General features: G+C 47.6%; 1 protein-coding gene across 1 annotated transcript; it reads right to left on the reverse strand.

Moving 5' to 3' along the window:
- Positions 1-30,618: 30,618 nt before the first annotated feature.
- Positions 30,619-172,849, reverse strand: LOC146863440 (retinol dehydrogenase 12-like). Its single transcript, XM_085642872.1, has 6 exons — positions 172,523-172,849; positions 133,984-134,223; positions 123,167-123,256; positions 100,392-100,583; positions 90,898-91,007; positions 30,619-37,136 (listed from the first exon to the last, which is right to left on the reverse strand). Exons 1-6 carry the CDS (start codon positions 172,677-172,679, stop codon positions 36,942-36,944), a joined length of 984 nt encoding a protein of 327 aa, XP_085498998.1. The 5' UTR covers positions 172,680-172,849; the 3' UTR covers positions 30,619-36,941.
- Between the last annotated feature and the right edge of the window lie 115,509 nt (positions 172,850-288,358).

A 288,358-nucleotide genomic window follows, 5' to 3' on the forward strand; every position in this document is an offset into this window, starting at 1 on the left:
AGTCAAAAACGAAGAGAAATAAAGATATTTCTCCTTGTCACGCCTCTCCTGCGAAGCTTATCTTTTTGGCACGTTCTCAGGTTTACAAGTCCTTGTAAATCTGGAAATGTGTAAAAATCATGGGAGTTCCGTGGGAACACCCACCCCAACTGCGCTGCCCTACTCCCGGTTTTTGAAGCCATTCAAAGCCACACAAAGTGGCTTGGTGTGGCTTCATAAATCTGAATTAGACGTTTGCGTCATGCATGTACCACATTGCATGGTGCAAGCATCCTGTTGAGAACGCCCAGGTGTGTCGATGCACATACATGGAACCCTCTGCCCAGTACTGCGTCACAAAACATAATGCAGATTGCAGCCTTAGGAATTAGAGCGCCAGCAATTAGAATCCTATCACAGGCATGCCAGATGTCCAGCAGCAATCGTGCAGTACCTCAAAATATCAGTTCAGCATCATCACCGTGATGTACCCATCCTGCTAGTCCGAGGAACAGTCTTCTTCCATATAATCTCTGTTCAGCGCAGTCTGCCTTTAGAATTTACTAATTCTTGGCGGACAGGGCCTGTCTAGCACAAAGGTGATTGATAAGAACATTGTGAAATCCCAAATTAACGTGCCCCCCCACCGAAAGGAGCCCCAAGTCTTGATATAACTTAGGATGGGTGATTCGGGTGCTGCTATGATTAAACCACCAGCGCCTTCAGACCCTCACAGGTGACTTGCTGCTCTTTATAAAAATGATTAATTGATTGATTGTATACAGTGGGTCAGTTGGAGATATTGCCAGCTCAATGTCTCTGATAGGAAACATTCTGTACTAAAGCTTCCGATGATTGGAGGCATCAGTCACTATAGCTTGTTCTCGATGGGGTCCCCATCCGCTCCCATTGCTTCCAGTGTACTCCAGAACATCCCATCCGGACGGAACATTGTTCCAGATGCCGCTGAGGTGTGGATTAGATGATCCATCCCTGCAGCCTAGTGCGCCTTCCTGCAGACAGAGAGAACGTATCACAGGATTGGAGAGTAGATATCTGAATATGTAGGGATGCACCATTGAGGGTGGAACTCTAGTCTGCAGGTGCCCGTAAATACAATAGTTGTGATAATGAGTGTGCAGATAGTAAGTGTGCATATGGGGCATTCGCAGTCACAGATGCATGAAGTTTATATGGTTTCAGTATAGTGTAGACACCGCCACATACAAAAAAACTCAATATCCCCGTCTTTTTGCATCAGGACCAGGGAGATGATCAGTAGAAGAAGCATGTCAATGTGTCAATGTGTCATCATGCTGTGGTGTAAAACATTGTCCCCATCTGGATTATTCCCCAAAAGGAACGATTAAGAGCCTGATTTAGATCTTGGCGGATGGGCTACTCCATCACAATGGCGATGGATGCCCCATCTGCTGAAGTATAAATTCCATAATATCCTAAGACATGATCAGTGTAACATAATATTCTGGGCACCGAAGATCAGCGGGTTAAGTTGTCCCTGATGGACTGCTCCAGGCCTCTGTTAATCCGATTCCTAAGCTATTGAAGTTCTTGGGCATCCTCGTATGGCGTGTGGACCCAGACTAGCTCTAGTAGGAATCCATGGGAGGACCTCTCGGTTCCCCCAGTTCATCTAGTGTCCCGACAAAGACTCAAATGTGGACATCAGATTTTGGAGAGAAGTAACAGGGCTGGTGACTGTTAGAAGTATGTCATCAGCTTAGAGAAGACTTCACCCAACCAATCAATCAGTACATTTGTAAAGCGTGCTACTTACCCGTGAGGGTCTCAAGGCGCTGCTACTGTTCGAATAGCCAGGTCTTGAGAAGCCTCCTGAAGGTTAGTAGGTCCTTGGTCTGCCAATAGGAGGATGGGGAGGGTGTTCTAGGTCTTGGCGGCGAGGTGGGAGAACGATCTGCCATCGGTGGTCGCTCTTTGGATGCGGGGGACGGTGGCGAGGGCGAGGTCAGCGGATCGGAGCTGGGGTTTGGGGGTGTAGAAGGTGAGTCGTCTGTTGAGGTACGCTGGTCCGGTGTTGTGGAGCGCCTTGTGTGCGTGGGTGAGGAGCTTGAAGGTGATCCTCTTGTTGACGGGAAGCCAGTGCAGGTCTCTCAGGTGTGGTGTGATGTGGCTGTGGTGCGGGATGTCGAGGATCAGGTGTGCAGAGGCGTACCACATACTTTATCAATCCCTTCGATCCTCGGCGATGATCGTATGGCAGCTGACAGGGGTTCTATGGCAAGGAGAAAGAGAAGGGTATTTATTTGTATATGTACTAATTTATATTAATTGTGCAATTACCTCTGGGTGTCATGGCGCTGGTATAAGGCAGGTAAACATTGCAAAGCAAGAGAGGGTCACCTGAAATTCGGAGATCAGGACAATTGTAGTTCATGAAATCGGTAGGTTTTTAAGGCCTTACAAAACTTTAAAAAGTTGAGTTCGGAACGAAGTTCCGTGGGCAGCTGGTTCCCCGGCTGTAGTAGGACTATTGACTAAAGACTCGTCCGCCCATTCTTGATCTGCGAATCTTAGGCACAGTAACCTTATGTTCCAATGAGGAACGAAGCACTCTTGAGCGGGCATGTTTTTTGAACATAGAGGAAATATAGTAACGACGTTTGGGGTAGCAAACCTTATGGGATATACTGAGAGCCTTACACCAGCATTTCTTCTGTACTGGGAGCTAATGTAACTTCCTTCTGTATGCCAGCCTGCTGTCAAGTTTCCGAGTTCCAAATATCAGTCTAGTAGCAGCGTACTGAACTAGCTGCAATTTGCATATCAAATAGACAGGGTAGTTAACATAGAGTGCATTGCAATAGTCCAGCCTGCGGATAATCAAAGCTTGGATTAGCTACTGTCTGGACTGTTGAGAGATAATTGGTAAAACCTTTTTTTAACTCCTTCGTAATCATGAAGCAGCTTTTCATAAGTTTCCTTATAGGAAGCTCAAATGACAATTTATTATCGGTAAGACACCCATGTGGCGAGCAGTAGTGGTCGGGGTTGGCCAGGGTCCTAGTGGCATGGGCCACCAGGAGGAGGGCCAACAAGATTGGTTGCCAAACATTAATACTTCAGTTTTATCCAACTTTAATCACAGATAATTAACATTCAAACAGCTGTCTACCTCAGCGAGACAATGTTTAAACTGGTCCTGCTGGGGGGCGAGAGGACCCACCTTGTGGACAAAAGAAACAATCAGATAAGCCAAAGCACCATGTAAATGTTAAGGAACGTATGGCTGAGTGTGGAGCCCAGAGGGGATCCGCAGACTAGGGGACTTATTTACGAGAGGCTTGCGTCATGTTTGCACCACGGAAAGTAGTGCATGCGTGACGCAAACCTCTAAGTCAGATTTACGAAGCGACGCTGGGCAGCCCATTGTGCGCCATCGCAGGAGGAAAAGTCAGGAATCCGGCCGTATGCCTTAAATACGGCGCATTCTTGCCCTTTGCCAGTGTGGCAGAGCAGCGCAGCAAGGCGGCTTGCTGCGCTGCATTGCACCGCTATTTTATAAATTTGTCCCAAGATCTTTTAAAGTTAGAATGATACGGTGCCATTTGAAAAGCCTGTGTTCTACCTCTCAAAAAGGACTTAATCCATTAAAAACATTGCCTTGAATACCGATTTCGCCTGGCCTCTTCAAAACAGCCGTATGAGAGGCCGTGTCAAAGGCCGCCGACAAACGAAGGAGGGTGAGAGCAGCAGAGCGTCACTGGTCCAGGATCGTATGGCTATCATTTGCAGCAGCAGTAAGCACTGTTTCAGTGCTAAAGGAGCACCTAAAACACATTGAAATTCATTAAGAATGTTATTTTCTTCAATGAGAGATATCTTCGTGTTTACCCAACCTTCCAGAATCACAGGGGCATATTAACAAGGGACAGGGAAAATTAACGCTAAGGGCGCTTAGAGTTAATTTTATTAACGCCCGCTATCGCTGGATAATATCGCCTGGTTATCGCGTTATTAACAACGCTAAGCGCCTAGGCGATAAAAAATCCAGCGATTGCGGCATTTTGGGAGGTTATCGCTGGTAATGCAGCGATAAAACTACGAGGATAGGGATATCCTTGTTGATAGCCCATGGTGGATTTAGCCATGTAATCCACCTCCCATTGGATTACATGGCTAAGTCTGAAAATTAGCAGACGTAAAAAAGCGGCGTTAACCGTGGTTAGCGCTGCTTTTTTTGTCTCGAACAGGGTTAGCGTGAAGCTTGATAATAGCAGAAATGTCGCTTAGCGACATTTCTCCTATTATTTTGCTCTGGAACGCCCACTTTGCATCTCATTAGAGATGCAAGGGGAAGCGTAGAGTAAAAGGGTGCTAACATGCGATTTTGCATGTTAGCACCCTGTAGTTTATAGGGCGATATTTTTATCTTTGCTTCTTTGACTTTTAAAGCCGAAAAAGCAGAGATAAAGCCCTTGTTAATATGACCCTTAGTTTAAAAAAAAGGGCCAAGAAGTGGGGCAAGAGGACAGCCCAGGCTCTCTCTGTTATGGACGAGGAGTTCCCCAAAAGGAAGTCACCTCAGTTGCCCGATGCCAATATGTATGAAAAATACCATTTGACTTTAGAGATAAAGCATCGCCCCAATCCCGCTCTTCCCATGGTGCGGAAGAGGTGACCCCCACCGAGCACATCGAACCCCTTCTCAGCATCTATGTAGACCGCTTGTGCTTGTAAGGAGCTATCGTACATATCCAAAAGAAGCTTGGCTTGTGTTCTCAGGTGGTCTTGTGAGGGCCGTCAGGGCACAAATCCCACTTGAGGCTCCTGTACAAGGCAGGCAATTACACTGCATAGAGTCCAGACCAACGCCTTTGCCAATATTTTAAACATGGTGTTGATCAGGGCGATAGTGCGGGCGCCGTCACCTTCTAGAGAGTCTGTACCTTCTTTTGCGACCAGGGTTATGAATGCTTTTTTTGGCAGTCTGCCCTAGGAAATCCAACATGTCCATCTCTTTAAATGCCTCATCCAGCATAGATACCAACTGTTCTTTGCCTGTTTTATAAAATTCATGAGGTTTACGCACTACAGAAATCTGAGGCGGATATTCCTCCATTGTGCACGTTTTTTGGTGTGGAAGATGAAGTCATTAGTTAGAGCGCCTTTGTTGATGCAGAAATAAGGGTCTCTGGGTGAATTTTGATTAACCTGTGTTTGAACTTTTTTGCAGCATTTTTGTATAGATTGGGTGGATATTTAATGGTGAAGGCATGTTGTCCTGAGGGTTCTAGGTTTTGATCTATTATTTATTTTTATTTCTTTCTCTCTTTTTCTTCTACTATTTTTCTTCTCTTCTTTCTTTCCTAATTTCACTAAGACTCCCTTTCTGCCTAATAAATTGCTTCTCCTATTCTCTTAAGTATTCTCTTCTATTCATTTATTGTCTGGTAAAGGCACTGGTGGAGGTTGACACCTTTTCAAGATGGCCGCCGCTTATGCAGGCTTAGATTGATGGACCTATTTTGGTAACCATTTTGTGAAGGGAGGGCGGTGCCATCTTTGGAGAGGGAGCTAGAAGACAGGAATATCTCTGCAAAATGGAGGTCCGGGTCTTCTGGCCCTGGGGGATAGCCTCTCTGAACAACAGGAACGACGATGCATTGATGTGAGCATTATGGCCATTTATCTGCAGGGATTTTGTGCTTCTTAACTAACATATGCCACAACATTGCCAATGGAAAGACATGGCCCAAGTCCAGCTTAATGATGCTCTGAAGTTGCTTCCTTTAATAGGGAGAGATCTCCTACCAGGCCGTCTTTGTTTTCTTGGCAATGTGTTACTTGAGGGCGAGGTTGGTATTCAGGGTGAATCCAAGTGACCTGGCATTGGGTGAATAGGAACTTGAAGCCATCAAGGTTCATGTCATTGACGCAGATTTGTGCTATTTCTTGTTTTGTTGTTCTTGGCAAATAAAAGGAATTCTGCCATTGTTGGGTTGAGCTTCAGGTAGGTGTTGGACATCTAGATCTGGGTGATGTGCAGGCGGCGTTTGAGGGTAAGGTAAGGTAAGGTAAATTTATTTGCATAATTAATAAAAATCTTACAATTACTACTTTCTTTGCGAAAACGCACCAATTAGAAATATAGTTCAATTTTGTAATTTTTTTTTAATAAAAGTTAAAAAGTTTTCTTAGACATAAATACAATATATAAACATTACATGAAACCATTAGCTTTCCAAAACTTAATATAAAATATATCAATTAATATTTCTATAACTTGTGCATGAGATCATAAATTTCGTACTAAATTTAGTCCTTAGCAATTTTGGACTTCCAGATCTCTTAATAAACAGTTCTTTATCTTTTAAAAGGGACAAATGTTTAACTGATTTATGTATTATTTTCTTAAAACTTTGTGCTGTTAAGGACATTTCCCAGATTTCAGCAACTGACAAATCTTGAAGTACTTTTTGTAAATATTTATGGAAGGACAGTTTATTATTTTGTTCCATTTCTTTCCACAAGAATGTGCACATTGGATTATTAATATTAGTTTTAATTTGTCTCCAGGTCTTAATGTACTGACCCATTCTTGCATATTGTTGATTACAAAAGCCAAATTCTATTTGAGCAGGTGATACATTAGGTGGAAGCCGAAATAGATGTTAAAATGTATTTGTATTAGCATTATTTAATAGTGCAGAATCTGTTCCACACAGTATTTCACTTCCGTATGTAAGGCTTGGAAGCAATTTCGCTTTTATAACTTTTATTAATGGGGTATAAGTTGGACCTCCCAAAGAGCTATAAAGCAGACGGAAGGCCCCTTGGAGACTTTTAGCTCTTTTCCTCACCTCCTTTTTATGGAATGTGAATGTTCCTTTCTCATCAAATAGTATCCCAAGATATTTGTAACATTGTACTTTTTCTAGTTCCCGCTTTTGATGATACCATTTATAGTGACTGTCCTTCCTTTTCTTGTTATTAACTTCCATAACTTTTGTTTTTGTTTCGTTTATAGTCATTTTGTTCTCAATTGAATACATTGATGTTTTGTTTATTACAAACAACCCTATCCTTGTTTGGCTTAGCAGAACGACGTCATCAGCATATAATACGTTTGATACTTGTTTCTCCGCCAGCTTCGGTGAGTCTGCTAGTTCATTATTCATTTCAAGGGTGAAATCTGATAAAAATAGATTGAATAAATATGGGGCTAAAACACACCCTTGCTTTAGGCCTTGAGTTGTTTCAATTTTCCTCGAGAGCCCTGATCCATTCCCTAGCCGGACTCTTGTCCAAGTGTCGGTATATAACATTTGTATTGCATTTAAAAGGCTGGAGCTAATGCCACAACGCTCCAATTTCCTCCATAAAATTTGCCTATTCACACAGTCAAAGGCAGCTTTAAAATCAACAAAACATAAATATAATGGCTGTTTTTTATTTTTATATTTTTCCATTAAGATTCCCAGTGTTATCACATTTGTTGTTGTTCCTTGCCCTTGTACAAAACCCGATTGGTTTGTTGGAATTAAATGATTGTCATTAGCTCAGTCAGTTAATTCCTTAAGTAGGACCGATGCAAATAATTTAGCTTTAATATCTTGGAACGTGATTAGTCTATAATTGGATGGGAGGGACCAGTCCCCACTTTTGTATATAGGTGAAATAATATATCCCTTCCATGAATCCGGAACTATTCTTGATTGGAGGGCATGGTTAAAAACTGGTGTTAAATAGCTCGACCAGTATGAAGCTTCCTTCTTATATAATGCTGCGAGAATCCCATTAGGGCCAGGGGCACCATTGGATCTCTGATTCTTTATTAATTTACATACTTGGTTTTCTGTTATATCTATTGAGTTGTTATTCTTTTCTTCTTCTATTCCGTTTATAGTCCTATCAGTAAGAGGGATTCGATGTATGGAGCAGAGGAAGCTTTCAAGTACAATTTTCTTTTTACATGCTTTTAGGTCAGAATCCAGTAATGCGTTAATGGCGCAAAGGATTAACTTAGCCATTTCCCCTCAATCTACCCACTATTATTCAGACAACCAGCCCGAAGGATTCTGGCTGTAGCATCATCTAGCTGTTCATTATCAGAGGCATCTACCATGGTTGTGGACATAGCTGATGTGGAGTGTGGCCCAGCAGCCTCTGTCAAGGATTTTAATACAGCGACAACCCAGTCATTACTTTTGTCGGACATGGCAAGAGTGAGCATTCAGTGTATCATCAATTCTCACAAAAGAGGTAACTTTCAATTCTCATGTCTTTGATGTCCAATCCAATAAGAATGAAAGTCCAGGAGCACACTCTGTTCTTCTTGGACCATGAGCTCTTCTTCCTGTCACTAGGTATGATGCTTATATTTATTCATTTATTTATAAAGTTTTATGTAGCACGAACATGACGATTGCAGGTATCAAAGCGCTTTACAAATAGGGGAATTTGAAAAAGAGGTTCAGAATAAGATGAATAATAGAAACGTCAACTCATTGCCTGGTTCAAGTTACATTCAGAAATACGTGAAGTCTTTTTCAAGTCTGATTTTTGTTTTAGATGTGAAGTGCATTTTTTGTAAAATTGTGTTCAATGTGATTTTTTGTAAATTACATGTTTACTTCCAAAGGGCTGTAAATAATGTGACTTACACAGAAATGTGGTCTGAATAGTATGGTTAGATGTCTATGAAATTTATACCAATATTAGGAAGTCTAAAAAAGCACAAGATTAAGGCAATCAAATTACTTGATCCTTTGAAAAAAGTGTTGACTGAATAATTAAACTCTATGTTCATTTTAATTTTTTGGGATTTAAAAGTGGCCCAGCCCAGCTGGTTAAAGGGCCCAAACCCTTTGTATGTAACTTTTAGAAAGTGGGCATTTTCTTGCTTAACTATTCTGTGCCTCTGCTTGTCTGTAGAATACACGTCTGGGTCGGCTGACAGTCGGGCTCTGGCATTCACGCTAGACAGTCACACAAAGGGAGCTGAGGTGTGACTTGCATATCCTAATGGGCCATCACCAGGCAGATGGGTCTTCCTTAATGAGAGTGGTGGGATGAGTTGTCCCTGACACCTGAATAGGGCTGTGCCTGTCCTCACTTCACTCCCCTGTTGTGTGTCTGGAGCCAGGTCAGCGGAAGGCAGGATCTTGTGCACTACAAAGACTTCCCTTTGAAGTTTGCCTACTTGAAAGGCAGAAAGGAGTATAAGTATTGGACCTCTTACACTTCCAAATCACACTACTTCTGGATCAAGGACATTCTGCCGGGCAGAAGAGCTGGATGCTATAGCAGGGACTGACACTCTGCCTGTTGAATTGTTGTGCTGGCCTGCTGCTTGCTGCTTCTGCCTTGGGAGTGAAAGTACTGGACTTTACTTTTTATATTCTGCTCCCAAGGTTCTCCAAGTGCTTGTACATGTTTGACTCATGTTAAGAAGTCTCAGGGCCATCAAAGACTTCAACTTCCAGTGCCTGGTCTGCTGCTTGCTGCTTCTGCCCTGGGAGTGAAAGGACTGGACTTTGCTTTTTGTATCCTGCTCCCAAAGTTCTCCAAGTGCTTGTGTGTGTTTGACTCCTGTTAAGAAGTCTCAGGGCCATCAAAGACTTCCCCTTTCAGTGCCTGGGATATTTTGCTGAGAGGCCTGACTTGCCAAGTGGTGCCAAATCTAGTTCCTGGGCCCTTGGAAGTGGAAGCTGGTGAACTGAAGGGGAAAATCCATACATCGACTCCCAGCATCTGTTTTTATTAGCACATCACTACAAACTTCAACGCATTGCTACTGCCACCAGCAGAGCATGGTCCCCGCTTGACTTACAATGAAGGCCCCAGTTTTCCATCGCAGTGCGTCAGAGGAACTGCCGCAGCGTGAGATTTGAGCACTGCATCACCGAAGTCCATAACACACTGCTCCAACTCTGACACAGCACCTGCTTCATCGCTGTGGAATCGACGCAACACCTGCTATGCTGCTGTGAAATCGATGCAGTGCTTCGGGAATTTCGCTGCATCATCCCTGGGTGCCGATACTTCATTGACACCGCAGTAAGGAACAGAGGCTGCGTGTCCGGAAACCAACGCATCACCTCCCCTTCCAGTAAGGAGCCAATGCATCACCTCTGCTGCTTGTCTGTAAGTAAGCGGCGCATCACGTTCCCTGGCAAAAAAGAACAACGCATCACCTCCCCTGAGAGTAAGGTACTGATGCAATGCTTTGCTTTTCCTGTGCCTCACCTCCGCTACACCTTACGCCTTCTTTGATTTTTGACGCATCCAAGGTACTTTGTGCTCAAAGAACGCATCCATACATTTCTATTGACTGAACTTATTTAACCTTTAAAAAGTGATATCTTTACTTATGTATGTTGGTTGTTTGTTGTTTTGGTCTTGTTTTATTCAAATACATATTGGCTATTTTTCTAAAGTAGTGTGGTGTCTTTTTGTAGTTTTTACCCTGTGTTACTGTGTGTGTACAAATGCTTTACACATTGCCTCTGAGATAAGCCTGATTGCTCATGCCAAGCTACCAAGGGGGGTGAGCAGGGGTTATTGTAGCTGTGTAATCCCCTTGCCCTGACTAGAGTGAAGGTCTCTACTTGGACAGGGTACAACCACTGCCAACTAGAGACCCCATTTCTACCACTACTGAATGTCCAATTATCTGCATACTCAGAAACCCACAGTCCTCCCACTGTGCAAAACAGTGATTCAGATTTCAGAAAATGAGGATGCCTGCAGCGCCCGTCTTCTTCTTATGCAGAAGTCGATTCAAAGGGATGGGGCTCTCGGCGGCTTGTTGGGCCATGATGAATGTACATTGGGGGGTTCCTAGAGCTGCTGTTGGTAGGGTATTAGGAGGGAGGTGTGGCCCTTGTGGAGGCCTCCAGTGTGCTTCCCATGCTGATCTTCTCTTGGGTGTAGGTATTTTAGGTAGCATGGCGGAGCAACATGGAGGGTCTAGTGCTGTGCGGCTCCTCCAGCGGTCGGCACTACCTGCTGCAGCAGCCACCTTTACACTGACCATATTAAGGTGCAGGGGAGAAGAAGGACTAAAGCAGGTCTTAGATCCTGCAGCCAAATCTCTAACACATTAAAGCATGGTAGACATCTTTGAATGTATGGCCTGTGAATGATGCAGATGAAATGCGGAGCATAACAGGACCTATGTCTGTACAGAAAAAAAAGAAAACAAGTGAAAAGCCTCAGGAAAGGGTCTAGAGCTCAAATGCCACTGTGGACACCACTGTCACCAGCAACTCACGTGGAGGCAGATGAAAGTGTCACTGGCACGGGCCGGGGCGTTCAGTTAGCAGTGCAGCTCAGATGCCAGTTATAAACAGTCCAGTCACCAATTAAAAATTGTAATATAAACTCCTCAGCATCACTCTTGGCTAATAACAAATGATGATGGAGATGTGGAGGACCAACAGACACAGAAGAAAGACTAACGCTCATCTTAGGGCTAGCTGACAAAGCTATCCAAAGTATTTCAACATAGTAGCCATATTTTCCTAGTTCTCTTAAAATCCTTCCACTTGGGTTGGGAGTTACAATGCTGAATCCTGAGTCACAACCCCATTCCTTTCACATGAACCAAGGTAGTCCCCGGGCAGAGGGGAGGCTGTAGGATCAGCACGTTTACTTAAAGCAAAATGTGGAATTGAAGCGCCTCTTAATTGGCACACACCTTGCCAGAGCCATTTTTGCACACAACACACACATATGTAACAGATTTGTACTTATTTATTTACATTTCAAGCACCATTTTTTGCACACAACAGACACATATGAAACTGATTTGTACTTGTTTATTTACAAAATGATTGCTATCACAGTCTTGCTGCAAACACAGGTGTTAATATCTCCCCAGTAAAGTTACTTATTTTATGAACTTCAGAAAACTGTGTTGTCCACGAGATTTGCACATGGCCTTGAGTAAACATTTCAAACATATTTTTATCTGTTTCTTTTTTCCCAGTTCTGTATAGCACCACGTGAGTATGAGCGCGCTTCACACTAGTCACATACAATAGCATATTAGTAAAGAGGACACGAGAAATGTTGACAACATCATCAGGTCAGAGAGGACTTAGAGCCTGGTTTGGAATTTGGCAGACAGGGTGTTCTGGTGCAACCTTGATGGCCATCCTGCCCGCCTTATTACAAGTGCATTATATCCCGTGGCACTTGAATTGAGGCTCTTAGTCAATGTTCAACAAAGAAAATTACTACTTATGTCCCAAAGTGGCAGAAAAGATGCATGTTGAACTGTTATCTGAATGTATATGGAGTGATTGAGTTCTGCGATCCAAAGGTGCGAGATTGGGCAGTTTTGATTCTTGGAACTTCCAGATACAAGGAGAACAGTAGGAACATTAACCCACTGAGCTGTCTTAACAGCTATATCTTTTGTGGAAATGCAACAGCTAGTACAATAGGCTAGCGAGTTAAGGTACCCACCGCTATCCAGTAGAACCCAGCTTACAGTACTAAATAGATGGCACGGCTAATGTTTATGCTGCAGAACACTGTGCGTAATCCCAGATCACAGCTTTGAAGATTCCGCAAGGATAGCTCAGTGGGTTATGAACCTAAAGCAAAGCACTCCATGTGATCTGTATGTCATGCATTTGAATTTCTGCAAACCTTAGTCAAACTCTCAATGGTTGAAACAATGAATACCACAGAAATGGGTAGTAACTAACTTAGCTGGAACCCTGAAAGTTCTGCTGAAGCTCGCGGAAAACAGTGGGCCAGTTATTTCTGGCCTATGCCCCATAATTCCACTGTTTCCCTTTCTGCTTCTTCATGTTTAATTTGGAACATTCCACCCTCTGCAGGTGACCTGCTCTGATGGCATTATAACCCTTCTGCTTATGGCAGTTGTTTAATGCCCTCTCTGCTGTCATTGGTCAGTACCTGCCTGCAGTGGGCGTTGTATCTCCGGGAGAAGGCATTTAGGGCCTGATGTATCAAGCTAAATTGCGATCGCAAACGCTGAAATTCGCAGAATTTTAGCTGTGTGCAATGTAGGAAAGAAAAACCTACTCGCAACATAAGGAATCGCAAAATTTGCGATTCCCTATTTTGCGCATGTTTTTAGAGAATCGCAATTTGCGATTCCCTAAATGCTATTCTAGTAGCCATCGCAAATTGCGATATGGCTGTAAGGAATCGCAAATTACCACCAACTTCAAGTTGGTGGTAATTTGCAATTTCCTCAAAAAAGCACTTTTTTGCTTTTTTCAAAGTGCCATGTGGCGCACATACACACCCTTAGGGCATGACTGTGCGCCACATGTGCACACATGTACATTCCAGGGGTGCAACAGGGTGTCCTTTTGGAACCCTTGCACCCTTGAAATTGCATGCGCAATTTGCGGGTACCTATTGGTACTCGCAAATTGCGCATGATATTCCCATTCATTCCTATGGGCCTCTTGTCCCATAGGAATCAATGGGAAGGGATTCCTTAATTGCGAATCACAATTTGTGATGCGCAATTAAGGAATATTTAGGAATCGCAAAAATTATTGCGATTACTACTTACATAGCATTTTGCATTCTCTAAAAATCGCTATGAAGGACTCGCAAACTGCTACAATGATACATCTGCCCCTTAACCCCTTCGACGCGCTTGACGGAACGGTTCCGTCATGCACGTCGGTTGGGCTGTGCTTATGACGGAACCGTTCCGTCATGGCCCCGCCCGCGCACGGAATCTTCAGCGTGGCGCGGAAATCCGCGCCGCGCTGAAGGGGTTAAAGACCAGTGTGCTCCTCAGCAGTGGTCTATCATGTTATGTAAATAGGAGTCAACAAACAGTTGAGTTAGTGTTATGCACGTTTTTTAAATTTACCAGCACTGGGGACGCCGCTCTTCAGCAACCTGTCATCGTTTAAGGTCGCTTCAGAGCCAGTTTACAGCTAACCCCACAGACGGCTCTTGACGGCCACTTTTTCTCCATAAACGTTTCTAAGTCAGAAGGTAGACTTTCCATTGAGATAAACCTCCTCCCTGTATCCGACCTGCGATCCATCATAGTGGGCCTTGACTTTTGACTTTGAGTTGGTCTAGCGCGGTCTGATAACTGGTGTGAGCTTATTGTGCCTTTTGGTGGTATTTTCACTTAGATCTTTAAACATTCATAACTACAGCTACCAATCGGATATTTGTTGTTTTGATGTCATTTTATTTATTTAAATATTCTCTATTTTTCTATTCTGGTATTCCGTATTTCTGGTTTGGGTTTTTCTTCCTTTGTGTTTTCATTTTATTACTGTTTGAATGCTGTACAAATATGTTACACATTGCCTCTAAGTTAAGCCTGACTGCCTTTGCCAAGCTACCAAAGGTTTAAACACAGATTTATTTATTGACTTTTGGGGTTCGCCCTGACAAAGACTGTCTTTATTATTTGAGGTGGCTTCTCACTTCTATCAACCAACCAAGGGGCATATTATCAAGGACGGCGTAAAAATTATCGCCGGTTTAGCGGCAGAAAACTGCTGCTAAAGCGGCTATAATGGGCTTGATAATATGCCAGAGAATTCCCATAGAAGCCCATGTTCTGGTGTGAAATGGGCTTCTATTGGAATTCTCAAGGGCATATTATCAAGCCCATTATCGCCGCAGTTTCTGCTGCTAAACCGGCGATAATTTTAAATGCCGTTCTTGATAATATGCCCCCAATTCCTTACAGCATAGTTAATGCTGGTGAAATCTTCTCTCAGACTTACAGAACATAAACTATATTGGAATACCAGGGGCCTTCTATGTAGCAGTTCCTAGCATAGGACTGCCATTTCTAAACCCTGTAATAACAGATGTGGTTATTGCCCAGTTCGACAATGCTCACACTGTGCATTCTGGAGAGATGCTGGGTGCCCTGCCTCCCCTGAAGACAAGACTTCAACATGTCTGCTGTCTCTCATCCTACAAGCTTTGTTCACTTTGTTGTTGAACATTGTTTGCTTTTATAGCAGATAAATGACTTTCGAATCCTTGAGGGATTTTTCAAACTGAGGCAGAGTGCATTGTGGGAGAGGCGTCATGGCGCCCAGCCGTACTCCAGCGCCTCTGACCCTTCAGAGACTTACCAACCCAAAGCGAGGCTGGAGGGTGTTTATGGACTGTCCCTGCTCTGTTATTAGACAGGACTCAGGCCCTCTCTTCTCATCGGCACCTTTACTCCTCGGTAATCACCTGGGCAGGGCAGCCTCACACCAGGAGAGGGCGCTGTGAAAGTCCACCTGTGTTGTCACCACCAGAAGTGAGCTCCTACCACACACACCGCCGACCCAGAGAGAAGGGACTAACAGAAGTTATGGCCTTTGCACATCAAAGGGTATCCTGTGGGCCCAGTGGCTAAAACACAGTATGTTTTCTGGAAAGATGCTGTCATCAACCTCCAGGCTTCTCTGAAGGACATTGGCTTGTCCAAGGCATCTGCAACCACCACCCACAGCTCACCACTTAACTAATAACACTCCAGAAACCTTTCAGCTGCATTAACAAGGAAAAAACAGTAGATTTGTCAGGTGCTGGGATGTGAGGCAGTGTGCTCCAAACCCCCATACTATCTAAAAAGGATCCAGTGAGCCTACAAGCTGGCGAGCTTTGGAGCTCCTGTGTGCCCAGAGTGGTATTGACCCGAGGACATCTGCGGCAGCATGTCCAGAACCTCCAGAATAGTCATTTACTGATGACGGAATAATCCAGAAACACATCTGTCTAGAGACAAAGCAACGACTGCACCAGCTTTGGTAAAAATGAAGATGAACTCTGAGGCAAGCGAGCAATCCTGCACTAAACTAACCAGGATGCAAAGGGGTAATGGCGCTGGGATGTGAGGGAGTGTGTCCTTACCCCCCTTGAAGTTCCCTTCCAGAGCTGACCTGAACACCCCAGCCCGTTAGTGATACATCAGCACCTTCTGGTTTAAGCACCGCACAACAACCCCCAAAAACACCAACATACACCTTAAAACACCACAAGTGAAGATGTCTTTGGCACAAGACTTGCTGTTAACAATTCAATAGCAACAGGGCACATTTATCCAATTTGATTGACATAGAACATGTTTTTATATGCAATTATTAATACCCTTTCGAAATTAGTACTCCTTTTAGCAGCCAAGGAAGGATGAAAAGCTGAGTCGACCTTGCCTAAATTTAAAAGCGTGACCTGCAGATCGGGCACAGAACTCAACGATTGCTCCAATTGCTTAAGCTTTGTGGCTCGTAATTCAGATCATTTCCCCATTCACTGTGGATTTGTGTTTCTGATTTTGAGTCACACATTGCCGACTTGCAGTTTGATGCACAGAGGGATAAGGCTCCAGGGCCAGCTCTCCTGTAATGCTGCACCACTCTGCTTCATCCCCATTTTTTGAGTGCTTTCTCCTGCTTTTGTCTCATATTTTTTACTGCTTTCTTCTTCCTTTCCCTCTTTTTTTCTGAGTGCTTTCTCCACCTTTTACCTAATATTTTACTGCTTCTCCAACCTACCCCCTGTTTTTCTGAGTGCTTCCTCCTGTTTTTCCCTCATTTTTACTGCTTTCTCCTTCCTTGACCCTGTTTTTCTGAGTGCTTTTGCCTCGTCTTTCACAGCTTTCTCCTTCTTTTCCCCATTTTTCTGTGTGCTGTCTCCTGCTTTTGCCTCATTTTTCACCCCCCTTTCTCAGTTTTTCGGAGTACTTTCACCCCTAGTTTTTCACTGCTTTCGGCTTCCTTTCACCCATTTTTCCAAGTGCTGTCTCCTGCTTTTGCCTCATTTTTTAATGCTTTCTTCGTCATCTCCTCAATTTTGCTGAGTGCTTTCTCCTGCCTAATTTTGTTCTGCGTTTTCCTTTCATCCTCCCTGTTTTTCTGAGCACTTTCTCCTGCTTTTGCCTCATCTATTACTGCTTACTCCATCCTTTCACCCATTTTCTTGAGTGCTTTCTCCTGCTTCTGCCTAGTTTTTTTACTGCTTCCTGCTTTCTTCTATCTCTCCCCCTGTTTTTCTGAGTGCTTTCTCTGGCTTTTCCCTTGTTATCCACTGCTTTCTCCTTCCTTTCCTCCTGTTTGTTCGTTTTTGTTTGAGGAGCGCTTCCGCTGTGCTTGTGAAATCTATTGTATTCAATATATCTTAAAAGGGATTAAATCCCACCTTCTCTTTTTATTGGTCGGTTTGCTTGCCACTTTACTTTTCTTCCGTTTTATTGGTTGTAGCCTTTTCTCCCGTCTGTATTTTCCTTATCAGTTTCCCGTGGCCCAAGTACTCATTCACATCTGCTGTGGTGAATGGGACTTTTTTCTTTTGAGCCTCCTTCCGTTTTGTACTTTCTCACGACTTGTCGGCACGCATTTTGAATCAGCTTCTCTAGTGCCGCATGTGATAAATCCTCCCCAGCCTTAGCCCCGTAGATGCAGCCGGACCTTCCTAAAATCAGCTTGCAGCCTAGTTTTTTCTGAAAGCAGCCCGTGCTCTCAGATCCCCAAGCCACTCTGATGACAGCCCTGGCTGAGGCGAGGAGGCAGCTAGGCATCGATAAGGCTTAAAGTGCTTTGTATGCTCCAGGGTCAGCTGTTAGCCTTCCTTGAACGGATGCACGGTATCCTGTGCCGGGTTGGGAAGCCGGATATTTACACACCTCACCACTGACCAGAGCTGGACATGGTTCTTTGCCATGAGCACCGAGTACAAGCCTGCAATGATCTGACTGCAGAATGGAGTTAACTACAGCACATACATATTTCAGGTCAGGGCACTGGCGCAGAATCCTTAAAGCACCTGGACTCGCAATGAAGGCTTAAAATACTCCAAAGTCATTTACATACTTGAGGGGGAAGCAAGGGCAACTGGAGAACTTGAGACATCATGTTTATTCAACATTATATTGGGTCAAGTAATCCCATGCATTTGTTATATTTAGCAACCATGATTTTTACGTAGGACTCCGTCCAGCCAGTTCTATGACGATTTTGACAGGGGAAGCCACTCTGTATCACCCATCACGTTCAGTTCTTTCATTTTCTTACTACCGTTCCCTCATTTGGGTAGGAGCTGTATTTTTGAACACCGCTTTCATATAATTATTATTTTTACCTTGGCTTCCTTCATTACATGCCTAGTCCTCATTTCTACTCGTACTTTAGCCAGTATGGCTCGTTACCACTCCTTTGACACATTTTGCAACATAAGCACAGTCCAAGATGGCCGGATGTTGTGGTAGTTTTTCAACACAGTCTTTTCCTTTAGTCCACTTTTTATCACATGCACGAGGGTTTGAGAGCGTCCCTTTTCTATGCTTAAGACGCCGCACCGCCTTGCGAGACCTCGTTTTCATGTACTTAGCTCGGGAGATTTACTTTTATTACCACTGAGCTTAGTCTCTGTTTCTTAGCGTTAGTGCAAATGGTTATTTTATTCAAGAAATACAGGTGGGATCTTATCAGGGTCTCCTCACTTCATCTGCTGACTGACATCAAACGCTATTGTCAGCACATTCTTTACGTTCAGTAGACGCAGCTATTAACTAACTGGATGTCATGTGATACATTCAGCCAGGGATAGCTTTGAACACCATTAAGCGCACAACTGCTCACCAAGCAACAACTTACAACAAAAAACAGTGTAGTATTAATAAAATAGTCGAAACCTAATGCATTTACCAATGCTTGTTCTAGGGGCTTATGCCTCATTTTTCACTGCTTCCTCAGTGAAGCAGATAGCAACTCCAGCACCTTGAGATCCTAACAGGTGATTTGCTGCACTTTATAATCCCCGATTGATTGATTGAGGTAAGGTGTTGCAGTGAAAGGTGCAGTAGAACTCCTTCCGGAAGAGTGCGTGCTCACTTTGAGATCTTCAGTCTGAGCTAAGGGAAGTCCGGGAACTGAAGCGCTGACTTGGATCAGAAGGTCGCTGATGAGGTATGTCTGCAATGACATCCGGCATTGCTTGGACTCTAAAATAATATTCCTGCCATGGCCCAGGGTACAAACAACGGAAACCCATTTTTAGACAATCACATGCAACTGTGAAAACATCTCAAGAGGAAGCAAATTTCACTGAAAGTCACACTTAAATCAGTGCTTAATTTGTGCTGGTGATTTCCAGTGCTCGGCACCGGCACTTAATTGTCAACACCAGGGCTTGTAACAGTCTGTCACATGGTGGCGCTGTGTGTCTGATTTAAAGATGACCACAACAACAGCTGTTTAAGCCTCTGCTTGTCTGTAGAATACACGTCTGGGTCGGCTGACAGTCGGGCTCTGGCATTCACGCTAGACAGTCACACAAAGGGAGCTGAGGTGTGACTTGCATATCCTAATGGGCCATCACCAGGCAGATGGGTCTTCCTTAGTGAGAGTGGTGGGAGGAGTTGTCCCTGACACCTGAATAGGGCTGTGCCTGTCCTCACTTCACTCCCCTGTTGTGTGTCTGGAGCCAGGTCAGCGGAAGGCAGGATCTTGTGCACTACAAAGACTTCCCTTTGAAGTTTGCCTACTTGAAAGGCAGAAAGGAGTATAAGTATTGGACCTCTTACACTTCCAAATCACACTACTTCTGGATCAAGGACATTCTGCCGGGCAGAAGAGCTGGATGCTATAGCAGGGACTGACACTCTGCCTGTTGAATTGTTGTGCTGGCCTGCTGCTTGCTGCTTCTGCCTTGGGAGTGAAAGTACTGGACTTTACTTTTTATATTCTGCTCCCAAGGTTCTCCAAGTGCTTGTACATGTTTGACTCATGTTAAGAAGTCTCAGGGCCATCAAAGACTTCAACTTCCAGTGCCTGGTCTGCTGCTTGCTGCTTCTGCCCTGGGAGTGAAAGGACTGGACTTTGCTTTTTGTATCCTGCTCCCAAAGTTCTCCAAGTGCTTGTGTGTGTTTGACTCCTGTTAAGAAGTCTCAGGGCCATCAAAGACTTCCCCTTTCAGTGCCTGGGATATTTTGCTGAGAGGCCTGACTTGCCAAGTGGTGCCAAATCTAGTTCCTGGGCCCTTGGAAGTGGAAGCTGGTGAACTGAAGGGGAAAATCCATACATCGACTCCCAGCATCTGTTTTTATTGGCACATCACTACAAACTTCAACGCATTGCTACTGCCACCAGCAGAGCATGGTCCCCGCTTGACTTACAATGAAGGCCCCAGTTTTCCATCGCAGTGCGTCAGAGGAACTGCCGCAGCGTGAGATTTGAGCACTGCATCACCGAAGTCCATAACACACTGCTCCAACTCTGACACAGCACCTGCTTCATCGCTGTGGAATCGACGCAACACCTGCTATGCTGCTGTGAAATCGATGCAGTGCTTCGGGAATTTCGCTGCATCATCCCTGGGTGCCGATACTTCATTGACACCGCAGTAAGGAACAGAGGCTGCGTGTCCGGAAACCAACGCATCACCTCCCCTTCCAGTAAGGAGCCAATGCATCACCTCTGCTGCTTGTCTGTAAGTAAGCGGCGCATCACGTTCCCTGGCAAAAAAGAACAACGCATCACCTCCCCTGAGAGTAAGGTACTGATGCAATGCTTTGCTTTTCCTGTGCCTCACCTCCGCTACACCTTACGCCTTCTTTGATTTTTGACGCATCCAAGGTACTTTGTGCTCAAAGAACGCATCCATACATTTCTATTGACTGAACTTATTTAACCTTTAAAAAGTGATATCTTTACTTATGTATGTTGGTTGTTTGTTGTTTTGGTCTTGTTTTATTCAAATACATATTGGCTATTTTTCTAAAGTAGTGTGGTGTCTTTTTGTAGTTTTTACCCTGTGTTACTGTGTGTGTACAAATGCTTTACACATTGCCTCTGAGATAAGCCTGATTGCTCATGCCAAGCTACCAAGGGGGGTGAGCAGGGGTTATTGTAGCTGTGTAATCCCCTTGCCCTGACTAGAGTGAGGGTCTCTACTTGGACAGGGTACAACCACTGCCAACTAGAGACCCCATTTCTACCACTCGTGAATGTCCAATTGTCTGCATACTCAGAAACCCACAGTCCTCTCATTTTGCAAAACAGTGATTCAGATTTCAGAAAATGAGGATGCCTGCAGCGCCCGTCTTCTTCTTATGCAGAAGTCGATTCAAAGGGATGGGGCTCTCGGCGGCTTGTTGGGCCATGATGATTGTACATTGGGGGTTCCTGGAGCTGCTGTTGGTAGGGTATTAGGAGGGGGGTGTGGCCCTTGTGGAGGCCTCCAGTGTGCTTCCCATGCTGATCTTCTCTTGGGTGTAGGTATTTTAGGTAGCATGGCGGAGCAACATGGAGGGTCTAGTGCTGTGCGGCTCCTCCTTCGGTCGGCACTACCTGCTGCGGCGGCCACCTTTACACTGACCATATTAAGGTGCAGGGGAGAAGAAGGACTAAAGCAGGTCTTAGATCTTGCAGCCAAATCTCTAACACATTAAAACATGGTAGACATCTTTGAATGTCTGCCCTGTGAATGATGCAGATGAAATGCGGAGCATAACAGGACAGATGTCTGTACAGAAAAAAAAGAAAACAAGTGAAAAGCCTCAGGAAAGGGTCTAGAGCTCAAATGCCACTGTGGACACCACTGTCACCAGCAACTCACGTGGAGGCAGATGAAAGTGTAACTGGCACGGGACCGGGGCATTCAGTTAGCAGTGCAGCTCAGATGCCAGTTATAAACAGTCCAGTCACCAATTAAAAATTGTAATATAAACTCCTCAGCACCACTCTTGGCTAATAACAAATGATGATGGAGATGTGGAGGAACAACAGACACAGAAGAAAGACTAAAGCTCATCTCATCTTACGGCTAGCTGACAAAGCTATCCAAAGTATTTCAACACAGCAGCCATATTTTCCTAGTTCTCTTAAAATCCTTCCACTTGGGTTGGGAGTTACAATGCTGAATCCTGAGTCACAGCCCCATTCCTTTCACATGAACCAAGGTAGTCCCCGGGCAGAGGGGAGGCTGTAGGATCAGCACTCTTACTTAAAGCAAAATGTGGAATTGAAGCGCCTCTTAATTGGCACACACCTTGCCAGAGCCATTTTTGCACACAACACACACATATGTAACAGATTTGTACTTATTTATTTACATTTCTAGCACCATTTTTTGCACACAACAGACACATATGTAACTGATTTGTACTTGTTTATTTACAAAATGATTGCTATCACAGTCTTGCTGCAAACACAGGTGTTAATAACACCCCAGTAAAGTTACTTATTTTATGAACTTCAGAAAACTGTGTTGTCCACGAGATTTGTACATGGCCTTGAGTAAACATTTCAACCATATTTTTATCTGTTTCTTTTTTCCCCCAGTTCTGTATAGCACCACGTGAGTATGAGCGCGCTTCACACTAGTCACATACAATAGCACATTAGTAAAGAGGACACGAGAAATGTTGACAACATCATCAGGACAGAGAGGACTTAGAGCCTGGTTTGGAATTTGGCAGACAGGGTGTTCTGGTGCAGCCTTGATGGCCATCCTGCCCGCCTTATTACAAGTGCATTATATCCCGTGGCACTTGAATTGAGGCTCTTAGTCAATGTTCAACAAAGAAAATTACTACTTATGTCCCAAAGTGGCAGAAAAGATGCATGTTGAACTGTTATCTGAATGTATATGGAGTGATCGAGTTCTGCGATCCAAAGGTGCGAGATTGGGCAGTTTTGATTCTTGGAACTTCCAGATACAAGGAGAACAGTAGGAACATTAACCCACTGAGCTGTCTTAACAGCTATATCTTTTGTGGAAATGCAACAGCTAGTACAATAGGCTAGCGAGTTAAGGTACCCACCGCTATCCAGTAGAAACCAGCTTACAGTACTAAATAGATGGCACGGCTAATGTTTATGCTGCAGAACACTGTGCGTAATCCCAGATCACAGCTTTGAAGATTCCGCAAGGATAGCTCAGTGGGTTATGAACCTAAAGCAAAGCATTCCATGTGATCTGTAGGTCATGCATTTGAATTTCTGCAAAGCTTAGTCAAACTCTCAATGGTTGAAACAATGAATACCACAGAAATGGGTAGTAACTAACTTAGCTGGAACACTGAAAGTTCTGCTGAAGCTCGCGGAAAACAGTGGGCCAGTTATTACTGGCCTATGCCCTTTGCCCCATAATTCCACTGTTTCCCTTTCTGCTTCTTCATGTTTAATTTAGAACATTCCACCCTCTGCAGTTGACCTGCTCTGATGGCATTATAACCCTTCTGCTTATGGCATTTGTGAAATGCCCTCTCTGCTGTCATTGGTCAGTCCCTGCTTGCAGTGGGAGCTGTAATTCCTTACAGCATAGTTAATGCTGGGGAAATCTTCTCTCGGACTTACAGAACATGAGCTATATTGGAATACCAGGGACCTTCTATGTAGCAGCTCCTAGCATAGGACTGCCATTTCTAAACCCTGTAATAACAGATGTGGTTGTTACCCAGTTCGACAATGCTCACACAGTGCATTCTGGAGAGATGCTGGGTGCCCTGCCTCCCCTGAAGACAAGACTTCAACATGTCTGCTGTCTCTCATCCTACAAGCTTTGTTCACTTTGTTGTTGAACATTATTGCTTTTATAGCTGATAAATGACTTTCGAATCCTTGAGGGATTTTTCAAACTGAGGCAGAGTGCATTGTGAGAGAGGCGTCATGGCGCCCAGCCGTACTCCAGTGCCTCTGACCCTTCATAGACTTACCAACCCAAAGCGAGGCTGGAGGGTGTTTATGGACTGTCCTAGCTCTGTTATTAAACGGGACTCAGGCCCTCTCTTCTCATCGGCACCTTTACTCCTCGGTAATCACCTGGGCAGGGCAGCCTCACACCAGGAGAGGGCGCTGTGAAAGTCCACCTGTGTTGTCACCACCAGAAGTGAGCTCCTACCACACACACCGCCGACCCAGAGAGAAGGGACTAACAGAAGTTATGGCCTTTGCACATCAAAGGGTATCCTGTGGGCCCAGTGGCTAAAACACAGTATGTTTTCTGGAAAGATGCTGTCATCAACCTCCAGGCTTCTCTGAAGGACATTGGCTTGTCCAAGGCATCTGCAACCACCACCCACCGCTCACCACTTAACTAATAACACTTCAGAAACCTTTCAGCTGCATTAACAAGGAAAAAACAGTAGATTTGTTAAATAAATGCAGATGCAGGTCTCTTCCAGGTGCTGGGATGTGAGGCAGTGTGCTCCAAACCCCCATACTATCTAAAAAGGATCCAGTGAGCCTACAAGCTGGCGAGCTTTGGAGCTCCTGTGTGCCCAGAGTGGTATTGACCCGAGGACATCTGCGGCAGCATGTCCAGAACCTCCAGAATAGTCATTTACTGATGACGGAATAATCCAGAAACACATCTGTCTAGAGACAAAGCAACGACTGCACCAGCTTTGGTAAAAATGAAGATGAACTCTGAGGCAAGCGAGCAATCCTGCACTAAACTAACCAGGATGCAAAGGGGTAATGGCGCTGGGATGTGAGGGAGTGTGTCCTTACCCCCCTTGAAGTTCCCTTCCAGAGCTGACCTGAACACCCCAGCCCGTTAGTGATACATCAGCACCTTCTGGTTTAAGCACCGCACAACAACCCCCAAAAACACCAACATACACCTTAAAACACCACAAGTGAAGATGTCTTTGGCACAAGACTTGCTGTTAACAATTCAATAGCAACAGGGCACATTTATCCAATTTGATTGACATAGAACATGTTTTTATATGCAATTATTAATACCCTTTCGAAATTAGTACTCCTTTTAGCAGCCAAGGAAGGATGAAAAGCTGAGTCGACCTTGCCTAAATTTAGAAGCGTGACCTGCAGATCGGGCACAGAACTCAACGATTGCTCCAATTGCTTAAGCTTTGTGGCTCGTAATTCAGATAATTTCCCCATTCATTGTGGATTTGTGTTTCTGATTTTGAGTCACACTTTGCCGACGTGAAGTCGGATGCCTCAGAGGGATAAGGCTCCAGGGCCAGCTCTCCTGTAATGCTGGACCACTCTGCTTCATCCCCATTTTTTGAGAGCTTCCTCCTGCTTTTGTCTCATTTTTTTTTACTGCTTTCTTCTTCCTTTCCCTCTTTTTTCTGCGTGCTTTCTCCTCCTTTTACCTAATATTTTACTGCTTCTCCAACCTTCCTCCTGTTTTTCTGAGTGCTTCCTCCTGTTTTCCCTCATTTTTACTGCTTTCTCCTTCCTTGCCCCTGTTTTTCTGAGTGCTTTTGCCTCGTCTTTCACGGCTTTCTCCTTCTTTTCCCCATTTTTCTGTGTGCTGTCTCCTGCTTTTGCCTCATTTTTCACTCTTTTCACCCCCCTTTCTCAGTTTTTCGGAGTACTTTCACCCCTAGCTTTTCACTGCTTTCGGCTTCCTTTCACCCATTTTTCCAAGTGCTGTCTCCTGCTTTTGCCTCATTTTTTAATGCTTTCTTCGTCATCTCCTCAATTTTGCTGAGTGCTTTCTCCTGCCTAATTTTGTCCTGCGTTTTCCTTTCATCCTTCCTGTTTTTCTGAGCACTTTCTCCTGCTTTTGCCTCATCTATTACTGCTTACTCCATCCTTTCACCCATTTTCTTGAGTGCTTTCTCCTGCTTCTGCCTAGTTTTTTTACTGCTTCCTGCTTTCTTCTATCTCTCCCCCTGTTTTTCTGAGTGCTTTCTCTGGCTTTTGTCTTGTTATTCACTGCTTTCTCCTTCCTTTCCTCCTGTTTGTTCGTTTTTGTTTGAGGAGCGCTTCCACTGTGCTTGTGAAATCTATTGTATTCAATATATCTTAAAAGGGATTAAATCCCACCTTCTCTTTTTATTGGTCGGTTTGCTTGCCACTTTACTTTTCTTCCGTTTTATTGGTTGTAGCCTTTTCTCCCTTCTGTATTTTCCTTATCAGTTTCCCGTGGCCCAAGTACTCATTCACATCTGCTGTGGTGAATGGGACTTTTTTCTTTTGAGCCTCCTTCTGTTTTGTACTTTCTCACGACTTGTCGGCACGCATTTTGAATCGGCTTCTCTAGTGCCGCATGTGATAAATCCTCCCCAGCCTTAGCCCCGTAGATGCAGCCAGTCCTTCCTAAAATCAGTTTGCAGCCTAGTTTTTTCTGAAAGCAGCCCGTGCTCTCAGATCCCCAAGCCACTCTGATGACAGCCCTGGCTGAGGCGAGGAGGCAGCTAGGCATCGATAGGGCTTAAAGTGCTTTGTATGCTCCAGGGTCAGCTGTTAGCCTTCCTTGAACGGATGCACGGTATCCTGTGCCGGTTGGGAAGCCGGAGATTTACACACCTCACCACTGACCAGAGCTGGACATGGTTCTTTGCCATGAGCGCCGAGTACAAGCCTGCAATGATCTGACTGCAGAATGGACTTAACTTCAGCACATACATATTTCTGGTCAGGGCGCTGGCGCAGAATCCTTAAAGCACCTGGACTCGCAATGAAGGCTTAAAATACTCCAATGTCATTTACATACTTGAGGGTGAAGCAAGGGCAACTGGAGAACTTGAGACATCATGTTTATTCAACATTATATTGGGTCAAGTAATCCCATGCATTTGTTATATTTAGCAACCATGATTTTTACGTAGGACTCCGTCCAGCCAGTTCTATGACGATTTTGACAGGGGAAGCCACTCTGTATCACCCATCACGTTCAGTTCTTTCATTTTCTTACTACCGTTCCCTCATTTGGGTAGGAGCTGTATTTTTGAACACCGCTTTCATATAATTATTATTTTTACCTTGGCTTCCTTCATTACATGCCTAGTCCTCATTTCTACTCGTACTTTAGCCAGTATGGCTCGTTACCACTCCTTTGACACATTTTGCAACATAAGCACAGTCCAAGATGGCCGGATGTTGTGGTAGTTTTTCAACACAGTCTTTTCCTTTAGTCCACTTTTTATCACATGCACGAGGGTTTGAGAGCGTCCCTTTTATATGCTTAAGACGCCGCACCGCCTTGCGAGACCTCGTTTTCATGTACTTAGCTCGGGAGATTTACTTTTATTACCACTGAGCTTAGTCTCTGTTTCTTAGCGTTAGTGCAAATGGTTATTTTATTCAAGAAATACAGGTGGGATCTTATCAGGGTCTCCTCACTTCATCTGCTGACTGACATCAAACGCTATTGTCAGCACATTCTTTACGTTCAGTAGACGCAGCTATTAACTAACTGGATGTCATGTGATACATTCAGCCAGGGATAGCTTTGAACACCATTAAGCGCACAACTGCTCACCAAGCAACAACTTACAACAAAAAACAGTGTAGTATTAATAAAATAGTCGAAACCTAATGCATTTACCAATGCTTGTTCTAGGGGCTTATGCCTCATTTTTCACTGCTTCCTCAGTGAAGCAGATAGCAACTCCAGCACCTTGAGATCCTAACAGGTGATTTGCTGCACTTTATAATCCCCGATTGATTGATTGAGGTAAGGTGTTGCAGTGAAAGGTGCAGTAGAACTCCTTCCGGAAGAGTGCGTGCTCACTTTGAGATCTTCAGTCTGAGCTAAGGGAAGTCCGGGAACTGAAGCGCTGACTTGGATCAGAAGGTCGCTGATGAGGTATGTCTGCAATGACATCCGGCATTGCTTGGACTCTAAAATAATATTCCTGCCATGGCCCAGGGTACAAACAACGGAAACCCATTTTTAGACAATCACATGCAACTGTGAAAACATCTCAAGAGGAAGCAAATTTCACTGAAAGTCACACTTAAATCAGTGCTTAATTTGTGCTGGTGATTTCCAGTGCTCGGCACCGGCACTTAATTGTCAACACCAGGGCTTGTAACAGTCTGTCACATGGTGGCGCTGTGTGTCTGATTTAAAGATGACCACAACAACAGCTGTTTAAGCCTCTGCTTGTCTGTAGAATACACGTCTGGGTCGGCTGACAGTCGGGCTCTGGCATTCACGCTAGACAGTCACACAAAGGGAGCTGAGGTGTGACTTGCATATCCTAATGGGCCATCACCAGGCAGATGGGTCTTCCTTAGTGAGAGTGGTGGGAGGAGTTGTCCCTGACACCTGAATAGGGCTGTGCCTGTCCTCACTTCACTCCCCTGTTGTGTGTCTGGAGCCAGGTCAGCGGAAGGCAGGATCTTGTGCACTACAAAGACTTCCCTTTGAAGTTTGCCTACTTGAAAGGCAGAAAGGAGTATAAGTATTGGACCTCTTACACTTCCAAATCACACTACTTCTGGATCAAGGACATTCTGCCGGGCAGAAGAGCTGGATGCTATAGCAGGGACTGACACTCTGCCTGTTGAATTGTTGTGCTGGCCTGCTGCTTGCTGCTTCTGCCTTGGGAGTGAAAGTACTGGACTTTACTTTTTATATTCTGCTCCCAAGGTTCTCCAAGTGCTTGTACATGTTTGACTCATGTTAAGAAGTCTCAGGGCCATCAAAGACTTCAACTTCCAGTGCCTGGTCTGCTGCTTGCTGCTTCTGCCCTGGGAGTGAAAGGACTGGACTTTGCTTTTTGTATCCTGCTCCCAAAGTTCTCCAAGTGCTTGTGTGTGTTTGACTCCTGTTAAGAAGTCTCAGGGCCATCAAAGACTTCCCCTTTCAGTGCCTGGGATATTTTGCTGAGAGGCCTGACTTGCCAAGTGGTGCCAAATCTAGTTCCTGGGCCCTTGGAAGTGGAAGCTGGTGAACTGAAGGGGAAAATCCATACATCGACTCCCAGCATCTGTTTTTATTGGCACATCACTACAAACTTCAACGCATTGCTACTGCCACCAGCAGAGCATGGTCCCCGCTTGACTTACAATGAAGGCCCCAGTTTTCCATCGCAGTGCGTCAGAGGAACTGCCGCAGCGTGAGATTTGAGCACTGCATCACCGAAGTCCATAACACACTGCTCCAACTCTGACACAGCACCTGCTTCATCGCTGTGGAATCGACGCAACACCTGCTATGCTGCTGTGAAATCGATGCAGTGCTTCGGGAATTTCGCTGCATCATCTCTGGGTGCCGATACTTCATTGACACCGCAGTAAGGAACAGAGGCTGCGTGTCCGGAAACCAACGCATCACCTCCCCTTCCAGTAAGGAGCCAATGCATCACCTCTGCTGCTTGTCTGTAAGTAAGCGGCGCATCACGTTCCCTGGCAAAAAAGAACAACGCATCACCTCCCCTGAGAGTAAGGTACTGATGCAATGCTTTGCTTTTCCTGTGCCTCACCTCCGCTACACCTTACGCCTTCTTTGATTTTTGACGCATCCAAGGTACTTTGTGCTCAAAGAACGCATCCATACATTTCTATTGACTGAACTTATTTAACCTTTAAAAAGTGATATCTTTACTTATGTATGTTGGTTGTTTGTTGTTTTGGTCTTGTTTTATTCAAATACATATTGGCTATTTTTCTAAAGTAGTGTGGTGTCTTTTTGTAGTTTTTACCCTGTGTTACTGTGTGTGTACAAATGCTTTACACATTGCCTCTGAGATAAGCCTGATTGCTCATGCCAAGCTACCAAGGGGGGTGAGCAGGGGTTATTGTAGCTGTGTAATCCCCTTGCCCTGACTAGAGTGAGGGTCTCTACTTGGACAGGGTACAACCACTGCCAACTAGAGACCCCATTTCTACCACTCGTGAATGTCCAATTGTCTGCATACTCAGAAACCCACAGTCCTCTCATTTTGCAAAACAGTGATTCAGATTTCAGAAAATGAGGATGCCTGCAGCGCCCGTCTTCTTCTTATGCAGAAGTCGATTCAAAGGGATGGGGCTCTCGGCGGCTTGTTGGGCCATGATGATTGTACATTGGGGGTTCCTGGAGCTGCTGTTGGTAGGGTATTAGGAGGGGGGTGTGGCCCTTGTGGAGGCCTCCAGTGTGCTTCCCATGCTGATCTTCTCTTGGGTGTAGGTATTTTAGGTAGCATGGCGGAGCAACATGGAGGGTCTAGTGCTGTGCGGCTCCTCCTTCGGTCGGCACTACCTGCTGCGGCGGCCACCTTTACACTGACCATATTAAGGTGCAGGGGAGAAGAAGGACTAAAGCAGGTCTTAGATCTTGCAGCCAAATCTCTAACACATTAAAACATGGTAGACATCTTTGAATGTCTGCCCTGTGAATGATGCAGATGAAATGCGGAGCATAACAGGACAGATGTCTGTACAGAAAAAAAAGAAAACAAGTGAAAAGCCTCAGGAAAGGGTCTAGAGCTCAAATGCCACTGTGGACACCACTGTCACCAGCAACTCACGTGGAGGCAGATGAAAGTGTAACTGGCACGGGACCGGGGCATTCAGTTAGCAGTGCAGCTCAGATGCCAGTTATAAACAGTCCAGTCACCAATTAAAAATTGTAATATAAACTCCTCAGCACCACTCTTGGCTAATAACAAATGATGATGGAGATGTGGAGGAACAACAGACACAGAAGAAAGACTAAAGCTCATCTCATCTTACGGCTAGCTGACAAAGCTATCCAAAGTATTTCAACACAGCAGCCATATTTTCCTAGTTCTCTTAAAATCCTTCCACTTGGGTTGGGAGTTACAATGCTGAATCCTGAGTCACAGCCCCATTCCTTTCACATGAACCAAGGTAGTCCCCGGGCAGAGGGGAGGCTGTAGGATCAGCACTCTTACTTAAAGCAAAATGTGGAATTGAAGCGCCTCTTAATTGGCACACACCTTGCCAGAGCCATTTTTGCACACAACACACACATATGTAACAGATTTGTACTTATTTATTTACATTTCTAGCACCATTTTTTGCACACAACAGACACATATGTAACTGATTTGTACTTGTTTATTTACAAAATGATTGCTATCACAGTCTTGCTGCAAACACAGGTGTTAATAACACCCCAGTAAAGTTACTTATTTTATGAACTTCAGAAAACTGTGTTGTCCACGAGATTTGTACATGGCCTTGAGTAAACATTTCAACCATATTTTTATCTGTTTCTTTTTTCCCCCAGTTCTGTATAGCACCACGTGAGTATGAGCGCGCTTCACACTAGTCACATACAATAGCACATTAGTAAAGAGGACACGAGAAATGTTGACAACATCATCAGGACAGAGAGGACTTAGAGCCTGGTTTGGAATTTGGCAGACAGGGTGTTCTGGTGCAGCCTTGATGGCCATCCTGCCCGCCTTATTACAAGTGCATTATATCCCGTGGCACTTGAATTGAGGCTCTTAGTCAATGTTCAACAAAGAAAATTACTACTTATGTCCCAAAGTGGCAGAAAAGATGCATGTTGAACTGTTATCTGAATGTATATGGAGTGATCGAGTTCTGCGATCCAAAGGTGCGAGATTGGGCAGTTTTGATTCTTGGAACTTCCAGATACAAGGAGAACAGTAGGAACATTAACCCACTGAGCTGTCTTAACAGCTATATCTTTTGTGGAAATGCAACAGCTAGTACAATAGGCTAGCGAGTTAAGGTACCCACCGCTATCCAGTAGAAACCAGCTTACAGTACTAAATAGATGGCACGGCTAATGTTTATGCTGCAGAACACTGTGCGTAATCCCAGATCACAGCTTTGAAGATTCCGCAAGGATAGCTCAGTGGGTTATGAACCTAAAGCAAAGCATTCCATGTGATCTGTAGGTCATGCATTTGAATTTCTGCAAAGCTTAGTCAAACTCTCAATGGTTGAAACAATGAATACCACAGAAATGGGTAGTAACTAACTTAGCTGGAACACTGAAAGTTCTGCTGAAGCTCGCGGAAAACAGTGGGCCAGTTATTACTGGCCTATGCCCTTTGCCCCATAATTCCACTGTTTCCCTTTCTGCTTCTTCATGTTTAATTTAGAACATTCCACCCTCTGCAGTTGACCTGCTCTGATGGCATTATAACCCTTCTGCTTATGGCATTTGTGAAATGCCCTCTCTGCTGTCATTGGTCAGTCCCTGCTTGCAGTGGGAGCTGTAATTCCTTACAGCATAGTTAATGCTGGGGAAATCTTCTCTCGGACTTACAGAACATGAGCTATATTGGAATACCAGGGACCTTCTATGTAGCAGCTCCTAGCATAGGACTGCCATTTCTAAACCCTGTAATAACAGATGTGGTTGTTACCCAGTTCGACAATGCTCACACAGTGCATTCTGGAGAGATGCTGGGTGCCCTGCCTCCCCTGAAGACAAGACTTCAACATGTCTGCTGTCTCTCATCCTACAAGCTTTGTTCACTTTGTTGTTGAACATTATTGCTTTTATAGCTGATAAATGACTTTCGAATCCTTGAGGGATTTTTCAAACTGAGGCAGAGTGCATTGTGAGAGAGGCGTCATGGCGCCCAGCCGTACTCCAGTGCCTCTGACCCTTCATAGACTTACCAACCCAAAGCGAGGCTGGAGGGTGTTTATGGACTGTCCTAGCTCTGTTATTAAACGGGACTCAGGCCCTCTCTTCTCATCGGCACCTTTACTCCTCGGTAATCACCTGGGCAGGGCAGCCTCACACCAGGAGAGGGCGCTGTGAAAGTCCACCTGTGTTGTCACCACCAGAAGTGAGCTACTACCACACACACCGCCGACCCAGAGAGAAGGGACTAACAGAAGTTATGGCCTTTGCACATCAAAGGGTATCCTGTGGGCCCAGTGGCTAAAACACAGTATGTTTTCTGGAAAGATGCTGTCATCAACCTCCAGGCTTCTCTGAAGGACATTGGCTTGTCCAAGGCATCTGCAACCACCACCCACAGCTCACCACTTAACTAATAACACTTCAGAAACCTTTCAGCTGCATTAACAAGGAAAAAACAGTAGATTTGTTAAATAAATGCAGATGCAGGTCTCTTCCAGGTGCTGGGATGTGAGGCAGTGTGCTCCAAACCCCCATACTATCTAAAAAGGATCCAGTGAGCCTACAAGCTGGCGAGCTTTGGAGCTCCTGTGTGCCCAGAGTGGTATTGACCCGAGGACATCTGCGGCAGCATGTCCAGAACCTCCAGAATAGTCATTTACTGATGACGGAATAATCCAGAAACACATCTGTCTAGAGACAAAGCAACGACTGCACCAGCTTTGGTAAAAATGAAGATGAACTCTGAGGCAAGCGAGCAATCCTGCACTAAACTAACCAGGATGCAAAGGGGTAATGGCGCTGGGATGTGAGGGAGTGTGTCCTTACCCCCCTTGAAGTTCCCTTCCAGAGCTGACCTGAACACCCCAGCCCGTTAGTGATACATCAGCACCTTCTGGTTTAAGCACCGCACAACAACCCCCAAAAACACCAACATACACCTTAAAACACCACAAGTGAAGATGTCTTTGGCACAAGACTTGCTGTTAACAATTCAATAGCAACAGGGCACATTTATCCAATTTGATTGACATAGAACATGTTTTTATATGCAATTATTAATACCCTTTCGAAATTAGTACTCCTTTTAGCAGCCAAGGAAGGATGAAAAGCTGAGTCGACCTTGCCTAAATTTAAAAGCGTGACCTGCAGATCGGGCACAGAACTCAACGATTGCTCCAATTGCTTAAGCTTTGTGGCTCGTAATTCAGATAATTTCCCCATTCATTGTGGATTTGTGTTTCTGATTTTGAGTCACACTTTGCCGACGTGAAGTCGGATGCCTCAGAGGGATAAGGCTCCAGGGCCAGCTCTCCTGTAATGCTGGACCACTCTGCTTCATCCCCATTTTTTGAGAGCTTCCTCCTGCTTTTGTCTCATTTTTTTTTACTGCTTTCTTCTTCCTTTCCCTCTTTTTTCTGCGTGCTTTCTCCTCCTTTTACCTAATATTTTACTGCTTCTCCAACCTTCCTCCTGTTTTTCTGAGTGCTTCCTCCTGTTTTCCCTCATTTTTACTGCTTTCTCCTTCCTTGCCCCTGTTTTTCTGAGTGCTTTTGCCTCGTCTTTCACGGCTTTCTCCTTCTTTTCCCCATTTTTCTGTGTGCTGTCTCCTGCTTTTGCCTCATTTTTCACTCTTTTCACCCCCCTTTCTCAGTTTTTCGGAGTACTTTCACCCCTAGCTTTTCACTGCTTTCGGCTTCCTTTCACCCATTTTTCCAAGTGCTGTCTCCTGCTTTTGCCTCATTTTTTAATGCTTTCTTCGTCATCTCCTCAATTTTGCTGAGTGCTTTCTCCTGCCTAATTTTGTCCTGCGTTTTCCTTTCATCCTTCCTGTTTTTCTGAGCACTTTCTCCTGCTTTTGCCTCATCTATTACTGCTTACTCCATCCTTTCACCCATTTTCTTGAGTGCTTTCTCCTGCTTCTGCCTAGTTTTTTTACTGCTTCCTGCTTTCTTCTATCTCTCCCCCTGTTTTTCTGAGTGCTTTCTCTGGCTTTTGTCTTGTTATTCACTGCTTTCTCCTTCCTTTCCTCCTGTTTGTTCGTTTTTGTTTGAGGAGCGCTTCCACTGTGCTTGTGAAATCTATTGTATTCAATATATCTTAAAAGGGATTAAATCCCACCTTCTCTTTTTATTGGTCGGTTTGCTTGCCACTTTACTTTTCTTCCGTTTTATTGGTTGTAGCCTTTTCTCCCTTCTGTATTTTCCTTATCAGTTTCCCGTGGCCCAAGTACTCATTCACATCTGCTGTGGTGAATGGGACTTTTTTCTTTTGAGCCTCCTTCTGTTTTGTACTTTCTCACGACTTGTCGGCACGCATTTTGAATCGGCTTCTCTAGTGCCGCATGTGATAAATCCTCCCCAGCCTTAGCCCCGTAGATGCAGCCAGTCCTTCCTAAAATCAGTTTGCAGCCTAGTTTTTTCTGAAAGCAGCCCGTGCTCTCAGATCCCCAAGCCACTCTGATGACAGCCCTGGCTGAGGCGAGGAGGCAGCTAGGCATCGATAGGGCTTAAAGTGCTTTGTATGCTCCAGGGTCAGCTGTTAGCCTTCCTTGAACGGATGCACGGTATCCTGTGCCGGGTTGGGAAGCCGGAGATTTACACACCTCACCACTGACCAGAGCTGGACATGGTTCTTTGCCATGAGCGCCGAGTACAAGCCTGCAATGATCTGACTGCAGAATGGACTTAACTTCAGCACATACATATTTCTGGTCAGGGCGCTGGCGCAGAATCCTTAAAGCACCTAGACTCGCAATGAAGGCTTAAAATACTCCAATGTCATTTACATACTTGAGGGTGAAGCAAGGGCAACTGGAGAACTTGAGACATCATGTTTATTCAACATTATATTGGGTCAAGTAATCCCATGCATTTGTTATATTTAGCAACAATGATTTTTACGTGGGACTCCGTCCAGCCAGTTCTATGACGATTTTGACAGGGGAAGCCACTCTGTATCACCCATCAAGCTCAGTTCTTTAATTTTCTTACTACCGTTCCCTCATTTGGGTAGAAGCTGTATTTTTGAACACCGCTTTCATATAATTATTATTTTTACCTTGGCTTCCTTCATTGCATGCCTAGTCCTAATTTCTACTCGTACTTTAGCCAGTATGGCTCGTTACCACTCCTTTGACACATTTTACAACTCAAGCACAGTCCAAGATGGCCGGATTTTGAGGTAGTTTCTCAACACAGTCTTTTCCTTTAGTCCACTTTTTATCACATGCGCGAGGGTTTGACAGCGTCCCTTTTCTATGCTTAAGACGCCGCACCGCCTTGCGAGACCTTGTTTTCATGTACTTAGCTCGGGAGATTTACTTTTATTACCACTGAGCTTAGTCTCTGTTTCTTAGCGTTAGTGCAAATGGTTATTTTATTTAAGAAATACAGGTGGGATCTTATCAGGGTCTCCTCACTTCATCTGCTGATTGACATCAAACGCTATTGTCAGCACATTCTTTACTTTCAGTAGACGCAGCTATTAACTAACTGGATGTCATGTGATACATTCAGACAGGGATAGCTTTGAACACCATTAAGCGCACAACTGCTCACCAAGCAACAACTTACAACAAAAAACAGTGAGGTATTAATAAAATAGTCGAAACCTAATGCATTTACCAATGCTTGTTCTAAGTGCATTTGCCTCATTTTTCCCTGCTTCCTCAGTGAAGCAGATAGCAACTCCAGCACCTTGAGATCCTAACAGGTGATTTGCTGCACTTTATAATCCCCGATTGATTGATTGAGGTAAGGTGTTGCAGTGAAAGGTGCAGTAGAACTCCTTCTGAAAAAGTGCATGCTCACTTTGAGATCTTCAGTCTGAGCTAAGGGAAGTCCGGGAACTGAAGCGTTGACTTGGATCAGAAGGTCGCTGATGAGGTATGTCTGCAATGACGTCCGGCATTGCTTGGACTCTGAAATAATATTCCTGCCATGGCCCAGGGTAGAAACAACGGAAACCCATTTTTAGACAATCACATGCAACTGTGCAAACATCTCAAGAGGAAGCTATTTTCATTGAAAGTCACACTTAAATCAGTGCTTAATTTGTGCTGGTGATTTCCAGTGCTCGGCACCAGCACTTAATTGTCAACACCAGGGCTTGTAACAGTCTGTCACATGGTGGCGCTGTCTGTCTGATTTAAAGATGACCACAACAACAGTTGTTTATTAATTAAATATAAATTAAAAACGAATATTGACTTCCGCCCAAGCCATTCTTATAGATGTGGTGGCCTGGAATAGTCACACTTGTAGAGGTGTGATTGTTATTAGCTGTGTTTCTACTGCCTTTGGCAGTGCTGGGACGGGCAATGTGTGGTGCCAGCTGCAGTGGCCCCCTGATGAGGGCCCTGGCACTTATTTTGTTTACAAATCAAGCACTGACATAAATGCACCCTGGCCAAACATTTACAATGGAAATCCCCAGCAGACTTTGTTACCGGCAAACTCCATCTTCTAACCCTTTTGGACAGTCACTGATGAATGCACACTTACAACCACTTTCAGAAAGTGGCAACACCCCAAACTCACTAATCACGCTCAGAGATAAAGATACACCAATAAACACAACCAGTCCAACACCTATGGTGAAACACAACAAATTGCTGCTCACAGGCAGGCACCCAGCACTCACAGACAATGACACACAGACCTTCACAATTAGCCCTGGCAGATGGGGGCATGTCCTGGGCACACTTGCTACTATTCCATCACTTATTGGTCTTTGGTGTCACTGAGGCCAGTCGCCCGCTCACAGGCGTCCCAGAGTTTATTGGCCAGGGCCATGTCTCTCGCCTCTTCGCTCGGCAGGACGAGCGAGCAATCGCTGTCGAAGTACTTCCCGGAGATCCCGGACACGTCCTCGGCGACCGCGCAGTAGAGGGTGCTCGATGCTCCTTCCTCAGACGACTGCAAGACACGAGGCATTTCCCAGTTACTACTGTTACATTGATTCATTTATTGTTCTTTTTTAATGTTTCCATTTTAGTTTACTTTATAACAACATCAAATTCTAACAAAGTATAAGAATAGGATTTTATGGTTAGAGTTAAAAGAAGGTCACATTGATACCAAGGATGACATTTGGTGCTGTACACACCAAAATCGTGCTGACATTATATCTGTCAGCAATTTTCACTACATAAAAATTATACAGAGAAAATCAAATAATTTAATGAGGGCTCTCGAGAAGAATGTGGCGGACACCGCCGCTATTAAAAGAAAACATCATACGCTGGGTCAGTTCTGACGATGACATCCTCATTTCTGAAGGATGCACTTGTGATCTGTAAGAGCTCATGAGTGTCCTCAATAATAATGATATGATTTACTTATTCGTATCATTTCCAAAGTTTGGAAATGTAAAATTTGTAAGTTTCAAATTTCAAATTTGTAAGTTTCAAATTTCAAATTTGTAAGTTTCAAATTAGTGCTTGTAGAAGACGATCCCTTACACACTGCGCTATTTCACAAGTGACATTTACTAACTCTGCTTGACATGCACAGATTTCTCATCCACCCAGTCTGATAGCTAGTATATCCCATGGGAAGTGAGGTATAACTGCTCTGAATCATCAATACTTTCATCTGGAAGCAAAGGTTCATCTCTAGAGGGTATTCTTGTAAATTGAGAAGCTTAGAAAATTCTTGGGTCCTGGGTGAGATAAGCAGCACTTCACAAGTCCCAAAGAACAGACATATTACAATGAAATGCAAATATAGGTTCATCACAAAATACGTGATGCACAATACAGGCATTGGAGGATTAGTTATGCACACCCTGATTTAGAAGACTAAGGGGCATAATGCCCTGCTCCTTAGATACAAAGTGTTTTTTTGTGTGAAAGGGTTGTGTAATGGGTGTTGCTGTTGCTGTGGGCAGTTACACCCATTGCTTTTTGATGCTGCCCAAAATTTCAAAGATGTGTAAATCTGTGGCAGCGTGAAGATGAACGCCATGCAAGAGCAGGCGTTAGAATGGCGCAACGAGAAGAAACACTTTTATTTCTCCTTGTTTTTGCTTTTTCTATGTGTGCTGCAAACTGCACCAGACATCGAAGGAGTAAAACACCATCAATGATTGTTTATGTGCAGGAAGGTCTCCCTTCCTGCACATAAAAAATTATTAAATAATGACTATTTGCTACTTGTATGTGTGCTGCAATCTACAGCACACATAGAAGTAACAAATCGCCATTATTGACACCCTTTGCCATAGTGAAAGGGTGCCTTTGTTGCAGGGAATGAACATAAACAATAATTCCCTGCAGCGCAGGCACCCTATCTTTAGGACCAGCGCTGGGGAAAACATAGTTGTAAATACGGCGTATACCTGCATTTTGGTATTGGCAGAGCACGGCGCTGCAAATTTTACCACAGCTCTATGCTCAGCCATTTCCTTGTAAATATGCCCCTGAATTTCTCATTTCCCTAGGATCGTGGATGGCTGATTCCATTAGAGACATCATCGTAAGAAGTAAATTTGTGAATTAGAAACAAAAATGCTGGTTAGATGTTTCTTCTGTGTGCCTTTTTTCATAGGAAGTAAATGTGAAATGCATGAATTATTTATGAACAAGTGTACAAGCATTGAGAACTTCTACCGAGGAACTAAGTGTGAGATCCGATTCATGGATAAATTGTCAATCAGGCTTTGAAGAATATGCACTTATTTTGTCTTTGTAATTTCTTGTACACAGGCAATACAATTAGAACAGTGAAGTTAGAATATCTTCACAGAATCAAAAATGTGGATGCAATTTATTTATTTTCCCTTCATTTTGCTGAAAAATATGCAGGCAACCCTATTGCGATTAAGGCAGTCGGGCTATATAGAGAATTAAACTGTGACTGTGGTGGTGATAGAAAACAGTTTAAGTGACACATGGAAAGCATGAAATAGTTTGCAGAGAAAATAGGCCTGGGCACCAAAACAAAAGTGGCCTCCCATTGGTGAATTAGAAAGCCCATATTTGCAAACTGGGGCAGTTTTGAACTCGTAAAGACACGCTGTGTAAGTGTTTTGCAAGGTATTGCATGGATTTGAGCTTGCTGCAGGTAATGTTGGGGAAAACCTGCCCAGAAAACCATGAAACAGGCTCACAAACAGCCATAATTCAGCACACACACTGACCTGTTAGTCTAGCCAATCGGGCACTACCTGATTGCCCCTTAGGCCACTCTGACCCTAATGGAAAGTAAAATTATAGTTACATTGCAGACAAACTCACCAAGAGGTCTTAATTCAGAAGAGAAGCTGCATGTTTTTGTAACTCTTAACCTGCTTACTGCCCTGTCATTTCTCTTTATTAACTGAACAATGAGCAATCCAGGATATGTTTACTTGATATCCCCGTATGTCATTTGTAATTTTTTTGTACAATGGTCCTTGTTACAATTGGTGAACAGGATAACCAACAAACACTCCATTTTGGGATTTGAGTATGGCAACATGTAGGAAGATATTAATAAAAATTATATATATATATATATATATACACTCATGATCTTCTGTAACATCATTGAGAATATCACTGCAACATTTGCAGTGAAATTATTGATGAGAAAACTGTGCATGGGGGGCGCGAGTTATAGTTACTCCTGGGCACAAGCCATAGTTACTTGAGATTACAATAACTGTGACTGCTGAATTTCTATGGTTTTGTGTGTGTAAAATCTGAACCTATCTATAACGTCCCTATATGCTTTGCTTTTTTCAGTGAATATATATATATATATCTCAACCACTGGGAGTCGCCACTAGGTAGTTATAGTTGGGACCATGTTTCCATAGGAAATTGATTCTGCTTCGGCGTGATCCGTCAAGCGGGGATTAAGTAAAAGGTGGGGACCCAAAACATCTTTTCCCCATGCAATGTTTCATGGGAAAATTGAACAGTAATACTCCCAAAAATGCTGAATGGACTTAAACCAAATTTGGCAGAAAGCTAGATCTTGGTCCAGAACGTGTGCTTTTTTGTGGTACGGTGTAAATCCATTCAGTGGTCTTTGAGAAATGAAGGATATATTTTTGTGCATATATAGGGATGCAGATCCTCTGCAGATCCTACAGATCTAAAGATAAGATCTGTTGGCTGCTACCATATCAGGAAAGAGGTGGGGGCAGCAGTTTTAGGACTTGAGGACTCAGTCCTCTGTCCTGCAAAACAATAAAAAATATAGAGGTCACGGTAGTGATACCCTGCCCATCCCCAGACCTATGAGGCCAAATACGGAATTTCTTTTTTTTAGTGGTTCAGAGGAGCCTTTTCAAAAATATGTAGATCAGGTTGGGCTAGTGCTTATTAATATCTTTTTCTACGGGGTGAGAGGAAGCCATGCGTCCTCCTTCCTCAAGCTTCTCTGAGACCCTGGGGACCCTATCCCATGGGTCCAATATATTAATTATGGAGAGGGGCGTCATGAGGCCCCTTTCACTGAGACTCTATAAGATCTTCAGGTGAGTGAGTTCTCTCAGTTGGGAAAAGTCACTGTAGATTGAGAAGTTGGTGTTTGGGGGAGTGAGTTCTCTTAGCTCAGAACAGTCACTGTGGCTCCAGAATTTGGTGTCCGGGGAGTGAGTTCACTCAGTTGGAAATTAATCACTGTGGATCCAGAAGTTGGTGTTCGGATGAGTGAGTTCACTCAGTTGGGAACAGTCACTGTGGATCCAGAAGTAGGTTTAGAGGGGAGTAAGTTTACTCAGTTGGAAACAGTCACTGTGGATCTAGAAGGTGGTGTGAGGGGAGTGAGTTCATTCAGTTGGAACAGTCACTGTGGATCCAGAAGTTGGTGGAAATGAGTACACTTAGGGGCATACTTACAAAGAACTGGCATAGGGCAGCGCCACAAGGCTTCTTGCTGTGCTGCCCTACTCCAATTCAAAAGGACAGGAATGCACTGCATTTACAAGATACGTTGCATTCCTGTCCTTTCAGCCAGCACCAGTGCACAATAAGCAGCCATGCGCCAATGCAGGCACCCTTGCACCATGGTGCAAGGGTGTCTGTGGGGTTGGCACAATTGTTTTTGTCCAGAAAGAGGCATCAAAAACAATCCCGAGAGTAGTTTTCCTCATTTTATGTGTTCTTCAGAATACAGCGTATGTAGAAAGAGGAAGAAAAGAGGAGAAATCTAATTTATTTCTCCTTGTTACGCCTGCTCTAGGTTTTGGCGCTGCCCCAGGTTTACAAGATGTTGTAAATCTGGGTATGTGTTAAATTCCATGGGTGTTGAGTGGGAACACCCATGGGACGCCTATTTCACGCAGAGTAAGGCAAGGCAGCGACTGGAACTGCCTTGCCTCACTCCATATCTACAAGGCCATGAAAAGCCATGCAAAGTGGCTTTATGTAGCCTTATAGATATGGCTACGCCCTGTGCGCCACCGGAACGTCAGAAAAAAATGATGTTCCGGTAGTGCACAGGGCTTGTAAATTTGCCCCATAGTTAGGAACAATCATGGTGGATTCAGAATTTGGTGTTGGGGAGTGAGTTCACTCAGTTGGAAACAATCACTGTGGATCTAGAAGATGGTGTACAGCAAGTTAGGTCAATCAATTAGGAACAGTCACTGTGGATCCAGACGCTGGTTTTCAGTGGGAGTGGGCGGAGGTGAGTTCACTCAGTTGGGAACAGTCACTGTGGATCCAGAAGTTGGTATTCGGGAGAGTGAGTTCACTCAGTTGGAAACAGTCACTGTGGATCCAGAAGCTGGTTTTCGAGGGAGTGAGTTCACTCAGTTGGGAACAATCACTGTGGATCCAGATGCTGGTTTTCAGTGGGGGTGGGGTGAGGTGAGTTCACTCAGTTGGGAACAGTCACTGTGGTTCCAGAAGTTGGTGTTCAGAGAGTGAGATCACTCAGTTGAGAGCAGTCACTGTGGATCTAGAAGCTGGTGTTTGGGGGAGTGAGTTCACTCAGTTGGGAACAGTCACTGTGGGTACAGAAGTTGGTGCTCTTGAAATGAGTTCACTTAATTGGGAACAGTCACTGTCAATCCAGAAGTTAGTGTTCCTGGGAATTAGTTCACTCAGCTGGGAACAGTCACTGTGAATCCAGAAGCTGGTTTTTTGGGAGGGAGTGAGTTCACTCAGTTGGGAACAGTCACTGTGTATCTACAAGCTGGTTTTCGAGGGAATGAGTTTACTCAGTTGGGAACAGTCACTGTGGATCTAGAAGCTGGTGTTTGTTGGAGTAAGTTCACTCAGTTGGAAACAGTCACTGTGGATCCAGAAGTTGGTATTCGGGGGAGTGAGTTCACTCAGTTGGAAACAGTCACTGTGTATCTACAAGCTGGTTTTTGAGGGAATGAGTTTACTCAGTTGGGAACAGTCACTGTGGATCTAGAAGCTGGTGTTTGTTGGAGTAAGTTCACTCAGTTGGAAACAGTCACTGTGGATCCAGAAGGTGGCATTCGGGGGAGTGAGTTCACTCAGTTGGAAACAGTCACTGTGGATCCAGAAGCTGGTATTTGGGGGAGTGAGTTCACGCAGTTGGAAACAGTCACTGTGGATCTAGAAGCTGGTGTTCGAGGGAGTGAGTCCACTCAGTTGGGAACAGTCACTGTGGATCTAGAAGCTGGTGTTTGGGGGAGTGAGTTCACTCAGTTGGGAACAGTCACTGTGGATCCAGAAGTTGGTATTCGGGGGAGTGAGTTTACTCAGTTGGAAACAGTCACTGTGGATCCAGAAGCTGGTGTTTGGGGGAGTGAGTTCACTCAGTTGGGAACAGTCACTGTGGCTCTAGAAGCTGGTTTTCGAGGGAATGAGTTTACTCATTTGGGAACAGTCAATGTGGATCTAGTAGCTGGTGTTCAAGGGAGTGAGTTCACTCAGTTGGGAACAGTCACTGTGGATCTAGAAGCTGGTGTTTGGGGGAGTGAGTTTACTCAGTTGGGAACAATCACTGTGGATCCAGAAGTTGGTATTCGGGGGAGTGAGTTCACTCAGTTGAGAATAATCACTGTGGATCCAGATGCTGGTTTTCAGGCGTGTGGGGGGAGGTGAGTTCACTCAGTTAGAAACAGTCACTATGGATCTAGAAGCTGGTTTTCGGGGGAGTGAGTTCACTCAGTTGGGAACAATCACTGTGGATCTAGATGCTGGTTTTCAGTGGGGGTGGAGGGAGGTGAGTTCACTCAGTTGGGAACAGTCACTGTGGATCCAGAAGCTGGTGTTTGGGGGAGTGAGTTCACTCAGTTGGCAACAGTCACTGTGGGTACAGAAGTTGGTGCTCTTGGAGTGAGTTCACTTGATTGGGAACCGTTACTGTGAATCCAAAAGTTAGTGTTCCTAGGAATGAGTTCACTCAGTTGGGAACAGTCACTACGGATCCAGAAGCTGGTGTTTTCGGGGGGAGTGAGTTCACTCAGTTGGCAACAGTCACTGTGGGTACAGAAGCTGGTTTGTGAGGGAGTGAATTCACTCAGTTGGAAACAGTCACTGTGGATCCAGAAGCTGGTTTTTGAGGGAGTGAATTCACTCAGTTTGGAACAGTCACTGTGGATCCAGAAGCTGGTTTTCAGGGGAGTGAGTTCACTCAGTTGGGAACAGTCACTACGGATCCAGAAGCTGGTTTTTGTGGGAGTGAATTCACTCAGTTAGAAACAGTCACTGTGGATCCAGAAACTGGTGTTCAGGGGAGTGAGTTCGCTCAGATGGGAACAGTCACTGTGGATCCAGAAGTTCGTATTCAGGGAGTGAGTTCACTCAGTTGGGAGCAGTCACTACGGATCCAGAAGCTGGTGTTCAGGGGGAGTGAGTTCACTCAGTTAGAAACAGTCACTATGGATCTAGAAGCTGGTTTTAGGGGGAGTGAATCACTCAGTTGGGAACAGTCACTACGGATCCAGAAGCTGGTTTTCGGGGGGAGTGAGTTCACTCAGTTGGGAACAGTGAGTGGGGTTCCGGCAGCTGATGTTTCACTGCTCATGTTTTTTTAAGTCTGCCCAATGTTTTGGAAACCATGGACACTCTAAAAGAAAGTGAAGTAGACAGAGTTTATTACAATAAGCAGAGGTAAAGCCACCAGCTTTCCTTGCAGCATCCATAAATCCATCCATCATCCACTCTGGGTTTACCCCTCATCTCCAGTTAAATTCTCAGCCCCTAATGTTCAATCCTGAAATTAGTTGAGATAATTCAGTGAGTTTTTCTTGCCAAGTCGTGCATAATCGAAGAAAGTCATTATATGCATTCGCAGTAAACAAAATCCAGCTCACTGTCAGTCCACATTATGGAGACAGCACAGATCACGTGGATTGCCCTGCGCGTGCCACTGTCTGATCAGTGGAATAATAACATTTGGCACCAGTTGGTTTGTAGAAACATGAGTGCAAAGGTGCAGGGGCTTTGGCGCAATGTATGTGCTCTTCGGTGAACATCTGCAACGGATCCGCGCGTGTAATCGAACTATTTGAGCAGAAACAGTATTGTTACTGGCGCTGCATGCGCTGTGTGAACACGTCAGACGTGACGTGTACACATCAACAGTAAAGTGTAAAGTGCAGCGAGGGGTGATCATGTTATTGGCTTCATCCCAAGGCACGGGCGCACAAAGTCCTCAGTGATGGACGCATCAGCAGAACCCAGAGCCCAGGGCGTCAAGTGTGAGGTTACACCTGCACTGCAGGTCAAAGTTCAAAGGAAAATGTAAACTTGTTAGGAGGCGTGTCCCTGGCTGCCACCCCTAGAAGGCCTCTCAGGGATGGATGAGGTGTCGAGACTCCTTAAGGGAACAGGCACAGCTTTAAGGAGCGTGACCATTACTGCCACCCGTAGAAGGCCTCGCTGGATGGGCCATGTGCCCCGACTCCTTAAAGGTTCAAGAACAGTGTTAGGAGGCGTGTCCCTACCTACCTGCTATAGAAGGCTTCGCAGGGATGGGTCATGTGTCGAGACTCCTTAGGGGAACAGGCACAGTGTCCCTGCCTATCCCACCCGTAGAAGGCCATGCAGAGATGGGTCAGGTGTTCGGACTCCTCAAACAAACAGGCACAGTGTTAGGAGGCGTGTCCCTACCTACCAGCTATAAAATGCCTCACAGGGATGGGTCATGTGTCCAGACTCCTTAAGGAAACAGACACAGTGTTAGGAGGCGTGTCCCTACCTACCAGCTATAGATGCCTCGCAGGGATGGGTCATGTGTCCAGACTCATTAAGGAAACAGGCACAGTGTTAGGAGGCATGTCCCTACGTACCAGCTGTAGAAGGCCTAGCATAGATAGGTTAGGTGTTGAGACTCTTTAAGGGAACAGGCACAGTGTCCCTGTCTACCACCAGTAGAAGGACTCGCAGAGATGAGTCAGGTGTTCGTACTCCTCAAACAAACAGGCACAGTATTAGGAGGCGTTTCCCTACCTATCAGCTATAAAAGGCCTCACAGGGATAGGTCATGTGTCCAGACTCCTTAAGGAAACAGGCACAGTGTTAGGAGGCTTGTCCCTACCTACCAGCTACAGAAGGACTCTCAGTGATGGGTAATTTGTCCAGACTCCTTAAGGAAACAGGCACAGTGTTAGGCGGCGTGTCTCTACCTACCAGCTGTAGAAGGCCTCGCAGGGATGGGTCAGGTGTTGAGATTCCTTAAACAAACAGGCACAGTGTTAGGTGGCGTGTCCATACCTACCACCAGTAGAAGGCCTCGCAGGGATGTGTTAGGTGTCCAGAATACTGAAGTGAACAGGAACAGTGTTAGAAGGCTGTCCCTGTCTACCACCTGTAGAAGGCCTCGCAGAGATCAGGTGTCCAGACTTCCTGAGGTGCAAGAACAGTGTTGGAAGGTGTGTCCCTTGCTGCCACCCATAGAAGGCCTCGCAGGAATGGGTCAAGTGTCCAGACTCCTTAAGGGAACAGGCCCAGCGTAAAGAAGCGTGTCCCTTGCTGGGACCCATAGAAGGCCTCGCAGGGATGGGTCAAGTGTCCAGACTCCTTAAGGGAACAGGCCCAGCGTAAAGAAGCGTGTCCCTTGCTGGGACCCATAGAAGGCCTCGCAGGGATGGGTCAAGTGTCCAGACTCCTTAAGGGAACAGGCCCAGCGTAAAGAAGCGTGTCCCTTGCTGGCACTCATAGGGATGGGTCAGGTGTCCAGACTCCATAAAATGTTAAGGAGCATGTTTCTGTTTGACACCAGTAAAAACCCTCACAGGGGTGAGTCATTTGCAGAGACTCCTTAAAGGTTCAAGCATAGTGTTGGAAGACGTGTCCCTGGCTGGCACCCCTAAAAGGCCTTGCGGGGATGGGTCAGGTGCCCAAACTCCTTAATGTTTCAAGAACAGTGTTAGGAGGTGTGTCCCTACCTACCAGCTGTAGAAGGCCTCTCAGAGAGGGATCAGGTGTCCAGAGTCCTTAAGGAAACAGGCACAGTGTTAGGAGGCCTGACCCCACCTCCCACCCGTAGAAGGCCTCGCAGAGATGGGTGAGGTGTTCAGGCTCCTGAAGGGAACCGGCCCAGTGTTAAGAAGCGTGCTCCTGCCTACCGCTGGTAGAAGGCCTCAAAGGGATGGGTCGGGTGTCCAGACTCCTTAAGGGAACAGGCAAAGTGTTAAGAAGCGTGTCCCTGTCTACCACCCGTAGAAAGCCTCGCAGGGATGGGTCAAGTGTCCAGATTCCTTAAGGGAACAGGTACAGTGTTAAGAAGTGTGTTCTTTGCTGCCACCCATAGGAGGCCTCGCAAGGATGGGTCAAGTGTCCAGACTCCGTAAGGGAACAGGCACAGTGTTAAGAAGCGTGTCCCTACCTACCACCCGTTGAAGGCCTTGCGGGGATGGATCAAGTATCCAGACTCCGTAAGGGAACAGGCACAGTGTTAAGAGGCGTGTCCCTGCTTACCACTGGGAGAAGGCCTGAAAGGGATGGGTCAAGTGTCCAGACTCCGTAAGGGAACAGGCACAGTGTTAAGAAGTGTGTCCCTTGCTTCCACCCATAGAAGGCCTCGCAGGGATGGGTCAAGTATCCAGACTCCGTAAGGCAACAGGCCCAGTGTTAAGAGGCATGTCCCTGCTTACCACTGGTAGAAGGCCTGAGAGGGATGGGTCGGGTGTCCGAAATCCTTAAGGGAACAGGCACAGTGTTAAGAAGTGTGTCCCTTGCTTCCACCCATAGAAGACCTCGCAGGGATGGGTCAAGTATCCAGACTCCGTAACGGAACAGGCACAGTGTTAAGATGCGTGTCCCTGCTTACCACTGGTAGAAGGCCTGAGAGGGATGGGTCGGGTGTCCAGACTCCTTAAGGGAAAAGGCACAGTGTTAAGAAGTGTGTCCCTTGCTTCCACCCATAGAAGGCCTCGCAGGGATGGGTCAAGTATCCAGACTCCGTAAGGGAACAGGCACAGTGTCCCTGCTTACCACTGGTAGAAGGCCAGAAAGGGATGGGTCGGTTGTCCAGACTCCTTAAGGGAACACGCCCAATGACTCTCTCCCTCATGTGCCGCTTTCCCGTATCAAATACCCCTCTCTTGTGCTTGTTCCTTCATCCCCACCGTACTCTTCCATTGGACCCCCACCTTTGCATGCCATTCCTCTTCCTCACCTCAAGGGCCTCCGCTGCCCCCACACCAGCCCAGCCCTTTATGCTTCGTCCTGCATTCACTTATCCCCAAAGTTCTCCTTCGTTGTTGATTCTCTGCCTCCTCTGTGCAAGTATTTAAACAAACTTTCTTTTTACCTTTTTTGAAAAGTCCGCGATCTGCCTTTTATTGCCAGGCCCTTCCTTTGGCAATATGTTTTTTTGCATATATTTAAATAGATTTTTTATTTACCGCTCAAGGATTGTGTGATCTTGTCATATACACACATGCGCAAATATCATCGCTCTGGGCCACCGTAGCACTAGCCTCATGAAGCAAATACACGCACACGCCATGACGCATGTTCTTTCAAGTCATTGTGCTTTTTCCATGTTTTTTCCATATGGTTCACAACATCGGCAAAAAGCTGTTCTTTGTACTGATGCTGAGCAGTATTGGGAAAAAGCATTGGAAAAGCCGACAAATAGATCAGCGGGATGTAGGTAAGAATGCCTGCCTTGGTGGGGGGCCCTGGTTGTGACGGTAGACACACCCAGAGCTGTGGCGGAGTTACAGGGTGATCCAGAGGCTAAAAGGTACATAGGGGACCCTCTTCAGGAGAACAATAAGGATGCAAAGGCCAAATATCCCCAAGTGGTCCTCGCGTTGGACCCTGGAGGAACGTCGGCGCCCTGCTAGTCCTACGGGCGGTTGTAAACCTGAGCAACCGGGGGCTGCCTGGATATGCTCTGGCCCCTCAAGGGGCATGAGTAGATGGGTGGACTGGCGGTCCACAGGAGGGAAGGGGTAAACCCTCCCCCAAAATTGGTAAGCACCGATTGGTTAGTGCCACAGTGCAATTTGGCTCATCAGATGGGCAGGCAGCAGAGGGACTGCCTGCCCTTGGATCGCCCGTAAGCCAACCCACCATGTTGGCATATTTCGGTATGCAAATAAACCTGCAGCAATTTTTCCACAAAAAAGGTGTCTTGTGTGTTTATTTCATCAGGAGATTTCTGTATGTGTGATGAGGAGTGTGTTGCCGATATTGGCACTAGGTGGCTGCCCGTGGCCCACTAAGGGGGCCCCATAGGTGGAGGGCTGCCTTAGTGCCACATGATGGCACACAGCGACAGTCTAGTGTTGTAGAAACCACCTATGGGTCCAGCGCACCCGCATAATTTCTGGCACGCTGGTGGGTGAGGAGCCAAGTATAAGTACCTCTCCCACCCACCTGGCGCTCTCTTTGTTGCTTATCCTTCACGCCGTTTCCCTCCCTGCTCCTTACCTGGCGTATTTACATAGGGTGGGAGAGGCTGTTAACTTGTTATTTTGTGTTGCAGGCGGAGTTGCGATCCAGATGCTGAAAGGAACATAGGGGTACCCTCTCAGGAGCACAACAAGGGTGCAAAGGCCAAATATCCCCAGTTGGTCCTCACGTTGGACCCTGGTGGAACAAAGGCGCCCCTCTAGTCTTACGGGTGGTTGTAAAGCTAAGCAACCGGGGGCTACCTGGATAAGCTCCGCCCCCCTCAAGGGGCGTGAGTAGATGGGTGGACTGGAGGTCCACAGGAGGGAAGGGGTAAACCCTCCCCCAGAATTAGTAAGCACCAATTGGTTAGTGCCACGGTGCAATTTGGCTCCTCAGGTGGGCAGGCAGCAGAGGGGCTGCCTGCCAGGGCCGGCTCTAGGGCGGTGCGAACGGTGCAGCCGCACCAGGCACTGACTTTAGGTGGGGGCGTCGTGTTTGTAAGTATATCATAGTTTTAAAAGCACCTTTTGCCAGCGTTCTGGCCTCCAGCAGTTTTCAGCCATCAATAAAAATGTCAAGATAACTCAGTGATTCATTTTCTTCCTACAGAAAGGTTGGAGGTTTGTCTATTGGCAGCTTTGAGTCATGGTAGGGTAGCGCAGATGGTTAATGGGCCTACTGCAAAGAACCTGTAACAGCAGATCACAAAAGAACCTGTACCAGCAGATCACAAAAGAACCTGTACCAGCAGATCACAAAAGAACCTGTGCCAGCAGATCATAAAGTGCATATAATTTAAATAGATCAGTAGGTCATTGCTTTTGTCTGAGAGATCCTTTTATTCCTTGCAGTTAATAAGTTAACATCCTAGCATAGACAGTGAGCGATTAACTGTCATCAAAGAGCTGCATGCAACCTGCAAGGCATAGATGAGAGTGTTATGATTTTTTACCCCGTCTTTCATTATTCTAATGTTGGAAAAACGATTAATTTGGATATAAATCAAATAATGATTATTAAAAAGACCCCCCAACTATGGTGTTATGTTTTAAATTCTGAGTTTGTGCTTCTCCAGACCAAGCGCTATTAAACTATACTGTCTACCAGTGTGGATGACATGTGACTCCTACACCTTATAGTCCTCTGTCTTATGTAACATTTCCTATACACTGATTTGCACACCTATGGTTGATTGTCTCTGTGTAGTGTGCGTGTGATGTAAAGTGCTCTGACACCCTACACTGATATAAGTGGCGCTATGCAAAAAATTAAATGCATCTGAGAGATGGAGTGGTTATGGAGATTTGAGGGGCACTGTTAAAGGTTGCTAGTGAGGGAATCCATGGCAGAGGTGGTCACTGGGGGGGCCCCAACAACCATTGTCGCACTGGGCGCCACCAGCGCTAAAGCCGGCCCTGCTGCTTGCCCTTGGATCACCCATAAGCTAACCCACCATGTTGGCATATTTCGGTACGCAAATAAACCTGCAGCAATTTTCTCGATGAAAAGGGAGACTTGTGTGTTTATTTCATCATAAATACGCACCACAGTTTCAATTTATCTTCCTGTAACAACAGTTCACCTGAACTGTATGCGCAAAAGGTGATTTAGAAAGAGCCTGCAGTGTGAAACCTCTGGCACGCCCTACCTTGCATAATGCTGTTGATGCAAATAAATATAATAGTGCCATTTGTAAGACGTACTTGTTACAGTTACAAAGTATGCAAGCTTTTGCACCCACTATGAACGCCTCCACCTCATCTATGACCAGATGCTTTGAAATGCAACTGCCCTCCCACTGATGAAGAAACCCTCCATGAACCCTTCAACGCTTGCCAACTACAGACTGATATCCCTGCTACCATTTTAGAAAAAATCGACAACAGATGCCTCGCTAAATGCCTCATTGACCACCAACTTCTCAACACCACCCAGTCTGACTTCAGACCCAGGCACAGTACCAAAACTGCCCTCATCGCTGCCACAGATGACATCTGCATGTTCTGGATGGAGGGCACAAGGCGGCCCTCATCCTCCTGGAGCTCTCCACAGCATTTGACATGATTGCCCACCCTATTCTCATCCAATACCTGCACGACATTGGCATTCAAGGACACACATTTTAATGGATCTGCTCCTTACTGATTGGAAGGACCCAGTCCGTCTGCCTGGCACTGTACACCTTGCACGTCCGCATCCACATCTATGGAGTCCCACAAAGATCATTTCTGAGCCCGACCCTCTTCAGTGCATAAAAGATCCCTTTATCCAACATAATTCGCTCTCATGATATCAACGTCTTCTACTACACTGACAATGCGCAACTCATTCTCTCTCTCACGGACAAGACGTCCAGAACCCGGATCAAGTTCAAGTGCCCGCATGACAGAATCCGCCCACTGAATGAAAACCAACTGACTGAAGCTGAACACCGACAATGCCGAAATCGTGATTTTCACGGTAGGACTCCACCTGATGGCCAACAGAGCTAGTTCCGACACTCCGGAGCTTAATTTTTACTGGTGTTTTCTAATGTTCGGCACCAGCACTTATTGCTTAACACAACACATATTCATGACAACCAGCCACATGGTGGCACTGTAAGCCTATTTTTAAAAGGGCACAGGAGAAGAGTGTTTAATAATCTAATATAAATTGAAAATTATAATACCCGCGTGCCCAAGCCCTGCACCTAGCTTTAGTTCACCTGGTATAGTCCGAATTGTCACTTTTGTAGGAATGTGACGAATAATAGGTGGTGTTGATGCTAGTATTTGACAGGACCTGTAAGTGGTGGAAGCTACAGTGGCCTCCTTGGGCCCTGGCACTTTTTTTTTCTTACAAATTAAGCACTGAAACACCCACTCGCACCAAGAACCTCAGAATTGTCATTCGACATGACTGCTCAAGTCAATGCCGTCACTGCCTCATGCTTCCATACCCTGAAGATGGTGGGTAAGGTTTTCAAATAGCTCCAAATTAGCATCTCAAAAACTGTTACGCTTGCCCTTGTCACAAGCAAGCTGGACTATGGTAACACCCTCTCTGCTGCGATCAACAAAACACCACACCTGAAGGAGCTCCACTGGCTCCCCATTCACTCTCTCCACCTCCCACACCACACTCACATCACACCACACCTGAAAGAGCTCCACTGGCTCCCCATTCACACTCTCCACCTCCCATGCCGCACTCACATCACACCACACCTGAAGGAGCTCCACTTGCTCCCCATTCACTCTCTCCACCTCCCACACCACACTCACATCACACCACACCTGAAGGAGCTCCACTGGCTCCCCATTCACACTCTCCACCTCCCACACCACCCTCACATCCCACCACAACTGAAGGAGCTCCACTTGCTCCCCATTCACTCTCTCCACCTCCCACACCACCCTCACCTCACACCACACCTGAAGGAGCTCCACTGGCTCCCCATTCACACTCTCCACCTCCCACGCCGCACTCACATCCCACCACACCTGAAGGAGCTCCACTGGCTCCCCATTCATACTCTCCACCTCCCATGCCGCACTCACATCACACCACACCTGAAGGAGCTCCACTGGCTGCCCATTCACTCTCTCCACCTCCCACACCACCCTCACATCACATCACACCTGAAGGAGCTCCACTGGCTCCCCATTCACACTCTCCACCTCCCACGCCGCACTCACATCCCACCACACCTGAAGGAGCTCCACTGGCTCCCCATTCACACTCTCCACCTCCCACGCCGCACTCACATCCCACCACACCTGAAGGAGCTCCACTGGCTCCCCATTCACACTCTCCGCCTCCCATGCCGCACTCACATCACACCACACCTGAAGGAGCTCCACTGGCTCCTCATTCACACTCTCCACCTCCCACACTGCACTCACATCCCACCACACCTGAAGGAGCTCCACTGGCTCCCCATTCACTCTCTCCACCTTCCACACCACACTCACATCACACCACACCTGAAGGAGCTCCACTGGCTCCCCATTCACACTCTCCACCTCCCATGCCGCACTCACATCACACCACACCTGAAGGAGCTCCACTTGCTCCCCATTCACTCTCTCCACCTCCCACACCACACTCACATCACACCACACCTGAAGGAGCTCCACTGGCTCCCCATTCACACTCTCCACCTCCCACACCACCCTCACATCACACCACACCTGAAGGAGCTCCACTTGCTCCCCATTCACTCTCTCCACCTCCCACACCACCCTCACCTCACACCACACCTGAAGGAGCTCCACTGGCTCCCCATTCACACTCTCCACCTCCCATGCCGCACTCACATCACACCACACCTGAAGGAGCTCCACTGGCTCCCCATTCACACTCTCCACCTCCCATGCCGCACTCACATCACACCACACCTGAAGGAGCTCCACTGGCTCCTCATTCACACTCTCCACCTCCCACACCGCACTCACATCCCACCACACCTGAAGGAGCTCCACTGGCTCCCCATTCACTCTCTCCACCTCCCACACCACACTCACATCACACCACACCTGAAGGAGCTCCAATGGCTCCCCATTCACACTCTTCACCTCCCACACCACACTCACATCATACCACACCTGAAGGAGCTCCACTGGCTCCCCATTCACACTCTCAACCTCCCACGCCGCACTCACATCACACCACACCTGAAGGAGCTCCACTGGCTGCTCATTCACTCTCTCCAACTCCCACACCACCCTCACATCACATCACACCTGAAGTAGCTCCACTGGCTCCCCATTCACACTCTCCACCTCCCACGCCGCACTCACATCCCACCACACCTGAAGGAGCTCCACTGGCTCTCCATTCACTCTCTCCACCTCCCACACCACACTCACATCACACCACACCTGAAGGAGCTCCACTGGCTCCCCATTCACACTCTCCACCTCCCAAACCACACTCACATCACACCACACCTGAAGGAGCTCCACTGGCTCCCCATTCACACTCTCCACCTCCCATGCCGCACTCACATCACACCACACCTGAAGGAGCTCCACTGGCTGCCCATTCACTCTCTCCACCTCCCACAACACCCTCACATCACATCACACCTGAAGGAGCTCCACTGGCTCCCCATTCACACTCTCCACCTCTCACACCACACTCACATCACACCACACCTGAAGGAGCTCCACTGGCTCCCCATTCACTCTCTCCACCTCCCACCCTGCCCTCACATCACACCACACCTGAAGGAGTTCCCCTGGCTCCCCATTCACACTCTCCGCCTCCCACGCCGCACTCACATCACACCACACCTGAAGGAGCGCCACTGGCTCCCCATTCACTCTCTCCACCTCCCACCCTGCCCTCACATCACACCACACCTGAAGGAGCTCCACTGGCTCCCCATTCACACTCTCCACCTACCACACCGCACTCACATCACACCACACCTGAAGGAGCTCCACTGGCTCCCCATTCACACTCTCAACCTCCCACACCACACTCACATCATACCACACCTGAAGGAGCTCCACTGGCTCCCCATTCACTCTCTCCACCTCCCACACCACACCTGAAGGAGCTCCACGGGCTCCCCATTCACACTCTCAACCTCCCACACCACACTCACATCACACCACACCTGAAGGAGCTCCACTGGCTCCCCATTCACACTCTCTACCTCCCACACCACACTCACATCACACCACACCTGAAGGAGCTCCACTGGCTCCCCATTCACTCTCTCCACCTCCCATACCACACTCACACTACACCACACCTAAAGGAGCTCCACTAGCTCCCCATTCACACTCTCCACCTCCCACCCTGCCCTCACATCACACCACACCTGAAGGAGCTCCATTGGCTCCCCATTCACACTCTCTACCTCCCACACCACACTCACATCACACCACACCTGAAGGAGCTCCACTGGCTCTCCATTCACTCTCTCCACCTCCCACACCACACTCACATCACACCACACCTGAAGGAGCTCCACTGGCTCCCCATTCACACTCTCCACCTCCCAAACCACACTCACATCACACCACACCTGAAGGAGCTCCACTGGCTCCCCATTCACACTCTCCACCTCCCATGCCGCACTCACATCACACCACACCTGAAGGAGCTCCACTGGCTGCCCATTCACTCTCTCCACCTCCCACAACACCCTCACATCACATCACACCTGAAGGAGCTCCACTGGCTCCCCATTCACACTCTCCACCTCTCACACCACACTCACATCACACCACACCTGAAGGAGCTCCACTGGCTCCCCATTCACTCTCTCCACCTCCCACCCTGCCCTCACATCACACCACACCTGAAGGAGTTCCCCTGGCTCCCCATTCACACTCTCCGCCTCCCACGCCGCACTCACATCACACCACACCTGAAGGAGCGCCACTGGCTCCCCATTCACTCTCTCCACCTCCCACACCACCCTCACATCACACCACAACTGAAGGAGCTCCACTTGCTCCCCATTCACTCTCTCCACCTCCCACACCACCCTCACCTCACACCACACCGAAGGAGCTCCACTGGCTCCCCATTCACACTCTCCACCTCCCACGCCGCACTCACAATCCCCCCCAAACACGAAGGAGCTCCACTGGCTCCCCATTCATACTCTCCACCTCCCATGCCGCACTCACATCACACCACACCTGAAGGAGCTCCACTGGCTGCCCATTCACTCTCTCCACCTCCCACACCACCCTCACATCACATCACACCTGAAGGAGCTCCACTGGCTCCCCATTCACACTCTCCACCTCCCACGCCGCACTCACATCCCACCACACCTGAAGGAGCTCCACTGGCTCCCCATTCACACTCTCCGCCTCCCATGCCGCACTCACATCACACCACACCTGAAGGAGCTCCACTGGCTCCTCATTCACACTCTCCACCTCCCACACTGCACTCACATCCCACCACACCTGAAGGAGCTCCACTGGCTCCCCATTCACTCTCTCCACCTTCCACACCACACTCACATCACACCACACCTGAAGGAGCTCCACTGGCTCCCCATTCACACTCTCCACCTCCCATGCCGCACTCACATCACACCACACCTGAAGGAGCTCCACTTGCTCCCCATTCACTCTCTCCACCTCCCACACCACACTCACATCACACCACACCTGAAGGAGCTCCACTGGCTCCCCATTCACACTCTCCACCTCCCACACCACCCTCACATCACACCACACCTGAAGGAGCTCCACTTGCTCCCCATTCACTCTCTCCACCTCCCACACCACCCTCACCTCACACCACACCTGAAGGAGCTCCACTGGCTCCCCATTCACACTCTCCACCTCCCATGCCGCACTCACATCACACCACACCTGAAGGAGCTCCACTGGCTCCCCATTCACACTCTCCACCTCCCATGCCGCACTCACATCACACCACACCTGAAGGAGCTCCACTGGCTCCTCATTCACACTCTCCACCTCCCACACCGCACTCACATCCCACCACACCTGAAGGAGCTCCACTGGCTCCCCATTCACTCTCTCCACCTCCCACACCACACTCACATCACACCACACCTGAAGGAGCTCCAATGGCTCCCCATTCACACTCTCCACCTCCCACACCACACTCACATCATACCACACCTGAAGGAGCTCCACTGGCTCCCCATTCACACTCTCAACCTCCCACGCCGCACTCACATCACACCACACCCGAAGGAGCTCCACTGGCTGCTCATTCACTCTCTCCAACTCCCACACCACCCTCACATCACATCACACCTGAAGTAGCTCCACTGGCTCCCCATTCACACTCTCCACCTCCCACGCCACACTCACATCCCACCACACCTGAAGGAGCTCCACTGGCTCTCCATTCACTCTCTCCACCTCCCACACCACACTCACATCACACCACACCTGAAGGAGCTCCACTGGCTCCCCATTCACACTCTCCACCTCCCAAACCACACTCACATCACACCACACCTGAAGGAGCTCCACTGGCTCCCCATTCACACTCTCCATCTCCCATGCCGCACTCACATCACACCACACCTGAAGGAGCTCCACTGGCTGCCCATTCACTCTCTCCACCTCCCACAACACCCTCACATCACATCACACCTGAAGGAGCTCCACTGGCTCCCCATTCACACTCTCCACCTCTCACACCACACTCGCATCACACCACACCTGAAGGAGCTCCACTGGCTCCCCATTCACTCTCTCCACCTCCCACCCTGCCCTCACATCACACCACACCTGAAGGAGTTCCCCTGGCTCCCCATTCACACTCTCCGCCTCCCACGCCGCACTCACATCACACCACACCTGAAGGAGCACCACTGGCTCCCCATTCACTCTCTCCACCTCCCACCCTGCCCTCACATCACACCACACCTGAAGGAGCTCCACTGGCTCCCCATTCACACTCTCCACCTACCACACCGCACTCACATCACACCACACCTGAAGGAGCTCCACTGGCTCCCCATTCACACTCTCAACCTCCCACACCACACTCACATCATACCACACCTGAAGGAGCTCCACTGGCTCCCCATTCACTCTCTCCACCTCCCACACCACACCTGAAGGAGCTCCACGGGCTCCCCATTCACACTCTCAACCTCCCACACCACACTCACATCACACCACACCTGAAGGAGCTCCACTGGCTCCCCATTCACACTCTCTACCTCCCACACCACACTCACATCACACCACACCTGAAGGAGCTCCACTGGCTCCCCATTCACTCTCTCCACCTCCCATACCACACTCACACTACACCACACCTAAAGGAGCTCCACTAGCTCCCCATTCACACTCTCCACCTCCCACCCTGCCCTCACATCACACCACACCTGAAGGAGCTCCATTGGCTCCCCATTCACACTCTCCACCTCCCACACCACACTCACATCCCACCACACCTGAAGGAGCTCCACTGGCTCTCCATTCACTCTCTCCACCTCCCACACCACACTCACATCACACCACACCTGAAGGAGCTCCACTGGCTCCCCATTCACACTCTACACCTCCCAAACCACACTCACATCACACCACACCTGAAGGAGCTCCACTGGCTCCCCATTCACACTCTCCACCTCTCACACCACACTCACATCACACCACACCTGAAGGAGCTCCACTGGCTCCCCATTCACTCTCTCCACCTCCCACCCTGCCCTCACATCACACCACACCTGAAGGAGTTCCCCTGGCTCCCCATTCACACTCTCCGCCTCCCACGCCGCACTCACATCACACCACACCTGAAGGAGCGCCACTGGCTCCCCATTCACTCTCTCCACCTCCCACCCTGCCCTCACATCACACCACACCTGAAGGAGCTCCACTGGCTCCCCATTCACACTCTCCACCTACCACACCGCACTCACATCACACCACACCTGAAGGAGCTCCACTGGCTCCCCATTCACACTCTCAACCTCCCACACCACACTCACATCATACCACACCTGAAGGAGCTCCACTGGCTCCCCATTCACTCTCTCCACCTCCCACACCACACCTGAAGGAGCTCCACAGGCTCCCCATTCACACTCTCAACCTCCCACACCACACTCACATCACACCACACCTGAAGGAGCTCCACTGGCTCCCCATTCACACTCTCTACCTCCCACACCACACTCACATCACACCACACCTGAAGGAGCTCCACTGGCTCCCCATTCACTCTCTCCACCTCCCATACCACACTCACATTACACCACACCTAAAGGAGCTCCACTAGCTCCCCATTCACACTCTCCACCTCCCACCCTGCCCTCACATCACACCACACCTGAAGGAGCGCCACTGGCTCCCGATTCACAAACAAGCACAACTTAAACACCTCATCCACACTTTTAAGGCCCTACATAGCTAGCACTGGCCCAGCATACCTAAACAATCACACATCCTATGCATACAGAAAACCAGATCCAGTGGTCGAGACTTTCCCTACATCGACCCTAAAGCACGGAACGGCCTGACTCTACACATAAGAGCCTCTTCCTCAATTCTTGCCTTCTGCAAGAAGCTGAAGGCCTCACTTTTCGAGTAGTCTGACTAGGCACTAGGTGTGGTGAGACTCACACCTGCTCAGTGCCAGGCATATCCATTCTTCCCCCCCAGGTGACAGTGAACCCTACAAACCTGCATAAAATAACAAGCTTCTCCCTTCAGTAGAGTCTCATATTCCCAAACTGCGTTAAACCCACCTGGGTACAATTACCTGCAGTTCAGCCTTTGGTATTTGAGTATAAAGAACTGTCCTTAAAGTTTTCACTAGGCAAATGAATGTACCTGCACCGTTGCCCACCTCACATCAGCGTAGATCTGGTAGATTGATACTGGTATTTCAGAGCTCACCAAATTTACACTATCTCAACATCCCTTGAGCCTTTGGCAATCCCATTAGATGTTGACCAACAGTATAACCACTGCGACTTTTACTTCGACACCTCAGATGACATGCATGAGCCATGGTGGCGTGCAGTACCCTGACACAGGGCTTTTCACTGCACCCTGCATCCTGATCTGGGGAGAAATGTTGGTTCATGTGGGGAGGTATGAGGGGTCATGAGATGATGGCAAACCATGATTAACTTCCACACAAAGCTAATCCTGGCTGCAACACAGGCACCCTTGCATCCTTTCACTAGGGCGTCTGCATTGGTGCCTGGCAGCCTCAAGAGAGCCAGCGCAGAGAGAGAGCAGGAAATGCCCCATATCTTAGTAGACAGGATGCATTCCTGCTCTCTCCATTGACGCAGCACAGCAAAGTTTCTTAGTAAATTTGGGCCTAGGTAACTGATCATTTCTTTCTACCATACTCTCTAGTGATGGAATAATGCGATGACCGCCATGTAGTGCAAAAGAACAAAGGGTAAAGCATGTCAGTATCCTCCAACTACTATGAAATGTTCAAAGTGTGGTGAAAACACTGAGAAATACCATTGATAAGTCAAATTAACTTTAGAATGTAAATGATATCGCAATTTTAGCAACATTTCTATATCGCCATTGTAGAGTCATTCCTAGCTGCAGTGTCAAAAAAATGTGACTTCTATAAAAACTTAAATATGTTAGAAAAATACCGACAAAATATGTCCCAGGTGGGAACGCTTGAAAGCTAAGGGAGCCTTTGTCCCCAGGCTTTAGAAGAATAATGATTGTCTCATTTTTAAGCAGCTTTCGCTGTCCTCTGGAGATACCTAGTAATCAGGCTGGCCACAAGTGGTTGTTGCACACTCTCAATCCCTTATGGTCCCTGGCTCTCAACTTCTTCAGCTACTTCTGGGGGAGCTTGCCTCCACCCTAGTGTCCATGGAGTATCCTGTGCTGTTCCTTTCCCCTCAGTACACAATGTTGGGAAGCAAACTTTGCTATGAATGGTCTCATGATACCAGTTGCAATCCAACCCAATTTGAGTAGGCTTGGTGCAAGTACACGGGGTGGTGGGTGTCGAGGTGGGCATTATGTCGCAAGTTGTTCATACAATTAAATGGTTATTTATGATTCTGAGCAATTTGAATTCTAGCACGCAGTGGTGTACATACTGGGGCAATGTGGATTCTGGAATGAAATGGTGCTACTGGGGCAATGTGGGGGGCTATGCCAAGCAATTGTGCTACTGGGGCAATGTGGAAATGGTGCTACTGGGACAATGTGGGTTAATGTATGCAATGGTGCTACTGGGACAATGTGGATTCTGATATGATGGAATGGTGCTACTGGGACAATGTGGATTCTGGCATTCAGTTGTGCTACTACGACAATGTGGATTCTGGTATGATACAATGGTGCTACTGGGACAATGTGGATTCTGGCATGCAATGGTGCTACTGGGCCAATGTGGATTCTGGCATTCATTGGTGCTACTACAACAATGTAGATTCTGATATGATGGAATGGTGCTTCTGGGACAATGTGGATTCTGGCATTCAGTTGTGCTACTACAAAATGTGGATTCTGGAATGATGCAATGGTGCTACTGGGACAATGTGGATTCTGGCATTCATTGGTGCTCCTAGGGCAATGTGGATTCTGGTATGAAGAAATGGTGCTACTGAGGCAATGTGGATTCTAGCATGCATTGGTGCTACTAGGAAAATGTGGAATCTGGCATGCAATGGTGCTACAGTGACAATGTTGATTCTGGCATGATGGAATGGTGCTACTGGAGCAATGTGGATTCTGGCATGATGGAATGGTGCTAGTGGGACAATGTGGATTCTGGCATGATGGAATGGTGCTACTGAGGCAATGTGGATTCTGGCATGCAATAGTGCTACTGGGACAATGTGGAATCTGGCATGCAATGGTGCTAATGGGACACTGTGGATTCTGACATGCAATGGTGCTACTGGGGCAATGTTGATTCTGGCATGATGTAATGATGCTACTGGGACAATGTGGAATCTGGCATGCATTGGCGCTACTGGGAAAATGTGTATTCTGGTATGATGGAATGGTTCTATTGGGTCAATGTGGATTCCGGCATGCAATGGTGCTTATAGGACAATATGGAATCTGGTATGATGGAACGGTGCTACAGGGACAATGTGGAATCTGGCATGCATAGTGCCACTGGGACAATGTGGATTCTGGCATGCAATGGTGCTAGTGGGGCAATATGGCTTCTGGCATGCAGTGGTGTTACTAGAGCAATGTGGGATATGACCTGCAATGATGCTACCGGGGCAATGTGGAATCTGGCATGCAATGGTGCTACTAAGACAATGTGGATAGTGGCATCCAATGGTGCTACTGGCGCAATGTGGATTCTGGCATGATGGAATGGTGCTACTGGGGCAATCTGGAATCTGGCATGGTGCAATGGTGCTACTGGGACAATGTGGAATCTGGCAAGATGCAATGGTGCTACTGGGACAATGTGGATTCTGGCATGCAATGGTGCTACTGGGACAATGTGCATTCTGTCATGCAATGGTGCTACTGGGACAATGTGGGTTCTGGCATGCATAGGTTTTACTGGGACAATGTGGAATCTGGCAGGCAATAGTGCTACTGGGAGAATGTGGATTCTGGCATGATGCAATGGTGCTATTCGGACAATGTAGATTCTGGCAGGATGCAATGGTGCTACTGGGACAATGTGGATTCTGCCATGATGGAATGGTGCTACTGGGACAATGTGGATTCTGGCATGACGGAATGGTGCTACTGGGACAATGTGGATTCTGGCATTCATAGTGCTACTGGGGCAATGTGGATTCTGGCATGCAATAGTGCTACTGGAGAAATGTGGGATCCGGCAGGGAATGGTGCTACAGGGCCAACGTGGATTCTGGCATGATGGAATGGTGCTACTGGCGCACTGTGGAATCTGGCGTGGTGCAATGGTGCTACTTGGGTAATATGGGCTATGGCATGCCATAGTGCTACTGGGACAATGTGGATTCTGGCATGATGGAATGGTGCTACTGGGGCAATGTGGAATCTGGCATGGTGCAATGGTACTACTGGGCCAACGTGGATTTTTGCATGATGGAATGATGCTACCGGGGCAATGTGGAATCTGACATGGTGCAATGGTGCTACTTGGGTAATATGGGTTATGCCATAGTGCTACTGGGACAATGTGGAATCTGGCATGATGGAATGGTGCTACTGGCACAATGTGAATTTTGGCATTCAATGGTGCTAATGGTACAATATGGAATCTTGCATGATGGAATGGTGCTACTGGGACAATGTGGATTCTGTCATGCAATGGTGCTACTGGGACAATGTGGATTCTGGCATGATACAATGATGCTACTGGGACAATGTGGAATCTGGCATGCTGGAATGGTGCTACTGGCACAATGTGGATTTTGGCATGCAATGGTGCTAATGGGACAATATGGAATCTGGCATGATGGAATGGTGCTACTGGGACAATGTGGATTATGTCATGCAATGGTGCTACTGGGACAATGTGGATTCTGGCATGATGCTATGGTGCTACATGGGGCAATGTGGATTCTGGCAGGCTGCAATGGTGCTACTGGGGCAATGTGGATTCTGGCAGGATGCAATGGTGCTACTAGGGCAATGTGGATTCTGGCATGATGCAATGGGGCTACTGGGACAATGTGGATTCTGGCATGATGCAATGGTGCTACTGGAACAATGTGGAATCTGGCAGGAAATAGTGCTGCTGGGAGAATGTGGATTCTGGCATGATGCTATGGTGCTACTCGGACAATGTAGATTCTGGCATGATGCAATGGGGCTACTGGGACAATGTGGATTCTGGCATGATGCAATGGTGCTACTGGGACAATATGGATACTGGCATGATGCAATGGTGCTACATGGGGCAATGTGGATTCTGGCAGGCTGCAATGGTGCTACTGGGGCAATGTGGATTCTGGCAGGATGCAATGGTGCTACTAGGGCAATCTGGATTCTGCTTGGCAGTTCGGGCTGGACTGTTCCCATGAGGCACAGGGTCAAGACTGATTTGCAAATGGCCATGTCTGAACTGGGGAGGCGTGGTGAGCAAAATAACGATGGATTAAACCCAGATCTGTGACTGGGGGTGAATGTTTTGCCAATGTGCAACATTCCGTCCATCATCTTGTGTGTTTTGCTGTTCTCCCTATGTGGGAAGGGTATGCCCAGAAGTGGGTCCCGTGCTCACTACGCCACTGGAGTCAAGCTATCCTGGCTGAAGAGGGGTGAATCCCCAAAACCGGTCCTAGGATGCTTGATTCTGGTCCAGGGAAGACATGGCTTGGCAGTTCAGGCTGGACTGTTCCCATGAGGCACAGGGTCAAGACTGATTTGCATATGGCCATGTCTGAACTGGGGTGGCGTGGTGAGCAAAATAACGATGGATTAAACCCAGATCTGTGACTGGGGGTGAATGTTTTGCCAATGTGCAACATTCCGTCCATCATCTTGTGTGTTTTGCAATGTGGATTCTGGCAGGCTGCAATGGTGCTACTGGGACAATGTGGATTCTGGCATGATGGAATGGTGCTACTGGTAGAATGTGGAATCTGGCATGATGCAATGGTGCTACTGGGACAGCGTGGATTCTGGCATGATGGAATGGTGCTACTGGGACAATGTGGATTCTGGCATTCATAGTGCTACTGGGGAATGTGATTCTGACATGCAATAGTGCTACTGGAGAAATGTGGGATCTGGCAGGCAATGATACTACAGGGACAACGTGGATTCTGGCATGATGGAATGGTGCTACTAGGGCAATGTGGAATCTAACATGGTGCAATGGTGCTACTTGGGTAATATGGATTATGGCATGCCATAGTGCTACTGGGACAATGTGGATTCTGGAATGATGGAATGGTGCTACTGGGGCAATGTGGAATCTGGCATGGTGCAATGGTGCTACTAGGACAACGTGGATTCTCGCATGATGGAATGATGCTACCGGGGCAATGTGGAATCTAACATGGTGCAATGGTGCTACTTGGGTAATATGGGTTATGGCATGCCATAGTGCTACTGGGACAATGTGGATTCTGGAATGATGGAATGGTGCTACTGGGGCAATGTGGAATCTGGCATGGTGCAATGGTGCTACTGGGCCAACGTGGATTCTCGCATGATGGAATGATGCTACCGGGGCAATGTGGAATCTGACATGGTGCAATTGTGCTACTTGGGTAATATGGGTTATGGCATGACATAGTGCTACTGGGACAATGTGGATTCTGGCATGATGGAATGGTGCTACTGGGACAATGTGGATTCTGTCATGCAATGGTGCTACTGGGACAATGTAGATTCTCGCATGGATTGGTGCTACTGGAACAATGTGGAATCTGGCATGCAATGGTGCTACTGGGACAATGTGGTTTCTGGCATGATGCAATGGTGCTACTGGGACAATGTGGATTCTGGCATGATGCATTGGTGCTACTGGGACAATGTGGTTTCTGGCATGATGCATTGGTGCTACTGGGACAATGTGGTTTCTGGCATGATGCAATGATGCTACTAGGACAATGTGGAATCTGGCATGCATTGGTGCTACTGGGACAATGTGGATTCTGGAATGATGGAATGGTTCTACTGGGTCAATGTGGATTCTGGCATGCAATGGTGCTACTGGGACAATGTGGATTCTGGCATGCAATGGTGCTTTTAGGACAATATGGAATCTGGCACGATGGAATGCTGCTACTGGGATAATGTGGATTCTGTCATGCAATGGTGCTACTGGGACAATGTAGAATCTGGCAGGCAATGGTGCTACTGGAACAATGTGGATTCTGGCATGATGAAATGGTGCTACATGGGGCCATATGGATTCCGGCATGGTGGAAGGGTACTAGTGGAACATTGTGGATTCTGGAATAATGTGGTGGTGCCACTGGGGCAATGTGGATGTTGGCATGATGTGATGGTGCTACTGAGGCAATGTGGATTCTGGCGTGCAATGGTGCTACTAGGACAATGTGGACCCTGGCATTCAGTGGTGCTACTGGGACAATGTGGAATCTGGCATGATGCAATGGTGCTACTGGGACAATGTGGAATCTGGTATGCAATGGTGCTACTGGGACAATGTGGATTCTGGCATGCAATGGTGCTACTGGGACAATGTGCATTCTGGCATCCAATGGCGCTACTGGGGCAATGTGGATTCTGGCATGATGCTTTGGTGCTACTGGGACAATGTGCATTCTGGCATGATGGAATGGTGCTACTGGGACAAAGTGGATTCTGGCATAATGCAATGGTGCTACTGGGACAATGTGGATTCTGCCATGCAATAGTGCTACTGGGACAATGTGGAATCTGGCATGCAATTGTGCTACTGGGAAAATGTGGATTCTGGCATGATAGAATGTTGCTACTGGGAGGATATTGATTCTGGCATGATGGAATGGTGCTACTGGGACAATGTGGATTCTGACATGATGGAATGTTGCTACTGGGAGGATATTGATTCTGGCATGATGGAATAGTTCTACTGGGACAATGTGGATTCTGGCACGATGCAGTGGTTCTACTGGGACAATGTGGAATCTGGCATGCAATGGGGCTACTGGGACAATGTGGATTCTGGTATGATGGAATGGTGCTACTGGGACAATGTGGATTCTGGCATGCAATGGTGCATCTGGGACAATGTGGATTCTTGCATGCAATGGTGCTACTGGGAAAATGTGGATTTTAGCATGCAATGGTGGTAATGGGACAATGTGGATTCTGGCATGATGGAATGGTGCTACTGGGACAATGTGGATTCTGGCATGCAATGGTGCTACTGGGACAATGTGGATTGAGGCATGCAATGGTGCTAGTGGGACAATGTGCAATCTGGCATGCAATGGTGCTACTGGGAGAATGTGGTTTCTGGCATGATGCAATGGTGCTACTGGGACAATGTGGAATCTCGCATGCAATGGTGCTAGTGGGAGAATGTGGATTCAGGCATGATGGAATGGTGCTACTGGGAAAATGTGGATTGTGGCTTGATGCAATGGTTCTACTGGGACAATGTGGAATCTGGCATGCAATGGAGCTACTGGGACAATGTGGATTCTGGCATGATGGAATGGTGCTACTGGAACAATGTGGATTCTGGCATGCAATGGTGCTAATGGGACAATGTGGATTCTGGCATGATGCAATGGTGCTACTGGGACAATGTGGATTCTGGCATGCAATGGTGCTAATGGGACAATGTGGATTCTGGCATGATGCAATGGTGCTACCAGGACAATGTGGGATCTGGCATGATGGAATGGTGCTACTAGGCCAATGTGGACTCTGGCATGATGGAATGGTGCTACTGGGACAATGTGGATTCTGGCATGCATTGGTGCTACTGGGACAATGTGGGATCAGGTATGATAGAATGGTGCTACTGGGACAATGTGGATTCTGGCATGCAATGATGCTACTGGGACAACGTGGGATCAGGTATGATGGAATGGTGCTACTGGGACACCGTGGGATCAGGTATGATGGAATGGTGCTACTGGGACAATGTGGATTGTGGCATGCAATGGTGCTACTGGGACAATGTGGATTCTGGAATGCAGTGGTGCTGTAAATGTTGGGTCAACGCGGATTTTACCATGAAATGGCACTTTACATACAAGGGTAAAATGATTCATAGCATGAAAATTGCATATTGGATACTGACAGAGTGTAGAATGCAAATGTGAGGTGTACATACTGGGGAGATGCAGATACCATCTGAGTAGGATTTGAACCTTCCATGGTAACTGTACTGTCAGAGGTCTGAGTTATATAACGAGTAACTTGCACCAGTGCTAGCACCCAGCAAATGAGTCCCATAACCTGAGCAGTCCCCTTACTCAATGAACTGTCTCGTGAGTGAGTGAAAGTGAGGGAGTGCCAGCCTTTACATAGTGTCCTCCACCCTAAAGGGTCTTTCAGAGCTGTTCCAAACACTGCTTCGCGAGAAAGGTAGGACTTTTCCTGAATTCTAAGAGTGTGCGTGACTCTTTAATATCTCTAGGATAGAATTCCAGTTTCATGACTCCCACACAGAAGACCTTCCCCTGTGTGGGACTACATTAAATGTGAAGATCATTAAACCGACCTGATATATTGTAAGCAGCTCACTAATGTGAGCCTGACAACTCATTTTAGAGGTGAGATAGCTAAGGGTCTGCTTATGGAGGCACCTGAGGCAATTCAAAGGCTTTTACAAGTAGAATGGTCTTTGTACCGGATCCAGCCAAGGGGTACAAAGTCAATTGTCCAGCAAGCACTTTTCTTCAGTCTGCATATCACCAGCTGTGAGAAGTTGGCCTGGTATATGATGTTCACTAGTTAAAGTGACCACCTTGTACCATGCCAAGCAACCCTTATGGTGTGGTTGTAAGTCAACCTTTTCGGACTAGCTGCCCTAGTGGTAGCGTAGGCTAAGCAGTCTTTGAGGCTAAACTCGTGATGCGTGTTAAGCCAGCTGTTTTACCAAATGCAACCCCCTTTTATACCAATGAAAGGACACCACACAGATATATATTCAAAATATATATGTATTTATTTCTCAAAGTAACCCCTAGTCTCTTTATGAGCACAGGAGCACAAATCGTCAAACAAGATTACAGTAGAATACACAGAAGTTGCAAGTTATATGGATAGGCCCTGGTGGCCACTCAAACCATATACTAAAATAGTGGTATAAGTACCACGAACAGAAAAGGGAAAAGGCCTAGGGCCTCTAGAATCGCTGGGCCTAAAAGGAGCTAACTTCAGTTAGTGACCAGGAGGTCCACGGGTTGCGTGTGCAGAGCAAATAGTCACACGCGAGCTCCCATAGGTTTTCAATGGGTGCGTAAAAAGTACAAAGTTACTGCAAAAGGAACCTTCCGGATGACCTAGGAACTTAAGATTGGAAACACAGACACTAGAGATGATTCTCTACACTTGGGCACCGGAGTGCCAGCTTTACCTCACCCACAGGAAGCGGGTGCATAGGCGTCGAAGTGCGTCGGGTTTCGTCTATCTGTTCAATGGAGCCTGTAGTCAAAGATGCTGCAGGCGGTCGCCCCGGAAGAGATGCGGTGGATCCAAGAGTGGATCGGTGATGTTGAAGACCTGTAAGCAGAGGGGACAGTGTTCACAGTCACTAGCCAGTGACCAGCGTGGCACCAGGTGGGTACCAGGCGATGTCGGGTGCAAACAGGAAGAAAGGTGTAGCTTGTCTCTGCAGCCACGTGGTCCCTGAAGGTCGACGACATCCAGGAGTCAAGTCACGAGCTGTCCCACGCAGGCTCTCGCTGTCGGCGGTGTCGGCGACTTGATCGAAGCAAACAAGCCTTGGCAAAAGCAATTGTTGTAGGAGATGAAATAAGCTGTTGGTTCTGACCAGCAAGGTCAGAGGAACTGCTCCTTTGGAGGGGAGCAAGGGCCAGTCTGGAGCAACCAGACCAGCGGTGTATTTCATGAAGTTCGTCGCCAAGATGGCCACTAGCCAGCGGGCTAGCAACCGGTTAGGCGCGTCGAGTGGCAAAATGCAGAAGGGCCCCACGCAGATCGTGGAGATGCTGGAGGGCTCACCTTTGGTGCAGATGCTGCTCGAGGGTTGGGCTTCTCAGATCCCAAAGCACAACTTGGAGGGAGCCTCGGTTGTTGCACTTGTCAGCTTGTCGTGGTCGTTTCAAGATGGCTGGCTCCACGTGTCTCGGTGCCTCCATGGGTCTCCTCTTTTCAGGGACTGTGGATCGGGTGGTGAGAGGTCTGGAGGTCCAGGTCTTGTCAATCTCTGGGCTCGGGCTCCGGCGGGAGGCGGCGGCAAAGCAGACGTTGATTTGCTGGATGGTGCTTGCGTTAGCAAGGTGGTCACTCCCTGACCACAGGGGAGATTGGCTTCAGTCCTCTGTGCGGCAGAGCGTCGAAGTTCCCGTCTTCTTCTTAGTTTCAAGTTGATTCCAGGATGTCTGAAGTCTTAGGACACAGCTCCTACCTTTAAGCGGATTCTAGGGGCCGGACTACCTGCTAGGTCCCTCCCTAAGGGTGGGACCAGGAAGGGGGGTGGTTACACCCCCAATCCTTTGTCCAGCTCGCCCCAGGCCCGGGACTGGTGTGCCCCAGGACCGGTTTGAACTGGCATATGCCCCGAGGCTCCTTGTGAGCCACAGGCATGTCTGGTTTCTTTCAAGCCCTACCTGACCAATACACAAAATCCTGTCTGGGGTGGTGCACGCACCTCCCCTGGCAGGAAACCCTTTGTCCACACCTCCCAAGCTGGAAGGACTCCCAGCAGCAGGAGGGCAGACTTGTGTCTGTGGTGGCAGCATCCATTTTGTGGAGCTGAGGCTATGTCTGATTTTACCCGGGTTTCAGGTACTGTATATGTCGTGTCCCTCTAGAAGGGTGGAATGCTAACCCCGTCGCCAGAATTGGCGAGGGGTTAGTATTCCAATTCGTATGACACCTTACTCGACATGTTTTGATAAAGCCAAACCAAAGTTAGCATTTAACCGCGAGGTTCATAATGCACTTAAGAGTATATGGTATGACGATATCTGGAAACAGTAGAAGGAAGTTGTTCCGACCACTGCAGACAGGCTCAGCTCATGCCAGAGCACCATCTCACATGGAACCAAGCACTCTGCCTTCAGGATTGTTAAGGCCTGCCATAGGAGTGACTTATAGGTTAACATGTGTCCCATTTAAGGTTAGGTATAGGTATACTACACCTAAGTAAGAGGTGGTTACACCAACTTACCCCAGCTGAGTGATCAGCCAGTTGTGTCAAATTTGTTAGGCCAAGCCTGGGGAGGCATAATACATGCTGCAGCCCCTGGCAGGCCTTGGGTACACCAATACCCTGGGTACCTAGTGTACACTGGTACAGGGGCTGACAGGGTGATCCACTTCCAATTGGTTATGCACCTAGGGTGCATAGTTTTAATTTAGTAGAGAGAACAGCAGGCTGGGGGTCTGATTGGCAGGCCCACAGCCTCAATATGTCAAAAACCAGTGAAGCAAAAAGCAAAAATTTGGGGTGACCATAGGATAGCAGACCCTACTCTCCTACACAACCCCCCCCCAAACGCTGGGACATTAAACTAGCCTTGACCAGTCTCGTCTTCATGTCCTAAGTGGAAGTACCTGGAGAGACCATCTGCATTCCCATGGTCAGTACCTGGCCGGTGCTCCACTGTAAAGTCCATACCCTGTAGGGAAATGGACCACCTAAGCAGTTTGGGATTTTCACCCTTCATCTGATTTAGCCACAAGAGGGGCTTATGGTCGGTCTGAATCTTGAAGTGAGTGCCAAACAAGTATGGCCTCAGCTTCTTCAGGGCCCACACCACAGCAAAGGCCTCCCTCTCAATAGCTGACCAATTCTTCTCTCTGGGGGTCAACCTTCTGCTAATAAAAGCAATGGGTTGGTCTTGACCATCTACATTAAGTTGTGACAGCACAGCTCCCACACCCAACTCAGAAGCATCTGTTTGGACAATAAACTCTTTGGAGTAGTCAGGACTTTTCAGGATAGGTGCAGAGCACATGGCCTCCTTCAGGTCATCAAATGCCTTTTGACAGCTTACTGTCCACTGAACCTTTTTGGGCATCTTCTTGGATGTCAGATCATTAAGAGGAGTCACTATGGACCCATAGTTCTTAACAAACTTCCTGTAGTACCCAGTCAAGCCCAAGAAAGCTCGAACTTGAGTCTGGGTGGTTGGAGGGGACCAGTCCTTTATGGATTGTATCTTACTCTCCAGTGGTTGAACTTGGCCTCCACCTACAAGGTGGCCCAAATATACAACCTTCTATCTGGCACTTAGTAGCCTTGATAGTGAGGCCTGCCCTTTGAAGAGCCTCAAGAGCCTTCTTCAGGTGGATCAGGTGATCCTCCCAGGTGGAGCTAAAGACAGCAATGTCATCAAGATATGCTGCACAAAAGTCATCCAACCCAGTAAGGACTTGGTTCACCAGCCTTTGGAAGGTGGCAGGTGCATTCTTCAGACCAAAGGGCATCACCACAAACTGATAATGCCCGCCTGGGGTTGAGAATGCTGTTTTGGCCTTAGACTCCTCAGCTAATCTGATTTGCCAATAGCCAGCTGTTAAGTCAAATGTGCTCAAAAACTTTGCAGAAGCTAGTTTGTCTATGTGCTCATCTGCCTTTGGAATAGGGTGTGCATCTGTCCTGGTGACAGCATTGAGACCCCTGTAGTCCACACAGAACCTCATTTCTCTCTTGCCATCTTTGGTGTGAGGTTTGGGGACCAGAACCACTGGGCTAGCCCAGGGGCTCTCTGAGGGTTCAATGACACCTAATTCCAGCATTTTATGTACCTCAGCCTTTATACAGTCCCTGACGTGGTCAGGTTGTCTGTAAAGCTTGTTCTTTACAGGCAGACTGTCACCAGTGTCCACCACATGGGTACACCAGTCAGTTTGACTAGGTATTAAGGAAAACATATGTGAAAATGATTGTAGAACCTGTCTACATTCAGTCTGCTGATGGGCAGTGAGGTTGCCTCCAAGGGTCACTCCTTCAACTGAGCCATCTTCAGGGTTCTGAGACAACAGGTCTGGGAGAGGGTCACTCTCTTCCTCCTGTCCCTCATCTGTAGCCATGAGCAAGCCCATGTCTACCCTGTCAACATATGCTTTAAGCCTGTTAACATGGAGTACCCTGTGGGGACTCCTGGGAGTTCCTAGGTCTACCAAGTAGGTGACCTCTCCCTTCTTTTCCAGGATTGTATGGGGTCCAGACCATTTGTCTTGGAGTGCTGCTGGGGCCACTGGCTCCAACACCCATACCTTCTGTCCTGGCTGAAACTCAACCAAGACAGCCTTTTGGTCATGCCAAGCTTTCTGTAAGGCCTGGCTTGCCTCAAGGTTTTTGGATGCCTTCTCCATATACTCAGCCATCCGGGAGCGGAGACCAAGTACATAGTCCACTATGTCTTGTTTAGGCTTTTTGAGAGGTAACTCCCATCCTTCCTTCACTAAACACAGTGGGCCTCTTACAGGGTGCCCAAACAACAATTCAAAGGGGCTGTAGCCAACCCCCTTTTGTGGGACCTCTCTGTAAGCAAACAGAAGGCAGGGTAGAAGGATGTCCCATCTTCGCCTGAGCTTTTCAGATAATCCTTTGATCATACCCTTTAGGGTCTTGTTGAATCTCTCAACAAGCCCATTGCATTGTGGGTGATAAGGGGTGGTGAACTTGTAGTTGACACCACACTCCTTCCACATAGCTGTCAAGTATCCTGACATGAAGTTGGTACCTCTGTCAGATACTACCTCCTTAGGAAACCCCACTCTGGAGAATACTCCCAGCAGGGCCCTGGCCACAACAGGTGCTGTATTGGTCCTAAGGGGAATTGCCTCTGGATACCTGGTGGCATGATCCACTACCACCAGTATAAATCTGTGCCCAGATGCAGTGGGAGGATCCATGGGACCCACTATATCTATTCCCAGTCTTTCAAAGGGGACCCCCACCACAGGTAGTGGTATTAGGGGGGGCCTTTGTTGTGCCACCTGATTTGCCACTGGCTTGGCAGGTAACACAGGAGCGACAAAACTCCTTTGTATCTTCATTCATGTGAGGCCAGTGAAAGTGTGGGACAAGTCTGTCCCAGGTCTTGTTCTGGCCTAAGTGTCCTGCTAAAGGAATATCATGGGCCAAGGTAAGAAGGAAGCCCCTAAATTGCAGAGGTATAACCAACCTCCTGGTGGCACCAGGCTTGGGGTCTCTAGCCTCTGAATAAAGGAGCCCTTCATCCCAATACACTTTATGGGTACCTTGAGCATTCCCAGCAGCCTCAGCAGCAGCCAGCTGTCTGAGGGGTTCAAGAGAGGGACAGGATAATTGAGCCTGCCTCAAGTCAGCCCTTGAAGGTCCCCCTGTCCCCAGAAACTCAACCTGATCAGGTTCATGCTTTTCAGGGACAGTTCCTTCAGGGTCCTCTAGATCAGCTTCCTGGGAAGGCTGATCATCACTCTGAGGCAGGGGGGAAGGCACAGCCTTGACCCTCCTGTTCTTCTTCTTGGTAGGTGCTTGGTCCATTGTTCCAGGATCCAAGACCTGAGGTTCAGTGAGGCACTTTTTGGCCTGTGACCTGGTCACAGCAAGGACATGTGATGATATACCTAACATCTCTGCATGAGTCCTGTACTCCACTTCTGACCATAGAGAACTCTCTAGGTCATTGCCCAACAAACATTCTACTGGGAGGTCTGCACTAACCACAACCCTTTTGAGGCCAGTTACCCCTCCCCATGAGAAGTTAACAACTGCCACACTATGTGAAGTAGTGGCATTGCTGGCATTGGTCACCAGGTAGTTCTCACCTGGTATGTACTGTCCAGGGTCCACAAAGCCTGGTGTCACCATAGTGACACTGGCACATGTGTCCCTGTAGGCTTGAGCCACTTTGTCATTAATTAAAGGAGTCTGTCTGTACTTGCCCAGGTTACTGGGGCTCACAGTCAGGGACAAATCAATGTCCCCATCACAGATCAAGACTGCCTGTGTCAGGGTTCTGTCTAAGTCAGAATCTCCTTCAGTTCCCATAGTGATTCCCACTACACCCTTTGTCTGGGGACCAACACTGCTAACAGTAGTACTGGGAGCAGGTGCCTTAGGGGCAACAGTGTTGGGGGCTCCACGCTTTTTGCAATCACTAGTCCAGTGAGTTGTATTTTTGCAATGATTGCACCAGGGTTTCTTTTGACCTTCTTTCTTCTTTTTGGACTGTTGGGACCCACCCTCCTTAGCAGTAGTTTGGGGCCCTGTTGAAGACTTCTGGTCTTTAGGTTTCTGATCTCCACCCTTTTGGTCTGTTTTCTTCTGATCACCCCCTTGGCCCTGGTTCTGGTTCTTTTGCTTAACCCTGGTTCTGACCCATTTGTCTGCCTTCTTTCCCAATTCTTGGGGAGAGGTCAGATCAGAGTCAACCAAGTGTTGATGCAGTTGCTGGTTTTGACAGTTATTTAAAATCTGCTCTCTCATCATCAAATTATACAATCCTGTAAAATCAGATACCTTACTTCCCAGCAACCAACCCTCCAAAGCCTTAGTGGCACATTCAATGTATTCAGACCAGTCCTGAGTCTGTGTCTTTTGGGTGTCTCTGAACATTAACCTGTACTGTTCAGTGGTTAAGCCTAACCCATCAACTAGGACACTCTTCAGGACTCTGTAGTTTCTGACATCCTCTTCTCTAACAGTGAGGAGTCTGTCTCTGCCTCTTCCTTCAAAGGAGAGCCAGAGGATTGCTGCCCACTGGTCTTCAGGAACCTGCTGTACTTTGCAGGCTCTCTCAAGAGCAGTTATCCATTTGTGGATGTCATCCCCACTTTTGTAGGGGGGCACAACCTTAGACAGGTTCCTATTATCAAAGACCCTATCTTTGTCCTTAGGGACAATGCTGCCACCAGTGGGTATAGACCCACTCTCTTTATGCTGCCTAGCCTTGCTCAGTTTCTCTTCCATCAGGGCTGCTTCTAGCTCCTGCTTCCTGATCCTCAGCTGGGCTTCTTGCATTTTGGCCTCATGTTCCCTCCTCTGAGGGGTGGTCATCCTTCTCCTGGAGTGACCTTGAGAGCCTCTAGAGCCATGGGAAGCATTGGATTCACCTGAGCGATTCCTTTGCCTCCCAAGCCCTGTGTTAAGTCCACTGGGGAGATCCAATGGGGCAAACCCACTGTCAGTCCCCAATAGCCTTAGTTTAGCTGGGCCAAGTATAACACTTGGCACTGGGCTAGTTCTCCCTTCATCCTCACTACCTTCGGTATCAGTACCCTTCTCACTTTCATCCTCTGTGGTAGGAACCTCATCTAAGGGGTTACTATTGGGAAGGGGTACCTCAGTGGCATCTTCAGAAGGGGGGCCTCCTGTTCCTGTCCCTAAGGGGGCTAACTGGGAAGCTTTCTTGAGCTCTCTTTGATTTTCATCATTCTGTAAGAGTTCTCTGAGCTCAGCAGAGGTAGGGTTCTTGGGCTGTTTAAGGCCTCTAAGAGTTGCCAAATGCCTGAGCTCATTCTGATGAAGGGTAGCAAAGATGGATGGTGCCCTCTGGGGGTCACTCTCAACAGAGATGGGTACCTTGGACCCCTCTGCCCCAGCCATTGCTCTTAAGTGTGGGTGGATGTGTTGCAATCTACCTACACTTGGGTTTACCTACTAAACCTATCTAGTAGTTGTAGTCAGGGTGTGCTACTCCCTTTGCTCTACAACAACTAAGTTCAGTAGAACTTAAGTATATCTAATCTTGTTTTATATGTACCTACAGGTACCTATGTGATCTTTCAATTGGTAACCAAGAGATTACAATGGTAAAACACAGCAAGCTCAAATCCCACCGCTGCTCACCAATGTGAGAAGTTGGCCTGGTATATGATGTTCACTAGTTAAAGTGACCACCTTGTACCATGCCAAGCAACCCTTATGGTGTGGTTGTAAGTCAACCTTTTCGGACTAGCTGCCCTAGTGGTAGCGTAGGCTAAGCAGTCTTTGAGGCTAAACTCGTGATGCGTGTTAAGCCAGCTGTTTTACCAAATGCAACCCCCTTTTATACCAATGAAAGGACACCACACAGATATATATTCAAAATATATATGTATTTATTTCTCAAAGTAACCCCTAGTCTCTTTATGAGCACAGGAGCACAAATCGTCAAACAAGATTACAGTAGAATACACAGAAGTTGCACGTTATATGGATAGGCCCTGGTGGCCACTCAAACCATATACTAAAATAGTGGTATAAGTACCACGAACAGAAAAGGGAAAAGGCCTAGGGCCTCTAGAATCGCTGGGCCTACAAGGAGCTAACTTCAGTTAGTGACCAGGAGGTCCACGGGTTGCGTGTGCAGAGCAAATAGTCACACGCGAGCTCCCATAGGTTTTCAATGGGTGCGTAAAAAGTACAAAGTTACTGCAAAAGGAACCTTCCGGATGACCTAGGAACTTAAGATTGGAAACACAGACACTAGAGATGATTCTCTACACTTGGGCACCGGAGTGCCAGCTTTACCTCACCCACAGGAAGCGGGTGCATAGGCGTCGAAGTGCGTCGGGTTTCGTCTATCTGTTCAATGGAGCCTGTAGTCAAAGATGCTGCAGGCGGTCGCCCCGGAAGAGATGCGGTGGATCCAAGAGTGGATCGGTGATGTTGAAGACCTGTAAGCAGAGGGGACAGTGTTCACAGTCACTAGCCAGTGACCAGCGTGGCACCAGGTGGGTACCAGGCGATGTCGGGTGCAAACAGGAAGAAAGGTGTAGCTTGTCTCTGCAGCCACGTGGTCCCTGAAGGTCGACGACGTCCAGGAGTCGAGTCACGAGCTGTCCTACGCAGGCTCTCGCTGTCGGCGGTGTCGGCGACTTGATCGAAGCAAACAAGCCTTGGCAAAAGCAATTGTTGTAGGAGATGAAATAAGCTGTTGGTTCTGACCAGCAAGGTCAGAGGAACTGCTCCTTTGGAGGGGAGCAAGGGCCAGTCTGGAGCAACCAGACCAGCGGTGTATTTCGTGAAGTTCGTCGCCAAGATGGCCACTAGCCAGCGGGCTAGCAACCGGTTAGGCGCATCGAGTGGCAAAATGCAGAAGGGCCCCACGCAGATCGTGGAGATGCTGGAGGGCTTACCTTTGGTGCAGATGCTGCTCGAGGGTTGGGCTTCTCAGATCCCAAAGCACAACTTGGAGGGAGCCTCGGTTGTTGCACTTGTCAGCTTGTCGTGGTCGTTTCAAGATGGCTGGCTCCACGTGTCTCGGTGCCTCCACGGGTCTCCTCTTTTCAGGGACTGTGGATCGGGCGGTGAGAGGTCTGGAGGTCCAGGTCTTGTCAGTCTCTGGGCTCGGGCTCCGGCGGGAGGCGGCGGCAAAGCAGACGTTGATTCGCTGGATGGTGCTTGCGTTAGCAAGGTGGTCACTCCCTGACCACAGGGGAGATTGGCTTCAGTCCTCTGTGCAGCAGAGCGTCGAAGTTCCCGTCTTCTTCTTAGTTTCAAGTTGATTCCAGGATGTCTGAAGTCTTAGGACACAGCTCCTACCTTTAAGCGGATTCTAGGGGCCGGACTACCTGCTAGGTCCCTCCCTAAGGGTGGGACCAGGAAGGGGGGTGGTTACACCCCCAATCCTTTGTCCAGCTCGCCCCAGGCCCGGGACTGGTGTGCCCCAGGACCGGTTTGAACTGGCATATGCCCCGAGGCTCCTTGTGAGCCACAGGCATGTCTGGTTTCTTTCAAGCCCTACCTGACCAATACACAAAATCCTGTCTGGGGTGGTGCACGCACCTCCCCTGGCAGGAAACCCTTTGTCCACACCTCCCAAGCTGGAAGGACTCCCAGCAGCAGGAGGGCAGACTTGTGTCTGTGGTGGCAGCATCCATTTTGCGGAGCTGAGGCTATGTCTGATTTTACCCGGGTTTCAGGTACTGTATATGTCGTGTCCCTCTAGAAGGGTGGAATGCTAACCCCATCGCCAGAATTGGCGAGGGGTTAGTATTCCAATTCGTATGACACCTTACTCGACATGTTTTGATAAATCCAAACCAAAGTTAGCATTTAACCGCGAGGTTCATAATGCACTTAAGAGTATATGGTATGACGATATCTGGAAACAGTAGAAGGAAGTTGTTCCGACCACTGCAGACAGGCTCAGCTCATGCCAGAGCACCATCTCACATGGAACCAAGCACTCTGCCTTCAGGATTGTTAAGGCCTGCCATAGGAGTGACTTATAGGTTAACATGTGTCCCATTTAAGGTTAGGTATAGGTATACTACACCTAAGTAAGAGGTGGTTACACCAACTTACCCCAGCTGAGTGATCAGCCAGTTGTGTCAAATTTGTTAGGCCAAGCCTGGGGAGGCATAATACATGCTGCAGCCCCTGGCAGGCCTTGGGTACACCAATGCCCTGGGTACCTAGTGTACACTGGTACAGGGGCTGACAGGGTGATCCACTTCCAATTGGTTATGCACCTAGGGTGTATAGTTTTAATTTAGTAGAGAGAACAGCAGGCTGGGGGTCTGATTGGCAGGCCCACAGCCTCAATATGTCAAAAACCAGTGAAGCAAAAAGCAAAAATTTGGGGTGACCATAGGATAGCAGACCCTACTCTCCTACACCAGCACAGAGGCATTTTGGGCCATTCACAATCTGTCTACCGGGTGTTTACAATGTAGTGCATGGAGTGGATTGGTGTAATCTAGTTGTATATTTTAGTTAACTACTAGAGCTCAATTCTGCAATCCCAGAAATGGAGGAGTGCTAACACGGTTCCGTGTGCGGGTGTAAAGCCAGCCCCAATTGTTGACAAACCTCATGACCATCCAATAAGGATTAAAGATGGCTGCCCACTCACTATTGGCTGAGAGTTATCTGGAACAGTTGTACAGATATTACGCCGGTTGTATCCACCACAAATGGGCCCTACTTAGAGTGTACATCCAGGTATGCGCTCTCAATAGGGTGGACAAGACAGTCGCTAATCTTTGGCAGATGACCCGCATCTGCCAAATTCTAATAAAATCCCTTAACGTTGTGAATTAAAGGATTCACCAGGCCCTCTGTAAGAGACTTGAGCATCCCTAGGAGATATATTATTGACATGGTGGTCAATGGGGGAACAAAGGAGAGGGGATGGCCTCAGTAGCCTGGCTCAGCCGGGGTCTTGCAAGGAGTCTGGCTTTAAACCATAATAACTTGTGCCAGTGTCACCCAGAACTTCTGCTTTTAACTGGAAAAGACTGCGCGGTGGAGGCTGGCCAGTGTTGGCTGAAAGTGAATTGAAGTGACCTGGTCTCCTGTTACAATGGACAATACTTACCATGTCCAGCAACATTGATCACCCTGGCCAGCTGGCATTCTGAGGAGTTCTGCAGTAGAATTAGGCAGCACCCCTGGCAGGCTGGCACGTGACGCATCATACTGTTAGTAGTACACAAAGTTTGAGGTGTCCCTGGCACCGGAGCAGTGATGGCATTAATTACCAACACTGAATTTAAACCAGTTGTCATTCCTCAACTGCATTTATTCAGAGGGCCACTACACCCCAATATTTGCCTGCTGTATATCCACTTTTCTATCCCTTCCACAATTGTATAGACACATGTTAGAATGGGGAACCTCTGGTTGGCACAGGTAGGTACTTGTGACAAGCAGTGGTCCCTTCTTCTATTCAGGGCGAGAGAATTACCCCTTCAGAACAACCCCTGCTCACCCTATAGGTAGTGTGGCGCGAGCAGTCAGGGCTAAACTTCAGGGCGCTAGTCAGTTAAGCATTTACGATCACACACAGTAAACCACAATGATCCCCCACAAACGGACACCAGGCGTAAGTTGTATCAAAAATACGGATGCTTTATATAAAAGATTCTTTGTTACGCAGGCATGTACAAGACCATCAATAACGGTTGCGAAAATGGAAGCCACAAGATGATAATTAGGCACTGTTCTTGTCTTTGGTAACTTATTCGATCACGAGCGCTTCACAGGGCTCGGTTGAGTCGGTCCAGTCACGGTGAGGCGCAGTGCACCCGGGGTACAGTGATACGGGGAAATCAGAACGTTGCGGACCCCGAGTCCGATAGAGGGTTCACTGTACCTGGGAACGTGCGATGTGCTTGGACGAGTCTTCAGGGGAGATGCAGGTTCTGCACCTCGTGGGTCTTCCGGATCAAGAATTCAGCGGGCGGCTCTCGGTAGACAGGTGCGGCCCAGGGCCTCCGACACGGACTGTGCGGGAGGTCACTGCGGAGGGCGGCACGGTCAGACTCAGGCTGGGAGGTGAAGCGGGGCGGCCGGATACGTTACGACGTACGGGCGGCCGTCCGAGGCTGGATTTCACTTCCCCACTAGAAATCCGGCGGGAGGGCGAAAGGGCACCAAGCGCGCTCCAGTAGCAGGCAGGTGACAGGGAAGCGGGACGGCCAGACTCGATGGGTCCAGAGCGACTCAGGTAGAGGGGGGCTCTCGGCGAGTGGAGGCGGCCAGGCTTCTGGGTGTCACGGCCCTAGGAGGGATGCGAAGGTGCGCAGGGCACTCCGGCGGGAGAAAGCACACGGCTCGAATTCTCAGACAAGCGGAGACACGGTGAACCCACTGGTCCTGGGGTTCAGTTCAGGGGGCAAGCTCTTCTTCCAAGCCCTTGGAGATAGTTGAAGAACAAAGTGCAAAAGTCTCTTTCAGTCTTTTTCCTCTCCTTCCTCAGCAAGGCACCTACTGCAGGCCAGTCCCTCAGGTCAGGGAAAGTTACTCCTCCTTCAGCTTCTTCCAGGTCCTTCTAGTCGGGCAGAGTTCCTTCGTGGTTCAATCTGGATCTGATTTCTTAGGAGCCAGGCTCCTACTTTTATACAGGGATTCTTTTGTTCTTTAGCGCCAGGGGGCCTGGGCCTGGCTCAGTCCAGTTTTGGAGCACTCTGTTGTGGTGACTCGGCTTGTTCCTTTCAGCAGCAGGGCAGAGACATCAGCCGCTCCACAGGGGGCGGCGCCGGCTTTGTGGTGGCAGAGCACAGGTCTATTCAAGAGTCAGGGTGCACTCCTCCCACCCATCCTGGTGTAATCTCTCTACCCACCACCTGGCAGCCAACCTGTCTCCTGGAATCCCCCAGCCCTGCTCCTGTACTGTTGCTAGGCAGAACACACACACACAGCAGAGGCGGACTGAGATGGTTAGGCACGCAAAGGCTAACTTTCTAAAAGTAGCATTTGCAAACCCAGGATATTAAAATAACCCTTACTAAAAGATGTATTTTATTATCCCGAGTTCAGGCATACTAAACATGACTTTCTACCATGCTCTCTGAGTCCACTGGGGTCACAGCGTGTAGCGATCCCAGCAGCCCATTCTGGCCTATGGAGAGCAGGTAGCCTTCAATAGTGAAAAACGAAAATGGCTGTAATTCACTATTAAGACATGCCACACACATCAGGGCATGTCCTACCTTATGCCTACAATGCACCCTGCGCTTAGGCCTACCAGAGGGGTGACTAACATGTAGTTAAGGGAAGGTTTAGAGACTGGTAAGTGGGGACACTTGCTCAGTCAGCGCGACGGTACCAGACCGCGCGCAGGTTCTGCAGTGGCAGACCCTAGACACATTTTACCCCGCTGCTTCGGTGGGTGGCACAACCAGTGCTGCAAGCCCACTAGCAGCATTTGGATATACAAGCCCTTGGCACCCCTGGTGCACTCTACTAGGGACTGATAGTAAACCAAATAAACCAAACGTGGAAGTCAATTCACATAATACATTTTACCATAGGGAGCACTTGCACTGTGGCACTGGATGGCAGTGGCACAGTGCCCTGAGCAGCTAACACCAACACAAAAACACATTGAGGCACAGACAAAAATGGAAGGGTGACCCACGCCAATGGTGCCAGGTCTAACACGTGTCCCCTCCAGCTGAAAAGTGGGGAGAACTACCCTACCCCAGGGAGTTCTGCATCACTAAGGCGGAAAAACCTGGACAGACCGTCAGCATTGGCGTGATCTGTGCCAGGGCGATGCTCCACCGTAAAGTCCATACCCTGTAGGGAGATGGACCACCTCAACAGTTTTGGGTTCTCACCCCTCATTTGCATCAACCATCTGAGGGGCCTGTGGTCGGTCTGAACCCGGAAGTGAGACCCAAACAAGTAGGGTCTTAGCTTCTTCAGCGCCCAGACCACAGCAAATGCTTCTCGTTCTATCGCGCTCCACCTTTGTTCCCGGGGAAGTAGCCTCCTGCTAATAAAGGCTACGGGTTGGTCAAAGCCCTCCTCAGTGATCTGTGAGAGAACAGCCCCCACACCATGCTCTGATGCATCCGTCTGCACCAGGAACTCTTTGGAGAAGTCAGGAGCCAAGAGCACGGGCGCCGTGCACATGGCAGTTTTCAGGGTGTCGAAGGCTTTCTGACAGGTGTCAGTCCATATCACTTTTCTGGGCTGCTTCTTCGAAGTCAGCTCTGTCAAGGGGGCAACGATGCTGCCATACCCCTTGACAAACCTCCTGTAGTACCCGGTGAGTCCTAAAAAGGCCCTCACCTCCGTCTGGGTCTTTGGGGGCTCCCACGCCAGGATGGTTTCAACTTTGGGTTGGAGGGGCGCCACCTGGCCGCTCCCCACTTGGTGTCCTAAGTACACCACTGAACCCTGCCCGATCTGACACTTGCTTGCCTTGATCGTGAGGCCTGCCTTGCGCAGCGCCATCAACACTTCCCAGAGATGTTGCAGGTGTTCTTCCCATGTGCCGCTGAACACTGCGATGTCATCCAGGTAGGCGGCGCTGAACTCGGTCAGCCCAGCCAACACCTGGTTGACCAACCTCTGGAAGGTGGCAGGGGCATTCTTCATCCCAAAGGGCATCACCCGGAACTGGTAATGCCCATCTGGTGTAGAGAATGCGGACCTCTCTTTGGCCCCATCAGTTAAGGCGATCTGCCAGTACCCAGACGTTAAGTCAAACGTGCTGAGGTACCGTGCAGCCCCTAACCGATCGATGAGCTCATCAGCTCTGGGGATGGGGTGCGCGTCAGTCTTCGTGACTGAGTTGAGTCCTCGGTAGTCCACACAGAACCGGAGTTCGGGCGTGGCACCCGGCGCTGCAGCCTTTGGGACCAAGACCACTGGGCTGGCCCAAGGACTGCTGGAGGACTCAACCACCCCTAGAGCAAGCATCTTCGAGACCTCCTTTTTGATGCAGGCTCTGACCCTGTCAGTTACCCGGTAGGCCTTGTGCTTCACAGGTAAGCTGTCTCCCGTATCCACATCATGGACGCACCAATTTGTGATACCGGGAACCAGGGAGAACAGGTCAGGAAACTGCCCCAGCAGCTGGCGGCAGTCACCCTGTTGCTCAGGGGTCAGGGTGGGTGAGAGGTTAACTCCATCCACTGACCCGTCTCGCTCTGAGGCTACCAAGAGGTCAGGAAGAGGCTCGGACTCCTCTTCCATCCCGTCATCGGTGGCCAAGAGCATGCCCACTTCGGACCTCTCCAAGTGGGGCTTCAGTCGATTGACATGTAGGACCCTTAAGGGGTTCCTCGGAGACCGCAAGTTCACCAAGTAGGTGACAGAACTCTTGCGCTCCACAATCTCAAAGGGTCCTGTCCACTTGTCCTGGAGTGCACAAGGCTCCACAGGGGCCAGGACCCACACTTTTTGGCCAGGTTGAAGCTCAACCAGAGTGGCGTTCTGGTCGTACCACCGCTTCATTTCCTCCTGGCTGGCTTCCAGGTTTGCCTCAGCAAGTTGCCTGAAACGCCTAGTCTGGTTCCGGAAAGCCAGCATGTAACTGTATACATTCTGGGGAGGTTTCCTGGGAGATTGCTCCCAGCCTTCCTTGACCAGACTAAGAGGTCCTCGTACTGGGTGGCCATACAAAGGGACTGAAACCTAGAGACTTTTGTGGCACCTCGCGGTACGCAAAGAGAAGGCATGGTAAGAGGACGTCCCACTTACGCCTCATGGGTTCCTCGAGACCCATAATCATGCCCTTCAGGGTTCGGTTGAAGCGCTCAACCAACCCGTTTCCTTGGGGATGGTAAGGTGTGGTGAACTTGTAGGTTACACCACACTCTTGCCAAAGGGACTTCATATACTTCGATATGAAGTTGGTCCCCCTGTCAGACACCACCTCTAGAGGGAATCCTACTCGTGAGAAAATTCCCATCAGTGCCCGTCCCACCACGGGGGCCGTCACTGTCCTCAGAGGGATGGCTTCAGGGTACCGGGTGGCATGGTCCACCAAGACCAGGATAAACCTGTTGCCCATGGCTGTCTTGGGGTCCAGGGGCCCCACAATGTCAATCCCCACCCGCTGGAATGGGGTACTGACCACAGGGAAAGGTTGGAGTGGAGCTCTCAGCTTCCTTCCACTCTTGCCACTTGCCTGGCAAGTCTGGCATGTCCTGCAGTGAGTGTCAGAACCCCTGCGCATTTGGGGCCAATAACAGTGGGTGACAAGCCTTTCAAAGGTCTTGTCCTGCCCCAAATGTCCTGCTAACGGTACGTCGTGAGCCAGCCCCAGTAGGAAGGCTCTGAACTTCTGGGGTACCACCAGCGCACGGGCTGACCCAGGTTCAGCAACCTTAGGCTCGGAGTATAGGAGGTCGTTCTCCCAGTAGATCAAGTGAGTTCCGGACTGATCACCATTGGCCTGGGCTGCAGCCTGCTGCCGCATACCCTCTAGAGAGGGGCACTCTTTCTGCTCCCTGCAGAATTCCTCCCTGGTGGGGCCTCCTTCTTGCTGCCAATGGGTCAGCTCAGGCAGGTCCCCCAGTTCGGCTATCTGTTCCCCGGTAGGCTCCAGGGCATCCCCCTCAAGGTCTGCTTCCTCCTGGGCCGTGGGAACTTCAGGAGCCGGATTCCCGTGCCTCCCTTGCCCTCTCTCTAAGGCCGGTTCCTGGGCCTCTCCCTCAGGCTCCAGGGTTCCTTCAACACCCCTACCGGCTGCCATCGACCGGGTGGTCACGCACGCCCAATCAGGCAAGCCCACCATCCGCAGGTGAGTCGTCTTCTCCACCTTTTCCCAAGGGGAGCTCTCCAAATCGTTACCTAGGAGACAATCAACAGGCATGGCCTCTCTCACAGCCACTTGCAGAGTACCAGAGACCCCCCCCCACTCAAAGGGAACCTGAGCCATTGGACACTGACTCTCTGTGTTGTCGGCGTTGACAACACGGCAGAATGCGTGCGGGACAACCTGCTCTTGAGACACCAGGTGTTGCTTGACAGCAGTCACACTGGCTCCTGTGTCTCTAAGAGCCCCCACCCTCTTGCCATTTATGGTCACCCACTGCCCATACTTTTGAGTATTGGGGGGCAGCTGGGCCTCAGCGACCATCTCACTGTCTCCTAATGAGACTAGGGTCATCTGTACGGGATCCCCCGCCCCTTGGACATCTATCTCCCTCCCCAAGGCTACACTATTCACCTACTTGGGGGTGGAGCACCAGAGGGTGCTGGTTTACCATACAGGGGGCACTTGGGGTCCACGGAAATGTGCCCCAGGTTGTTACACTTGTAACATCGGAGGGGCCCTCTTTGAACAGGGTGACCTGTCGGGGCCCCGGTCTGCTTCGGGGGTGGGGGTGGCTGAGAACCTTTCCCTTGGTTCCCTTGGGAATTACTTTGGGGCCCTCTGTAGAACTCCCTCTGTTTACCCTTGTCCCCCCCACTCTTCTGCTGGGGACCCTGAACACCCTTGGCGGGGCCTCCCACGGGACCCTTGTGGACCCTGGTGCTGACCCAGCGGTCCGCCTCCTCAGCAAGCTTCCTCGGGTTGGACAGCTTGCTATCGATCAGGTGTTGGCGTAGCTCAGGAAAACAATTATCCGACAAGTGCTCCCATGCGATTAAATCAAACAGCCCTTGGTAATCATTCACTTTGCTACCCTTCACCCAACCATCCAGCGCTCTGCAAAAAAAGGTCACATATTCTACATAAGTGGTACCAGGTTTCTTGGTGCAATCCCTAAATCTCTGCCTGTACAATTCAGGAGTTAACCCATACCTTGTCATAAGAGCCTCCTTCATGTGTGGATAGGATGTCTTGACCTCCGAGGGGAGATCCAGCAGTGTGTCCCGCCCCTCACTCAGGAACCTTCCCCACAACCCCGCTCCCCAATCCTTCTCAGGGACCCGGTGGGAGGACATGGCTACTTCATAGGCCCTAAACCACTGCCCAATATCATCCTGTTTATAATATTCTTTGACTACATCTTTAGGAATGTGCACCCTTGACTCTGTTGAATTGCTGCCACCAGAGGGTGAGTTGTCTAAACTCCTGGCCTTGAGATCCAACTCCCTCATTTTTACCTCATGCTCCATGGCCAGTTTCTGCCTTTCCATCTCCATTTGCAGTTTTGCCATCTCCACCTCATGTGCTCGTGCAGCACTCCTGTCGGCCATCTCCTCGGGCGACAGGCCTCTGCTAGGCTCAAAAACACCTTCGGGGGGTATCACCTCCCGTGCATTCTCTGGGAACTTTGATTCGTGCCAGGCTCTCAGCGCTGTCACGTACTGATCCTTGTTGCTTAGTCCACTTTGCTTGATTCTGTACTTGGAGAGATATCCCTTCAGGACATCATTTGTGCACTTCCTCAGTGCCTCGGGCTCCCAATCGATGTCATCCACTCCAGAGAATACAGAGGACGCTCCACCTCCATTGACTGAGCTAGGCATGGTTCCTTAAGGTGGAGATTCTTCTTTAGCAACAACTGTCAATCAATCTGTGGCTGCGTTATAGGTCTGCTCTACGTGGTGATCAATAATTCACTGTATGTAAATCATAAATGCAAATTCGAAATCCCACCGCTGCCACCAATGTTAGAATGGGGAACCTCTGGTTGGCACAGGTAGGTACTTGTGACAAGCAGTGGTCCCTTCTTCTATTCAGGGCGAGAGAATTACCCCTTCAGAACAACCCCTGCTCACCCTATAGGTAGTGTGGCGCGAGCAGTCAGGGCTAAACTTCAGGGCGCTAGTCAGTTAAGCATTTACGATCACACACAGTAAACCACAATGATCCCCCACAAACGGACACCAGGCGTAAGTTGTATCAAAAATACGGATGCTTTATATAAAAGATTCTTTGTTACGCAGGCATGTACAAGACCATCAATAACGGTTGCGAAAATGGAAGCCACAAGATGATAATTAGGCACTGTTCTTGTCTTTGGTAACTTATTCGATCACGAGCGCTTCACAGGGCTCGGTTGAGTCGGTCCAGTCACGGTGAGGCGCAGTGCACCCGGGGTACAGTGATACGGGGAAATCAGAACGTTGCGGACCCCGAGTCCGATAGAGAGTTCACTGTACCTGGGAACGTGCGATGTGCTTGGACGAGTCTTCAGGGGAGATGCAGGTTCTGCACCTCGTGGGTCTTCCGGATCAAGAATTCAGCGGGCGGCTCTCGGTAGACAGGTGCGGCCCAGGGCCTCCGACACGGACTGTGCGGGAGGTCACTGCGGAGGGCGGCACGGTCAGACTCAGGCTGGGAGGTGAAGCGGGGCGGCCGGATACGTTACGACGTACGGGCGGCCGTCCGAGGCTGGATTTCACTTCCCCACTAGAAATCCGGCGGGAGGGCGAAAGGGCACCAAGCGCGCTCCAGTAGCAGGCAGGTGACAGGGAAGCGGGACGGCCAGACTCGATGGGTCCAGAGCGACTCAGGTAGAGGGGGGCTCTCGGCGAGTGGAGGCGGCCAGGCTTCTGGGTGTCACGGCCCTAGGAGGGATGCGAAGGTGCGCAGGGCACTCCGGCGGGAGAAAGCACACGGCTCGAATTCTCAGACAAGCGGAGACACGGTGAACCCACTGGTCCTGGGGTTCAGTTCAGGGGGCAAGCTCTTCTTCCAAGCCCTTGGAGATAGTTGAAGAACAAAGTGCAAAAGTCTCTTTCAGTCTTTTTCCTCTCCTTCCTCAGCAAGGCACCTACTGCAGGCCAGTCCCTCAGGTCAGGGAAAGTTACTCCTCCTTCAGCTTCTTCCAGGTCCTTCTAGTCGGGCAGAGTTCCTTCGTGGTTCAATCTGGATCTGATTTCTTAGGAGCCAGGCTCCTACTTTTATACAGGGATTCTTTTGTTCTTTAGCGCCAGGGGGCCTGGGCCTGGCTCAGTCCAGTTTTGGAGCACTCTGTTGTGGTGACTCGGCTTGTTCCTTTCAGCAGCAGGGCAGAGACATCAGCCGCTCCACAGGGGGCGGCGCCGGCTTTGTGGTGGCAGAGCACAGGTCTATTCAAGAGTCAGGGTGCACTCCTCCCACCCATCCTGGTGTAATCTCTCTACCCACCACCTGGCAGCCAACCTGTCTCCTGGAATCCCCCAGCCCTGCTCCTGTACTGTTGCTAGGCAGAACACACACACACAGCAGAGGCGGACTGAGATGGTTAGGCACGCAAAGGCTAACTTTCTAAAAGTAGCATTTGCAAACCCAGGATATTAAAATAACCCTTACTAAAAGATGTATTTTATTATCCCGAGTTCAGGCATACTAAACATGACTTTCTACCATGCTCTCTGAGTCCACTGGGGTCACAGCGTGTAGCGATCCCAGCAGCCCATTCTGGCCTATGGAGAGCAGGTAGCCTTCAATAGTGAAAAACGAAAATGGCTGTAATTCACTATTAAGACATGCCACACACATCAGGGCATGTCCTACCTTATGCCTACAATGCACCCTGCGCTTAGGCCTACCAGAGGGGTGACTAACATGTAGTTAAGGGAAGGTTTAGAGACTGGTAAGTGGGGACACTTGCTCAGTCAGCGCGACGGTACCAGACCGCGCGCAGGTTCTGCAGTGGCAGACCCTAGACACATTTTACCCCGCTGCTTCGGTGGGTGGCACAACCAGTGCTGCAAGCCCACTAGCAGCATTTGGATATACAAGCCCTTGGCACCCCTGGTGCACTCTACTAGGGACTGATAGTAAACCAAATAAACCAAACGTGGAAGTCAATTCACATAATACATTTTACCATAGGGAGCACTTGCACTGTGGCACTGGATGGCAGTGGCACAGTGCCCTGAGCAGCTAACACCAACACAAAAACACATTGAGGCACAGACAAAAATGGAAGGGTGACCCACGCCAATGGTGCCAGGTCTAACAACACATATATAGGGTTCTGGGGTGATGAATGTTGCTGTTGGTTACTCTAGCAAATTATGTCAAACAAGAACTTATGCTAACAGTTGAAAAAATCCTATGGCTTTTGATCCAAATATTTGTAACCATATAGTAACCATTTAGTAAAATTTAGAATTTGAACACGTTACTGAAACCATTTGTGTCTTAAAGAGCCCTCCCTAAACATCCCTGCAGAGACCCCGGCTCACACAGTGCAATGAGTACTGACACTTGTAGGAACAGACTATGAACCAATAAAAATATATATCACGTTCTCCTCTTACTCCCCCTTATTGTGGTATAAAGTGCTACAAGGGACAACCGTGAGTAGCAAGTGCTGCCACGGGATCTTCTTAATGTCCTACTGTAATGGACTGAATGCCCTAAAGCCTTTATATGCCGGTTCATAGGTAACATTATTCAGTTTCGACTATAACCATCGCACACAATAATCGTGCTAACTTCAGAAAGAGTCCTGGAACTAGTAATACATCTGGCTATGGAGAGACCAGTGGGCATATTTACAAGAAAGTGACAATGCGTGCCAAGAAGGCTAACGACACGCTTCGTCACTTCTGAAACGCAGGGCTGCAACATATTTACTAAAATATGGTGCAGCCCTGCATTTCCCCCTGCGCTGGCGCTAAATTAAGCTGCCTAGCGCCAGCGCAGGCACCTTTGCAACATAGTGCAAGGGTGCCTGTGTTGAGGGGAAGAATGTTTATGTGCAGGAAGGTCTCCCTTCCTGCACATAAACAATATTTAAATGCCGTTTTGTAACTTATATGTGTGCTGCTTAATGCAGCGCACATAGAAGTTTCAAAACAACATTTTTTCTAAATGATTGTTTATGTGCAGTAAGGGAGACCTTTCTGCACATAAACAATCATTGGCGCTTTGCTTTTTCTTGTGTGCTGCTCAAGGCAGCACACATGGAAACAGCAAAAACAAAGAGAAATAAAGCATTTCTCCTCGCTTTGCCTGTTCAAGACCAGGTTTTCCCTGGTCTTAATTTTGGCGCGGCCTCCTATTTACGCTGCTCTTGTAAATAGGAGGCAGCATCACAATCAATGGGTGTTGCGGTGAAATGCCATTCACAACATTCACTGTCCGCCCCTTTCACGCTAAGTGTAGCATGAAAGGGGGCCTTATTTACAGGGCAGCGTTAAGCTACGTCAAGTGGCTTAACGCTGCCTTGTAAATAAGGCGAATCTCCTATCGCCACCACAACGTCACTAAAAGTGACGCTGTGGTGGCGATAGGGGCTTGTAAATATGCTGTGGTAGCTTCCCCTGCAAGGATGTATTCCATCAGTAAGAGGTACTAGTGCTCTCAATGCTGATGTCCATTAGTGAAAACAGCCACAGGACAAAACTCAATCTCTCTCCAGCAGGAAGAGTAAGCACCAGAGATATGTTGACACTTTTATTGAAAACCTCTGGATATACAATGAACTCTACATCAGGTGCATTTGAAACCATAACATATTTCAGAGCACAGGGAGGCTGGATCGAAGGCGAGTGCTGAGTGGATTACGCTGGACTCCTGATTTTATCATTACTGCAAAACCGACCCTCCTCCCCCATAACAAACCTGGCCCCGGTAACAAAACCGGCCCCTCAGAAACAAAACTAGCCCCAGTATCAAACCCGGCCCCCCAGAAACAAATCTGGCCAGCAGATACAAAACCGGCCCCCACCCCTCCAGCCTCCTGGGGATACGCCTGATGCCCGGTATGGCCAGCCCGGCCGTGACGTCAAGAGCAGAGCCCTAGTGAGCACGAGCTTCTGTTTGCAAGACGCGGTGTAGTTATTAGCCACTGACACATTAATCTGTCCCCCTGACCGGTGCCCACAGCCCTGCTCACCTTGAAGAAGAGTAAACCAATCGCGTGAAAGAGAAGACGCAGAATCCAGGAGTAATTTCGCATCACTTCCGTCCTCACGATCCCAGGATTCACGGAATTCACTATCAGTCCTATAGGACAGGAGGAGGAAAGAATAGTTCAATGCAGGCTGCCTTTTCTCATCTGTCTAACATTGACCCTGAAATTGACATGGAGAGCTCACTCCTGTTCAGAGCAGATCAACAATCCCTAGGGTAAGTAGTTTCAAAGTTTCCTTGGAAAGATTTACAATTGAGGAAAGTGCTGTGCCTTTAGATTCCCTTCTTCACTGTGCCTCCTTTTCAGTTCTACTTGAGCTAGCAGTCTGACCTCTTCACCTTTGACCTCTAGGTCTTTCTGCCTGACATGGGTCTAATTAACAGTGTCCTGAGATCCTTCTGGGTATGATTTTCTCCCTACTGAGCCCTCTGGCACCAGTCATGGTCATTCCCCAGCCTGCATCTCATGACTCCTTCCCACATAAGTCTTCTTTCTTCTTCCAGGACCTCCGCTCCAGCTGGCCTGACCGCATGTGTAATCTTCCCTCTCCCCGCAGCTGCGCTTTATTGACTCCACCCACATACACATGAGTTCTCTGAACTTCAGACAGCTTAGTCTTATCTCACTGAGGTCTGGGAATTCCATGAAGGAAACTGTGCAGCAGGTTGGGTGCATCTTTTGGGGTCACTTCCTGTGAGCAAGAAGTGAGTAATCACATATGTCTAGATTTCCTGGCAATCCATGAAGCAATATACAAAGAACATTTGCAAAGCAACCTCTGTGGCCAGACCACCCGGGCACCCATGAATGAATCTCTGTCATCAGCAGGATTCCACAGAGAACTAAAATGTCTGAGATCAGACCAAGTTTGAAAAAGCAAAGTTTGAACCCAGATGACCCAACAAATTACAGAACTATATCAAATGGATCTTTTCTGGGTAAACTGATTGAAAAACACCTTATTCATTCAGTTTATGAATCTGTTTAGAAAAAATAACATTCTCTGGGAGAAACAGGAAGGTTTTAGACAGGGAAGAGGCATTGAACCAGCAGTCGTTGATGTCTGGGACAACGCAAGAACCTCGTAGATTCTGATGGAGTCGCTGTTGGCGCTCTACTGAGGCTTTCAGCAGCTTTGGACTCTGTAGAACACAAATGACTGCTGAAAAGGCTAAACAATACAGGACACAGGTATGGATACCATAAATAGGCACATCTCTCTGGCAGAACACATTGCCTCCGTTCCTGTCATCACCATACCCACAACAGGCGGTGTTCCCCAGGGATCGGCAATCCACCTCTGCTTTAGCAAAGCCTGACCCCGCTCTTTGGGCTTTAAACTAAACTATGCAGATGCCACATATATAATAGGCTATGGACACCATATGCTAGGGTCTTAGAGGTAAATTAAATTTGCCAATTAGAGGTATGATGATTTCATCATATTGAAAGTTGGAGCCTAAGCATTTTACCACTGGTTAGCGAGGGCAAAGTACGCAGAGGTCTATTAGCCGGAAAAAATAGGGTTCAGCACAATGGAAAACAAAATCTGGGACGATGCCGCAAAAGGGCACATTTACAACAGAGGGGAACTAGGGGGTGTGGAAGTGTGGGTCACAGAGGTCGGCCGATAATACAGTCTTTGGATGTACCGAAGTTAAAGCATGCCACCGACAATGATGCCAATAGAGGCGAATACTTACTTAGCTACATTCACTCACATCCTGTGATAGCCAACATTAGTTGTTAGGAACTGATATGGGAGATACGGGGTGACGCTCTGACCGTGAATTCGGGAGGTGGATATTTAAGAACCCGCAGTGCAGAGGTTGCGGGCGAGGTGCAGGGGGATAAATTGGAGTTACTTGTCATTTCACACAATTGCAATGCACATGGAACTGCACTGCAGATATGTGCAGTAGGCGTGAAACACAAGGAGGGACACGCTTACCACTGTCACCCTGATTGGATACCCTGGCAGTAAATAGCAGCGAGATCCAATGGTATGGGAAGATGACAGTTCTATTATGGAACGTGAATGATCTGGGGAGCAAAATAAAGAGAGGGATTTTACACCAATTGTTGAGAAGGCACCTCCCACCCCCAGGCATGACTCTCCAACAAGAGACCCATCTCACAGATACGCATTTCCAGATGTTGGAAGGAGGTAACTATTGATTCCACTTGTCCTTGGCAAGAACACGGACTCTGGAGTTGTGGCTATAATCATCACAATATTGCCCTGTTAGAAAAGGTAGACGGACCGGGAGGGTCGGCCGGGGTCAGGAGGAGAGGTCTCCGGGGAGAACCGTCTCCAGCGATCGTACAGACAAGTAACTTCCCCCCCACAGACAGATACCACACACGGATAAGGTTCAGTGTTCTTTATAAGCACTTCTTAAGGTACGGTTGAATGGTACAAGGAGGTCTGGACTCAGGGGTCCCCTCGATTAGAGTCTTGCAAGGTAGGAAAGGGGGTAGCGGGACAGTCTGTTTACCAGTCAGGTAGTTCGGATGAGATGATGAGCTCACAATCCTCGAGCTTGGGGGTTAGGTGGTACGGGCCGCGGCAGCGCCAGCAGGTCCCAGAAGGATGGACGATGTACGGTCCGCGGCAGCGCCAGCAGGTCCCGGTGATGATGGTCGTTACAACGGGCCGCGGCAGCGCCAGCAGGTCCCAGGAAGATGGTTATTACAACGGGCCGCGGCAGCGCCAGCAGGTCCCAGGAAGATGGACGATGTACGGTCCGCGGCAGCGCCAGCAGGTCCCGGTGAAGATGGTTGTTACAACGGGCCGCGGCAGCGCCAGCAGGTCCCAGGAAGATGGACGATGTACGGTCCGCGGCAGCGCCAGCAGGTCCCGGTGAAGATGGTGATTGCAGAAGGTCGCGGCAGCGCCAGCAGGCAGGACGATGGGTCACAAGAGCGGGCTACGGCAGCGCCAGTAGACCGTCAAGGCTGAGTTCACTCGGTGTCTCTCGACTCCAGGATACAACTGCCTTCCTGCTCCGGAGCTGCCCCAGTTATAGGGCTGGTGCCCTTTGATGTCCGGACCCTCGCACTTGGAGGTCGGAGGGTCCGGGATGAAGGTGTCCAGACACCCAGCAGGGGGTGGAGCCAGTGCCTGGGGGAGCTGGGGCGATCGGCACCTGGCGGGGGGAGAGCCTTTGACACCTCGTTCTCCCATTGACCTGCCAAGTGGTCCGCTCACCTCCTGGGTGGATGGTGGTGCCGGGATGTCGGGGCCGGCCAGGCCCGGGGTTGGGGTCGGGGTGAGGCCACGCGGCCGCGTGGTGCAGGGCCCAAGATGGAGGCTTGGCTCGGTCGGGGAAGCCGGTGGGGCTGGACCCCGTGATGAGTAGTGGTCCGAGGGCAGACGATCCGTCGGGGGACGGGGTACAGGTGCTTGTCGCGGGGGTATGCCTGGTGGGCCGGAGCTCGGGCCCGGTCGTGCGGGGAGGGAGCAAGTCCTCTGTGTGGCCTGTCCAACATGCCCCCTCCCCCACGGTCATAGAGCAATCACATGTTGATCTGCAGGCGGTCAGAATGTGGAAGTGGGTACCAGTCCGGTTTTGTTCTGCTCACCTCCCATCTAGGCTTCTGTAATCCTAGATACGTTGGGTACTCTCCCGCTACACAATAAACATAAAAGTATCCCTCTGCCTGAGACAATTTACAAGAGGGTGGTTGATACATGCCACGCCTACACACCACCTCAGTAGGAGGCAGGGAAAAGAGAAATTAATCCTTTTTATAAGTAACCCTCACCTACTACAATGGTGGCATGTTTTATCACCGGGTTCATTCTGACCCCTAAAAGTCAGGGTGGGCGCGACCGTGTTCCAGGGAGCTTTTCATAAATTACTATCAAGGGGGATGTAACAACTAAACAAAAATTCCTCATCCACTCCCAAGGTATCTCTTTATTAGTGGGGTGCAAGGTAAAGCTTCAAAATAACTTTGAAAGGGCCACTGAGGATACTATGGTGCAATGACCCTTATTGGGCCGACATGTTTCTGCCCTACACTACTGGTCATTTAAGGTCCTGGGCAATCGTCAAGGCGGGTTTGTTTTTCTAGTAGTCCCCTGGTGACTTATATTATGTCCTAGGTGGTTGGCCCTGCAGTCAATCAATTCTCAAGGGTCTCTACCATACATTACATTTACTGTGCGGCCGATCTCCCCGGCCCGACTCCCGCTACAACTACCAGAAGGAATACTGATAATGGAGGAGACAAATCTCAAAATGGACCATGAATTAGACATGGGGAAACTCATATGGATCCCTTTGGCCAGGCAGATGTTTGGAGGCAAAATTATCCAACAGAGAAGCAGTTTTTTTACTTTAGGGCTCATGGCTCCTACTCGAGGATAGATTATCTCATTACATAAGTGATGTATGTAAACATATATAATAATGTAAACTACTTTGCTTGGGGCATCTTCAATGATTAATCTTTAGAAGCAGATGTAGGTAAACGTAGAGCGACTGATTACCGGGGATGGAAATTGGAAATCTGGCTCCTTAAAAGAAAGGAAGTGGTAGATGGGTTACAACTTACAATGGAGAACTATTTCATTGAAAATGAAATGACGGTAGGTTCTGGGAATAAGCTATGGGAAGCATATAAGACTGTGATCAGAGGACAAAAATAGGTGGACTCAAACAATAGAGATGCAAAGAAGCTATTAGAATAGATACTGACATAATTCAACAATGCCATATACATATTGATGATGGTGAACTACAACATCAGCTTAACCTGAAACAGCAGGAGTATCAGGCACTCATCGGAAATGAGGCTAGAAATAATTTCGTTTCAACACAAAAAAATGCTAAAATAAAATAGGTTGTAAAACTGGCGAATTGCTGGCCGCGTTAGGCAAAAGAGGTGAAAGCATGAGATGGGAGCCTGGAATAAAAAACACACTGGGGAGAAAAGTAGAGAGAATATATATTGTTAAAATATTTCTGAAATATTTCAATGCTTCAGAAGGTGGATCTGGGAAAGATGAAATTCAGGCTTCTTGGCGAATTTCCATCTTTGATGCCTCCCTGACCCGCACAGCCTGGAAACAGATGTGACAATTGAAGAGGTGATCAAAACGTTACAGATGGGAAAGACCCCAGGGTCCAATGGCCTACTGAGCTAATGGTATAAGCGCCTATCCAGCAGACCTAAGGCACACTTAATGGGAGTTACCAAATCCATCAGAATTGCATGGTCTGTGGAAACAGCATGGGCCTGTTGGAATTGTCCTGCTTTTCCTGGTGCTTTCGGGTGTTCAAAACATCTGAGAACTCCGGGAAAATTGTAGAATGATTGTGATTTGGATGCAAATTTCCACATTCACCCAGCAGTTCTTCCTATCTCAGGGTTCACCTCAGAATACCTGCTAGTGATGCCCTCGGGGAGTTATCGGGATCCCCAAGTGTGCATCTGGGTGTGGGTCCAGGTAACTCAGAATGAGGCCATTAATGCCTGGCACCTCACAGACCCACAGTAAATTACACTGTAAGCATTGTTGACTTGACGAAAGGCTGTCCCTACACCGGTCACACGTGGCCCGTGGTCAACAAAGAAGGAGAGCCTTGACCGCTGGTCTGTGCTCAGGAGTGCTGACCTGGTTCAGGTCACTTTGGTCATACATCAGCTGTTTACAGAAGGTTCCTGGGAAGCTTGTCCTATCGGTGAAGACCTTTGGCCCTCGTTTCACCCGCAGCACATGCACGGGTAGGGTTCATCCCTTTCTGAGTACAAGTTTTAAATAAACTACCAGACATCAGATCCAGTCCCTCTCTCTGTGAATGCAGGAAAGGGACATCAAATTTACACTCAGGAAACACATTAAAGAGAGCTCTCTTTTAGGCTTTTATCTACTGTATGATGAAAAAAGGAGAGCCAATATTTCCATAAATTACCCATTTTAAGAGGAAACCCTAAAGGCCATTTTAAGAGGAAACCCAAAGGCCTGTGTCGTAGGATTGGTCTTTCAGATAAGGGGATTGATTACATCTCAAGAGATGTTAATGAGGCCATACAACTTACATCACTTTAATCTTAATTTGCTATTAGAGTGAGCATTTTGAGAAAACCTTGAAATCAATCTTGTGAATCTTAAAGATTGTTCTTTATTATTAAATTGTGTTTTCAGAACAAAATTTCAACATGAAAAATTAAACTCAAACATAAACAAAAGATCGGTAATACTAAATACAATATATTTGATATATTATCCATAAGATATCATCCAACTTATATCTTCAAATCTTCCAATAATAATCTTCTGAAGTACTGCACAATGAATGACATCCTTTCTCACCCCTAATTTCTTACCTCCAACAAAAGTTGTCTCTGTGATATCGCACATCTGAACGATGCTTTTGCTCCTGTGGTCATATGCCACAAGGACAAGGTTCACAATAGAGACAGTTGTTTATATTTATCAGTTTTTTATGTGAAAACAAATTATTTTCAAGGACAGCAGGTCGTCAATGCAGTTTAACGCCCCAATATGGACACTGAGTCACCATCTTCAATTTTCTGCTGTTGTATGACCAAGAGCAAGCCAACATGTTTTGCTTCCTGCTAAAAACTAAAAATGTTGGTTTCTCCACATTGATAGTTAATGTTTTATTGCCAGAAGCAACAGACTTCATAAGTAACAACAACTGAAGCCTGCAAGAGAGACAGAAGTAAGTGTGAGCCCACAAAGGACTGTTCTGAGAAGGTCTGATGGTCCACATGAGATGTGAGACACGTTATATGGAGTACACTTTCCTCGAGGACCATGACCCTACGCAAATAATGGCAAGTACATTTACTTGATTTCAAGCAAAGTAAGATCAAAATAACAAGTTTGCTGTACACCCAAGAGGCAATGTGTGAATGAAGTTGCCCTATGGCTAGTAACTTCCTTTGCAGCCCGCTAGGGGGCCAGCGGGCTGTTGTCCATGACTACAAGATCACCACAGTACTTACATTTAGGTATAAGACGATGTGAATCACTTTCAACATAAGATAACAGAGAACATTTGAGAAGGCCACCTACACCCAAGAGCTAGCTCTCTGCGGTGCAGTCAATGCCTTCGTCTATTCCAAAGACAAAATAATGCACAAGTCACTTTCAATCTTCAAGGTGCATCATACTGTTTCCAAAAAGGTAAATAAAAGTAGGGTGGACCAAGGCATGATTTGGAACCTTGTTATCTTCTTCTTGGGACCTACCAAATCTGTTGATCATCGAGCACCTCTCCGTAATGGAAAAAGATAGTCAGTAGTTGAGCGTTTTTCCCTAAATCCATCCTGCTGTATTGAGAAGATATTATTACAACTAATCCAGTCTTTTAACCACAACAACAGAAGTGTACTGAAGATTTCTGATACCCCATATATAAAAAGAGATTATTGTACAGATCACTAGTGTTTGCTTTTTTGTGTAAGGGATTAGTCCAAGTGTCTCGTCACACATCTGGAAGGACACCTATCTATAGTAAATTCATAAAAAACAGAGACAATTGTTCTCCCCCCCCCCCATTGTAGGATATTTTTGAGGTCTGCTACAGGCAAATTATACAGATTATCACCCCTAATAGCTTGACTACTTGAATAATTTATTGAATCAAAAACTGGGGACATTAACTCAGGAAGGCTACTATTTGATCATGTTATGGTATTGGGTCCTTGCAGCCTTAACGCTGAACAAGGACCAATCACTGCAAAACCTCCCATTTTCCATAGACTTGACTTCCATACCCTGTATGTAGGTATGTATATGGTATTTCTATAGCCCAAACCTAGCTAAAAGGCAGCGGAGCACTGTACAGGGTCAGACAAGCGTAAAGTCAATGAGTAATAGTTGAGGAAGAAGGGCTGTGGGCGGCTAACACAGTATGAAGCGGTGTTCTTAAAAGGGGTGAGTCTCAATTGGAGCACTGTTGTGGCCGGGATGTTTTTGCATAGATGGAAAAGGAAGGCTCTTTCTTTTTCTTTTTTATAATTCTTAGTTTGCAGTCTGATGAAGCCTCGGGTCCTGGTCTGCCAAGAACCATCAGAGATGGGGAGCTAGTCTGCAAGATAAGCAGGGGCACTAGTCCTGCTGTCCTTGTAAATGGCTTGTTTTGAAGATGGTGGAGGCCGATACTTTTAAATTTGCTGGAAATCAAGGAAAGAGCACACCTTCTACTTATCATAGCGGGTGTGTAACTCTTAAGGCTAAGTTATTGGTAAAGGTAATATTAATTGTGCTAATAAATAACTGTACATTTTTATTAAAAATAAAAAAAGAAATAAACTGCTTTTTGAAGTTGAACTTTGTTACAAGCAGCATCGAATAAATAGGGAACACCTTGATATTACGGGAAACAACCTTTACAACGCAGTCATTACATCGCACTACCTTTACATAGCAGTCATTACATCACAACATCCTTTACATTACATGTCACTACAACGCATGTCATTACAACACATGTCACTACAATGCAGGCATTACATCGCAAGTCATTACAATGCATACCAATACAACGCATAGTATCCTTACACTATCTAACACTTACCCTACTGTTGCACACACTGGAATTAAAATAGTAATTTTTACCCCTACACTATCCAACACTTACCCTACTGTTGCACTCACTGGAGTTAGAATAATAATTTTTACCCCTACACTATCCAACACTTACCCTATTGTTGCACTCACTGGAGTTACAATAGTAATTATTACCCCTATTCTAACCAACACTTACCTTAAATGCGATGTAATGGTATGCATTGTAATGGTATGCTTTGTAAAGGTATAATGCGATGTAATGGAATGCGTTGTAAAGGTAGTTTCTGAAAATGCGATGTAATGGCATGCAATGTAAAAGAATGCATTGTAAAGGATGTTGCGTTGTAAAAACTGTGTTGTAAAGGCATGCATTGTAAATGTATGTGTTGTAACGTCATACATTCTGATATTACTGACCACAGCAAATTGGGATATTTTGTAGTCACTCACTTATATAATAATTTATAATGGCAGAAACATGTATGCAGGTGAATTTACAGGTATTAGCAAATTCTGGCACAGCATCTGTAAGGGCACAGGTTTTTAGATGACAGGTATTTTTCACGGGCTAGAATGTTTCACAAAGGCACTTCCTCTGTTGTGGCACACATATTGATCTGCTGGGCATCCAGTGTTTCCATCCCATGGAAAAGTTTCTGATGGACACATAGATGCATTTGCTACCTCATGGGCTATTACTCCATGCCACAGTACCAGACGTCAAAGTTTTGGTTAATTTCAGAAGCCACACTTATGAACTTTCTCTAAATCTTGTGTCTTAGTAATCAATATATTTTAATACAATGCCTTAGAATGTGTGGTTTGTCCTATTTTTCAAATAATATTTGGGAGAAGCTCAGGGTGCATCTCCCATATTTCAATGGAAAGACTCCAGTGGTGTACCACACTCCCGCTCACCCACCTGTGCCCTGCAGCCTCCTTGCGAGCTCGTTGCTGAAGAGGATGTTCATGAGTTTGGTGTTGTTGTATGCTCCATCCCTGCTCAACTTCTGCGTTCCCTCTCCCTTGAGGTGCCTGAGGTCCACCTTCCCTTGCCGGTGTGTGAGCGAGGAGACGACCACGATTCGTCCTTCCGTAGACTGCCTCATTAAGCCTGTAAGATGGAGATGGAGAGGCGGTTACGCACAAGGACACCGCAAAGCAAGAGTGGGCCAGAGATTTCATAAATAACAACAACTGAAGCCTGTAAGAGAGACAAAAGTAAGGGGAACCCCACAAAAGACAATCGTGAGTAGGTATGAGGGTCACACATGAGTGTGAGCACCCCGCTCCTCCTGCCCCATTTTGTTATACCCTACTTAATTGTATAACATGTACTCCAGCCCTGCTGCCTCTAGCTGCTCAGCCAGAGCGTGAGATGGTCATGGAATGTTGGTGTGCCTGTGATGCATGGAATGCCTGGGTGTCTGAGTGGATGAGTGTTGGCAGTTAGAGATGGGCTGAGCAGCTAGGCAGGCTGCTCCTGGTGGGGCTGGTACCACACTATGCTGGCTGGGGTCAAGACAGATGTGACCTGTACTGGAGACTGAATAAAGAAGACTTAATAATACCTCCTGGCTCCAGGTGTCTATCTTCATAGATCACAACATAATTTTGGCGACAAGCGGACTTGGACCCTAGAGACTCTTGGTACAGCACAGAAACTAAGGAAATACAAAGAAACTTCGAAAGAAACCAAGAGATCCCACAAGTAACTACATCTAGAAAGAAAGTATTTCCAGGCAAGCCAGCGCCAGCCCCACCAGTGTCCTCAACAACGGACAGCCCCACAGAGCAGTGTCTTCACCAAAGGACACTACAGCCTGGGAATACTACAGCTAACATAAAGGATTGCAGTGAGTTGGAGGAGTAGTCACTACAGCCACATCTGGTGTTCCAGCCACGTTGTTACCTACAAAAGGGTTTGGTGAGTTGTATGGGTAGCTTCACTACAACCAGTTGTTGGTGTTCCAGCCACATCGCTCTTCAGAGTCTACAGTGTTTCTAAGAAAAAGGCACAATTTGGGTGTTTTCATCATAATATGTTCGAACTAACAGCGTGCAGTGCCTGCACAGGTGGAGAATATTTGGTGCTTAACAGTCACTTGCAGCATGTTGGAACCTCAATCATCGTCAGCAACTACTAGCACCACACAGGTACGGTGTGGTATCACAAGATTTGGGCATAGAGGACTTGTGGTATGCTCAATTAAGGTCTCACTAGCAAAGTGAGTGTCATGGACTTTCAACCTAAGTGACTAATTCTACATGATACTACGTGCTAATGTGCAGTAGCCAGGTTGATGAAACTAGGGACCTCTGGATGTCTACTCTAGAGGCGAGGTGCCTGATCGGTGTCTTGGGGCACTCTGGGTTGTGTGAACTTTGGTGCCTGTCTGCATTGGAGCGGAGATCCACTCTGATCGGGTCCTGCACAGGAGTTTGCAGACGCAGGATTGGCAGCGTGTTGTAGTTGCTGCACAGTTGGGGAGATCATGGAGTGTGCACACTGCCCTCCGGGTGACACACGACGCTTCACTACATTTGGCATCTTCAGTGCCGAGTTGGCGTACCGTATGTTTCTACAGTTTTATTTATTGGCTCTTTTCAACTTGTTATGCGGCAAGAGACAGAGGGAATTGCCCAATTTTACACTTTTCAGCGCTTTTCGAGGTGAGCCTTTCATTTGTTTTATCGTTACTGGCAGCGTTTCACTAGTGTCAGTTTGTCTGCTAACTTTGAAAATTCAAAAGCTGAGGCGCGCGCTACAATCAGCGCGTGGACGCTTACCTGTGTTGCCTCTGATGTTTCCTCCATGCTGCGTACTTCTGCGAGAGCTTCTCTGTGACGCTTGGCCATTCCACAGGAGCGTTTTGGTGCATACACGTACCGTGAGCCACTCTGCAGCGACGTAGACAGCGTCCCGCCATCTTGTGGTTGGCGGCCGCTATTGTCTTTTCCCTTTTCGTGGTTCCTGTTTGCTGCAGGGTTGCCAACCACGCGATTTTCTGCCAACCACAGTGATTTCAATAAAGTTTTGTGTAAGTCGACATGAGGGCCAGGGACAACGCGGTGTCTTCACGACTTGTTCTTCATCTGGAATCGTCGTTTTTGGAATCTTCTGGTAGAACCTCCGTTTCGTGGATGTCGGAGGTATTGTACATGGATAATTCTTCCCACAGTAGTGTGCATGCCTGCTACACATTGTATTTGGCGGTACTGAGTTACGGGCCTGCATCCTCCCACTGACACTCGTTGGACATGGTGTTGTTTCAAACAGGGTATTTCTGTGTGCTTTGCCTTGGTTACACTTCTTCGAGGTGAAGTATGGAAGAATTAATATCACCATAGACTCTTTGTTTTTTATGAGAAGCCTACATGTTGTATTATGGTTACTACAGGTCATGCTAGGTCCATGTCATGATGTATTTCACTCGGGTGTGAGATCGCTCATCGGTGTGTCTCATTGGGGCATACCAGTTCTCAGAGGGGCATGTTTTTTTGTTTTGCCTAGTGTGTTGTATCTAGTATGTTTTCTTCTATGGAATTTTTGTTGTTGTGATGCCACAGAATATGCCTTTCTTAGGATGGGTCTTATATTAGTTTTTGGTAGTGGTCATCACAGTGTTCCCATAGATGAGGGAAGGTTGTGGGTACAGCTCTTTGTTTAGTTATGTTTGTTACTCCTACATGGGGGTATGTAACCTCCACAAGGGGGTTAGGAGCTCTTTTCTCAGTTTCGTTTTGTTACTCCTACATGGGGGTACGTAATCTCCACAAGGAGGTTGGGACATGGGTTTAGAACCCATATATATATACACAGTACCTAGGTTAACCCTTACACTGGGTTGGGATATGGCTTAGTCCATTAACATTTGCCGCAGTACTATTGTACATCCCTTCACGGGCGTTTTTATGGGTGATGACCCATATACATAATTGTTTCCCTTTCTCTTGGGATTGTAGTTGCTGGGTATTCTACCTTTAGTGCTACTCTATGTTATGCTTTTGGGCATTGGTGTTGTGGGGTCTTTTACCCTTTGCGTTATAGAACATTACGTCACAGTGTATGATACAAAATGCTACAAAATGTATTTCGTGTAATGTTACGCTTTTGCTTACGCTGCAAAATGTTATATTATCTCTTTTTAGGGGGGATGGGGGATATTGCTGTTCATGTGTATGTATTTTATCCATCCTTTCTTGCTTTAATGGTTCTTTTTCCTGCGATGTTTTATCTTTATTGCTGCATCCGTGAGACTTGTACCATTATTCATTTTTCTTGTTTATAGTTCTTGCTTGGTGTTATATTACTTTCATTTGTTGTTTTCTTTGAAGAAAAAGGGATAATGTTATACCCTACTTAATTGTATAACATGTACTCCAGCCCTGCTGCCTCTAGCTGCTCAGCCAGAGCGTGAGATGGTCATGGAATGTTGGTGTGCCTGTGATGCGTGGAATGCCTGGGTGTCTGAGTGGATGAGTGTTGGCAGTTAGAGATGGGCTGAGCAGCTAGGCAAGCTGCTCCTGGTGGGGCTGGTACCACACTATGCTGGCTGGGGTCAAGACAGATGTGACCTGTACTGGAGACTGAATAAAGAAGACTTTATAATACCTCCTGGCTCCAGGTGTCTATCTTCATAGATCACAACACATTTCCTTACTGACTGGACACCTCTCTGCACCGAAAGTACAACATCCATCACGTCCTCCATCCGCTCCGGAGCTCCCACCGACCCTTGCCCCACCACGCCTTTAACCTCGGACAAAAAAAGAAAGCCCCAGCTCACCAGCATCATCAACGCAGCGTTCAGCTCCACCACCTTCCCCGATTGATTGATGTGAGCCATGATATATGGAGTACACTTTCCTCGAGGACCATGACTTTACAGAAAAAATTGAAAGCACATTTACAAGATTACAAACAATATAAGATCAAAATAACAAGTATGCTGTACACCCTAGACCCAAGGTGTGACTTAAGTTGCCCGTATCATCTTACTGAAGGAATTCGCTTGTCATGCTGCTCAAGGCGGGAGAGGCCAAGCTGCCTCCACTGATCGCTGATGGACCGTTCCAGTGTGTGTAAAATGGATGCCCAGCTTCGCAGACTAATAGCCTTTGCTTTCCTAAACTGGTCACTTGTGAAGCAATGGGGGATTTAAATTAAATGTACTCATTTATCCTTTTATGAAGATGATGATGATAAAAAGCTTTGGCTCCAGTAAATTTAACTAGGATGAACAAATGACTTGTTTTACAAGTGTAAATCTACATTTATGATTCTTAAAGAAAGAACTTACAATTGTGAAAAGATTTACCTAAACGTACTTGTGCACGAGTGCAAATCTTCCTCAAGGCGCGGTGGTAGAGGGACAAGGATGTTCGAGGGTGGGGGTGCACACAAACTGTTGAGATTATGGTGGCATTTACAAGCCTTTCTAAGCTAATTCCCAGAGACACTGGAATTATGCGACAGAAGAGGGCTAAATTATGCAGCAAGAAAAGGTAAATTATGTGGCATAATGTGGCACATTTTTTAATAGTATTACTTCATTATTTCATCATTTTTAAACTTGGTAAGACTCTCTGGGCATCGGTTGCACCTCATTAGTACCAGTTTAACACCCATATATAGCAATAAGCAACCGAAAAGTGATCAGTCCAGTTTGAAAAGGGCCTTCCACTGTGCGGAAAAATGTGTTGTTGCATTTTTAGTAACTTTTGAACCCTTTTGGCTTGAAACAAAATAGTTATTTTGTTAAAATCTGCAGATCGTCCACAGATGATGGATTTAAGTGGCAAATGATCATAGTGTAAAATTATGCGAAAATCGCCACAGCCGCACAATTTCATAATTCCAGTGGCCCTGCTTATTCCCAATCTCGATACAGTCAGATATTTATTCCTGCCGAAGATATCCCTATGTTAAGAGTGCGCAGAAACCTCTCTGCCCCAAAATGGAATGGGTTCAGGAACAGGGTTTCTCCACAGGGGAACATATCTTTCCTGTTTAGAAAAAAAAGGTAAAATAGGGTTTGTAGCACAATTGTACTACTGTGTAATTACATATGCAGAAATGCTTATTTAAGGGTATAATTTGGGGTTGCGTGGCTTGGACACCACCAAGATGTACACCTGACCCTGAAGCTCCTGATCCCCCAGCCTCACAGATGAGGATTTCCACCGTCTTTCCTATCTTCAGGGGACTAGTTGGTCTCATCCTACTCTATTTTTTCTCATTTTTCTTTTCTACTTATTTTCTACTTTTTTTTCATTATGCATTATGTATTTGCTATGGTACCAGTTTGTTTAATCTTATGCTATTTTTCACCAGACTTGTTATTCTTATGTATACATTCTGTGTTTTTAACTTAACTCATGGTGTAACAATAATATGTACTTATAGTTATGAACTGCCTTTGAATAATTTCCTGGCAAGTCAAAGGTCCTCTAGACCCAATTAAGAAACAAAGGGTTATTATTCATCTATTCTAATTAAAATACCAAATACCAAATTGCCCTCCTGCAAGAGACTCACCTAACGGAAAAAGACTTAAATTCATTAAAGAAAAATTAGGTTGGTCACTCCTTCTGTTCTCCTGCTATGAATAACGAAAATTGGGTTATTATTTTACTTTACAAATATTTATTGGTCCCAGTGGAACATCAAGAAACAGATGATGAAGGTAGATGGCTCTTGCTCCATTTTAAGATTAATGATATACCTTTATCGGTTTATACCGTCTATGGTCCTACTGGTGTTGATTAAAATATTTGGCATAATGTTTCATTAAACTTAATGTCTTGTTCTAACACTAATTAGGTGATAGGAGGTTTCTTGATTTTGTAATTTCTTGATAGACAATCTTCTACACGCTATATACCTAATAAGATGCAGAAAAAGATTAAACATTTTATTTCTTCTAGGTGTTTTGTTGATGCCTGGCGTATTTATAATCTTGATATTCTAGAATATACTTTTTACTCACCTTTACACCAATCTAGACCCAGTGAGATTATATTTTTTTGAGTCCCACCATCTAGGTTCTGTAGTAATTCTAGAAATAGATGCTATACTGATCTCAGAACATAGATTTAGATCTTATTTTTGATATACGTAGATCAAATAGCTGGCGTTTCAATAACTCATTGCTATGAGATAACCTGTTTGTTGTTAAATTTGCTATCACCAATTAATTTTTGTGACTCACCGACACACAAAATATGTCCTTTGACATGATATGGGATGCTTTTAAAGCAACAAGCAGAGGTTTTATTATCAATCACGTAGCGGCCAAGAAAAAAGAAAGCAATAGCTATAACAGGCTCCATTTTAAAATTAACAAAGACCTTTGAACATGAATATTTCTCCTTGGCAAAACAAACTACATTTGCTCCTTTAACCCTGGCTAAATTAGATTTCAATAGGAGCTCTACCCTTTGCACACGTGGAACATTAATTAAAGTTAAATCTAAATATAATGATTGACATAATAGAACTGGGAAGAAGTAATCTAACCACTTAAAAATATGAAAAGAAAGGTAAAAATAACTATTATTGCTGACGAGCGAGGTCACGGACACCATAAAGATTCTGAGCTCCTTGTTTGTTTTATGGATGATTATCAGCAATGACATACCCTACAAAGTTCACCCTCAGATATATAATTAGATTCTTTTTTTTGCTACCAAACCCAAGAATCCCAAAAAATGGGTCGATATCCCTGCGTTAGATAAAGACATTAATAGGAAATTTCTGCTACTTTAAAAAATTTACCTCATGATAAAGCACCCGGTCCTGATGAATTCCCAGTTGAGTTTTATTTGTGTTTTTCAAAACATTTTGTACCAAAACTCCTTTCCTTGCTCTTTTTTTCTCAATATCTGGTGCTTGTGGGCCATTTCTAGAAGCTTTGTTGTGTTTGGTTTCATAATAAAACTGGGATTTATCTGCTGGTAAAAGCTATAGACTTAATTCCCTTACTATTACAAATTTCAAACGTTTTGTTAAACTTTTAGCTCTTAGAATTTAAAAATGTATTCCTGGCTTAATAGGCATTGAACAGTCAGGTTTTGACAAATTCAGATACATCACAAATAATTTCAAAACCTTCCTTAAAGTTACACATGCTGCATCTCGTAGTATGCTACCAATTGCTGCACGTACACTAAATACTGAAAAAGCCTTTGATAGGCTAAATTGGAATTTTTTGATGAAAGCCTTATAATGGCATGGATTTGGCCCTAATATTTTAAGATATATTAGCCTATTTTATTCTGTACTTTCAAATGTCTGTGTTGTCAAAGGTCTCCAATCTGCTTATTTCAATTACAAAATGGGTACTAGACAGTGCTGCCTCTTCACCATTTCTATTTATCCTTGTTACCTGGAATAAATTCATAGATCACCTGGTTATAGGGACTCTAGGCATGGGAATTTTGAGGTCAACAACATATGCTGACGGCATTCTATTATGATTACATCTAATCCAGGATCTTCTCTCCCAATTGTTTTTTAGGTCTCGCCTGACCCAGCGCATGCGCTGATCTGGCGAGACATTTTGTGAGGGCTCAAAAAAGTGCTACCACTGTAGCCTAGAGCTACAGTGCATGTGCACGGGCGCGCGCGCCTCACTTTCGCGGCCGCACAGCCGCTTTGATGTTTGATCGCGATCGCGATCACTTTGGCGGCCGCACGGCCTCTTTGATGTTCTCTTCGCTTTTTTTTCTCCTGTTTTTTACTTCTATGTAGTAATGGTGGCACCCATGCGCCGCCATTACTACAGAGCAGTAATAAACAGAAACAAGCATTGGCATAGCCAATAGGTCTCGCTTTTGGGACCTTATAAGTATTTAGTTATGCAACTTTTGCATGGCTAAACACTTATAAGGTCCCAAAAGCGAGACCTATTGGCTATGCCAATGCATGTTTTATTTATTGCAGTAATATTCTTAGGTAGCAGCATACAATTTAAATACTGACAAAACAGATGTCTTGCCATTTAAAAAATATTGTTTTAAAGACATGTTTTTAAATTCTGGCTTCTCATGGAACTCTACATGAATCAAATGTCTAGGTGTTAAATACTCCTCTTCAATTTACGGGCACTATTTCTAGTAATCTGGAAACAATCTAACATCATCTCCGTCCCCTTTGTACATGGTAGTCGCCTTAATTTCTTTCATCATGAGGAAGGTTAGACACCATCAAGATGATGAGGTTCCCAATTGTCAACTATAATTTATTGATGCTTCCTGTTAAGATTCCTCACCAATTTTTAAAATCCATTGATACCATTCTAAGGACATTTTTGTGGAATGGTAAAACGTCACACATCTCCTTATACAAACTTCAAATTTCAAAAGAATAAGGTGGAGTCAACTTCCCTGGCTTCATTAGTTACCACTCTGCTTTTGGCCCCAAATGGACCTTGCTATCCTTGGATTCTGTTGTCACTTCCACATTTTGAAAGCGTATAAAACTTGATTCTATTTCTCCTTTTTCATTTAAAGATTTAGTATATTTTATGCATAAACCTCATTTTCTTTCCTCACCAATCACTCACTCTCTATTCCTGGTTAAACCATTTATTCTTCAACCCACATTTCCATCATACAACTTTTGATTCTTCCCTTTATGGCATAATAAAAACATCAAAATTAATAATAGAGTTATTTTCTGGCATGATTAGGTTCACTGTCATTGATTTTGGTATTGAGTGGAAAGAGTCTCTAACTTACAAAGCTTTATTTCCTTCAGACCTCTCCAGAGGAAAAAACCATATTAGAATTACAGTGCGAAAAGGATTTACATCAACCCTTTCCGATATCCTTGTGGAATAGAATTTGGTCTGAAATTCACTCCACTTCCCATTCAGCTAGCACTACTCAAACACTAGTGTTCTCTTATAATAGGTTATATGTAACCCCTTACTCTCTTTATAAAATGAAACTCACTAATGCTGGTCCTGCAATGCAGATAATAGTGATGTTTTACATATATTTTTTTAATGTCATAGTGTTTAGTTTTTTTTGGTTACAGGTTTGGGATACGATTGTTGGTATATGCTCTGTTCAATTACCACTCGATATAGTTTACATTTTATCAGGAATATCCTCTTGTACCTGGAAGGTTGATCCCATAACTGGAAAATGTGTGGACCTTTGTATTGCTTTTGCTTTTCAAATAATAACTTTAAATTGGAAAGACGCTTCGCAGATTACTTTCATGAGATGGTGGGATTTACCGTGTCATAATGACAGACTTGGTAGTGCTTATTCATCTTCTGTCCAGTACATGATTAAGAGGGACTTGTTGTGAGGCTTCTAACCTCATTTTTGTCTACTCATGCTCAAAACACTTCTCCTGAACACAGGGTATTCAACCCCCTTTAGGGCTCCATCAATGTATGCATTCGTCGATGAAGTTAGCTCAATTTACTGGTGTTTTTACAACAGTTTCCACTAACTGTTCCTTTTGTAAGGATGTCCTTTACTCTTCTCCTCCCATTTCTTTTCTCTCTTTTCTTGTTTCTTGATACAATCTACATAAAAGCTTTGTAACTCTATATTAGCAGCTTAGTATAGTATTGAATTTGCTTCTGTTAATTGTGTAATTCCATTACTGAACACAGTATGTAATGGACTAATTTGGAATGGTAAAATTTCTATGGTTATAAATAAAGCATTTTTAAACTTTAAAAAAAAGGGTGTAATTACAAATGCATAAAATAACTCCAAGAATACGTCTGGAATTATGTCTGATTCTCAGGTGTACTGCTGGTCTCTGTTGTGCATTCCAAAAAAACTGACAAATTTGCTTGAAATGTAAGAGCAAACCTGCGGGAGTAAAATGTGGAACACAAAGACTACTAGATCCCAGGGACAGGCGGGCAAGAATTCTTTGGTTATTACATTTTCAGCTGCAAGAATGAAGGGCCAGTTGTCCGGCTGGCCGGAGCGGTATTTCAAGGTCGGTAGACTATGTCCCTCACATCACTATACGCATATCTTTTTGGGTTGTCAAGTTTGTTTAAAGTTAGGAAATTGTTTCTTTAACCATTTTTTTAAGCATGTAGATTCAGTGTCCAGTTAGAATCTAGTTTGAAATACATATTTGTAGCCTTAAAATTGGTTGTTAAAACATGTGCCTTCATTTCCAAAATCACTGAAAAAACTGTTTTTGCACCTGCTTGAGAATGTTTGTACACTGAAAATGCAATTTCTTGTATTTTTTCTAATAGGTCTCATTACATATATATGGATTTTAGCTTGAAGTTGTGTACCCAAACCCTTTCACGTAACCGACTCGAACTTTGTGTTTGAAATGTAATATGTGGTTTGTTCATCCATTCTGTTACTCACACACAACAGTTACTTCATTCCATACCACTTTCAAGCCCTTTAGTCGATGTAAATTGCCAAATCCTTCTAATTCCCTATGTATCAAAGTATTCTTCAAGCAACTTTCCTGATCGAATAAAAAATATAGGGGCATATTAACAAGGAACAGGGAAAATTAACGCTAAGGGCGCTTAGCGTTAATTTTTTTAACGCCCGCTATTGCTGGATAATATCGCCTGGTTATCGCGTTATTAACAGCGCTAACCGCCTAGGCGATAAAAAATCCAGCGATAGCGGCATTTTGGGAGGTTATCGCTGGTAATGCAGCGAGAAAACTACAAGGATAGGGATATCCTTGTTGATAGCCCATGGTGGATTTAGCCATGTAATCCACCTCTCATTGGTTTACACGGCTAAGTCTGAAAATTAGCAGATGTAAAAAAGCAGCGTTAACCGTGGTTAGCGCTGCTTTTTTTGTCTCTAACAGGGTTAGCGTGAAGCTTGATAATAGGAGATATGTCACTTAGCGATGCAAAGGGAAGCGTAGTGTAAAAGGGTGCTAACATGCGATTTTGCATGTTAGCACCCTGTAGTTGATAGAGCGATATTTTTATATCCGCTTCTTTGGCTTTTAAAGCCAAAACAGCAGAGATAAAGACCTTGTTAATATGCCCCCAAATGATGCTTCATTCACTCACTGCTTTGTTTCATGGATTCACTTGGCGTGTCATAAGAAAGACCGGAATTTATCTGCTGCAAGTATGTGGTGCTTAAGAGAGTCAGGCAAACATCATCTAAGGCTACAAGTTCAGGTTCGATTGTCACTTCCCTCTCCCCCTTTCTATTCTTTAACTCTGAGACCTGGATAAACTTTAAAACGTTAAACTAAAATTTGATTTACGCAGGCATAATCTTGCATAATTTCCTGCATTTTGCATTATAGCTGTTAGGTGAAATGCCCACCATATTGCCAGGCTGGATGAGGAAATGTCCTTTGGGTTGAAACGCTATCGCAGGAGCACAGAAACAGTGCAAACTAACCGAACATGCGGGCCATGGTGTGCATCGCACGCAGTGTTTGCACTATTACCGAGAGGGAAATACACTCGTGCACTCACTTTGGAAGTCAAATGCTAGACTGGTATTTTGTGTGATGTGCAAATTCATTTAATGAACAAATATTTATTTGGCATTTCACTTAATTTCCACAAGGTCAATTTCACGAGTGTCACGTACGCCGCACACTTAGTGCTGGTCTGCTAAACATTGAGGGGTTCAACAATCATATCACGGTGTGAATACAAAATGCTTCATCACTTTTATGCATTTATCTTAGCTAAAATAAAGACCCCTCCATGGGAGGCCTGTTCGTTGGAGAGGTTGTACCTCAAAGCTCAACTAACTTGGGAATCTTTTCAGAGAGTCTTATCCAATCTCAATTGGTTCTTCAACCCTGTAAATCCTCATTTGCTCCCAAAGGACAGGAAACCTAGAAAACAGATGGACCCCCCATCAGAGGTCTCCTGGATGCCAGTTTTGGAAATGTCTCTACCTGTGGATTGAATGTGAAGCCCTTCTGCTGCAATTCTATCTATAATCTGGCCTCACTAGGAAAAAGTTCCATAGGAGGGGTTCCTGAATAAAGTGACAAGAGGACTCTCCTGGGGTACACACTACCAGAGGTCATCTCTTAACCCAAATGTCCTCCTTAAGAAAAGCTTATTAGCCGACAAGGTGGCTCAGTGAGCTGAACACCGGCTGCTAGTGTGCTGGTGTCATGAGCTTCAATCCAGTGACGCAGATTACGCTTTTCACTACAGGTGGGACAGATGCATGATACCTGTGCAATTTTATTAGAGTATAATCTAGTTCCGGTTTCGGGCATAAAGGTCAGCCTCTGTTATATACTAAGTTGTCCTGGATGCAGTCCTTCTGCTGTTCTGATTGGTTGACCGTTCCTGTCTGACCTATAAGGCCTGGCTCCTGTATCTCAACCCTGGCTTCCACTGTCAGGCTGCCACAGTCCCCGCACTTCTGGCCGCCGTCTTTTCCCTGAAATCTTCTAACCCCGAAAGTTATAACATGACATAACATGTGTATTTGTAAAGGTCACATTCATCCCGAAGGGGCATCTTGGCGCTGAATAACAGATTTTTATTGACACCCAATTCAATAGTACTCATTTTATGGAGCTCAGAGAGGATGAGAGGCTGAGTGGGCCCGCCGGGATTTGAACCTGTGACCATGAGGTCGGACACTGGCCCTTGCAGTCGTCCAATCAGTCACGAGACCCGGCAGAATCCTGAAGACACAAACATGAACCCATTTCTATGACTAGGAGCATGATTGTAAACAGAAATAACAACACACATCCAGCTTCACAAAATGTGTTTATTGCCCTTTCTAGAAATGGCCCCATGTGTCTCTCTCTGGCTTTAGTCTGTGAAACAGTAACTTTTGGGTTGAATGAACTCTCGTCCGTGTGGTCTAAGGCCTGCCTGACTCCAGGGGTCATCTTATGTTTGACAACAGATAACAGTTGTGGTTTTGTGTGACCCTCAGGATCTTCCCTGCTCCAAATTGTAGTGTCTCTGGGGCATAGGTATGGGAAAGGTGGCGCAGGGCAGCGCAGCAAGTCACCTTGCGACTCTGCCATCAAAAGGCCAGGAATGCTCCATATGTATCCAATACGGCGCATTCCTGTCCTTTCCCTAGCGCCGCCGCCGTTTTGGCAGCCTAGCGCCAACGCAGGCCCCCTTGCACCGTGATGCAAGGGGGCCTGTGTTGTAAAATCCATAAAGGTGTTTTCCTTGTTCTAAGTGTGCTGTAGAATGCAGCTCACATGGAAAGAGGAAAAAACGAGGAGAAATAAGCATATTTCTCCTCGTTACACCTCACCTGGGGAGGCATATATTTTTGGCGCATTCTCAGGTTTACCAAATTTGGTTGGACTCAAAAACCATGGTATTTGCGTGGGATCACTCACCGCACCGCCCATGGGATGCTTCCCGTTCGCACAGTAAGGTAACGCAGCGATTTGCGCTGCATTGCCTTACTACAGATTTAGGAAGCCTTTCAAAGCTACGCGGTGGGTTTGCGTGGCTTCATAAATCTGATTTAGAGGCTTGCGTCATGCATGTACCGCTTTGCGTTGTGCAAATGTGATGCAAGCCTCTCAAATATCAATCAATCAATCAATCAATCAATCAATCAATCATAGCACTTGTATAGCGCGCTACTCACCCGGAAGGGTCTCAAGGCGCTTGGGGGAAGGGGGCCGCTACTGCTCGAACAGCCAGGTCTTGAGTTGTCTCCTGAAGGCGAGGTGGTCCTGGGTCAGCCGAAGGTGGATGGGGAGGGAGTTCCATGTCTTGGCCGCCAGGTAGGAGAAGGATCTGCCTCCGGCGGTGGCTCTTCGGATGCGTGGTACGGCGGCGAGGGCGAGGCTAGCGGACCGTAGCTGGCGGGTGGGCGTGTGGAAGGTCAGGCGGTCGTTGAGGTACTTGGAGCCCAGGTTGTGGAGAGACTTGTGTGCGTGGGTGAGGAGCCTGAACGTGATCCTCTTGTTGACGGGGAGCCAGTGCAGGTTCCTCAGGTGGCCGGAGATGTGGCTGCGTCGAGGGATGTCCAGGATGAGTCGGGCGGAGGCGTTCTGGATGCGTTGTAGTCTTTTCTGTAGCTTGGCTGTGGTTCCGGCGTAGAGGGTGTTTCCGTAGTCCAGCCGGCTGGTGACGAGGGCCTGGGTGACCGTCTTCCTGGTTTTGATCGGGATCCATCGGAAGATCTTGCGGAGCATGCGGAGGGTGTGAAAGCATGAGGAGGAGACGGCGTTGACTTGTCTGGTCATCGAGAGGGAGGAGTCCAGGATGAAGCCCAGGTTGCGTTCGTGGTCTGTCGGCTTGGGGGCGGTGCCCAGGGCTGGGGGCCACCAGGAGTCGTCCCAGGCGGAGGGTGATCGTCCAAGGATGAGGACTTCCGTCTTGTCTGAGTTCAGTTTCAAGCGGCTGTTCTTCATCCACTCGGCGACGTCTTTCATCCCTTCGTGGAGGCTGGTTCTGGCGGTGTCGGGGTCTCTGGTGAGGGAGAGGATCAGCTGGGTGTCGTCGGCGTAGGAGATGATGTTGAGGTTGTGTTGGCGTGCGATGGCTGCGAGAGGTCCCTCTGTGACCTGCATACCTGTGAGGCGGCGGAGGAGGACGCGGGTAAGTGGCATGAAGATGCACATGGTGGTAGGTGGCATGGGTGCGTACACGGCAGGGTGTGGTGGAGAAGGTGGGCTAAAGGCCAAACAGTTGTGTTGGCCAGAGGGGTGGATTCTCCTGGATTGTTTGGGTCTGTTCAACTATCAGTCACAGTTTGCTTCCGGCCGCCCCAGCTTAGAGCGTCGGGCAGTGGTACAGCCCGGTTCAGCCCACTTCAGCCGCTGCCTTTCTAACACGCGCCTGATAGTATTTTCCTGATCACAAGGGAACATCCATCTTAAAAGAAGTGCACCTGAGTGCTAGTACTGGTGAGATGATACTTCTTTAACAAGGTTTCTTTATTTCCATTCCTATTTGTTTTTTTAGTCATCCAACGATGTTCAAACTGTGTATTCAAGTTGCAGCAATAATTTAAAGTGAAAAGTCTATTTTCTTTGTACAATCATATTTACCTGTGACGTGAATTAAAACTAAAAATTAGTTTGTCTACCTAATCTAATTCCACCTGCCTGCTAGGAACCACCGTGCTCTGTTCGAATGAAATAATACACACGGTTATTTCGTCTATTCAATATAAAATTAATGATGTCATTTAATGGAGCGAATCTTACACAATATGTACAATCCCCCACTCGCTGTGCAGGCCATACTCGAGATGTATTGTTCTCAAACATTTTGTTTTTGGTAGCCGAGACCCCGCATCAATTGGTCTGGACTGACCACTGCTTGGTCCCTTTCTCGTTCAGTTTGGAAAAATTGCAACCTGGTGGAGAAATCCGCGATATGCCAAAAATAAATTTGAAGAAGCGAACAGCAGAGACCCTTGGTCCAGTACTGTTGGAGAGTCGACCGCATTTAACCAGCGACCCTAATGTAGACACGCCCGCTTGGAACAGGTGGATCGCCGCCGCCCTGGACACCGTAGCTCCAGCCAGGCTAGTTAGAATCTCGAGAAAATCTCCATCTGCCCCCTGGTTCTCAGAGGATCTCAGAGTGGAAAAAAGTAGATGTAAAAAAATGGAGCGCCTTTGGAGGAAAGATTACAGACTATGGCCAAACTGGCTTATAAGAAAGCTTTAAAACAGTTCCACAAATTGATGGGGGTGGCAAGAAAGGACTACTTTGTGAAACGCATTAACAGCGGTGAGAGCTCGGGCAAGGAAATATATAGGATACTCAGCTCTTTCACCAAGCCTGCGCCGCTTGAGAGCAAGATACAAAGTTATCTGACATTTTTGAGAATAAAATCCAGAAGGTCTATGACACCTTCACGACAGAGGTGGAGACAGCTGAAACAGAAGCATTGGGAATTTTAAATATAGAGGATACCTTTCCGGAATTCCTCCCTATCTCCCAACAGGAATCCCTGGCGGAGATCCTAAAATGTAAGTCAGGGTCCCCAAAGGATGCGTGCCCACCAAAATTGTGGAGGACACTGGCTCACCTGATTAAACCCGCTCTGCAGGGGCGTTAGAAACCCCCCGCAGCCCCCGCGGTGCGGGGGGGGCCAGACTTCAGTAGGTGAAGGGGGCCCCTAGCTTATCTGTAGAGAGCTGTGAGAGAGAGGCTTGCTAGAGAAACAAAGTAACAAGTTACATTGTTTCTCTTCAGTCAGAGCCAGGAGCCAGGCCCGGAAAGAGGGTGGGGGCCCTCAGAGACAGCATTCTGCACAGGGCACAGCCTCTGAGAAGGGACGAGGCAGCACAGAGCTGACAAGGGCAGGAGAAGGATTGTAGCTCCCTCCGGGAACAGGATCTGCTGGGACGTACTGGAAGGTAAACATGAATTTGCAATATATGGTTTTGCAATATATGAATTTGCATATATGCAAGTCATATATGGTTTGGATTGGAATTGTTAGTTGTGGAATTGTGTTGTGTGGATTGGATCTGTGTAGTGAAATAATGTGGCATGGTGTGCAGTGTAATTATGTGGATAGTAATTGTGTGGTATTTGGGTGTACTGGTACGTGGAGTGGGATTGTGTGTCTTGGAGTGAGATTATCTGGAATGGTATTTTGTGTTGTGGAGTGGTATGTAGTGGAGTTTCCTTTTGTGGTGTGCTGTTAAACATTGTAGCATGATGTGGAATTGCATGGTGTAGATTGGATGTATGTGGTGTGTTGTGTAATTGTGTTGTTGGTTTGAATTATGTAGTTTGTTGTTGAATTATGTGGTGTGGAATGGAAATGAGTAGAGTTGAATTTGTGTGACGTGAAAGTGTGCGCTGTTGAGTGAAAATTGTATTGAGTGGTATTATGAGGCATGGTGTGAAGTGTAGTTATGTGGAATGTTGGTACGTGGCATAGATTGGATTTATGTGGAGTGTATTTATACAATATGGAGTAGAGCATAATTATGTGTAGGTAAATTATGTGGTGCTGAGTGGTATTATGTGGAGTGTAATTATGTTGTGTGATGAATTGTGTGGGGATGAATTGTGGAATTGTGTGACGTGTGGAATTATGTAGCATGGTGTGGTGTATAATTGTGCGGAGTGGAATTATGCAGCAAGTTGCAGAGTTGTATTTTGTGAAGGGTAATTATGTGTTTTGGAGATGAGTGTGAATATGTTGTGTGAAGTATAATTATATAGGTTGAAATGGAATTATGTGTAGTTGAATTGTATTGTGTGGAGTGTAATTATGTGGTTTGGAGTGGTATTAAGTTGTGTGAAATGTTATTATGTGATGTGGACTTATGTGGTACAGAGTGAAGTGGAAATGTCTGTTTTTTAATTTTTAGGATTGTAATAATGTGGTATGGAATGTTGTAGGGTTAAATTATTTATAGTTGAATTGTGTGGCTTGGAATTCTGAGATGTTCAAATGTGCTGTTTGTGGTAGAATTAGCATAGCTGCCAAGGTTTCAGATTGCTATCTGTGACATTTTCATAATTTCAGTGTAATTATGAGTGGCATTTCAACGACTATGAGTGACACTTTCTCGTGAGCAAAATCAAGCAAGGAAGACGAGGGAATCATATAGATAGCAGAAATTACACCCATTTGAGCAACTAGAAACTCTAAGAAAGTCACAGAACTAAAGTGCGCTAACAGCAGGCTACTGAAAACTGAGCAGAGTCAGACTGTGTGAATGTCACCCATTATTACAGTTAAATTATGAAAACGTCACATTTACCAATCTGAAACCTTGGCATCTATGAGTGAATCAGTGTGAATATGTGCTCTAATTGAGGTGTATTCTTCTGCACCCTCAAGGTGACCAGCCTGCCACGTGTCTTTGCAAATGTGCAAGCGCCAAGCAGTTTTCCAGCTGCTACATGTTATTGTAACTCTACAAAATAAATACATAGGATGTTCTCTGCAGAAATCAGAGGTTTGCCTGCGCCAGGTTACACTTACTTCAGAACTTTAAAAGTGACAGTTAATTCAAGGTACAATCAGGCCTCCCATAATGTCTGGTTACTCTGCGTAGAAATGCTGCAAGTTTTTTTTAAATGCAAATTTGGAGTCAGATTAAACCTTCCAAAAACGAGCTGCTTTCATCTATGAGTAATCAGTCCGTTTCTGGGATGCTAAAATCACGGTAAGACCCTGTGACCTACCCTTTTTTTTGTGAGTCCTGACGAAAGCCGGGGTATTTTTTTGTCTTCACTGGCTGAAACATGTCGACATTATAGCAGAATGGAGGGGTAGAAGACTCATAATAGCCTTCCATACCACCATCCATCGGTCACCTATTTTACCTTTCTTACCTGGGCAAGGAATCCATAATTAAATTGGGATTGAGGTTATCCCGTGCCTAATTTTACTACTATTTCTGCACCTTTATTCACTTGTGATCTCATGTTGGGTATATGTCTTTGTGTTATGTTGTCTTCCCCTCCCTATTGCTCCACCTGCAGCGTTGGCTTGCGCGGAGGTGTGTTAGCAGCCCTATGATGAAGCATGACACAGTATACTGTGTGTGAGGGCAGTTTTAAAACTCTTGGTGGTCTCCCTGACTCTAGGTCACTGCGATTCTGCAAGCGGAGACCCTCTTCTTTTTGTGTTTACACAATCAGCTCGTCTGCGGAGCAAGGTCTGTAGGTGCATTAATACAACACCTGCTGGACGGAGGGGGACCTGAGGCCTCTTCTATGTAAATTGGGCCTCACAGGCTTGCGACCAGCAGGCAGAGGCCCGAACTTGAGAGGCTGGATGAGGCAATATAGCAGACAGTTAGAGCATGCCTCTCGATGGACTCTAGTCAAAAGAGGAGCATTAAGGACTGCAGGAGGGCCAACAGGCGTTGGATGGCTACGAGGTGACTGACCACAGTAACAGGTGGAACTACGAGAGATGACTGGAGGCGCTAACCCTCTGAGAAGCAATCATTCATGGCAGTAAGGGGAGGGGAGATTATGTCTATGCACTCCAAGAGTGTATTGTGTGGTATCAATACAATGTCACCTGGGTACAGTAACGCTTTCGGAAACCATTGTCACGCATTTAGCAATTACTCAATATAACACCCCTAATCAGTGCAGCTATATATCTATCTTGTATCTGAAGAAATCAATGCTCTGACACAGGTAAGAGTTACCAACACACCTAGGTCACAGGAGTTACGGGACCTTCACAATTTACGTTTTTATTTTTCATTCAGGTATGTTGGCTGCTGAAAGTAGCTTTTACCGCCATGTGAAAGTTTCGAAAAAACAAGTAGGAATCAGCCTGGAAACAGACTCCTGCATGTTATTCCTTTAATACTTACTCATCGTAATTTCCATTCCCCGAACATCAAAACAGCAATGAAATTGGGCACTTCAACACTGTGGTGTCATCATGTTGGACTCTAAGATCCCGGCTCCTCCATGCAGAGGCAGACGTTTTTGCACATCGCTCCCCACAGGGAGGTGGAGATTATCCCGGGTCACAACATCCCCCACTCCAGAGCTCTGGTGCCCTTCTCAAGCCCATAGTTCCTGTCAGGAACCAGTCCTTGCAGATGTCACACTCAAAGCGGCTGACATCGTAGGGCTGCCGGTGCATGGCATGCGCCTGCAACAAATCCTCGCGAGACCTAACATTATGGACACACTACGGAAATATGGCAAAATGTAGTGGGCATAGAAAAGGGACATTCATTACAGGACTATCACACAGGCAGCTGTACTGCATAATGAAATGTACCGCATCGCGTTTAGGAGACAGGGGAAGCACCAGAAAACACACGGCGGCAATGTGGAAATAATACTACACCAGCATTGATTAGCAGCACTGGTAGCCGAGGAGGCGCAATGCCTGTTATGCGTGATTTTGCATTTCAGTGCGGTGATGCAGATCACCACACTGAAATGCGTTAGTCTAATGCCAGATGCATGGTCCTTGGCAGGGCTGAATTAGGTGGCGTGGATTTGGACAAGCTGTGCACGCTAAGGCTTTTATGTCATGGGCTACAAAATGGACGTTTGTCTATTTTTATTTGTAATAATAATATTGGTTGTTTCTTTACCTTCCGGTACATTTCTGAACAATTTGTTAAGCTAAATTGCATTGTTGCATTGTGTGCGCATGCAGGGAAGAACGAGTGTCTGGCAGACATGCAAAAAATCCTCCTACCTCTCAGTATTAACTTCCACACTTCTAAGCCGTAATTCCAATCCTAGAATGAGTTACCTGTTTGTTTTAAAACGACAGTTAGTAAAACAAGTAAGTGGTTTACGAGCCTGTATAAGTAGCATAGGTTTTAAAGGGACTTGTTTTCGTGCAAGGTATTGCTTTTCCCGGTTTCTCCAGATAATAATAGGGTTGACAGGATGGTGCGATAACAGAATATTGATACTTGTGGATCTGGTGAGGACTGCGGGCAGGAAGTGCTTGATACTCTATTTGCATAAGAAAATACTATATTTTTTTTTGTTATCCTTCATTAGTTATTAGTAAGGAAGGGGGAAGAGAAGCGTTCACCAACAGCATTCGGTTAGTCTTAGGGTGACAAAGAATGCTGTGGTTTGTGGTAGATGACGCCCAGAAGTCATAGGTATATGTATCAGGAGCTGCCATTGGGAGGAAGTGGAAATGCGCTTTAGATGTTGCCGGTATTGATGGCTACTGTGCGGTTGCAGACTTTGCTGGGCTGACAGTGGGCGCGGAAATGCTACGTTGTCTCTATAGGTTTAATTACATGAATCGCGCATTCTCTCTGGTGTTTGTCCTTGGGGTACATGCTGACTGGTGCTACACATGGGATCAGGTTTGCCTTTGCCAGGAGGTATGGTTTAGTGGGGTACATAGTGTGAATTAATGTTGATGTGAGCAAACAAAAATCGGACCCTTTGTACATTTAATATTATTGTGTGCATCATGCAGAGGATGAAAAGTAGCAGGAACGGCTTTGATGCCGTAGAGCCTAGCAGGAAGAACTGTTTTGGGGTGGTCAGTTGAAGAGATTGTTTAGCATGTTTTAAACTACTACAGTGGCATTGGGGAGGGCAGCAGCTGAAAGGCTCTGTCTTTACTGGTAGGCAGTGGTTAGATGGGGACCAGCCATCAGTCTTTCTGTTGGTGGTGGACAGGGGAACAGTGGGCGGCAGTCACAGGTTCACAGTGATATCCGAGGGGTGGTTTTAAAGGCGGGCCGAAAAGCATAACTACGGGTTTCGTAGGGTTGAGAGTAGAGTTAATGGATGCGTTAGTAGCAGGCACGACGGAAGTGATCTGTATTTGGAGGTGGTCAACTGAGCGGGCATTGCTTGAAGGTGGGCCATCAAGTAGGAGGATGTGTTTGGTAGGCCGGCTGGAGACAGTGTTATGTAACTTTGCTGGAGGGCACAGCAGCAGTATTTACAGATGTATGTGAATCGCCCGATGAAAGGGCGGATGTGACCAATGGAGGAACCAGATTCCATTTTTTATGGCTGGGGTAAGCCCCTGCAGTACAGCGGGTCACTGGCCTGAGAGCTCATGACTGACGTGGAGAATAGGGGGCCCCCTCCATGTACTTTGCAGGGGGCCCCCTCAAGTTTCGTTATGCCACTGCCACTCTGAATCATATATGGAACACCTCACTTTCCATGGGCACCTTCCCTGATGTCTGGAAACATGGGTTGTTATTGCCCCCTATGAAAAAGCCTAATGTGGACCCGGAAGAGCTTAACAACTACCGCCCGATCTCATTAATGCCAGCACCGGCGAAGACGTAGGAAAAGATAGTACAGCGCCAACTGGCTAATTTCATTGATGGGCATGACATTTTGCATGACACCCAGTCCAGTTTTCGGTCCGTTTTTAGTACCGAGACAGCGCTGTTGGAGGTGGCAGGGTCAGTAAGAATGACTGTGGACACAGGAGCTTCAGCGATGTTGGTGCTTTTGGACCAGTCCACAGCCTTCAACACCATGGATCAACTTCTGAGGGTCAACCCACCAAAAACCTAGAGATATGGTTTGACAAGAAGTTTAACTTCTCCACTCAGATCAAGAAGCTTACAGGGCAGTGCTTTGGCACACTAGAATCCCTTAGAATGTTTCTACCTTTCCTCCCTAGATCAGCAAGGGAAACGGTTACCTGGGCTTTGATATCATCACGCGTTGATTATGCTAATGCCCTGTACATCAGCCTGCCAGGCTATCTCTTGAACAGACTGCAGGTAGTCCAGAATGCCGCTGCCAGGACTCCTCTCAATATCCCTATAAAGACCAGCGTGAGGCAACACTTGCGCTATCTCCACTGGCTACATGTGACAGAAAGAGTTAAGTTTAAATCCCTTGTCCTGGCACACTCAGCTCTTTACGGACACGGTCCTGCCTACCTGAGAAAGCGCTTCAGGTTTTATGTTCTTTCCAGACAGCTGTGTTCAGCCACGCAGCTTCTTGCCTTAAAGCAATTGGAGGGAGCTCTCGTGCTTTTAGGGCGGCTTCAGCCTGGAATCTACTTCCCTTGGACCTCTACAGCATTCAGGACCCCAAGCTCCTCAGGAAGAGAATAAAAACATTTATTTTTATCTAGTAGTCCTTTTCCACCCTTCCCCCATCAGGTTTGCACTGGGGCACTTTTTGAGGAGCTGCGCACGTTACAAATTTCATAAACATAAACACTGATCCTAACACCAGGCAGGAGAAGAACATGTAATATACAGAGGGAGGGGCCCTCACCTTCACAGCTGAAGACTTACTCCTGGCGACTCCGCGCCCTGGTTCTTACCTAGCAAAAGGTTGGTGAGCAGGAAGGCGCCCAGCTGGTTAGTGGCGTATGTGAGCTCCAGGCCCTCGGAGGTGACACATAAAGGGAGTCCTGGCAAGCACAAGAAATATACTGAGTTTTACTTTATTCACATAGTCGGTCATAGATGTTCATGTCTTCATCCTAACTTGATCATTACAACCTAACACCTTTAATTGTGTGGTTTAGCTTAGGTCATATAATCTTACTGGCTCACTCTGATAGGGTGCAGCTTGGCAAGCACGTAAATAAACAGACAACAATTATAGACATATATATATAAATATATTCACTGAAAAAAACATAGGTTTCAGGCACGTTATAGTTAGGAATTAGCATTTAAAAAAACTTAGAAATTCGCTGAAAAAACCATAGGTTTCAGGCACGTTATAGTTAGTTGGACATTTCACTCGTACAAAACCATAGAAATTCCCCCGTTATAGTTAGTTCAGCTAACTATAACTTGCGCGCCCGCAATGCACTGCTGATGACGTCACATATTACATCACTCATGACATGGTCAGTGACATCACTCATGACATCACTGATGACATCACAAATGACATGGCTAGTTGGCGCCCTGGGGCCCTCAGGATTGAAGGTGAATTATTTACCCAACTTAAAACGCGCCAAAGGACGTGTTTGCACACGTCACCTCAGGCCCCGTCCCCTCCCTTCACCACTGTGTAAATGTACCCTGTGGCCGTTTTAAGTTGGGAGATTAAGTCCCCTTGAATAATAAGGGTCCCTAGTGTCCAACTAGCCGACTAGGTACCTCCAGTAAGCGCCACAGAGCTGCGTTGCAGAGAGGTGTAAAAAGGGGCACAGCCTAGATCACCTCTCTGCAACACAGCGCAGTGGTGCTTACTGGAAGCGCCTGGTGGGCTAGTTGGCACCAGGGGCCCTCAGGATTGAAGGGGAATTATTTCCCCAACTTAAAACGCACCACAGGGCGTGTTTGCACACGTCACTCCAGGCCCCGTCCCCTCCCTTCACCACTGTGTAAACACACTCTGTGGCCATTTTAAGTTAGGAGATTAAGTCCCCTTGAATCCTGAGGGTCTCTAGGGTCCAACTAGCCCACTACCTCCAGTAAGCGCCAGAGAGCTGCGTTGCACAGAGGTGTAAAAAGGGGCGTGGCCTCTGAACACCTGTCTGCAACGCAGCTCTGTGGCGCTTACTGGAGGTAGTGGGCTAGTTGGCCCTCAGGGACTCTCAGTATTGAAGGAGAATTAATTCCCCAACTTACAACTCGCCAGGGGGCGCTTTTGCACAATGGTGAAGGAAGGGGGCAAGGCCTGAGGTGACGTGTGTGCAAACACACCCTGTGGCGTTTTTTAAGTTGGGGAATTAATTCCTCTTCAATCCTGAGTGTCCCTGGGGGCCAACTAGCACACCAGGTACCTCCAGTATGCGCCTGAGAGCAGGCCTACGGGGTCAGGGTGTTTCTACCATGCCCCCTTTTTGCATTTTGCGCATTACTTTTTCTGTTTTGATGGCTACCAACACTTCCTGGTTTGGAGTGTTGACAGCCAATTAGCATAAAGCTCGTGATTGGGAGGGTGTGCGGATCCTGAGCGGCCATAGATATATATGTGTTTTTACTTTTGATTTTCTCAGCAACTACTGAACGGATTTACACCATTTAACAAAAATGGTTCTTTCTGAACCAAGAAATACCTCTTTGCCAACATTGGTGTAATTCTGTTCAGCAGTTCGGGCTGTAGCCGTGTCTAAAGTTTCCTATGGAAAATTGCATGGGGAAAACAAGTTTTGGGACCCCCTTTTTTCTCGGCCCCCGCTTGACAAATCACCCTGAAACTTTCAAGATAAGAGCGGACCAGAGCGCCCCACGAGTTTTGAAAATTTCGCGAAGATTCGTCAATCGGCGCCAAAGTTATTGGGAATAGAATGTTGCGAATTTCCTATGGAAAATAGGTCTGAACTATAACTATCTACTGGCGACCGCCAGTAGATAATATATATTATCTACTGGCGGTCGCCAGTAGATAGTTATAGTTAGGACCATGTTTCCATAGGAAATCTCAAAATTCTATTTTGAATAACTTTGGCGCCGTTCGACGAATCCTCGTGAAATTTTCAAAACTAATGGGGCGCTCCGCTCAGCTCCTACCCTGAAAGTCTCGGGGGGATTCGTCAAGCGGGGGCCGAGAAAAAAGGGGGGTCTCAAAACGCGTTTTCCCCATGCATTTTCCCATAGGACCTTTAGTCGAAGTTACAGCCCGAACGGCTGAACAGAATTACTTGAAATTTGGCAAAGAGGTAGTCCTCAGGTCAGGGATGTGCCTTTTGCATATATGGAGTCAATCTGTTCAGTAGTTCCTGAGAAAATTGCAGTTAAAGTACATAAATATCTATAGCCGCGCACCGTGCGCGCACGGTGCATGCACCCTAACGTGCGTGAGCGTAATTCTGATTGGTGGTTACATGTCAGTAAACGTTCGAATCGGTCGAAATCAGGAAGTGTCGGCCGCCATTTTGTTAGTTTTGAGTGCGAGAGTGAAAAATGAAGCTGGCGAATGTGAAAAGTGGGCAGGGTAGAGAGTTCCTGACCCCCTAGCCTTTGTCAGGGGGTCTCTGAAGGACCCCGAAGGCAGAAAAAAACATTTAAATTTCTTTTAAAAAAATCGCGGGGTGCGCGCACCGTGCGAGCACGGTGAAACCCCCCCCTAAAAAAAATGTTAATACATAATTTATTGTAAAATAAATATATATAAAAAAAAATTATAAATACATAACTTAGCATTTAAAAAAACATACAAATTCACTGAAATAACCATAGGTTTCACACACGTTATAGTTAGGAATTAGCATTTAAAAAACCTTGCAAATTCACTTAAAAAACCATAGGTTTCACACATGTTATAGTTAGGTGGACATTTCACTCGTAAAAAACCAATGAAATTCCCCCGTTATAGTTAGTTCAGATAACTATAACTCGCGCGACCGCCACTCTATCAAAAGGATGATGTCCTCAGTGATGTCATGAGTGATGCCACTGATGTAATATGTGACGTCATCAGCAGTGGATTACGGGCGCGCGAGTTATAGTTATCTGAACTAACTATAACGGGGGAATTTCATTGGTTTTTTACGAGTGAAATGTCCACCTAACTATAACATGTGTGAAACCTATGGTTTTTTAAGTGAATATATATATATATATATATATATATATATATATATATATATATATATATATACACACACACACACACACACACACACACACACACACATATATATATATACACACGTATTATCTACTGGCGGTCGCCAGTAGATAGTTATAGTTAGGACTGAGTTTCCATAGGAAATCTCAAAATTCTATTTTGAATAACTTTGGCGCCGTTTGACAAATCCTCGTGAAATTTTCAAAACTAATGGGGCACTCCGCTCAGCTCCTATCCTGAAAGTCTCGGGGTGATTCGTCAAGCGAGGGCTGAGAAAAAAGGGGGGTCCCAAAACGCGTTTTCCCCATGCATTTTCCCATATAACCTTTAGTCGAAGGTACAGCCCGAACGGCTCAACAGAATTACTTGAAATTTGGCAAAGAGGTAGTCCTCAGGTCAGGCATGTGCCTTTTGCATATATGGTGTCAATCTGTTCAGTAGTTCCTGAGAAAATTGCATTTAAAAGCACATACATATCTATATGCGCGCACAGTGCGCGCACCGTGCGCCCACGGTGCCGTGCGCAAGCGTAATTCTGATTGGTGGTTACATGTCAGTCAACATTCGAATCGGTCGAAATCAGGAAGTGTCGGCCGCCATTTTGTGTGTGACAGTAAAAAAGAAAGGTATAGAACGTGAAAAGGGGGCAGGGTTCAGAGTTCCTGACCCCCTAGCTTTTGTCAGGTGGTCCCTGAAGGACCCTGAAGGGTGAAAAAATATATATATATTTTTTTTTTAAATCGTGAGGTGGAAAAAAAAAACATTAAAAAAATATAATTAAAAATCAAATTTAAGTGTTTAGATGTTAGGTGGCTCTAAAAAGAGCCGTTGTGTTAATTGAGGAACAGAGGAACAAAAAAATTGAAAAAATTATAGGGTGCCGCATGTGTGCTGCTGTATCTTGCTCTCTATTAGGGGAATGCTGGTGTCCCCATAAGAGAGAAGAGCATTGCACGCATTGCACCGTATATGCACCCTCTTGAAAAGAGGGTGTATATCCAGAGAAACAGAAGCAGGTGAAGCTGCCGCCGCAGATGAAGTGCTCGGCTGAGCTGCCGATGATGTGCTCGGCTGAGCTGCTGCGGATGTGCTCGGCTGAACTGCTTGAGGGTTGTCTCTAGCAGCTCGAGCAAAAGCCACAGGATGTACTCCTTTAACGTGCCTGATCATAGTGAAGATACTAAAAGAGTATTTCTTTTTAGGATCTCCTCTTGATAAGACAACACCACAAATAGTGCAGGTGACTTTTGGAGCATTCACCTTCTTCTGCCCCTCTGGAAATCTAAAAAATTGCCAGATAAAAGAATCTTTCTATTTCCTCTGTCTCATAAGGGTCTCCTGCTCACTCCCAGAAGATGACTGCTGCTCTGCCATTCTCAAGTACTGGAGTACTGGAAAAGCTGCTCAGCTCCTTCTCCCAGGGAATCAGAAGAAATAATGAGGGGAGTGGGTGTGGTGTTGGAAGTTTCTGGAACTGAAACTACTATAAACCAATGAAAAGTGTTGTTTCTTATTCACATGACCTGAAACTACTATAAACCAATGAAAGGTGTTGTTTCTAAATCACATGACTTGCCGTGCACGCACTGTGCGCGCACAGTGCGCGCACGGAGCACGCACGCATGCACGTACGAGCATGCGCGCATGTGCGTACGGAGCACGCACGTACGGAGCACGCATGACGTACGCATGTGCACGTGGAGCACGTACGCATGCGCACACGAAGCACATACGCATGCATGTACCATGCGCGCAGTGCGTGCACGGTCAAAAACCCTTAAAAAAAAAACAATTCAAAGTGTTTATATGTTTATAGAAGATATTAACTATGCTGTTCAACTTTATCCAAATAAAAAAAAAAAAAGAGCTGAGCCATTCCATATTACAGGATAAAGTCAATCTATAACTATATACATAGGTAGGTTATTGTAAAATAAATATTTAAAAAATATAATAATACATTCATAAATTAGCATTTCAAAACCTTGCAAATTCACTTAAAAAACCATAGGTTTCACACACGTTATAGTTAGGAGTTAGCATTTAAAAAACCTATGGTTTTTTCAGTGAATTTGCAAGGTTTTTTAAATGCTAATTCCTATCTATAACGTGTGTGAAACCTATGGTTTTTTCAGTGAATTTGCAAGGTTTTTTAAATGCTAATTCCTAACTATAACGTGTGTGAAACCTATGGTTTTTTCAGTGAATATATATATATATATATACCAAATAAATATTTTTGACAGTGGTAGTTCTAGCTTCTAAACTTTACCTTTGCTGTTCCTGTCATGTATGAGGTATCTCGCTTTCATTACAAAGCTGCATTTGTAAATATCAAACTATTTTAGCTAATCTTGCTTCAGCCAAATAGTGATAAAAATACATTTCCTCATTTTATCACTATAATCCATATAAAGATGTTATTAATTTTGGACCAAAAGAAGTTTTGAAGAATTGTATTAGCTTTATCATGACCAGCTCTGGTGACTTTGTCTTGCAAAAAAATCACTAAATTATTTTCTAATAACAATATCACCCTTGTTTGAACATATCTGACTTTCCTCAGGTATCACGTTAGCTCATCAAGAAGCATTTTTACCAACAAGAAAATATTGACCTCACAAATGGCACCCTTGCAGGGTGAACCAGCAATGTCTGATTGACACATATCTCTAAATTTCACCTTACTAAATGGATCACAGCTTTCCGCACCCCAGCTTCCCCCAAATCCATGGCCCAGCATCTCAGACACATAAGATCAGCCGTTAGAAACAAAAGGGCTCACTTATGGGATTTTGGCGTAGGGCAGCAGAGCAAGGCAGCTTGCTGCACTGCCCTACACCAAAATGAAGGTGCAGGAATGAACCGTATTTAAGCAATACTGTGCATTTCTGTCCTTTCTGCTTGTACTAGTGCTGTTTCGGCAGCCTAGCGCCCATGTAGGCAACCTTGCACCATGGTGCAGGGGTGCCTCCATTGCATGCAGGACAGCTTTTGTGCAGGAAGGGACACCTTCCTGCACAAAAACAATCCTAAGAGGCGTTTTCCTCTTTCTTTGAGTGCTGCAGAATGCAGCACACTCGGAAAGAGGAAAAAACGAAGAGAAATAAGCATGTTTCTCCTCGTTTAGCCTCACCTTGGGAGATGTACGGATTTGGCTCTTCCCTAGGTTTACATCACTTTGTAAATCTGGGGCCGCTGCAAATTCCATGGGTGTTGCATGGGAAAACCGACCGCAACACCCATGGAACACGGCACGGCTACACTGTGGGTAAAAAAGGGACAAAAAGATGGAACACCACTCCCAATGACCTCACTCTTCTCAAAGCCCTCAGATTGTACACCACTGTCAAAGCCATCTTATACCATACAAAAGTGGCCAAGAAAAGCAAACACCCTTCAAACTGTCCAGCATTGCACCAGTGCGCCTGCCAGAGACGTCAATCCTTAAATCCGTCGACAAGTGCAAAAAACCCAATTGCTTCTTAACCCAGAAAATCAACAAAATCAGATCCCATGTGAAAGACACGTTTGCCCAGTTCCAACATCAGACTGCTCTTCTCCAAACTGGAAAGCCTTCAAACTTATCTCACACCACCATCCCTTTCCACTCAAGGACACTGCATGGAAAGATAGCACTTTCAGTTATTACATTTCTTTGGCGAGACACCATGACCCTTGTCTCAACTTTGTCCTTGTCCTCGTCAGATAAGGCGCCTTCATGAAAACCGTAAAACATGAGAGATCCTTTCTTTGCTGTAAAAACAGCTTTGGATCCAGGTGACCTCTCCAACCAACGCCACATGAAAAACGAGCTGCTTATCAAAACAATCAGAAGAAGAAAATCAGAAAAAGAAGTATCCACACGCGCCCAAGACTGGATCTGAAAGAATAACATCTTCAAGATTACCAATCCATTTTAAGATAAAGGTGTAGCACAAAGGCAGCTACTCCTCAAGTTGTTGACAATGCCCTGCTCATCAGAGACAAAACAGACCTCTCTCCTGATCCTGCAGAGACTTTCTGCAGCCTCCAACACAGTCTGCAACTTGAAAACATGCATGGATTTCTCTAACACAGTCCAGCTCAGCCTTTCTGTAGCTTCCACCACAGTCTGCATCCTGAAAGCACGCATGGATTTCTCTAACACAGTCCAGCTAAGCCTTTCTGAAGCCTCCAACACAGTCTGTATCTTGAAAACATGCATGGATTTCTCTAACACAGTCCAGCTAAGCCTTTTTGCAGCCTCCAACACAGTCTGCATCTTGAAAACATGCATGGATTTCTCTAACACAGTCCAGCTAAGCCTTTCTGTAGCTTCCACCACAGTCTGCTTCCTGAAAACATGCATGGATTTCTCCAACACAGTCCAGCAAAGCCTTTCTGCAGCCTCCAATACAGTCTACATCTTGAAAACACACATAGATTTCTATAACAGAGTCCTGCTAAGTCTTTCTGTACCCTCCACCACAGTCTGCATCCTGAAAACACACATGTATTTCTCTAACACAGTCCTGCAACTGTTTGCCTTCTCTCCAGACAACAACTATTACGAATGGAAGCCTCAACATCCTAGAGTTTGCCCATGTCCTGCAAAGTTCCATAGGGTTATACACCCATGCCTATCATCATCATTCTCCACTTATAACACCTCGAAGCAATAGTTATGGCGAGCAACCTCAAGATCCATTAATACTCATGTTGCTCAGCTACACCTCAAAATCAAAACCGGTCTCAAGTTCAACCCTCAAAAGAATGTGGTCCTCATTTATGGGATTTTCGCATAGGGCAGCGCAGCAAGTCACCTTGCTGTGCTGCCCTACGCCAAAGTGAAAGGGCAGGGATGCACCGTATTTAAGCAATACGGTGCATTTGTGTCCTTTCTCCTTACGCTGGTGCTATTTCGGCGGCTTAGCGCCAACGTAGTCACCCTTGCACCATAGTGCAAGGCAGGATTGTTTTGTGCAGGGAGGTCACCATCCTGCACAAACACAACCCTGAGAGGCGTTTTCTTCTATGTGTGCTGCAGAATGAAGAAACTTTCCTCTTCAAAGAGCACTACAGTTGGACACAACAGAAACATGCATGCCACCTACCACCTGCCTGTGACCCTGTGATCATATCCCTGAGTTTTCACCCTCTGTTGCGTCTCGGCTAGGTTTGCGCTATGGATGTACATCTGCTTACATACATACTCACAGGCATACATACTTAAACAAAACACTTTACATACACTAGTAATACACAGATGTGCCATATAACTGGATATCAATATGTCAATCACAACAAACACCTCAAATAGCACATCAGCTGTGTCACACACACAACATCCAAAACAGCACAGATATACCACTTAGTTGGGTGTCAGCATGCTCGCTGCAGCCTGTAACCAAATGGCAGTAGAATAACCTGCTCCAGAGGTTGTTCTATCCACTGAGCTGTCCATAAACCTCCTAACGAGCTGCAGTGTTTAGAACCTGCCCCTCCATGCCTCCTCTCAATCTTACATGCATGTATGTGTGCATGTATGTATGTATACATGGGATTTATAGAGTGTGCAGATACTTCAAAGAGTGTCCTGGTGCTGGTTTCCAAGGTCTCCTGCACCTCATGGTCAACCTATTACTCTTTTTGGCAGAGCCATGTTTTTAACTTTCTTTTAAAGGTTGCTATAGGTAGGTATAGATAGATATAGATAGGCATGACTTCCTAGTCTGCACAGAGCAGGCGCACTTATGTGCTAGTCAATGGTCCCTTGGCCACCCAAAAATTTAAATTATCTATCTGCCTGTGGCTGAAGGACACCAACAGTGAATTTATGATGGCACCTATTTGCCCGCTGCCCTCATGTGTACACAGCTTCCAATATCAGTCTTTGTTCAGTCACTCGATGCCCTGTTTCGCCACGCCATCTCTTTTGCACCCGCGACCAAGAGCGCCACAGGCTCCCCATTCTCGATCCAGATCAACAAAGTCAAGTCGCACCTTACCTGCCCCCACTGACTTCAAAGGGACACTGGCAGCCTCTTCATTCGCCATCGTGATTGTTCGAACAAGATTTACATGGTCACTACGCCCTCCCTACCTACAGTGCGTTGACTCTTCGCTCCAGCCCGATGCAGGGATTTGCCTGACATTTCACCGATAAATGATTTTGAGATCGAGGGCTTGTACATCATTTGCAAACGATACCTGCCAAGTGTACCCTACTTGGCAAAGGATATCCCGCAACAGGATCTGTTCAGGTACTTGGTCTTTCAGAGTTGCCAGGTTTCACCCTCTAAATTGACTTACTGGACTCTTTAACCAGCCACATGGAATTCAGGGAACTGATAAAGACCAGTCACTTTAAAGAAAACTGGCAGTCTGCGTCCACAACCAATCACCTCATCCAGCAGCCAACGCCACCAGGGGCGGCTCCTCCATTGTGGCGCAGGAGCATCGCCCCACCTGCTGCACGTGCACCAGGCACACACATTAACAAAATGGCTTTAAATACCATTTTAATAATGTGTCCAAGGATCAGCGCGACGGCAGGGGCCAGGGCTGATTAGTGCGACTGCACGAGTAAAGCAGCCCCCTGCCAGTGCGCATGTCAGATTGTCCAGCTGCCTACAGCCGACCAGTCTCACATGCGTACTTCAAAGCCTGCAATCCCAAAGCTGGAAAACAGCCGAGGCATTGCAGCCGCAGGCCTCCAGCCTCAAAATGAGCCAAACTACAGCTCCAGGATTGGCTGGTTTCGCCTTCCCTTTCTCCCGAGCCGAGGAGAGTGCCGGGAGGAAAGAGCCTGCATCCAGAGCCTGCGGCAGCGAGAACACAAAAAGAGCGCCGGGCGGCAGGTAAGTGCTTTGTATTTTTTTTTAATGTATATTGTCTGTTTTTTCCCTCTCCACATCGTTGGCCCCTCCCCGCCACTCCTCCCCCACTCCAGCCGCTACTGAACACCACCTCAGCAACTGACCAAGCATGCATCACATCAGATAATAACCGCGTGCCCCACTGGTGCTTCCAAATTCGTAATTATCAAAATTTTTGACTTCCTATTCATAGTCTGTTCTGTATTCACCACCCACATGGTATGTAGCATAGTCCAAGATGCAATGAATTAAAAAAAAACATAAGAAAATAACTTGAATTAGTTTGACGGGAAGTGAAGGTGAGGTGGCTTTTGCTGATGGTAGCTGATGGTGAAGTGGAGTCATTAAGGAAACTGTGGCTAGCAGGATGATACAACTATGGCAGAGTGCTGAGTACAGGTTTAGTTCAGCTGTACAAGGACATAGGCCCGGATTACGAGTTTGGTGGACAGGGTTACTCCGTCACAAACATGATGAATATTCCTCCGCCATATAACAATTCCATTATATCCTATGGGCTTGCAATACCACCGATGGATTTCCGTCACATTTGTGATGGCGTATCCCATTCGCCAAGATCGTAATCAGGCTAATAGTCATTGTTAGTGTTGGTGGGTTTGGGCTTTTTTTTAGTAAATCATGTTGGAGAATCTAGTCTTAGAGGGTTGGCATTACTAGGAAACCATACAATTTTCACTGAGACAGGAGTAACCATCATATTTTTAAAACAGAAAGCCACACATACCTGATGCACCAGCATTATTTACAAGGATATCCAGGCGCTTCTCGTCACGGAGCACTTGCTCAGCAAAGGCCCGCACTGAGGCCATGGAGCTGGTGTCGATTATCCTCAGGACCACATCTGGATTTCGGGTCTTCTTCTGTATTTCTCTCAAGGCCTCTTGCCCCCTCTCTCTACTTCTGCATGCCAGTAGCACACGGGCATTCCGCCGCGCCAAATCTAAAGCAATGCACTTGCCGATGCCTGGAGCAGAGGAGGATGACAGTAAAAAATGATTGCCTGTTATAAGCAGCAGATAGAAGTATCTGGTGCAAAACCGGTTATTTCATCCCTTCAACCCTATCATACAAACAGCAACGCACAACAAGCCTTCATCATGACTTGGTACTAGAAGATGTAGTGTACATCAACACAAAGATACAATGAAACTATTGCTGTAGACTGCTATAGTGGCCTCCCCATATACTCATTTCATCTCCCTCACACCCCAGGGTCACTGGTCATCTGTGTATTGACCGAATTCCATATTCAAACTCTTTACTTGATTGGAGGGATGTCATTCCATTCACAGAGTCTGTTCTAAGGCACACATGTGGTCCAGGATGGAATTGAGGGGCACTCAGTCTATTCTGTAGGTAGGAGACATATGAAGTACAGCATTTGCCAAGGAGCCATAGCACGGGTAGATTAGAGGAAAGTAATAGAAGGCAGGAAATTGTTCTTCATTGAAGGCAAGGTCAAGGTATGGCAGGTGAACAAGTTACTTACCTTCGGTAACAACCTTTCTGCTGGATACCTTAATTAATCGTAAACCCCTCACCATGCCAATATTCCCCAGACAAGAGAATGGATATAGAAACTTTTAGAGCAGTTCTCCTATGTGCTGATAGGTGGCATCGTGGGGCATTGACGTTGTTCCGCAATGAACGTGATCAGCAAAGCCGCCTATAAGCTCCACCTATGCGTGCTGACGTCAGTTGCTTTCTAGGCTGTCAATGCCATCAGATGCAGAGCCCATCGGGGTTGGTATGACCAGTGTGCAGAGCCCTAGACTTGGGACCTTTTTGGATAAAAAAAGAAGAGTCCACTTAACAGAAGAGGGAGGCAGATGGGCCGGTGAGGAACCTGCAGTTAGACAGAGTATCCATCTGAAGACTTATTCCTGAAGATGGACAACTTGTTCTTCTGATGTATACTTTAACCGCTGATTCCTGACCTAGTTAATAAATACCAGAGTTGTACCTTCCAACGTGGGGGGCCTGTGAACTGGCTGATACAAAAAGGTCCTTCAGGGCTGAGTGGAAAAAATGCCTCTCTTGACAAGCCTGACTGTCAGGGCAGTAGTGCTTTGTGAACATGTTTACCGAGGCCCATGCAGCCGCCTGACAGATTTCCAGAACAGGCACTAGGCGTGGTAACACAGTGGTAGCAGCTTTGGCCCTTGAAGAAGCTCTCAATCTGCTGGGGGATGCTTCTTCGCCAGTGTGCAGCAGATATTTACGCAGAGGAAAATCCATCAAAAGATAGGTCACTTTTGCATTGTCCTGTGCTTCTTTGCCGCAGTGAGCTAGTGGAGGTGACAGCTGACGGCTGCGGGTGTTCTGGCCAGGCACATTAAGGTGTTTACATTTCTCAGCATAGTCTCTCTAGTGACTGGTGGTGGAGGTGACAGACGCGGCCTGCGGGTGTCCTGGCCAGGCGCATTAAGGTGTTTACATTTCTCAGTATAGTCTCTCTAGTGACTGGTGGTGGAGGTGACAGCCGCGGGCTGCGGGTGTTCTGGCCAGGCACATTAAGGTGTTTACATTTCTCAGCATAGTCTCTCTAGTGACTGGTGGTGGAGGTGACAGACGCGGCCTGCGGGTGTTCTGGCCAGGCGCATTAAGGTGTTTACATTTCTCAGTATAGTCTCTCTAGTGACTGGTGGTGGAGGTGACAGCCGCGGGCTGCGGGTGTTCTGGCCAGGCGCATTAAGGTGTTTACATTTCTCAGCATAGTCCCTCTAGTGACTGGTGGTGGGGGTGTTCTGGTCAGGCGCATTAAGGTGTTTACATTTCTCAGTATAGTCTCTCTAGTGACTGGTGGTGGAGGTGACAGCCGCGGGCTGCGGGTGTTTTGGCCAGGCGCATTAAGGTGTTTACATTTCTCAGTATAGTCTCTCTAGTGACTGGTGGTGGAGGTGACAGCCGCGGGCTGCGGGTGTTCTGGCCAGGCGCATTAAAATGATTACATTTCTCAGCATAGTCTCTCTAGTGACTGGTGGTGGAGGTGACAGGCGCGGGCTGCGGGTGTTCTGGCCAGGCGCATTAAGGTGTTTACATTTCTCAGTATAGTCTCTCTAGTGACTGGTGGTGGAGGTGACAGGCGCGGGCTGCGGGTGTTCTGGCCAGGCGCATTAAGGTGTTTACATTTCTCAGTATAGTCTCTCTAGTGACTGGTGGTGGAGGTGACAGCCGCGGGCTGCGGGTGTTCTGGCCAGGCGCATTAAGGTGTTTACAATTCTCAGTATAGTCTCTCTAGTGACTGGTGGTGGAGGTGACAGCCGCGGGCTGCGGGTGTTCTGGCCAGGCGCATTAAGGTGTTTACATTTCTCAGTATAGACTCTCTAGTGACTGGTGGTGGAGGTGACAGCAGTGGGCTGCGGGTGTTCTGGCCAGGGCAGCATAGTCTCTCTAGTGACTGGTGGTGGAGGTGACAGCCGCGGGCTGCGGGTGTTTTGGCCAGGCGCATTAAGGTGTTTACATTTCTCTGTATAGTCTCTATAGTGACTGATGGTGGAGGTGACAGCCGCGGGCTGCGGGTGTTCTGGCCAGGCGCATTAAGGTGTTTACAATTCTCTGTATAGTCTCTGTAGTGACTGATGGTGGAGGTGACAGCCGCGGGCTGCGGGTGTTCTGGCCAGGCGCATTAAGGTGTTTACATTTCTCAGCATAGTCCCTCTAGTGACTGGTGGTGGGGGTGTTCTGGCCAGGCGCATTAAGGTGTTTACATTTTTCAGTATAGTCTCTCTAGTGACTGGTGGTGGAGGTGACAGCCGCGGGCTGCGGGTGTTCTGGCCAGGCGCATTAAGGTGTTTACATTTCTCAGTATAGTCTCTCTAGTGACTGGTGGTGGAGGTGACAGCCGCGGGCTGCGGGTGTTCTGGCCAGGCGCATTAAAATGATTACATTTCTCAGCATAGTCTCTCTAGTGACTTGTGGTGGAGGTGACAGGCGCGGGCTGCGGGTGTTCTGGCCAGGCGCATTAAGGTGTTTACATTTCTCAGTATAGTCTCTCTAGTGACTGGTGGTGGAGGTGACAGGCGCGGGCTGCGGGTGTTCTGGCCAGGCGCATTAAGGTGTTTACATTTCTCAGTATAGTCTCTCTAGTGACTGGTGGTGGAGGTGACAGCCGCGGGCTGCGGGTGTTCTGGCCAGGCGCATTAAGGTGTTTACATTTCTCAGTATAGTCTCTCTAGTGACTGGTGGTGGAGGTGACAGACGCGGTCTGCGGGTGTTCTGGCCAGGCGCATTAAGGTGTTTACATTTCTCAGTATAGACTCTCTAGTGACTGGTGGTGGAGGTGACAGCCGTGGGCTGCGGGTGTTCTGGCCAGGGGCATTAAAATGTTTACATTTCTCAGCATAGTCTCTCTAGTGACTGGTGGTGGAGGTGACAGCCGCGGGCTGTGGGTGTTCTGGCCAGGCGCATTAAGGTGTTTACATTTCTCTGTATAGTCTCTGTAGTGACTGATGGTGGAGGTGACAGCCGCGGGCTGCGGGTGTTCTGGCCAGGCGCATTAAGGTGTTTACATTTCTCAGCATAGTCCCTCTAGTGACTGGTGGTGGGGGTGTTCTGGCCAGGCACATTAAGGTGTTTACATTTCTCAGTATAGTCTCTCTAGTGACTGGTGGTGGAGGTGACAGCCGCGGGCTGCGGGTGTTCTGGCCAGGCGCATTAAGGTGTTTACATTTCTCAGTATAGTCTCTCTAGTGACTGGTGGTGGAGGTGACAGCCGCGGGCTGCGGGTGTTCTGGCCAGGCGCATTAAGGTGTTTACATTTCTCAGTATAGTATCTCTAGTGACTGGTGGTGGAGGTGACGGACGCGGCCTGCGGGTGTTCTGGCCAGGCGCATTAAGGTGTTTACATTTCTCAGTATAGACTCTCTAGTGACTGTTGGTGGAGGTGACAGCCGTGGGCTGCGGGTGTTCTGGCCAGGGGTATTAAAATGTTTACATTTCTCAGCATAGTCTCTCTAGTGACTGGTGGTGGAGGTGACAGCCGCGGGCTGCGGGTGTTCTGGCCAGGCGCATTAAGGTGTTTACATTTCTCTGTATAGTCTCTGTAGTGACTGATGGTGGAGGTGACAGCCACGGGCTGCGGGTGTTCTGGCCAGGCGCATTAAGGTGTTTACATTTCTCAGCATAGTCCCTCTAGTGACTGGTGATGGGGGTGTTCTGGCCAGGCGCATTAAGGTGTTTACATTTCTCAGTATAGTCTCTCTAGTGACTGGTGGTGGAGGTGACAGCCGCGGGCTGCGGGTGTTTTGGCCAGGCGCATTAAGGTGTTTACATTTCTCAGTATAGTCTCTCTAGTGACTGGTGGTGGAGGTGACAGCCGCAGGCTGCGGGTGTTCTGGCCAGGCGCATTAAAATGATTACATTTCTCAGCATAGTCTCTCTAGTGACTGGTGGTGGAGGTGACAGGCGCGGGCTGCGGGTGTTCTGGCCAGGCGCATTAAGGTGTTTACATTTCTCAGTATAGTCTCTCTAGTGACTGGTGGTGGAGGTGACAGGCGCGGCCTGCGGGTGTTCTGGCCAGGCGCATTAAGGTGTTTACATTTCTCAGTATAGTCTCTCTAGTGACTGGTGGTGGAGGTGACAGACGCGGCCTGCGGGTGTTCTGGCCAGGCGCATTAAGGTGTTTACATTTCTCAGTATAGACTCTCTAGTGACTGGTGGTGGAGGTGACAGCCGTGGGCTGCGGGTGTTCTGGCCAGGGGCATTAAAATGTTTACATTTCTCAGCATAGTCTCTCTAGTGACTGGTGGTGGAGGTCTCAGCCGCGGGCTGCGGGTGTTCTGGCCAGGCGCATTAAGGTGTTTACATTTCTATGTATAGTCTCTGTAGTGACTGATGGTGGAGGTGACAGCCACGGGCTGCGGGTGTTCTGGCCAGGCGCATTAAGGTGTTTACATTTCTCAGCATAGTCCCTCTAGTGACTGGTGGTGGGGGTGTTCTGGTCAGGCGCATTAAGGTGTTTACATTTCTCAGTATAGTCTCTCTAGTGCCTGGTGGTGGAGGTGACAGCCGCGGGCTGCGGGTGTTTTGGCCAGGCGCATTAAGGTGTTTACATTTCTCAGTATAGTCTCTCAAGTGACTGGTGGTGGAGGTGACAGACGCGGCCTGCGGGTGTTCTGGCCAGGCGCATTAAGGTGTTTACATTTCTCAGTATAGTCTCTCTAGTGACTGGTGGTGGAGGTGACAGCCGCGGGCTGCGGGTGTTCTGGCCAGGCGCATTAAGGTGTTTACATTTCTCAGTATAGTCTCTCTAGTGACTGGTGGTGGAGGTGACAGCCGCGGGCTGCGGGTGTTTTGGCCAGGCGCATTAAGGTGTTTACATTTCTCTGTATAGTCTCTATAGTGACTGATGGTGGAGGTGACAGCCGCGGGCTGCGGGTGTTCTGGCCAGGCGCATTAAGGTGTTTACATTTGTCAGCATAGTCCCTCTAGTGACTGGTGGTGGGGGTGTTCTGGCCAGGCGCATTAAGGTGTTTACATTTTTCAGTATAGTCTCTCTAGTGACTGGTGGTGGAGGTGACAGCCGCGGGCTGCGGGTGTTCTGGCCAGGCGCATTAAGGTGTTTACATTTCTCAGTATAGTCTCTCTAGTGACTGGTGGTGGAGGTGACAGCCGCGGGCTGCGGGTGTTCTGGCCAGGCGCATTAAAATGATTACATTTCTCAGCATAGTCTCTCTAGTGACTTGTGTTGGAGGTGACAGGCGCGGGCTGCGGGTGTTCTGGCCAGGCGCATTAAGGTGTTTACATTTCTCAGTATAGTCTCTCTAGTGACTGGTGGTGGAGGTGACAGGCGCGGGCTGCGGGTGTTCTGGCCAGGCGCATTAAGGTGTTTACATTTCTCAGTATAGTCTCTCTAGTGACTGGTGGTGGAGGTGACAGCCGCGGGCTGCGGGTGTTCTGGCCAGGCGCATTAAGGTGTTTACATTTCTCAGTATAGTCTCTCTAGTGACTGGTGGTGGAGGTGACAGACGCGGCCTGCGGGTGTTCTGGCCAGGCGTATTAAGGTGTTTACATTTCTCAGTATAGACTCTCTAGTGACTGGTGGTGGAGGTGACAGCCGTGAGCTGCGGGTGTTCTGGCCAGGGGCATTAAAATGTTTACATTTCTCAGCATAGTCTCTCTAGTGACTGGTGGTGGAGGTGACAGCCGCGGGCTGCGGGTGTTCTGGCCAGGCGCATTAAGGTGTTTACATTTCTCAGCATAGTCCCTCTAGTGACTGGTGGTGGGGGTGTTCTGGCCAGGCGCATTAAGGTGTTTACATTTCTCAGTATAGTCTCTCTAGTGACTGGTGGTGGAGGTGACAGCCGCGGGCTGCGGGTGTTCTGGCCAGGCGCACTAAGGTGTTTACATTTCTCAGTATAGTCTCTCTAGTGACTGGTGGTGGAGGTGACAGCCGCGGGCTGCGGGTGTTCTGGCCAGGCGCATTAAGGTGTTTACATTTCTCAGTATAGTATCTCTAGTGACTGGTGGTGGAGGTGACAGACGCGGCCTGCGGGTGTTCTGGCCAGGCGCATTAAGGTGTTTACATTTCTCAGTATAGACTCTCTAGTGACTGGTGGTGGAGGTGACAGCCGTGGGCTGCGGGTGTTCTGGCCAGGGGCATTAAAATGTTTACATTTCTCAGCATAGTCTCTCTAGTGACTGGTGGTGGAGGTGACAGCCGCGGGCTGCGGGTGTTCTGGCCAGGCGCATTAAGGTGTTTACATTTCTCTGTATAGTCTCTGTAGTGACTGATGGTGGAGGTGACAGCCACGGGCTGTGGGTGTTCTGGCCAGGCGCATTAAGGTGTTTACATTTCTCAGCATAGTCCCTCTAGTGACTGGTGGTGGGGGTGTTCTGGCCAGGCGCATTAAGGTGTTTACATTTCTCAGTATAGTCTCTCTAGTGACTGGTGGTGGAGGTGACAGCTGCGGGTGTTTTGGCCAGGCGCATTAAGGTGTTTACATTTCTCAGTATAGTCTCTCTAGTGACTGGTGGTGGAGGTGACAGCCGCAGGCTGCGGGTGTTCTGGCCAGGCGCATTAAAATGATTACATTTCTCAGCATAGTCTCTCTAGTGACTGGTGGTGGAGGTGACAGACGCGGGCTGCGGGTGTTCTGGCCAGGCGCATTAAGGTGTTTACATTTCTCAGTATAGTCTCTCTAGTGACTGGTGGTGGAGGTGACAGGCGCGGCCTGCGGGTGTTCTGGCCAGGCGCATTAAGGTGTTTACATTTCTCAGTATAGTCTCTCTAGTGACTGGTGGTGGAGGTGACAGCCGCGGGCTGCGGGTGTTCTGGCCAGGCGCATTAAGGTGTTTACATTTCTCAGTATAGTCTCTCTAGTGACTGGTGGTGGAGGTGACAGACGCGGCCTGCGGGTGTTCTGGCCAGGCGCATTAAGGTGTTTACATTTCTCAGTATAGACTCTCTAGTGACTGGTGGTGGAGGTGACAGCCGTGGGCTGCGGGTGTTCTGGCCAGGGCAGCATAGTCTCTCTAGTGACTGGTGGTGGAGGTGACAGCCGCGCGCTGCGGGTGTTTTGGCCAGGCGCATTAAGGTGTTTACATTTCTCTGTATAGTCTCTGTAGTGAATGATGGTGGAGGTGACAGCCGCGGGCTGCGGGTGTTCTGGCCGGCGCATTAAGGTGTTTACATTTCTCAGCATAGTCCCTCTAGTGACTGGTGGTGGGGGTGACAGCCGCGGGCTGCGGGTGTTCTGGCCAGGCGCATTAAGGTGTTTACATTTCTCAGTATAGTCTCTCTAGTGACTGGTGGTGGAGGTGACAGCCGCGGGCTGCGGGTGTTCTGGCCAGGCGCATTAAAATGATTACATTTCTCAGCATAGTCTCTCTAGTGACTTGTGGTGGAGGTGACAGGCGCGGGCTGCGGGTGTTCTGGCCAGGCGCATTAAGGTGTTTACATTTCTCAGTATAGTCACTCTAGTGACTGTTGGTGGAGGTGACAGGCGCGGGCTGCGGGTGTTCTGGCCAGGCGCATTAAGGTGTTTACATTTCTCAGTATAGTCTCTCTAGTGACTGGTGGTGGAGGTGACAGCCGCGGGCTGCGGGTGTTCTGGCCAGGCGCATTAAGGTGTTTACATTTCTCATTATAGTCTCTCTAGTGACTGGTGGTGGAGGTGACAGACGCGGCCTGCGGGTGTTCTGGCCAGGCGCATTAAGGTGTTTACATTTCTCAGTATAGACTCTCTAGTGACTGGTGGTGGAGGTGACAGCCGTGGGCTGCGGGTGTTCTGGCCAGGGGCATTAAAATGTTTACATTTCTCAGCATAGTCTCTCTAGTGACTGGTGGTGGAGGTGACAGCCGCGGGCTGCGGGTGTTCTGGCCAGGCGCATTAAGGTGTTTACATTTCTCTGTATAGTCTCTGTAGTGACTGATGGTGGAGGTGACAGCCGCGGGCTGCGGGTGTTCTGGCCAGGCGCATTAAGGTGTTTACATTTCTCAGCATAGTCCCTCTAGTGACTGGTGGTGGGGGTGTTCTGGCCAGGCGCATTAAGGTGTTTACATTTCTCAGTATAGTCTCTCTAGTGACTGGTGGTGGAGGTGACAGCCGCGGGTGTTTTGGCCAGGCGCATTAAGGTGTTTACATTTCTCAGTATAGTCTCTCTAGTGACTGGTGGTGGAGGTGACAGCCGCGGGCTGCGGGTGTTCTGGCCAGGCACATTAAAATGATTACATTTCTCAGCATAGTCTCTCTAGTGACTTGTGGTGGAGGTGACAGGCGCGGGCTGCGGGTGTTCTGGCCAGGCGCATTAAGGTGTTTACATTTCTCAGTATAGTCTCTCTTGTGACTGGTGGTGGAGGTGACAGGCGCGGGCTGCGGGTGTTCTGGCCAGGCGCATTAAGGTGTTTACATTTCTCAGTAGTGACTGGTGGTGAAAGTGATAGCAGAATGATGCAGTTCCATTAGAGTACCGATATATATCCCAGAGTTTCAGTAGATACAAGGTGCTCTTCCATGTAACCTTTATGCTGCCGACTGGTGATGACAGCACTGTGCTGTAGGAGACAACCCTCCTACCCATTGCAAGGAGTGCCTTTCCCAAAGTAGTGTCTGTGTTGTCTGCCGTTGATGACAGCAGAGTGCTGCAGAATACATGCCTGCTACCCACTGCAATGTGTACATTTCTTAACGTAAAGTCTGTGCTTTCAGCTGGTGATCACAAAGGAGTGAGACAACAGCGGAGTGCTGACGGTGTTATGCCTCTTATTCAGGGTTGGATTGGGATCACAATGTGGCCCGGGTACTGCCAAATAAAGTGCCCCACATTCACAGCGCGTGCCCTTTCTTGAAGCATCATTTGGTTACTCTCATTTGTAGAGAAATGTTTGGTAAATTAAGCATTTGAAAGCTTATTGAGCCAGTAATATTGGTGAAGACTTTTTGGCCCCAAACCGGAGATCGCTTTCATACAGGCTTTTCATGCCGGAAAGCCCGACATGCAAAGCCTATGGGAAACCATCATAATCCCAAAGGCAGAAATGCCGTCCTTAAGGGATTACGTGCCTGTTCCTACTGGCCGACTGGCTCCTTGAGCCTGTCCAAAGCCAGTCGGAATGACCGTCTTGTTTGACTTCCGACCGCCTACATTGTTATTAGACAGTTGGAAGTCAAACCTTGGATGTCGGTCGGAAAGCCACTCACCTGCGGACGGAGGCTTCCCGACCGACATCCAAATGAGGCCTTAAGTAGTAAATGTGTTCTACAGCTAAGCAGTTGTTGTGTAGTTCCTATAAACGTATATAGGATCTGCACGTTTGGACAACATACACTGAGGGCTTGGTGTCCAAAATGATTCCGCATACCCCCACCGGGTATGTTAGCCTGTATACCAGCTAGCTCACAGTGCCACTAGAAACCCCTCTTACCAAGGAGAGAATAGTTCTTGGCAACTATCGAACATGACAAACCTGATCCCTCAGAATCGTGGAAACAGTGCTACTAGTCGCTCAGTCACTCATGCTCACTTTGTCTCAAAGAGAGATACACAGAATAAACGATGGGGACGTTTTTCAATAAGTATTTATCAATCAATCAATCAATACATTTGTAGAGCGCGCTACTCACCTGTGAGGGTCTCAAGGCGCTGAAGGGAGGGGGTGTGCCGCTATTGCTCGAATGGCCAGGTCTTGAGGTGTTTCCTGAAGGTGAGATGGTCCTGGGTCAGTCGTAGGTGTGCGGGGAGGGAGTTCCATGTCTTGGCTGCCAGGTAGGAGAACGATCTTCCTCCGGTGGTGGTTCTGTGAATCCGTGGGACGGTGGCGAGGGTGAGGCTGGTGGAGCGGAGCTGGCGGGTGGGAGTGTAGAATGAGAGGCGGTTGTTGAGGTATTCGGGGCCCATGTCGTGGAGCGCTTTGTGTGCGTGGGTGAGGATCCTGAACGTGATCCTCTTGCTAACGGGGAGCCAGTGCAGGTTTCTCAGGTGGGGTGTTATGTGGCTGTGGCGAGGAATATCGATGATGAGTCGTGCAGAGGCGTTCTGTATGCGCTGAAGACGTTTCTGAAGTTTGGCTGTGGTTCCTGCGTATAGGGCGTTCCCGTAGTCCAGTCGGCTGGTGATGAGGGCCTGGGTGACCGTCTTTCTGGTTTCGGTGGGGATCCACCGGAAGATCTTTCAGAGCATGCGCAGGGTGTTGAAACATGAGGACGAGACTGCGTTGACTTGCTTGGTCATTGTGAGGGAGGAGTCCAGGATGAATCCCAGGTTGCGTGCGTGGTCCGTGAGTGTCGGTGCGGTGCCCAGCGTCGTGGGCCACCAGGACTCGTCCCAGGCGGATGGGGATTGTCCAAGGATGAGGACCTCCGTCTTGTCCGAGTTGAGCTTCAGACGGCTGTGCTTCATCCATTCTGCGACATCTTTCATTCCGTCCTGGAGGTTGGTTTTGGCGGTGGATGGGTCTTTGGTGAGGGAGAGTATCAGTTGGGTGTCGTCGGCGTAGGAGATGATGTTGATGTTGTGTTTGCGTGCAATGGTGGCGAGGGGGCTCATGTAGATATTGAAGAGGGTTGGGCTGAGTGAGGAGTCTTGGGGTACGCCGCAGATGATCTTGGTGGCCGTGGAGCGGAAGGGAGGGAGGCAGACTCTCTGGGTTCTGTCGGAGAGGAACGATGTGATCCAGTCCAGGGCCTTTCCTTGGATCCCAGTGTTGTAGATGCGGGTTATTAGGGTGCGGTGGCAGACGGTATCAAAGGCTGTCGACAGGTCCAGGAGGATGAGAGCGGCTGTCTCTCCGTTGTCCATCAGGGTCCTGATGTCATCGGTGGCTGCGATGAGGGTGGTCTCGTGCTGTGGTTGGCTCACAATCCAGACTGGGATGGATCGAGCGAGTTGTTTGCTTCGAGGAATGCAGTCAGCTGTATATTGACGGTCTTCTCGATGACTTTAGCCGGGAAGGGGAGAAGAGAGATGGGGCGGAAGTTCTTGAGGTCTTTGGGGTCCGCTGTGGGTTTCTTCAGAAGGGCGTTGATTTCTGTGTGTTTCCAGCTTTCAGGGAAGGTGGCTGACGTGAAGGAGCTGTTTATGACGTTCCGGAGGTGGGGTGCGATGATGGTGTCGACTTTGTTGAAGATTGATGAGGGCATGGGTCGGAGGGGGAGCCAGAGTGGATGGTGTTCATGACGTGGGTGGTGTCTTCAGTGCCGATGGGGGTCCATGCGCTGAGGGTGGTGGTGGGGGTCGTTGGTTTGGTGGCTGGAGGCGGAGTCTGGGGTCCGAAACTGTTGTGTATATCTGCGATCTTGCGGTGGAAGAATGTGGCGAGGGAGTTGCAGAGGTCTTGCGACAGTGTGATGTCGTTGTTGCTGGCGCTGGGGTTGGAGAGCTCTTTGACGATGCTGAAGAGTTCCTTGCTGTTGTGGGTGTTGTTGTCCAGCCGCGATGTCCTTTTGGTGGTGCGGATCATCTGGTGGTATTCGTGGGAGGCGCTCTTGAGGGCTGTCATGTTTTCTGATGTCCGTTTGTGGCGCCAAGCTTTTTCGAGGGTTCGGCATGATTTCTTTGCGACTTTGAGGGGTTTCTTCAGTGGAGCGAGGTCGTCGGCGCAGTTGGTGATCCACTGTGCGAGATTGAGTGCTGCGTCGTTGGTGTCAGGGGTGTCGACAGGTGGGTTCTGGCTCAGCGATGTGGTCAGCTGGTCTGTGGTGACTTTGCTCCAGCATCTGTGGGGGATCTGTAGCGTGTGGTGGTGGGATGTAGTCTTCTTGAAGGTGAAGTGGATGCAGCTGTGGTCATTCCAGTGTAGTCCGGTGGAGTGGCTGAAGGAGACGTGGTTGCTGGCGGAGAAGATGGGGTCGAGCGTGTGGCCAGCGAGGTGGGTGGGCGTGTCCACCAGTTGCTTGAGTCCGAGTTTGGTGAGGTTGTCGAGCAGGGTGGTGGTGTTGTTGTCGTTGTTTTTCTCTAGGTGGAAGTTCAGGTCCCCTAGGAGGATGTACTCTGGTGAGGCTAGGGCATGTGGGCTGATGAAGTCGGCGATGGTTTCGCTGAATTGTGTCCGTGGGCCCAGGGGTCTGTAGATGAGCGTTCCTCTGAGGGTGGTCTGGGGGTCGGTGTGGATCTGGAAGTGTAGGTGTTCGGCAGCGGTGAGAGTGTCTTCGGCGTTGGTCGTGACGCTGATGGTGTTCCTGTAGATGATGGCGATTCCTCCTCCAGTTTTGTTGACGCGGTCCTTCCGGGTGATTTTGTAGCCGTCCGGGATGGCTATGGCGATGTCGAGGGCCGAGGAGGCGTTCATCCAGGTTTCCGTGAGGAAGGCGACGTCTGGTGCTGTTGTATCAAGGAGTTCCCAGAGTTCGACGGCGTGATTGTGGACGGAGCGGGTGTTGAGTAGGATGCACTTGAGGTGGTTGTTGTTATTGTTGCTGTGTTCGGTGGGCGGGGTGCAGGTTCGGAGGCAGGTGAATTTGCAGGCTTGGCAGGTGAAGGGTCCGTGGGTGCGCTTCGGGGTGGCTCGGTGACAGGCGGTAGGTCGTCCGGTGTTGAGTGCGATGAGGGTGGCGGTGTCGTATCTCAAACGGGTGCCCTGGCATCGGCTGGGGCCAGGGGTTCTGGCGCTGGGCGCGGTCCAGGCGCAGACGGGCGCAGACGGGCTTGCCCACTGCGCGCGGCCTCCATATTTATTGAACCAGCGTCATTCTAGTGTAAAATAGGTGCGCTAAAACAACCATTAGACATAAACAGATATAAATGATTATAAGCACTAACAGAGTAAAAGGATGGTAGATTTCGACCATAGTGCTAAAACAATGAATACAGGCAAGTATATAAAATACATGACAGTAATAAAAGCGTACTCCTACGATGCGTCCCTAACTAGAAGTACCTGAATGTACCTAGCATGTATGTGGGTGTAAAGCAAAGACTCCCTCTAGGATAAAGTCAACCCCATTACCTGAAGTGAGAGACTGTGGGACCCCGTTCTGGTCTCGAAGTGGACACCCCGCAAGGGATGTCAGACCACTGCGAGCTGGAGTGTCTGCGTGTGGGAGCCTCAGCGTCTCGTGTCAGTGTGTCGGCATGGGAGTTCTTTTCTCCTCTCTCTACCTTCGCAAGAGATGGTGTTTATATACTCAAAGGTGATACCTCCTGGGGATATACCTCAATGTGTCATGTCAAACTAGGATGACGGAAGGAATGACCCTTGTACATAGTTTTCATGCAGGAGATGTTTGGCCTGCTGTCCAGCTGTGATTCCAAGAATCCTCATGCATAATGAATGAGGCTTAGGCCTTTCGGAGAAAACCCCAGGTCCTCTAGTCATTACCTCAACTAGGTAAAAGGTCAGTCGTAAGAACCGTTATGTAGTGCAATATGAGGGCAATGTAGGTTAAAGGTGCCTGTAGTACCTGAGCCGATATTGGGGTACCTATATGAAAAATAACACAGTTAATGCCCCTGTACAGAAAAACATCGTTTTGTTCACATCCGTCTCTGCCTTGAAGTATGGGCTGTGGAGAGTCAGTATTACTCAATCAAGAGTTCCTACAGCAATGCACTTCTTTTTGCAACTAGGGACCTCATTTACAAGAACTGATGCATCGCTGCGTCAAGGCAAGCATGCTTCAGAATATGCTAAACGGTGCACCAACAGAACATAGCGACATGGATGAGCCATTTTTATGGTATGATGCACCATGTCGCAAGCTCTCAGGGTTAGTCAGAAATTCTGACCCATCTGTGGGAACAATGACACAGCGCATCTCCCCCCAAAGTGATGCACAGCTGAATGTGTGCTTAGGACAAGCTCCACTTCAGCAATGCATCCCACAACAGAGGCGATGTGTCGGTTCTGACCGACGCTACTGGCCTAATATGTGAGAACTAATGTAATAGAGGGTGAAATGGTAGAAAAGTCACCTTGGATACTATTCAATTAGTCCCGGATGTAAAGCCTACAAGTATGGAGTATCACTATGTGTCATGTTACACATTACAGGCATAGTCAACTTATGTGTACAAAGATACCTAAGTATGTGTGACATTGAGTGAAACTTTAATGTGAGTGGATACAAGTAATTAATGTAATTTAAAGTGACATTCCTGTGTTACCTACCTTTGTGGTTTGGAGTAGGCTTGGCTGAACTTGAGGATCCATTCCCATATGGATATGTGGCAACACTGGACTGTCCCTTACATGCAGTGCACAGCGTCATGTTAAATTGCTGCACTGGGTGATAACATATTATGGTCATGTGTAGGCCTGATACTAGTTGAGGGGATTTGATTTAATTCCTTATTACAGTGTTTTAAGCGACATCTGCTGCTCACTTTACTATACCTCAGCCACTGCGTCATTCCCTATGCCTCGGTTAGCTGAGGCGCAGGAATGTTGGGGCACGCCAGGCTCTGTACGCCGCTGCCCAATGAAGTGTCACTTTTGGAAAAACTCATAAATATCACAGTGTCAGTTTTGTATGGTGGGTTTTAGCCTACCTTGCATATATTCATTTATGTGTGCAACATCTGGTTCTAGAGCACGTATTTTCTGAGGTAGGCCTAAAAAATGACGCATTGGGCCTAATGCATCGCCTTGTTAATATGGAGCAAAGAAAGCGCCACCGGAGCATCAAAAATAATGACGCAACAGCGGCGTAAGCGCCTTGTAAATATGCCCCTAGGTCTATAATGTCATCATTTTCCAACTGAGAAAGCCCATTCCATTCAACTGACATGAGCATACAGGCTCCAAGGTTTTCCTGACCAATTTGGTTTCTTAGGCGGGTTTTGATGCACTTCAGTTTTGAAAAACTTCTCTCACAGGCTACTTGTGTACAGGCTAAGGTCAAGATGTGTGTGCTGCTGAAAAGAAGGTACTTTTTCAAGACAGAGTAACACCTATCAGAACAGTTACGGCGAGTATTGTACTTGTAGGTCCAGGCTCGGGTCCCTGGTGAAACTCTTCCTCTTGCCGTGATGGGTCTTCTTCGTTAGTCTTGTCTTCTCTGTCACACTCCTCGGGTAGTGTCCTATTTAAATAATCCCATTTAGCAGCACAATCGTGAAGCTCTTCCTGCAAAGTCTGCACAGGTATGGACCTATCTATGTTTTTCAGCACGGAGCAAAGTTTCCCAAGAGCATTGCCTGGGAGACTCTGAAGTTCTTTGGCTCTGATTGAGGTCCAGGCATGCTGTATGTGCTGCAGAAGTTAAGCGGTCTTGGAACGATTGGTCAGACTTTGAGTACCCATGTCCATTCTCGTATTATGCACCCCAATACGAAGGTCATATGCTCATCTTTTGTGCTTATGCCGGGCATCTTTCTAAAGCACACTCTCCCTTCAGGAAGTGCCATTTCTACTTCTTGGTCACAGTTCCTTTCTTCTTTCCCTTTCTTGGCGCACTCCGCAACTTTTTGTGGGAGCAGAGTACACAGCATCACAATCGGGGGAATCTGTAGCAAGGAGTTTTATAGTGTCTGACAACATTCTCTGTATCTGCTGGATATCCATTCCACGCGCTTGAAGATACTCAGACAGGGGCGTGGTTGAAACAAAAATGCGAAGATACAAATGGGCACTTAGGAATGTTTGAAATTGGCATAGCCCATCAGCAAATTGTTAGGCTTGGCACAGTACGTTTGGAATTATGAAGGACGTTGACCAAATCAATAAACATAGCATTGGCAGGGTTATTGAAGGAGCCAAAAACGTTCTTGAGAACAGCATCTTTTGCCCACCACCTGTCTCTCCAATGATCTGGAATGTCCGACTGTCCTTTGCCAGCTCACGCCACACATTCATCCTTTTATATGACTCGAAGAGAAAGACTGCACAAGAGTGTAGCAGTCCAAAGAGAGAGGAGGATGCGTAGATTCTTGGGTCGCATCAATAAGTACAAGGTTTAACACATGTGCATAGCACCAGACATGTATGTGACTTAGACAAGTACTGAGTCCATTGTACTGGCCTGGTACTGTCAGTGGTCAAGACCATTTGCTGAATTGAAATCCAACTTGAACAATCCTTTTCCTGTTGAAAAAGTGCAATTTCTGACTGCTATTCGGTGTTCATGCACAGTGTCTGTGACATATCGAATGATAACTGAACACTGGTCAGTAACAGTTATATCTTGAGAGGTGTCTATCTGGATTGAGTACATACCTGTGGTGTATCTGTTTAGTAATGTACCTTTTAACCAGTTTAGAAATTATTTCTATTACAGAGCCAATAGTGGTCTTTGACATGAAGGTCACAGATGCACCAGGGCCACTTCTCTGTTTTGCTTTGGAAGTGAGACACTCAATGTGTTGCTTGAGAGGTTTCTCATATTTCCACAGGAGAAGGATGAGTTCAAGAAAGCTCCCATGATCCAGAAAATTGTTATCCAACTCAAAAACAGACTCTGACTACCTGAGACAGCTGATCCCGTGTTTACCAATCACTTTAATAACTTCAGCCACACGCTCCACTATTTCTCTTCTTCTGATTTGTAATGCTCAAGTTGTTGTTTGCAGAGAACAGAGTGGTTATGTTAACTCCAGAGATGGTCATTATATATGAATAAGTGTATCTAATTAGGATGCCTCATGGTGTGTAATGTGCATGTACAAGTGCTTAAAATTATTCATCCCTCGGATAAAAGGACCACTTTCTTCACATTTGGTAAATGACAAGCAAACTATGCGGAAAAAAACTTTTTGGATTTCCAAAAAGCTTTACCAGCGTTGCATACTTCCATCTTTTCTCATGAATGCCAATTGCATATTGAACTGCTGACTTTGGAAGGTTGGATCAGGATGATGCTGAAAAAATTCAAAAAGTTGATCTTGCTTTGACCATTGAAAGAAGACATCAACTATCTGTGCTTGGTTCACTCCTGGTGTCTCCTTCATACCTTGGAGCCCAGTTTCTGGAAAAATGAACAAAATGGATGCAGTACTCCCTGACACAGTGGACACAGTGTTCCCATCTACTGGAGGGGCCTTTGCACTGGATTCTGTTGCTTCCTCCACATGTTCTCCAGTTGGTGCAGAAGCACTGGTTTGTGACTCCTCCTCACGAGTGACACCTTTAGCTTCATCAATAGACAGGACTCCGGCTTCCTCTGACTTTCTATCTGCCGTTCTTTCCGAGGCACGTTCTTCTCTCAGTTGCTGGCCAGGGGAGTCTTCTATCAAAGCAATGGCCAAAACATTTGTACCTGAAGACAAAGGACCCGCTGCTGTGGTACAAGCTTTGTGATACAGCTGTTTGGTCTGTGTTGTAAACATGTGTTCCTGTTTTGTTTTCTCTCACTTCTTCAAAACGTCTTCTCTTCTTCTCTCGTAACTTTTATCACCCCCTTTTCTTTTCTTCTGTCTCATTTCTTTCCCTAGACAAATAAAACCGGCTGTTGTTTGTGACATTCATTCAGGCTCAGAGAGACCAACCAGAAAGGAGGAAAGCTACTAAGGAATGTCCTATTACTTACCGGTAATCTTCATTACTCCGGGTCCCGTTGTCCTCGTCCCATTCATTAACACATTGGAGATAACTATCTCCCGACAGAAAAAAAGAGCAGAGGGACCCTACTACTGCCCCTCCCACCGGGAGTACATAAGCAGTACTTACCCAGCATCCCGTCTGTACAACCAAGCCCAGACAGGAAGGCCGGCCGCCCGGGAGGGAGGGAGGGGCGCATGAATGGGACGAGGACAACGGGACCCGGAGTAATGAAGATTACCGGTAAGTAATAGAACATTACCCCCAGGTCCCTTATGTCCTCGTCCCATTCATTTACACATTGGAGAATACCAAAGCAGAAAACCGGCCTTCCGCACCCACAAGCAACCCAGGAAACCACAACAAAAGCAGCAACCCAAGGGAGCACCGAGAAGGAGGAAAAGGGGGACCGCAGGAAACAACCGGACCGGAACCCAGAACAGGACAGCAGGGCCAGAACAAGGACTGGAGACAACCCAGAAAAACAGAAGGCCAGAGCCCCAACAAGGAGGCCGCCAACCAGAGAAACCGGAGACAGGGCAACCGGAACCAAGGCCCAAAGGACACGGCCAAGCAACCCACCGGACAAGGCCGCCCAGCCCAGAACCACCGGAAAGGCACACAGGACACGCCAGCCACAAAGACACAGAGCAAACTGCGACAGCCCCAAAGAAGGCCAACAGAGCGCAGGCACAAGCACTGAGACCAACAAGGAAGGAGGAATCACAGGCCAGAAACCGGCCCACACCGCCAAAACGAACGACCCGCCCCCAGAGGGCCCAGAGCAGGTACCGAACAGGAGCAAGACCCCAACCGAACAGAAAGACATGCAAGGGGAAAGAAAAACCAAAAACCCCAGGAGGCCAAAAAACCCCACCGGGAAGGAGGCCACCAGCCAAAACAGGAAGGACACCAAACCCATAACAGCAGGGAAAAGGAGGCCAGCCCAAAGACCACAGGCCAGAGACACCCCCCCAGAAGGAACCAGCCGACAGCCGACCAGCAAGGAGAGGCTGACAAGACCGGAAACCAACAACAAACAAGCCCAACAAGAACAAGGGCGGGGACAGAGCCACCAGCCACAACCCCCACAAAATCCCCAACCCCCAAAAGGGAGGGAGAACAGGGCAAGAAGGAAGGCCAGAGCAACCGGGAACAACCAGCAGCCCCAAACCAGAAAACAACCAGGCAGGAACCCACCGAACCACAGAGGGCAGACAAAAACAGGCGCCCAGACGGCAGAGAACCGCATATCAACCCACACCCAGGCCAAGCACGCAGCAAGGCTAGGAGCAGCCGAAAAAAGACACGGCCCCAGGGCGCACAGCACCCAGACCAAAAGGCCACAAGACCCAACCCCAGCAACACCGGAGAGGAGCCAAGAAAACAGCACAAACCAGGGCAACAAAAGGCCAAAAGGAGCCAGGAAGCCAGGACCAGAGCCCAGAAACCCGACGACACAGGAGGACCCGCAGGCCCAACCAAACACAGGAAGGAGCCCACGCAGCGCCAAGGCCAAAGCAAAGGGAAGGGAGGAACAGAAAACCCCCAGCACACCACCGCCGGAAAACAAAAAATGCCGGAAAACGAAACAGAGGAAACCGCCAAAGCGGAAGCCACAGAGAAGGCAGAGGGCCAAGCAGCAGGAAAACCCGAGACAACCCACAGCCAGGAGGGAGGACCCCACAGAGGCAAGAGCGGAACCAGAAAGGGGCGGAAGGACACCCAAACAGACACACCCCGGGAACAAAGCCCGGGGAAGCAATGGAGAAGCGAGCCAGGACACCAGAACCAGGAAAGAACCAGGAACGCCCAGCAAAACACACCCCAGAGCAGGACAAAGATGACAGCACAGCCACAAAGCCAAGGAGGCACAGCCCGAAGGCCACCCCGAACCAGCAGGAAGCCGGCAAACCGGGAGTCACAGGACCCCATACAGGCCCCAACACAGGCGAAACAAGCCTGGGAAGAGAACCGAAGGCAATAGAAGGCCCCGAAGGACCCACCAGGACGCGGCCACAACTGCACAGCGCCCCGCCAGGACACAAAAGAGAGCCCAGGCAAGGACGCAGAGCCCAAAAAGGCGACCAAACAGCCACACAAAACCCCACAGGAGCGGAAAAGCCTCAGCAGACACCCAGCCAGGCACCCACCACGGGAACCAGAGGAGACCAGAACCAGCTGGCACCAAACGCACCAGAGCGCAGACGGACCAAGAAATCAACAGCACCCGGCAGAGACTTCGGGGGAACAGCAGAACAGAAGAGGGGAAACAGGCGCCACGCCAAGAACACGGCAGCAGCGAAAGACAGCCAGGCCCAAACAGCAGCAGCACGAACCCCAGGGACCAAAAGGCGAACCGCCACCGGAAACACAACCCGGGGGGACGCCAAGGAAAGGAAGAGCAGACGCCCAACCACACCAGACAGAAAACCAGGCGGGCGGACAGGAAACCTGGAAACAAGCCAAAGGCAAGCACAGGGAGAGCCAGGGCAGGAGCAAACAAAAACAGAAGCAGCCTGACCCCAGAAGCAACCCCAGCACACAGAAGGCCCCGGGACAAACACCCGAAGCCCCATGCCGGAGCAAAGGAGAACAGAACAGCCACACGCACGGCAGCACGAGCCACCCAGGTGCAGGCAGAGGAGGCAGAGAGCCCCAGGCATGACACCAGAAAGCCACACGAGGAACCAGGCGCAGCCCAAGGGACGGGGGAACCTAGAGCCCCCACGCACCAAACCCCAATCAACCACGCAGAAGCCAGGAAGCGAAAGTGAACACCCAGAACCCACAGCGGAGCAGAGGCTACAACACAACAGCCAGCCCGTAGCGGAGCGAAGGCCCCCCAAAAAGGGGCGGACAGACTGACGGACCCAACACACCAAAGGCAAGGGCACGACACCCGCACCCACGACACCCCGAAAAGCAGGTCAGCAGAGGGGCAGCAAGAAAAGTGGGGAAAACCCCAGGTAGGCCCAACAGGAACCCAGGGGAGCCAACAGGACCCCCCCGCAGCAGTCAGAGGCGCACCCCAACAGGCCTCCGCCGAGGAACCGAAAGGCGACCCCGACACAGGAGCAGCAGAGGAGAAGGCGCAAGCAAGCAGACAGGGAGACCCCAGCAACACAGGGAACCCCAGAAGTGAGCACAGACAGAGCCAGCAAAAAAGAATAACAAAGGAACCAGCCACCACAGAGGCGACAGGAACCCACGCCAACCCGAGGCAGGCCACCAAACAGAAGAGCGAATGCCAACAGCCCAGAGAAGCAGCAAACGAACTCAACAGAGAGGGGAACCCCCCTAACAAGGCCCAAAACAAAACGCAAAAGCACGCGTGGCCAGGAGCAGGGGCACCACCCGAAGGCAGCAACCCAAGGAAGAAGGCCCGCAGCAGAAGCAGAAAACACCCACCACGCAGACCACGGGAGGAGAACAGAGAAGCGGAGCCAGAAGAGGGAGCGGCAGACCACTAAACGCAAGCCACCAGACCGAGGGCCGCCAGCAACCAGTAAAAAACCGCGACCACCCCCCAGACCACACATCGCAGGCGGGGGCAGAGGCCAGAGCCTGGAGCAACCGGGCAGCACAGAGAAGCACAGCCCAAACCAATGGCACACCTGAACCGGGCAGAGCATGCCAGGAGCAGAGCTAGGGAGAGGAGCCTGCAGCATGCGAACCATAGGAGAGCAACCCCGACAGGATGCACCCCGAGAGGTGCGGCGGAAGCAGAACGCGCACCCACAGAAGCACAGCCCCCACCAAGGCGCAACCGACCAGGGCAGCAGATGCCGGCGGCAAAAGGCAGAGAAAGCTGACGCCAGGCCCCAACCTGGAAAGCCAGCGAAAAAAACAGGCAGCCAAGTGGCAAGGCAGCAGCCAGAAGGAGCGCCCCACCGCCATAGGCACAAACCCCGGCAGTAGGAGAAGGACCCGAACACACAGCGGAGCCGGGCAGCCCAAGCAAAAAGCAAACCAGCAGCACAGCACCAGCACGCAGGGAAGCCGGGAGTGCTCCGACCGGGATGTAGCTCAGAGGCAGAGCGCATGCAACGCAAGCATGAGGACCCGGGTCCAAACCCCGGCATCCCCAGGAGCCTCCTGCATCCCAACAACCAGAAGGTATAGCGTGCAGCTCCGCACAAAACAAAAGCACTTAAAAGGTGTGTATTCGGGTGTGCTACTGTCAACATCAGAAGGTCGAAAGGAAGAGCCCCCCATGACGAGATTCGAACACGGTACCCGTGTTGTGACGCACAAATCGAGCAAGGGTATACACTCAAGCAGCCAACCCATGTCTACAGGACCAGAGGCACAGAAAACACTATCGAGTCCCCGACAGAACCCCCGCCGGACAGGGACCTGCAAAAAAAAGGCAGAAGAAGGATCCACGCCACGGAGGAAAGTGGCCCATGCGCAAGGAAGGAGCCGGTGGAGGGACCCAAACCCACGCAGCGCAGGGGCCCGCCACACCAAGCCACAGGACGCTGCAACGGCGGGAGCCGCATATACAAACCGTCACCAACAGCGGGAAAAAGAAAAAATGGCCAATCACACACAAGGCCATAAATGGCAGCAGTTCGCAGAAGCAAAGAAACCGCTACGCGGGACTCACCCGGGAGGGAGGCCGGGCCCCACACCTTCACACCGCAAGGCCCCCCTCCTCGCACCAACCCAAGGCGCACCACAGATACCACGCCAGGGTCGGCCAGACAGCCAGGAGCAAACACAGCGCGTCTTCCCCGCAGCCAGGATCCAGGAAGACGTGCTCCACGACCCGGAAGAGACCCGGAGACCGGCGCACCAGCCGCAAAGGGCCGGCCACCCGAGTCCACAATCCAGGAAGAAACCAGCCTCCCAGCAAGCCCGGCAGGCCAGGAGGCAGGACAGCCAACAACCCGACCGAACATCAAGGCAGCCGGACGGGGAGTTCCAAGAGAGGAAAGCCACTCAAGCCCATCAGGAGCAGCACCAGCAACCACAGCAAACTTCTGTCGACAGACAGAAAAAAAGAACAGGATGCTGGGTAAGTACTGCTTATGTACTCCCGGTGGGAGGGGCAGTAGTAGGGTCCCAGCATGCCTCTGCTGTTTTTTCTGTCGGGAGATAGTTATCTCCAATGTGTTAATGAATGGGACGAGGACATAAGGGACCTGGGGTAATATGTCTTTCCAGCATTCTTGTGCAACCTGGTTATTTGCTAAGCACAATTTATCATTTTATTTTGACAACTTTTCGGTCTTTAGTTAGAACACTGCCCAAGGAAAGCACTTTAGATCCGTGATACTCAAAGAGAGCACATTCTATCCCAGTGATACCCAAAGTATGCCCGGGAGTTGCATCCAGCACTCCAGACTTTTAAATATGGCCGCCCTAGTCAACAGTAGTAATGGGCAGCAGTGTACACAACTCAGCACTAACATTCACAATGTTAAATAAACAGGTAAGCATTTATTTAAAGGTTAATTGAAGCTAAAGAAAGAAAGTAACATGTGTATCCTGCACTGCTCCACTCTAGACACACCTACCTTTTAAAGGCATCTTGCAGCAAAGGTTTAAAAGTATGATAAAGTCTGTTAAAAATTCAAATAGTGCATTCCATTAACATGCAGAACCGAGCTCATCAGATGATATCAGTGCTTTGAGAAGTATTTTTTGTATTTCTTTTAGTGATATTTTTAAAACATGAATTCAGAAACATTCATTCTCCCTTGCCCTCTTGGCAGCAATGCTAATAGTGAACTGAGAGGCGAGTCAGTTGTTCTATGCACTCTTTGGATGGCCTGTAGGTACAAATAAACATGAACAACATTATAGTTTATTAAATCAAAGACAGGAGAAGGTTTGGTACAGCGCACATCCTGAAGCCACGTATTTCGAGGCCCTCATATATAATAATGACAAAAATGGAGAAACGGTGAAATATAACAATTTCCTAGGATCACACAATTGGTAGCCAGGAGTAATCCCAAAGTTTTGGTTTCACATTGTTCAATTCACACACACGATACATATGCCTCACTTCCATTACACCCGCCTTATCACAAACCCCCAACCGCCACCCTGCTGGTATCAATGTGGCCATCAGGCACATCTCAGATCAAACTTTGCAGCCCCTGGTAAAAAAAATGTGTGAGTCCCCACGTTCTAGCCTACACCATAACATAATACAATCTGTAGCAACGCTCCAAAAACATTCTTAGGGTGAATTTGTCCATTAAATTGCAACAACAACATTTTACGTGGAATTCTGTTTGTAAACAGCCTATTCCCTGCATTTTTAGTGGTAAGGCAAGGGTGATTTGGTTGATGTTCAGTGAGTTAACACATATTATCACCGTGACCGATAGGAGCATTACGTTTGCATTTGTAGCTTTAGGGGCATTACGTTTGCATTTGTAGCTTTAGGGGCATTGCGTTTGCATTTGTAGCTTTAGTTACCTTTACTAATACCATTCTTCGAGTTCAAAATGTTTTATTAGATTTTCCATAAGAATGAACAAATACAGACAATACAGAAAAAATGTATCACAAGCGAAAATACCTATATAAAATAAAACATTTCTAAAAGCAATTCTAAATACAATAGTTAAAGATGTATATATAATCAATTAGAAGGAGGGAAGATAAACTAAAAAGAAGGGCAGGGAGGGAGCCATGAAGAATTGCATTGTCAACTTATTAGAAAAAAGGAGCTACATTCATCATATAAGGCGTTAAATAGAATGACTGTAAAACGGTGAATCAAGTATAAATATACAATTATAAAGATAAGTATACATCTATGGGTAACCAAAACGAGTGAAACAAACTAGAATTGTGATTGATCCCTTTCAGGGATAATTGAGCACCTCTTCTTGTAAAAATGACCCATGACCACCAAGCATGAACTGATAAAGACGAAATATCCTTCCAGCAAAATGTAATGGACTTTAAAGCAGCTGATATTAGGAAGTTAAACAGTTTACCTTCTAATTCAGTTAAGTTATGCGTAAGATCAACAGCTTTACATATTAATATTTTGTAAGAAATAACATCATGAATATGAAATATTTGTTGAATAATATCCCAAACATCAGACCAAAATTTAAAAATTAATGGACATTCAAAAAGCATATGTCGTAGTGAACCAGGGAGTAATTTACAATGCCAACAAATGTCGTCTTGCATCAGCTTAGCACGAAATAAACGCACTGGGGTCCATAAACAATTAAATAAAATATAAGAATTGGTTTGGTAAAGTGAAACAGGCAGCCATCCTGAAATACTATTAAGCCAAACAGTCGTCCATGTATCGTTGGACAAAGAAAGGGAAAGCTCATCATTCCAAAATGTTGAAATAATATTTAGATTGTTTCCTATAGAATTAGATAATTTTTTATATAAAATAGAGACAGTATGTGATGACGTAGAGATAGTTCGAATATATAGTGCTAAATCTGCTTTAACATTAAATGGGATACCATGAGGGAAGGAGTCTAAAATTGAATTACATAACGATTCATATTTAATAAAATCAGATTGAGGTAAATTAAATTTCATTTGTAAAGCTTCAAAAGAAATAAAAACATTGTCAAAATAGATATCTTTAAGATAAAAGATACCAGCTTTAATCCAAGCATTCCAAAAAGTAACATTTCTATTCAGTTTAATCACATTACTATGCCACAATGACATATCTTCAGTATGAGTCATAGGGATCAAAAAGATTGAATCCAGGTCATTAAAAATGAGTTTAGTGGATTTAATAATAACCGATTTATGCACATATATTGACCTATTGGACATTGTTAGCAAGGTGGTCAATGGAAAAGGATCCACAAGAGACTGCTCTATATGAAACCATGTAGGTTGGTTCTTTAAAGAGGAAGGAGAAAACCATATGGAACTTTGTTTCAGTATAAATGCTTTGTGATATAGAAAAAAGTCAGGCAAGCCAAATCCAGCATTGCATTTAGGTACTTTTAATTTTTTATAACCAATACGAGTTGATTTATTATTCCAGAGAAATTTGGAGAGAAGTCTATCAATGTTTTTATAGAATTGTAAAGGAAATTGAATAGGAATCATAGCAAGTGTATAAAAATTTTTAGGAGCAATAGTCATTTTAATGGAGTCCATTCTACCCCACCAAGAGAGGTGAAGTGAAGACCATTTAGACGTTTTATCTTTAATATAATTCAGAATAAAATTACTATTTAATGTTAATGTTGCTTTTACGGAGGACGCAAATAGAATCCCAAGATATTTTAATTTATCTTTTTGCCACACAATATCAGCCATGGGTAACATATCAGGAGTACAAAAAATGTTTAAAGGGAAGAATTCAGTTTTATTAATATTAAGTTTATAACCAGAAACCATGGAATATTTTGTAATAATTTCTAATAGGGCAGGCATTGAGGACAGAGGTTCACTAATAAATAACAGCACATCATCAGCATAGGCTAAAGTTTTGATATTAATCTCCTTAATCTGAATACCTTTGATATTAACACAATTTCTTATATGAGTAAGGAAAGGTTCAATTCCAATGAGAAATAAAAGTGGAGAGAGGGGACAACCTTGTCTTGTGCCTCTAAAAAGAGAAAACTGACTAGATACTTGACCATTAATAAATAAACGAGCAGTGGGGGCATAATACAGAGCAGAAATCATGCGTATAAACGAAGCACCAAAATTAAATGATAATAAGGTTTGAAATAAAAATTGCCAATGGATTTTGTCGAAAGCTTTCTCTGCATCTAAAGCCAAAATTCCTGCGGGGGAACTTAAAGTGGAACTCTGTTCAATAATGTGTAATAAGGTTCTTGTGTTATTTGTAGAATATCTATTCTTCATAAAACCAGATTGATCAAGATGTATAATAGAATCCAATATAGGGGACAGTCTAGAAGCAAGTATTTTAGCATACAATTTACAATCTTGATTAATTAAGGAAATAGGGCGATAATTTGAAACAAGAGTGGGGTCTTTATCTGGTTTAGGAAGTACAATAATTAAAGCATCAGTAAAGGAACCTGAGATCGTTCCTGAAGAACCAAAAAAAAGTAAAAAGTTGAAATAAATAAGGCAACAGTTGGGACTGGAACTCTTTATAAAACTCTGCTGGGATACCATCTGGGCCAGGGGATTTTTTTTTTTTTATGGATTTAATAGCAGCTAAAATTTCCTCAGTAGTAATAGGTAAATCTAGCCTAAGCCTGTCCGAGTGTGAGATTTTGGACAAATCACATGTATCTAAAAAAGAGTCCAGTATGGAAGGATCATGAGGATCAGGCTTATTATATAAAGTAGAGTAAAAATCCAAAAATTCCTTAACAATATCATTATGAGATATTGCAACGTTACCATCAGGGCCATGAATTGAGGTAATTTGCGTTCTATCTTTTTTTATACGTAAATAATTAGCTAAAAGCTTCCCAGATCTGTTGGCATTAAAACGGAACTTAGCCTTAGAATTAGAAATTTGGATGCCCGCTCTAGTACTAAGGATTGAGTTAAATTCATATCGAAGCTTTTGTAGCTTGACTTTAAATTGAGGATCATTTGATGAAATAAAAAGCCTTTCAAATTTCGCAATTTGTTTTTCCAAACACCTGATACGTGCGTTGAATGTTTTATTTTCATAGGCCATAATTGAAATAGTTACACCCCTAATGTAAGCTTTAAAGGCGTCCCATCTATTGACCATGGAAGTGGAACCTTCAGGATTGAGTAAAAAATAGTCCTGAATAGCATTTAAGATTTTAGGCTTATTATGTTCATTAAGAACAATTCCAGTATTCATACGCCATCTAGTTTGGTTTGCAAAAGTTGAAGTTAAATTCAGAACAAAAGAAATCAAGGCATGATCTGAGATATCAATATTACCAATCTTAGGAGTCTTAACAGATTGGACTAATTGTGTGGAGACTAAAAAATAATCAATTCTAGAATGCGAATTATGTGGATTAGAGAAAAATGTAAAACATTTTTCTGTGGGAAAGTGCAAACGCCAAATGTCAACTAATTTGGTGTTATGAATAAATGACTTAAAAGCATGAAAAACCTTAGGAGGGCGAAATTTAGTACTAGATATTCTATCCAATAATGGGTCAGCAATAACATTAAAGTCACCTCCAACAATTAAAGGAACTTTACCCAACTTTAGAACCTCGGTGGTAATATTAGACCAAAAAAGAGGGTCATCCGCAGTAGGACCATAAACATTGAGCAAAAATATGACTGAATCATGAATTTTAATTTTAGCTATAATAAATCTTCCATCTGCATCCGAAATTTTGCTTAAGACTTGGCAATGCAATTTTTTCGCAACAAAAATAGCCACCCCATTTTTTTTTACCAATTGCAGGTGATGAAACAATAGTATCTACCCATTTCTTTTTCATATAATTTAAGATGTTGTCATCTATATGAGTCTCTTGAAGAAAACAAATATCTGCCTTACAACTACCTAAATAATCTAAGATTTTTGTACGCTTAACTGGATGACGTAAACCTTTAACATTTAGTGAAACAACTTTAATATTGTGGATATTAGCCATAATGAAGAGAGAAAGAAGAAAAAATCAAGAAGAGGAGAAAAAGAAAAGAAGGAGAGCGATAATGAGAGAAAATAGTAGCTCCAGAACAAGTAAAAGGAGGTGAAAAAATTAAAAAAAGGAGAAAATGACAAACAGGGTACAAAAATATCAAAGATGAGACGCACATACGCTCAACAAGCATGACCTAACCGTTGGAGCCCAATGTAGTAATGGTTCATTAACCTGTCAGAAAACAAAAAGTAAATTAGCTATAATCAGGTATTAGAGTCATGAGTATCCATGGATTGCTGTGAACGTTGATCCAAAAACTGACGCAAGTCCTCAGGACGTTGAAAAGATTTTGACAGATTGTCTTTCCAGATACGCATTGTTGAAGGGTCAAAAAGACCATATTTGAATCCAAGACTTCGCAGTTGAGGCCGAAGAGTAGAAAATTCCTTGCGGATTGAGACTGTTTCCTTGGCAAAGTCTTGATGAATAAAAATTTTATTCCCATTGACCATTAAGGAAGGAATCTCTCGTGCTGCCTTTCGAATCAAAACCAAATGATGATGTCTGAGGACTTTGAAAATCATTTGACGAGGTTTGGTATGTTGAGGATTGCGATGTGAAGGGATTCTATGGGCCTTGTCAATCTCAAATTTTTCTGGAAATTTAATTTGTAGAAGCCCAGGAATCAAATTTTCCAAATACAACCTACAGTTGCCACTCTCCACATCCTCTGGTAAATTAAAAATGCGTAAATTGTATTGTCTGTTACGATTTTCCATCTCTAGGAGCCGGGTAGACAAAGGAGATATTTTAGCTACAAGAGGAGTGAAAGTCTCAAGCTTAGCCTTATTATCGTGTATTTTAATTGCATTATCAGATATTTTCATTGACATACTCGCCATTTCCTTTCGAACATTTTTAATCTCTGAGGCAATAGCATCTGTGTTAACACGAAGCGCTTGAATTTCCTCCAAAATTAAGGATAATGAAGGTTCTGTTGACTCTACCGCCTTTGATTTAATTGGCGGAGGTGAAACCTGCTGCTTTCTTTTAGGATGAATATTTTTATTATCCATGTTGATTTGGTAGCAAAAGTAGGATAATAATAATAACAATAAAATAAAATATCAAAATTGCAAAAATAACAGCAACAACGCAGAAAAAATGAAGGAAAAGAATACTGCAGCAGTAAGAATATCCTTATTAAAGCTGGTGCAGCAGCTATAACAGGCTATGGGAGTGGCTAGGCCCAAGCCAGGCCCTTTCCTGAATGCTTGCTCCGCCCCCTGACAGACAAAGCTGGGAATACCTGAAGGGAGAGCTGGAGGCAGAGGCTGGACACTGGAAAACGCCTCAGACAGCGCCCAAATTCCAAGAAAAACTCAGCAATCGACAGGTAAGATGCTCAGCATCCAAGCGACCTCATTTGCGGTAAAAAACTGACAGGAATCGTCGTTTTAAACGAAAAACGGGCGAGAAAACGCCGGAGCTCTCTACACGGCGGCCATCTTGTTTCGCGCGCTCGCGCGTCCCCCTACTAATACCATTCTTACCGCAACCATGACAATCAAAGCACTGTTCTGAGGAGCTTCACCAATACATCGGGTGAAATCTAATACTTTCCTCCTTATATCTCTCCCCCGCCCTGTCTCTCTTCCCCTCTTTGGTTGAGTGAACTACTCTGGTTAGATGGTAATCCCCAGTTCTGTTGGGTAGTAGTAACGGGAGGGCTGGGGGGAAAGAGGCGGTGACCAGAGAGAAGAGACATTCCAAACGAGAAAGGTGAAGTAGAACTAGAAATCAAGTAGTGATATGGAGAGACATAAGGGAAACACTGAAAGATCAGGTAGCCAGAAGAAAAAAATACATAGTTGTAGAAAGAGGAAGAGTTGTGCAGATAATGAGTGAAAGAGGTATTGGTAATACTTTATGGTTATAAGAAAACACATGCAAACCTACAACACGCACCATCATCACTTTTGCGAAGAGAGTATGGATCAAATGCCACGCAGAATTTAGATAAAGCAATAAACACTCTCTGTTCTCAGAATCATGGTTAAAGCGAACTGAAGACAACTAGTGATATTGGTTTATACCTTCCATCTGAGTAACAATCCCTCAACATGCCGCTCCATGTGTAAGACACATGCTATAGCACCCATGTGAAATATGATCTGCGGGCCACATGCATGATAACAAAACACAACCAACCTGTAAGGGTGGTGCATATACCAAATGTCCCTCCTCTTGCAGACAGAATAGAGCCACGTGTTTAGTCATAACAGGGCCTATGCCCTTAAAAATACCTAAGGCAATTATCTTTCAGAAAATCTCCTCTATGGATGGCAATAATCAAGAAAAACAGTAAATCAGAGCAAAGGACATATAACCTCAACATGCTGGAAGAGGCGATCCTGCTGCACTGACAAAGAAGGGTCAAGTTTGCAAATGTTGCCTAGGCCTTGAGCTGTAAGAATGAGGCTCAAACAGTTGTCTTTTGAGAAAGCAGATTAACACAAAGGCTTAAACATATTCTGAAATCGACACACAAATGCAGGCACATTCCAGCCTAGGACCTAAAACAGAGTCTAGTCAGAATGACCAACAAACTACAGCCAAAACTAACCAAAGGTTACAGGATAATACTACTGGCAAATGGAGAAATAAGTCCTTGTCTGCATCTGGATGAGGCTTTTAAAATAGTGCTAGAATTGGACTGGCACACAAAGGATTCAGTTTAATTGTGCAAATAATTGGTAAAAAGTCCATAAAAATGAGTCTGACCTGTTCCTTCTTGTTTCATGAGAAGGGATCAGGTAGTGACACGCTGTATTTCTGGGTGCCTTGGCGCTGGATGTGGTAAGTCAGTAAAGCTTTGGGGTACACCCACTGCACAAGCCCAGTGCAGGATTTTCTGGATGTGGTGGAACTGCGCTGTGGAGCACTAGATGTGGCTTAGAGTACTGCTTTACTCAGCCTGTGGTCCGCCTATGGGGAGTAGGAGCAAAGGGGATTAGATGCATAGGTGTATTTTGGGGTAGTCAGGGGTCGCAGCTGTGACCTCTAGTTTGCTCTCAGCTACTCCTGGCACTTCCTTTGCGACCCCTGGCCTCAGAGGCGGCAAAGTTCTTGCCTCCTCTGAGACCAGGGGTCGCAAAGGAACTACCAGGAGTAGCAGGGAGCAAGCTAAAGGTCACAGCTGCGACCCCTGACTACCCCCAAATGACGTCCATGATGAGATGGCCCTCTTGAGCTGGAGCTTGGCCCGGTTGTGCTTCAGGCTTAGGAGAGTAAGTGGAAAGAGGAGGCTGGGTGAACACACTGTAGCTCTGCGTGGGAGGGTGGGGACTGCCCTCTGGCTAAGCCTCAGTGTTGGAGATGGGCCACTGAAGGCCTAAGCGTGGATTCCTTCCTCCTGGGAAGGGCACGAGGAAGTTGGGGTCTAAAGAGAAGAAGTAGGCTGAAGCAGCAGCCTGTTGAAGCAGGTCTTGTGTGCGCGGGGCTGGGCTGGGCAGGTCTAGCTGTCACCTCCAGCGCGACATGTGTATGAGTTCCTCCTTGTGGTGGGCACTGTGGAGCCCAACTTGAAGTTGTCTGTGAAAGTTGCTAGGCAGCTGCTTATATGTCCACTGGCTGACATGGGAGTGGTGATAAGGAGGTGATAAGGAAATCTATCAAATCTCATCCTACTTTCAGAAAGTGTCTTAATGTCTTACTTACTGTCTGACTGAGAAGAAGGGTGTGGCCAGAGCAGTGGGGCAGAAACCCACAGGACTACTGTTTTCCCACACATGCAGGCAGTGAGGGAGGGTGTGGCCATATGGCGGCGAGGCGGGAAATCTGAATGTCCTTTGTTCGGGTGAGTGAAAGGAAAGCCACAAACATCCCCCAACAAGGTCCCCATTGCAGGCTGAGGATGGAGTCACTCAGGGCACAAGTCCTAAAAAAAGAAGTGGGGGGACGCTGTCACCGGAAGTGACGTCACAACAGGAATCTCATGAGTATTCATATGCCTTTAGATGACGGGGCATTTCACAGCACTGCTACCCCTGGTCTGTTCCTCGATGTCCTTTGCAATCCCCCCTCCCCCCCACTCCCCCGAGGGGGTGCCCCAGTTGCACAACGAAGTGCTCGCTCCGCCTCCCAATCACTCCAGCCTGCACACACCACCGGTGCCTCTTAAAGTCTCCAATTACAAATATTAGCATATCTTTGGTAATTTACGGGAAACTTCCCTCCCACCCGGGCTCTCTGCTCACACGATGCTGTCCAGCTTTTGGGCAGGGGGGACGGCGTCCACCCGGAAAAACCTGGTAAAATAAGTGGGGGGACGCCGTCCACCCGCGTGGTACCCCGACTCGAGCCCTGGAGTCACTGGAACATATGAACACAGCAAAATGTGGTCATCCTCGTGCAAGCCTAGGTTCTTCCAGAGTAACAAAAAGAACGTAGAAGCAGAATGGTGCCCCAAGAAGGGGCGCAGAAGGACTTAAGTGTCAGAGGGCAGCCTCCACAACAGAGAAAACCCAGACAGACGGCACTACGGGGAATGAAGTGGACATTTTGCATCAGGGTTCACCGGAAGACGTAAATTGTCCCTCTCTGCACAATGAGACATTAATTCCACTTTGACCAGGAGGGCGTGGTGACGTGGCCACAGCTCCTGATATGGCCAGGTTTGCCACCTGGATGGTCTGTTAATGGTATGGCCGGTATTTCCACATCCAGGCCAGTACCAAATTAACATAATCAACCTATCGGGTATCCATTCATGCCTTGACATGGCTTTACACTGCTCTCAGCTTAGCTACAATTCACATTTTATGCTTTTGAAGGACCAATGTCATTCTGACACTCATCTCATGGCTTGACGCCATGTTTGACGTGGCTAACATTGAGATAATAGTTTATAAATTAAATGACAGTGATTGGTTCATTTTAATCATATATGGGGTTCTTTAATATGTTCACGAAGACTTTGATCATATATTTTACATTTGCTGCTATGGGTTTGCATGTTTTCTACAATTTGTTTAGGTACAAAACTTCATTTTCTTGTAATATTATATTTCTGTTCTGCCATATACATCGATTGTCTATGTATGAACCTATGATACGTGTACATTTTTATTTCTTTTTTTCTCGTTTGTTTTGTTTTTTTGTGCTTATGATTTTCTTATTTTTCCTCATATCTCATAATGTATCCTTGGCATTGTCAATTTATATGAAAACATTTGTTTATTGATCATTGTTTCTATAATTTTGAAAAAATGTAATAAAGAATCGAGATACAGATCCATACGTGCTGGAAAGAACTTTAAAATGTGTTCTGAAGCACTTTAAAATGTGTCCTGAAGCACTTTAAAATGTGTCCTGAAGCACTTTAAAATGTGTTCTGAAGCACTTTAAAATGTGTTCTGAAGCACTTTAAAATGTGTTCTGAAGCACTTTAAAATGTGTCCTGAAGCACTTTAAAATGTGTTCTGAAGCACTTTAAAATGTGTTCTGAAGCACTTTAACATGTGTTCTGAAGCACTTTAAAATGTGTCCTGAAGCACTTTAACATGTGTTCTGAAGCACTTTAAATGTGTTCTGAAGCACTCTAACGTGTTCTGAAGCTGCCTAAATGATCCGTGACTGATAATTAAAACTGAACAAAGGGGGGAAAAAGCGCACGGAGCGTATATAAAGCGTCCTCTCTAATTCTCATGCTACCTTTGTAGAATCGCAGAGCAGGAACAGATGATTAGCATTTATTGTTCTTGTTTGACAGTTTTTTATGTTGAGAGCTCGGCCCGAGGCGAAGACTACTGACGCGCTATGCATGAGAACCAGTTACATTACACAGGATCGGATATTTATATTTAAAGGCCTGGGAGATGAAATGGTTTACCCAGGATCACAGGATGTTGGGCAGACGCCGAGACTCAAAACGGATTCCCCTTCACGTCACTTTCTATGTGGCCTATGCGCACGCACCCTCCATCAAGGCCTGAAGGTGGGAGGGGGTCGACCCTGGGTAAGACACCGGGGGCCAGGGGGACACGGCCCAGAGCCCCAGCAGCACCTGGCCCCCAGCCCTCACGCCCTCCATTGCCTCAGGGCCCCCTCATTCCCTGACATGCTCCCACCCAGCCAGGGGCGTAGGAGACACTAAAATTCTGGGGGGGACAGGGACAACCTTGTGCACTTTCCGGTGACCTTATACAAATCACCGCCCGTTAAACAAATACAATTGCATACTTTCGAAGTGAAATATTGAGAAAAGCAGGCATGTAGTCACAGTTTGCATGTATGCTTTATTGTTATTTACATTTATATAGTAATGAGACCAAATGTTTAAAAAAAAAACATATATATGAATCTTGCATCTTAATGCACAAAGCAAACAAAGGCCACTGACTTAGGGTTGGGGCGTCGTGTTTGCAAGTGCATTATGGTTTGAAAAGTACCTGCTGCTGCATTCCTGGTCTCCAGCAATTTTCAGGCAACAATAAAAATGTGAAGATAACTTTGGTGATTAATGTTCTTTTTTTGAGAGAGATCGAAGGCTTGTCTAGTGAAAGTTTTAATTCAAAAGGTCAGTGAGTTACTGCTTTTGTCTGAGATATTCTTTTGGTATTTGAAGTTTATAAGTTAAAATCCTAACATTGAACAGTGAGCTATTAACCGTCATCAAAGAGCTGCATAAAAACTTCAATGTATAGATTAGAACGTTATGATTTTTCCCCAGTCTTTCCCTATGCTAATTTTGGAAAATGGGTTCATTAGGATAGAAATCAATTCTGATTATTGAAGAGAACCCCCCAACCATGGTGTTTTGTTTTACATTCTGAGTTTGTGTTTCTCTAGTGTTGCAAAGCCGCCCTGGGCACACCTACATACACTAGGGTGCACTATGGGTTAGGGTACCCCTATGATTGGCATAACCTCTCCTATAAGGCCCTAGTACATAATAGGGCAGGGGGATTAGAACTACTTTTAAGTCCCTAGAATATAATAAGGCATGGGAGTTTAGAGGCCAGCAGCCCTTTCTGCGCTTGCATGTGTGCACTGCTGGAGCCTGAGGTCAGTTTAAAAGTAGCTCTGTGTTATAGGGCTGCTTTTAAAATGCAAATTGTGCCCAAACTCGACTTTTGGGTTTGGGGAACTTACAAATTGATCAACTACAATGTTGGGGCAAAATTAAGTGGAAAATATTTTCCACTTAACTATGGCTGTATCATATTTGCCACATAATACATCATCTGCTGCATAATCTAACAATTTCCTCCAAAACAATGTTGTAGCTCAAACGGATCCCAAATTACTAAAAGAAATGTGACTTGTGTTGCTGTGAAGTTTAGGGCCCTTTGCAAAGGTTAGTAAAGAAAACAATTCCTAAGAAAACAATTGGTCCAAGACACTCCTAATGACACTCAAATTAATACCTGTAGGAGAGTGTAGTATGCAATCAATTCATACAACCGAAAATGTATAATGTAAAGGCACATTCAACAGGGAAATCTCATAGATAAGAGGCCAACCAAAGTCAATTAAATTGCAAACATCAATTTATTTCCCGCTGAATCATATTCATAAAATGCAAACTTAGGGGCTGACTACGATGGCAGGCGGACTTCAGTACCACCGCCATCGAATCGGGGAATGGGACCGCTGGCCTTCTAGGTGGAGGCCCCACGATAGGCATTACAATGCGACTGCCACTACGGTGTTCGCAGTGCCTATCTTTTACATTGCAGCAGATGCTGCTGGCTGCTTCATCCGCCGCAAAGTAAAAAAAAAGGAACATGTTAAATATATCGGTGCCTGCCACATGGTGCAGTGATATGTTGTGGGGCATCATAGATGCCAACCAGGACCCATGTCTGGGGGCCAGGGGTAAAGGGGCCTGCTACGGACCCCCCATGTCCCTTTCGCCAGCATTTCCATGGCAGGTGAACCAACATTGATAAGCTGGCGGGTACGGGACATCGTAATCCCTGCTGCGGTGCATGGTAGGCACCACCAGCATTGTAGGAACCACGAGCCCCTCCACCACACCGGCGGGCTCAAGAAGCCCGTCGGGTGCGTGGTGGTTGGTCTTTCCGACCGCCAGGTAACCACCCGCCATTGTAATATGGCGGGCTGTGATGCAGTCACCAATGGCGGTGGGACCGCCACCGATGGGGTGATGTGGCGGTCCCACTGCCATTATAATCACCCCCTAAGTTTGGTGTGCATGCAAATACTACATTGCCAACCCCTGGCAAGTTGCACTGCTAGTGCTGGAAAAAGGCCAATGGAGGTACCAATGGGTGAGGTGGACTGGCCTCAAGGGTCTTGTGACCTCAGTGACAGATTCACTGTCGATCTAGGATGTGCTTCTTCATATGCCTGCCCATAAGACTGGAAGTGAACTGCAGTATGGATTGTGGTGGACAGGTCCACCTGCGGGTGCTAAGACACCTGGGCTTCTAAGGTCTATCGGGCCTTCTAAGGTGTAGCATCGGAATAAGCTCTGTCAGGAGTGTGGTATGGTGAACTGATCATGAAGGTCTGAACATGGTTCTCCAGTTCCAAATTCAGCAGCTCTGGGCAGAGTGCCACATTCTCTCCCACACTGAACACCATACTGCCCCACTGAGAGAAACTCGCACTGCCTTCAGCACAACTCAATTGTGCTGCGACTAAATTCAAATTATGCACTAGACAACAGTAAAATGCTGCCTGAAAAAATGAATAACACCCTGGAAAAAGCAAACACTCATAGGGAATGCAAGAATAAGCAAAGCATGTGAACTGTAATCAGAAAAAAACATGGTTACTTTAAAGGTTTTAAACTCATTATTCAGAAATCAGTAAGTGATTTTGCCTGAAAAGTTCAAGACATGGCTACAGGGACTATAAGGGACCCGTTTCAATGTCCATTGCTTATATCCTTTCAAAATGTATGCAGTTTGGTTTAAAAAAGACCACATCCCCAAACACAGAGCCGCATTTTATAAGCTAAAATAATTAAAAAGTTGAAAACGATCATATTAAACGTTTCCACTCTACCCATCAACCAGGTATTGCCGTCCCTTTAGGAATGGCGCACTTACCCACCCTGGGAAAACAATGTTGTTCAAAGAAAGAGGATAAAACGAAAGTAACGCTTTCACTGGCAAACTCTGTAAAGTGGCGCTAATGTGTGTGGGTGTAAATAACAGTCTGGCCTGTCTGCTGTCCACTCTGTATTGCTTTATTTAGGGATTTAACAATTTTTTCTCTCCATTCCGAGGTTTTTCTTTTCAATAGAAAACGGTCAGAAAATGAGGACATTTACAACCAAAGTGTTCAGCCTTTTTTGGATCAATTTCACAGGGGAACAAATAAAGAAAAGGAGAGGCAAGAGAGAGTACCTTAAGAGCTGCCTCTTGAAATCAGCAGGTAAGCGGGAGCGAGACAGAGACAGAAAGAGATGGAGGAATAAAGAGAGGAGGGCAGCCGCCAGAGGCAGGTCAGGAGTACTGGAGACGGTCCTTGCCATGAAGGTAAAGAGACAACGTTTTTCTCCGTTCTCTGCCCTTCCCAGAACGGCTGAGCCTTCCTGCAGCAGAACAAAAGGCAGAGGGCGGGCGGCCTCTGACTCCAGGCAGGTCAAGTGCAGTGCCATTAGGTAGCGCTTTCGCGTGCTAATGGCCCTGCGATAACAGAAGGGAGAGGGGAAATTCCTTTGTCCCCTCGTCCCCCCCACCCTTGTCCCCCGTGTCCCCCCCACTCCAAAATCTGGGGGGGATATATCCCCGCGTCCCCCACACTTCCTACGCCCATGCACCCAGCGTCTGACTCACCGGTGTTGGCCCCGGTGACTATGGCTGTCTTCCCGGACAGGTCCACGGGGGACAGGCGCGGGTGCCAAGAAGCCCTCCTCCGGAGCCGCAGGAGCAGGGCCAGCAGCAGGGTGCAGAGGCACCAGGCGGGGTGCGAGAGGAGGCCGAGCGGGTCCATGGCTGTGCCGGGAGGAGGCGCCGCGTCCCATCCTGCGGGGCCAAAGGTCTGGGAGCGCCTCTTATCTGCGGCTGCAGCTGCTGGGAGGGCAGGTAGCGCCTAGGGGCGGAGAGGCAGGGTTGGCGCTCTGGGTGCACCGGGAGGGGAGGGGCAGGGCTCTGACTCCGACAGAGGCGCCTGAGCGAGCGGGGATCCTGGAGGGGAACCAGTGACGGGGTCACAGCACTGGGGGTCCAAGTTAATCATCTCCAGGATGGCCTTGAGCGGGATCTCTTTATCACAGCCCCGGTGCATTCATGGCTCTCCGGCCTTGGACGAGGTCGGATCTCTAAGACACAGGACCGCGGCTCCTCTGATGGGCAGCACGTGCTGCACCTGTTCAAAGCAGGGCGCTTCACAGGTGTGCTGCACGTGCAAGGCAGGGCGCTTCGCAGGGGGGCTGCAGGTGCTGCACCTGTTCAAGGCAGGGCAGTTCACAGGGGTGCTGCACCTGTTCAAGGCAGGGCGCTTCGCAGGGGTGCTGCACGTGCTGCACATGTTCAAGGCCGGGAGCTTCACCGGGGCGCTGCGCCTGTTCAAGGCAGGGTGCATCGTAGGGGTGTTGCACTTGTGCAAGTTAGGGCGCTTCACAGGGGTGCTGCACCTGCTCAAGGCAGGGCGCTTCACAGGTGTGCTGCACCTGAATCCCCCCAATCTCCTAACTGAGAGAGGGCTGAGGAAGAGGGGCGAGGGGGAGGAGGGCTCCGGGGTGGGGGGGAGGAGGGCTCAGGTAGAGGGGGCGAGGGGGAGGAGGGCTCAGGGGTGGGTGGAGGAGGGCTCATGTAGGGGGGGAGGAGGGCGAGGGACAGGGGCTCAGGTAGAGGGGCTAGGGGGAGGAGGGCACAGGGGTGTGGAGGGCTCAGGTAGAGGGGCGAGGGGGAGGAGGGCTCAGGGGTAGGGGGGCTCATGTAGAGGGGGAGGGCGAGGGGGAGGAGGGCACAGGGGTGAGGAGGGCTCAGGTAGAGGGGCTAGGGGGAGGAGGGCTCAGGTGTGGGGGGAGGAGGGCTCAGGGGTGGGGGGAAGGAGGGCTCATGTAGAGGGGGGAGGGAGGAGGGCGGCGGACGGGGGGCTCAGGTATAGGGGCGAGGGGGAGGAGAGCTCAGGGGTTGGGGAGAGGAGGGCTCAGGTGTCGGGGGGGAGGGCTCATGTAGAGGGGGAGAGAGGAGGGCGAGGGACGGGGGCTCAGGTAGAGGGGGCGAGGGGGATGAGGGCTCAGGGGTGGGGGGTAAGGGGGGCTCATGTAGAGGGGGGAGGGCGAGGGACGGCGGTTCAGGTAGAGGGGCGAGGGGGAGGATGGCTCAGGGGTGAGGAGGGATCAGGTAGAGGGGCGAGTGGAGGAGGGCTCAGGTAGAGGGGGTGAGGGGGGGAGGGCCAAGGGGTGGGGGAAGGAGGGCTCATGTAGAGGGGGGAGGGAGGAGGGCGAGGGACGGGGGCTCAGGTAGAGGGGCGAGGGGGAGGAGGGCACAGGGGTGAGGAGGGCTCAGGTAGAGGGGGCGAGGGGGAGGAGGGCTCAGGGGTGGGGGGGGGCTCATATAGAGGGGGGAGGGCGAGGGACGGGAGCTCAGGTAGAGGGTCGAGGGGGAGGAGGGCACAGGGGTGAGGAGGGCTCAGGGAGAGGGGCGCCTGCACACACTGTTTTCCTTTCTTTCTACCTCTTCAGATACTTTTCTCTGCTGCTGTTCACATTGTTCTGTAAATACCTTCTTTTCAGCATCAGTTTGCTTTGACGTGTTCACGTTAGCCCAGTTGCAGTGAGATGTTTGCAGATGTAAAGATTATCTTTGACCTTTCACCAGCTTGTCTGTTTAACTCTTGACTGCCCACCAGACAATAAAGACAACGCTAGGGGCTACATTTTATTTCTTGTTCCTCAAGTCTGCCAAGCTGGACCGTGTCCTATGTAATAACATCAGCCAGTCCTGACCTTCCAGCCAACAGTGTGTTGCATTGTGGGGTTTGTAGTACTGCGTTTAACACTGTCTTGTGGGATAGGCAAGCATCAGATGGCTAAAATTATTGCCAAATGGTCATATACCTGACATGAAGTCTGCTCACATATTTTGTAAGGATTCACTCTTTCATTTTTCTTAATTTTTAATTTTTATCCTCATTTGCCTCTTAAAACAAGAAAAGGCACCGTTCCACTTGCACCAGTAAAATGGAGAATATCTTGCCCTTTTGTACAATTATGCTGGAAGGAGGGGAGGGGGGAGACGCCTGCTTCAGAGTTGTTCCCGCCCTGGTTTGAGAAGAAGAGCCATCCTCCAGCCACAACTCCTTTGTTATCACTCCTCTGCCGCCCCCATGTGCCAAAGCACCAATTGGGCAGCCAGGAAGAAGGAGAGAAAACACCCGAGCCCGCCGTGCCGGCAGATAGGCATAATCATTGGATAACAGCATTTGTTTGTTGTTCGCACCACTCAAAAACAGGGGTCCAGAATTTATGCTTTTTAAACACCTTCATATCTAGACCGGCCACATATTTAACTGAAGATAGCCAATAAAAAAACCTGGGAGGGGACGCAGAAACCCAGTTCTTATATATTTCTCTGCGTGCTAGTAGCATGGAATAAAAACACAGCCTTGCCTTATCCCCTGTGGCTCCATCGAGAGCGGCTTCACTGCCAAATATAATCGACAGAACGCTTACCTTGATGTCAAAGCCGATCATAGTAGAGAGAGCCTTACTCACGTCAGCCCAGAATCTTTGAATCTCAGGACAGTCCACAAACATATGCACGTCGTCTCCTTTCAGACTTCCACACTTTGGGCAGGCAACATCACCTCCTCTCCCAAATTTTGACAGCCTCTGTGGCGACCAGTAAGCTCTGTGGATGGAGAAAATATGATTTCTCCTTAGGTGTGCGGGTTTTACAATTTTAAAAAGCATAGACATAGATACTTGCCACTTTTTCCCCAACGAGCATTCCTGCAAGCATCCTCCCCAAAGCTCCGTGGGTAATGTAAAAACACCGTCCTCCATCTCAACCAGCAGCCAATAAATCATCGCCACTTCTTTTTTAGTAATTGTCTCGTCCAAAAGTCTGTCCTCCAGTTCATTCATATTTCCTATCCCCATGCTTGCATCTTGGAACCAGCTCTGTATTTGTATAAATTTAAATCTGGAAACTTGTTGGTTCGACAAAAAGTTGCACGTTTCCCAGCTTATTAGTTGCGATTCCAATATAATATGGTTCCAGCTTGTTAAGCCTGCCTCTCTCAAAGGCCTCGTCAGAGCATCTTTTGTCCATCCCGGTGAGCCTGGTGAGTCCCAGAGCCCTAGAGCTATAGTATGGGATCTTAAGAGCTCTTCTGACACTATACCAGGTCTCAGCCAGGCCTCTAATGATCTTCAACCTGACCTTCTTGAAGTATTTAGGATCTGCATACTTGAACATAAACCCTTGGCTGCCTCCTGGCTCCTCTCTTGACATAGCTCCCAACAATCTCCCTATTTGTGATTGTGTAGGTGTATTTAATAGCATTCTCCCATTTTTTAATAAGAAAGCCCAGGAATAAAAAAGCAGGTCCGACAATGTTAGGCCCCCTTTCTCTATCCTCCTTCTTAGTTTCTTCCAGGCTATTCTTGGGCCTTTACTTGCCCATATGAAACTTCTAATTTGACCTTGCAGTTTTTTGAGCATCTCATTATCGAAGGGGAGAGGAATAGTGTCAAACAAGAAGGTTAGCTTGGGGACTATCATAATTTTTATTAGATTAATTCGGCCTAGTAGTGTAAGCTGGAGATGTGCCCAAATTTTTAAAAGCCCAGTAATCTCTTTTTTTGCCTTTTCCAGATTAGTTTTCGTTAGTTTTGAAATATCATGTGGGATTATAACTCCAAGATATCTCATTACTTCTTTCATAGCAACTTCTCCTGATTCTAAATTCCAGGACATGATTTCAGTCTTGCTATTATTTATATCATACCCCAACACTTTCCCAAAATCTGCTGTTAATTCCAAAACACGACTTAAAGTGTTTGAAGGTTAATTGTATAAATAAGAATATCGTCTGCGTATAGACCCAGTTTCCTACTCCACCCTGAGAAGTGGAAAGGTGTAATCTCGGGATCTTCCCTGATTTTCCTAGCCAAAGGCTCTATATATAAGTTAAATAGGAGTGGAGATAAAGGACACCCCTGCCTCGTGCCTCTGCTAATCGAAATTGGGTCCGTCAGGGAGCCATTACCCAATACTCTTGCTTTGGGGGACCTATATATGGCTTCCAAGACTCTACAGAAATTTCGGCCCAGGTTCACTGACTCAGCCACGGACTGCAAAAAGACCCAATTAACTCGGTCGAAAGTTTAGTGGCATCTAAAGCTATGACCGCGAGTGGTAAACCATAGGTAGATGCCAGGTCTATTGAACCTATCAAAGAAAAAGTTAATTCCTTTAAAAACCTTCCTCGTACAAAACCCTTTTGGTCTGGATGAATCAACTCAACAATGGAACCATTCAACCTATCGGCCAGTATCTTGGTGATAATCGCAATTTAATAAAGATATCGGCCGATACGAATAGCAGCTATTTGGGCATTTGCCGGGCTTCAAAATCAGGGAGATATTTGCCTCATTCCAGGAGGCAAGCATAACTGCCCCATTGACAAAAAAATCATTAAAAAGACCCAAAAGAATGGGTATTAGTGTGTTTGCCAATACTTTATAAACTTCAAGGGGTAAGCCATCTGGGCCTGGAGCTTTCCCTTTCTTTCCTTGTTTTAATACCAGTTCAATCTCCCCTTCCTTAATTTCCTGATTTAAAATCCTATTCTTTTCCTCTGTAAGGATCACTCTCGAGCTCTGACCCAACCAACCTCCAACCTCCTCTCGAGTAGGTTTTGGATCCCCTTGATATACCTTACTGTAATATTTGTGGAAAGCCTGTTCAATCCCTTTATTATCACTAATGAGGGCGTCTGTACTGTCACATTTGATCTGATCGATTCTATTCCTTGCCAGATCTTTTTTAGTTTTCCAGGCCAGCAGCTTGCTGCAGCCTTCGCTGTATTAAAAGTGAGCCAGCTTACTTGCCTCTCATTTTCTTTTCACCCTTTCATGTAAAATTGTCGCTAATTTACATTTAGCTGTCTGCACTTTTTGTGATAAATTCTCCCGAGCTTCTTCATCTGTCCTAGGATCAGCCAGACCTTTCTCTAGAGACCGAAGCTGTTCCTCTACTGCTGATACCTCTGCATAATAACAACGCCTTCTTCCAGCCGCTATTGTACCTAATCTGCCTCTAAGAAAGGCTTTATAAGCATCCCAAATTATTCCATGTGAGGCCGACCCCTGATTATATTGAAAAAATTCTTCCGTTTCTCTGGATAGTGCTGCTATTATATCTTCGTCCTGTAAAATAGTTTGGTCCAGAGTCCACCTGGACTGAGAGGCTTTCTCATGTAATTCTAAATGTAGAATCACAGCCGAGGGATCGGACAGATGAGCACCCACATGTTCAACCTTCTCAATCAATTTAGACAGATTATTATCAATAAGGAAATAGTCTATCCTAGACTGATGTCTGTATTTTTGGTTATAGAATGTATAGCCCTTTCTTTGCCCCGCCCTCTGCCTCCAAATATCACAAAGTCCCAATTGGGACATTATTTGTTTAATAAGGGTTGACATTTTTGGATTAACACGAGCTCTGCTACATGAAGTCCTATCAAGCTTATGATCTAAAACTGCGTTGAAGACTCCCGCCATAATGATAGGATCCAAAGAATCCACTAGCTCAGCTAATAGCTCTCCCAAAGGGGAGACCTCATCCTGATTGGGGCCATAATATCCCACCAAAGTAAAAGGGTAACCTGAAACCTTTGCCTGAACCAGAAGCCATCTTCCGGCTTTGTCTGAAATATGGGAATCGAAAACCACTTGCGACCCTCTTTTTGCTAAAATAGCAACCCCTTTTGTCACTGCCAAGTGCGATGTGCAAGCTACTTGAGAGATCCAGCTTTGGCGCCCAAAGAGATCTAAACCTTCTCCATGGGGTGAGTATGTCTCCTGGAGAATAATAATCTGAGCTGGGCAGTCTTTAAGATACTGTAGTATCTTATTCCTGCTCCCTCGTACCCTGAGTCCATTGATGTTCCATGAAAGAATTTTTAATAATTCTCCTCTTTTATCACCCATCTAACTTAAGAAAAAAGAAAGAAAAAGAATCACAAGGGCAAGAATAATCAATTGTAAAGAACAACATTTAAAAAAAAAACAATTTTTAGAGGCGTCTGAGGATCTTTTTTTTATATTTTTTCCCACTGCTCCCCACCTTTTGCACCCCCCAAATCCCCCACCCCCTGGAAAACCCACCCCAACTATTACATGGCTCATGGCCATATGGGTGATCCCCCCGGTACGAACGAGTGTGAGGGAAATAAACAAGAAAAGAAAAAGAAAAATTGCATAATTATTTCAGAGACATAGAGTTTGCCTAAAAAATTGCAAGTTTATAAACTTAAATCACCTTAGCTTATACCCATAAGCGTGACTCCTATCGGAATATCGCAGTGTATAAAGAAAAACAGCCTAACTCCCTGATTGGAAGCTTTTAATAAAGTCATCTAACTTGTCTACGGAATGAAAGATATGCATCTTATTATTAAGCATAACCTTTAGGTAGGCAGGGAATCTTAACTGCACTGACGCACCCAGGCGTTTCAAACTGTCTATCCTTTGTCCCATCTCCCATTGTCTATTGGAGGTGATAGCAGAAACATCTGATCTTATCTCACACCTAACTCCATCCACCTCCATTGATTTCACCCCCAGGGCTTTGGAGAGAATCTTCTCTTTAAATGTATAGGTTAGAAAGTTTAGTAAGCTCTTTCTGGGCTTTGCCTTGTTTGGATTGAGTCTGAAGGGATCCCTATGAACTCGTTGTAGGTCTCTTGCTATTTCCTCCTCTGACTCTTCCAGCTGGAGTTTGTTCTTGATCAGCCTTACAACATACGATTTAATATCGTCCCCTTCTCTACCTTCAAGTACCTTCAAAATCTTTAAGTTATTCCGTCTCTGGAAATTTTCCAACCTTTCCACTCTGTCCATATTCTCCTTTTCGACAGATTTTAGTTTGACGATCTCCACGACGTTTGCCTGCACTGATTCTCTAAGGTCTTTGACCTCCTTCTCTAGGGTTGTTGTTCTGCAGCGGAGATCGTCGATCTTCTTCTCCATCACTTCACAAGCTTTTATTATCTCAAGCTGATTAGACTCAGATATTTCAAATCTGGTTCTAATTTCGTCCGATAGTGCAACTAAAAGCGCTCCCACTGATAGATCCTCCTTACCCTTACCCGGGTGATTTGAGCCCTGTTCAGGAATAGTGGCTGGCCTATTCAGATCATTTTCAAAGTTTCCTTGTAGCCCGCCTACTTCGTGCTTTTTCCCCTCTAAACAGGGCTGTTCTGAAAAGGTTAGATGACTCTCAACTTGCTTCACCAGGTTATTCTTTGACCCCGCCATTGAGTTCTCGCCCAAAATTCAAATTTTTGAAAGGACACTAAAGTAGGTTCTAAGCGAGGGAGTTATTTTAACCTTGCGGCTTTGTCATTTTTTATTTTGTAGGGGCTCTTGTGATGTTCTCCTATGTTTTGACCTGGGGGGGAGGGAAACCGTTTTATTAACAGTACTGAGTGCGGTTTCACAAATCCCTTCTTTTGCTCCTTTTTTTTTTCCTCTGCTTTCTCAGCTTCCCCCGCCTCCTTCCCCCTCTCTCCCTTCCCACCTATCTCGCAGTTTTCCCCCTACCTCGTGTGCAGGATGTCTCCCTATCTTGCTGAGCTCCACCTGCCACACAGCTATCTTCCTTTAACCTCCGTTTTTACTACACTTTGTAGGGCATATCTATGTTCGTTACCTGCTAACACACCCTCGAAAGCCCCTTTCCTCCTTCCTCTGCTTACCTTGGCGTTATCTCTGGTGAGCTGGAGCGCAGAGACTTTCACTCCGCTGGGAACTCGACTGGGCGCGTAATCATTTGTGGGGCCCACCTTAGCCGAGGAAACATTCCCCCCTTTACCGATGCCGCTGCCGCTGTCCTCTGCGCCGCACAAGCCTTCAACGCCGATCCCCCGTAAGGAGATTTTCGCCGCGGCTCCTCTCCCCTTACGGAGCTCCAGGGCCGCTCTACGCCACACCCGCTCCGGCGACGTGTTAACGAAGGGGACGCCGCCTCACACGTCAAGGAGCCAGGAGCTTCGGAAACTTCAACCCGGACACAAGCAAGGTAAAAACTTATTCTGCAGTATTTTAGCAGACAAAGTAAGACATCTTTTTTTTCTAAAGGCAAAACTCAGCTCTCAATCCCATGTTAAGGTGAAAGTTTTCATGGACGTCCCGAGAGTGCACCCGCGACCTGCTAATCGCAGGCCGCCATGTTTTCCCTGGGTCCTCTTTCATTGACATCATGCTTTAAAATAAGCATTGGCAAAGCCAGTTGGTCTTGCCTTGAGAACCATTCACTTTTTCAATTGATTTCAGCCTTCTTGTACAGCGTCCCCAATGCTGTGCAGCGTCCCCAATGCTGTGGAGCACCGTCGATACTGTACAGCGTCCTCAATACTGTGCAGCGTCCCCAATGCTGTGCAGTGTCCCCAATGCTGTGGAGCGTCCCCCAATGCTGTGCAGCGTCCTCAATGCTGTGCAGGTTCTCCAATGCTGTGCAGCTTCCCCAATGCTGTGCAGCATCCTCAATGCTGTTGAGCGTCCCCAATGCTGTACAGCATCCCCAATGCTGTGCAGCGTCCCCAATGTTGTGCTGTGTCCTCAATGCTGTGCTGAGTCCCCAATGCTGTGCAGCTTCCTCAATGCTGTGCAGCTTCCTCAATGCTGTGCAGCGTCCCCAATGCTGTGCAGCTTCCCCAATGCTGTGCAGCGACCCCAATGATGTGGAGCGACTCCAATGCTGTGGAGCGACTGCAATGCTGTGCAGCGTCCCCAATGCTGTGCAGTGTCCCCAATGCTGTGCAGCGTCCCCAAAGCTGTGGAGGGTCTCCGATGCTGTGGAGCGACTCGAATGCTATGCAGTTTCCCCAATGCTGTGCAGCATCCCCAATTCTGTGCAGCGTCCCCAATGCTGTGCAGCTTCCCCAATGTTGTGCAGCGTCCCCAATGCTGTTGAGTGGCTCCAATGCTGTGCATTGTTCCCAATGCTGTGGAGGGACTCCAATGCTGTGCAGCGTCCCCAATGCTGTGCAGCGTCCCCAATGCTGTGGAGTGACTCCAATGCTGTGCAGCTTCCCCAATTCTGTGCAGCGTCCTCAATGCTGTTGAGTGTCCCCAATGCTGTGCAGCATCCCAAATGCTGTGCAGTGCCCCCAATGTTGTGCTGCGTCTTCAATGCTGTGCTGCATCCCCAATGCTGTGCAGCGTCCCCAATGCTGTGGAGGGTCTCAAATGCAGTGGAGCGACTCCAGTGCTGTGCAGGACCCCCACTGCTGTGCAGATTCCACCAATGATGTGCAGCGTGCCCAATGCTATGCAGAATCCGCGATGCTGTGCAGCGTTCCCAATGCTGTACATCGCCTCCAACGCTGGGCAGCATCCCCAGTGCGGTGCAGCGTCCCCAATGCTGTGCAGCGTCCTCAATGCTGTGCAGCGTTGTCAAAAAAACAAAAAAGCCTAGGATGCGGCCTGTCATTTTGGAGGTGTAAGTTTCTGAGGAGTGCTGGTCTTCCACACTGTGATGCTTACCAATGTTCACCGCCACCCCCCCCTCCCCCAAATACTGGTATGGGTGCATCAGTCATGCTGTGAAAATTACTAATAGTAGGAGCGTAGTGTACTAATCTGTGAATGTAAAAAAAATATCTTTTTTATTGTTAGGAAAATAAATCTGACAAATGTAAAGTGTTTAGCTTGATAACGTTATAACAATTATCAACCAAATGCTTTACATTGGTTAAAATATTTTAAGCTATATGCTATATTGCATTGAGCACTTATTCAATTGGCATGTGAAATCATGTAAGTGATACCGGGAATCATGCAAACACATGGAGATGATGGACGGAGCGCTGAAACTTTTCACTCACCCCCAACCATTATTGGATCTGAGCTAAATCCATCACAGTTCTTTAGCTTACTCCGCCACCCTAGTTCAGACCCAGCCATATGCAAATCAGTCTTGACCCTGTGCCTCATGGGAACAGTCCAGCCCGAACTGCCAAGCCATGTCTTCCCTGGACCGAAATCAAGCATCCTAGGACCGGTTTCTGGCTATCAGCCATCATCAGCCAGGATAGCTTGACTCCAGTGGCGTAGTGAGCACGGGTCCCACGTCTGGGAATACCCATCCCACTTAGGGCGAAAAGCGTTACAACAAACAAATGATGGACGGAATGCTGACAATGCAGACATTCTCCCCCAGTCAAGAGATCTGGGTTAAATCCATCGTTCTTTTGCACTCTACGCCACCCCAGTTCAGCCATGGCCATATGCAAATCAGTCTTGACCCTGTGCCTCATGGGAACAGTTCAGTCCGAACTGCCAAGCCAGGTCCTCCCTGGACTGGAAACAAGCATCCTAGGACCGGTTTCAGGGTAACACCCCACATCAGCCAGGCTTGCTTGAATCCAGTGGCAAAGTGAGCAAGTGACCCACGTCTGGGCACAGAGGCGCAACTAGAGCCAAATTTCGGCTGGCTGATAAAAATTTCGGGGGGGGGGGGGTAATTCTTCCAGTAATAGGCAGAGTGGAGATGCAGGGCTCTGAGAAGGGGTGAAAAACAACAAAGCCTCGTTAACAAGTGAATGGTCTTTTAAAGACCTGTGAAGTACTCGGGGGCGGATGCAATAAGACGGACACCAGAGCAGCCAGTCGACAGCAGCTCAAAAGCAGTCTGTGTGTGTGCCCGGGGAGCTGTCTCAGCCCAGGCTGACACACACGACAGGGGGTGGGGCGGCTGAAGCCCTTTGAGCCCTATGGACGTTGCACGTCTGTCTGGGCATACCCTGCCAACTTAGGGCGAACAAAGCAAACACAAGGAGATGATGAACGGAGCTCTGGAAGTTTTCAGACACTCACCCCTAGTCACTAATGCATTTGTGAAGCAGCTGCTTCAGGGGTAGCACGAGGCTGATGTACGTGTTTAGTTCTAGGTGTGGTAAAGAGAGCTTTGAGAACCTGCCTTCATGTTGTGACCACGAGTGCTCTGAGTACCTGCCTTCACTGTGTGACGTGTGTTCTCTGAGTTCCTGCCTTCACGGTGTGACATTTGTGCTCTGAGTACCTGACTTCTCGCTGTGACCATGAGTGCTCTGAGTAACTGCCTTCACGCTGTGACGTGTGTGCTCTGAGTACCTGCCTTCACGCTGTGACATGTGCTCTAAGAATCTGCCTTCACGGTGTGACGTGTGTGCTCTGAGTACCTGCCTTCATGCTGTAACGTGTGCTCTAAATACCTGCCTTCATGCTGTGACGTATACTCTGAGTACTTGCCTTCATGCTGTGACCACGAGTGCGCGGAGTACCTGCATTCACGCTGTGACCACAAGTGCTCTGAGTACCTGCCTTCACGCTGTGACCGTGTGTGCGCTGAATACCTGACTTCACGCTGTGACGTGTGCTCTGAGTACCTGCCTTCAAGGTGTGACGTGTGTTCTCTGAGTACCTACCTTCATGCCATGACTAGGTGAACTTGGCTGATTCACTTAAAATTTTGAAGAGTCTAAAGTCGGGCTCTCCCTCTGATCCCTGTCCGGCCAGGTTGCTGGCAGCAGCCGCCAAGACAATTAATGCAGAGGTTAATAGCATTGTCAATCTGTCCCTCTTCACAGCTAGCGTCCCTGCGTCCTAGAAACAGGCCAAGATCCTACCACTCATAAAAAAGCCATCATTAGACACTTGCAGTCCAGCTAACTATAGACATATTTCTCTTTTACCTGGTCTGGCCAAGGTGTGTGAGAAGGTTGTCACCAAGCAGCTTATGGAGTTCGTCGAAAGAGAGGGTCTGCTGCATCCCGCTCAGTCAGGGTTTCGAGCAGCTCATAGCACGGAATCGGTGTTGGTGGAGGTTGTGGAGGTCATTTGGGAGTGTTTGGACGCCGGTAGGAGGGCAGCATTGATTTTGCTTGTCCTCTCTATGGCGTTCGACACGGTTCCCCATTCTCTTCTTCTCTCACGTCGGGCCAGGATAGGTGTGTCGGGGAGAGCCTGGAATTGGCTCAGGTCCTTTCTCGAGGGTCGGGCCCAGCAGATCTGGCTGCCTCCATCTGCCTCTCTTCATCAGGCTGTGATGACGGGAGTCCCTCAGGGGTCCTCTCTCAGTCCCCTGTTTTTTAATATCTGTGTGACCCCCTTGGTCTATTTGGCTGAGAGTCTGGGAGCTAAGGCGTTGGCTTACGCCGATGACACACAGCTGCTCTTTACCTGGGACAGGGATGACAATTCTGTTACCGTAGTTCACCATTGTCTCTCCTCCATTTTCAGGTGGATCTCGGGAGCGCAACTAAAATGTAACGAGGAGAAATCTGAGATTCTGCTGTTTGGTTAATTCCCCCCTAGGTTTATTGAAACTTTGTGGCCACCTGATTTTCCCCTGCCCTCCTCGGAAGGGAAGTCAGCGAAGAACTTGGGGGTCTGGTTTGACGAGAGTCTTTCCTTCTCTTTCCACATCACGAAGCTCACCGGCACCTGCTTTGGCCTTCTTAAGACTCTAAGAAAATTCTTTCCTCTCCTGCCTCAAGCAGCTAAACAAACGGTCACTTGTGCCCTCATCCTGTCTCGGCTGGACTATGCCAATGCACTTTACATTGGCATTCCTGGTTACCTGATTAAAAAACTTCAGGTTGTCCAGAACTCATCAGCCAGACTTCTGTTGGGTATCTCTTCCAGACACAGCGTGCGGAACCATCTGCGCTCGCTCCATTGGCTTCCCGTAGCAGAACGGGTAAAGTTCAAATCGCTGGTCCTAGCCCACCATGCCCTTCATGGCACTGGCCCTTCCTATCTGCAAAAGCGTTTCACTTTTTACGTGCCCTCAAGATTGTTGCGATCGGCTTCCCTCCGACTAGCAATGGTCCCCAGATTTCAGTTCCCGAGGTTGGGAGGCAGGTCTTTGACTTGGAGGGCTGCGGCAGCTTGGCATGCACTTCCCCTGGCTCTTCGTAGCATTGAAAACTTATCAGCATTCAAGAAAAATCTCAAAACGCATCTTTTCATCTGCTAGTTTCCTGCTCCCCTAAAGTTATCGTGCCGGGACACTCATGAGTAGCCGTGCGGGTAACAAATTCAATTAACAAATTAACATAACATGTGTGCTCTGAGTACCTGCCTTCACGCTGTGACGTGTGCTCTGAGTATCTGCCTTCATGCTGTGACCACGAGTGCTCTGCGTACCGGCCTTCATGCTGTGAGCATGTGTGCGCTGTGTACCTGACTTCACGCTGTGACTTGTGCTCTGAGTACCTGCCTTCACGCTGTGACTGTGTGTGCTCTGAGTACCTTCCTTCACGCTGTGACCGTGTGTGCTCTGAGTACCTGCCTTCACGCTGTGACTGTGTGTGCTCTGAATACCTTCCTTCACTCTGTGACTGTGTGTGCTCTGAGTACATGGCTTTTTTGCTGTGACCATAAGTACTCTAAGTACCTGCCTTCACGATGTGACGTGTGCTCTGAGTACCTGCCTTCATGCTGTGACATGTGCTCTGAGTACCTGCCTTCATGCTGTGACCAGCTGTGCACTGAGTACCTGCCTTCAAGCTGTGACCGTGTGTACCCTGAGTACCTGCCTTCACTTTCTGACCGTGAGCTCTGAGTACCTGCCTTCACACTGTGACGTGTGCTCTGAGTGCCTGCCTTCATGCTGTAACTGTGTGTGCTCTGAGTACCTGCCTTGCCATTGTGACCGTGTGCTCTGAGTATCTGCCTTTGTGCTGTGACCGTGAGCTCTGAGTATCTGCCTTTGTGCTGTGACCGTGAGCTCTGAGTACCTGCCTTCATGCTGTGACCGTGTGTGCTCTGAGTACCTGCCTTAATGCTGTGATGTGTTCTCTGAGTACCTGCCTTCATGCTGTGACCATGAGTGCTCTGAGTACCTGCCTTAACGCTGTGACGTGTGCTCTGAGTACCTGCCTTCACGCTGTGACGTGTGCTCTGAGTACCTGCCTTAATGCTGTGACGTGTGCTCTGAGTACCTTCCTTCATGCTGTGACCACGAGTTCTCTGAGAACCTGCCTTCACGCTGTGACCACGAGTACTCTGAGTTCCTGCCTTCATGGTGTGACGTGTGTTCTCTGAGTTCCTGCCTTCACGGTGTGACGTGTGCTCTGAGTACCTGCCTTCAAGCTGTTACTGTGTGTGCTCTGAGTACCTTCCTTCACACTGTGACTTCTGCTTTGAGCACCTGCCATCACGCTGTGACCACGAGTGCTCTGAGTACCTGCCTTCACACTGTAACCGTGTGCGCTCTGAGTACCTGCCTTCATGCTGTGACGTGTGCTCTGAGTACCTCCCTTCATGCTGTGACGTGTGCTCTGAGTACCTGCCTTCACGCTGTGATGTATGCTCTGAGTACCTGCCTTCACATTGTGACCGTGAGCTCTGACTACCTGCCTTCACGCTGTGACCGTGTTCTCTGAGTACCTGCCTTCATGCTGTGACCGTTTGTGCTCTGAGTACCTGCCTTTACACTGTGATGTGTGCTCTGAGTACCTGCCTTCATGCTGTGACCACGAGTGCTCTCAGTACCTGCCTTCACGCTGTGATGTGTGCTCTGAGTACCTTCCTTCACGCAGTGACATGTGCTCTGAGTACCTTCCTTCATGCTGTGACCACGAGTGCTCTGAGTACCTGCCTTCACGGTGTGACGTGTGTTCTCTGAGTATCTGCCTTCACGGTGTGACGTGTGTGCTCTCAGTACCTGCCTTCAGGCTGTGACCATGTGTGCTCTGAGTACCTTCCTTCACGCTGTGACGTGTGCACTGAGTACCTGACTTCACGCTGTGACCACGAGTGCTCTCAGTACCTGCCTTCACGTGTGACCGTGTGTGCTCTGAGTACCTGACTTCACGCTGTGCCGTGTGCTCTGAGTACCTGCCTTCACGCTGAGACCATGTGTGCTCGGAGTACTTTCCTTCATGCTATGACTGTGTGTGCTCTTAGTACCTGCCTTCACGTTGTGACCATGTGTGCTCTGAGTACCTGCCTTCATGCTGTGACCGTGTGCACCCTGAGTACCTGCCTTCACGCTGTGACCATGTGTACCTCGAGTACCTCCCTTCATGCCGTGACTGCGTGTGCTCTGATTACCTGCCTTCACGTTGTGAATGTGTGTGCTCTGAGTACCTTACTACACGCTGTGACTGTGTGTGCTCTGAGTACATGCCTTTTTTGCTATGACCACAACTACTCTGAGTACCTGCCTTCACGCTGTGACCGTGTGTACCATGAGTACCTGCCTTCACGCTGTGACTGTGTGTGCTCTGAGGACCTTCCTACACGCTGTGACTGTGTGTGCTCTGAGTACATGCCTTTTTTGCTATGACCACAAGTACTCAGGGTACCTGCCTTCACGCTGTGACGTGTGCTCTGAGCATCTGCCTTCACGCTATGAACGAGTGTGCTCTGAGTACCTGCCTTCACGCTGTGACGTGTGCTCTGAGTACTTGCCTTCGTGCTGTGACGTGGGCTCTGAGTACCTGTCTTCACGCTGTGTGTGCTCTGAGTATCTGCCTTCAAGCTGTGATCGTGTGTTCCCTAGGTACCGGCTTTCACGCTGTGACTTTGTGTGCTCTGAGTAACTGTCTTTTTTGCTGTAACCACAAGTACTCTGAGTACCTGCCTTCATGCTGTGACCATGTGTACCCTAAGTAGCTGCCTTCACGATGTGACTGCGTGTGCTCTGAGTACCTGCCCTCACGCTGTGACCATGTATTCCCTGAGTGCCTGCCTTCACGCTGTGACCGTGTGTTCCCTGAGTACCTGCCTTCACACTGTGACTTTGTGTGCTCTGAGTAACTGTCTTTTTTGCTGTAACCACAAGTACTCTGAGTACCTGCCTTCACGCTGTGACCGCGTGTACCCTAAGTAGCTGCCTTCACGATGTGACTGCGTGTGCTCTGAGTACATGCCTTCACACTGTGCCTGTGTGTGCTCTGAGTACCTGCCTTCACGCTATGATTGTGTGTGATCTGAGTCCTTGCCCTCATGCTGTGACCATGTGTTCCCTGAGGGCCTGCCTTCACGCTGTGACCGTGTGTTCCCTGAGTACCTGCCTTCACACTGTGACCGTGTGTTCCCTGAGTACCTGCCTTCACACTGTGACTTTGTGTGCTCTGAGTAACTGTCTTTTTTGCTGTAACCACAAGTACTCTGAGTACCTGCCTTCATGCTGTGACCATGTGTACCCTAAGTAGCTGCCTTCACGATGTGACTGCGTGTGCTCTGAGTACCTGCCCTCACACTGTGACCATGTGTTCCCTGAGTGCCTACCTTCATGCTGTGACCATGTGTTCCCTGAGTACCTGCCTTCACGCTGTGACCATGTGTTCCCTAAGTACCTGCCTTCACACTGTGACTTTGTGTGCTCTGAGTAACTGTCTTTTTTGCTGTAACCACAAGTACTCTGAGTACCTGCCTTCACGCTGTGACCGCGTGTACCCTACGTAGCTGCCTTCACGATGTGACTGCGTGTGCTCTGAGTACATGCCTTCACACTGTGACTGTGTGTGCTCTGAGTACCTGCCTTCATGCAGTGATGTGTGCTCTGAGTACCTGACTTCACACTGTGACCAGCTGCGCACTGAGTGCCTGCTTTTACGCTGTGATGTGTGTTCCGAGTACCTGCCTTTACGCTGTGACCACGAGTGCTCTGAGTACCTGCCTTCACGCTGTGACGTGTGCTCTGAGAACCTGACTTCACGCTGTGACCAGCTGCTCACTGAGTGCCTGCTTTTACCTTGTGACGTGTGCTCTGAGTACCTGACTTTGCACTGTGACCACCTGCGCACTAAGTGCCTTCCTTCCGCTGTGACCGCGTGTGCTCTGAGTACCTGCCTTCACGATGTGACCATAAGTGCTTTGAGTACCAGCCTTCACGTTGTGACGTGTGCTCTGAGTACCTGCCTTCACACTGTGACGTGTGCTCTGAGTACCTTCCTTCACACTGTGATGTATGCTCTGAGTACCTGCCTTCACACTGTGACCGTGTGCTCTGAGTACCTGTCTTCATGCTGTGACTGTGTGTGCTCTGAGTATCTGCCTTCACGTTGTGACTGTGTGTTCCCTGAGTACCTGCTTTCACGCTGTGATCGTGTGTTCCCTAGGTACCTGCCTTCACGCTGTGACCATGTGTGCTCTGAGTACCTGACTTCACGCTGTGCCGTGTGCTCTGAGTACCTGCCTTCACGCTGTGACCATGTGTGCTCGGAGTACTTTCCTTCATGCTATGACTGTGTTTGCTCTTAGTACCTGCCTTCACGTTGTGACCATGTGTGCTCTGAGTACCTGCCTTCATGCTGTGACCGTGTGCACCCTGAGTACCTGCCTTCACGCTGTGACTATGTGTACCCCGAGTACCTCCCTTCATGCTGAGACTGCGTGTGCTCTGATTACCTGCCTTGACGTTGTGAATGTGTGTGCTCTGAGTACCTTACTACACGCTGTGACTGTGTGTGCTCTGAGTACATGCCTTTTTTGCTATGACCACAACTACTCTGAGTACCTGCCTTCACGCTGTGACCGTGTGTACCCTGAGTACCTGCCTTCACGCTGTGACTGTGTGTGCTCTGAGGACCTTCCTACACGTTGTGACTGTGTGTGCTCCGAGTACATGCCTTTTTTGCTATGACCACAAGTACTCTGAGTACCTGCCTTCACGCTCTGACGTGTGCTCTGAGCATCTGCCTTCACGCTATGAACGAGTGTGCTCTGAGTACTTGCCTTCGTGCTGTGACGTGTGCTCTGAGTACCTGTCTTCACGCTGTGTGTGCTCTGAGTATCTGCCTTCACGTTGTGACCGTGTGTTCCCCGAGTACCTGCCTTCAAGCTGTGATCGTGTGTTCCCTAGGTACCTGCCTTCATGCTGTGACTTTGTGGGCTCTGAGTACCTGCCTTCATGCTGTGACCATGTGTACCCTAAGTAGCTGCCTTCACGATGTGACTGCGTGTGCTCTGAGTACCTGCCCTCACGCTGTGACCATGTGTTCCCTGAGTACCTGCCTTGACGCTGTGACCGCGTGTACCCTAAGTAGCTGCCTTCACGATGTGACTGCGTGTGCTCTGAGTACATGCCTTCACACTGTGCCTGTGTGTGCTCTGAGTACCTGCCTTCACGCTATGACTGTGTGTGATCTGAGTCCTTGCCCTCATGCTGTGACCATGTTCCCTGAGTGCCTGCCTTCACGCTGTGACCGTGTGTTCCCTGAGTACTTGCCTTCACACTGTGACCGTGTGTTCCCTGAGTACCTGCCTTCACACTGTGACTTTGTGTGCTCTGAGTAACTGTCTTTTTTGCTGTAACCACAAGTACTCTGTGTTGGAAGGCGGACCCCGAGGAGTCGGCAAGACCACTCAGGGGGGGCCCCCCACACTGTGCGAAGTAGCCGAGCGCTGCAGAGAAGCCTCCTGGGAGATCCTTCTCCTATTCTGTACTAGCCCAGCAACACCACCACACCGGACTCAAGGAGGTTGTCTCAAGATGAGCAATTCTTTATCAGCACTTTAAAAGGTTACGGTTTCAATATTACACAAAAAGGGGATCAAGGGATCCGCAAAAAGTCTCAGTGTCTCTTTTAGGAGGGAAGGGGTAGCGGGACAGTCTTAGGCAGGAGCTTGGTACGAGGGTACCTGGGGCCCAGTTCTTATCCTCAAGCTGGAGGACCTCCGGGTCTCGAAGGTGTCGAGCCGCGACGGTGTCAGCAGGGCTCTGGCGTTCAGTTCGTGGGGAGCCGCGACCAGGTCAGCGGGACTCTCAAGATGGTTTCTGCTCAGCTCGAGCCGCGACGTCGTCAGCAGGGCTCCGAGGGAGGCTTCAGCGAGGTTGGGCCGCGACAGCGTCAGCAGGGCCCCGATGTTCCGGGGGGCTTCAAGGTTTCAGCAAGAAGGAGCCGCGACGCAGTCTGCAGGGCTCGTGGTGGTTTCAAGCAAGAGTTCTTCTCCGTGGGGTCGGCCGCGATTCAATCAGCAGGGCTCTCGACTCTGGGATACAACTGCCGGTCTGTGGCGGGGTCGCCCCAGATATAGGTCTGGAGCCCTTTGATGACTGGACCCTTGCGCCCGGGGGGCGGAGAGGCCGGGTTGGGAGCGGCCAGACGCCCAGCAGGAGAGGCGCCCGGCCCAGGAGAGATGGAGGCCGATCGCACCTCGGTGTGTGGGAACGGTTGGGGGTACCATCGTACCGCCCTCCGCCAGGGCGATGAGGTGTTCACGTGACACCCCCTGGCCAGTTCTTGGTGCCTAAATGTCTGGGCCTTGCTGGGGCCGGGGCCGGGTTGAGCGGAGTCATGAGGGCTGGTGTGCAGAGTCACGTGGCAGGCGACAACATGGCGGAGCCCCGAGGCGTAGGTGACCTCGTGCGGCCCGGACGGGTAGCTCGTGGAGGCTAGGGCGGGGAACGGGCCCAACCCCCTGGAAGTCAGGACCACGCCACGAGGCCGGGTCCAACAGGCGTCCCCCCCAGCCGAAGGCCGGGAGAGTCACCCACCGTCTTGGGGATTCTTCTCGTCAAGGCGGAAGAAGCGGGACAGGCCGTCCGCGTTGGCGTGGTCATTGCCGGGTCGGTGCTCAACCGAAAAGTCCATCCCTTGCAGGGCAATGGACCACCGCAGCAGCTTGGGATTCTCGCCTCTCATTTGCATCAACCACCGCAAGGGCCGGTGGTCGGTCTGGACCCGAAAGTGGGTACCGAAGAGATAGGGCCGGAGCTTCTTAAGGGCCCACACTACGGCGAAGGCCTCGCGCTCGATGGTGCTCCATCGTTGCTCCCGGGGCAGCAGCCGTCGGCTGGTGAAGGCCACCGGGCGGTCGAGTCCCTTCTCATTAACCTGAGACAGGACGGCCCCGATCCCATATTCGGAGGCGTCTGTCTGCACGATGAACTCTTTACTGTAGTCAGGGGCCTGGAGCACAGGGGCAGTGCACATCGCTGCCTTGAGAGTCTCGAAAGCTGATTGGCAGCGGGGAGTCCAGTGCACCTTCTTGGGCTGTTTCTTCGATGTGAGCTCTGTGAGAGGCCCCACAATGCTCCCATAGTCCCGGATGAACCGCCGGTAGTATCCAGTGAGGCCCAGGAAGGCCCGCACAGCGGTCTGGGTAGTGGGGGGTTCCCATGCCTGGATGGCATCGACTTTTGGCTGGAGAGGGGCCACCTGACTGCTTCCCACCTGATGGCCCAGGTAGGTCACCGATCCTTGGCCGATCTGGCATTTGCTGGCCTTGATCGTGAGCCCGGCCCTTTGGAGGGCGGCCAGGACGGCCTTGAGGTGAATTAGGTGCTCAGCCCAGTGGTTGCTGTATACGGCAATTTCATCCAAATAGGCCGCGCTGAAGGCGTTCTTCAGGCCAAAGGGCATCACCCGAAAGTGGTAATGCCCATCAGGGGTAGAAAAGGCCGATCTTTCTCGGGCGCCGGGGGTGAGCTGGATCTGCCAGTACCCGGCGGTGAGGTCCAGCGTGCTCAGGTAGCGGGCGGACCCCAAGCGGTCGATGAGTTCGTCGGCCCGGGGTATAGGATGGGCGTCCGTCTTGGTCACAGCATTCAGGGCTCGGTAGTCTACACAAAATCGTAACTCCGGGGGATGGCCGGGGGCTGCGGCCTTTGGTACCAGGACAACAGGGCTGGCCCACGGGCTGTCGGAGGGCTCGATGACCCCCAGGGCCAACATCTTCGCTACTTCGGCCTGGATGCATGCCCGTACTCGGTCGGGTACCCGGTAGGCTCGGTGTCGCACGGGGGGGCTGCCCCCGGTGTCGACATCGTGGACGCACCAGTGGGTCACCCCCGGGGTGAGGGAGAAGAGGGCTGCGTAGTCCTGCAGCAGCTGTTGACAGTCGATACGCTGTTCCGGGGTCAGGGAAGAGGCGAGTTGGACACCTTTGATGGATCCGTCGTGGACGTTGTTCTGCAAGAGGTCGGGTAGGGGCTCGGAGTCGTCCTCGCCCCCCTCGTCGGTCGCCAGCAGCAGGCTCAGTTCGGTCCGGGCAAAGTGGGGTTTGAGCCTGTTAGCATGTAGAACCCGGAGGGGTTTCCGGGGGTCTCTAGGTCGACTAGGTAGGTGACGGGGCTCTTCTTCTCCACCACCTTGAAGGGCCCGGTCCACTTGTCCTGGCGCGCGCAGGGCTCAACAGGGGCCATGACCCAGACTTTCTGGCCTGGCTCGAACTCGATTGTAGAGGTGTTCTGATCGTACCACCGCTTCATGTCCTCCTGGCTGGCCTCAAGGTTGGCTTCGGCCATGGCTCGGAACTTGCGGGTCTGGTTTCGTAGGGTTAGGAGGTATCGGTAGACGTCAGGAGGGGCGCCTGGGAGCTTCGTCTCCCAGCCCTCCTTGACCAGGCTGAGCGGTCCGCGGACCGGGTGTCCGTACAATAGTTCAAACGGGCTGAACCCCAGGGACTTCTGCGGGACCTCCCGATAGGCGAACAGGAGGCATGGTAGTAGGACATCCCATCTCCGCCGGAGGGGCTCTTCCAAGCCCTGAATCATCCCCTTCAGGGTTCTGTTAAAGCGCTCGACCAGCCCGTTCCCCTGAGGGTGATAGGGGGTTGTGAATTTGTACGTGACCCCGCACTGCTGCCACAGGGACCGCATGTACTTGGAAATTAAGTTTGTGCCCCTGTCGCTCACCACTTCGCGGGGAAATCCCACTCGGGAGAAGATCCCCATCAAGGCCCGGCCTACCACGGGGGCTGTCACAGTTCTTAGTGGGACCGCCTCCGGGTACCGGGTGGCGTGGTCCACGAGGACCAGGATGAAGCGGTGGCCCAGGGCAGTCCGGGGATCCAGGGGCCCCACGATGTCGATCCCGACCCGTTCGAACGGGGTGCTGACGGCTGGAAAGGGCTGGAGGGGGGCCTTGACCCGACCCCCCGTCTTCCCGCTGGCTTGGCAGGTCTGGCAGGACCGGCAGTGGTTGTCCACGTCTCTCCGCATCCGGGGCCAGTAGAAGTGGGTCACCAGACGGCTGTAAGTTTTATCTTGCCCTAGGTGTCCGGCGAGGGGCACGTCATGTGCCAGGTTGAGAAGGAACTCCCGGAAGCGGAGGGGGACCACCAACCCGCGGCTGGCCCCGAGTTCTGCCACTTTCTAACAGGCCCTCGGCCCAGTAGACCCAGTGGGTACCGGTCTGGTCCCCGTTGGCCTGTGCGGACGCTTGTTGTCGGACCCCTTCGAGAGAGGGGCAGGACTGCTGGTCTTGCTGGAACTGCTCACGGGGGGGGCCCCCTTTGTGGCGCCATTGTGCAAGCTCTGGTAAGGCGCCGAGGGAAGCAATCTCTTCGGGGGAGGGTTCCGTAGGTCCAGGGTCGGTGTCCGCCTCCCCCTCGCTGCAGGCGGGGGGTGGTGCGAGCCCCTCGGGCGGGGCGGCACCGGGTGCCAGGGACGAGCAGGGGGCCTGGGCGGTCATGGACCGGGTGATGGCGCAGGCCCATTCGGATAGTCCCAGCATTCGGAGGTGCTCTCGTCGCTCCACTTGAGCCCAGGGGGAACTCTCCAGGTCGTTCCCCAGGAGGCAGTCTACTGGTGCGTCGTCGCGGACAGTCACTTTTAGTAGGCCTGTCACCCCTCCCCACTCGAAGGGGACTAGGGCCATCTGGCACAGGCTTTCGCTGTTGTCGGCTGTCCGGACGGGGCACAGCACATTGGGTAGGATCTGTTCGGGGGTCACCAGGTGGCAGCGGACAGCGGTGACACTGGCGCCGGTGTCACGAAGGGCTTCGGCCCGTTGTCCATTGACGGTGACCTGCTGCCGGTACTTCTGGGTGTTGCTTGGGATGGGGGTGCGGGGCACCATTTCTCGGCTGCCCAGGCAGACCAGGGACATGGCCGCCGGCTCCCATTCGGTGGTTCCTCGGTCGAGGGTTTCTTCTTCTTCTTCTCCTTCCCCCAGGGCGGCGGCCGCCAGCTGTCGGGGCGGGGGCCCGCCGGCCCCGCTCCTTCGGTTCAGGGGGCAGACCGGATCGCTGGCATAGTGTCCGGTTTGTTGGCAGCCGTAGCAGGTTGCTGGGGGCCGTGGTCCGGTTCTGGCTGGGGTCGCCCCTCTTCGGGCTAGGCTCGGGGAGAGGTGTTGCGGCGGCGGCCCTCGAGGTGGGCTCCTGGGGGCCCCGGCGGGGGGGTCCCGGTTCCTGTTCGGCCCCCCCCTCCACCGCATTGGCGGGGAGGTCCGGTGGGGTTCCTCTGGTACTCCCCCATCGAGTTCCGGGGGACTCGGGTGTTGACCCATCGATCGGCCTCGACGGCGAGTTTTCGTGGGTCGGTCATCTTGCTGTCGAGGAGGTGTTGCCTTAGCTCCACGAAGCAATTGTTGGAGAGATGTTCCCAAACAATGAGGTCGACCAGCTGCCCGTAGGTGGTGACTTTGCTACCCTTGATCCATCCTTCTAGGGCCCGGCTGAAAAAGTCCACATATTCCACCCAGGTAGTGCCCGGGATCTTCTTGCAGTCTCTGAACCGCTGGCGGTACATTTCCGCGGTCAGCCCGTAGCGGGTGAGCAGGGCCTCCTTCATGTGGTCGTAGGAGGTCATCACCTCCTCTGGCAGCTGGAGCAGCGTGTCTCGACCTTCACTCAGGAACCGACCCCACAGGCCGGCGCCCCAGTCCTTTCGGGGCACCCGATGGGAGGTCATGGCCACCTCGTATGCCCGGAACCATTGTTGGATGTCGTCATTCTTATAGTACTCCTTGACGACATCCTTCGGGATATGTACCTTGGCCTCGGCAGGCGGTAGGGTGTCTCTATTACTGGGGGTGTCGGTCCCCCCGTTCTTTGCCTTGATTTCGAGCTCTTTGAGACTTCGCTCGTGCTCAAGGGTCAGTCTTTTTTCCTCCAACTCTCGGTGCCGTCTCTTCTCTTCTATTTCCTCTTGTAGCCGTAGCTGCTCTAGGGCCAGTTTCTTTTCCGCCAGCTGGAGTTCGCCGTCCAGCCGCAGTCGTGCGAGCTCTAGTTCGTGGTTCCGGACCTTCTCCCGCTCTCGTATCTCCTCTTCGGAGAGGCCGGTTTCTAGGCTCTTTCTTCCTCCGGTTTCCGGAGTCGGTGCGGTTGATGTGGCCACCGTCAGGGGCAGGGGACCTTCTTCCTGGGAGTGGCCTGCCTCGGCCTCCAGCCAGGTTCTCAGGGCTTTCTGCATCTCCTCTTTGGTACCTAGGCCGGTGGTTGCAATGCCTTTGTCCTTGCAGAACTGTTTCAATTCTTTGTGCGTGTATTCCTCCAACCGTTCAGGCTGGAACTCCGTGGTCGCGTTGTTTTCTTGGTTGCTCATGACTTCTGTTTGTCTGGATGGGTAGCTAGTGGGTTACTGGCTGGTACGTACTGCGTTCGGCTCGGATCCCGTCGCTGGCCACCAAATGTTGGAAGGCGGACCCCGAGGAGTCGGCAAGACCACTCAGGGGGGGCCCCCCACACTGTGCGAAGTAGCCGAGCGCTGCAGAGAAGCCTCCTGGGAGATCCTTCTCCTATTCTGTACTAGCCCAGCAACACCACCACACCGGACTCAAGGAGGTTGTCTCAAGATGAGCAATTCTTTATCAGCACTTTAAAAGGTTACGGTTTCAATATTACACAAAAAGGGGATCAAGGGATCCGCAAAAAGTCTCAGTGTCTCTTTTAGGAGGGAAGGGGTAGCGGGACAGTCTTAGGCAGGAGCTTGGTACGAGGGTACCTGGGGCCCAGTTCTTATCCTCAAGCTGGAGGACCTCCGGGTCTCGGAGGTGTCGAGCCGCGACGGTGTCAGCAGGGCTCTGGCGTTCAGTTCGTGGGGAGCCGCGACCAGGTCAGCGGGACTCTCAAGATGGTTTCTGCTCAGCTCGAGCCGCGACGTCGTCAGCAGGGCTCCGAGGGAGGCTTCAGCGAGGTTGGGCCGCGACAGCGTCAGCAGGGCCCCGATGTTCCGGGGGGCTTCAAGGTTTCAGCAAGAAGGAGCCGCGACGCAGTCTGCAGGGCTCGTGGTGGTTTCAAGCAAGAGTTCTTCTCCGTGGGGTCGGCCGCGATTCAATCAGCAGGGCTCTCGACTCTGGGATACAACTGCCGGTCTGTGGCGGGGTCGCCCCAGATATAGGTCTGGAGCCCTTTGATGTCCGAACCCTTGCGCCCGGGGGGCGGAGAGGCCGGGTTGGGAGCGGCCAGACGCCCAGCAGGAGAGGCGCCCGGCCCAGGAGAGATGGAGGCCGATCGCACCTCGGTGTGTGGGAACGGTTGGGGGTACCATCGATACCGCCCTCCGCCAGGGCGATGAGGTGTTCACGTGACACCCCCTGGCCAGTTCTTGGTGCCTAAATGTCTGGGCCTTGCTGGGGCCGGGGCCGGGTTGAGCGGAGTCATGAGGGCTGGTGTGCAGAGTCACGTGGCAGGCGACAACATGGCGGAGCCCCGAGGTGTAGGTGACCTCGTGCGGCCCGGACGGGTAGCTCGTGGAGGCTAGGGCGGGGAACGGGCCCAACCCCCTGGAAGTCAGGACCACGCCACGAGGCCGGGTCCAACACTCTGAGTACCTGCCTTCATGCTGTGACCATGTGTACCCTAAGTAGCTGCCTTTACGATGTGACTGCGTGTGCTCTGAGTACCTGCCCTCACACTGTGACCATGTGTTCCCTGAGTGCCTGCCTTCATGCTGTGACCATGTGTTCCCTGAGTACCTGCCTTCACGCTGTGACCATGTGTTCCCTGAGTACCTGCCTTCACACTGTGACTTTGTGTGCTCTGAGTAACTGTCTTTTTTGCTGTAACCACAAGTACTCTGAGTACCTGCCTTTTCGCTGTGACCGCATGTACCCTACGTAGCTGCCTTCACGATGTGACTGCGTGTGCTCTGAGTACATGCCTTCACACTGTGACGTGTGCTCTGAGTACCTTCCTTCACGCTGTGATGTATGCTCTGAGTACCTGCCTTCACACTGTGACCGTGTGCTCTGAGTACCTGTCTTCATGCTGTGACTGTGTGTGCTCTGAGTATCTTCCTTCACGTTGTGACTGTGTGTTCCCTGAGTACCTGCTTTCACGCTGTGATCGTGTGTTCCCTAGGTACCTGCCTTCACGCTGTGACCATGTGTGCTCTGAGTACCTGACTTCACGCTGTGCCGTGTGCTCTGAGTACCCGCCTTCACGCTGTGACCATGTGTGCTCGGAGTACTTTCCTTCATGCTATGACTGTGTGTGCTCTTAGTACCTGCCTTCACGTTGTGACCATGTGTGCTCTGAGTACCTGCCTTCATGCTGTGACCGTGTGCACCCTGAGTACCTGCCTTCACGCTGTGACTATGTGTACCCCGAGTACCTCCCTTCATGCTGTGACTGCGTGTGCTCTGATTACCTGCCTTCACGTTGTGAATGTGTGTGCTCTGAGTACCTTACTACACGCTGTGACTGTGTGTGCTCTGAGTACATGCCTTTTTTGCTATGACCACAACTACTCTGAGTACCTGCCTTCATGCTGTGACCGTGTGTACCCTGAGTACCTGCCTTCACGCTCTGACGTGTGCTCTGAGCATCTGCCTTCACGCTATGAACGAGTGTGCTCTGAGTACCTGCCTTCGCGCTGTGACGTGTGCTCTGAGTATTTGCCTTCGTGCTGTGACGTGTGCTCTGAGTACCTGTCTTCACGCTGTGTGTGCTCTGAGTATCTGCCTTCACGTTGTGACCGTGTGTTCCCTGAGTACCTGCCTTCAAGCTGTGATCGTGTGTTCCCTGAGTACCTGCCTTCACGCTGTGACCGCGTGTACCCTAAGTAGCTGCCTTCACGATGTGACTGCGTGTGCTCTGAGTACATGCCTTCACACTGTGCCTGTGTGTGCTCTGAGTACCTGCCTTCACGCTATGACTGTGTGTGATCTGAGTCCTTGCCCTCATGCTGTGACCATGTGTTCCCTGAGTGCCTGCCTTCACGCTGTGACCGTGTGTTCCCTGAGTGCCTGCCTTCACGCTGTGACCATGTGTTCCCTGAGTACCTGCCTTCACGCTGTGACCATGTGTTCCCTGAGTACCTGTCTTCACACTGTGACTTTGTGTGCTCTGAGTGTTGGAGCCGGCCTCGTGGCGTGGTCCTGTTCCCCCTCGCTAAGCCGCACGAGGTCCCATGCACCTCGGGGCTCCTCCATTTTGGATTGTACGTGACTCTACGTAACCACCTACGTGACCCCGCTCCACCCGGCCTCGGTCCCAGTGAGGCCCGACATCGGGGCGCCAACCCCTGGCCAGGGGGATACCACGTGAACACCTCCCCACTCCCGGCGGAGGGCAGTATCGATGGGACCCCCAACCGTCCTTCCACACCTAGGTGCGATCGCCCCACAGCTCTCTTGGGCCTGGCGCCTCTCCTGCTGGGCGTCTGGCCGCTCCCGACCCGGCCTCTCCGCCCCCCCCGGGCACAAGGGTCCGGACATCAAAGGGCTCCAGACCTATATCTGGGGCGACCCGGCAACAAGACGGCAGTTGTATCCCGGAGTCAAGAGCCCTGCTGATCGGATCGCGGCTGACCCTACGGAGAAAGACTCATCCTGAAAGCACACTCGGAGCCCTGCTGACGACGTCGCGGCTCCATCGTGCTTAAAAGATCTTCACGAACCTTTGGGGCCCTGCTGACGCTGTCGCGGCCCGACCTGTTGAACTTACCATCAGAGCCCAGCTGACCTCGTCGCGGCTCGACCGAAGCGGACCTACCACCGGAGCCCTGCTGACTGTGTCGCGGCTCGACCCAAGCAGAACTACCACCCGAGCCCTGCAGACACCGTCGCGGCTCCCCACGTCCGAGCTGCTTTGAGACCAGCACGCCAGGTCTGGCGCAGAGCCTCCCCGTACCAGGCTGGTACTAAGACTGTCCCGCTACCCTACCCCCACAAAGACATTGAGACTCTTCTGGATCACTCGATCCCCCTGTACATATATTGAATGTGCTACCATTGATAAAGTACCAAGATAAGCAACTGATACGGAGTCCTGTGTAGTGGTGTTACTGTGCCTAGTACGATCACAGGAGAAGGACCTCTTCTAGGAGGCTTCTCGGCGGCGCTCGGCTCTACTTTGCGGTAGGAAGGTGGCCCGGAGTAGTCCCCCCGACTCCCCGGTGGTCCTCCCTCCAACATTTGGTGGCCAGCGACGGGATCCGAGCCAGACGCAATCGTACAGGCAAGTAACGCACCCACTACCTAACCAGATGGAAAGAAGGGAACCATGAACGGCCAAGAAGCAACCGTGGCCGCAACCTTCCAGCCGGAAAGGCTGGAAGAATACACCCACAAAGAACTGAAACAATTCTGCAAGGACAAAGGGATCCCAACCACAGGATTGGGCACCAAGGAAGAAATGCAGAAAGCCCTGAAAGCCTGGGCAGAATCCGAGACCACGCCACCCCGAGCCGAAGGGACCTCGGCTCGGGACGGAAACCTGCCACCGACCATGACCCCGACAGATGGGGGGCGAAGCATCCCGGAAGCCGGCCTATCCCACGAAGAGATGCAAGAACGGGAGAGGGTCCGGACACACGAAATGGACCTCGCACGACTCCGGCTGGACGGTGAACTCCTGCTGGCGGAGAAGAAACTAGCCTTGGAGCAACTACGGCTGCAGGAGGAAATCGAAGAAAAGAAACGGCATCGAGAACTAGAAGAGAAACGGCTAACCCTCGAGCACGAGAGGGGCCTCAAGGAACTCGAACTGAAATCCAAAACGGGGGAGACCAGCACCCCGGGGCCCGGGACGCTCTACCACTGACCGAGCCAAAGGTTCATATCCCCAAGGATGTCGTCAAGGAATACTACAAAAACGACGACATCCAGCAGTGGTTCCGAGCCTACGAGGTAGCCATGACCTCCCATCGGGTACCCCGGAAGGATTGGGGGGCCGGCCTATGGGGGAGGTTCCTCAGTGAGGGCCGGGATACCCTGCTGCAACTCCCCGACGCGGTGATGACATCATACGACCACATGAAAGAAGCCCTACTCACACGCTACGGACTATATGCCGAGATGTACCGGCAGCGCTTCCGGGACTGCAAGAAGCTCCCAGGTACCACATGGGTCGAATACGTGGACTTCTTCAGCCGGGCCTTTGAAGGGTGGATAAGAGGGAGCAAGGTCACCTCGTACAACGAACTGTTCGACCTCATTGTCTGGGAGCACCTCGCCAACAACTGCTTTGTGGAACTAGGGCAACACCTCCTGGACAGTAAGCTGACCGAGCCCCGGAAGCTCGCCGCCGAAGCCGACCGATGGGTCAACATCCGGGTCCCCCGGAACCCCGTGGGGGACTACCAACGGAATACCACGGGACCTCCTCGCCAGCGGGGCGGAGGAGGGGGGTCCCACCGCAGTCGGGAATTCCCGGCCGGGCCGCCCAGAAGCCCGCCGCGAGGCCAAGCCGCCAACCACACGTCCCCGACCCTGGTCCGAAGGGGGACCCCCATCGCCAGGCCTGGACCCCGACCAACAGTGACCTGCTTCGGCTGCCAACAGACAGGCCACTATGCGAGCGACCCGGCCTGCCCCGTGAACCGACGGAACGGGACCGCTGGGCCCCCTCCCCGACAAATAGCCGCCGCAGCCCTGGGGGAAGGAGAGGAAGAGGAGGAAAACCGCGAGGACGGGTCCCCCGAGTGGGAACCAGCTGCCATGTCACTCGTATGCCTGGGCCCCCGAGAAATGGTGCCCCGAGCTGCCATCCCAAGCAACACCCAGAAGTACCAGCAGTGGGTCACCATCAATGGACAACGGGCTGAATCCCTCCGGGACACTGGGGCCAGTATGACCGCTGTCCGCTGCCACCTGGTGACCCCCGAACAAATCCTGCCGCATGTCCTATGCCCTGTCCGGACCGCGGACAACACCGAAAGCATGTGCCGGATGGCCTGGATCCCCTTCGAGTGGGGAGGAGTGTCAGGCACTCTAAAAGTAACTGTCCGCGACGACGCCCCAGTGGACTGCCTCCTGGGGAACGACCTAGAGAGCTCCCCCTGGGCCCAGGTGGAGCGCCGAGAGCATCTGGGGATGCTGGGGCTGCCCGAGTGGGCCTGCGTCACCACCCGGTCCATGACCGCCCAACCAGCCGCTGCCGCGGCCCCCGACGAGCCTACGGGTCAAGAAGTGCCACCCTCCTCCAGCACGGAGGAACCGGACGATGAGGCATGGCCCTCCGAACTTTCCCCCGACGGGGCCGCCTCCCTCAGCGAGATCCCCGAGCTGGCCCAGTGGCGCCACGACGGGGGCCCCACCCGCGAACAATTCCAGCAAGAGCAGAAGGCCTGCCCGTCCCTCGAGGGGGCCCGACAGCAAGCGGCCGCCCAGGCCTCGGGGGAACCCACTGGATCTATTGGGACAATGACTTATTGTATAGCGAGCAGAAAGTCGCCGAACTGGGAGCCGGCCGGGTGTTGGTGGTTCCCCTCCGATTCCGAGAGTTCCTCCTGAACCTGGCGCATGACGTGCCCCTCGCCGGACACCTCGGGCGAGACAAAACTTACAGCCGCCTAGTGACCCATTTTTATTGGCCCCGAATGCGGAGAGACGTGGACCACCACTGCCGGTCCTGCCAGACCTGCCAGGCTAGCGGAAAGACTGGGGGTCGAGTCAAGGCCCCCTCCAACCGTTTCCAGCCGTCCACACCCCGTTCGAACGAGTAGAGATCGACATCGTGGGGCCCCTCGACCCCCGAACCGCCCTGGGACACCGCTTCATCCTGGTACTGGTCGACCACGCCACCCGATACCCGAGGCCATCCCACTCCGTACTGTGACAGCTCCAGTGGTGGGCCGGGCCCTGATGGGCATCTTCTCCAGGGTGGGGTTCCCCCGAGAAGTGGTGAGCGACAGGGGTACGAACTTTATTTCGAAGTACATGAGGTCCCTCTGGCAACAATGTGGGGTCACCTACAAATTCACCACCCCTTACCACCCCCAGGGGAACGGACTGGTCGAGCGGTTCAACAGAACCCTGAAGGGGATGATCAAGGGCCTGGAAGAGCCCCTGAGGAGGAGATGGGACGTCCTGCTGCCCTGCCTCCTGTTCGCCTATCGGGAGGTACCACAGAAATCCCTGGGCTTCAGCCCCTTCGAACTGTTACATGGGCACCCCGTCCGAGGGCCCCTCAGCCTGGTCAAGGAGGGCTGGGAGGCGAACGTCCAAGATGCCCCCCCCCGACGTCTACCGGTACCTCCTGACCCTGCGGAACCAGACTCGGAAGTTCCGGGCCCTGGCAGAAGCTAACCTCGAAGCCAGCCAAGAAGACATGAAACGTTGGTATGACGAAAATGCCTCGACCATCGAGTTCGAGCCGGGCCAGCAAGTCTGGGTCATGTCGCCCGTGGACCCCTGCGCCCTGCAGGACAAGTGGACCGGGCCCTTCAAGGTGGTGGAAAGGAAGAGCCCCGTCACCTACCTGGTCGACATGGAGTCTCCGAGGAACCCCCTCCGGGTCCTACACGCCAACCGGCTCAAGCCCCACTTTGCCCGAACTGAACTAAGCCTGCTGCTGGCTACCGACGATGGGGGCGAAAGCGACTCCGAGCCCCTACCAGACATCCTGGGGTCCTCGGGCCAAGACGGCTCCTTGGAGGGCGTCCACCTCTCCGCCACTCTGACCCCAGAACAGTGCCATGACTGCCGGAAGCTGCTGCAACCCTTCGCTGCCCTCTTCTCTCTCACGCCCGGGGTGACCCCCTGGTGCGTCCACGACGTGGACACCGGGGACAGCCCCCCTGTGCGACACCGCGCCTACAGAGTACCCGACCGAGTCCGAGCCTGCATACAGACCGAGGTCTCCAAGATGCTCGCCCTCGGAGTCATCGAGCCATCCGACAGCCCGTGGGCCAGCCCTGTGGTCTTGGTGCCGAAGGCCGCCGCCCCCGGCACCCCCCCGGAACTCAGATTTTGTGTAGACTACCAGGGCCTGAACGCAGTCACCAAGACCGATGCCCACCCCCTGCCATGGGCAGACGAGCTGATCGATCGCTTAGGGGCCGCCCGCTACCTAAGCACCTTTGATCTCACCGCTGGGTACTGGCAGATCAAGCTCACCCCCGGCGCCCAGGAACGATCCGCCTTTTCCACCCCCGATGGGCACTACCACTTTCGGGTGATGACCTTCGGTATGAAGAACGCCCCAACGACCTTCCAGAGGCTGGTGAACAAGGTCCTGGCCGGGCTAGAAGCTTTCAGCGCGGCCTACCTCGACGACATTGCCGTCTTCAGCAACCACTGGGCCGCGCACCTAGGACACCTCGGAGAAGTCCTGGCCGCTCTCCAAAGGGCCGGGCTCACGATTAAGGCCAGCAAGTGCCAGATCGGTCAAGGATCTGTGACCTATCTGGGCCAACAGGTGGGGAGTGGCCAGGTGGCGCCCCTCCAGTTAAAGGTCGATGCCATCCAGGCGTGGGAGCCCCCCGCAACCCAAACCGCTGTCCGGGCCTTCTTAGGCCTCACAGGCTACTACCGGCGATTTATTAAGGATTATGGCAGTATTGTGGGGCCCCTCACGGAGCTCACTTCCAAGAAACAGCCCAAGGCGGTGCACTGGACGCCCCGCTGTCAGACCGCTTTTGAAGCCCTCAAGGCGGCCATGTGTGCTGCCCCTGTGCTACAGGCCCCTGACTACAGCAAGGAATTTGTGGTTCAGACCGATGCCTCGGAGTACGGGGTCGGGGCGGTCCTCTCCCAGATGGACACCGAGGGCCTCGACCGACCTGTGGCCTTCATCAGCCGCCGACTGCTGCCACGAGAACAGCGGTGGAGCACCATCGAGCGGGAAGCCTTCGCTGTGGTATGGGCTCTCAAGAAGCTCCGGCCCTACCTTTTCGGCACCCACTTCAGAGTCCAAACTGACCACCGGCCCTTGCAGTGGCTAATGCAAATGCGGGCCGAGAACCCCAAGTTGTTGCGATGGTCCATCTCGCTGCAAGGGATGGACTTCGCCGTGGAGCACCGGCCCGGCAATGACCACGCCAATGCCGACGGCCTGTCCAGATTCTTCCGCCTCGGCGAGCAGAACCCCCAAGGAGATGGGTGACTCTCCCTGCCTTCAGCTGGGGGGGACGCCTGTTGGAGCCGGCCTCGTGGCGTGGTCCTGTTCCCCCTCGCTAAGCCGCACGAGGTCCCATGCACCTCGGGGCTCCTCCATTTTGGATTGTACGTGACTCTACGTAACCACCTACGTGACCCCGCTCCACCCGGCCTCGGTCCCAGCGAGGCCCGACATCGGGGCGCCAACCCCTGGCCAGGGGGATACCACGTGAACACCTCCCCACTCCCGGCGGAGGGCAGTAGATGGGACCCCCAACCGTCCTTCCACACCTAGGTGCGATCGCCCCACAGCTCTCTTGGGCCTGGCGCCTCTCCTGCTGGGCGTCTGGCCGCTCCCGACCCGGCCTCTCCGCCCCCCCCCGGGCGCAAGGGTCCGGACATCAAAGGGCTCCAGACCTATATCTGGGGCGACCCGGCAACAAGACGGCAGTTGCATCCCGGAGTCAAGAGCCCTGCTGATCGGATCGCGGCTGACCCTACGGAGAGACTCATCCTGAAACCACACTCTGAGCCCTGCTGACGACGTCGCGGCTCCATCGTGCTTAAAAGATCTTCACGAACCTTTGGGGTCCTGCAGACGCTGTCGCGGCCCGACCTTGTTGAACTTACCATCAGAGCCCAGCTGACCTCGTCGCGGCTCGACCGAAGCGGACCTACCACCGGAGCCCTGCTGACTGTGTCGCGGCTCGACCCAAGCGGAACTACCACCCGAGCCCTGCAGACACCGTCGCGGCTCCCCACGTCCGAGCTGCTTTGAGACCAGCACGCCAGGTCTGGCGCAGAGCCTCCCCGTACCAGGCTGGTACTAAGACTGTCCCGCTACCCTACCCCCACAAAGACATTGAGACTCTTCTGGATCACTCGATCCCCCTGTACATATATTGAATGTGCTACCATTGATAAAGTACCAAGATAAGCAACTGATACGGAGTCCTGTGTAGTGGTGTTACTGTGCCTAGTACGATCACAGGAGAAGGACCTCTTCTAGGAGGCTTCTCGGCGGCGCTCGGCTCTACTTTGCGGTAGGAAGGTGGCCCGGAGTAGTCCCCCCGACTCCCCGGTGGTCCTCCCTCCAACACTGAGTAACTGTCTTTTTTGCTGTAACCACAAGTACTCTGAGTACCTGCCTTCACGCTGTGACCGCGTGTACCCTACGTAGCTGCCTTCACGATGTGACTGTGTGTGCTCTGAGTACATGCCTTCACACTGTGACTGTGTGTGCTCTGAGTACCTGCCTTCACGCTATGACTGTGTGTGATCTGAGTCCTTGCCCTCATGCTGTGACCATGTGTTCCCTGAGTGCCTGCCTTCACGCTGTGACCGTGTGTTCCCTGAGTACCTGCCTTCACGCTGTGACCGTGTGTTCCCTGAGTACCTGCCTTCACACTGTGACTTTGTGTTCTCCGAGTAACTGTCTTTTTTGCTGTAACCACAAGTACTCTGAGTACCTGCCTTCATGCAGTGATGTGTGCTCTGAGTACCTGACTTCACACTGTGACCAGCTGCGCACTGAGGGCCTGCTTTTACGCTGTGATGTGTGTTCCGAGTACCTGCCTTTACGCTGTGACCACGAGTGCTCTGAGTACTGCCTTCACGCTGTGACGTGTGCTCTGAGAACCTGACTTCACGCTGTGACCAGCTGCTCACTGAGTGCCTGCTTTTACGTTGTGACGTGTGCTCTGAGTACCTGACTTTGCACTGTGACCACCTGCGCACTAAGTGCCTTCCTTCCGCTGTGACCGCGTGTGCTCTGAGTACCTGCCTTCACGATGTGACCATAAGTGCTTTGAGTACCAGCCTTCACGCTGTGACGTGTTCTCTGAGTACCTGCCTTCACGCTGTGACGTGTGCTCTGAGTACCTTCCTTCACGCTGTGATGTATGCTCTGAGTACCTGCCTTCACACTGTGACCGTGTGCTCTGAGTACCTGTCTTCATGCTGTGACTGTGTGTGCTCTGAGTATCTGCCTTCACGTTGTGACAGTGTGTTCCCTGAGTACCTGCTTTCACGCTGTGATCGTGTGTTCCCTAGGTACCTGCCTTCACGCTGTGACCATATGTGCTCTGAGTACCTGACTTCACGCTGTGCCGTGTGCTCTGAGTACCTGCCTTCACGCTGTGACCATATGTGCTCGGAGTACTTTCCTTCATGCTATGACTGTGTGTGCTCTTAGTACCTGCCTTCACGTTGTGACCATGTGTGCTCTGAGTACCTGCCTTCATGCTGTGACTGTGTGCACCCTGAGTACCTGCCTTCACGCTGTGACTATGTGTACCCCGAGTACCTCCCTTCATGCTGTGACTGAATGTGCTCTGATTACCTGCCTTCACGTTGTGAATGTGTGTGCTCTGAGTACCTTACTACACGCTGTGACTGTGTGTGCTCTTGAGTACATGCCTTTTTTGCTATGACCACAACTACTCTGAGTACCTGCCTTCACGCTGTGACCGTGTGTACCCTGAGTACCTGCCTTCACGCTGTGACTGTGTGTGCTCTGAGGACCTTCCTACATGCTGTAACTCTGTGTGCTCTGAGTACATGCCTTTTTTGCTATGACCACAAGTACTCTGAGTACCTGCCTTCACGCTGTGACGTGTGCTCTGAGCATCTGCCTTCACGCTATGAACGAGTGTGCTCTGAGTACCTGCCTTCGCGCTGTGACGTGTGCTCTGAGTACTTGCCTTCGTGCTGTGACGTGTGCTCTGAGTACCTGTCTTCACGCTGTGTGTGCTCTGAGTATCTGCCTTCACGTTGTGACCGTGTGTTCCCTGAGTACCTGCCTTCAAGCTGTGATCGTGTGTTCCCTAGGTACCTGCATTCATGCTGTGACTTTGTGTGCTCTGAGTAACTGTCTTTTTTGCTGTAACCACAAGTACTCTGAGTACCTGCCTTCATGCTGTGACCATGTGTACCCTAAGTAGCTGCCTTCACGATGTGACTGCGTGTGCTCTGAGTACCTGCCCTCACGCTGTGACCATGTGTTCCCTGAGTGCCTGCCTTCACGCTGTGACCGTGTGTTCCCTGAGTACCTGCCTTCACGCTGTCACCGTGTGTTCCCTGAGTACCTGCCTTCACTCTGTGACTTTGTGTGCTCTGAGTAACTGTCTTTTTTGCTGTAACCACAAGTACTCTGAGTACCTGCCTTCACGTTGTAACCGTGTGTACCCTAAGTAGCTGCCTTCACGATGTGACTGCGTGTGCTCTGAGAACATGTCTTCACACTGTGACTGTGTGTGCTCTGAGTACCTGCCTTCATGTAGTGACGTGTGCTCTGAGTACCTGACTTCACACTGTAACCAGCTGCTCACTGAGGGTTTGCTTTTACGTTGTGACGTGTGCTCTGAGTACCTGACTTTGCACTGTGACCACCTGTGCACTAAGTGCCTTCCTTCCCACTGTGACCGCGTGTGCTCTGAGTACCTGCCTTCACGATGTGACCACAAGTGCTTTGAGTACCAGCCTTCAGGCTGTGACGTGTGCTCTGAGTACCTGCCTTCACGCTGTGACGTGTGCTCTGAGTACCTGCCTTCATGCTGTGATGTATGCTCTGAGTACCTGCCTTCACACTGTGACCGTGTGCTCTGAGTACCTGTCTTCATGTTGTGACTGTGTGTTCCCTGAGTACCTGCTTTCACGCTGTGATCGTGTGTTCCCTAGGTACCTGCCTTCACGCTGTGACTTTGTGTGCTCTGAGTAACTGTCTTTTTTGCTGTAACCACAAGTACTCTGAGTACCTGCCTTCATGCTGTGACCATGTGTACCCTAAGTAGCTGCGTTCACGATGTGACTGCATGTGCTCTGAGTATCTGCCCTCACGCTGTGACCATGTGTTCCCTGAGTGCCTGCCTTCATGCTGTGACTGTGTGTTCCCTGAGTACCTGCCTTCACGCTGTGACCGTGTGTTCCCTGAGTACCTGCCTTCACATTGTGACTTTGTGTGCTCTGAGTAACTGTCTTTTTTGCTGTAACCACAAGTACTCTGAGTACCTGCCTTCACGCTGTGACCGTGTGTACCATACGTAGCTGCCTTCACGATGTGACTGCATGTGCTCTGAGTACCTGCCTTCACACTGTGACTGTGTGTGCTCTGAGTACCTGCCTTCACGCTGTGACTGTGTGTTCCCTGAGTACCTGCCTTCACGCTGTGACTGTGTGTGATCTGAGTACCTGCCCTCATGCTGTGACCATATGTTCCCTGAGTGCCTGCCTTCACGCTGTGACCGTGTGTTCCCTGAGTACCTGCCTTCACACTGTGACTGTGTGTTCCCTGAGTACCTGCCTTCACACTCTGACTTTGTGTGCTCTGAGTAACTGTCTTTTTTGCTGTAACCACAAGTACTCTGAGTACCTGTCTTCATGCAGTGATGTGTGCTCTGAGTACCTGACTTCACACTGTGACCAGCTGCGCACTGAGTGCCTGCTTTTACGCTGTGACGTGTGTTCCGAGTACCTGCTTTTACGCTGTGACCACGAGTGCTCTGAGTACCTGCCTTCACGCTGTGACGTGTGCTCTGAGAACCTCACTTCACGCTGTGACCAGCTGTTCACTGAGTCCCTGCTTTTACGTTGTGACGTGTGCTCTGATACCTGACTTTACACTGTGACCACCTACGCACTAAGTGACTGCCTTCCTGCTGTGACCGCGTGTGCTCTGAGTACCTGCCTTCACGATGTGACCACAAGTGCTCTGAGTACCAGCCTTCACGCTGTGATGTGTGCTCTGAGTACCTGCCTTCACGCTGTGATGTGTGCTCTGAGTACCCTCCTTCATGCTGTGACGTGTGCTCTGAGTACCCTCCTTCATGCTGTGACTATGTGTGCTTGGAGTACCTGCCTCCACGCTGTGACAAGTAATCTGAGTGCCCTCCTTAACGCCGTGACTGTGTGTGCTCTGAGTACCTGTCTTCACGCTGTGACATGTGCTCTGAGTACCCTCCTTCATGCTGTCACCGTGTGTTCCCTGAGTACCTGCCTTCACTCTGTGACTTTGTGTGCTCTGAGTAACTGTCTTTTTTGCTGTAACCACAAGTACTCTGAGTACCTGCCTTCACGTTGTAACCGTGTGTACCCTAAGTAGCTGCCTTCACGATGTGACTGCGTGTGCTCTGAGTACATGCCTTCACACTGTGACTGTGTGTGCTCTGAGTACCTGCCTTCATGTAGTGACGTGTGCTCTGAGTACCTGACTTCACACTGTAACCAGCTGCTCACTGAGGGCTTGCTTTTACGTTGTGACGTGTGCTCTGAGTACCTGACTTTGCACTGTGACCACCTGTGCACTAAGTGCCTTCCTTCCCACTGTGACCGCGTGTGCTCTGAGTACCTGCCTTCACGATGTGACCACAAGTGCTTTGAGTACCAGCCTTCAGGCTGTGACGTGTGCTCTGAGTACCTGCCTTCACGCTGTGACGTGTGCTCTGAGTACCTGCCTTCATGCTGTGATGTATGCTCTGAGTACCTGCCTTCACACTGTGACCGTGTGCTCTGAGTACCTGTCTTCATGTTGTGACTGTGTGTTCCCTGAGTACCTGCTTTCACGCTGTGATCGTGTGTTCCCTAGGTACCTGCCTTCACGCTGTGACTTTGTGTGCTCTGAGTAACTGTCTTTTTTGCTGTAACCACAAGTACTCTGAGTACCTGCCTTCATGCTGTGACCATGTGTACCCTAAGTAGCTGCGTTCACGATGTGACTGCATGTGCTCTGAGTATCTGCCCTCACGCTGTGACCATGTGTTCCCTGAGTGCCTGCCTTCATGCTGTGACTGTGTGTTCCCTGAGTACCTGCCTTCACGCTGTGACCGTGTGTTCCCTGAGTACCTGCCTTCACATTGTGACTTTGTGTGCTCTGAGTAACTGTCTTTTTTGCTGTAACCACAAGTACTCTGAGTACCTGCCTTCACGCTGTGACCGTGTGTACCATACGTAGCTGCCTTCACGATGTGACTGCATGTGCTCTGAGTACCTGCCTTCACACTGTGACTGTGTGTGCTCTGAGTACCTGCCTTCACGCTGTGACTGTGTGTTCCCTGAGTACCTGCCTTCACGCTGTGACTGTGTGTGATCTGAGTACCTGCCCTCATGCTGTGACCATATGTTCCCTGAGTGCCTGCCTTCACGCTGTGACCGTGTGTTCCCTGAGTACCTGCCTTCACACTGTGACTGTGTGTTCCCTGAGTACCTGCCTTCACACTCTGACTTTGTGTGCTCTGAGTAACTGTCTTTTTTGCTGTAACCACAAGTACTCTGAGTACCTGTCTTCATGCAGTGATGTGTGCTCTGAGTACCTGACTTCACACTGTGACCAGCTGCGCACTGAGTGCCTGCTTTTACGCTGTGACGTGTGTTCCGAGTACCTGCTTTTACGCTGTGACCACGAGTGCTCTGAGTACCTGCCTTCACGCTGTGACGTGTGCTCTGAGAACCTCACTTCACGCTGTGACCAGCTGCTCACTGAGTGCCTGCTTTTACGTTGTGACGTGTGCTCTGATACCTGACTTTACACTGTGACCACCTACGCACTAAGTGACTGCCTTCCTGCTGTGACCGCGTGTGCTCTGAGTACCTGCCTTCACACTGTGACTGTGTGTGCTCTGAGTACCTGCCTTCACGCTGTGACTATGTGTTCCCTGAGTACCTGCCTTCACGCTGTGACTGTGTGTGATCTGAGTACCTGCCCTCATGCTGTGACCATATGTTCCCTGAGTGCCTGCCTTCACGCTGTGACCGTGTGTTCCCTGAGTACCTGCCTTCACACTGTGACTGTGTGTTCCCTGAGTACCTGCCTTCACACTCTGACTTTGTGTGCTCTGAGTAACTGTCTTTTTTGCTGTAACCACAAGTACTCTGAGTACCTGTCTTCATGCAGTGATGTGTGCTCTGAGTACCTGACTTCACACTGTGACCAGCTGCGCACTGAGTGCCTGCTTTTACGCTGTGACGTGTGTTCCGAGTACCTGCTTTTACGCTGTGACCACGAGTGCTCTGAGTACCTGCCTTCACGCTGTGACGTGTGCTCTGAGAACCTCACTTCACGCTGTGACCAGCTGCTCACTGAGTGCCTGCTTTTACGTTGTGACGTGTGCTCTGATACCTGACTTTACACTGTGACCACCTACGCACTAAGTGACTGCCTTCCTGCTGTGACCGCGTGTGCTCTGAGTACCTGCCTTCACGATGTGACCACAAGTGCTCTGAGTACCAGCCTTCACGCTGTGATGTGTGCTCTGAGTACCTGCCTTCACGCTGTGATGTGTGCTCTGAGTACCCTCCTTCATGCTGTGACGTGTGCTCTGAGTACCCTCCTTCATGCTGTGACTATGTGTGCTTGGAGTACCTGCCTCCACGCTGTGACAAGTAATCTGAGTGCCCTCCTTAACGCCGTGACTGTGTGTGCTCTGAGTACCTGTCTTCACGCTGTGACATGTGCTCTGAGTACCCTCCTTCATGCTGTGACTGTGTGTGCTCTGAGTACCTGCATTCACGCTGTGACCACCTGTGCACTGCTTTAGGGGCAGAAGAGACCTGTCCGGGTCATGCCTAGAGGTGCCAGAGCATGGTACTCGAGTACTCTTTCGCTGTTCAAGAGTATATATAATATGGATTCTGGCTTGAAAAATGTATAAGTTGAACATTTTCATTTACCCGATATGTTTGGAGGAAATAGAGTTTATTGCAGCAGAATTTAAATGTCATTAGGTCCTGTCAGATAGAAAAGTGTTTATATAGAATGTGAGGAGTTGTAGTTTAATGAAGGTCTCTTTCCTCCAAGTGGGGAATGATGCTTTTAGAACATGTAAATCAAGTGCAGGCCAATGGGCAAGAAGGGGCAGGGAGGGCTCTGAGAGAGACTGCTGCCCAGGACCAGGCTGGCAGACATGTGCTCAAACAAGCATTGGCAAAGCCAGCATGTTTGGGTTTTACTGCTCTAACGTAGGCAAGGAGCCACAGTGCCCAGGGGCTCTGGAGGAGCTAGCACAGATAGATAGACCGACGGACACACACACACACACACACAGTTGTAATGCATGGTGGACATCTTGGTTTGTTGCCACTCCCTCACTCCCTCTCAATCCATTCATTCTTGTTGCCACTAAAAATTTTAACGCAGCCAGGAATGGCAATTCTGTGCAATCAATTCACTCTTTCTTGCCCATCCTGTATAACTGATTAGATAAAGTTTATGTACACACAAAAAAAACAACATATTAACTCTTTCAGGTTGATTGGCTGGTACCCTGGACGCATGCTCTTCCGTTACGGAATAATGCTTTATTGCTTTTATCCACAGCTGATGAGTTTTAATAAATCATGCAGCCATAAAAGGAAATGGAACTAGCTTGTGGGGGCAGCCAGTTCGGACTTCAGCAAACAACCAAGGGCTGAAGGAGGCAAGTGTATGTAACGCATTGCGACACTGTACCATGTGACAGTGCAAGTTATTGCATCTGCGCACGAGTCATGCTCTCAGGTAAGTTATTTTAGCCATACAAACCTATTACTCCCCACCTACTGCTTTTGTTCACCAAAATTGCACCGTCTTATTTTGACACCTCCCAGGTCTACCAGGAAAACATGTGTGGGGAAGGTCAGGGGGAAGTAACACCTGCGGGTGAAGGAAGGCCATGAAGGCAAAACGTGAGTGCAAAGGGAGTGAGTGCAATCAATGATGAAGAGGAAGCAATGGCAATGGCGGGGGAAGGGAGCAAAAAAGCACCTGAATCCAAGTGCAAGCAGTGGACGGACAATCATCATTCAATCAAGCAGTACTTGGTCCGTGCTCCATCAAAGGGACACACAAATAAAGAAGAATGTGAAACTGGCACACTCTGACCGCTGAGAAGCAAGGAACCCATAAGTACTGGGCGGGCTCTAAGGCCTCTTAGGTTATTTTTGGGAAACAAAAGTTCTTGCAAGTGACAGCACATGCGCTGTCTGGAGCCAGACCAAAAAAGCATTGGCAATGTGATTCGTTATGCATAGTGGAAACTTTCATTATAAGATTCACAACACAACAAAGGTACAACATGGACAGCAGCAGCGCAACCTTCCCTCACACACAAACTAAGTAAAGGACAGGTGGCAGTAGCAGAAAGAACATCATACAGTTCTCACCCGCATAAAGGACAGACACAACACAGACAGCTAACACAAGAGGGAGAAAGTGGGAGGAGTCAAAGAACTGGGGAAAATGTCCTGTAAGAGACATAAACATACAAAAAGTACAAAACACGGAAGAAACAGCCAGCCTCTTATGGAATTACTGTGCACTCATGCACTCGCATATGATGATGTCTGCGCCCCCCCAACACCTAGTGTGGTTCAACAGTGGGTTCCACATCTAGCACTAGGAGGAATCCGAGAGTACCACTGCTCCCTGCTTGCACAGCCTCCTAGTTGTGGGTCTCTAATGGCTGAGCTTATGTCCCTTATATTGACATTTATGTTCTCCCTTTATTATGTAAGTAAGTAAAATATTACACTTAAAATCCAGACACATGCAGACCCACCTCGGAGTCGACCTGCAGTGCACAAGAGCAGCTGTTCTCATTTCTTGCATATCCACCTAAATCCTGAACGTAGCCAGAGTTTTAAATGGGCCGGGACTCCCCGGTACGGAGTACTGGCCCTTTTTCATATTCTCCCCTTGAGTACCAGAACTTTTCCTCGGAGAAGGAGAGTACCAGTACTCCTAGGGGGCTGGCTTCGACGCGAGTGGTGTCGCTCATATAGTCCCGCCTCGGCAGCAGCTTTTGCCCGCCCCGCGCAGGTTAATGCGTGGCTTTCAAACGGGGGAACGCCTGGACTGGGCCCGGAACAGCAGCTCGGGTCTCTAGGACACAGCCACCTACGTGTGCTGCTGTGGAAGTTATGAGAGGAGTGTGGCTGCAGGAGAGATCTTTATCCTACACAGTGGGGGGGTAGAAAGGTGATTGTCAAACCTAATGGGCAGGGGGTGTGGGGCATATTGTTCAGAACAGTGCAGCTTGTGTAGCAATTTTCACGCATCAGCAATTTAAATAAAGGCATTTGCGTTAAAGAAAATCCCTGCCCTCTCCACCAATTTCCCTGATTAACCTCACAGAAAAACTACGCTTTTTTTTAAAACACTTTACAAGTGGCAACCTCTTGCTTCAGATGGAAAACCAGACCTAAAGCAATTGTGACAGGTGGTTCGACACTTTCATACAGTTTTGGATTTTAATTGGGAAACCTTTGCATTCTGGGATTTGTAGTTTCCTTTTCTTATTCTATGCAAGATAAAACAAGCGTTGGCATAGGTCTCGCCTTTGGGACCTTATAAGTGTTTAGCCATGCAACAGTTGATGTTGTTGCACCAAGGATATTGTGCTGCATAACTAAATACTTATAAGGCCCCAAAGGCGAGACCTATTGGCTATGCCAATGCTCGTTTTATGCTACTCATGGGTGTCATAGTACATGTACAGAAGAACAATAACATTGACTGATGCCACTTACACATGTAAATAGGTCATTTGGGCAGCACCTTTACATTCCCCAGGAATTAGCTTCTCCTTTGCCAGATTTTTGTTTACTTTCTAGGGTTTGTAGTCTTGATTGTATAACTGGTGTGAGAAGGTGGCCTGATATATGCTGTCCACTAGTTCTAGTGGGCATCTTGTATCAGTCCAAACAACCCCTTATGATGATAGGTTAAAGACAACCTTTATTGAAAGCTATCCTAGTGGTAGCTATGGAGAGCAGCCTTCTGGCTAAGTCTTGAAGGAATGTAAAGCAGCTTGTTTTACCAGTCTATAATCTCTTGAATGATCAAATGAAAGGACAACCACACCAGGTATATATTCAAAATATATGTATTTAGGTTAAAACACACCCCTGTAGTCTCTTTATGAGCCTGGAGTTCGAAGTACTTAATTTACAAGTTAGCATTCAACAGTAATAGCACAAATACACGTTTGGACCCTAGGAGTGCACCAAACCATATACCAAAAAAGTGGTATAAGAACCACGACTGAAATAGCCACTAGGCCTAGAGCCTGTAGAATCGCTGGGATCCCAAGGAACCACCCAAGGTAGTGACACAGGGGACTGTATGCAGTGTGTAAACACAACCGCGGGTTCCCGTTAGCTTCTATGGGCAAAGTCGCGGTTGGAAACTTAAAGATTAGGGACACTTAGAATCGAGTCAGGACCAAACCCTTTTGGACTTAAGAAGTTCTAGGGCTAGCACCCACGGGAGCACCGGAGTACTCGAGTTACCTAACCCAGGGAAGCCGGGTGCATAGGTGTCTTTTGGTGTCGGGTCGTGTCGTCGATTGCAATGGAAGCTGGCAAAGAACTGCTGCTGCCGTGAAGAGGAGAAGTGTCCGAAGAGATCCAAGCCTGGATCTACGATGGAAGGAACCTGAAAGCAGAGGAGACAGAGTCTGGGTCACTAGCCAGTGACCGAGGGCAGGCTGGACCAATGCCACAGATGTTGGGTGCTTCAGGTGAGTTGATGGGTGTCTTGACTTTTCAGCCACGAGGTCCAGGAGTCGTCGATGAAGTCCACGAGCCGGATTCGAGCTGTCCCACAAAGTCTGTCGAGTGCTGCGGTGTCAGCAAGCAGAATGGACCCAACAAGCCTTGGCAACGGCAAGTCACTGGAATTCAGAGAAAGGACTGCGGTGCAGACCAGCAAGATCTGAGGGACTCACCCAGCAAGGGTAAGTCAGGGCATGTCTGGAGCAACCAGGAAAACCCAATTAGAAGAGGAGTTGTCTTCGTGGGGACCTGCTAGCCAATGGGCTAGTGATTGCGAAGGAGCCTCAAGCGGTCGCACTAGAAACTGGCCCACGGGTCACTCGTGGAGTGGAGGCCAGCAATCTTTGGAGCAGGAGGTGCTCAAGGCTGGGGCTACTTGAAGCCCAAAGCACAACTTCGAGGACATCCCTGAAGATAGTGCTGCTGCAAAAGTTCATGGTGTCCAGGGGTCACGGTTCCACATCACCCACGATAGCCACGGGCCTCAGCTTTGCTGTGGACTCAGGGTAGCCTCGAAGAACGGTGATGGATCAAACCCAGATCTGTTGACTGGGTGTGAGTGTTTGATTGGTTCTGATGCTCCGTCCATCACCACCCCCTTTTGTACCGCTTTGTTCGCCATAAGTTGGCAGGGTATGCTCCGACGTGAGTCCCTTGCTCACTTTGCCACTGGATTCAAGCAAGCCTGGCTGAGGACGGCTGAAATGCCAGAAACCGGTCCTAGGAAGCTTGTTTCCGGTCCATCACTAACATGGAACAACTCCCCATATTCAACCTCTCGACGCATCAACTGGCTGCTACAGATATCACCCTCCTTAGCAGAGGCCTCTCCTTTGTGCTAACTGAAAAGCCTAACTGGTTTAACATACAGACCGAAATCCTACAGTTCTTCAGAAAGGTGAGGCTTAAAGCCTTCTTTCAGCATAAGGAAAACACAAGTAAGACAGACTTGACAGGTCTTCGCCCAAAGTCTATCTTTAACCCTCCCAGTGGCTCTATGCCGCCAGAAGTCATCACATTTGAACATCTTGTACTCAGAGATTTGAACAAAATTAAAGAAGACTACAGATTCACACCTTTTAACGTGAGTTTAGAGGAAAAACAAAGCCTTAACAAACTCAAAGAACTAGATGACATTGTGATCAAACCCTGTGACAAGGGAGGTGGGATAGTACTACAGGACAAGAGTGCATATGACAAAGAAATCTATCGTCAACTAGCCAACATAGCTCACTACGAGCCTTTGGCACGCGACCCTGTAAAAGAAATCTGTGACCTCATCCTAAAAACAACCCAAATTGGTCTAGAAGAAGGTTTCATTAGTAAAAATGAATTTGCATTCCTCAACAATAAGACCCCAAGGACACCTGTGCTGTACACCCTACCCAAAATGCATAAAAATCTGGAAGTCCCACCAGGGAGACCTATACTCTCCGGCTGTGGCTCAGTCCTAGAGCCCTTGGGTAAATACATCGATTTCTTTATCAAGGACATGGTAAAGACTACTATCTCATATGTGAAAGACACCACGCACCTAATTAATCTCATTGAATCACAACCTTTTGATTCCCAAAGTGAACTCCTTGTCACTATGGACATTGAGTCTTTATATACGAATATACCCCAAAACAAAGGTATAGAAGTCATTAAGAAACATTTGAACCTCCGTCCAGCTCCACACCAGGTACCGACTGATTTCATCATTTCACTCCTGGAAATTGCCCTAACTAGAAGCTACTTCCAATTTAACAACAAATACTACAGACAATGTAAGGGCACTTCGATGGGGGCAATTTTTGCTCCCAATTTTGCGATCCTGTTTGTGGACGATATAGAGACGAGTACCATTCTTAACTGTATGAATCCATTCCTCCCCAAAATACGTACATGGCGCAGATACATAGATGATGTTTTTATGATCTGGTCTGGCACAAATACTGAACTAGAAGCATTTTGCCTTTGGCTCAACAATGTCCAACCCGACCTTAAGTTCACTCACAACTATGACGACACTAAGGTAGACTATCTTGATGTCTCCATAAAAAGTGCCAATGGAGAACTCTACACAACTCTATTTACAAAACCCACCGAGCGCAATACTCTCCTTCAATACAACAGCGCACACCCAAGGGCACTGCGAGACGGCCTGCCCTATGGGCAATTCCTTAGAATCAGAAGGAACTGTAAGTTCAAAGATGACTTTTTCCAAGAATCGGAGGTACTCTGCAAAAAACTGATTGACAGAGGATACCCTAGACGTTTAGTTAAACGCTCTATGAAACGCGCTTGGTATTCCCACCGTGAACACCTCCTTCAACCCAGAGAAAAAACGCCCTTGTCCAGAATCACGTGCGTAACTACTTTTTGCCCGGCCAGCAACAAAGTTACGAGAATGATAAAAAAACACTGGAAAGTCCTTGCCCCTCTAGACCTTGTCACAGACACACCTCTCTTCTCCTTTAAAAGAGGACGGAACATCAGGGATCATTTAGTGAGAGCCCAAAAACCGATCACTAAAGACCATTCTATACACTCCTTTCTCAACCTACCACCACTGAAAGGTCACTATAAATGTAATAACTGTATGGCATGTGAGTCCACCAGTAACACAAAACTGTTTGAATTTGAGAACTCTAAACACATATTGCAATGTTTCACCAATTGTAATTCACAAAATGTAATATATTGCATTGAATGTCCCTGTAAACTGAGGTATATTGGCCAGACCACACAAAAGATCAAATCCAGAATTGCCCAACATAGGAGCAGAATCAAATGCAAGATCACAACAGCGCCACTTGTGCAACATTTCATGGAAAAAGGACACTCAGAAACAGACTTCACCTGGCAAGTGATTGACAGCCTGCTCCCAAGTCACAGAGGTGGAAATCAACAACAACTCCTGAACCGCCTCGAATGCAAATGGATTTTCAAATGTCGGACTATCGAAAATGGATTGAACTCTTTTGAGGAATGGAATGCCATTCTCTAAAAAACTCTTGTCTCTACAGACTACCCTCCACAGAATGACAGACATTCTTCAAGTTTTTGTTCTCAGCATACAGATTCTAGTATCACTTAGAATCCTTGCAAAACTGAATATATGTATTATGTTTTATTCATGTTTACATTCCCTTTTATACTACGCACATTCTAGTATCACTTAGAAATCCTTGCAAAACTGAATATATGTACTATTATGTTTCATTCATGTTTACATTCCCCTTTTTATATTGTGTACATTTTTGGTCACTGTTTAACCCAGGCTGACTCAGATTAGTCCATATGGCCCTCCCTGCAGCCCAAAATTCATTAATTGTTACTATCCTTCGTTTACAATCCCCTAACATGCTTCTTGCATAAACTTTAAACTCTCCTACTTATTTACTTTCATTAATTCACTACCGATAAATCCACTAGAGGCAGAATTACAACACACCTATTTTGAATCACTCAGCTGCAGGTTCCTTTAAACAATTAACTTCACGTGCGCTATTCTTTCACTAATTAGCTTTGCCCCGAGGCTCCCTCCAGCTGAGCCCTACTATAAAACACACAGGCAAGCAACGCTATTTCCGCATTCATCAGCCAGCCCCAACAGCTGCAGGACGTCTCTGACTGCTCGGCCTCAGGCTCCCATTCACTGCCCTGTCGCCCCTCTAAAGAAGTAAGTTTTCTCCGGTCTCTTCCCCTGAGCTAATAATAACTTCGCAGAGCACATCACCTATGGAGCTCATATTTCACATCTCTCTACATTTCAGAATTACATTCTCCAGGCGGATCTATGTACTGCCAAGCTGCTTGTTTTCAAATAATTAAGTAAGTTTCTCACTTGTGTTTAAATCCCTCACACCCATCCCATTATTCATTTCCCAACTACAGTTAATTTTTCCACACTCTGGCTCTCATTCAATACAGCCTTTGAAGCCCCTGCCTCCCACTTTGGAGACTCTAGGAACTTTACGGGCAGTTTAACTTCAAAATAGTAAGTGTTTTCGCCCCTCATTTGACCTTAGACACTTCATGGTTCTTAGCCGGAATGCTTTCACATGTGCTCCCTGTTTCATCCACGTTAGACAGATTAATTCAGCCCCTTTTTTTCCCTCACTTATCCCTGTAACACTGACAGCTTTTTCGAATAGAATTAAGCAAGTCACCCCTGTGCCTTCATTTTTTATAGTGTGCTTGCTTCGGATTCACTGCCAGTAGTAAACCAAGTTTATTTAATTAGCTGCTTTTTGTGACTGCTCCCAGCACCAGACTTCATCTAATTAGCACCACCTGCTACTCTTTTTGAAATGCCATGTCTTAGCTGGTAAAATCTAGCGCCATACGTTGTCATCCCTTAATTTAATTTAAACAAATACCTACTTTTGCAATTTTGCCCTCTCGCCTTTTGACTCAATTTTTTGTCATTTTTTATGGACTCCAAGCTCTAATTCTTGATAATTTGTTTCAAATGCATGATTATAATGCCTACCAAATGTAAGAATTATTTTCCTTTTTTTCCTTTTAGGGAGCTATTGTTGTATTTACTAGAATGTATGCAGTAATGTGTTTGTTTACATATACACAGGGTCTTAAACAAATGTGTTCCCATCCCCCTTCCCCCTCTTTAATTTCAGCATGCTCACCACTGTCCTGAAGATGAACCCCAATAATTGGGTTCGAAACGCCGTCGACCACCCCACAACATGAATTCCTTATAACTTGTAAAGATCAATTATGGAATTCAACTACTATATTGTTGTCAATGCGATGTCTTTTTAAAACTACTATCACTATTTCACACCACGCTTTTCTTATTTTGTGAGCATTCTAAAATTGACTTTGTTTAAATAAATACCTGCTATCTTTTGACCTACATGACCCTTTACGTACTTTGTCTCCTGCTCCCTACGGAATTGATTTCACTTATCTTAAAAAACAAGTGACCCTGCCTGGGTCACCTTTTCTATTGGACCCTTTTGGGCCACCATTGAACCATTGTTCTTAACTCTTCTCCGGTCCAGGGAAGGCATGGCTTGGCAGTTCGGGCTGGACTGTTCCCATGAGGCACAGGGTCAGACTGATTTGCATATGGCCATGTCTGAACTGGGGTGGCAGAGTGGGCTAAAGAACGGTGATGGATCAAACCCAGATCTGTTGACTGGGTGTGAGTGTTTGATTGGTTCTGATGCTCCGTCCATCACCACCCCCTTTTGTACCGCTTTGCCATAAAGCACAGCATGCACCCTGAAGATCACAGATCCGTTTATGTAGATAGCTCAGTTGGTTGTTTGTTTTTATTGTGGCAGAGATCCTTGTGGTACCTGCAGGTCACAAGTTAAAGTCCTTGTCATAGAGCTTAGGAATTCATGATCCTGCAGCGAGGAGGAGCATGCCCACCGCAAGGCATACCTTTGGAACTTTACTGTTTTTCCTCAGTATGAGGCTATGCCAGGAATACAAAAGAATACCCGCATCGAAGCTGCATCACCCTTAGTTTGAAATATCAGCTATAATTGTCTGCTAAATATCTGTGGTGATGCAGACGCTTGTATGAATGAATGGACATCCAGCTGTGACTTCTAATCCCAAAGGTTTCCTTATCTCCCAGGAGTGAGTACAGCTGTGATTTCTTATTTCCTATCCAGCGGAAGGTGTTGTACGCGTGTTTCTGGTCCCTCTTGCTATCAACCAGTGGGTAGAGGGTTGGCCCGAGCCTGGTTGAAGAGCACAGCATCATCAGTGTATTGTACAGAGGTCAGCAGCAGGCCGCCAGTGGGTAGAGGGTGGGACTGAGCCTGGTTGAAGAGCACAGCATCATCAGTGTATTGTACAGAGGTCAGCAGCAGGCCGCCAGTGGGTAGAGGGTGGGACCGAGCCTGGTTTAAGAGCACAGCATCATCAGTGTATTGTACAGAGGTCAGCAGCAGGCCGCCAGTGGGTAGAGGGTGGGACTGAGCCTGGTTTAAGAGCACAGCATCATCAGTGCATTGTACAGAGGTTAGCAGCTGGCCGCCAGTGGGTAGAGGGTGGGACCGAGCCTGGTTGAAGAGCACAGCATCATCAGTGCATTGTACAGAGGTTAGCAGCTGGCCGCCAGTGGGTAGAGGGTGGGACCGAGCCTGGTTGAAGAGCACAGCATCATCAGTGTATTGTACAGAGGTCAGCAGCTGGCCGCAAGTGGGTAGAGGGTGGGACCAAGCCTGGTTGAAGAGCACAGCATCATCAGTGTATTGTACAGAGGTCAGCAGCTGGCCGCCAGTGGAGAGTGGGTGGGACCGAGCCTGGTTGAAGAGCACCGCATCATCAGTGCATTGTACAGAGGTCAGCAGCTGGCCGCCAGTGGGTAGAGGGTGGGCCCGAGCCTGGTTGAAGAGCACAGCATCATCAGTGCATTGTACAGCGGTTAGCAGCTGGCCGCCAGTGGGTAGAGGGTGGGACCGAGCCTGGTTGAAGAGCACAGCATCATCAGTGTATTGTACAGAGGTCAGCAGCTGGCCGCCAGTGGGTAGAGGGTGGGACCGAGCCTGGTTGAAGAGCACCGCATCATCAGTGCATTGTACAGAGGTTAGCAGCTGGCCGCCAGTGGAGAGTGGGTGGGATCGAGCCTGGTTTAAGAGCACAGCATCATCAGTGTATTGTACAGAGGTTAGCAGCTGGCCGCCAGTTGGTAGAGGGTGTGACCGAGCCTGGTTGAAGAGCACAGCATCATCGGTGTATTGTACAGAGGTCAGCAGCAGGCCGCCAGTGGGTAGAGGGTGGGACTGAGCCTGGTTTAAGAGCACAGCATCATCAGTGCATTGTACAGAGGTCAGCAGCTGGCCGCCAGTGGGTAGAGGGTGGGACCGAGCCTGGTTTAAGAGCACAGCATCATCAGTGCATTGTACAGAGGTCAGCAGCTGGCCGCCAGTGGAGAGTGGGTGGGTTCTGGCCTGGTTTAAGAGCACAGCATCATCTGTGCATTGTACAGAGGTTAGCAGCTGGCCGCCAGTGGGTAGAGGGTGGGACCGAGCCTGGTTGAAGAGCACCGCATCATCAGTGCATTGTACAGAGGTCAGCAGCTGGCCGCCAGTGGGTAGAGGGTGGGACCGAGCCTGGTTGAAGAGCGCAGCATCATCAGTGTATTGTACAGAGGTCAGCAGCTGGCCGCCAGTGGGTAGAGGGTGGGACCGAGCCTGGTTGAAGAGCACAGCATCATCAGTGCATTGTACAGAGGTTAGCAGCTGGCCGCCAGTGGGTAGAGGGTGGGACCGAGCCTGGTTGAAGAGCACAGCATCATCAGTCTATTGTACAGAGGTCAGCAGCTAGCCGCCAGTGGGTAGAGGGTGGGACCGAGCCTGGTTTAAGAGCACAGCATCATCAGTGCATTGTACAGAGGTCAGCAGCCAGCCGCCAGTGGGTAGAGGGTGGGAACGAGCCTGGTTTAAGAGCACAGCATCATCAGTGCATTGTACAGAGGTCAGCAGCTGGCCGCCAGTGGGTAAAGGGTTGGACCAAGCCTGGTTGAAGAGCACAGCATCATCAGTGTATTGCAAGGCAAAAAATATATGGGACCCCCTCAAAAATTACTTAAGGTCAGGGAGAAGAGGGGAAATAAAAGTGAACATGCTAAGAAGACTCCCTCGTGACCTATATTTCTTATCATACAAATCAATTGTGTTAGGGAAATGGGCCCTAAAAACAATGATACACTACACAATCAGGCTAATTATTTTTGTATTTTTATTTTATGTTTACTACTTTTCTTAAAAGATTCAATACATTTCTTTTAATTATCAAAAATATCTTGCTTTATAATTTCTTTTTACTAAACAATCAATGATTATATTCATTACAGTGTTAGTGCATCATATCAACTTTTATCAAACAGTAGTCCCTAGGACACACTAAGATAAATCATAATTTTTTTTATATTTTCCCACAATCTCATATACATCCACACCAAATCACTCCACACTCATACCACTTTCACGCACAGATGAAAAATTCAAAGAAAAAAGAGAAAGAAGGGTTTTTTTGTGATGAAGATAGGAGATATAAAACAAACAATAATCTCCTGTGACCAACAAAACGACTGCAAAAGCAGGATGGTGGTGTCAGTGGTCAATGGTCGACGCGTTTCGATGCCATTAGCGCCACCTTCATCAGGACCAGGGATATATTCAACAACAGCAATGCCCAGGGAGTACCTAAAAAGATATATTCATAAAGAGATAAAATCAATAATAGGCCCAAAATTCCCTATTAAAGAAAAGGAGAAAAAGATTTCTTCACATGTTAGGCGATCACTAAGTAGGACCAACATGAACAATTTGTATATTTGTTGCGAAAAAAGAAAAGGAAGAAATAAGTGTTCTTAGAAATTTTTTACTCCAATGCTCTTGTTCGACAAACAAACCGGTGAGATTACTCTACATAAAGTCATCACAGAATGAGAAACCCAGACTTTCTCCATATGGGAAAAAAACCCAAAGGGGTGTTGCAGGGATTCTGCTTTTGCTCAGAACTATGCGCAGGAGACCAGGACCTCAGAGAATTGTGGTGTACCAGAAAACTCCCCTCAGAACCCAGAACCCCTTATCCGACTAGCTTAGTGTCTCATTCGTTAACCTAGATCTAGCTAGGTGGTCCCAATGTATAGACAAACCAGAACAAGCGACTTAGATATTTCTCAGGAGTGGTGGGAATCCGAAATACCTGTTCGTACTTATTTGTTAGTCCACAACATAATAATACAGACACGGTAAAGTTTAAAGAGTTTATTTTATAAACCTCGCGTCCTAACATGCAGTACTTTGGCTAACACTAGCAGACTAACAATACAGATCAGAATCATTAGCATTATTATAATACCATATAGAATGAAAGGAGCAATCATACTATTAATGACAGTGGTATACGGCCACACTCCTTTCACTATAATCTAATACATTATTATTATTAGACTATTAGAAGGTCTCTTAGGCTAACAGGGGGGACCTCATACCGTATAGATCAGCTTAGTAGAATCACATCAAAGGATCAGCTCTCACAGCATGCATCAGCTCTTCTTGTTCGAATGAATGTAAAACCAAACTGTTCTGCAATATTAAAGACGCTTGTCCTTCAAACATTGGCAGCTGTATGCATGATATGTCTAACAAGTGTCTACGATCAATCTAAACACAACACTCTGTACCTTCTAGTGACCCAGACGCGTTCTTTGCATGATGTACAGACCAAGGGCACATTTCACGGTTAAGAATGTATAACAACCGTTTGTTATTCTGTAAGGCAAAGTCGAGTCAGCATTTTACAAAATGAATAACACATAACAACAGTGTCGTGTGCAGCGCAGCAGAAGCGACAAGCTTGCTTGTTAACTATGATCTCGGTTATGCTAACTTAGTGTTGTAAATAGGGCGTGGCTTAGTCAATCTCACACCCCCCCATGATCGGAGCACTAACCAATAGGGATACATTTATCAAGAACGCAGAGTTCAAGTGATTTAGAACGGACTCAAGGGCATATAAGGTAAGTGTAAAGTCCGAGAATAAAAAAAATGTTCGTTTAAAAAATGAAAAAATGATGTGATAAAAGGTAAGCAAAATTTTCGTAGAAATTTAACAATTCTGGATGCAAGCTGCATTGACAATGTATATCAGTCAATCCATGAAGGTATATGCACCGTAAGTTGCGACTGCTTCCAAGAGGAAATCATTGGAGCGTCCCGCAAAAGTATCAGCCATCCAGTTGAGCAAGTGCAAGGAACATACATGTTCGTCAATTATCGGAGCATCCAGCACCATGATAGGACAACTGTCAGTCTCCTCAATATAACTCCTTTCAAGGAAATCAATAGCTGCCTCTCCGATATCCCAGTTTCCACGGACTCCGTGTGCCGCACCCAAAGCCATAAACGCGACACCAGAACAGTCGAATTCATGAGCCACTAAGGGACACATTAGTTCATCAAAATCCGGGTCAGGCGACCCCAAGTTTGACAGGCACAAGTCCAGAGCCCATTGGAAGGGACAATCTAGGCAATGAAAAACAGGTTGCACACACGTAAAAAAGGGAAACCGGAAAGACAATCCATACTTGACGCTTAATACCGCCAGTGGTAAGGTGCCGTAGAAATCAAGCATCCGGCTACGAAGATGGAGCAAGCGCAGCATTCTGTCTTGTAACTCCCGGTGTGCAGCCATAGCGAAGAGCGCAAATCAACAAGAGAATCCCAGCCACCAAAGCGAGGAGCAAGGGGAACCCTCCGAAGACACTTGAAAAAATAGAATGTAAAAATGCGGGGATCACACCAAAAACAGTCTGGAAAGATGTCATGAGGCCGGAGCCCACAATTTAAAAAAAATAAATAAGGCCAGCCATAGACGAAGCATTAAAGATAGTTTGAATAAAAGTTCCAAAATGGAGGGGGAGGTCAGTATTTAAAAGAGCTTGTACCTCAGTGCGTGTGTTTGCAACATTAAGAAGAAATGTTTCACGGGATGAAGTTAACGCAACCTCTTTTTTAGACAAAAGAGCCCTTATTCTGCTCATCCTATTGAACTCTGCGTTCAAGGTTGGAATCGCTGGCCAGATGGATATATCGAGTCGGCCTTGTGGGGGTGGGAAAAGGACGTTATTACAGCAAACTACTTTTTGTGAAACAGTCACTATGTAAGGAATACCCACTAGCATCCCACAGCAAGCTTCACTATTTAAAAGCAAATAACTACCGTTGGCAAGCAGCTTAAAAGAAGACGTTATAACTTGCATTGGAATCCCCTTTAGGACACAAGCTAAATTAGGAGCGTGTATATTGCAAGCGCCATGTAATTGTATATGTCTGCAAACAACAGAGTGATCAGGAGCGGAACTGCATTCTTCACCTTTTAAGTAAACTTCCTTGCCATCCCTCACGCATCTGTAAGTGAACGGAAGTGACCAAACTTCATGCAGAAACGCATCACCAAGTTGTTCGTATCTGCCGATAGCATAGTGTTTCATGCACGAACTAAACTTGAACAAACTGAACGGAAAAGTTACTAATCCGTGAACTAACCACACGGCTGAATTTAACTCAGCTACAGAAAAAGGTAAAGGTTCTAGTTTTTCAATGTGCAGCACTGCATAAGTAGCATCTTTCATGGACATGAACTGCTGTTTGTCAGTCAAATTAAACGGAAGGAACAACGATGAAATGTTCATGTAATCCCAAGGGACTTGCCCTGCCTTTAACGTTTGCAATGTCCATGCAAACTGCATAATTGAACGCAATTGATTTTGACCATGATAAAACACAGATACATCATCTTGCACAATGTCTACGACAGAAGAAACAATATTATCTAATGTATAAATTCTAGAAGACAACGTATTAATACTATTATCTATTACAGCCAATACTTTTTCCATATTTGGCCTGGTCAATAGCACGTAGTCTAGAAGCAGCCTCAATTTGCGACAACTTCCAAACTTCATTGTAAATAGCATAAGCCCATCGTTTAGATCTACCATTAACAGGACCCTTAATGAAATCATTCAAATCTATTTTTTCATTTAAACGTGACAAATGAAGTTTAACTGAAGTTAAGGTGGAATGTTGCAGCCATGACTGACATAACTTACCTACAGAGTAGGTAGTCACCGTGTGTGAAGATGTGAAACGAGGGTCAAACCTAAGTTGTGTATACCCCGGGGTCAAATCTAGAAATCGACGTTGACAGGAATCTGAGCTTGTTTGCCATACCAACCAACCCTCAGGATTCAATGTTGAAATATTGAAGGTGCCATTGGAAACAAGCGACTGCAACTTAGTAAGGGACAGATCTGAGTGATTTTCCCAACCAGGATAAGCACCCAAATCAGGGATCGAGGGGGAAATTAATTTTTTAGATATAGCCAATCCAAAACAGGTTGTCTGAAAAATAGATGAATTTAAAAATAAAATATGGTTAGGGATAAGACAGGCACGATGCAAAGCTTCTGTTCCTTGTACCTGCCACGGTTTAGTTCCCCAAACCGATTTAAGATCGATAGTAGCTTTCCATACGTCATAACCTCCAATAGCCAATTCCTCCATAAAGGCTTTGGAATATAATAATTTTGTGTGTGTCAGTCTGACTTTAGAAGAGGGTTCTTCCGCTACCTTAAAGTAAAAAGATTCAGGGGTTGACACACTAAAATCCGAAAAGTATGTGAATTTTTTCAATAAAGTGGCAGAGCTGCCAGGCATAGGGACAGGACAATGTTCCCATTGTGTGAAATTAACAAAATTTCTGAAAGTATTTGCTCTGTGTAGGAAATGTGTGCCATAATGTTGATAACAAAACTGCTCCTCATAGTTTGCAGTATTTAAAAACAGATCTTCAGCATCAAATGCAGCATAATATTTAAAATCAGAAAACAGTGCTTCTATTGCTTGTACATCCCAATCATCTGAGCGGATGTTTTGTTTAACTACATCACCCATAGAAACACGAAAAACAGTTGGCACATTAATAACTTCGGTGGGACCATGAATTTGAAAGTTCACTGCATCCCAAGCAATCCCATCACGTACAGGCCAGGCGGTGATGTTCACAAACCTCTGGTCTCTTTTCATGATGTGTGATGAGGAATGGGGGGCCAAAGTTCCATCAATTAATTGAATTGTAGAATGCTCATTCAGGTAGTGTCCATTTATAAGTCTAAAAAACACTACCACAAAGCCAATTGTCATGAATACAAAAATACAAATCAGCACCAACCAGATGTAAGTCCAAGGTGCAACCAAAAAATGTCTCTTGAACCAGGCAAAAAATATAGAGATTTTGGAAGGGGCAGTGGAAGTCAATGATTCAGTTTCAAAGGAAGAATGGGACTGGGTAAGTGTTGTTGTATTTAAAAGGGGCAAAGCGACTTCTGTAGGATAAGCATACTCAGGATCAGCGGGCAAACCACCAGCAGTAGGTGGCGGATCATTAACTGTGATCATCTCAACGGAAACCTCAGGCACGATGATAGAGGGTGGCACCACAACAGAGTTTCTCAGCATCGAAGGGCAGGAAACCGAAGGTGTCATACTATGGAGAATCGGCCACCCTGTGTAGCTTGACATTTTCAATTGAAATGTACCTTTTTTCTTTGCGACCAGGAAGTGGTGGTAAAACAACTGTACGTGTACCCAATACACCAAGCACCGGGACTGGTGTACGATAAGAGGGGCCAAACTCCTTCTTGTTCTCCACCTTCTCACGGACCAGATCACCAACTCGAGGCAGCCAGCTGACCACCGGAATCCGGAGCGCTTCTTCAGATGTAGAGGGCACGTGTTCCTTTGCTAGAGTGTCTCTTGTTTCTTGTAGATTCTGTAATACAGCACAGTGGTCATCGAGGTCAAAAGGCGCGGCAGCTGCCGCCATGTCTAGACCATCAAGGTCCGGAACAAACATTCTCACTCCAAAGAGCATCATGTAAGGGGTCGACCCACCCAGAGACCTTCTAGGGAGATTATTAAGTGCACGTTGAACGTCATACAAGTGGGCAAGCCAGTTCCGGCCTGTACCTAACACCTTGGCTGTCAATGATTGCTTTAGGTCACGGTTCATCCGCTCCACAACACTATTGCCCTCGGGCCGGTATGGAGACGAAAATTTGACTTGGACCCCCAAACTTCTCATTGCCTCTTTGTAAGCCTTAGAGGCGAACGCCGGGCCCTAATCAGAGTGAAGGGTACCACACGCAAAACTCCCTATAAAGACACGCAATGCTTTGATGACAGTCCTGGCATCAGCACTCCTTTGTGGCCACACCCACAGAAAACGTGTGCACGAATCCACTGCAACCAAGATGTACTTGTACGCAGTATCAGAGGTAAAAGGACCGCAGTGATCTAAATAAACACACGCTAGTGGTTGATTAGATATATGCAGCTGCGTTGGAGGTGGACGCGCAACAGAAGAAGGTTTGATCTGCTGGCAAATGTCACAATTAAGTACATAAGCCCGCGCTTGTTTATACAAACCGTACCACCAGTAACGTTGCTGCAAAAGAGAGACAGTCGCTGACACTCCAGCGTGCGCAGACGCAACACCTTCGTGGGCAGCTGTTATCAGATGTGGTCTGCAGTCCGCGTTGGGAATCAATCTATCACCAACGTCGTTAATCCTCACTAATGGGACTTTATCAGGACTTAAGTGATAATGGTATCGAGAAGGGAAACCTCTAGGGAAGTTCGTCCCCGTCTCTGATGCCGCAATAGCTGCTAAGATGTCTGCATCTATCTTTGATTTTGATCTTGTAACTGCTGCTACTAAATATGTTGCCACTGCTGTTTTAGCTGCCTCGTCAGCCAAACTGTTACCGACAGCATGGACACCAACTCGTTGGTGACCAAGAGTGTGAATTACATCCACAAGTGGCAAACTCCCTTTGAGTTCTGACACTCGAGCCCAAATTGTTTTATGCTTGACTGAGCAACCTTTGGAGTCACGAAAACCATTCATAATCCAAAAAAGTATATTGTCGTTGTAAGATTGAACACAGTAGTAAGAGTCACTCACTATAAGAGTAGTGACTCAGTGATCAGCAAACTCAAGTGCAAGCACCAGAGCACGGAGCTCCGCAAGTTGCGCGGTACAATCACCCAATGACTGCGTATGCACTGCATCAGATTTGAACTCTCCATTCACGAAAGTACCGACTACAATTGCGCAAGCCGCTGAATAAGCGTGCCTTGATCCAGTTGCGGGTTGCGCCAACCCGTCAGTGTATATGACACAATGGTATTCCTCGATGGTGCGCAATGACTGCGGAGCAGGATGAACAAATTCATACTCCAAACTCTCCTGAGTCTGCAACGCTGCGTCAAAGATGTATTCGACCATTGTATCCACCTTGGATGCAAAGCCTTAGAATTTGGTACACTAGCTTTAGTGACTGCTTCAAGAGCAGGAAACGGTGTTACCACCAGCATGCGTTTTCCTTGTGATAGCGCTCTTTCTTTCAGGATCGCCATCTGAACTGCTGTCAAGACTTTTTCAACAGTGGAAAATCGCAGCTCAGCCGAAGTGTACAGATGAGATTTGTAAGCAATGGGGACTGTGTCACCCTCATTGAACGTTAAGTACGTGAAACCTTCCGCGCCTGGAACAATTCTAATGACCAGGTTGGTGTGGTTGTCACGAGTTTTTAGATATTTAGCTGTAAGAAGATCAGTTTGCAAAGTATATAATGCCAACGTGTGCTCTGGCAGCCAGTAAGATCTGGTATAAGTTGGTTGTATCAAGGCATAAAGTGTCTTGATACGCTGGGCATAATCAGGAATGTAGGATCGACCGAAATTCAGAAAACCCAGCAAGGATTGTAGTTTTTTCAGTGTCGTAGGGATACGAAGGTTCGCGCATTTCTCAAGGAACTGCGGTGCCAAGCCTCTTCCTTCATTATTGAGTTCGTACCCCAAGAATAACACTGTAAATTCAGCCATGTGCGACTTCTTAAAGTTAAACTTGTAACCGAAGTCTGCAAACATAGTCACTATGTTATCCACACGCGCAAGGTGTGGAAGCAACTCGTCGTCTGTCAGATAGATGTCGTCGACATACGAGTATGCTTCTGGGTCTACCATCTCCAAGAGAGAGACCACGCGAGCGGCAAAAACTCCAGGGCTGTTTTTATAGCCCATCGGGAGCCTCTAGAACAATTTTTGTTTGCCACCCGAGGTGAATGCTGTCCACTTGTGGAAATATGGATTTTTCTGGTCAGTTATGTCCCCTATCTTGGACCCCAACGGTTTCATGTATAAATCACAAGTACATGTATGTTCCCTCCAGTTCCAGTTATGAAGACGCAAACACATGTGCGTCCACCGCCAACATGTCCTCTTTCAGATCCGCCATGAATGGGCTGGATATTCCATTCCTAAGTATGAAAGGCCACCGCCTTTATATGGTTCACTTATGCCATTTTACAGTCCAGGCAAGTAGGCCCTGATTCTGCCATCAAGCTTTTTCTGCCTTCTGCCTCTGAAAGCTCCAGTCTGAGCTCGCATCTGAACCCATGAACTTTGTCCTACTCCCTGCGCGGCTAACGGTGCCTGACTCCAGCCTGTTGCCTGCCAAAAACTGTATTTCACCTTCAAGATTATCTGTTTTGCTCCGCTCCCTATCCAATGCATTCCTGTCTAGTAGTTTAAGTAAACATTCTTCCAGCTACCGAGCAAAAGGCCCGGCTTCTCTGTCTTCATGCAAGTAATTCATAGCCCTATTACTATGGAAGATTTCTGCCCTCGCATCTAGTGTAGACACTTAGACGCTTGTACACGCACTAACGGTCAGTATAGTCAGTATAGAATAAGATTCTATCCTAAGAGACCTTTCTTTTTGGATAACACAGTTCTTTAAACATAGGATGTTAGATATGATTCGGGATTAGGTTGACTTGACCCTCCAGACTTCTGTCGCCACATGTAGAGCTAAATGTCAAGTCCCCTTCACCCCCTAGTTGCACGTCAATCACACGTCATGCTGCTGCGCGCGCATCTCTGCCAAGTATTTCTGCTGACATTGCGAAATTCTTTCATGGAACCACCCTATTATGACATCATATCTGATGACGTTCTTTAGTTACACCCAGTTACACCCACTTTTGCTACGCATGTATGTTTTATCTTTACTATCAATTGTTACGCCTCCTCCATCTGTTTCACTGTAATGCCTGTTGTATAAAAATGATTACTTGTCAATAAAGTGGTGTTCTTCACTTCCTGAACCTTTGTGGTGATGGAATATGGAGCTCCTCAATTTAAATTGATTCTGGAATAAAGCCCGTTCCGAACCTCTAATACCACGGATTCTGCCTCTTATTTTACTGAGCTATTGTTATAGATTTTCCGCATCAAATTAAGTCCCGGTAATTAAATTATTTACCACATAAATGGCGCCCGAATAGGGACACTTTCTCATCTCACGCGCCGGAGGTGCGTTGCAGGCCCGGTCTCCTTTCACAGCTGGACGGACAACAACGCGTACCCACAGGATTTCCTGTATCTCCCTCCTGCCGAGCGGGGGTAACTGAGGCTGCGATCAACACCCAGACGAGGCGGTGAGAAGTGCGAAGTATCCCGACCAGAGCCTAGCTGAGAGAGCAAGATCCGAGGTATACAGAGGCCCACCAGTTTTTCCGAAGTTTCCGAAGTTCTGAGTCGAGTCCAGTCCGGTTCAAGTTCAGTTCAGTTCCGAGGCTTTCCGTTCCGAGCTACCCGGTGAGTACCATTATCGGGGAGGCGTTCTGACGTGCACATAGGTTGTGCCGGTCAAGACGGGTTTGGGTACACAAATCCGGTCTGCACTGTTTCAGCAGTGTATCTGTACTGTTTAGCAGTATATCAAGTATGTCTAGTATATGAAGTCAGAATTATCTAGTTAGTATCGAGTATTATGCTTAGTGAACGGCCATTATTGTTGTTCATTAAATGTTAAATGTTAAATGTTTTAAATACGTTCTGCATATTGTGGTGTGAATGACTGTTCTTTATTGTGTTTTGTTGTATTAAACGTGTTCAAAATTAGGTATCAGATCAGATCAGTTCTCAAAATGCCGCTCTTTTCGAAATTAAGACAGATCAAAACTAGAAAAGGGGTACTCGAAGAAGCTGTTCCCATTCCTCCTAGGGACACTCCAGGGTACTTTATGTATCATAAACATGGCCTAGACGCCATATTATTTCTTGATCTATGGGTAGACTACACCAAGGAATTACCAGAAAGTCAGAGGTGGCCCGCAGCTGGGACCTGGGATGCAGGTTGCATTATGAAAGTAGAAGAAGAATTATGGAAAAAGAAAGCTAGACAATCACAGAAAGACGCCATTGAATTATGGCGTAAAGAATCGTATAGACGTACAGAAAAAGCACGTAGACAGGAAGAGAAGAGTAAGGAGAATTTAAATAAAGTTCGAGAAAATATATTAATTGAAGAAGGTACTCGAGTCAAATCAGAACAAGTAGACAGACAACGAAATGCCCTTATGAATGGTATGTATCCTCTTCTGGCCGAAGGACTATCTAAGGCTACTCCGGAGATACCAAGAGACTTGCCACCCCCATTGTTTCCGATAAAAGCACATCCCAAAGGGCATCCCAGAACCGCAGAAGATGTTTTTCTTTCCTCTTATTTGGACGACGCAGCTCCCGAGTATGCTAATGCTGCGCCACATAGACCGCCTGCCGAGGGGGTTCAACGCCAAGACCCTCTTCCGTCTGTACCTCCACAACAGCAAACTCCGACACAAGTTCAGGCAAGCACATCTGCTTCGACATCTGTATCCACACCTATAGTGGCTATATCACGTTCAACGAATCCTTTCACATCCAGCACCCCAGGTGGGGCTACCGGAGGTACATCAAACATTTTTTCTACGCCACCCAGAACAAATAAACTTTCCTTTCAAGAAGTAGCCCACCAACGTACGCCCAAACTAGTAACTCCCAACACGCTCAAGGAACTTCTAATAGACTGTAGATATGATCCTGTGCCCGGAAAAGGGGACGAAATGATGCTGGCATCATTACGTATCCGACGAGCTGCAATATATTTAGGGAAGCTACCAGGAATGACTGCACATTTAGAAAATATATATCATTTTGTTCAGTCAGGGCGAGACCCTGAGAGTATTAACAGAGCCATGGAGTACCAAAAGGTGGAAATACAGGGGGAACTGTTACGTTTCCTCATAAACTGTGTGATCAGAAATCAAGATCAACCAGGGGTAAATCCGGAAGAAATGCAAATTCTTACCACATGGGGTAAGAATATATCAGAGGGGAGACACGATAAACGATCATGTATAGTAGCTATGAGCCGAAAGATCCGCAAAGAAATAGAACGAATACACGAAGAAAGATTAGCAGTAGACGAACCTGAACAAACCGAAGACGAGGAAGAATTAGAACTGCCCACAGGACAGTTAGAAACCATGGCCTATGTAGGTAGAGGAAGATCTTGCAATAATACTAGATGCTTTACTGATCCGATACGTCCGATATGTCCAGATAATAACAGAAAATTCCAAACTCCTATAATAAATATAAGGTCCCCCGAACATTCATTCCAAGCCGCTGACAAATTACTCCGAGAACGAAGGGGTTATCATATACTCGATTCTATGGACGAACAAGAATTAGCCAGGTCAGCCGTTCACTGGGTTGATAGTCCTGGAAAATATGGTGATGATACACTAGCACATACGTTTTTGAACCTCGCCCCAGATGAACAGCGTTTAGCTGGTATCTATATGATTCAACAACTCCTTATATTATATAAGAGCCAACACTCCGATCCTGGTCCCTTACCTGATATATTGACTGAATTACTCACGAATAAATGGAGAGGTTCCGGTACTAAGTTAATTAGAGAAATACTAGAATCCAGAAAACAGTACATCCTTTTTGTATGTCCTGAACATGTCTCACTGCCCATCAAGGAAAGAACGACGTATTACATGGATAGACAGAATCCCTTACGCGAAGTGCACCCGATAAAGGGTGATGACAATGAGTTTAAACGTGTGTTTGTATACACACCCATATCCAAAATAGAACTATTAGAAATGAAGAAAGTGGTACCCAGTCATGACAAAGACCCAGCGGGTTTCCACCGAGAAATTAAAGACATGTTGCTCATGGGAGAATATACCTACCCCGACATTATGACAATATTGAAGGTATTAATGCCTGCGGGCATTTATGAAAAACTCAAGGAAAAGGATTGGGAGGTGGGAGACCAAAAGATAGATTGGACAGCATTGGAAAACGAAGAAAAAGCTCGAGGTCCAGGTGCAGGGCTTGGGGAGAAGACCAAAATGCTACCAGGTTTACTAGTACAGGTATTGCCACGTTTATTAACTACGAAAAAGGAAGACTGGGGTGCAATCTCAGCCTGTAAACAAAAATCAGATGAAGACACTAGTGATTTCTATTCCCGATTTGAGAAATGTTTTGGTATAAATAGTGGAATAAAAGCAAGTAGCGAGTCGTATCCACATCTGTTTGTGACAAAGTTAGTTGAAAATGCCTTGCCCCAAGTTAAGAATAGAGTATTGAAGTTCGAGAGTACCTGGCAAGGTAACACTCCGTCACAAATGTTACAAATGCTACAGTACCATCACAATAGAATTAGAGAAGAACAAGAACATGAACATAGACGCATGAAAGACACGAAAATGAAAATGCTAGTTTCCCAGACAGTGCCAGTTGACGGTCATAAAAAGGGTATGACACAGCCCAGTGTTTCAACAGGTCCTGTAAAAGGGACATGCAACTATTGTAAACAGCCAGGCCATTATGTACACGATTGTCCAGTTTTAAAACATAATATCGCCATAGGTAATACTAAAGAAAGACCACGGCCACTTAGACAGGATCAGAACCAACAAGGAGCCCCGCAGCATGCACAGTCCATGCCAGCTCCGCAACAGTCTATGCCAGCTCCACCACCGCAGCCTATTGCTGCTACACCAACAACAACACGACAGATGTACCAGACTGCACAGTATGATTATCCTGATTATCAACGATACTCATGAAACAGCCTAGAGAGGGAAGTTGGCTTACCCCTTATTGAGGTCCCTGTAGATCAAGAAGGACCTTATGTACACAGTGAACTATTAGGCCAAGATAGAAAATTTTTACTTGATACAGGGGCAAGCCGAACAACAATAAAACGTAGTGAAGTTCCAGGGGCACCCCTCTCAGGCTCACAGAATATTTCCCTTGGCTTTTCAGGAAAACCTATCATTAACGAAGTATCACAGCCTCTTCCCCTTACGATTGGTCCTTTGACACGAACTACAGATTTATTGCTTACTAAATCATGTCCAGAAAACCTGTTAGGTATCAAAACATTGAAAGCTCTAGGAGCTATAATATGTTGTTCTCCGGAAGGAGTAAGATTGTTTTTACGTGATTTCAAAGGGCACTATGTGTCCCGAGACATGGATCCCCGACTGCAGACTTTACCGACACATTTATGGGCACAAGGCCCTACAGATGTTGGTTGCATGAACATTACACCATATCGAGTCACACTAAAGGCAGGAGTGGTACTACCACGAATGCGACAATACAAGTTACCCCCAGATGCTGTAGTGGCTTTACTGCAAATCATTGACGAGCTCATTGGCCAAGGAGTGGTTGTGGAAACCGACTCCAATGTATGTAATTCGCCGATAATTCCGATTCTTAAACGAACTGATCCAACAGCCCCGCCAGTATACCGATTGGTTATTGATCTGCGCGAATTAAATAAATGCATAGTACCACAATACCCCGTAGTCCCAGACATTTCTTCATTACTGACAGCCATTGACTCCGAAGCAACATTCTTTACTGTAATTGATCTCAAGAATGCCTTCTTCAGCGTCCCAATAGATCCGGAAAGCCAATACTTGTTCGGATTTAGTTTAAATGGACGAAGCTTTAAATTCACACGCGCACCTCAAGGATTTACAGAAAGCCCCAGCATTTATAGCCAAGCACTGAAACGAGAACTCGACAGTATCCACATGCCAGTCAACACTGCCCTGCTTCAATATGTCGATGATCTGCTGATCACCGCTAGAAGCGAACCTGAATGTGAAAAAGCCTCACTGACGGTTTTACAATTTTTGGCCGAAAAGGGGCATAAGGTGTCCCCTTCTAAGCTGCAATTCTGTGTCCAGCGAGTTGTTTACCTTGGTCACTCGCTGTCCAAGGAGGGAAGGCAGCTTACACTAGATCGCATCCAGTTAATTGCTAACATGCCAATACCCAAGACACAAAAGGAGGTGCGGGCTTTTATAGGCCTCACTTCATATTGTAGGCAGTGGATCCCTCAGTATGCATTTCTAGCAAAACCACTCATTCAGTTGACAACACAGGAGGCAGCCACATCGACTGTCCTCCCTTGGACACAGGAACATACACAAGCTTTTGAAAGCCTAAAGAAAGCTTTATGTCAAGCACCCGTTTTAGCAACACCATGTTACTATAAACATTTTACTCTCTTTGTTACAGAACGCGAAGGTACTGCTTTGTCAGTACTCACTCAGGAACAAGCAGGATCACACAAACCGTGTGCTTATTTTTCTAGTACATTAGATCCCGTAGCTCAGGCTCTGCCTGCGTGCCTGAAATCAGTGGCAGCAACAGCTTTAGCAATTAGACAAAGCGATGCCATAGTGTTAGGACACCAATTGACAGTACAAGTACCACATGCAGTAGAGGTTCTCTTGAACCGCACACAGACACAACACTTGACTATAGCACGACTCACTGGTTACGAATTAACATTGTTTCAGCCACATATAGAAATCAGACGTTGTAGTACATTGAATCCTGCCACACTGTTACCAGTAAACGGAACAGACCCACTTGCACATGATTGTATTGAAGTTATCACTATCACGACGAAACCTAGACAAGACTTGACAGACGTCCCATTGTCAGATCCAGACCTGACGTTGTATGTAGATGGGTCATGTATGAGAACAAGTACAGGAGAGTTAGTGGCCGCGTATGCAGTCACAACAGATACTGAAGTTATTGAAACAAATCGCATAAATACCTTGTCCGCTCAAGCAGCAGAGCTCATCGCTCTGACACAAGCCTGTATTCAAGCAACAAATAAAAAAGCCAACATATACACTGATTCACGTTATGCATTCGGAGTTGTACATGACTTCGGCGTGCTGTGGCGAGAGAGAGGTTATTTAACTTCTCACGGTGCCCACATTCAGCACGGACCCCTCATTCATGCTCTATTAGATGCAATACATCTACCCGCTGCAATATCAATTATGAAATGTAAAGCTCATACGAAAGTTACTGATATCATTTCCCAAGGCAATGATCTAGCTGACAAAACAGCTAAACAGACTGCTCAAACTCACACATCTGACATGACAAAGACAATAGTTCCGACACCAACACATTGCATGATGGTTAAGGATCCCGCTCTTGACGTAATTGACATACAGACACATGCTACACCAGAAGAAATAAAGAAATGGACTGAATTAGGAGGGATCCAAACTGATCAAGGATGGATGACGAAGGAAAAATCTGTGTGGTTCCTTCCTGATTCAATGGTCCAAGTCGTTATTAACACTGTACATAGTCCAGCACATCTAGGAGAAAAAGCTATGCTAGACAGCATCCAACACATTTGGTTCAACAAACATTTACGAGCAGCAGCTAAACAAAAAGTCCGTACCTGTATGATCTGTTGTCAGTTTAACCCAGGCAAAAGCATTCCCGTAGAACAGGGTGGATTTCAGCCTCCTGATCACCCTTTTGAAGTCCTCCAGATGGATTATATCCAAATGGAACGATGTCGAGGATTCAAATATGTTCTCGTAGTTGTCTGTGCTCTTTCCCGTTGGACAGAGGCATACCCGGTTTCAGATTACACTGCCCCGACTACTGCCAAACAGTTAGTTCGAGAATTCTTCCCACGGTACGGTTTACCACGTGTTGTCTACTCAGATAACGGCCAGCCGTTCGCATCCGAATTAATGAAACACGTTTCACTTTTGTTAGGCTATCAGTGGAAATTTCACTGTGTCCGACACCCCGAGGCAGCAGGTCTCGTGGAAAGACATAACCAGACCCTGAAAATTAGATTGTCCAAAATATGCAGAGAAAAAGGTGTCGATTGGGTAGTAGCCTTACCCGTTGCACTTTTTTACATGAGAATGGTAGCACACTCTCGAACAGGGCTATCCCCTTATGAAGTGATCTTCGGTAGACCACCAAATATGTGGGGGACGCCTATACCACGCAAAATAACTGATATTGACTGTAATATGCTGACAGATTACTTGGCTTCCTTGATGTCTTCACTACAATCTTGTCGTTCACAGGTAGCTGCAGCCTTTCTCGACAACACCGAGGTGAAACCCCATGACGTAATTCCAGGGGATTTAGTTCTAGTGAGGAACTTTGATCGGAAGTCTCAGCTGGATCCTAGGTGGAAGTCGCCTCAACTCGTATTGCTAACGACGAGGACAGCCGTAAAGATCGAAGGACGAAAAGGCTGGATACATTCAAGTCATATCAAGAAATTTCATGGACTACCGTCAGACGTAAACGACACACCTTGTGTGTCTTCCCCGAGTGACTCTAAACTTCCTTTGGTTGAACTGAATAACCATGAACAATACAAACTAAAACTTAGGTCTAACAAGTCAGGCAATTTGATTGTTTAAGTCCTCTCCAAGGTGAATCGGTCGAATTTGTCTCTGACATGTATCCCTTAGACCTGTATAGAGAAAGAAACAGAAGGATAAAGTTGAAACGACATGCATACTGTAAATCACTGCGTAGTCATTGCACAGTGACGTTATTAATTTTGTTTTTCCTAAGTCTTTTAATAATTACTGCAAGTATATTGTTGCACACATATTATCCTATTTCTAGACATGTTTACAATATTACTGCTGAACATTCTTTTAGTGAATTACCTCCGCATGAATTGTCTTATAGATTTGCGCTGCGCAATAACACTTTTATTAGTATGTTACATCATTCCCATCAGGTTAGCAATGCTACAAATTGTTGGATATGTGGCCGACTCCCTCCCTATCAGAACTATAAAGGAATTCTACCTCTCTTTCCATACCCGTTCACACACAACGGCTCCTGTGGAGCATGGTTTAGTTTAATTAATTCCCTAGATTCGAATTCTGCAGTTTACCAGAATAACTGGGTATGGGGAAATCTGAACTTAGTTTTACTCAAAGTCTGCCACCCCAACAAGCAGGGACTTCCCAAAAGAACAGGAACTGATCTAGAAAATGAAGTATATGGATTAGGTAATTTTACGCTCAATCTCATGATCTTGAATGTCGAATCCGAAGCTACTCCAATTTTGCCCGTCATGTCAGTATTTCCAGTAAAAGGTGAATTATGTGTAAGAAAGAATGGTTCCATACATATGGGCCATAGTAGATGCACCACTGTAATAGAATTTAGTGATCAAGGCAAGTCTACATTTAGAGCTTCTCGCCATTCCTACTTCATATGTGGTCAGACGGCATACATACGTTTGCCACTAGATTGGGATGGTACCTGCTACATCGGATTCCTTTTGCCACCTGTTTTCCTAGCTCCTCCTGATTATCACAGAAATACTCATTTAGTACATAATAGAGAAAGGAGAGATCTCCCAATAGTCGATTACACTGAGACAGCATGGGAAAAATATACAGATTTCAATAAAGGTCTCTTTCCCTATATAGGTACAGTTACCAATAGTAAGCTGATACGTAGATTAACCAGAACCCTTGAAGCAGTAGTGAACGAAACTATCTCCGCCTTAGGCAATTTAACAGAAGAGCAGTCTGCTATGCGGATTGTTGTGCTTCAAAATCGTCTTGTCCTTGACGTCATCCTGGCCGATAGGGGCGGAGCTTGTAGGGTCATCGGATCAAGTTGTTGCATTTTCATACCAGAAAATTCGCCATCTGTATATAAAGCCATAACTCGCCTTCATAAGATTGTAAGCCAGATACACCAGAATCCAGGCACCTGGACTTGGTCCGGTTGGTTTTGGAGTGTATTATCTACCTTTGGATGGAAGGTCCTATCCTTCCTAGGTATTGGCTTTCTCATACTATTCAGTTGCTGTCTATGTCTACAATGTGGACCAGCGATCTGTGGTCTGTGTGCCACATCGTGTATTCCACCACCAAGATTTCATTCATCACGGAAGAAGAAAGAAGAACAAATGATGCTATATGAACAGATCGATGGATTAATGAAGATTGATATCTCTTGACGGGCAAGTAGGGGACAAGGAGGGAATGTGGAAATATGGATTTTTCTGGTCAGTTATGTCCCCTATCTTGGACCCCAACGGTTTCATGTATAAATCACAAGTACATGTATGTTCCCTCCAGTTCCAGTTATGAAGACGCAAACACATGTGCGTCCACCGCCAACATGTCCTCTTTCAGATCCGCCATGAATGGGCTGGATATTCCATTCCTAAGTATGAAAGGCCACCGCCTTTATATGGTTCACTTATGCCATTTTACAGTCCAGGCAAGTAGGCCCTGATTCTGCCATCAAGCTTTTTCTGCCTTCTGCCTCTGAAAGCTCCAGTCTGAGCTCGCATCTGAACCCATGAACTTTGTCCTACTCCCTGCGCGGCTAACGGTGCCTGACTCCAGCCTGTTGCCTGCCAAAAACTGTATTTCACCTTCAAGATTATCTGTTTTGCTCCGCTCCCTATCCAATGCATTCCTGTCTAGTAGTTTAAGTAAACATTCTTCCAGCTACCGAGCAAAAGGCCCGGCTTCTCTGTCTTCATGCAAGTAATTCATAGCCCTATTACTATGGAAGATTTCTGCCCTCGCATCTAGTGTAGACACTTAGACGCTTGTACACGCACTAACGGTCAGTATAGTCAGTATAGAATAAGATTCTATCCTAAGAGACCTTTCTTTTTGGATAACACAGTTCTTTAAACATAGGATGTTAGATATGATTCGGGATTAGGTTGACTTGACCCTCCAGACTTCTGTCGCCACATGTAGAGCTAAATGTCAAGTCCCCTTCACCCCCTAGTTGCACGTCAATCACACGTCATGCTGCTGCGCGCGCATCTCTGCCAAGTATTTCTGCTGACATTGCGAAATTCTTTCATGGAACCACCCTATTATGACATCATATCTGATGACGTTCTTTAGTTACACCCAGTTACACCCACTTTTGCTACGCATGTATGTTTTATCTTTACTATCAATTGTTACGCCTCCTCCATCTGTTTCACTGTAATGCCTGTTGTATAAAAATGATTACTTGTCAATAAAGTGGTGTTCTTCACTTCCTGAACCTTTGTGGTGATGGAATATGGAGCTCCTCAATTTAAATTGATTCTGGAATAAAGCCCGTTCCGAACCTCTAATACCACGGATTCTGCCTCTTATTTTACTGAGCTATTGTTATAGATTTTCCGCATCAAATTAAGTCCCGGTAATTAAATTATTTACCACACACTCATAACTAAGAGGGGCCAGATTATGGCAATAAAAGCCATTGGATAGGTCAAGTGTAGTTTTGAAACGTTTTCTCACAAGACTATCTACAAGAGCCGAACTATGAGTATTTTGTACCGCACACGTCCGGCAATGTGAGTTTAAATGCCGGTAATCCAAAACTAGGCGGTACGATCCGTCAGGCTTCGTTACAGTGAATAAAGGATTATTCATGGGTGACACACATGTCTCAATTACTCCTTGATATTCCAATTGTTCAAGGATTGACGCGACGTGAGGTCTAGCCTCGCGACGCATGGGATATTGGGGTTGAGGCTGGGGATCGGATCGCAATGGAATCTCGTGATTGGGAGAACATTTATCCCAGCCAACCTGATTACGATATAACGCAGGCGCAAGCACCTGTGCCCACTCCCCGGCCAACCTAGTAGACTCCTCCGTGGGCACTGCATGCCCAAAGGAAGGAAGTATAACTTCCTCGCCCCTAGGGGCGTCCAAAATGAAAGCCGGAGGCCAATCTTTCCCCGCCAAATGAATAGCATATGTGGTGGTAAGATTATCCCAAAAAACCCCTTTAATTTTGCGTTGTATGTCACCCTCAATATTAAGGACTACTTCAAATAATCTTTCTGGGGGGGCTACTCGAGTATCAGCAGTTTCAACTGTCACATATATGTCAGTTGCTGTCGCCTCCAGAAATGGACGCAATGCTTCCCGCACTACTGTAACCTCCGCCGCGCTGTCTAGCAGCGTTAGTGCCCATGTCAGGTTCCGAAGCTGTGTCCTGACCATCTGAGGCATATCTCGCTGAGATAGCAGCAACTTTCTTTTTCTGAAACGGTGGACGCGGTCTGGCAGCGTCTTCTTGCTTGCCTTTACCGTCAGTCTGGCGGGGCTGGTCTCGACCTTGAGTGCCCCGTCCTCTTCCTCGATCTCCACCACCAGAGTGCGAAGTCGATGTTTCCTGTGAAGAACGAGGAGAGCGTTGTTCAGAAACCTGAAACCTATCAGGTGACTTAATACGAGTACGATCGCGCAAATCATAAGTGCGTTCACTATACGACTGAACTGGTGAGGCAGGACGAGAAACCTGTTTCTGTTGCTGCTTCTCTTGTTTTTTGGCTCGCCAACTTTGTTTAGGAAAGTTGGGCTTTTCGTCTTTTGTAGACGAACTCACCTTAGTTTGTTGCACTACATCTGGAATTTTGATGGTGGGTTTTACACCTAAGGCACTACGTCCAACCATCCTGTAGGCTTTCGCAATAATTTTTGCGAATTGCCGAGGCTTGTCTTCATCAGCCAGAAGCTCCAGCATATTGCCAACTTGGAACTGCATGGCATCTCCTTTGAGGTTGCCCATTACCATGGAACAAACCACATCGAAACTGTCGACAAGCCTCATTCCCAACTCAATAGCAGCCTCCACACCATGACTTTCTTGAACTTTCTTGATGACGGAGGGTAGTACAGCCATAGACGGAGTGCCGTAGCACTTCGAATATGTCGCAGCAAAGATCTTGCCCTAATTGTCACAATCAACAAGCTCAGGGACCAGGTCTTTCGGCAAAGTAATGGTGAGTATCCTGTGTTTATCCACAGGTGTAGTGTTTGGAAACACGGCTTCTAATTGATCAAATATTTCTGCAAGCCAGTAAGGAAATTCATCCTTACTGAGGGGGCGCTTGCCGACAACCGCGTTAACCATAACAGGGCTTATCACCACCGCGTGATGGTGATCCGCCCCGTGTCCAGCAACCGCAGGTGCTCCCACCTGAACTGTGCGTGACACATACTGCACTAAAGCCCTATGGACCGTAATCAGGGCAGTGTGTAGTGTTCGTAAATCACCCACGCCTATCGTCATGTAGCGTGGGTGTGGAGTATATCCGGCCAGTACCGGCCATGTAGCTCCCGCAATTCATAACGGGCCCATTCTCGCCGGTACGACCTCATGGGGGAGGGCGCCATTAAACCAAATTGTATGCTGCCAGGCAGTAATAGGAATTTCCAGAGTCCGATATGGGGCATAAGCCGCAGGTACAGCCGAGGCTGCATATTCGTGGAACAAATTATCGTCTGTATCCACCTCCGCAAAGGTCACCCCTGAGTAAAACAACTCATACGGGTAGGTGGTATCAGCACTGACCACAAAAACTACGGACATCCCGTCATCAGGTACCCCATACGCCCTCAGATGAGCGCGCAGAGGAACCCTACTATGAGCGGGAATATTAACCGCCATAAGGACTCCTTAAAGAAGAACAACGATTTACACAGTAGCACTTGGGCTCAAAAATTATAACCTTTTTAATTTTCAAGCTTGATAGAACCTTTTAGTCTAAACCTAGGTAGGTTAAACCGTCACTCAAGTTTTCCGGAAACAAGAGCGAGGGTTGTTGTGGACTAAAATCAGCAGTACTAAAGCGTCTCAGACGTTAAGACCAAACGTTAGGTGCGCCATGCTGCAGGGATTCTGCTTTTGCTCAGAACTATGCGCAGGAGACCAGGACCTCAGAGAATTGTGGTGTACCAGAAAACTCCCCTCAGAACCCAGAACCCCTTATCCGACTAGCTTAGTGTCTCATTCGTTAACCTAGATCTAGCTAGGTGGTCCCAATGTATAGACAAACCAGAACAAGCGACTTAGATATTTCTCAGGAGTGGTGGGAATCCGAAATACCTGTTCGTACTTATTTGTTAGTCCACAACATAATAATACAGACACGGTAAAGTTTAAAGAGTTTATTTTATAAACCTCGCGTCCTAACATGCAGTACTTTGGCTAACACTAGCAGACTAACAATACAGATCAGAATCATTAGCATTATTATAATACCATATAGAATGAAAGGAGCAATCATACTATTAATGACAGTGGTATACAGCCACACTCCTTTCACTATAATCTAATACATTATTATTATTAGACTATTAGAAGGTCTCTTAGGCTAACAGGGGGGACCCCATACCGTATAGATCAGCTTAGTAGAATCACATCAAAGGATCAGCTCTCACAGCATGCATCAGCTCTTCTTGTTCGAATGAATGTAAAACCAAACTGTTCAGCAATATTAAAGACGCTTGTCCTTCAAACATTGGCAGCTGTATGCATGATATGTCTAACAAGTGTCTACGATCAATCTAAACACAACACTCTGTACCTTCTAGTGACCCAGACGGGTTCTTTGCATGATGTACAGACCAAGGGCACATTTCACGGTTAAGAATGTATAACAACCGTTTGTTATTCTGTAAGGCAAAGTCGAGTCAGCATTTTACAAAATGAATAACACATAACAACAGTGTCGTGTGCAGCGCAGCAGAAGCGACAAGCTTGCTTGTTAACTATGATCTCGGTTATGCTAACTTAGTGTTGTAAATAGGGCGTGGCTTAGTCCATCTCACAGGGGAGAGTGAGTGTGAAGTCCCACCACCAATACAACATAGAAAACCATGTGTGAAACCAGGACAGTCATCCTATGTGCAGTACCCACTGCACAAATTCGAAGTAAAAATCTACAGAGGAACAAAACTTACTTGCTTGTCAGTTAGTTCCTGTCTATGATGTAATCAGTAATACCATCCCGTATTAAATGTTAGTAATTTCAGACATCTCTATAGGGAAGATACAAAGGGCTGTTGTTAAAGTTTCCATATTAATAGAAACCGTGGTTAGTAATCACGGGCAAGTATATTTAGTTACCTTTTGTTTAAAAATTGTTTTAAGTGCCCATCCTCATTAGTCAACAAATTTTGTTTAGATCTCAAAGTCTGGACGTGGTATTAATCTTGTGTATCCGAGTATTCCGCGGTGAATCAAGAGCCAATATGGTGTTCTAATCCTCGTACCACTGAAAATAATAATAAGAGGTATGTTAAGAATCTACTTATTATTCTGTAGATGAAGGCTCCTGTAATGTGATATTTTGTTTTTTACCAGATTCCTATTTTAGGAGACACAAAGTCTGTATTGAACAGTGACTTCAAAGTGTTAGATTTTCCACTCTATATCTATTACCTCTTTAATACAAAAACACATTTTCTTTGAGAGAGGCACCCAACGGATATTCACTACAAAGTAACGAGTCCATTATGTCTACATGCATGTATTGTAAAACGCATAGTGAGCTAACAAGCAAGTGATGATTATCACATACTCAAATTTTAATTATATAGCAGGACTGGAGACTAATCTCGTGTTTGTTTTGTAAAATATGGGTTTGCAAATGCACGTACACTTGTTCTACCAACGTTCTACGAATAAGTGTAATCTTGACTTATGGTCAAACGAACGGAAGATCAACTAAAGGAAAAGAGTTCAAAAGGAAAGGTGTGCTACAGCGATCATATTTGCTTGATCCCAGCATCTAGTAATACGGCGCCAAAAAGTAAAGATAGGAACAAGAACCCACCGCGAGCTACGCACATACTGATGCAGTTAGCCGGAACCCACAGGGAGGCTCCAAAATAAAGATAATCCGAAGTTTACGCGCTCAAGGCTTACCTTTTTATTTGTGTCAGGCGTTTCAGACTACGGGACCATCCGCGCGAGCCAACTGTTACGGGACGGCAACACGCCATTGCGTCATCGACCTTGACTTGATATACTCGTACCTTCCAATCGGATTTAAGCGTGATAGATGCAGGCGTGGTATACCTGTTTAGAATGGAAATGGAGAGGGGACTACCCTCCCAGACTAGTCTGTGCCATTTTGGAACGGGTTCCACACAAAAGTACGTCCCTTACTAGGAATGAGTTAGTGGTCGTGTAGCGGGGAAGCAAATTGTAAAGAACCTTATCGCAACAAGCTAACTATCAAAATGGCTAGAGTGATCACCACAATTCCTGCCACACAGGAATCATATTACTCATAGTCGAAAAGAGAAAACTATTTTTAAAATCCGTGGTAACGTCTTTGTAATTGTTGAGGTTAATGTACCTATAAGAGACGCTTCGACAAACAGAAAAGAGGAGACGTTTGTCAACAATGTTGAACACGTTGTCTATGATATTTGGACAACGAGATTGCTGTAGATATTAAAAAGGAAGTCGCTGCAATACAAGTGACTCTAGAAATATAACACTCTTAATGAATAAGAGATAATTATTTAGGATCTATAACCGAGTCATTTGGATTGTCAAAAGATTCACGTGACTAAACAGAATTTTGCACAACAGCAAGCACAACAAAGACAATCATCAATATTACTTCAGGATGAATGTAAACATGATATGACATGTGTTTGTAATTTTCATAATTCTATATCACATCCATATTATAGTCACGGCGAGAACCAAGTATGGACAGTCCAAATTACATCTATAATGACACAAAGAGCAGACCAAATTAATTCACATAAAGTTGCTCAATATGTTTAAGAATCATCATAATACAGAGTATAGGAGATGTACTATAGAGTACATCACCAAGGTTGGTTGACGTACCAATGTATGTCAAGGTTCAAAGCTTTTTTGACACTATTATAAGTGTAAATCCAAAAGGTTTCTCGTTGTTTACGAGTAATGTCCATAGGTGTCCCTGCTTTACTCTGAATTTTTTCCAAAATTAACCACTTGAGATCACTTTCCAGGTGGTCTTTATCAACAAAGTGTTGAACAAGAGGGGCTGTGATCTTCTTAGTACGTTTAGCTGATTTATGTTCGCTATATCTAATTTAAAATTCTTGTGCAGTCTCTCCAATGTATGCTAGTCCACAAGGACAAAATAGCATGTATACAATGTTATGACTCCTACAGTTAGTTAAAGATCTTAATTTAACAGTTCTTCCCTGATATTGTAGTGAGTCTGTAACAATGGCATTATCACAGGCATGGCAAGAGCCACATTTGTGATTACCTAAGATCAAAGGCAGACCAGATATAGTTGATTGACGTAATACATTGGATGAAATCGATCTTGTGTGTACTAAAAGATCGTGTAGATTGCGATTTCTGCGATATGCTACCAATGGCTGTTCCAATTGAGTGTTATTTTCATCACTATTTAAGATTTTCCAATTTTTCATGATGATATTTTTGATCTTGTAGTTCAATGGAGAGTGGTTTACAACACATACTACCTGATCCTTAGGTGTACGGGTAGTACCAGCCAGTAGTGCTTCTCGATCATAATATTTTGCCCTTTTGTAAGCATGTCTTATCAATCTGCGTGGGTAGCCTCTAGCCAGAAGTCGTACCCTCAGCGCATCACCATGTTTATGGAACTCCTGTATATCAGTGCAGTTACGCCTGATGCGCAGGAATTCACCAAAAGGGATGGAATCCCTTTGACTCGTAGGATGAAAGCTTTGGTAGTGTAATATCGTGTTTTTTGCAGTAGGTTTCCTAAATAGGCTCACTTCAATGACATTGTTAAACCCTGAGATAAGGATATCCAAAAATTCCACTTGGTGGGAACTACTCTTAGCGGTGAAATTTAAATTACAGTCACTTGCATTTAACCATAGTATGAATTCGTCCAAAGATCCATTTGTTCCTGGCCAAATGAAGAATATATCATCAATAAAGCGTCTCCAACCAATGACATCGTCAAAGAAAGGAGCAGCCTCATTGAAAATATTCATAATCTCCCATTCTCTCATGTATATGTTTGCCACACTGGGAGCACAAGAGGCTCCCATACTGGTGCCCTTGATTAGTTTTTATGTTAGTCCTTCAAACTCAAAAAAATTATTCATAAGAACCACCTCCAAGCCTTCTAAAATAAATGCGTCCGGTCTTTCACCCTCAGTTCTAAGTAGCAGTGCAGCAACAGATTGTAAGGCCTGATACTGAGGAATGTTTGTGTACAAAGCCTCAATATCAAGCGTTACTAGTATGTGTATATTGCAATTAAAGGGCAAACCCTCAATCTTGTTGATCATATAACCTGTGTCCCGAATATACGAGGCATAGTTCTGTGTTAAGGGACAGAGGTAAGAGTCAACAAATTTTGACAGAGGCTCAGTACTTGAGCCAATCGTTGAAATAATAGGGCGCATGGGAGGGTCCAATATGTTTTTGTGGGTTTTGGGTAGTCCGTACAAAGCAGGAATTTTAGGGCATGTTTTATTCAAGAAATTATACTCATCTTGGCAAATATCGCCACGATTCAAGAAATAAAGAGGTTGAAACAGTGGGTGCCAGCACACCCCCTTGTCTTAGCCTCCTATTTGTTTGTACTTTTTCTGAGGGTGTGTGGTTATCACCCGGCTTTATTTGTACCCAGTCGATAGAGTGGAGTAATTGAATGGTGTGTAGCAAATGCCTGGGATATTCCAGGCAACTAGTTTCCTCCTTAGACGGTTCCTGTCAACGTGGTCGAAAGCTGTAGAGAAACTGATGAAAAGGAGTAAAGCAGCGGCTTCTTCTGAATTGACTTGTTGGTTAACATAGGCAGGCAGAGCAAGGTGTCAAAAGTGCTAGATTTTGCCCCAAACCCTGTCTGGTTGATGTAGATATATGTTTCTTCCAGACCGCTTAAGATCAAGCTTGCAAAATATTTGGCCTTGATGTCCTTTAGGCTATTTAGTCGATAGCAGTGTGGATTGTTGGATAGCCAGTGGCTGCTCCTCCGCTAAGGCGGAGGAGCGTCGCCCCACTGCCTTCAATCAGGCAAAAAAAGGAAATAATAAAATGATAATAACGTAATGTTACTGTCATTTTATCATGTCCTCGTGCTGCGGCAGCATGCATGAGGGGGCGGGGCTGCAGAGCAGAGGAGGGGTGGCAGAACACTCCTGTGCGCAATGACTGTTTGGTCGGCCCTCTCGGGCTGCCCAAAACAGTCATGCGCACTTCCCTGTTCTCCATTCAAGCTGCATTAAAGCCTGCATGGCAAACCGCCCAACCCTCCAGCCCCTGCCGGCGCTCAGACATTTACAACGCTGCAATGCAGCGTTGTGATTGGCTTAGGAGTGGGAGCCTAGCTGCCTGCTTCCTGTTCTGACCTGTAGTCGCACACAGGAGAGCAGGAGCAGAGACCGGGACCCGGGGGCAGGAAGGTAAGTGTTATTTGATTGTTATTATTTGTTTAATTGCAGCCTGTGCCCCCGTCTCCCCCTCTCGCTCCTGTGCACTCGCCCCACCCCCGGTGAGCCGTGCCAGCTGCCCGTGCATATAATCCTTTTTTGTAAAGCGAGTGTAATATCAACCCTTTCCAAAATTCGGGTCTGGCATCGCTCCAGACAGTAGTTAAAGATATTCTGGAAAGAAGCTGCCCAGTAATCTGGGATTTGTTTTGTAAATCATCACGGGGAGACTCGTCGGGTCAGCAGCACTGTCCCCTCGGCATCTAGAGATTTGTTTAAGTATTTATTAATAATAATTCAAAAGAATCATATAGCGCACAGCTGCTTCAACCGAAGTGTCCCGGCGCTGAAGGTCTAGCTCCAGTCATCCAAAAGCATAAAGCAGCCCAGAGGAGTGGGAGTAGAGCCGATATAAATACCCAGGTTTTCAAGCTTTTACGAAACCCCATTTTCGTCTTTGCCTGTCTTGGCAGAGAGTTCCAAGCTCGGACGCCAAAAGGCTGAAGGAACTGCCCCCTATACGAGCTTTCTTCGCATTGGGGACATCCGCCAGCGGGGCCCCCGCTGACCTGAGATGCCTCCAAGGCGAGTATGGCTTGATGAGGGGGTGCACATAATGATCACCTGTATTCGAGAAGGCCCTGTAGCAGTAGCACAAAGCTTTAAAAGAAAGACGCTTCTCCACAGGGAGCCGGTGCATGTTACAAAGTGCCAGACCCATCGAGGCGCCTCTTGGAAGACTCAACAGCAGTCAAGATACAGAGTTCTGCGCGCACTGAAGCCTCATCAGGCGAGATTGAGAAACTCCCAGATAAAGAATATTGCAGCCATCCCGCCTGATGATAAGCAGCACCTGGACTGCTGTTTTCTTGGCAGATGATGTTCTTGAGCGATCTTAGGATCCCAAAACACTTGTCTGCCAGGGCCATGATCTGGCTATCGAATGTAAGGTTTTTAAACCTAGACTTTGGCGAAGGCGGTGATCTAAGCGAATCTGGCCACCAGGCAGGAGACTAAATTAAAGGATGCTTGCCAGGACAAGGCCTATGGTCTGACCTGCATTTAATTTCCGGCAACTAAGGTACAGCCATTGGGTGACTGCTGACAAGCGAGTCCTCAGGGAAGTGGTCACACTGACTGAAATCTGTGACAGTGTGACAATAAACTGAGTATCATCTGCATTCTATAAGATATTAAAACTGTACCGCTCGACAATTTTAGCTAAAGGGCACCTATATAGATTGAATGAAGCAGGGTTCAATGATGAGCCCTGAGGCACCCCCTGCTGTCATGGAAAATCCTGGGATTTGAAAGGTTTTTGTAGCACCTGAAATGTGCGGCCCTGCAGAAAGGAAGCCAGCCATTTCAAGACCTTCTAACCTTACACCGCAGCTCCACAGCCTCTCACGTAAGAGGATGTGTCAAAGGCCGCTGTAGTATCTGGTCTCTGTGAATGCTTCTCTGTGGCGAGGGCATTCCCTGCCAGTGTTCTATGTTGCTTGGTGATCGTTCTGCTTCTGTAATATTCTAAGAATGTTTAGGTTGAAATACTTTGTACAGCTGGGGCTACTTTGTAACTGGTGGAGCTGCTTCTCTGTGGCTCCACAACCGTGTAGCCAATGAATAAACTACTTTACTTACCTTGGCCCTAGCGCCATCACTACAAATTGTTGGTGATGATCTGGCTACATGGACGAGACCCTGTACGTGCTGTTGGCTTTTTCGCTACTTCAGCTGTTCCTGGACTTGATGGAATGTCTCTGTACAGTGTTGTCTCTGGACAGTGTTGCTTTTCAAGCTTAACTTCATTGCCTGAACCCCTCTACGACCCATTCATCGAGTGAAGTGGTGCCCTATGGTGAATTGTGCCTTTACTTCATCTCCAATGCTGTATGCTGTATGGGTTATTTCTGTGCTTCTGGATTCAACATGGAGAAAACTTCACTTTAATGCTGGCTTCGCTCTCAAACAAGTCCTAGGTAAGAGCTTTTCTTTTTGGGGTGTGGGCTAAAATAGATTAACTCATCGTGTGGCCTCTGCTGCGTGTGAACCTTGGCACGCAACCCGCGCGATTACAGTTGCGTGTGAGCTTGTGGATTGCCTGTGTGACCCACGTTGTGCGTATGCTTTAGCAAGCGATCTCCCTCTCCAACCCTGCTCACGGCATTGCCAAGACCTGCTACTCCTTCTGCGCATGTGCGGCTAGCAGGGGATCTCATTGCAGGAGCGTCTTTCCTGTATCTTAGCAACGTGTTGCTACCGGCTTGCGAGGAGTGCCCTTCTTGTTTCCAAGCAACGTGTTGCTACAGGCGCATTTGTGGAGCGTCTTTCTTATATCCTAGCAATGTGTTGTTACCGGGGTGCAAGGACCATCCTTCTCGTTCCTAGCAACGTGTTCCTACAAGTGTATTTTCGACGATATGCACGGCATGATTTATTTATTTCCACTGGCCAGTGTGTAAACAGACAACGTTCCTTGGCAATTTATTACTACCAGCAGCAAAGTTTTGCTACCAGCATATCTTCTCCGATACGTACGGCCTTGTTTATTTCTGTTGGGCCATCACATTATCAATCAACGCGTCATTCAAGCATGTTTCGCCGACACGCACGGCTCGATATTCAACATTACTGGGTCAGGTTGTTACCCAGCAACACGTCAGCTCCAGTTTGTCGTCACCGACATGCACGGTTTTATTTGCTTCAGTTCTGGGTCTGCATTACCCAGCAGCGTGTCTTCGTCAGTATATTCTCGCCGACATGCACAGCTTTGCCAAGTCAGCTGTTCCACGTTTAAGGTGTAACTCAGTCATCTATTTGCTTCATGATCTATCATTGCCTTTACATTTTTATTCAGTGATATACTTTTATGTGCTTTTGCATACCGCAGTGAGTCGCACATCCTCATTTTACTATGTTCTGACACCTCCTTTGTTCACTTCTAGTTTATTCAGTTCTATTGTTCTTCACAGTGTTATTTGTTTATTCTTTTTCTGGTGGTCTTCTGCTATATTCTCCACTATGCAAGCAGTTACCCCACCAGCATCTGGTTCAATGCCTTTGAGACCTATTTGGGTGCCATAGGAACATCCAGATTTTGCGCTGAGAGGAAGAAATGTCTTCTACTGCACTCTCTTGGTTTTGAGGGTAGATCCATCTTCAAACATCTCCCAGACATTCCAAGGATTGATGGCAACAATATTGATGAATATCAAGAAACCCTCATCAAACTCAAAAATAGGTTTGACAAACAACCTTGTCTCATGGTTCTTCGCCATAAGTTTTTTAAGAGAAAACAAAATGATGGTGAGGATGTGGATGATTATATATCTGTTTTAAGGAGGTTAGCTGCAGTATGCTTGTTTGAGGGATTCACTGATCAACTTATCCATGGTCAATTTGTTTGTAAAGACAAACTAAGACAAAATCTATTAGCAATGGGTAATCCCTCACTTGTGGAAACTATTAAGGTTGCTAAAAGCATTGAAATATCTATTGTCTCTCTAAAAGAACTTGAGGATAAGTCTTTAGAGCCCATTGGTGCTATTGCTGTGAGCAAACATAAACTGAAGAGTGTGTGTGCTGGCAATGGTGTTACTAACACATTCAAAGCAGGCAACTCTAATTCCTCTAACAGCAATTTATGTATGTGATGTGGAAATCCTCCAAATCCAAAGGTGGGCGGTGTCCTGCAACAAATGTCATGTGCAACTATTGTAAAAAAGTCGGACATTTTGTGAAAGTGTGTCATAAACTTAAAAATTCCAAAATATCTGTTGATTGTGGAGTTGAATCCAAGGAAGACTCAGATTCTGAAGTTGTTTCAGTTATCTTTGACAATCCTGTGTGTAGTCAAGGTGACTCTAACACACTTGTGACTAGTGATCCTTCCAAGTGTGTTTATCCTGTCGCTGAAGTCAGTGTTGGGGACAAGGTACTGAAACTGTTAGTTGATTTGGGATCCAGGATCGCCATGATCACCCAACAACTATTTGAAGAAACGTGGGGGGAGAGAATTTTAGAACCTGCTGACCAATGCCCTGTTTCCTACAAAGGCTGTCGTATTGAGTTATTAGGTGTTTATGAAGTTGAAATGGAGTGTAAGGGCAAGAAGATAAAAGAGAAAGTTTATGTGGCCGTAAAAGGGCTCAATATACTTGGCTGGTTTCACCAAGGACTTTTTGGAATTGTCCTGAGGCCGGGTGCTAAGGAACAAATTTCCATTGGCAGTTGTGGTGACAATGGACAAAAATAGAGGGAAAGTTTTCCTTCTGTTTTTGGTGATAAATTGGGTAAGATCCATGGGTTCAAACACAAAATTATAGTCAAAGACAATGCTGTCCTCATAAAACATAAACTTAGGGGTGTTCTGTTCAGTGTCAGAGATGATCTCGATAAGGAGCTTCAGGGCCTTTGCGATAAGGGACTAATTGAGCCTACAGAATCTTCATTGTGGTTGTCTCCCTCAGTGGTGGCTCGCAAAAGGTGTGGCCAGCTTAGGAGTTGTGTGGACTTAAGATCTCTGAACAAGGAGATTTGGGTTGATCCCTTCCGTTGCCCAAGATCAACGACTTGTTTGCATGCATTAAGGGAGCCAAATATTTCTCTAAATTATATCTGGCCTGCGCTTAGCACCAGATAGAGCTCCATCCCGAGTCATAACATCTTACTGCATTTACCTCTCTCCTATTCCAATACTGTTGTATGCCTTTTGGCTTGGCATCCGCTGCCTCTGTTTATTAGAGAGTGATGCAAGATTTGTTGAAGAGTATTGATGGTGTTCTAGTTTTCCAAGACGATGTTTTGATTTTTGCCAAAGATGCATTTTCGCATGATGCTATTTTACACAAGGTTCTCAAACGGTTTGAGGAAAAGGTTGTTGTTTTAAAATCTGAGAAATGTAAAAAAAGTTTAAGTTAAATACCTGGGTCATTTGTTAACTCAAGAGGGTGTTAAGCCTAGACAAGGTCTAGTGGAGGCTATAGTCAATGTCAATAGTCTGTGGGCCATTGAGAAATTCCGCCTGTACGTTTAGGGCAAACGCTTCATACTACAAACAGATCACAAGCCGCTGGTTTCCATTCTCAGTGCTGGTGTCAACAAATGTTGTACACCTATGATTTTGAGAATGGTTTCCAGATTGTTGCAATACCAATTCGGCTTTTCTCACATTGCAAGAGGAAGGAATGGGAGAGCTGACTTCTTATCTCATTTTCCTCCAAAGAGAGATGATGTCATCTTCATCATCTTCAGCAAATGGTGTGATGAAGACTGTGATGATTGCTTTGTGGCTGCTTTAGATTTATCTGCTCCCGCCATACGTTCTGAAAAGGAATGGAGGAATGCATTGAGTGAGGATGCCTTACTTCAACAAGTTTGTGAATTTGTACAAAAAGGTTGGCCCAGGGAAAAAGTTTTGTCTCCTCTTCTTCAACCCTATTGTAAAGTTGAGGATGAATTTTCTATCGAAGATGGTTTGCTAGTAAGATGTGATAAGCTTGTTCCACCTCATGTTGTGAGACAGGAAATCATCAGAAATGCTCATGAAAGGCTTTTGGGTGCAACTCTTACTAAACGCAGCATCGGGGAACGTTTTTGGTGGCCAAGGATAGATGGAGAGATCGAAGAATTGGTTGCCAACTGGTGTGTGTGGTGCTGCTGACAAGAGTCTTAAGATTGTGTCTCCTCCTTTATTGCCTACTGAGTGTCCCTCTGGACCTTGGATTAAAGTGGGCATTGATGTCACGGGTTCTTTTGATAATTTGTCTTGTGGTCACAGATTTGTTCTTGTTCTTATGGACTATACCTCCAGGTGAATGATTGGGAAAGGTGCACACCTATTTTATTCAAATTTGAGAATAGTTTCTATCTGCTCTGAAAGGGTGCTGAGGTACTGAATCCGTTGTCACTACGGATGTATTAACAGAAAAAACAATGGTGGGAAAGCCCACTCTGTACCTCGCACTGTTCACTGGTTTGGAAAATATCCAAGACGTGATTTAACGAATAAGTAAACTCAAGTTTCAACAAACCTTTTGATAAGTACCTTAATGCAATAATGTATTTAGTAACTCAAGTGCAAATACAGTTATCAATTATTAATTGAAACATCATTGTTGAAACAATTGTGAGGTACATCATATTAATCAATCTTAATAGAGTGTACAGTGGTCATAGAAAATAGCAATGAAAACAATAATGACAATTTTATTCATGTCGTTGATAGAAGTGCCCAATGCATTTCGGGATCTAAATCCCTTCGTCAGGGGCAAACCTAAAGTAAATATGAAGATAATGAGTAATTTTTGCAATATATACCAATACTGCAACGATGCTGTGGTGGTAAATGTTAGCCTGTAGCCATGGTGTTCATGCATTACTCGTGACGATAGCTAATACTTCACTGTATTGACAAGGTGGTAAAAACAAATGAAGGAGGAGAAAACAAGAAGAAGAAAAAAAGAGGAAACCCAATGTCCTGGTGACTGTTGATGTTAGTGATAGTGATGGACTGAAACGGACAGGACTGCTAATCTTCAGTACTGGGATAATGGAGAGGGGGAAAAAAAGAGGACATGTGGATAGACAAATGTATGAGGGTGACCAGAAGAGGAAAACATTATTTTAAAGTCGCTCACCTTAGTGGCGTTGTTCAACGAATAATGGGGCAGACCAGAACGGTCAAGAAGATAATTGCTAGATAAAACTGTTGAAAATTAAACATGAAATTAGTTGGAAATCTAGAATGGAACTCGAATGCCATGATACGTTTCGCATTTGGTGAGCGCTTACCTTAAATGAATGGTCTGTGGCGTTGTCGTGAAGCTAACGGTGCAGGGTCCCGTATATATATTAAAAAGCCAAAGTAAGTGACCGTATGGCAATGTAGCCGGTCGCCATGGAACAGGTATGTGAGCCTGTAAATGATGAGCGTATGGTTAGTGCTGCATCATGGTGTGTGTGTAGAAGCGCGTTCGAAACCCGAATTCATGGGGCTTATCTAATTCCGTGATACGGACTTCTCGTGAGCGTGTGGGATGCCGACAGGAAATGATGCATTCCAATGTGAAGCGCGGTTGTTGCAGGGATTCTGCTTATACACAGAACTATGGGTAGAACCCCAGGACCTCAGTGAGTTGTGGTGTACCAGAAACTCACCTCAGAACCCAGAACCCAGTATCCGGCTAGCATAAGTGTCCCATTCGTTATCCGAGATTTAGCTCGGAGGTCCCAATGAAAAGACAACCCAGAACACGCGACTCAGTACATACTCAGGAATGGTGGGAATCGGAAATACCTGTTCGTATATTATTCTCACATCCGTCCACAACAAGAATCAACAGAGACACGGTGAAAATAAAAAGAGTTTATTTTTATAGACCACGTGTCCTAATATGCAGTACTTTGGCTAATACAAGCAGACAAATGATTAAAATCAAAACCATCAACATAGTTACAATTCCATAGAATATAAAAGGGGTGATCATGTTATAATGACAGTGGATACTACCACCTTCCCTTTACTAAGAAGCTAATATTATTATTAGACTAACAGAAGGTCTCTTAGGCTTGAATAGGGGACCCCATACCTCAAAGATCAGCTTAGTGAAATCACATCACAGGAGCATCAGGAGTCTTCTCGCAGGAAGGCTCGTCTTCGGTCTGAATAATAAACATGATGTCCGTGATATTAAAAGCACCAACTTTCAGGTATGTGCAGCTGCGCGTGTGTTATGACTAAATAGTGGGTCGATCAACCTAGAGTGGAAAACATGCATTGTCTAACAACTCAGACTGTTTGTCACATCGTGTGCAGACCAAGGTCGCTTCGCAGAGCTCGGGATGGTAACAACAGATTGCTCTCGTGTGAGGCAAAACTCGAGTCAGCAGTTCGTTTAAGCAATAACATGTGAACGCAGTGTCGTGTGCAAAAGCAGCAAGATGGCTTTCTAACTTCTGACGTGGTTATGCTAACTTAACAATGTATGTACGTATTAAGGGAGTCCTTACTACATGCCCCCTTGATCGAAGCACTACTTAGTATGCAAGAAAAGAGAGAACGCAGAGTTCAAGCGCGACAGAGCAGAACAAGGCGTACCCAATTTAAAAAACATTGATCAGTTCAGGCAAAGTCCGAACAGGAAAAAATCAAAAATGGAAAGAAAAAACAAAAAACCTCAAACGTGCCGTGGGGGGTGAAAAAATGAAAAAACACCTCACCGGGCAGAAGTGCAGACGTACAGGGACAGTTCAAGACACGTGAGGAAAACACAGTGGACGATAGGTCACTCAATCCATAAAAGTATATGCAGCATATGTGGCCACTGCTTCCAGCAGAAAATCATTGGCACGGCCACTGAAGGTTTCAGCCATCCAGTCAAGTAAAGAAAAGGAACATACGTGTTCTTCTATTAGCGGAGCCTCTAGCACCATCAGAGGGCAACCAGCGTGTACTTCCAAATAACTCATATCCAAGAAGTCATATGCCGCTCTCACGATGTCCCAATTACCCAGGATACCATGCGCCGCACCGCAGGCCATAATCCGAACACCAGAACAGGCAGACTCGTGAGACACTAAGGGCCTCATCAGTCGATCAAAATCCGGGTCCGGAGACACCATGTTGGTTAAGCACAAATCCATAGGCCATTCAAAGGGACAATCTAGGCAGTGGAAGACAGGTTGCACGCAGGTGAAGTAGGAATACCGGAAGGATAATCCATATGCCAGGCTCAAAGTCGCCAACAGCAGGACACCATAGTAATCAAGCATCCTGTCACGAAGAAGCTGCAGACGGGACAGGCTGTCGTGTGGCACAGAAAGAGCAGCCATTCCGCAAGATGAAAAGTAAAAGTAGCACACCTGCCACTAGAGCCAGAATTAACGGGACACCTCCAAAGACGCTGGAGAAAATAGAATGAAAAAATGCCGGAATCCAGGAGGAGCCTAGCGCGCATCCAAGATGGTCGCGTGAGCACAGGGCTCCCCGGACCCTCGCTGCTCCTCTGAATTTATCCTGAAATTATCCTGACTTGGCTGACGGAATCTGGAAGGCGAATTCTGGCTGAGCGTTGACCTTCTTTCAGAAACCGAATCGGACCTGGGAATCCTGATCTACGGTGGTTGGAACTTTCGAGGCCCAATCGATGGCTGTGCCCGGTGCGAGGGTGACCTGTGGAGCCGGGGTGTAATTGAACAACAGTGGCAGCGGATCTGTGCCAGTGGCCGCTCCATTACTTTCGGTTTCACTCTTGGATCCCTGAGGGGCTGGAGATCGTAACTGATTGGAGCGGCTGGGTGTTTATCTCCGCTGGATGCCCTTGTCTCCGCTTGCCACCAGTGTGTCCGTTGATTTTGGTTTCCTCGCCCGGCCGCATTACGGTATCTGGTGCGGCTCCTGACTGAGTGGCCGGCACCCCTTGACGCTGGGCCGGTGGTCCCCGTTGGTGAGCGTGGTTCTCATGGGTGGCAGGGGGGGCCCCGAGGGGCGTAAGACTAAGACATCCCTCCGCGGGGGTCCGGTCCAGACGAACAACATGGATCGCTATACTCAAGGAAGAGGGTCCCCTGGAGCGGCTGGAGCCCCCTCGGACGAAGCTGGCGGTGGCTCGTCCATGCCCTCGGATCCGTCCCTGCAGGACATCATGGGCGCCATTAACGGCATCAAGGAGACTATTGCTACGCAATACGAGGCCTTGGCCCGTAAAATCGACACGGTGGCTATTGATGTCGCACTGATTCGGGCGGATCTCTCCAAGACCAACGAGAGGGTTCAATCGCTTGATGTGCGGACGTCCACCCTGGTTACGGATGTGTCGGACCAGCGGGCCACTCTCGGCGACCTCAAGTCGGCCAACGATCTGATGGCCCGGCGGCTGGAGGACTTTGAGGGACGGGCCCGCCGCAATAACATCCGAGTCGTAGGCGTCCCGGAGTCCTCCGACAACCACCCGGTGGATCTCTTGGTGGAAGAGCTCATCCTCAAGCATCTTGCCCCCGCCGGCCTGAGTAAGTTCTTTGCCGTGGAGCGGGCCCATCGAGTTCCGGGCGGTCGGCCGCGGCCGGGGGCCCCCCCGAGGCCCATTGTTGCCAAACTTTTCTACTACAGAGACCGAGATGTGATTTTGCAGGCCTCGCGGGCCCATGGCCCGGTCCGCCATGAGAATGCGTCTATTAACTTTTTCCCGGACTTCACCCAACTTGTCCAGAAGCAAAGGATGGGCTTCCAGGGGGTAAAGCGTCGCCTCCGCGACCTGGGTCTCAAGTATTCCATGCTTTTTCCTGCTAGGCTCAGAGTGGAGCACGAAGATCGGACAATCTTTTTTGACTCTCCCGCGACTGTGAGTGACTGGCTTGACTCGCTGCCAGGCCGCGGGGACCAGCCTGGGCCCTCTACTGGTACCGAGGGTGGCGGGTCTCCCTCGGAGTGACTTTGGTCCTTGATTTTGCCATTTTGTACTGTTCGGCTGGGTTCAACTTCTCTTTTGCATTTTGTTTCATTATGATCTATGTGGGGGGCGGCTGGGGACGGGTCCCTCTCCTCCTCCGGGGTCTTTCCGTAGAATGGGGTTTATGGGGCGACAGGCACACTGCAAGTTGGGGTGGTTTTTTGGGTCGCAGGGGTGCAGGGTGGGGGGAGTTGGTAGTTGGGGGGGGTTGGGGGGCTTTGATTTGTGTGTTTTGTTTTTAATGCGAGGTTTTTGTTCTGTTCTTGTCTTGGGCGTTGCGCTATCTGCTGGGGGACCCTTGATCGATTGGAGGGGATGGGGGGGGACGGGTTGAGGTTGATGTCATGGAACGTCAATGGATTGGGGGACCGTATCAAACGGGGTGTTGTGCTGCAGTATCTGCGACGTATGTCTCCTGATGTGGTGTTTTTACAGGAGACGCATCTGGTGGGTAACGTTTGTCATGCCATGAACAGGGGGGGGTACCGACTCGTTGCCCATTCTGGTTTCACCACTGGCTCTAGAGGGGTTGGCATTCTCCTGCGCTCTTCACTTCCGCTGGAGATCACCAGGGTAGTCCCGGACGACAGAGGGCGCTATGTGGCTTTGACTGGGCGGTGGGAGGGGCAGTCCCTTTCCCTGGTCTCTGTCTATGTTCCCCCGGGCCTCCAGAACTCCACCTTTTCAGATTTGGGTCGAATGTTGCTTGAGCTTCCTGACAGTCTTCTGCTTATGGGTGGGGATTTCAATTCGGTGGTCTCGGGCGACCGGGATCGCCACCCGCCCAGGGCCCTCCCTGCTGCGCAGGCGTGGCTTGGCGGATTCATGGAGACCTTCGGTCTGGTCGATTGCTGGGGGTTAATGCATCCTACACAGTGTCAGTACACTTTTCATTCTGGGGCGCACGGGAGTCTCTCCAGATTGGATTACTTTCTTATGCCCGCGGGCCAGACTGCCCGGATTCGAGAGGTTAAGCATCTGGCCCGGGGTATTTCTGATCATTCCCCACTGTGGTTGCTTTTTGACACTGGGACGCGGTCTGCTGGGCGGATCGCTCCTATTAACCCTTGGTACCTGCGGAACCCCACGATCCGCTATAGTCTGGTCAAGTCGATCGACCAATACTTCCTTGAGAATGATGGGTCGGTGATGTCCGCAGTGTCCCTGTGGGAAGCTTTTAAGGCAGTACTCCGCGGGCAGGCCCTATCCCAGATTGTGGCGGCTAAGAAGGTTAAGACGGAGGAGGTGGAGAAGCTGGAGACCGACATCTTGGGGTTGGAGGCGGCCTTGGAGACGGGTGTCTCTCCGGATGGGCTACATGCCCTCAGCCTAAAACAGTTCGAGTATAAGTCCCTTGTTACTGACGCTGCCCGGACCATGTATAGGGAGCAGCAGGGTAGGTTGTATGATGCTGGAGACAAGGCTGGTAAATTGATTGCTTGGCTGGATAGGAAGGAGAGAGTGAATCGTGTGGTCCCAGAGCTCAGGGTTGCGGATGGAGTGTGTGTGACTGAGCCTGGCGAGATTGTGGAGTGCTTTGCTGACCACCTCCGGATGGTGTATTCCCCGGGTGTCTGACAGAGATGAAGACGACTCTCGTCTTCTACTACGGGATATTGTCCTGCCTGGCTTATCCGTCGAGGACCGCGAGCGGTTGGATGCCCCCTTGGCCGTCGATGAGATTGCTGCCGCGATTGGCTCCCTTCGCTCGGGCAAAGCTATGGGCCCTAATGGCCTGCCGATCGAACTATACAAACTACGCCCGGATAAAATCGCGCCCTTCCTCCGTCGTATGTTTCAGGAGTCGAACGAGAGGGGTTCCCTTCCCGCCGACCAGCGTCTGGCGACTATAGTCGTGATTCCTAAGGAGGGTAAACCACGTGACCGCTGTGCTTCATATAGGCCTATCTCCCTCTTAAACGCAGAACCCAAAATCCTGGCTAAAGTCCTCGCCAACCGCTTGCTGAGCGTTATCTGTGATCTGATTCATCCGGATCAATGCGGCTTCATCCCCCACCGTAATACCGCTCTTAATCTGCGGCGTCTGCACGGTGTCCTAGCTAGGGTGAAATACTTTTCTGAACCAGCCGTATTGGTTTCATTGGACGCCACCATGGCCTTTGATACCATCGAGTGGCCATTCCTCTGGGCGGTCTTGGAGAAGTTTGGCTTTGGGGAGGGATTTCTTAGCTGGGTGAAGCTTCTTTATGCCGGACCAATGGCTCAGGTGGTTGTCAATGGGCGGGCCTCCCGGCCTTTTGCTCTCGGGAGGGGCACTAGGCAGGGGTGCCCGTTGTCCCCTCTGCTTTTTGCTCTGGCCTTAGAACCGCTCGCCGCCTGGCTCCGCTGGGAGCCCTCTATCAGGGGGATCCGGTGGGCCCCGGGCTTCGAGGATCGGGTCTCGCTGTACGCGGATGATCTTCTTCTGTACCTCACCTCGCCGCGACAGTCACTTAATGTTCTCTTTGATGTCCTCACCTCCTTTGGGAAAAACTCGGGTTTGATAATTAACTGGTCCAAATCTTGCGTGTACCCTCTCTCCGGTGGCCCTCCCGTCTTGCCGCCTCTACTTCCTATCCAAACGTCCTCATCCGGCTTTAAGTACCTGGGGGTGTATGTTTCGTTGGACCCGGCGGTCCGCTATGAGCAGAACCTCCTGTCTCCACTCCGACGTTTGAGGGTGGATACGGCGCGTTGGTGTAGGTTGCCCCTGTCTCCGCTTGGTCGCGCGGCCCTGTTTAAAATGATGTCCCTTCCCAGATTTCTTTACGCACTACAGAACTCATTTGATGTCATTCCGGTGGCCTACTTTCGGGAGGTGGAGAGCCTGCAGAGGAGACTGGTCTGGGACGGGCGGGCGCTTATCGCTCTGGCAAAGCTTACTCTCCCCTGGTACGACGGGGGCATCGCGCTTCCTGACATTAGACGGTACTATTGGGCCTCCCAACTGTCGGCAATTAACCATGCCACGTATGCTCCTGGTCTGAGCCCGACGTATGAGATGGATAAATTCCTGCTTCCCGGCGGTAATTATAACAGAGCGCTTTACTCCCGATCTGCTGGTGGTACCCTCACGGGCCCTACCAAGATTGCGGTAAGGGTGTGGAAGGCGGCGAATGTTGCGATGGGTTGGAGTGAGCGTTTAACGTGTGCTACTCCCTTGTTTGCCTCAGACCGCCTGGGGAGCCTTTGGACGACGAAAGGCTTTGAGCACTGGGACACGATCGGTATTAGCAGAGTGGGGGATCTGTGGGTTAAAGGCGCGGTCAAGACCTTCGCGGCGCTCCGGAGCGAGTATGAGCTTAGTGAGAGGGAGTTTTTTCGCTACGCCCAGGTTCGGCATGCCCTGCTCTCGGTTTTTGGGGAAGGGTCCGCGGTCCCTGTTTCTTCGCCCCTCGAGGACCGCATACTCGACGGTCACGTTCCCGATAGTACTATCTCCTTGATCTATAAAAAGTTGATAAATAATCGGGCTGACCTCTTGGTGCGTCTACGGGAGGCATGGACGGGGGATGGGGTTGAGTTGGACGACGAGGACTGGCAGTCCGCGCTGTCATCTCCTAAGGAGGTGGCCATACCGGCCCGTCTCCGTTTGGTCCAGCTTAAGATCCTCCATCGCGTTTACGTGACGGGCCCCCGTTTGGTCTCGATGGGGTTTTCTGAGGACGGGCTCTGCAAGCGTGGCTGTGGGCACAGTGCCACCTTTCTCCACATCCTGTGGGAGTGCCGCGAGGTGGTGGACTACTGGCGTCAGGTGCATGAGGTTATGAGACGAGTCACCGGGGTCACGCTGTTGCCGGAGGTGCGTCGTTGTGTGCTGAATGTGTGGGAGCCCAATGACTATAACGCGGCCCAGACTCGGTGGGCAGCCCTGGGGAACATGATAGCAAAGAGGGACATAGCGCAGCTTTGGGGTTCGCAGCGGCCCCCCACCGTGTCTGTCTGGAAGGAGAACATGGACTGGTGCATGTTCAGGGAAAAGACTGTTTATGTGGCTCGTGGTAAACCCGGGGCTTGGAACAGAATTTGGGGGCAGTGGAATGCGTATCGTGGAAGTATTTGTGCTCCCCCCTGGTGGAAACGTCTGATGTAGCCATGTCCCCCTGATCCTTGATGGTTCCTTACTTATTTGGCACATCTGAGTATAGATTTGTATTCCCGTCTCTCCCCCCCCCCCTACCTCTTTGTTTCCCTGCTTTTTGACTGCCATCGGGTGGTCGGATATGGACGTACCCCTGCTGTGGCCCGACGCCCATCTTATGTTTTCTTGCCTCGCCTTTGTTTTAAGTTGTTATTTATGTTAAAAGGGTGTATCCTGATTTCCTCTATGTGCAGTCTGCTCTTCTGTATTGTGCGGAGCCCCGGTGGGCCAGTCATCGTGATTGCACTGTGTGATCTTTTACCTACTAGCGGCCGGCCCTGGTGGTTGTAGGCCCATGCTTGTAACCTTCTTTCTGCACAATAAAAAATTTTCAAAAAAAAAAAAAAAAAAAAATGCCGGAATCACACCAAAAATAGTTTGGAAAGAGGTCACGAGGCCCGAGCCCACAAGTTTAAAAAAATGAGCCAGGCCAGTCGTGGATGAGGCATTGAAAATTGTTTGGATCAAAGCTCCAAAATGCAGGGGGAGGTCAGTATTCAAAAGCGCCTGTACCTCGGTGCGCGTATTTGCTACGTGAAGGACAAATGTTTCCCGGGAGGAAGTCAATGGCACCTCCTTTTGGGACAATAGCGCTCTTATTCTGCTCATCTTGTTGAACTCTGCTTTCAAGGTTGGAATCGAAGGCCAGATGGAAGCATCCAGCCTCCCATGCGGGGGTGGAAACAGGACGGTATTGCAGCAGACAACCCTCTGTGTTACAGTTACTATATACGGGATCCCTACTAACATCCCGCAGCAAGCTTCATTGTTTAAAATTAAATAACTACCGTTTGCAAGCAGCGTGAAAGATGGCGTAATCACTGGTACCGGGATACCTTTGAGGACGCAGGCCAAATTCGGAGCGTGTACATTACAAGCACCGTGCAATTGAATGTGCCTACATACAACAGAATGATCAGGTGACGTTGTACATTCTTCACCCTTCAGATAAACCTCAGTACCATCCCTTGTACATCTATACGTAAAGGGGAGGGACCAGACTTCATGTATGAAAGCGGTACCCAGCTGTTCATATCTACCCAAAGCATAGTGTTTCATACAAGAGGTAAACTTAAAAAGCGCAAACGGTAGAGTTATCAATCCGTGTAAGAGCCACACAGCGGAGTCGACTTCCGCAACAGAAAAAGGTAACGGCTCCAATTTCTCAATATGGAGCAAGGAATATGTAGCATCCTTCATGGACATGAACTGCTGTTTGTCAGTAAGGTTAAAGGGAAGAAATAACGATGTTGTATTCAGATAGTCCCAAGGGACCTTCCCTGCCTTCAATGTTTGTAATGTCCATGCAAACTGCATAACAGAACGCAACTGGTTTTGACCATGATACAACACAGACATATCATCCTGCACAATATCCACAATTGAAGAAACAATATTATCTAATGTATAAATGCGAGAAGAAAGAGTGTTAATGCTGTTATCAATAACTGCTAATACTTTTTCCATATTAGCCTGATCAATAGCTCTCAATCTTGAAGCTGCCTCAATCTGCGACAGTTTCCATACTTCGTTGTAAATAGCATACGCCCATCTCTTGGATCTGCCACCCACAGGACCTTTAACAAAATCATTCAAATCTATTTTGTCATGTAACTTTGATAAATGAACTTTGACAGATGCCAAGGTGGAATGTCGCAGCCAGGACTGACATAATTTCCCTACAGAGTATGTAGTTACTGTATGTGACGACTCAAACCGGGGGTCCACGCGATCTTGAGTATACCCCGGTTTCAGTCCTAGAAAACGACGTTGACAGGTATCAGAACTGCTTTGCCAAATTAACCATCCCTCACTATTAAATTTCGAAATATTGAAAGACGAATTGGAAACCAATAACTGCAAAGCAGGAAGGGACAGACCTGTGTGATTATACCAATTTGGGTAAGCACCCAGATCCGGCACAGAAGGCAAATTTAGTTTTTTAGAAGTGGCCAATCTGAAACAGGTGGTTTGGAAGATGGTTGCATTTAAAAACAACATATGATTTGGTACTAGACAGGCACGGTGTAAAGCTTCAGTTCCCTGAACCTGCCACGGTTTGGAACCCCAAACCGACTTAAGATCAATAGTAGCCTTCCATAGATCATAACCTTTGATTGACAACTCATCCATAAAGGACTTAGAATATAGCAATTTGGTGTGTGTCAGTCTAACCTTGGAGGCAGACTCGGGCTTAACTTTAAAATAAAAGGATGCCGGGGCTGAAACACTGAAATCAGTAAAATAAGTAAACTTATCAACTAATGTATGTGAACTGCCAAACGAGGGGGTGGGACAATGTTCCCACTGGGTAAAATTTACAAAATTTCTAAACGAATTCGATTTATGCAGGAAGTGATTGCCATAATGTTGAAAACAATACTGTTCCGCATAATTAGCCGCATTTTCATACAAATCCTCAGCATCAAAGGCGGCATAATATTTCAAATCTGAAAACAGTGCTTCAATGGCGTGTACATCCCAATCATCAGAACGTATGTTCTGTTTAACTACATCACCCATAGAAACACGAAATACATTAGGCACATTAATGACCTCTGTAGGCCCATGAATTTTAAATTTAACTGCATCCCATGCGATTCCATCCATGACGGGCCAGGCAGTAATATTCACAAAAGTCTGGTCCCTTTTCATGATGTGGGATGAGGAGTGGGGGGCCAAAGTTCCATTGATAAGTCTAATTGTCGATCTCTCTTTGAGATAATGGCCATCCACCAAACGGAAGAAAACTACAACAAATCCAATGGACATAAACAAAAAAATACCAAAAAGCATCAACCAGATGTATGTCCAAGGAGCTATCAAAAAATGTTTCTTAAACCAGCTCACAAAAACAGCAATGTTTGATGGGGGAGTTGAGGGCAAAGAGTTAGTGTCAAAGGAAAAACGGGACTGGCCAAGTGCTGTAGATTGTAAAACAGGCGAAGGTCCACGTGTAGGATAAGCATACTCAGTCTCATCGGGCAAACCACCAGCAGGTGGTATCAGCAAGGGATCAGTAACTGAATGCATCTCGATGGCAACATCAGACAAGGTGGTAGAAGCAGGAACCGACATTGAATGTCTTTGCATCGTCTGGCATGAAACTGCCGGAGTCATACTAAGAAGTATCGGCCACTCGCTGAAGTTTGACATTGTCAATAGAGATGTACCTGTTTTCTTTGCGACCAGGAAGTGGAGGTAAAATGACTGTTCTTGTACCCTGCACTCCAAGCACTGGAACTGGTGCACGATAAGAGGGGCCGAACTCCTTCTTGTTCTCCACCTTCTCACGGACCAGATCACCAACTCGGGGTAGCCAGCCGACTACCGGAATCTGAACCTCAGCTTCAGACGTGGAGGGCAAATGTTCTTTCGAAAGAGAGTCTCTGGCTTCTTGTAGAGTCTGCAAAACAGCACAGTGATCATCTACGTCAAAGGGTGCGGTCGACGCCGCAATGTCTAGACCATCAAGGTCTGGAACAAACATTCTGATTCCGAAGAGCATCATGTACGGGGTCCGCCCACCCAGAGACCTTCTAGGGAGATTATTTAGTGCACGTTGGACGTTATACAAATGGGCTAGCCAGTTCCGGCCTGTGCCTAAAACACGTGCTGTCAATGATTGCTTTAAGTCACGGTTCATTCGCTCCACCACACTATTACCCTCAGGTCGGTAGGGAGACGAAAATTTGACTAGGACCCCCAAATTTTTCATAGCCTCCTTGTAAGCCTTAGAGGCAAACGCAGAGCCCTGATCAGAATGGAAGGTACCACACGCAAAAGTTCCCACAAAGACACGCAAATCCCTGATGACAGTCCGCGAGTCAGCACTCCTTTGTGGCCATACCCATAGAAAACGTGTGCACGAATCCACTGCAACCAAGATGTACTTGTACGCAGTATCAGAAGAAAAAGGACCGCAGTGATCTAAATAAACACAACCAAATGGCTTATTAGAGATGTACAGCTGTGTCTGTGGTGGGTGCGCAACAGTAGAAGGTTTAATCTGTTGGCAAATGTCACAATCAAGAACATAAGCGCGCGCTTGTTTATATAAACCAAACCACCAGTAACGTTGTTGTAGCAGAGATATTGTAGCTGACACACCGGCGTGGGCTGACGCCAACCCCTCGTGCGCAGCCAAGATCAGTGCTGGTCTGCAGTCCGCGTTGGGAATAATTCTATCACCAACGTCGTTAATCCTCACTAATGGGACGTTATCAGGACTTAAATGATAAATATACCGAGAGGGAAAACCCTTCGGGTAATCTCCTCCCTTCTCTGTAGCAGCAATAGCTGCCAAGATGTCATCATCAATCTTACTTTTGGATCTTGTAACTGCTGCCACTAAGTATGTAGCCACTGCTGTTTTCGCTGCCTCGTCAGCTAAGCTGTTGCCGACAGCAGGAACACCAAGCCGCTGGTGACCAAGAGTGTGTATAACACTCAAGAGAGGGAGACGTTCTTTAAAGTCTGCCACTCGAACCCAAAGCGTTTTATGCTTAATTGTGCTACCTTTAGTGTCTCGATAATCATTCTGAGACCAGAAGTGTAAATTGTCATTGTAGGACTGGACACAGTAGAAGGAGTCACTCACTATAAGAGTAGTGACTCGGGGATCAGCAAACTCCAGTGCAAGCACCAGAGCCCGGAGCTCCGCCAATTGCGCGGTACAATCACCCAATGACTGCGTATGCACTGCATCAGATTGGAATTCACCATTTATGAATGTACCTACGACAATTGCGCAAGCCGCTGAATAAGCGTGCTTCGATCCAATTGCGGGTTGCGCAGACCCGTCAGTGTATATGACACAATGGTATTCTTCGAGCGGGCGCAAAGACAGAGGTGCCGGATGAACGAATTCATACTGCAAGTACTCTTGAGTCTGTAATGAGGCATCAAAGATGTAAGTGACGTCTGGCGACGTCAGTGTTGTGGCCCATTGTATCCACCGTGGATGCAAAGCTTTAGAATTTGGTACACTTGCTTTAGTCACTGCCTCTAAAGCAGGATATGGAGTTACAACCAGAATCTGTTTCCCATGCGACAGTGCGCGTTCCTTGAGGATCGCCATCTGCACAGCAGTCAGAACTTTTTCGACCGTGGAAAAACGTAATTCAGCAGAGGTGTACAAGTGGGATTTGTACGCAATGGGGACTGTGTCGCCCTCATTAAACGTCAAATACGTGAACCCCACGGCGCCTGGTACTATTCTTATTACCAGGTTAGTGCGGTTATCACGCGTCAGCAAGTATTGTGAAGCAAGAAGGTCAGCCTGTAAAGACTGTAAAATTGCAGAGTGTTCTAGCTGCCAGCTAGATTTCGAAAACGAAGGCTGTACCAAGGCGTAAAGCTGCTTGATACGCTGGGCATAATCAGGAATGTACGTACGGCCGAAATTCAGAAAACCCAGCAGAGATTGTAATTTCTTCAGTGTCGTAGGAGCACTTAAGCGTGCACACTTTTCCAGAAAGTGGGGGGCTAACCCCTTACCTTCATTGTTGAGCTCGTAGCCCAAAAACAACACCGTATATTCTGCGATGTGTGACTTCGCAAAATTGAATTTGTAGCCATAGTCAGCAAAACTCACGATAATATTGTCAACGCGAGACAGATGTGGCATCAGCTCATCATCCGTAAGATAGATATCGTCAACATAGGAGTATGCTTCGGGGTCTATTCTTTCTAAAAGAGAAACCACGCGAGCAGAAAAGACGCCAGGGCTATTTTTGTAACCCATGGCTAATCTTGTAAACTGTTTTTGTTTTCCGCCTGAAGTAAACGCTGTCCACTGGCTACTCAGTGTGGACAGGTTGTGGCTAAAAAAGCCATTGGAAATGTCAAGTGTCGTTTTAAATCTTTTACGCGCGAGACTGTCGACCAAAGCCGAGCTATGTGTATTTTGTACCGCGCAGGTCCGGCAATGGGAGTTTAGGTGCCGGTAATCCAAAACTAAACGGTACGAGCCGTCAGGCTTCGTTACAGTGAATAAAGGGTTATTCATAGGGGACACACATGTTTCAATAACACCCTGATATTCCAATTGTTCAAGGATTGCCGCGACGTGGGGTCTCGCTTCACGACGCATAGGATATTGAGGTTGGAGCTGGGGCATAGACCGCAATGGAATCTCATGGCAGGGGGACAATCTGTCCCATCCCACCTGAGTACGATACACCGCCGGCGCAAGCGCAAGCGCCCACTCCTCAGCATACACTTCAGCTTGGTCCTTAGGCACTGTGTGCGCAAAGGACGGGAGGATTACTTCCTCCCCTCTAGGAGCCTCTAAATTAAAGCTGGGGGCCAATCTGCCTCCGCTAGGAGAATATCATAGGTGGTGGTCAGATTATCCCAAAAAATCCCTTTTATTGTACGTTGTATGTCACCCTCAATTAATAAGACTATTTCATAAAGTCTGTCAGGGGGAGCCACTCTGGTGTCAGCTGTTTCAACAGTAACCGAGATATCAGTTGCTGTCACCGCCAGAAATGGACGCAGAGCTTGACGGACTATGGTAATTTCCGCTGCGCTGTCCAGGAGCGTCAGCGCCCATGTCCGGTTCCGAAGCTGTGTCCGCACTATCTGAGGCATACCTTGCCGTCAGAGCCGCCACTTTCTTCTTCTGAAACGGGGGTCTTTGTCGTGCAAAATCGTCCTGCTTGCCTTTACCCTCAGTCTGTCGGGGCTGGTCACGCTGTTGTGGAGCACCCCGACCTTTGCCACCGCCTCCGCCACCGGACTGTGTAGCCGATGTTTCCTGTGAAGAACGAGGAGAGCGCTGTTCAGAAACCTGAAATCTATCAGGAGACTTTATAGCAGCACGATCGCGCAGATCATAAGTGCGTTCACTACTAGACTGTACGGGAGAGGCAGGCCGAGAGCCCTGTTTCTGTTGCTGCTGCTTTCCCTGTTGTTTAACCTGTCATTTTTGTTTAGGAAAAAAGGGCTGTTCGTCCTTACCAGACGTTTCTGCCTTACCCTGCTGTTTTAGATCGGGATTCTTTATTACAGGCTTAACTCCTACAGAGCTACGACCTAAATCCCGATATGCCTCTGCGATTATTTTCGCAAATTCCTGCGGTTTGTCCTCCTCAGCAACTCGTTTCAGTTCATTACGAACCTGGAAATGCAAAGCATCACCCTTCAGGTTACCAATTATCATGGTAGCCACCAGGTCAAATTGCCCGAAGAGCCGCATCCCTAACTCTATCGCAGACTCCGCACCATGGTTCTCTTGAACTCTTTTGATAACGGAGGGCAGCTGCAACATAGACGGAGTGCCAAAGCACTGCGCGTACGTCGCTGCAAAGACCTTGCCCCAATTTACACAATCATCTATGTGGGGGACCAAGTCTTTAGGCAAACTAATGGTGAGGATCCTGTGTTTCTCCACAGGAGTAGTATTCGGGTAAACCGCTTCTATTTGGTCAAATTTTTCAGCAAGCCAAAAGGGGAAATCATCCCTAGTTTGGGGGCGCTTGCCCATAACAGAATTAACCATAACAGGACTAATGACCACCGCGTGATGATCAGTAGGCTGTCCCGCAACAGCAGGTGCCCCCGCCTGCATATTGCGCGACACATACTGCACTAACGCCCTATATACCGTAATGAGGGCAGTGTGTAGTACACGCAACTCAGCCACCGTCACCGTGAGGTAACGGGGATGAGGCGTAAATCCGGCTAGTACCGGCCAAGTGGCCCCTGCAATTGATAAAGGGCCCATTCTCGGCGGTATAACCACATGGGGAAGGGCGCCATTAAACCAGATATTGGTATTTCCTGTGTCCTATACGGCGTATAGGTCGCCGGCACTGCAGCGGCAGTGTAAGAATGAAAGGTGTCATCATCCCCCACCGCTGGAATCGTCACCCAAGAGTGGAACAACTCATAGGGATGAGCCGCATCGGCTCCCACTACAAAGATGACGTTCATACCAGTGTCCGGTACCCCATACTGCACCAAATGACGTTTCACAGCCGCACGGCTGTGCGCCGCAATCTCCACCGACATTAGGACAACACACACTTGAAACTATCAGTAGCACAAGGGTTCAATAACCTTTTTAATTATCAAGCTTGAAAGAACCTATATCAATAGACCTAGGTAGGTTTTAAATCCGTCAGACTTGTTATCCGGAAACAAGAATGAGGGTGTTGTGGACAAACGCGAGTACTACTAAGGCGTTTCAACTCATAGACCAAACGTTAGGTGCGCCATGTTGCAGGGATTCTGCTTATACACAGAACTATGCGTAGAACCCCAGGACCTCAGTGAGTTGTGGTGTACCAGAAACTCACCTCAGAACCCAGAACCCAGTATCCGGCTAGCATAAGTGTCCCATTCGTTATCCGAGATTTAGCTCGGAGGTCCCAATGAAAAGACAACCCAGAACACGCGACTCAGTACATACTCAGGAATGGTGGGAATTGGAAATACCTGTTCGTATATTATTCTCACATCCGTCCACAACAAGAATCAACAGAGACACGGTGAAAATAAAGAGTTTATTTTTATAGACCACGTGTCCTAATATGCAGTACTTTGGCTAATACAAGCAGACAAATGATTAAAATCAAAACCATCAACATAGTTACAATTCCATAGAATATAAAAGGGGTGATCATGTTATAATGACAGTGGATACTACCACCTTCCCTTTACTAAGAAGCTAATATTATTATTAGACTAACAGAAGGTCTCTTAGGCTTGAATAGGGGACCCCATACCTCAAAGATCAGCTTAGTGAAATCACATCACAGGAGCATCAGGAGTCTTCTCGCAGGAAGGCTCGTCTTCGGTCTGAATAATAAACATGATGTCCGTGATATTAAAAGCACCAACTTTCAGGTATGTGCAGCTGCTCGTGTGTTATGACTAAATAGTGGGTCGATCAACCTAGAGTGGAAAACATGCATTGTCTAACAACTCAGACTGTTTGTCACATCGTGTGCAGACCAAGGTCGCTTCGCAGAGCTCGGGATAGTAACAACAGATTGCTCTCGTGTGAGGCAAAACTCGAGTCAGCAGTTCGTTTAAGCAATAACATGTGAACGCAGTGTCGTGTGCAAAAGCAGCAAGATGGCTTTCTAACTTCTGACGTGGTTATGCTAACTTAACAATGTATGTACGTATTAAGGGAGTCCTTACTACACGGTGACTGGATGAAAAGCCGCGTACAGCTTAAATCCCGGAAGAGACGGGAAAGTCATGTGTCTCGCATTACGGAAATGGTGGAAATACTATGATTGGGGAAATGTGCCCAGAAGAAATACTCTAATCAAAAAATGTTAACTAAGAGTCAAGATTGAAATAAAACATTCTAGATGCGGAGCATGTAATTAAAGTGAAAACTGGGTGTTCTCGTAATGAACTTGATGAAAATCGTGTATTTAGGGTTGAAAAAGAAGAAATGGAGTAGGCGTGGTGATATAAATAAGGCAGTAAAAGAACTGACTAGGGGACGCGTGACTGTGGCTGTAACGTAAAAACTAATGTCAGATGTCGAAAAGTCACAAAAGATGAACCGTTATAAAGATGGAAAGTGAAAAGTTAGAGGGTGAGTGAGTAAGATGGAGTACTGAAAGTGGTGTAGAAGATGGTAAAGGGTGAACAACCAAATGAGAATTGAAGATTCGACAAAAACACAACATTAACGACGTAAGCAAACATAATCACAATAAAATGCGATAATACCAATTTGTATAACAGTACATAGAATAAAATTGTGTATTAAACACAGTTAACACAGTAGAAATGAGAATAAACCTGGAGACCAATAGGTTAGTCTATGCTTTTGAAAAATCGATGCGAACCTGATTGTGGTGTGTGGGTTCATAAGTGAAGTCAAATAGCTAAAATGAGTGATAAGATTTACAGAAAACAACTCATATCAATGCGGTCATTGAGACCGGATGGAGTCATGGTGTTAAGGAACTTGATCCAATAAATTTCTCTTTGGAGAAGTTTTTTTGTGGTGTCTACGCCAGGTTTGGGTATAACAGATTCAACAATCTGAAACCTAAGTTGTGATATAATGTGACGAGATTCATTCCAATGTGTGGCTAGCGGGGAGGTGGAACTCTGATTCCTAATTTTAATTTTGTGTTCAGTAATTCTAACCTTAACTTTTCTTTCAGTTTTTCCTATATAAGCTTTGCCACAAGGGCATTTAATGCAGTAGATGACATTTGTCGAATTGCAATCGCATGAGTGTTTAAGGACTATTGGTTTTCCAGATAATGGATGCGTTAACACGTCTCCTCTGATGACATTATTGCAGTGAATGCAAGTATTGCATTTCATGGTGCCTTTAAACTTCAAGTTAGACTGGTTTGGAGAACAGGAAGACAACAACAACTTGGCCGACAAGAGTTACTGCAACAATCTACCAAACAATCAACAGACCGTATCGTGTCCAAATTCACTACAGCATCTCCCATCTTGAATTGATAATGCGTCGTATGGATTTGGATGCTGTAGTGAATTTGGACACGATACGGTCTGTTGATTGTTTGGTAGATTGTTGCAGTAACTCTTGTCAGCCAAGTTGTTGAGCTCGTGTTAAACAATCTTGGAGGACATTATCTGGATATCCCCGTTCCTTGAAGCGTTGTATGTATTCTTGTTCCTGGGAAGACAGTCACCTAGTAATTAACATTTCATCACACACATTGAGCCAACAACAAAAGAAAATTCTAACAAAAGGTATGTCATTTGTTCCACAAACCAGACTACTCTTCTTAATGCAGAAACAGATTTCTACAAATTCATGAGACTACATCGTCTACGACACTTCTTTACCAACATTGTTCCTTCTGACGACAACAAACTATGGTTCCCCCAAACCCTTTCAACCCACGCAGCAAGTTCATTCCACCTGTTTCACACAAAATTCTTGATTCATTTGAACGACTAGTACTGAAAGACTTTTCTCTCATCAATTTTCAATCTATGAGATATAATAATCTTTCACACCAAGACAGAGTACTCATCAGAAATCTTGCCAACAACTCAGACATCATCATGAAGCCTGCCGACAAAGGCAGTGCCATAGTACTTATGGATACCCAGTACTACACAACCAAAGTCAATAATCACGTTTCAGACATTAATACCTACATGCAACTGTCCCAAGACCCCACCATTCAACTGGAAAACATTCTCTCTGGGATACTACAAGAAGCATTTGACCAAGGCTGGATTACTGACCAAACCAAAAATGTTTTAACCACCAAAAATGCCAGACGACCCAAACTCTATATGATCCCCAAAATTCATAAAAATCTACAGGACCCACCCTTTCGTCCCATAGTCTCAGGCTGCGGATCAATTTTTGAACCTCTAGGCAAATTCGTGGATCATTACTTACAACTATTTGTTCAAAACTTGACTTCATATGTGAAAGACACCACTAATTTCCTACAGAAATTGACCTGCATCAATAACAGGGACCTCACAGATATCATATTGTGCACCATTGACGTCACGGCCTTATACACATCCATACCACACCAAGCTGGCCTCGAAGCGGTAGAGTGGGCACTACTACAAACACCTGACATTGATGTTGAAAGACTGTTCATCTTGAAAATCTTACAGTTCTGTCTCAACCACAACTATTTTGAATGGGAGGATAATTTCTATGCTCAACTAACCGGCACTTCAATGGGCTTTTCCGGAGCACCTGCATACGCGAATACCTTCATGGCTCTTTTTGAATCAGAAAACATCATGTCAAACCCCAGATGTATTAATGTATTTCAGGTATATTGACAACATTTTTATACTATGGACAGACACCAGTACCCATTTAGAAACCATGATTACTGAGCTCAACACAATCAACCCTAGGATTCAATTTACTTACAATATTCAACAACAAAAGATTCACTTTTTGGCCGTTCTTATCACTAAGTCTCCAGACAACAATAATTTTGAAACTTCTGTTTTCCAGAAACCGACAGATCGCAACAGCGGGGAACAACCTTTACAACGCAACTTTTACAACGCACTACCATTACAACGCATTTTTTACAACGCATAATCCATTACAACGCATGACATTACAACACATGACACTACAACGCATTTTTAAAAACTACCTTTACAACGCATTCCATTACAACGCATACTACCATTACAACGCATACCATTACAACGCATAATATTACACTACACTATCCAACACTTACCCTACTGTTGCACCCCCTGGAGTTAGAATAGTAATTTTTACCCCTACACTATCCAACACTTACCCTACTGTTGCACCCCCTGGAGTTAGAATAGTAATTTTTACCCCTACACTATCCAACACTTACCCTACTGTTGCACCCCCTGGAGTTAGAATAGTAATTTTTACCCCTATACTATCCAACACTTACCCTACTGATGCACCCCCTGGAGTTAGAATAGTAATTTTTACCCCTATACTATCCAACACTTACCCTACTGATGCACCCCCTGGAGTTAGAATAGTAATTTTTACCCCTATACTATCCAACACTTACCCTACTGTTGCACCCCCTGGAGTTAGAATAGTAATTTTTACCCCTATACTATCCAACACTTACCCTACTGATGCACCCCCTGGAGTTAGAATAGTAATTTTTACTCCTATACTATCCAACACTTACCCTACTGATGCACCCCCTGGAGTTAGAATAGTAATTTTTACCCCTATACTATCCAACACTTACCCTACTGATGCACCCCCTGGAGTTAGAATAGTAATTTTTACCCCTGTACTATCCAACACTTACCCTACTGATGCACCCCCTGGAGTTAGAATAGTAATTTTTACCCCTATACTATCCAACACTTACCCTACTGATGCACCCACTGGAGTTAGAATAGTAATTTTTACCCCTACACTATCCAACACTTACCCTACTGTTGCACCCCCTGGAGTTAGAATAGTAATTTTTACCCCTACACTATCCAACACTTACCCTACTGTTGCACCCCCTGGAGTTAGAATAGTAATTTTTACCCCTACACTATCCAACACTTACCCTACTGTTGCACCCCCTGGAGTTAGAATAGTAATTTTTACCCCTACACTATCCAACACTTACCCTACTGTTGCACCCCCTGGAGTTAGAATAGTAATTTTTACCCCTACACTATCCAACACTTACCCTACTGTTGCACCCCCTGGAGTTAGAATAGTAATTTTTACCCCTATACTATCTAATACTTACCTTAAATGTAATTTAATATTATGCGTTGTAATGGTATGCGTTGTAAAGGTAGTATGCGTTGTAATGGTAATGCGTTGTAAAGGTATTTTTTAAAAATGCGTTGTAGTGTCCTGCGTTGTAATGTCATGCGTTGTAATGGATTATGCGTTGTAAAAAATGCGTTGTAAGTGCATGCGTTGTAAAAGTGTGCGTTGTAACGTCATACATCCGCAACAGCACATTGATTTATAACAGTTTTTACCCCAACAGTTTGTTAAAGAATCTTCCATACTCCCAATTGCTTAGAGTTAGGCACATTTGCTCTAACTCTGACACCACCAAGGTTAAGGAACAAGAATACATACAACGCTTCAAGGAACAGGGATATCCAGATAATGTCCTCCAAGATTGTTTAACACGAGCTCAACAACTTGGCCGACAAGAGTTACTGCAACAATCTAACAAACAATCAACAGACTGTATCGTGTCCAAATTCACTACAGCATCCAAATCCATACGACGCATTATCAATTCAAGATGGGAGATGCTAGCATCTGAAGATGACTTTAACAACTTATTTGCTACTAAGCCATTGTTTGCATACACACGGGGGAAAAATTTAAAAACATTACTATCTTCCTGTTCTCCAATCCAGTCTAACTTGAAGTTTAAAGGCACCATGAAATGCAATAATTGCATTCACTGCAATACTGTCATCAGAGGAGACGTGTTAACACATCCATTATCTGGAAAACCAATAGTCCTTAAACACTCATGCGATTGCAATTCGACGAATGTCATCTACTGCATTAAATGCCCTTGTGGCAAAGCTTATATAGGAAAAACTGAAAGAAAAGTTCAGGTTAGAATTACTGAACATAAAAGTAAAATTAGGAATCAGAGTTCCACCTCCCCGCTAGCCACACATTGGAATGAATCTCGTCACATTATATCACAACTTAGGTTTCAGATTGTTGAATCTGTTATACCCAAACCTGGCGTAGACACCACAAAAAAACTTCTCCAAAGAGAAATTTATTGGATCAAGTTCCTTAACACCATGACTCCATCCGGTCTCAATGACCGCATTGATATGAGTTGTTCTCTGTAAATCTTATCACTCATTTTAGCTATTTGACTTCACTTATGAACCCACACACCACAATCAGGTTCGCATCGATTTTTCAAAAGCATAGACTAACCTATTGGTCTACAAGTTTATTCTCATTTCTACTGTGTTAACTGTGTTTAATACACAATTTTATTCTATGTACTGTTATACAAATTGGTATTATCGCATTTTATTGTGATTATGTTTGCTTACGTCGGTAATGTTGTGTTTTTGTCTAATCTTCAATTCTCATTTGGTTGTACACCCTTTATCATCTTCTACACCACTTTCAGTACTCCATCTTACTCACTCACCCTCTAACTTTTCACTTTCCATCTTTATAATGGTTAATCTTTTGTGACCTTTCGACATCTGACATTAGTTTTTACGTTACAGCCACAGTCACGCGACCCCTAGTCAGTTCTTTTACTGCCTTATTTATATCACCACGCCTACTCCATTTCTTCTTTTTCAACCCTAAATACACGATTTTCATCAAGTTCATTACGAGAACACCCAGTTTTCACTTTAATTACATGCTCCGCATCTAGAATGTTTTATTTCAATCTTGACTCTTAGTCAACATTTTTTGATTATAGTATTTCTTCTGGGCACATTTCCCCAATCATAGTATTTCCACCATTTCCGTAATGCGAGACACATGACTTTCCCGTCTCTTCCGGGATTTAAGCTGTACGTGGCTTTTCATACAGTCACCGTGCTTCATATTAGAATGCGTCATTTCCTGTCGGCATCCCACACGCTCACGAGAAGTCCGTATCACGGAATTAGGTAAGCCCCATGAATTCGGGTTTCAAACGCGCTTCTACACACACACCATGATGCAGCACTAACCATACGCTCATCATTTACAGGCTCACATACCTGTTCCATGGCGACCGGCTACATTGCCATACGGTCACTTACTTTGGCTTTTTCATATATATACGGGACCCTGCACCGTTAGCTTCACGACAACGCCACAGACCATTCATTTAAGGTAAGCGCTCACCAAATGCGAAACGTATCATGGCATTCGAGTTCCATTCTAGATTTCCAACTAATTTCATGTTTAATTTTCAACAGTTTTATCTAGCAATTATCTTCTTGACCGTTCTGGTCTCCCCTATTATTCGTTGAACAACGCCACTAAGTTGAGCGACTTTAAAATAATGTTTTCCTCTTCTGGTCACCCTCATACATTTGTCTACCCACATGTCCTCTTTTTTTCCCCCTCTCCATTATCCCAGTACTGAAGATTAGCAGTCCTGTCCGTTTCAGTCCATCACTCTCACGAACATCAACAGTCACCAGGACATTGGGTTTCCTCTTTTTTTCTTCTTCTTGTTTTCTCCTCCTTCACTTGTTTTTACCACCTTGTCAATACAGTGAAGTATTAGCTATCGTCACGAGTAATGCATGAACACCATGGCTACAGGCTAACATTTACCACCACAGCATCGTTGCAGTATTGGTATATATTGCAAAAATTACTCATTATCTTCATATTTACTTTAGGTTTGTCCCTGACGAAGGGATTTAGATCCCGAAATGCATTGGGCGCTTCTATCAACGACATGAAGAAAATTGTCATTATTGTTTTCATTGCTATTTTCTATGACCACTGTACACTCTATCAAGATTAATTAATATGATGTACCCCACAATTGTTTCAACAATGATGTTTCAATGAATAATTGATAACTGTATTTGAACTTGAGTTACTAAATACATTATTGCATTAAGCTACTTACCAAAAGGCTTGTTGAAACTTGAGTTTACTTATTCGTTAAATCACGTCTTGGATATTTTCCAAACCAGTGAACAGTGCGAGGTACATAGTGGGCTTTCCCACCTATAACTCCAGGTGGCCAGAAGTCAAGCTCGTGAAGGAGGCCAATGCTTCTAATTTTGTTTCCTTTTTACGTGAAGTATTTTTGAGGGAAGGTTTCCCTGAAGCACTAGTCTCTGACAATGGGACCCGATTTGTGAGTGGGGAGGTTGAAAGCTTTCTTGCCTCTTGTTGGATTAGACATGCCAAATGTTCTTTATACCACCCTCAAACAAATGGTCTCGTTGAGAGGATGAACCATGTGGTGGGGGAGTGCATCAAGTGGGCAAGGTCTGGGAACCATGACATTGTTAAATATTTACATAGTATGTTGTGGTTCTACTGGACCAGTCGTCATGCCTCTACCAAAGTTTCACCGTTTGAATTACTTAGAGGATGCAAACTCAACACAAGTTTCAGACCTGGTTGGATGAACAAATGGCATAAATTGGAGTTTTGATTAGCTAAACTTATGGAAATTGTGAGATTAAATATGTCTGAATCTCATGGCAAGCTTAAAACCTGGTAGGATTACAAAAAGGTGTTAAGACTGTTCCTTTGGTGGTTGGTGATATGGTGAGGATCAAGTACTCTATTCATGTTAAAAAAGGGGAGAGCAAGTTTGGCTAACCTGTTAAAGTTTTGCGAATTTGCCATAATGCTTTTCAGGTTATGGGTGGGCATAGGTGGAATCTTGTCAACATTGTTAAAGTGATAACTGGTACCAGAACCTGTACTGGTAGAGCTGTTGTAAATGATGTTTTGGGTTCTGGGGATGTTCATGGTGGCCTTAGAAAGAGTTCAAGAGTTCCTGTCACTCCCAAGAGTTTTCAGGAGTACATTTTCTTTGTTCCTTGTACTTTCATTTTTTTTCTCTGTTTTTTTTCTTTTCACAAAGGAGAAGAGAAGGTATGTAGTATCTGGTCTCTATGTGAATGCTTCTCTGTGATGAGGGCATTACCTGCCAGCGTTCTATGTTGCTTGGTGATGGTTCTAATTTGTGTAATTTTCTTAGAATGTTTAGGTTGAAATTCTTTGTACAGTTGGGGCTGCTTTGTAACTGGTGGAGTGGCTGCCGTGGCACCACAACAGTGTAGGCAATTAATAAACTACTTAACTTACCTGGGCCCCAGCGTCATCACTATAGCAGCGCTCAGGTCCACAATCAGCAGTGCAGCGGTATCACCCTCGTCCACAATCAGCCGAATGGACTTAGAGGCAAGCAGAAAAGCCAACACAGTGCTATAGAGAGGGCGAAAGCCCGACTGTGTCCTGTGCAGAAGCTCCTTGGCTTTGATAAACATCAAGAGTTGTTGATTGACTTATTTTTCGGAAACTTTAGAGTCAAAAGATTTGTTGTTTTACTGATGCATGCTTCCAGTACAGAGGGACCTGTGCTGTTGCAAAAAAGCTATTACTTAATTCCCCAAGCACAGGTAAGATCTCTTCCACTCCTCACTCCAGAATCGCAGGAGAAGCGGGGTCAATTGGAGAACCAGATTTAACAAATTACATAAGGAGGCGCAAATCGACCTATTATCACTCGGGGCAGATTGATATCAGTTTCAAGCCATAATGAGGAAATGGTAGGCTGTAAATTATACATACGCTATCCTCCCTTGTGATTATATGCAAATTGCAGCGCGTGCTCGAATGGCAGTTCAGCTCTTCTCTGTCATTATGGCTGTGACGCTATGCGCGTTTCGCACCCTACGAAACCGTGGCACCAATTATCTATTGGCACAAGCCTACACAAAGATCTTAAACAAGTTAATTGAGATACAAATCCTTTATGCGCGTTCCGCTATGTAATGAAACGTCACGCGCGCTTTGAACACAAGCGTGCCTCAGTTCTTTGATGTCAAATTGCCATCGTCATTTTGGTGACAGCAGAATACAACACTCTTGGCAGCCTGATTTCTCATTTGTTTTGCTCGGGACATTCAAGATACAGGGATTGGCGAAGTAAAACTCAACGACCTTGGGCAAAATCTGGAAGGTTTGTGCTTTTTTGAGAAGTATAATTTACCCCGAAATTTGCCGGACTCTGCTTGTTTAGTTAAATCTTCACACACCCTGGGTCTATATATTTCAGAAAATAACAAGTGTGAGGGAACAACAGCACACGACTGAAGATTTTGTTTTTATATGCCAAGCACAATAAATACTCAATGCCTTGGAAAATATGCTAAACAGGTGCAAGAAGTGTCTGCAAACATCTCAGAGCGTAGTTTCAGGGGCTAGCGATCTGCATTAAGCAGGGGCAGTTGAACTGGCTCCATGATCAGTCGCAGCTCGTTGGGGGGGAAGAGGGGTGTCTCGCAGGGGTGGGGTTTTTTAAATAACGTAATAAAATGATTTTATTAAAATCAATCCTACCTGAGCAGGTCCGCGCCGCCTCGGGTCCGTTCTGGAATCTGGCGCCTACACTGGAACAGCCCATCACTGCTGGCAAGACCCCTCTCAGCCAATCCTGGCGCTGGAGCAGCGCCAGGATTGGCTTAGAGCAGGCTTACGCTCCGCCCACCTGCCCATTAGGAGACCGAGGTTTGAGCCTTGGCTCAACCCTCGCTGTCCTAATGGGCATGCGCCAGCCTGTAGAAACACTAGTGCGCATGACTGGGCACGGCGCAAAAATTCGCCCTCTGTCCCCACTCATGCGCACTTGTGTGCTGCTGCCTGTTGCCCCAGGCAATGCCTGTCAGTCAACATGACGCCAGACCGCCCACCCCCTTCAGATTCTGAAGGGGGTGGGCGGTCTGATATCATACTGACTGACATGATTGTCAGTTCTCCCTCGGCGTCTCTGAACTTAAGTTTACTTAAGTTCAGAGACGCCGAGGGAGCGGGCGGGGGGGCAACGCCCCCAAAGGACGCACCGCCACTGAATGGGACAGCTGACTTCTTATCTCATTTTCCTCAAAAGAGAGTTGAGAGTGATGATGTCATCTTCAGCGAATGGTGTGATGAAGACTGTGATGATTGCTTTGTGGCTGCTTTAGATATATCTGCTCCCGCCATACGTTCTGAAAAGGAATGGAGGAATGCATTGAGTGAGGATGCCTTGCTTCAACAAGTTTGTGAATTTGTACAAAAAGGTTGGCCCAGGGAAAAGGTTTTGTCGCCTCTTCTTCAACCCTATTGTAAAGTTGAGGATGAATTTTCTATCGAAGATGGTTTGCTAGTAAGATGTGATAAGCTTGTTCCACCTCATGTTGTGAGACAGGAAATCATCAGAAATGCTCATGAAGGGCTTTTGGGTGCGACTCTTACTAAACGCGGCATCGGGGAAAGATTTTGGTGGCCAAGGATGGATGGAGAGATCGAAGAATTGGTTGCCAACTGGTGTGTGTGTGGTGCTGCTGACAACATTTTTAAGATTGGGGCTCCTCCTTTATTGCCTATTGAGTGTCCCTTTGGACCTTGGATTAAAGTGGGCATTGATGTCATGGGTCCTTTTGATAATTTGTCTTGTGGTCACAGATTTGTTCTTGTTCTTATGGACTATACCTCCAGGTGGCCAGAAGTCAAGCTGGTGAAGGAGGCCAATGCTTCTAATTTTGTTTCCTTTTTAAGTGAAGTATTTTTGAGGGAAGGTTTCCCTGAAACACTAGTCTCTGACAATGGGATCCAATTTGTGAGTGGAGAGGTTGAAAGCTTTCTTGCCTCTTGTGGGATTAGACATGCCAAATGTTCTTTATACCACCCTCAAACAAATGGTCTCGTTGAGAGGATGAACCATGTGGTGGGGGAGTGCATCAAGTGGGCAAGGTCTGGGAACCATGACATTGTTAAATATTTACATAGTATGTTGTGGTTCTACTGGACCACTCCTCATGCCTCTACCAAAGTTTCACCGTTTGAATTACTTAGAGGACGCAAACTCAACACAAGTTTCAGACCTGGTTGGAAGAACAAATGGCTTAAATTGGAGTCTTGTTTAGCTAAACTTATGGAAATTGTGAGATTAAATATGTCTGAATCTCATGGCAAGCTTAAAACTTGGTATGATCACAAAAAGGTGTTAAGACTGTTCCTTTGGTGGTTGGTGATATGGTGAGGATCAAGTACTCTATTCATGTTAAAAAAGGGGAGAGCAAGTTTGGCTAACCGGTTAAAGTTGTGCGAATTTGCCATAATGCTGTTCAGGTTATGGGTGGGCATTGGTGGAATCTTGCCAACATTGTTAAAGTGATAACTGGTACCAGAACCTGTACTGGTCGAGCTGTTGTAAATGATGTTTTGGGTTCTGGGGATGTTCATGGTGGCCTTAGAAAGAGTTCAAGAGTTCCTGTCACTTCCAAGAGTTTTCGGGAGTACATTTTCTTTGTTCCTTGTACTTTCATTTTTTTCTCAGTTTTTTTTCTTTTCACAAAGAGAAGAGAAGGTATGTAGTATCTGGTCTCTATGTGAATGCTTCTCTGTGGTGAGGGCATTCCCTGCCAGCGTTCTATGCTGCTTGGTGATGGTTCTAATTTGTGTAATATTCTTAGAATGTTTAGGTTGAAATTCTTTGTAGAGTTGGGGCTGCTTTGTAACTGGTGGAGCGGCTGCCGTGGCACCACAACAGTGTAGCCAATTAATAAACTACTTAACTTACCTGGGCCCCAGCGTCATCACTATAGCATCGCTCAGGTCCACCATCAGCAGTGCAGCGGTATCACCCTCGTCCACAATCAGCCGAATGGACTTAGAGGCAAGCAGAAAAGCCAACACAGTGCTATAGAGAGGGCGAAAGCCCAACTGAGTCCTGTGCAGAAGCTCCTTGGCTTTGATAAACATCAAGAGTTGTTGATTGACGTATTTTTCGGAAACTTTAGAGTCAAAAGATTTGTTGTTTTACTGATGCATGCTTCCAGTACAGAGGGACCTGTGCTGTTGCAAAAAAGCTATTACTTAATTCCCCAAGCACAGGTAAGATCTCTTCCACTCCTCACTCCAGAATCGCAGGAGAAGCGGGGTCAATTGGAGAACCAGCTTTAACAAATTATATAAGGAGGCGCAAATCGGCACTTTCAGTAGGTTGGAACTGAAGTAGCCGTGAAGGAGAGGCCGAAAGTTTAAACCAAACATTAAGACTTGGGGCATTTCTAGCAGCCTCTGGAAAAGAAGAGTGAACGGAGGCTACTTTATCAGCAAAGAACTTAGCAAGAGCGTTGCAGCTGTGCTCTGAAGATGGAGTAAGGGTTGAGACTTGGTCCAATCAGGATAGAGACTTGACAATCTATGAGAAGGATAGTATTTGGG

Source organism: Triturus cristatus, chromosome 2_2, assembly GCF_964204655.1.
Source record: "Triturus cristatus chromosome 2_2, aTriCri1.1, whole genome shotgun sequence".
NCBI lineage: Eukaryota > Metazoa > Chordata > Amphibia > Caudata > Salamandridae > Triturus > Triturus cristatus.

Coding starts and splice junctions, on each gene's coding strand:
- LOC146863440 (XM_085642872.1), bottom strand. CDS start 172,679: ATGGACCCGCTCGGCCTCCTCTCGCACCCCGCCTGGTGCCTCTGCACC. Junction 100,584..123,166: donor GCTCACCAACCTTTTGCTAG/GTAAGAACCAGG, acceptor TCCATCTTACAG/GCTTAATGAGGCAGTCTACG. Junction 37,137..90,897: donor TTGGTTTACTCTTCTTCAAG/GTGAGCAGGGCT, acceptor CGTGTCTTGCAG/TCGTCTGAGGAAGGAGCATC.